Below are 284,423 nucleotides of genomic sequence, written 5' to 3'. Positions count from 1 at the left end.
GCACTGCAGGGTGCGCGCGTATAGATATTGATATGCTTTTAAATGCTATTTTCTCAGGAAATACTGAACAGATTTACACCAGACCTGCAAAAGGCACTTCCTTGACCTTATGGCTACCTCTCTGCCAAATTTCACGTAATTCTGTTCAGCCGTTCGGGCTGTAGCTGCGACTAAAGGTCCTATGGAAAAATGCATGGGGAAAACAAGTTTTGGGACCCCCCCTTTTTCTCGGCCCCCGCTTGACGAATTACCCCGAGACGTTCAGGGTAGGAGCTGAACGGAGCGCCCCATTTGTTTTGAAAATTTCGCGAGGATTCGTCAACCGGCACCAAAGTTATTCAAAATAGAATTTTGAGATTTCCTATGGAAACTAGGTTGTAACTATAACTATCTACCGGCGACCGCCAGTAGATAATATATATATATATATATATATATATATATATATATATATATATATATATATATATATATATATTCACTTAAAAAACCATAGGTTTCACAAATGTTGTAGTTAGCTGGACATTTCACTCGTAAAAAACCATTGAAATTCCCCCGTTATAGTTAGTTCAGATAACTATAACTCGCGCGACCGCAATCCACTGCTGATGACGTTACATATTACATCACTCATGACATGGTCAGTGACATCACTCATGACATCACTCATGACATCATCCTTGTGATAGAGTGGCGGTCGCGCGACGGGGGAATTTCAATGGTTTTTTATGAGTGAAATGTCCAGCTAACTATAACATGTGTGAAACCTATGGTTTTTTAAGTGAATTTGCAAGGTTTTTTAAATGCAATTCCTAACTATAACGTGTGTGAAACCTATGGTTTTTTAAGTGAATTTGTAAGGTTTTTTAAATGCTAATTTATGTATGTATTATTATATTTTTTATATATTTATTTTACAATAAACTACCTATGTATATAGTTATAGATTGACTGTATCCTGTAATATGAAAGAAATCATTTAAAATGTCTTTTTTTTTTTTAAGGGTTTTTTACCGTGTGCGCATGGTGCGCGCACTCTGCGATTTTTGGAAAATAAAATTAAATGTTTTTTTCACCCTCCGGGGTCCTTCAGGGACCCCCTAACAAAGGCTAGGGGGTCAGGAACTCTCTACCCTGCCCCCTTTTCACGCTCTCCACCTTTCCTTTTCACTGTCACACACAATATGGCAGCCGACACTTCCTGATTTCGACCGATTCGAATGTTGACTGACATGTAACCACCAATCAGAATTACGCTCACGCACGTTATGGTGCGCGCACTGTGCGCGCACGGTGCGCGCTTATAGATATTTATGTACCTTTAACTGCAATTTTCTCAGGAACTACTGAACAGATTGACACCATATATGCAAAAGGCACATGCCTGACCTGAGGACTACCTCTTTGCCAAATTTCAAGAAATTCTGTTCAGCCGTTCGGGCTGTACCTTCGACTAAAGGTCCTATGGGAAAATGCATGGGGAAAAGCGTTTTGGGACCCCCCTTTTTTCTCAGCCCTCGCTTGACGAATCACCCCGAGACTTTCAGGGTAGGAGCTGAGCGGAGCGCCCCATTAGGTTTGAAAAGTTTGCGAGGATTCGTCAACCGGCGCCAAAGTTATTCAAAATAGAATTTTCAGATTTGCTATGGGAACTCGGTCCTAACTATAACTATCTACTGTTATAGTTAGACCTATTTTCCATAGGAAATCCGCCACATTCTATTCCCAATAAGTCTGGCGCTGGTTGATGAATCCTCGCGAAATTTTCCAAACTGGCCAGCTCCGCTCCGATCCTACCCTGAAAGTTTCGTGGCGATTCGTAAAGCGGGGGCCGAGAAAAAAGGGGGGTCCCAAAACGCGTTTTCCCCTTGCAATTTCCCATAGGACCTGTTGTCGCAGCTACAGCCCGAACCGCTGAACGGAATGACATCAAATTTGACAAAGAGGTAGTCCTCAGTTCAGACTCGTGCCTTTTGCATAAATGGTGTGAATCTGTTCATTAGTTCCTGAGAAAATTAGGGTAAAAAAGTTAGTGATATCTATGGCCGGGGAGGATCCGCGGACCCTACGTGCACCGTAAGCGCACCATCCCCGAATCAAGCGCGCACCCTCCCGGTCGGGCGCTGAATGCTAATTGGCTGTCGAGTGTCTGTCTACATTCGAAACCAGGAACTGTTGGCGGCCATTTTCTGCCTCGGTAGAAGCGAGGCTGCAGAAGCAAGGGGAATAAGTGTGTAAAACATATAAAGGGGGCAGAGGCGTTATAGTTAGCTGGACATTCCCCTCGTACAAAATGTAATTTGAGATGTCATCAGTGATGTCATCAGTGATGTCACTGACCATGTCATGAGTGATGTAATATGTGACGTCATCAGCAGTGCATTGCGGGGGCGCGAGTTGTAGTTAGCTGAACTAACTATAACAGGGGAATTTCTAGGGTTTTGTATGAGGGAAATGTCCAGCTAACTATAACGCCCCTGAAACCTATGTTTTTTTTAGTGAATTTTTAAGGTTTCTTAAATGCCAATTCCTAACTATAACGCCCCTGAAACCTTTGGTTTTTTCAGTGAATTTCATAGGTTTTTTAAATGCCAATTCCTAACTATAACGTGCATGAAACCTATGGTTTTTTCAGTGAATTTCAAAGGTTTTTTAAATGCTAATTTCTATCTATAACTTATCTCTAAAGATATCATGTTTAATGATTTTCATTGGATTTCTATATTTTTCAAATTCAGTGTGTCAATTTCATTAATTATATTTTTTTGAAATTCTTTTTTATCACCATTTTTTAAATGTTTTTTTTAATTAATTCTTTTAAAAATTTAAAAATATTATTTGTTTTTATTGGGTTTTTCAAACATTTTTTTTATATTTTAAAAAAGATTTCTTTAACTATATGTTCAAAACTTTATTTTATATATTTTTGCACATGTTTTTGGATCCGCGCACCCTATGCGCACCGTTCTCGATCCGTACGCGTTGGCATCCGCGCATGGTATGTGTTGGGTACGTGTTTAGTGCGCGATCGCAATGCGACAGGTACGCGACTCCCAGCCTATAAGCGATACGTTCGTTGTACGTACCTCGACGTTTACGCGCTTCCGCGATGCGTCATCTGCGTCTATGACGCGGTAGGTGCGCGGATCCCGCGAAATATTTTACATTTAAAAAACATATATATATGTATTTCATGTGAATATTAATTGAAGACAAGCTCTAAACTAGTCGTAAAACTAATATATTTTTACATCTAATCCTATAATATTTTTTAATTCAATTTCGCGGATGCGCGCTGGGTGCGTACTGCGTATGCGCAGGGTGCGCGGATCCCATGTGACCTGCAAAAAAAGAGATTTGATTGGTTCATTACACTTCCTCTTCTAACTATTGAAAGACCCTACCCAATTCAATCATTCTTCTTTGACCTTCTTTGGAGGAGCATCTCTTTGCAGAGAAGAAGATTTTTTTAGATTAAGTTTACACTTAGCTCTAACTATTTTCAACTAAAAATGGCTTCAGGGCAGCAGGCATCACCTGCATCTCCTCATACATCTGAGGATGAATTTTTGGATGAGGCACCACGCAAAGAACATTTTTCTTCAGTGGTGTGGAAATTTTTTACTTTTCCCGAGGGGCAGAATAAGACCAATGCCACCTTGGTCACATGCAAGATTTGCAAAAGTGTGCTGTCGCGAGGGGATCCTAACAAGAAATACTCACGCGGCACGGCTAGTATGATGAAGCACCTAAGGACCCTTCATCCAAACAATCTTGCACGAGAAGAGTGCAAACGGATGAGAAACACTCCTGCTCCTGCGCCTTCCACCTCATCGCAGCCGAGCACTTCAAGAGTGCATCCATCAGCCCAAGATTTGGACATCCGTCCTCAATTTCAATTTTTAAAAGTGCTCTGCACTAAGTGCAATGCGACTTTGTGCTACGGTGAGCAGTCGATCGATCTGATCTGCCGCCGGCAAGAAAGTCACATTTTCTAGATTTTTTTTTAGTTCTTTTTATTGTTCCCTGAAGTTCATTGTTTGGTTCCTCCTGGTTCTTTTTTCCAAAAAATCACAAAAAATCACAAAATTGTTGGAAAAACCAAAAAAAAAAAAGAAGAAAAAAAAAGTTCTTGTAAGAACTAACTTCCATGGTTTAAAAAAAGAGCTAAATTTCTTTGTTAGTGTGTGAAAGTTTAGATGAATGTATGTGTAGTATGTAATTGACTGAATGAATGCATTAGTAGCGTATGGTGAATGTATAAGTACAGAACTATGAGGAAGTGCTGCAGCATCACACAGTAACCTCTTTAACTGCAGTGTTCTGTAGTACTTCCGAAGCACAGGGATGCACCATATGTACATAAATATGTTGCAAATCTATGCTTCTCTCTGCACGGCTGCTTAAACTGCAGCCATGTGGTGACACAGGCACCCTTGCACCATAGTGCAAGGATATCTGTGTCATGTGCTGTTTGTTTTTGTGCAGGAAGACGCACCTTCCCGCACAAAAACAATCAGTAAAGGCATTTTTCTCTTTCAATGTATGCTGAGCATTGTAGCATGCATTGAAGATATAAAAATGTGGAGAAATTAAAACAATTCTCCTTGTTGTGCTTTCCTACACCAATTTTAGAATGGTGCAGCATTCACACACATATCGAGATTTATGATTTATGATCAATCTAGACATGTGTCTTGTTCTATGAGTATTCAGTGCAATCATGTACAACAACACTTATAGAACACCCTTTCAACGCAAACTGGTGTGCATAATGAGGTTGTATTTACATGGAGTATAAAAAGTGCACAGAGTGCCTTTTCCTCTCTTTGTAAATATGAAAGAGTGTCTTGCGCAATAACTATGTTACAAAAAGTGACATATTTCCGGTTTTAAAATTCCTTGCGAATGATAGAAGGTAAGCACAGAGTTATGCCTGCAAAGATTTTCAAAGAAGAATGATTGAAATGATTGTGGTCCTTCAATAGGTACAATGGGAAATATTATGAACCCCTCAAATCTCTTTTTTTGCAGGTCACATGATATCTGATTATGGTCAGATTTCAAAACTACATAGGTATAAACAGAGTGTTTTTAGAAACGTGTTTCAACTTTGTAGCTTCTTGCAGACCTCCTCATTCTGCATATTGAGACTTAGTTAAACTTACCTTCACAGTAATAGGAATAAAAAATGGTATACATTTTTTTCAGATTTTCATTTCAATCTAAATTCATATAAATTGCTTATTCTAAAATTTGGATCTGTGAAAGAAAAGTAAAAAAAAATTATAACATATAATAATACATTATTTACAACACAGCATAATTTCCACAAAGTAATTTGTTTGCCTTTTTTGCTGTTCTCAGAATATATTGAATTTCACTAAAAATAGTGATTTCAATCGTACTCATCACTTAACAGCGGGCAAAAAAAAAACAATCAGAAAGATTGTTAAAAAAAACCCAACATGCTATTCTCAGCAAAATACCACAAGATACAAATCACAGATATATAAAATGCTTACGGCTAACAAAATTTTATAAGTTTAACTTACAAAAACTGTAAATGTTGTCGCTTTAAAATATTCACCGAATCTGAGGATACATTTTTGGAGAAGGCACCACACCCGCAACGTTTTTCTTCAGTGGTGTGGAAATTTTTTACTTTTCCCGAGGGGCAAACAAAGACCAATGCCACCTTGGTCACACGCAAGATTTGCGAAAGAGTTCTGTCGCGAGAGGATCCTAACAAGAAATACTCGTACGGCACGGCAAGTATGATGAAACACCTAAAGACCCTTTATCCGAACAATCTTGCACGAGAGCAGTGAAAACAGATGAGAAACACTCCTGCGCCTTTCTGAGTTTCTTTTCTTTTTCTGGCATGATTTCTCTATTTTTACGTTGAAAAACAGTATCTGTAAAAAAGAATCACAAATAAATGTATATTAATAACTTTCAAATTTATACTATTCCATTACTGTACAAACACATTTTATATAAAAACTGACTAAGAAACTATAGCCCTGAACCACAAGTGTGACGATGGTTAAAACACTACATGCATAGTGCATACTACTTTGAAGCAGTTCATGCCCTAAAGCCTACCTCACTAAAAGACTACATGCTAACTGACTGAATGATTACAGTACTATAAGGAGACACACTGGGTGAGTGACAGGGTGTTTGCTAGAAGTGTATGAATACTGATTGGGGAATTGAAGGTGTGAAAGACAACTGTGTAGGTGATTAGAGAACTGCGTCCATAGTGAATAGGCATTTGAAGCAGTCTATGTGCTAAGGCCTGGCTCACTGCATGAGTACTTGGGTACTGACGGAATAATTAGAGTACAGCAAGGAGAGTGCCTGGGTGAATTTATAAGTGGTTGGCTTTTGACACAGTGAACGGATTAGTACTTGGTACTGAATGGGTCACTAGAGGAGTGCAAAAGGAGTGACAGGATGTTTGCTGGACTGTATGGATACTGACTAGGGAATTGAAGGTGTGAAAGACAAGTGTATAGTATGTTAGAAGACTGCATGCATACTGCATAGACATTTGAAGCAGTCTATGTGGTAATGTATGGTTCACAACATGAGTACTTGCAAACTGACTAAATCATCAGACTACTGCTAGGACAGTGTCTGGGTAAAACTTTTAAATTTTCAGTTCTGGCACAGTGAAGAGAATAGTACATGGTACTGCACTTTAGTGTCAAACCCTGACTCATTTTATCAATGCATAAGCAAAGAATAGCTTCTAAAGCTACTAAAACTGACAACATGACCGGTTTTAAAACAGTTATCTGTCAGCAAATACACGATGTTACCAAATGCTTCTATCACAAGCCTTACCCAAATGCACACAGACTCACAGTGTGATTTTAGACAAGCAATACTATCCTAGGAGTTTACCAAAACTCATTCACTAGTCTAGAAGAGGTAAGGGTACTGCACACAATCTACATATTTAAGTACAGCACATTAGTGTCAAAGCATGACTCATTTAATCAACGCATAAGCAAAGACTGGCTTCTATTGCAACTAAAACTTGACAACAAGACAGGTTTTAAAACAGTTATCTGTCAGCAAATACACGATGTTACCAAATACTCCTCTCACAGTGGTTCCCAAATGCACACAGACTCACAGTGTGATTCTAGACAAGCAACACTATCCCTTGCAGCTTACAAAAACTCATTCACTACTGTGCAAGGGGTAAGGAGACTACACACAATCTACATATTAAAGTACAGCACATTAGTGTCAAAGCATGACTTATTTTATCAATGCATAAGCAAAGACTGGCTGCTAATGCTACTAAAACTTGACAACATGACAGGTTTTTAAAACAGTTATCTGTCAGCAAATACACGATGTTACCAAATGCTTCTCTCACAGTGGTTCCCAAATGCACACATACTCACTGTGGGATTCTAGACAAACAACACTATCCCTTGCACTATAACAAAACACATTTCTTCATCTAGAAGGAGTACTACATTTGAGTATAGAAACATAACTCATTTCACAAATTTATAAATAATGACTGTTTTCTAATTCTACCAAAATATAAAAACAGCACAGTTATCTGTCTGCAAACACATGTAAAACACAAATGCTTATCACAGAATGGTTTTTACATGCACACACACTGTCAATAAGATTGTAGAGAAAAAAAGTACTCCCTACACTTTAGCAGGAGAAATACATTAGTCTGATTAAAATCAAAATAGTCTACATACATCGCCTCACAATTAAATAACTCACCTTTCAAGTTGTTTTGTAGATTAAGAAGTATATCAATCACACACCAGATATCAGTCACACACCAAATTTTCTTAGACAGAATCTCTGCACTGTGCACCTCTCAGCAAAAACAAATAATGGCAAAGTTTCCCATTCATTTTCCACACATATACATGTAAACATCAAATCACAATCCTTCACACATAAATTCAAAAGCAAACACACATTTCTATTAGTTAAACATTTCAACCCTTTCCAAATGAAATACATTTCAACCCTTCCCCCAATCTGCCTTCTGCCTGTTACCATAGAAAAAGGTCATGGAACACTGCACTGAGCACACAGGTCACAAGTTCAGCACACAATGTTGCTAAACAAGACAGCAGGTGTGCTTGACTTTTCAACATATCAGCTTATCATATATAATGTTCCTTACAATCAGTTTTTGTTAACCAATAAGAATCATGCGTTTAAAAAACAGAAATATACACCCTACCTTTCAGTGTAGAAAGTTGTCATACAACCAATGATTTCTTGTCTTTTTTCAATTTTTTTTTCCTAGGATCCGCGCACCCAACGCAAGAGGATCCGTGCACCAAACGCGATGGGATGCGCGCACCGTGCGCACATTTCGCCGTTTAAAAAAAATAAAAAAGGGGGCCCCAGGGGGTCCTTCTGGAACCCCCTAAGCACATCTAGAGGGTCAGAGTATTTCCACTCTGCCCCCTTTATATGTTTTACACACTTATTCCCCTTGCTTCTTCAGCCTCGCTTCTACCGAGGCAGAAAATGGCCGCCAACAGTTCCTGGTTTCGAATGTAGACAGACACTCAACAGCCAATTAGCATTCAGCGCGCGACCGGGAGGGTGCGCGCTTGATTCGGGGAGGGTGCGCTTACGGTGCAGGTAGGGTCCGCGGATCCTCCCCGGCCATAGATATCACTAACTTTTTTACCCTAATTTTCTCAGGTACTAATGAACAGATTCACACCATTTATGCAAAAGGCACGAGTCTGAACTGAGGACTACCTCTTTGTCAAATTTGATGTCATTCCGTTCAGCGGTTCGGGCTGTAGCTGCGACAACAGGTCCTATGGGAAATTGCAAGGGGAAAACGCGTTTTGGGACCCCCCTTTTTTCTCGGCCCCCGCTTTACGAATCACCACGAAACTTTCAGGGTAGGAGCGGAGCGGAGCTGGCCAGTTTGGAAAATTTCGTGAGGATTCATCAACCGGCGCCAGACTTATTGGGAATAGAATGTTGCGGATTTCCTATGGAAAATAGGTCTAACTATAACTATCTACTGGCGACCGTCAGTAGATAATATATATATATATATATATATATATATATATTGAGCAAAGTTTAACTCCAAAGCAACCTCCAGCAAAGCTGGCGAAGAAGGAGACGGACCACAGGGAATCGGCGCGATGAAATTTATTCAGCCCAGGTACAGCAGTGACACGTTTCGAGCTCGGAAGCCCTTGATCACACATATATATTATCTACTGGCGGTCGCCAGTAGATAGTTATAGTTAGGACCGAGTTCCCATAGGAAATCTGAAAATTCTATTTTGAATAACTTTGGCGCCGGTTGACGAATCCTCGCAAAATTTTCAAACCTAATGGGGCGCTCCGCTCAGCTCCTACCCTGAAAGTCTCGGGGTGATTCGTCAAGCGGGGGCTGAGAAAAAAGGGGGGTCCCAAAACGCGTTTTCCCCATGCATTTTCCCATAGGACCTTTAGTCGAAGGTACAGCCCGAACGGCTGAACAGAATTACTTGAAATTTGGCAAAGAGGTAGTCCTCAGGTCAGGCATGTGCCTTTTGCATATATGGTGTCAATCTGTTCAGTAGTTCCTGAGAAAATTGCAGTTAAAGGTACATAAATATCTATAAGCGCGCACCATAACGTGTGCGAGCGTAATTCTGATTGGTGGTTACATGTCAGACAACATTCGAATCGGTCGAAATCAGGAAGTGTCGGCCGCCATTTTGTGTGTGACAGTGAAAAGGAAAGGTGGAGAGCGTGAAAAGGGGGCAGGGTAGAGAGTTCATGACCCCCTAGCCTTTGTCAGGGGGTCCCTGAAGGACCCCGAATGGTGAAAAAAACATTACATTTTTTTTTCAAAAAATCGCGGGGTGCGTGCACCGTGCGCACACGGTTAAAAACCCTTAAAAAAAAAAAAAACATTTCAAATGATTTCTTTCATATTACAGGATACAGTCAATCTATAACTATATACATAGGTAGTTTATTGTAAAATAAATATATAAAAAATATAATAATACATACATAAATTAGCATTTAAAAAACCTTACAAATTCACTTAAAAAACCATAGGTTTCACACACGTTATAGTTAGGAATTAGCATTTAAAAAACCTTGCAAATTCACTTAAAAAACCATAGGTTTCACACATGTTATAGTTAGCTGGACATTTCACTCATAAAAAACCATTGAAATTCCCCCGTCGCGCGACCGCCACTCTATCACAAGGATGATGTCATCAGTGATGTCATGAGTGATGTCACTGACCATGTCATAAGTGATGTAATATGTAACGTCATCAGCAGTGGATTGCGGTCGCGCGAGTTATAGTTATCTGAACTAACTATAACGGGGGAATTTCAATGGTTTTTTACGAGTGAAATGTCCAGCTAACTACAACATTTGTGAAACCTATGGTTTTTAAGTGAATATATATATATATATATATATATATATATATATATATATATATTATCTACTGGCGGTCGCCGGTAGATAGTTATAGTTACAACCTAGTTTCCATAGGAAATCTCAAAATTCTATTTTGAATAACTTTGGTGCCGGTTGACGAATCCTCGCGAAATTTTCAAAACAAATGGGGCGCTCCGTTCAGCTCCTACCCTGAACGTCTCGGGGTGATTCGTCAAGCGGGGGCCGAGAAAAAGGGGGGGTCCCAAAACGCATTTTCCCCATGCATTTTTCCATAGGACCTTTAGTCGCAGCTACAGCCCGAACGGCTGAACAGAATTACGTGAAATTTGGCAGAGAGGTAGCCATAAGGTCAAGGAAGTGCCTTTTGCAGGTCTGGTGTAAATCTGTTCAGTATTTCCTGAGAAAATAGCATTTAAAAGCATATCAATATCTATACGTGCGCACCGTGCGCGCACCGTGCGCGCACCCTGCCGTGCGCGAGCGCAATTCTGATTGGTTGTTAGATGTCGGTAAACATTCGAATCAGTCGAAACCAGGAAGTGTCGGCCGCCATTTTGTCTCTCGCAGTCTGAGGGGGTGAAAAAAAAAGGTGGAGAACGTGAAAAGGGGGCAGAGTGGACAGTTCCTGACCCCCTAGCCTTGGTCAGGGGGTCACAGAAGGACCCCCAAGGGAGAAAAAAACTATTTGTTTTTATTAAGTGATGAGTGATGAGTACGATTGAAATCACTATTTTTAGTGAAATTCAATATATTCTGAGAACAGCAAAAAAGGCAAACAAATTACTTTGTGGAAATTATGCTGTGTTGTAAAAAATGTATTATTACATGTTATAATTTTTTTTTCCTTTTCTTTCACAGATTTTAAAATAAGCAATTTATATGAATTTAGATTGAAATGAAAATCTGAAAAAAATGTATACCATTTTTTATTCCTATTACTGTGAAGGTAAGTTTATCTAAGTCTCAATATGCAGAATGAGGAGGTCTGCAAGAAGCTACAAAGTTGAAACACGTTTCTAAAAACACTCTGTTTATACCTATGTAGTTTTGAAATCTGACCATAATCAGATATCATGTGACCTGCAAAAAAAGAGATTTGAGGGGTTCATAATATTTCCCATTGTACCTATTGAAGGACCACAATCATTTCAATCATTCTTCTTTGAAAATCTTTGCAGGCAAAACTCTGTGCTTACCTTCTATCATTCGCAAGGAATTTTAAAACCGGAAATATGTAACTTTTTGTAACATAGTTATTGCGCAAGACACTCTTTCATATTTACAAAGAGAGGAAAAGGCACTCTGTGCACTTTTTATACTCCATGTAAATACAACCTCATTATGCACACCAGTTTGCGTTGAAAGGGTGTTCTATAAGTGTTGTTGTACATGATTGCACTGAATACTCATAGAACAAGACACATATCTAGATTGATCAGAAATCATAAATCTCGATATGTGTGTGAATGCTGCACCATTCTAAAATTGGTGTAGGAAAGCACAACAAGGAGAATTGTTTTAATTTCTCCACATTTTTATATCTTCAATACATGCTACAATGCTCAGCATACATTGAAAGAGAAAAATGCCTTTACTGATTGTTTTTGTGCGGGAAGGTGTGTCTTCCTGCACAAAAACAAACAGCACATGACACAGATATCCTTGCACTATGGTGCAAGGGTGCCTGTGTCACCACATGGCTGCAGTTTAAGCAGCCGTGCAGAGAGAAGCATAGATTTGCAACATATTTATGTACATATGGTGCATCCCTGTGCTTCGGAAGTACTACAGCACACTGCAGTTAAAGAGGTTACTGTGTGATGCTGCAGCACTTCCTCATAGTTCTGTACTTATACATTCACCACACGCTACTAATGCATTCATTCAGTCAATTACATACTACACATACATTCATCTAAACTTTCACACACTAACAAAGAAATTTAGCTCTTTTTTTAAACCAGGAAAGTTAGTTCTTACAAGAACTTTTTTTTCTTCTTCTTTTTTTTTTTTTTTTTTTTTGGTTTTTCCAACAATTTTGTGATTTTTTGGAAAAAAGAACCAGGAGGAACCAAACAATGAACTTTAGGGAACAATAAAAAGAACTAAAAAAAAAACTAGAAAATGTGACTTTCTTGCCGGCGGCAGATCAGATCGATCGACTGTTCACCGTAGCACAAAGTCGCATTGCACTTAGTGCAGAGCACTTTTAAAAATTGAAATTGAGGACGGATGTCCAAATTTTGGGCTGATGGATGCACTCTTGAAGTGCTCGGCTGCGATGAGGTGGAAGGCGCAGGAGCAGGAGTGTTTCTCATCCGTTTGCACTCTTCTCGTGCAAGATTGTTTGGATGAAGGGTCCTTAGGTGCTTCATCATACTAGCCGTGCCGCGCGAGTATTTCTTGTTAGGATCCCCTCGCGACAGCACACTTTTGCAAATCTTGCATGTGACCAAGGTGGCATTGGTTTTATTCTGCCCCTCGGGAAAAGTAAAAAATTTCCACACCACTGAAGAAAAACGTTCTTTGCGTGGTGCCTCCTCCAAAAATTCATCCTCAGATGTATGAGGAGATGCAGGTGATGCCTGCTGCCCTGAAGCCATTTTTAGTTGAAAAAAGTTAGAGCTAAGTGTAAACTTAATCTAAAAAAATCTTCTTCTCTGCAAAGAGATGCTCCTCCAAAGAAGGTCAAAGAACGATTGAATTGGGTGGGGTCTTTCAATAGTTAGAAGAGGAAGTGTAATGAACCAATCAAATCTCTTTTTTTGCAGGTCACATGGGATCCGCGCACCCTGCGCATACGCAGTACACACCCTGCGCGCATCCGCGAAATTGAATTAAAAAATATTATAGGATTAGATGTAAAAATATATTAGTTTTACGACTAGTTTAGAGCTTGTCTTCAATTAATATTCACATGGAATACATATATATATGTTTTTTTAAATGTAAAATATTTCGCGGGATCCGCGCACCTACCGCGTCATAGACGCAGATGACGCATCGCGGAAGCGCGAAAACGTCGATGTACGTACAACGAACGTGTCGCTTATAGGCTGGGAGTCGCGTACCTGTCGCATTGCGATCGCGCACTAAACACGTACCCAACGCATACCATGCACGGATGCCAACGCGTAGGGATCGAGAACGGTGCGCATAGGGTGCGCGGATGCAACAACATGTGAAAAAATATATAAAATAAAGGTTTGAACATATAGTTAAAGAAATACTTTTAAAAATATAAAAAAAATGTTTGAAACACCCAATAAAAAGTAATAATATTTTTAAATTTTTAAAAGAATTAATTAAAAAAATACATTTAAAAAATGGTGATAAAAAAGAATTTCAAAAAAACATAATTAATGAAATTGACACACTGAATTTGAAAAATAGAGAAATCCAATGAAAATCATTAAACATGATATCTTTAGAGATAACTTATAGATAGAAATTGATGTCATTTCAGATGTCATCAGTGATGTCATCAGTGATGTCACTGACCATGTCATGTCATGAGTGATGTAATATGTGACGTCATCAGCAGTGCATTGCGGGGGCGCGAGTTATAGTTAGCTGAACTAACTATAACAGGGGAATTTCTAGGGTTTTGTACGAGGGGAATGTCCAGCTAACTATAACGCCCCTGAAACCTATGTTTTTTAATGAATATATATATTTATATATATATATATATATATATATATATATATATATACACACAGTAGAGGATCACTCTGGATGTGCACCTCCCACACCACAAAGAAAACACCTCAAATGATCCCAGCCACTGGCTCACATCACAATGGCAATAACCACAAAACTCAGTACATCACCTGGTGCATACACTGCCCACTTCTGACCGGGGGAATCACAGCCGGGGTTCAGAGCTCAGCACCAAGGTTCATAGTCCGAGATAGACACGTCTGCCCTCGCTTGGAATCCAAACTCCCCGTTTCTCAGCCTGCAACTCTCAGCTTTAAACACACTAGAAGATTCGTGAAAGACCTCCTCCCACCGCCAGAGGAATTTAACCAGAACTGGTTACAAGCAAGCATCTCCATGGCAATAAGGAGCTCTCGAGTCTCTTCCTCCATTCGCACTTCTTCCTGTCTCTGTCTTGACGAAGCTCTGATAAGGCCTTCCAGAGTACATTTAAACAAAAACAATCGCTCAGGAAAACAGCAAGACCTTGAATGTGAATAACCCAAACAACTTGCAAGCACTGCTGTGCACTCAGAGAGACAAGGCAAAATCAGCCCTGTCAAAGCCAATAGTAAGCACCTATAATTCTCATCCACACAACTTACAAGCACCACTGTGCACACAGAAAAGTTTGAAGCAAGGTAAAGTCAGAAAGCAGGATGACATAAGGCAATGTCAAAGAAAGACAGCAAGATTACAGGACGGAAGAGAAGCAAGTATATGCAGGACCATCGTACATTAAGGCTAGGGTAAAATAACACACTAAAGTCAGTTAAAATGGTGGCAGTCGGAGGTCATCATAGGGTACCAGACTACAAGAGTGGCTCTTTTACTACATTGCCATTATTGAAAGTAATTGCTTCCTGTTTTTTTTCCCAATGCAGTCCATCTGCTTAGATGTTGGCCTATAAGTCATGAAAGACAGCACAGAGAGTCACTTAAAAAAAAAACAATTTTCTGTATTTATCCACTTTTAAAAATAAATGCAGACAGAAATCACATTGTTTTCTGTCTGTATTTATCTGTAAAAATCTTTAAAAGTGGAAAACTGGGAGCCTTAGTTCAGTTCAGTAAGCTTTATTCAGTAAGTATAACGACCAGAAAGCTGAAAACAAATATTAAATAAACATGATTTCTTAAAACAACGGAGAACCAAACATAAACGATCCAGTTAATTACAAGAGAAAAACAGTTAAATAAAGGCGATACTTTTTCTCACATCAATTGCTTTTTGAATGTATGATGCAACATAAAAACATCCCTGGATCATTTAGAGTAACAAGTAATTTCATAGTAGCATGGGTTGATCTCACGTATTTTTTTTAAAAGTGGCTTTAAATAAATACATCTAAAATACAGGTAAAAGTTACACAAGAGCAAAAAGTGCAAGGTGCTCTGTTGGATCGCTCATCGCAAGGACATAGGGACATTGGCCTTGATTTCATAGTAGGGAATGCAACCAGATGATGTACAGTTTCTAATCTCAATCTTGTTAATACAAAATGATGTGAAGGCTTGGTAGCTATAGACAAATAACCTTGGAAACCAATTCTGAGCTCAATTGATTTATAAAATATAGATGTAGTTTGCTTCCCTACAGCACTCATTCCAATCTAATTTTTGTGTGCCAAGAAGGTATCCTTAATCTCCTGTTTGGATAAGGTTAACACATACTCGGGGTTTTCATGGATCTTAATCTTAAATAATTCATTATATAGATCAACAAGATGCAAACCGGAAGATCCCATGTGTACTCTTTAGCATCTTTGAGCGGACGTTAGTTAGTTCATGCGTCCAGTTCCCATTTTCTGAGAAAAGTATTCCCAAATAGCAGAAGTTAACAGCTTCTACTAAGACCCTATGGAACAAGTTATGGAGGAAACTATGGATATACCAGATCAGAACAGGGTAATTCTTACCCGCAGAGGGAGAGGAGTAGATCTAGACGAATGCGGTCTGAGAGACGAACAAGAGGTGCCTCGGGTAAGTTGTTGACCCTATTTCTATCCAAGTAAAATTGGGTGGCAGACTAGCCCAGTTTATCTCAAGATGGAGGGAGATAACTCAGGATCCTTGGGTTTTAGAGACAGTAGTAGATTACAGAATAGATTTTATTCAGACGCCGGTACAAGAGAGAATTCCAAATAGTTTACGGTTTTCAAAAGAAATGGAGGATCTGGTAACGAAGGAAGTATAGGCCTTAGAAGCGAAAGGAGCAATAGAACCTGCAAGAAAGGTGCGAGGTTGTTTCATAAGCAATCTGTTTTTAGTGGAGAAAAAAGAAAAAGGAATTAAACCAGTTATAAATCTAAGAGACTTGAACAATTTGGTTTGTTACAATCATTTCAAGATGGAAGGAATTCATATGTTGTGGGATTTGTTAAGGAAAGGGGATTGGTTGACCCATTTAAATTTGAAGGATGCATATCTGACCATTTCGATGTGCGAGGATCAAAGGGATTACCTTCAGTTCAGGCGGAAGGGAAAGCGTTGGAGGTTCAAGAGTCTTCCATTCGGGTTAACGTCAGCCCCGTGGTGTTTTACGAAGGTAATGAGGTCAGTGGCAGCATGGTTGAGATCCAGAGGGATTCGTTCGATTGCTTATCTAGACGATATATTGATAATGGCGGAAGAGAGGAGTTTAGCAAGGGAGTAGATGGAGTTTGCTGTGAGAGTTCTGGAGGATTTGGGATTTGTGGTAAAAAGGGAGAAGTCTTGTGTGGAACCAGAACAAGTGATGCAGTTTTTAGGCTTTCAGATACATACATTGGAAAGTGTGTTGAAGTTGCCTATGGAGAAGGTGAGGAAAATCAGAAAGGAGGTGAAGAGAGCGAAGAATGCAGAGTGGATTATGTTGAGGCAATTGGCTCGGTTGTTGGGTCTGTTATCTGAATCGATTCAAGCGATATTTCCCGCTCCCCTTCATTTCAGAGCATTGCAGAGGCTAAAAGCTTTTCATTTGAGACAGAGTGCGAAGTACTCTCAAAAGGTGAGAATGAATCAAGAGAGTCAAGAGGAACTGGATTGGTGGTTGATGAGTCTGGAAGCATGGAATGGAAAAGCTATATTTGGAGAGGTGCCAGAGATAGCGATAGAGTCGTATGCGAGTTTGCACGGATGGTGGGCAAGGATGAGGCACGGTGTCAACAGGGGGACTATGGTCAAAACAGGAAAGAGAGATGCACATAAATTGTTTGAAACTTCTGGCAGGATCATTTGCGATCAAGAGTTTTATTAAGGATCAAGTGAAGTGTTGTGTTATGTTGAAAATTGACAATTTGTCAGCAGTAAGGTATGTGAACAAGTTAGGGGGTCCTCGGTCAAGGGGCCAAGCGGAGTTGGCAAAGGATTTTTGGAAGTCTTGTTTAGAGAAGGAGATAATGGTTCAGGCTTAGTATATCCCAGGGTTGAGCAACGTAGAAGCGAATTGGTATTCAAGATACCTCAGGGATGTGAGCAATTGGAGATTGAACAGAGGAATATTCGAGAGGTTACAGCAGAGGTGGGGTCCTCTACAGGTGGATCTGTTTGCAGACAGGCTGAATTCACAGTTGAAGGATTTTTACAGCTGGAGGGCGAATCCGGAAGCAAAGGGGAAAGATGCTTTCCTTCAGGTGTGGAAAGAAGGGAGGAATTATGCATTCTCTCAGTTTTCAATGATTCAGAGGGTGTTGACGAAAGTCAGAAGAGAAAAGGCAGAGTTAGTCCTGGTGACACCTTTTTGGAAAGCTCAGTTGTGGTTCCCAAAGCTGATGAATCTGTTGACGGAGGATCCAGTCATATTGCCGAACTTCAGAGAGATTTTGTTGGATGTGCAAGGGAATGCCCACGAATTGGTAGTGTTGGGACAGTTGAGGCTTGTAGCTTGGTTGATTTCAGGAGAATATGGCAAGTGCATGGATTATCAAAGGAGGCTGAGGGTCTTATCGCACAATCTTGGTATACAGGGACAACAGAGGTGTATAGGTCAGCATGGAGAAGATGGTGTAATTGGTGTGTTGAAAGGGGTTTGGATCCCGTATCAGCATCTGTAGTTGAGGTGGTAAATTGTTTGTCAGCTCAATATAGTAGTGGTTTGGCGTACAATACTGTCAATTTAAGCAGGTCTGCGATTTCGGCAGGACATGTTTTAGTTGACGGATTACCTATTGGACAGCATACCTTGGTTAGAAGATTGGTTAAGTGTGCACTCTGTGGTTCTAAAGGAGTTGGATAGCTGGGGAATAAATTTGTGTTTGGATTTGAAGTTTTTGTCTTGGAAGCTGGCTAGGCTGTTGTGTTTGGTTTCATTTAGGAGGGTTTCTGATATTAGAGCTTTGGAGGTAAATTCTAGATGTTATCAACCAGAGGGTGTGTGTTTTGCAATAAGGAAGAGGACAAAGACTATGTCTAGGACAATTTTTTATCCTCTTTTGGAGGGGCATAATAATTTCTGTGTAGTTAGTTGTCTAAAGGAATATGAGAAGAGGACTTTAGAGTTGAGACATAGTGGTTGCTCTCAGTTGTACATTTCTTATAAGAAGCCTTTTAAAGCAGTTTCTTCACCTACTTTGGCAAGGTGGGTAAAAGGGGTAATGTGTAAGGCTGGTGTGGATGTGAGTGTGTTTGGAGCACATTCTGTTAGAGGGGCCATGCCTAGTAAAGCTTTTATGAGGGGTTTTAGTTTGAGTGGAATTATGAGGGCTGCTGGTTGGTCTAATGATACAACTTTTAAAAGATTCTATTTTAAACCTGTGGAAAATGTGTTGGACAGAGTTTTAGATGAACTTTGAACATGCATAATATTGGCCTTGCCATGAAATGCAGATTTTCCACAGTTTTAATGGGTAGAAAATCATGATTTTATTAAAGGCACGGAGGCTAATATTATCCCTCCACTGTTCCCGCCCAATTATATTAATTATTTATTTTGTTTATGTAGGTTAAAGGAGAAGAGTTGGACTTCGAGATCAAATTCGGGAGAGATCTGAAGGTTTGGAATTCTGGACCAGCAGAAGGAGTTGTGTTTTTTGGACTTTGTTTATTTCGCAGCAGCTAAAAGAGGAAGATGGCTGCCTGTTCTATGATTATATGCATGTTCTACGTTCTAGAGTTTTTGTGTATTCTACTTCTAGAGTTTGTTGCTGCTGTGTTTGAGGAGCAATAAAGGTGTTATGCATAATATTAGCCTCCGTGCCTTTAATAAAATCATGATTTTCTACCCATTAAAACTGTGGAAAATCTGCATTTTCTGGACTTCGCCCAACATTCCATACTCTCCTGGATAGACAAATGCAGACCCAATTCAGTGCAATGTTATTTTATTTTAAAAAAACGCTTTGCACCGCCTCCATTATAAGTTTCAGATTGATTTGTTAAGTGGGGGCAGAGAAAAAGAGGAGGTCCAAAAACGCATTTTCCCATTTTCATTTCCATAGCAAACTTTAGACAAGCCTCAGCCCAAACTGTTGAACGGAATTACACCAAATTTGGCAGGAAGGTAGATGTTGGTTCTGGGAGGTGTATTTTTTTAAATGGTGTAAATCAGATTAGTAGTGCACTGAAACTACCATATATGTCCGATAGTGAAGTGATCCATGTAACAGGGCCAGTTTTCAGGGTGTGACCAAAACAGCAAAAGGAGGGACAAATATAAACTAATCACCAACAAAAACAAAGAAATTTAGAAAGGCACATGAAGGAACGAAAGAAAACGGATGGTCGTGCTGAAAGCCCATACAGTAGATACAGCATGTCTCGAGAGACAGCGCATCCGTTGCTTAGACGAGACCTAAAAGCACTGGATAGAATCAGATAATCTAGAGGTAACCATGTAGCAAAACTAAATTTAAGATGTAGGAGATATCCCTCCATAAATATAATTAAAAAAAACAAATATGAGGATGATGACAAAAGCCGATTGCAGTTTCATTAACAGTTTTCATAGCCCGTCCCATTTAAAAATAGTGATCAAACTGTCCTTACCCAAAGAAAACAAACAAAAGATCTCGAGAAGGGTGACATACAGACAAGCATTGGCAAATCCAATAGATCTTGCCTAGGCCCAAGCTCCCCCTCTCCTCCGACCAGTCTAAGCCCTCTCGAACCCGATCTTGTGCCTCGAGGCTCCGCCTCACTCCTCCTGCAGCCTCCTCTGTATCACCTTCTCTCTTGCTCCCCACGTCTGTCTCTTTCCTATCCGCTTTCCAATCTAGTGCCTTCTCTGATTTTTTTACTCTTAAGCCTTTTCCCGACTTTTGTGCCTCTTTTTCTGACCATTCTGTGCTTTTTGACAACTCTGTGTGTCTTTTCTGACCTTCGGTGCCCTCGCCTGAACTCTTTGTGCCTTTTTTCTGACCTGTATCCTTTTCCGAACTCTTTGTGCCTTTTTCTAAACTTTCTGTGTCATTTTCTGAACTCTTTGTGCCTTTTTCCGATTTCTTTTGCCTCCTTCTGAACTTTCATACTCTTGGGCTCTTTTCAATCTTTCATCTTTCTTTAGTCTTCCCATTTCTTCTTCCTGTCCTTCCTAGCCATGCCTACTGAACCCTGCATTCCTCCTCCCTCCTAGGACCTACTTAATGGTATCTACTGCACGACCCCATTGAGAAGGGCCCAAGGTCCAAGCTCCCCCTCCACTCTGACATAGGACTGGTCCTCCGACCAGTCTAGGCACTCTCGGACCCAGTCTTGTCCCTCGAGCCCCGGCCTCGCTCAGCCTGCAGCCACCTCTCGACAGGCTCTCTCCTTATCACACATTCTCTCTTACACCCCACTTTTGCCTCTTTCCTCTGTGCTTTCCACTCTTCTGCCTTCTCTGAACATTTTATGCGTGTGCCTTTTCTGTATTTTTGGCCCCTCTTTTCTGACCTATCTGTGCCTTTTTCTGAACTCTTTGTACCTTTTTCTGATCTCTTTTGTCGCCATCTGAACGTTCACACTTTTGGGATCTTTTCAATCTTTTTCTTTCTTTTCATTCTTTCTTTTCTGAGCTTCTTCAGGCCCCCACAGCCCCCTTGCCCATTGGCCTTTTTCCTGCTCCCACCTCCCCCACTTCTTACCTGCTCTCCTGCAGCTTCTTCCCGCCCTCCCTAGCACTGTCCTCCAACCTCCTTAGCTCCTCCTTTCTTGCAGGAACTACTTAATGGCAGCCACTGCAAGACTGTATAGCGAGCACATGCAGCAAGCACCCTGCTGGTGCACAAAAAGCACACCAAAGGCAAGCCTGTCTGCACCCGTCCATGCCCAGCGCCATAACCCTTGGTCAGGTCACCCTCCGCTTCTACTCAGCAGCGACCCTTTTCATGTTCAGCCCAGGTCACCCATCCACCCACTTCCACCGCACTGCACTTCTCAGCACGGTAGGATCTTTCTCCTGCTTCCATTGCCGCTTCACCTGCAGTAGCACCCCCCCACACTCACCCCATACTCAAACTCCCACAGCACCCACTCACGACCTCCCCAAACACCAGTCCAGACTTGCAACAAACACTCACAAGCATGCTCCTCAACACATGCTCACAAAAAAAACTCACAATCTAAATCTGGGATCTCCTTAGCAGCAGTACACCAGACCTCTTTCTGACAGAAACCTGAATGAGCCCCGCCTTATTTCCTGACATCGCTGTTGCCATTACCGCAGGATACAAGATTGCGCACCATGATTGCCTTCACAAACCCAGAGGGGGACTCGCCATCATATACAAAGACACCCTCAATTGCTGTACTGCTGTACGTCCACGGAACCAGACATTTCCTTAATGGAACACATGCACTTTAGCCTACAAACCAATGTCAGGCCCATCCTTTAGGGCACTCTAGCATACAGACCACCTGGACCACAAAGCAACTTTAGCAACCTCATTGCCAACGTCATTGCCTCCTTCACCATCAGCTCTAAAGAGCCTTACTTCTCAACAATTTCAATTTCCATCTGGAAGATCGCTCCAACCACAGTTCCACGGACCCCTTTGAGAGCCTGTACATCAAAGGACATTACCAGCTCATCTCAGACCCCGCACACTGCGCAGAACACACTGTAGTCGAAATCTTTGCCTCCGGGAACAGCATCAGCTAACACTCCACCTCACCGCTCAAATGGGCCGACCACTCCATAATCCACTTCAAAATCTCCATGCTACTAGCCAAATAAAACATCGTCACCACCCTCCCCAGCCGGAATTGGAATAGAATAACAGAAACTGACCTGCGTAGAACATTCGAAATAGACCAACTCATCACGATTGACAACCTAGTAGAAGATATCGCCAACTCATTGGATTTTCAACTGTGGTGATGCTCTTGCACCCATCCAGAACCATAAACTCCACAGAACCAACTAGCAGATCTTCTGGTACATTGAAGGACTCTGGGACTCCAAAAGGTACTGCTAAGGAAATGGAGAGCCAGCCACGATGCCGACACCAGATCAATCTGCAAAGTGGCTCACAGACACTACCACATCCTTTTGAGAGACACCACGAGAAGTTCCCTCAATGACCGGATCAAAGTCAGCTACAACAACAGCAAAGATGTCTTTGTCATCATCAACAAATTTTCCACCCCAGAAGCCTCAGCTAACTCTATCACCCCCTCTCAGGAACTCTGATACAAGCTCTCCAACTTTTTCTACGGCAAAATCGGAAAGATCTGCAATAACTTCGACAAACCCCAAGGACAACATCAGCAACCTGCCCACCTCCCACATGGACACACACCTAACCAACTGGAGAACACTCACAAAGTAAGATACTGCTTCAATCATAAAAACCATCTTCTCCAGGGACCCAACAGACCCCTATCCACATTATATCTACAAACTAGGAGGACCTCTTATCAACAAATTCTTCACCCACATCCTCAACTCCTCCGTTGCATCAGCAACATTCCCAGAGGACTGGAAACATGCTGCAATCTTGGCCCTCCTCAAGAAACAATTGGTGGTCCCCAAAGAGATGAGCAACTTCCACCCCATCTCTTTACTACTGTACCCACCTAAAGTTATAGAGAAGGCAATCAACCATCAACTCACCAACCACCGGGAACTCAGCAAACTTCTCAATCACACCCAATCCGGCTTTCGCAGCAGCTATAGCAGAGAGACAGCACTCATCGCCACCAGGAATGAGATCTGCACCTTACTGGACTGAGGAGAAACAACTGCCCTCATACTGCTGGTCCTCTGCACTGCATTCAACACCATAGCACACTCCAGCCCCATCAGAAGACTTCACGCAGCAGGCAGCCAAGGTCCAGCCTTTGAATGGATATGCTCCTTCCTCACAGGAAGAACTCAGACAGTCAGACTCCACCCCTACACATCAAAGCCCAAGGAGGTGGTCTGCAGAGTCCATCAATGATCATCGATCCATTCAACATTTACATGGCACCACTTGCTGATGTCATCAGATCTCACAGCAGCTCCATCATTTCCTATGCTGATGACACCCAGCTCATCCTCTCTATGTCTGACACGTCCCCATGACTAGATCCAACTTCACCAAATGCATGATCTGTGTAGCGGAATGGATGAAAACCAATTGCCTGAAACTCAACTCAGACAAGATGAAAGTGCTGATTTCTGGGAAGAAGAATTCCTCCTAGGACTACACCTGGTGGACATCAGAGCTTGGTCCAACACCTATACTCTCTAACCATGCAAAAAACCTGTCAATCATCCTAGACAACAGACTCATCATGGCCGCACAGGTAAACACTGTCAGCTTCTTTTGCTTCCACATACTCAGGGGAATCTTCAAATGGATCCCCACGAACACCAGGCATACCATCACCCAAGCCCTAGTCACTAGCATACTAGACAACAGCAATGCACTCTATGTCGGAATCTCTAGCCATTTCCTCCACAGACCATCCAGAATGCCACCGTTAAACTCGTCCTGGTCTACCACTTAGTACATGCATCATGCCACGCCTCAAAGAACTCCACTGGCTGCTGATACACAAATGCTACCAATTTCAAACTCCTCACGCACGCATACACTAGGATCAGCATACCTTAAATGCTGCCTTCACTTCCAGCAACCCACCAGACTCCTACGCTCAGCCTCACACTCCCTCACTCACCCCCCATATCCACAAAAGCAAGAGGTGCAACCTAGCCTTCTCCTACATCGCACCCAAGTCATGGAATGATCTGCCTCCATGCATCTGGGCCTTCTCCTCGCTTCTTAAATTCTGCAAGAGGCTGAAGATCTGGCTCTTCAACTAACTCAACTACCCCCAGGAGATAACCTCCACACCTGCTTCAGGCGTCTGGATACCCTTCGGGTGATGAGTTGCACTACACAGATCTATATACCATGACATTGGCTTTGCCAATGTCTTTTAGCCATGTGGTACAGCAGCGTGGCTGTAGTTCAGCATGGCTAAAAGTTAGGGGTGTGGGTTGAGTAGAATGGCGTAGAGGAGAGTGGAGTGTTGTAGAGTTGCATGGAGTGGAGTGGCATAAAGTAGCGTAGAGAGGAGTGGCGTACAGTAGAGGTGCATGCAGTGGCATAGAGTAGAGTGGTGTAAAGTACAGTAGAGTGCTGTAGAGTAGAGTGGCGTAGACTTGAGTAGCGTAGAGTGGAGTGTCGTAGAGTAGCATAGAGTGGAGTGGCTTAGAGTGGAGTGGCATACAGTAGAGTGTCGTACCGTGGCATAGAGTAGAGTGGTATACATTCGAGTGGCATAGACTGGTGTAGCGTGGAGTGGCGTACAGTTGAGTGGTGTACAGCAGTGTGGCACAGAGTAGAGTGGTGTATAGTGGAGTGGCATAAAACTGCATTGTATGGAGTGGCATGGATTGGAGTGGCATACAGTAGCATAGAGTGGTGTATATCGTTTGGTATAGAGTCGAGTTGCATAGAATGGCGTAGAGTAGAGTTGCATGTGGTGGCATAGAGTGGAGTGGCGTAGAGTGGCATAATGTGGCTTGGAGTAGAGTACAATGGTATACAGCAGGGTGGCGTAGAGTGGAGTGGTGGAGAGTGGCAATGTGTGGGTTGGAGTGGCTTAGAGTAGAGTGGAGTGGTGCAGAGAAGAGTGGCATAGAGTGCAATGGAGTGGCATAGAGTAGAGTGGCATACAATGGAGTAAAGTTCTGTGGCAGAGAGTGGCATTGTGTGGAGTGGAGTGGCGTAGAAGAGTGGCGTGGATTGAAGTGACAGAGTGGCGTAGATTAGATTGTTATGGAGTTGAGTTGTGTAGGTTAAAATGGTGTAGAGTGGCGTAGGTTAGAATGGTGTAGAGTAGAATGGTGTTGAGTGGCATGGACCAGAGTGGCATAGACTGGCGTAGATTAGATTGGTATAGAGTCGGTGGCATAGAGTAGAATGGAGTGTAGAGTGACATAGAATCAAGTGGCATAGAGTTGATTGGTGTGGAGTAGTGCGGATTGGCATGGTGTGGAGTAGATTGGTTTATAGTAGAGTGGCATTGAGTGGAGTGGCTTAGAGCATAGTGGAGTCGTACAGAGTTGAGTGACATACTGTGGCTTAGAGTGGAGAGGTGTAGAGTTCCATAGAGTGGCACTGTGTGGAGTAGAGAGGTAAAGAGTTGAGTGGAGAAGAGTGGCGTAGATTAGAGTGAAGTAGCGTAGAGTAGAGTGGAGTGGAGTAGAGAAGAGTCGAGTGGCGTAAAGTGGAGTGGCATTATGTGAAGTGGAGTGGTGTAGAGTAGAGTAGGGTGGTGTGGACTGGAGTGGTATAGAGTGGCATAGATTAGATTTATATAGAGTCGTGTGGCATAGAGTTGCATAGGGTGGAGTTGAGTAGAAGGGAGTAGAATAGATTAGAGTGGTGTATAGTAGAGTAGCCTGGAGTCACATTGTTTGGATTAGCTTAGACTAAAGTGGCTTAGAGTTGAGTAAAGTGGAGTTGAGTAAAGTGGTGCACAGAAGAGTGGTGTGGAGTGACATTCTGTAGAGTGGCATAGAATAGAGTGGTGTACAGTAGAGTGGAGTGGGATTGCGTAGTATAGAGTGGCATAGAGTAAAGTGGCGTAGACTGGAGTGGCGTACAGTGGCTTAAAAAGGGGAGGCGTACAGTGGAGTGGCATAGAGTGGTATAAAACAGCGTGGAGTAGTGTGACATAGCAGAGTGGCTTAGAGTGGAGTAGCAGAGAGTAGAGTAGCATAGTGCAGAGTGCCACAGAGGGGCATTGTGTGGAGTTGAGTGGCATAGACTAAAGTGGAGTAACGTGGATTAGAGTGCTGTAGAGTTGCGTGGCATAAAGTGGGGTGGAGTGGAGTAGAACAGCGTAGAATAAAATGGTGTACAGTAAACTAGCATAGAGTAGAGTGGTGTAGAGCGGTGTGAAGTGGCATAGAGTGGAGTAGCATAGATTAGTACAGTTGTGTGTGTGGTAAGCATCAATAGAGACAACAAATATGGTGAAAGCAACATAAATAAGAAGCTGTATGCCTGTGTTAACAGTAGGAGAGCACTTTGCACATCCAGGAATAATAGCAAAACACTTATAAAATAAAAATGTATTGTGTTGCAAAAAAGACGAGTGAGAACAAAGGCAAGGAAGAACACATGCTTGATCCATGCGCCAGGGATGAGCTAAAATAAAGGAAGGAAAGCCTAAGGAAGTTAAGCAATTGAGAGGTTGCAAATGAGAGTGACAACAAAAACAACCAATGATATGCTGTGGGGGGGTTAAAAGCCCACTGAATTGCAAACAAAATGTCTCACAGCACATACGCAGTGTAGGCGAGACCTAAAAAGGTGCACTGGGCAGGTGGTCGGGGAGACAATGGACCTTCAGTCATTCCCCACGGGAACATGTTTGATGTACTGAGTGTGTTGGGGACTTTACTGCAATGAGAAATCTTAAAACAGCTATAGATCAGCAGACTCTCACCAGAGTCTGTTAGACCCAGTTCCTTCTATCCCAACTGCAACCTAGAAACCTCCATTGAGCATTATATTCCATTGCCTCACAAGGAGCGCCAGTGAGAAAGCAGAGATGAATACCAAATAGAACATAGCGATAAGAATAGAACAAACTAAAATATAATAACCAGAATTCAAACTATTGCAAACATCCCAGCCACCGGATATGTACACCTATGTACAGGGGATAAAACTTCAATCTACAATCTTGAAGGACCTCATAGTAGTGCGCACAAAGGTACAGCAATATGCACCTTTAACACCAAATAATGTAGACTGCTCTCTCTGCAAGTGTGTCACACTGTACAATATGTACCACATGCCCAATAAAACACTGGGTATGTCCGACAGCTTACAACGTTATTCCACACTTCAACATGTACTCACTTTTCCACTTATAAAAACCAGACAATCATAACCCAGAGTCTCTTACACCAGACTCGCGTGCCACACACAGTAGACATTCTACATACTATACTGCGTGTATAAGACAGAACACAACTAGTGCACACTGGCCTCCAAAACAATGTATGCTTCCAACCACCCAGCACTTAGGATGTCTTGCTGGAAAGAGAATCCCCTTACAAAAGCCCCTGTTTGACTAAAGAGTTGCCTGGAAACAGATATACAAACAAAATGACAGTTTTACTGTGATACTGCACAATCTCTTCACCATGTTTAGTTCGAAGCCTGCCAGACTGCCCAGCTGTCTGGGTTGTTAAAAACCATTTGAGAGATATTCGGAAAGTGCCCCTGGGAATGAATTCTGCCCACTGATTACCATTGGCTTTGTGGTTTGTAACTCACATTTGCTTGCTTTCTGTTTGCTGGCTTTATTTGTTTAGGCTGTCCAGCTTGAGTTCGTCCCTCCCATTGTCCATAGCTGATTTACTGTATCCTTCCACCAGTGTTCGTTTTCTGTAAACAGGCCTTTACATCTTGTTCTTATTTTGTCAGATTTGCTGTGCATTCAAAAGCAGAGGTTAAATGTCAGGCTCTGTCTTCCAGGGCGCTCTGTATTTTCTTTTCTTTCTCTGACTTCAAAGTGAGAGGATTAACGTGACAGTCATGCTGGTTACTGAGGGTGTTGTGGAGAAAGTCTGTAAAGTGTGGTGGAAACAAATATTTCAATATGAGCAAAACAAAACACACATTTCCACACATTATCGTTTGAGCGCTGTATACGTTTATCAGTGAAACTTTATGTCTGTGCAAATGTAATGGTCATTTCAATTGAAGATGTGTTGTCTGTAATGGCAGTGCGCTACCGCATCATGCATACTCCACTTTACCCCACTCCACTCTATTCTGCACCACTCCACTCCACACCACTGCACTCTACTCTGCACTTCTCCACTCTACGCCACTTCACTCTACGCCTCTCTACTCTACTATGCACCACTGCGCTCTTTGCCAATGCACTCTACTCTGTACCGCCCCAAACTATGCCAGTGCACTATATGCCAATTCACTCTATGCCACTCTAATGTACTCTGCAATACTGTACTCCTTCCCACTTCACTCTGCGTGCACCACTCCACTCTGCGCCACTTCACTGTACTCTATACCACTACACTTTATGCTGCACCACTCTACTCTGCGCTGCTTCACTCTACTCTAACCACTGCACTCTAAGCAAATGCACTCCACACCACTTTACTCAAAACCAATACATTCAGCACCAATCTACTCTGCACCATTGGACTGTATGCCACTATACTCTGCGCCACTGCTCTCTACACCATTAGACTCAACGTCACTCTATTCTACTCTACACCACTGTACTCTACGCCTCTGTTCTCTATGCCACTCCACTCTGCAGAACTCTACACCACTTCACTCTATGCCACTCTACTATACACTACTGAACACTACGACAGTCTACTCTGAAACACTGCACTCTCTGACACTGGACTCTACTCCACTGTACTCTATGCCAGCGCATTCTATGCCACTGCACTCTAAGCCACTGCACCACTCTACGCCACTCTACACCAATGCACTCTGTCACTGAACTCAATGCTACTCTATTCTACTCTGTGCCACTGTTCTCTATACCACTTTACCCTGAACAACTCTAAGCCACTGCACTCTATGCCACTGCACTCTACTCCACACCACTGCAATCTACAACACTCTGCTCTGCAACACTGCGCTCTCTGACATTCTGCTCTCCATCTCTCTACTCTGCGCCACTCTACTCTGCGTGAATGTACTCTACTCTGCACTCTATGCCATTGCACTCCACGCCACTGTACTGTATGTCACAGTAATCTACTGAGCACTTCTGCACTTTGACACTGTACTTTATGCCACTTAACTCTATGCCTCTTTACTCTACTTAGCACCATTCTACTGTATGCCAATGCACTCTACCCCATTCTGCTATGCACCACTCAATCTTTGCCACTGCACTCTACAACACTCCAGTCTAGGCCACTCCACTCTACTGTGCACAACTCCACTCTACGCTGTTCCACTCTATGCCACTCTACTCTCCAACACTGCACTCTATTACACTGCACTCTATGCCACTGCACTTTACCCTGCGCCACGCCACATCACTCTACTTTGAAACAATCTACTCCACGCCACTGCACTCTGTACCATTGCACGCTACACCACTCCACTCTACACCACTTCAATCTATGCTGATCCACTCTATTCTACACCACACTACTCTATGCCAGTACGCTCTACGCCACTCTACTCTAAACCTTAACACTTTATGCCATTGCACATTACACCACTTTACTCTACACCAACTACTCTGCACCACTGCACTCTACACCACTATAATCTACAGTGCAACACTCTACGCCACTGCATGCTTCGCCACTCTACATCATTGCACTTTATGTCACTGCACTCTATGCCACTCTATTCTAGTCTGTACCACTGTACTCTATGCCACTGCTTGTTGAACCACTCTACGCCAATCCAATCTTCTCTACACCACTGCACTTTAGAACTCTCTACTCTGCAAGACTGCACTCTCTGCCACTGAACTCAAAGTCACTCTACTCTTAACCACTGCACTCTATGCCACTGCACTCTACTCTGCATCACTCCACTCTGCGCACCTCCACTCTACACCCCTCTACTCTACTCCTCTGCACTCTACCCTGCACCACACCACACCACTTCACTCTACTCTTGAACAATCTACTCTATAACACTGCACTCTACTCCACCGTGCTCTCTGCCACTCCACTGTACGTCGTTGCACTCTATGTCACTGTAATCTATGCTGAGCCGCTCCACTCTATTCTACACCACTCCACTCTGCACCACTCTACCTTATGTCACTGCACTCTAGGCCAATGCATTCCTCACCACTTTACTCAAAACCAATGCACTCTACCCTACTGCATTCTATGCTAATCTACTCTGCACCACTGTACTTTATGCCACTCCACTCTAGGCCACTCTACTCCACTCCAATCTACGATACTCCACTCTATGATGCTCTACCCTGTTTAAATCCACTCCACTCTGAGACTCTCCTCCACTCTACAACAATCTACACCATTCTGTGCCACTCTACGACACTACTCCACTCTACGACGCTGTATGTAACTCCCTCTACGCCACTCCATGCCACTTTACTCCACTCTATTCTACGACACACTACTCCACTCTACTGCACTGTTCCACTGTACGCCACTCACCATCACGCTATGCCACTCCTCTCTACGACACTCTACTCCACGCCACAACACTCTACTCCACTCTATGCCATTCCACTCTACTACACTAATCCACTCTATGCCACTCCACCCTACGACAATCTACTCCACTCTACGCCACTCTACAACACTCTACTCCACACCACTTCATAACACTGCAGTCTACTCCACGACACTTCACTTTGCAATACTTCATTCAACTCTGCTTTATGCCACTGACGTTTAGCCATGCTGAGCACCACAACATGGCTAAAACATATTGGCAAAGCCAATAGGCAGTGCTTGAAATGGGCCGGTACTCACCGGTACTGAGTACCGGCACTTCTTAGTTTTATCACTCTGAGTACCGGCACTTCTCTGCTGCCGAGGAGAGTACCGGTACTCATGAAGCACTGGAGCTGGCGGCCTGTCTCTGACAGCCAAGGCACTTCTGTAGGCCTGAGCCGAGCCCCTGCTGAACTATTCAGCTTGGGCTAATTTGCATACCGTCCGGGTGTTCACCATCATGCTGTGTTGCAAACACAGAAATCAGGCAGCCTGGTGACAAAGCTGTTCAGAAAGCCGTGGGAGGTAACCAGGTTCACATGGCTAAAACCCACCTGATTCTTTTGTTAAGTGTCTGCTATTGTTTGTCTGCTTGCCTGTGATTATTTTTGTGTGAGAGAAATACGAGAGAAAGGGGGAGAGAATAGACACTCTTGCAAGGAGGAAATGTGTGGAATGCTTGTGTATGCACCTCTGCTTGTTTCTTTCTGTGTCGCTGCAGAATATATGGTATTGTGCCAAGCAACAGCAATTAACAGGAGTGATGTTGCAAATATTACAAAACAAGGAAATGTGAAAATATCACCACTTTTGGCTTTCGTTGTGTAATGAGTAAACAAACGTTCTTTGTTTATTAAAAGCCATTTCTCATTTGTTTTGGTATGTGCTTCAAGTAGTATATAAGTCAAGAAGCATGTCTTCCCCTAAGCCCCGCCCCCAATCCCCGCCCACTCGCCACATGTAAATGAGTACCTGCACTTTTCCCCCCCATTTAAAGCACTGCCAATAGGTCTTGAGTAGGCGAAATCAATTGGCTTAGACAATACCTTTATTATAAAGTTGTATTTTTTTAGTGCCGCTGCTTCTTCTGTGCATGCCTACCTACGTGCAGTAGATGCCGATCTGTGGGAGGCCCCCTGACACCCCAATTATGGATGAATTATGCTACGAAACAGCAACTGAGGGGTCCATCTCCCTTGCTTGCATTGAGGCCTGTGGCACCCGTGTGTGCCTCATGGTCCCCTGCCCACATATAGAGAATGCAGGAGAGCGAATGTCGGCCATAGCTGCAGTTTCCCATTGAACTGGTAGTGACAGGAACACAAAACAACCGCCCTCCCCCTCCGGTAATGTAGTGAATGAGCCACTTTTGTGGTCTGACACCCTATGATGACCCTCAACCACCACCATGTCAACTGATTTTAAGTGTGTTATGTTACCCTAGCCTTAATGTAGGATGGGTTTGCATATGCCTGCTTCTCTTCTGTCCTGTAATCTTGCTGTCTTTTAGTAGAATAGTCTTGCCAAGAAATGGGATGTTGAGGTGCAGTGTTGTGGGTGATGGTGCACACATGTGCTCAATGTTGGATACTGAGGGATTAAGAGTATAATGTTATTTGCGTTAGGTGAATTATGACTTTGACCAATTGGCTTTGACGTGGTCTAATGTCATTCTGATTTCTGACTTTACCTTGCTTTATGGCAGTGCTGACTTTGCCTTTGACATGTTCTCATGTCATCTTGCTTTTCAATTTCATCTTGCTTTGGGCCTTTATGTGTGCATGGCTTAACTAACTCCATTTTCATGCTGAAGCCATTTTCCGTGCCTGCACAAAGAAGAGGGCATGTTTTGCTTTCCTCCTGTATTTCACACTGTACTGACTAGAGAGAACTGGTTCTTATCAGAGGAATGTGCATGGTCTGTCTCGGAGCCATAGCAAAGGCCTGATCAACCGTTGCAGTGGCCTTGGAGCAGGCTGGTACGGGCTCTCATGAGAACAAGGGGGCGAGGCTTGCTAGAAGCTTCGTTGTGTTTGTATTTGTATTAAAAAGGGGAGCCTACACTGGCCTGGTGGAAGTTCACGCCATGGAGCAGACGTGCTGTCACGGAAGAGTGGAGGCTGGTGTCACCTCTGAGCTTTCGCCCGGTTCAAGCAATGGACTCCCCTTGAGCGAAGTGGGGTGAAATGATGGAGCAGTAGGTGAGGTGTCTCTGCTACTAACTGTCTCTTGATTCTTTACTGATTCTCTCCTTTCCTTCTTATTTTCTGATTCTTATATCCATATATATATTTCTACATATATGTTTGCCTTGATTGTGTTTCAATCATACTATTGATATGTTAGAGTCTGCTATGATAGGTGCATTTGGCTTACCATGTGGTGCTATTTACTAATAAATACATCCCAGATATACCAATTCGTCTTTTCCTTCTAGCAGGAGGTGTGGACTCTTCTTGGCCAAGTATTCTGTTGTAGAAGGATGGGTGAATTCCCTTCTAGCAGTTAATTGTGTTATAGGAAGTTGTTCTACTCCTGGCAAGTGATGTGCAAAGTATGTTTCACTCTAGAGAAGTGCTTTGTATATATTTTTTTCTTGCCTTGCCTTTGGGGGAGTGTTGAAAGTTTGCCCACCTTAGGAAGTGCTGTGTATATGTTATATTCCATAAGTTTGGAACTGATATTCTCTCCCTGGGAAAGTGACGGTACATACCTTGGTCCAGGGGAGATCTGAGCATTACACGGTCTAGTCTGTGCCCCGGCCCGACCGGAGAGTTCTTAGACTTAGTGAACTAGTGCGGTCATGAGCCAGGGCCCCAGGCCCAGCAGATGTTTAAACACCAATCCTCATCGGGGACTGTTTTAATTTGGAAAACCTTATCTGACGAGAGATGTAAAACGAGCAGCGGAATATGCGCTTTACATACAAAAAGAAACGCGCTTGGCGTGAATGGGCGCTTTGCATACAGACCATTTCAATGTACACAGTTTACTTAAAGCCTAGCATGTAAAATTCATGCAATGCCCGTCGGCTCAGAGAGGGTCGGGCTACCGTAAGGCGTTATGGGGCTGCTGTACACATTATTTCGAGTGCTGCTTTTGATTCCTTGGTCTTTCCTCCGTTCGGCTCCCTAAATCATTCCGTGATTTCCCCACTCTCGTTATGCTCTCGTGCCCATCTTTGTGTAGATGCAGCGGAGCTTACCTTTGTGTCAATCTTCTCTGCAGTGTCACAGATCCATTGACGAGCATTGGACCTGGAACCAATCACTTATCACTGACGCAGTTTCCATGAAATGGACTTCGTTTCCTAGAAAAGTCTATCACTCCTCCAGTGACGAATGCAGTAGTTTATTTATAACACTCTCTATGGAGCTAATCAGTCGTGCCTGCGCTTCCTACAGACAAATGAGTAAAGGTTGCTGGAGAATTGACCAGGGGATAGGAAAAAAGTAACCTGGGGGTGGAGCCAATTAGGTGTCATCTCAGGGCCGTGAAGCACTGCGAGGAGCTTTGTTTAGACTTGGGTGAAGGAAAGTTAATGTAGAAAGAATTCACCAGCTTATTCGAGCGGGCTCCTGCAATGCACAGGTGTCCAGCAAGGCGGCACGTCCGGTAAACAGATTTTGCAGAAACACGTTTTCCAACTCAGAGTAAGCAGACTAGAGTGGTCAGGGCACAAGTCCTAAACAAGCATTGGCATAGCCAATAGGTCTCGCCTTTGGGACCTTATAAGTGTTTGGCAAGAGCTAGGTGGGGGAAACAACCTTTACAACGCAACCATTATATCGCCCTACATTTACAATGCAGTCATTACATCACAACATCCTTTACAACGCATGTCACTACAACACATCCATTACATTGCATGTCACTACAACGTAGGCATTACATCGCATGTCATTACAACGCATAGTACCCCTACACTATCCAACACTTACCCTACTGTTGCAGCCCCTGGAGTTAGAATAGTAATTTTTACCCCTACACTATCCAACACTTAACCTACTGTTGCACCCCCTGGAGTTAGAATGGTAATTTTTACCCCTACACTATTCAACACTTACCTTAAATGCAATGTAATGGTATGTGTTGTAATGCTATGCGTTGTAAAGGTATAATGCGATGTAATGGAATGCATTGTAAATGTTGTTTAAAAAAATTAGTTGTAGTGGTATGCGATGTAAATGTATGCCTTGTAAAGGATGTTAGGATGTAAAAACTGTGTCGTAAAGGCATGCGTTGTAAATGTATGCGTTGTAACGTCACACATTCGCTAGGTAGCCGCCTGCCAGCTGGGAGCTGAGCAGGATGCGGGCTTCTCTCCCAGGGTGACGGGAGATTTAAATGTGTGCAGGAGGGGGGCAGGGATAAACATAGAGAACAACGTGAGATGGGCCGGGGTGAGGGGGGAGAGTGAAGACAGCCATAGTGGTAAGGTGTAGAGGGGAAGGGAGGTGCTAAGGGACTGCAGTAGAGATGAGTACGGATGGTGATAATGACATTAGGTTGGAGCGAAGAGGGGTTATGGGGACGGATAGGCAAGCATATGGCATGTGAAGGGAGAGTTGGGTAAGAAGGATGGCGCAAGAGAGAAGCAGGGGCGGGTGATGCGGGTATGGACGTGGGCGGCTTGTTTTCTAAAATAACAGTATCACTGTATAAAACTGGTCTGCTAATTTAAGTCTTTCCCACCCCGCATCTCAAGAAATAGACAGCTATGGTTGGTCCTTGAGGGCACTGAGGTTTCAGAAGCAAACCAAGCATAAAAAAGATGGCTGTGTAATTCTATAGTTACTGTTGTGCTTGAATATACACATGGATGCATAGTGCGCTTCTCTGACACGGCTAATCACAGTATTGTAATAACAAAGATAACATTAAGGGAGGTACAATGCGGTGTTGGTGATAGTGGCAATAAATTCATCAGCAATTTCTCTATGGAAGATGTTGTCTCTGTTCCCACGGATGCAGCTAATGTTGCAGAATCGGGGATACTGCTTCACATCATAACAGGAACAAGCCCGCGAGTGGTGCGCGCGCTCTGTGAAACTCACACAAGAGCCCCGGGAGACAGAAGTGAGCAGACAACCAGAGGGTGAAGGCAGAAGTACCAGAGTGGTAAAAGATTGAAAACCTAATATCAAAGTTACAGCTAACTCGCCGCCTCCTTTCCACGTCACTAGCAGAGCATACATTGAGTGCACACACACTACCTACAGCCTCAGGGCCATTGAGGACAGTGGTCGGTCCTTGGACGATGGAGTTGGTGATGGTTACTCTATGGTGTATTACGCAGGATTGGCTTGGCGTGTTATCCAAGTTAGTGACTCTCTAAAACACAGCACAACTGACAAGGAACCCTTCTAGGGCTCGCAGGTGCGCCACAGAGCAAGGAGTCGTATAGTGGTGAAGGCACTCTGCAACTACAACTGCTACAGCTACATCAAAAACACCGGTACCTTCCCCTCAGGTGTTGGCTGTCCGCAGGCCGCCCCCTATATGTGCAACCATTCTCCGCACAGCGGCCGACCGAGGGAGGGAACGGGCAATAAATAACTGACGACCATCAAAACTTGCTCCACTCAGGCGGGAAAATAACCATCCTCCATAGCCCAGCTTCCAAGGTGGCGGACAAATGAACTCTCAAGAGCGTCCACCCACTGACTTTATAAAACGGCAGAAAAAATCAGGGGGAGAGCAAGGGACAGAACAGAGGGTTCGTCCCATTGCCCAAAATGATGCTAGACTTAATCAATGTGGATGGACCCACTATGTGTATGTATTACAATCACTGTTTGTAGTATGAACATGGACCCATTAGGTGTTATTAAAAGACCCCTCACACACCAACCTCATTGGTGTCATGCTTCATCATTGGGGTCCCAACTGGGCGGCCGAGTGCCCCCCGGTTGTGCTACGACACCTGATTACAGCAGAGCTGGTGTTGTGCAAATATGTGATGTGAGGTGTATTACTGAAGTTAAAAATATCTCTGAGAATCCTCGCCTCAAATTTTAATATTGGCGGCTCAGGATATGTTTAAAAGTAATATGTGTAGTGCAACTATCCAGGAATTATTACCGTTAGTTGACTATGTGCGGCGGTCTACATGTTTCAGCCCATTTAAAAAGTGAAAGGGCTTTCGTCAGGACCAGTGAGTGATTGGTGAGTGGCAAAGTTGAGGGATGCCCCATGAAAACCTGTGCGGTACCTATACACGCACTAAGGTGTATGGTATAAGTGTCGGCGTACTCACTGACACTTTAAAAAATAACCTGTTGGGAAGGAAAAAACATGACAAGACATATATTTTCTCGCAACATTAAATGCAATCTTATGGCAATAAGAATGTGCTGCAGCCATTGTCTAGATGACTATTACAGTGATTGTGATGCCCATGCTTGCAGCGTCATGCGGAAAAATTCAAGCATGCTGTGCTAATCTACACATGAGCATAGGCTAGTGGGAGCGAGCGCGCGACGTGAAATAATTGAGCGATCACGAGCCAGTGGCTACAACAAGAGTGGTACTGATGCCCTGTGGAGCCCGTAGGCTGTACGTGCTTTTGATTGCAGCGACATGCGGAGCTTATCTATACATGAGCATAGGCTTGTGGGAGCGTGCGCGTGGTGTGGAATGATGGCGCGATCACGAGCAGGCCAGTGGCTACAACAGGGTGGTGGTGACGCCCTGTGGAGCCCGTAGGATGTGCTTGCTGTGGCACGTAGTGGTGTGTGGGGGCCACTAAGAGGCTGTGCCGAGTGGTCCACGGCGCACTGTGCTAGGCGGTGATTAGTGCCAAGAACAACACTATACAATCATGTGACATTGTGTATTCACGATCGATTATAGACTGGTTAAACAGTTAGAAACATGCACATTGGTTAAGTCATAGTTACACTATTTAAAGGTATGTGGCAGAATATCGAGGTTCGTGGGGAGGGGTTCTCTCCGACGTCCCAATCTGCAATTGAAAAGCGCCATAGTGAGCATGAAGGTCTGGGTAGGCTCGAAAAAGGCTGGCAGTATTGGAGCGCGCATTGCCTTACTTGGTCTCGGTGAGTGTCCCGCTGCAAACCTGTATCGTCCCCCGTAGTCCCGGCTGGTGCTGGGTACCACGAGGGAAGCAGCTTTTTAAGTGATCAGTCAAGCCCCGGTACATGCAGGGCTGCATGGTTGACTGGGGCATGACTTGGCAATAGACTAGCGCGCATGCTCATGCATGCGTGCTAGTCTGTCCAAAGAATAGACTGGGTGCTCAACTGAGGGCGTCCATTTCGGCGGCCATTTTGGAGTGGTGTTTTTTTCGGGAGTGCAATGTGTTAACCCCAGAGTAGTGATGTGGGGAGCACGTCATGGTTGTTCCCAGGGATGTGATGAACCTCAAATGTATTTGGTCGGTTTGGGTGTTGAAAAGGAGATTATGAAGGATAGTCACGTTAGTCTTAGAGTAGACAACTGGGCTGCGTCTCAGTGCCCCTGTGGAGTTGAGTAGACCATGGTGATCGTTGGGGGGCTGCCTATGGGTGCAAGTGAGCACTGCAGGTCAGAGGGCGTCGTGCAAAATAGCGCGAAAAAGTGAATTCCAGATCCTTATGTTGTCTGTGAAGAGATTAATCTCATAGTCCCTGGCTAGTGGGCCTGAATGTGATCTACAGAGGTGTATCAGGGTGGTTGTTATGATCTATTGAGGCTATTCCACGGAATATTGTCATTGAGGCCTGACTTGTGGCTGGATAAGCAATAGATCCATCTCTGCTCTTTCTGTAGTAGTTGGTGTTGTATATTGGGCATGTTAGGGTCCAAAGCCTCTATGATAACCCAGCGCATGTCGTTGGTCGTATGCCCTGCTACGAGGAAGTGGTTGGTCATTTTTGTGGTGTTTTTCTTGCATCTTATGGTGCTCCGATGCTCGCAGATTCTAGTTTTCACCTTCCTGTTTGTAATCCCATTGTAGGTGAGATTGCAAGGGCACACAATCCGGGATATTACATGTGCCGTGTTGCAATTAGTGTGATGTCGTAGTTCCCATATCTTGCCTGGTTCTAGGTTCAGATTCTTGGTGGTTTCAGTCAGGTGGCATACACTGCAGTTGCCACATGCGAAGTGGCCTGTGACTCTGGGGAGCCCCCAAGCATTCAGGACGGTGTTCCCTGGCTTCTGCTGGTGGACCGGTCGTGTTGATACAAGAGCATCTTTTATGGATTTGGCTTTCTTATGGGAAAGGAGGGGGGTTCCCAATTGAGGCTCCCTGTCTTAAGGATTTGCCAATTTTTTTTATGATGTGTGAGACCTTGTTGGAAACTGTGTTGTAGGTCGTGACACATGACAGTGGTGTTGGAGTGGCTTCGCGTTGTTGCTTCTCAATGAGCCCTTCGCGACTTTGGTTGCGGGCTCGTTTTCTGGCTCTCTCAGTGATGTGTTTAGGGTACCGACGGTCTAGTAGTTTGTTGCTCAAGTCCTTTGCTTGGTCTTTGAAGTCTGCCACATTGCTGCAGTTTCTTCGCAGCCGAAGGTACTGGCCGTAAGGGAGTTTCTCCCGTAGGGACCTGGGGTGGAAGCTGGAAAAATGTAAGAGTGAGTTGCGCGCCGCGGGTTTGAAGTGCGTTTTGCTCTTGAGATAACCATTCTCAGCTTCGATGTCCAAATCCAGGAATGTGGTTTTCTGGTGATCAAAACTGTATGTGAATTTGAGGTTCTGGTCGCAGGTATTGAGCCAATCGCAGAATGTTCTCTTTCAAGAGGAGCTCCAACCTTCGCGACAATTAGTACACACAAGACCCAGAATCCATCCTGCCCCTACCCAAGAAACATTATGGAATCTGCCAGCAGTAAAGGGACATTATCCATGTGGAACTAGTGCCGTAATCCCCCAAACTAATTACACTACAACAATAGATATCGACACAGAAAGACCGTGGGTATTAAAAAAGTACTCTAACTGTAATAGTGAAAAACTAATATATCTGATCACTTATCCCTGCCGGTTCCGATATGTGGGAATGACCACAAGGAAGGTGAAATTGAGGATCATGGAGCACAAGAGCACAATTAGATGTAAGAAACAAGCAACTAGACGCACAAAACATTTCCTTGACTTCAAACATGACGCTGATGATCTTAATTGGACTGTTCTAGAACAACCATTCATTCCAGCACATATTACAGACATACAAAAATTTCTGTTTATGAAAGAGCAGAAATGGGTGTTCAAACTTGAAAGCAACAGTACAGGTTTGAACGGTGAAATTCCCTGGTGCTCGCTACAAGTTCCACTCTATACGTATTCACGTATTGGATATAATACATAGCACAAGTATTGAACCTCTTTTATGTATGTTTTCTTTCACAAGTGTTAACTTCACTCTGTAATTTCGGGAGAAACAAGACCTAAGGTTGTATTTGCCTTAAACCTTATATGTCATTGTTTGTTTGTTCACTCTACATTCACAATTGCGCAGTAGCATCATACCCACCTAAGTCCTGAAGAAAGCCGCAATTCCATCTGAATCAATATGGCTGAAACATGTAGACCCTGTTTCTGGACATATGCAGTAATTTTTTTTAACAAACTGAATTTTCACTGTTTTTAATCTGGACAACAGAGAATAAAACTTTTTTCTCCTGGTAGACCATTTTATTTTCACTTCACTTTAACACATATGCACTGCGCCCATCACTCTCGCGTCTTCACTTCTGAAGGATTCTAGTGATCCATTATACTGACATCACTTGAAAAAAACATCCCTGAGCTCCTCCCTCACAGTGAGGGGGTTGTAGCCCTTGACTACACTAGGATTTGCAACCAAGAGGAGATCCCAGGTGATGAAGCATGTCACTTCGGTGAGCAATGGGATTCTGTCCTTTTAAAAAGATTTCCCCAGAACATAGTTGAGGTCTATACTTGTGCATCTCTTTTTCCATTCCTTGAGTAGGCATAACAGACCCGCGGATTTGTTGGTGTTTTTATGTTAGAGTTGGGGACTATATCCGCACTGGTCTATAAAAGCGTTCCCTAAGACTCTCCACTATCCTCTATGTGTATTTTGTTTGCACATTACACCAGGACGAATTCATCATAATTTTCAGTGGGTCCCAACTTCTTGGCAGGGTGGACGGCGTCCACCCTGTGAAAATAGCGGGTGGACCACGTCCACCGGTGTGTGTATAGCCGGTGGACCACGTCCACCGGTGTGTACCCCCTACTTGTGCCCTGACAGTGGTTTTAAACCTGGGTCAAGTTTACATCATTTGCAACATATTTTACTTAGTCCAAAACAGAAACAAGTTTGTTACATTTAGTAAAACACTTTATTTGATTGAAAGCATGAGTACAAAATGTACTTTTGTTTCTCGGCCACGTAAGTCCCTTCTTCCGATCTAACATGTTGGAACATGAAGATTTGAGAGAAACCACTGCTCCCTCGTGGCACTGGAGCATCTGTTAGTGCAATAAGGAATGCCAGGCTTTGGGTTTCTGGAGGCACACACTATATGTGGAATTTTGACAGAAACACACAGAGCATTGCAATTCCGACCAGTATGTCCAAGGTAAAAAACAAACAGTAAGGGAGGAGACACCGTATAAATTAGAAACTTATGTCACAATTTAGGTACCTATTCATAGGATTATTTAGAAACTTTCAATATATAAATATTAGCACAATATCATATCCTCACATTGTACATAACATAGCTCTGTTCCAAATTAAAATGTCATAGTAGCATAGAAATCAGTTTCCTGACGTGACTTCTTATAATGCCTGCATTAGGATTTTGGTCCTCGATATCAGAGTTTAATAAATTCAAATTCCTCAGTTTCTATGGATGTCATTTATGCATAGTTTTGAAAAACATTTCATTAATAAAAAGGAGTCAGCAGTCAGCCTTCCAAATGAGCACTGTTGGGCAACATTCAGTGCCCGAAATGGATGTGTTGGTGTAAAGTTATCCTTGTAAGCAATCCCTGCCTGGTTTTTCTCACATATTGTCCTTGCGGGCATTTTTTGCATACTGAGTTGTACATTATTGGTTGCTTTTCATTTTGATGACCTTTGAATATGTGTGAATGGGTTCTGAAGTAATTGTTTGTTGGATCATGTGAATATGCATAGGCACGCCTGGCTTCCTTTTCCCTTGCAGACCTTTACTCCACTTCGTACTTGATCCCACCGATACGGGAGCATGTCTCCGCGTAGCACCTGTACCAGTGTAGTGGCTGCTTGTCTGCAATTACAGGTGGCTGTGTGATTGTCTTTCAATATTTTTCTCTGTTGAGCATTTGCTGTATTTTTTTTAACCATATTCAGTTATACTAGTTTTGGTGGTATGTGATATCAAGAAGTCATGTTCTGTCGTTTTAGTCCATTTGTATTTTAGAAGCTGTTTCTGGGCATTCACAGCACACATTCAGATTAGGTGTTCATTGCTGTATAAATGCCGTCTAAAGTGAGACGTCCCTTCACCAAAGCGGATGCTGTGATAAATTATTGGGTGCATGGGGAATACGGTTCTCTCGGTGCGGTTTAGAAGGAAACCTATCCACTGCAGACATGTATTACTGTGTGTGGCTTTTTGTTCATTGCTAGTTCACATCCTTTTGCCCTCTTGAGTTCGTTTTAAGTGGTGTGTTAGCCGAAGAGTATTTGATGATGCCCTTGTTGCAAGAGAGAACGTTTACAACGTTGTAATAAAAATGGAATTAGTTACTGGTCCAACCTGTTCAGATCGTGGCCTTTTCGTCTTTATTTCAGGAGAGTGGAGGGAAGTTCGAGATGAATATTCCACAACATGTTTTCCCTAGTCCCATGATATTCATACCTACACACGCCATTTAGCTTCAGTGGCAGCCATTTCACAGCGAAGATGGATTTGTAGTGGACTGAAGTGTAGCACTACAAAACAGGCAATCATATTTTGGCTGACCGAGCAAAAGGCTTACTGCAAAGCCAACCACACAACCCAGCTACTGTCCCTCTAGCTCATCCAGAGTTCAGTTTCAATTGGGCTCTGCAGAGCTGCTCAGCAGATCTGGACAGTATATAGCAGAAGTGACTCCTTGTTGCTGATCTGTCCAAGAGAGGGTCCTCAGTGCTCAGTTAACAGGGCCACAGTGGCCTGGGTGAGCGTGTGCCAAGCCCCCACTTTCCACGATACCAACCTCGACCTCCTCCGGATTCTGCATGTCCCATGTCACGCACTTGTTAGGTCTTCGCTTTGCTGGAACAGGGCTTTGTAGCAGGCTCTGCCTCCGGTTCCAATCCACATACTTCTCCAGCTGGAGGTAATCCTGAAGACAAGTGGAAGAGAAACATGTGACTCTGTTAGTGCTGTATATTTGGAGATAACCACTGAGCTGGCTGGTGCCGCTGGACAGAAGTGGAACCAAGAACAATGGTGAACCCCGGCATCCCCGGGGACCTTGGTTTACAAATGTATATTTGACACAACAGTGGCTCCAACTCTGAAATTAGTAAAAACAAATGAAGTAGAATAGCAGTCAATGCTTATTTACTGAATAATTAGAGAACAACAGTCAATACTCAACAGGGTGTGAGGTGGAAAATGACATCACTTGGAAGAGAATGCCATGCCAGCATCCTGCAGGGTCAGTCGGGTGGGAGAGACTGGCTCAAGGGTCCCACGCCAATCGTAGCCTAGCAGCAGCTCACAAGTCGAGACCACCCCCTGATGGACCCTGCAGGCTGCTGGCGTGGTGCACTCTTCAATTGATGTCATTTTTTGGCACCTATCCACCTCCTTACTGGCAATTCACTGGATTCCTTCTGTGCTCCTAATTCAGTTTTTTACCGCCTCCGGCCGATCGTTTCCCTTCCATCCTCCGAATCTGAGCTGTTTACTTTGCTTGGTGAGCCAGAATAATTGATACTTAATTACACTATGTTACCCTTGCTCGGGCCAAGTATATTCTAACTCCTGATGATCCTTTATTCCTATGGAATCGAAAGCCCATCGACTTTTGTAACTCACAAACCTTATTACTATTGTTATCTTGTTAAAGTTGTTTCTCACTGTGTGTGATGCACCAATTTTGCATCCTTTGTGAGCACGTTTCTTCACCTCTCACACTGTTCAGTATTGACTGTTGTTCTCTAATTATTCAGGAAATAAGCATTGACTGCTATTCTACTTTCATTTGTTTTTGCTAATTTTAGATTAGGGGCCGCTGTTGTGTAAAATATAGAAGAGGACATAAGTGGCATTGCTTACCGCATCCTCACCCACCATACCCTCCAGAGATTTGGCAATGGCACCAAATGTGGGCCGTTCGCAAGGCCTGTCTGCCCAGCACTGCTCCATGATCTTGAAACTGTGCAGGGGAAAGATAAGGTAGGTTAGTAACATTACAGCACCTCAACCACTGGCACCTTGCAGCCCGGCCATTACCACACAGCAGGCCACCCCCAGCCACACTGCCAACCAGTCCCCTTCTGACATTCCGCAATTACTGAGAGACTGAAACCGGACCACAACTCGCCTGCAGTTCAATCACCATTGTAGAGCAGTCCAATTATTAGCACTTTGAAGCCAAATTGCTGACTTAGCTAACTCAACAACTGCCACATTGTGCATAAAACCCTCTACAGATTCATCTTACCACTTGGCGCGCTACAACACAATCAACACCACACTGCCTCACTACTTTCCAGCCACTAACCACTGCAGCCCAACCAATAGAACAATGACAAGGAACCACTTGCACCCAACCCACTGCCACACTGCATCCCTACCACCTCACTGAAAAGTCGGCCTCTTACATATCCTCTCTGCATCCATTGGGTTTTCTCATCTTCTGCCCGGCGCAAATAAAGAACACAACCTCTTCAGGGGACTCTAGTTCAGGATACGGGGAGCAGCCTGTCCAAACAGAAAATATAAACCGTTGTAAAGACTTGCAACATACGTTCTACTAACAGAGAGAGGTTTCCTGGCCAAGTTAAGCCATGAATGTTTTTTTGCCAGAGAGAGACTACACATCAGGTAATCTTCTGGGACTTGTGACAGAGTTTCCTTGTGTCAAGATGAGGCCTCTTTCAGTCTCTTTCTATTAACCTCTAAAAGAGGATGACTCCCCAGTTAGAACCAGAGTCACCCTCTTCAAAACGAATTTTCAGTCAAACAAAAAGTGAACAGAAGCTTCTGAGCAAAGAGGGAACAGCTAAGCAGCCAATTGAGCATGTGACTCATGCACACTAGGACCACCATGAACACAGAGGAGAAAGAAGGAGTCATTATTGATGGAAAATAGGCATACCAGGAGCCTGTAGGGTCCAGAGTGACTCGCCTCAGGTATGGAGCCAAAGCAAAGGATTGATTTGATTTGATTTTGGGTTTTGTAGAGCGCACAGCTACCCTTAGGCATCCCGGCGCTAGTGAACACAGTCCTGTAGGGTGGGAAGTCATGTGGGGGAGTGCTCAGGGGAAGAGTAGGGTCTTCAGTCTTTTCCTAAATCTGAGGTGGTTTTGTTCCTGCCTCAGGGAGAGTGGGAGGGCATTCCATAGTCTGGGGGCATTGTACGAAAACAGGCGACCACCTGTTCTGGCCTTCCTAATTCTGGTGACTTTTGCCAGGGAGAGGGAGTTGGATCTAAGTTGTCTGCTTGATTGTTGATGGGACACAAGAGGCCTGAGGATGGGAGGGCCTTCATTGTGCAGTATTCTATGGGCAATGCACAGGGTCTTGAAGTTGACCCGTTCCTTGACTGGCAGCCAGTGCAGACTTCTGAGGGCTGGCTTGGCCGAGTTCCTTGCTGCGGTTCCTGTGAGTATTCTTGCCGCCGCATTTTGTGCGCATTGAAGTCTGTGGACTACAGAGACTGGGGCCCCCAGATATAGGACATTCCCATAGTCCAATCTGGAGTTCACCAGCCCCTGCATCAAGAGCTTCCTGGATTGAGGGGGGAGTAGATGGAGGATCTTTCGTGCCATCTTCATAAGGCCGAAGCACGTTCCCGCAGTTTTCCTCGCTTGTGTTTTAAAACTGAGATCCTGGTCCAGCCATATCCCTAGGCTTTTTACTTCGGATTTTGGGGATGGTGGAGATCCCATGCATGGTGGCCAGGGAAGAGGTGTGGGGATTTTATTTGGGTTTCCTAGGAGGAGTATTTCTGATTTTTCCCCGTTCAGTTTCAACCGGGACTCGCACATCCATTGGTGCACTTTTTCCAGACAACTAAATAAATTGGTGAGGGCGTTGTCTGATTGGTTGAGGGAAACGACGAGCTGAGTGTCATCGGCGTACATTATTGATTTAATCCCAAAAGGTTTGACAACATCCTCGTGTACACGTTAAAAAGTGTGTGGTTCAGGGAGGACCCCTGGGGCACCCCACACTTGAGTGCCTGAGCCTTGGAGATGGAGTGCCCATCTGTCACTTGAAAAGACCTGTCTTCAAGGAAGGATGAGATCCAGGCTAAAGCGGAATCCGCCACTCCTATCAGTTCAAGACGGTGAACAAGGGTTGCGTGGTCCACCGTGTCGAAGGCGGCACTCAGGTCGAGGAGGATCACTGCCACTGATCCTCCTATGTCTAGTATGCCCCTAGCTTCTTCGACCACGGCTAACAATGCGGTATCCGTCCCTTGTCCTGGTCTGAAACCTGTCTGGGTTTGGCGGAGGAGATGGTTGGTCTCTAGGAACTCAGAAAGGTGTTGATTCGCTACTCTCTCGGCGATTTTGCTCATCGCCGGTAGCAGTGAGATCGGTCTAAAGTTTGAAGGGTCTGTGGGGTCAAGATGCGGTTTTTTTATGAGAGCCTTCACAGTGGCTTTTTTCCAGTTTGCTGGGACTGTGCCATGTTCGAAAGAGGCGTTGATCAGGTTGGTGAGAGGAGGGGCTATAGTGGAAGCAACTTGCTTCAATTTACTGATCGGAGCTGGATCTGACGGGGCGCCGCTTTTGACTTTGTGCAGGACGTTGAGAAACGTTTCGGTGGTGATTTGGGGAAAGGAGAGCAACCTCGGGGTGTCTTGGGAGGCCGGGTGGTAAGGGCCTCTTAGTGCAGTTGGCGCCGCCGGGAGGGAGTTGAGGATTTTTTCGATTTTTTTCGAAAAGAATTCGGCCATCTGGTTGCATTTTGTGCCATCCAGGTCTGGCGGTGGAGGGGGTTCCTGTATTTTGGAGAGGAGTTTGACTATCCGATAGGTCTCTTTTGCGGAGTTGGTCGCGGCTGCTATTTGATCCTCAAAGTAGGCGCTGTGCCGCTTTTAATGCATTTTTGTAGAGCCTAATGTGGGCTTTGTATCCACTTCTGTCTTCTGTGTTCCAGTGCTTTCTCCATTGGCGTTCAAGCCTTTTGCCTTTCCGTCTTAATTCACGTAGTTCCTCAGTGAACCACGGTAGTTTGGAGGATTTCCTGTTGGGAGGGAGGGCTTTGAGTGGCAGGACTGTATTGAGAGAGTCGCTAATCCAATTATGTAATTGAATTTCGGCTTTGGAGGGGTCGGGGTCGATTGTGGGTAGAGTGGAGGACAGAGAGCGTTCCCATAGGCTAGTGTCTAGTTTTTTCCATGGGCGTGACGGGGCCCGGGGGCGAGGAGTATCCGAGATCTTCCCTGGAAGTTGGAATTTGAGAGGAACCAAGAAGTGGTCAGACCAGGGGAGAGGGAGAGGAGTTTGAACAGAGAGTTTGGAGAGGTTAGAGAAGATGGGATCCAATAGGTGTCCTTTCATGTGGGTGGGATCATTACTGAGTAGTTGTAGATTCAGGGAATTTAGATCAGTTTTTAAGTCTGTGGCAAGTTTATTGCCTTGATCATCGAAGTGGAGATTTAAGTCCCCGAGGATTGTAAAGTTTGGCGTCCCGCACGCCAGGGAGGAGATGGCATCAATGAGTGAGTTTATGAAACTCCCTACCTGTCCTGGCGGACGGTAGATTAACACCCCAGTTAGTGTAGTAGAAGGTGGCAGGTGTAAAGAAAAGAGGACATTTTCACTGTCGAGAATGGGGCTTTGAATAGACATGCCAGGTTGTCACGATAGATAATCGCGATGCCCCCTCCCGTTCCTGTCGGTCTATTGAGGGTTTTAATGAGGTACCCAGGAGGTAGTGCTTGGATGATGTCCGGGTCGGAGCTCTCGGACAGCCAAGTTTCTGTTAAAAACAGAACGTCCAAGTTTGACTCTGTTAATAGTAGGTTAATTTCAATGTGGTGTTTAGGGAGTGACCTGCAATTCAGCAGGGCCATCTCCAGGCAGGCAGGTTCGGAGTGGGATAAGGGCGTAGCCCTGTAGGCGCAGATAGGGCATCTAAGAAGCTCCTGTTCCGGGGTAATAAGTCCGTTACATCTAGTGTTTAACGGATCTCTGAGTTGGTACAGAGTTTCTTGTGAGTATTTGATTCGGGGCGCATCAGAACCGGCCAGGGGTGTGGGCTCTAGGCTCGGTCTGGCGCGGACGGGCGCAGACGGGCTTGCCTTAGGCGCGCCTTCGGCGCGCAAACGGCGCTCCCGCTGCGCTCGTCCGCTGCGCTTCCGCCATAGGCACATTTTATGGAGGTTGATTGAGGGAGGGGAGAGGGGGGTGTGGCCAAACAAGTGGGCGTGGCCTGAGTCCTCGCGCTGTGAGCGTCCGAGGAGTGGAGCAATTTAGGAGTCAGCTGGCAGCGTTAGAGTCCGCTACGTGAGCTGGGTAAAGTGCTCGATTGTTTAGCAGTTGCAGGGTGCTGTGGTGAGTTTTCTAAAAGCTAGCACACGTTATTCAGTGACAGTTTTTAAATTTTAAAAGAAAAAGCAATGCGCTGCGCGCTCTCCCGGCTTCCGCCTCAGGAGTGTGATCAATGGCTACCTGGCGCTTTTATTCAGCGTTTAAGTAGTCGTCTCGGGGGGCGTGGCCAAACAAGTGGGCGTGGCCTGAGTCCTCGCGCTCGAGCGTCCGAGGAGTGGAGCAATTTAGGAGTCAGCTGGCAGCGTTAGAGTCCGCTACGTGAGCTGGGTAAAGTGCTCGATTGTTTAGCAGTTGCAGGGTGCTGTGGTGAGTTTTCTAAAAGCTAGCACACGTTATTCAGTGACAGTTTTTAAATTTTAAAAGAAAAAGCAATGCACTGCGCGCTCTCCCGGCTTCCGCCTCAGGAGTGTGATCAATGGATCAAGCAAGATACTGCAGAAGCTGGCATAGTCGAGGCTGGCTCTCTTCAGGTAGGTAGCCAAAGCCACAGAGGAAGCAAAATACCATAGGAGCAGCCATCGGCCAGGCTGACTCACTTCGGGTAGGCAGCCAAAGCAAAGGATGAAGAAAGATACCAGAGCAGCAGCCATTGTCCAGACAGACTCGCTTCAGGTGAGCAGCCATAGCCATGGATGAAGCAAGATACCAGAAGAGCCCGGAAAGTCCAGACTGACTTACATCAGGTAGGCACCCAAAGCAAACAATGAAGAAAGATACCAGAGGAGTTAGCATAGTACAGACTGACTCACTTCAGGTAGGAACCCCAAAGCCATGGATGAAGCAAGATACCAGGGGAGTTGGCATAGTCCAGGCTGACTCACTTCAGGTAGAAACCCCAAAGCCATGGAAGAAGTCTGATACCAGAGGAGCTGGCAAAGTCCAGACTGACTCACTACTGTTTAGGTACTTTATTTATTTAAAAAGTTTTGTATAGCACGAACAAGACCCCGGAGGGTATCAGAGCCCTTCACAGTAGTGGGATGGGGGACAAAGTAAGGGAACATTGAGGTAAGAGGGCTAACACGATGAGCTAATAACATTGTACATAAATGCTAGCAGAACATACCTTAATACAGCATGGCAAAACGTTACTTAATAGGTAAGGCCAAGAGTCACAGAAAATACAATTGTTAGGAAAACAACCAAAAGGGAAATTTCGACAACAGACGAGCCATACTCAATTAAGACAGGAACTTGTTCATTAGGATTGTTTTTGCTTCTGCTTTTGCTTTTGTTTGAACGCCGCCGTGTAAGGGATTCTGCAAATCTCCGGTGGTAGAGAGTTCCAGATCTTAGGTGCCGTGCCTGAGATGGCTCTGAGTCTCGTTTTCTTTTTGCGAAAAGCCTGCGGTTTGAGTACCAATAAGTTTGCACTTCTGGAAGGTCCAACACCACCTGATATTTCCAGTTTTTGAGCCAGGTATCCAGGTGTTTTGAAGTGGAGGGCTTTGTGAGTCAAACAAGCAATCTTCTAGTGTATTCTTGCTTCGTAGGGTAACCACTTTAAAGATCTTAAGAAGGCAGGGAAAATGTGATAATTTCTTTTTGTGTCAGTGATCAGTCTAGCCGCGGCATTCAGTGAAGCCCTAAGTGGTGCTAAGGTATATTTAGGGAGGCCAGAGGCGTTGTACTTTCATAGTCTAGCCTTGGTAGGACAAGTACTTGTACTAACTGCTTGAAGTCCTCTTGGGGAAGGAATGGTTTTAGGTTTCTAAGAATCCTTATTTGGTGATCCGCACCCTTGCACATCATATTAATATTTTACTTCATGTTCAAGTGTGAGTCAAGGGTGATTCCAAGAGATTTTGCTGAGTCAATGATAACCGGGGAGCAGCTGAAGGTAGTGAGGTGTTTCATCCAGAGGTCGATCTTGAGGGTGTGCTTAGGAGGGGAAATGAGAAGGAATTCTATTTTGGTGGTGTTCAGCAAGAAATGGTTTTCAGTTAACCAGTTTTGGATAGTCGTCAAGGAGGAGTTGAGTGAGATGAAATCTTCAGAAGAGTTGATTTTCAGATAAAGGTGTGTGTCATCCGCATACATATGAAAAAGAATGTTCATGGATGATAGAAAATTCGCTAATGGTTCCAGGAAAATAATAAATCGTATAGAAGAAAGGGCACAACCTTGTGGGACCCCCATATAAACTGGAGAAGGAAGGGATAAGGTATGGTACATCTATTGTGAAGGAAGCAAGAGAACCATTCCATTACGAGGCCAGAGAGGCCCATTCTGTGTTCCAGAATAGATAAAAGGTTGTCATGGTTAACCGTGTCGAATGCAGAAGAGAGATCGAGGAGGATAAGGAGGCAGGATTCATTATGGTCTAGCATGTTTAAGATATCATCAATCATGTGAATGAGAGTTGATTCCGTACTGTGACCACTCCTAAAGCCAGATTAGTATTGATCCAGGAGATTGAACATCTCGATGTGCGAGCAAAGTTGCGATTGGACGCATTTTTCTAAGAGCTTAGCCAGAGTAGGGATGTTGGAGATGGGGCGGAAGTTGTTGAGATCAGATCTGTCTGCATCAGGGTTTTTTTTAGAATGGGTGAGACCTGAGCTGCTTTTAGACATTCGTGGATCTTGCCTTGAGATAAAGACGCAATGACAATTTTAGAGTGTAGAGTGATGAAACATCAATTGTGGCCATCATATGACCATCTTCCCATTAGAATTTCCTTGATTTTATTAAGGAAGTCCATCGTATCTCTCAGATACAATGGAAGGGATGTCACATAATTCATCAGGAAGATGTCGATGAAATGAGATGTTGACTCCAATAAGGAGCCAATGGAGCTGACTATCGGTCTACCTGGTGGATTCACAATTGACTTATGAACTTTTGGAAGAAAGTAGATTGTTGCAATGATGGGGTGGTCTGTTTTCAAGTACATATATTCCTCAAAATCAATAAGGTTTTTGTCTTTCCATGCATGTAACATTTGGTGGTATTCTTTGGTCCAGATTTCTATTGGGTTTACCACAAGTTTTTCGTAATGATCCTTATTGCCCAATTGTCTGTTTGCTTCAGTTATATAATCATTAAGATTTTGGACCACGATGTTTCCACCTTTGTCAGAGGCTATGATTATAATTTTTGGGTCATCTCGCAGTTCTTTTAGAGCTTTGTATTAACCAGGTGTTAAATTCCATGATTTCTTATTGTTTCTATTCTTCTTTTTGTTATTTTTTCCAAAAGTGTTTTTTTGCCATTTTGTTAATTTCCTCCACCATGATCTCATGAAATAAGTTGATCTTATTACCTGGTGGGAGTTGTGGGGAGAAGGTTGATTGTGTTCTTAAACCACTGCTGCCACCTTTATTAGTATCAATCCCCATTCTTTGACAAAGTTCCTTATTAGTTTCTGAGGAACGTTGATTTCGCCCAATTATTATTTCTACCCCATCCTCCTGGGATGCTAATGCTCTTAAGGTGGGTATGTCATTCTGGTTTAAGGGTGAAGTATCCTGACTTATAGTTGTTGATTTTCTTGAGTTAGGTGTCTGTTCTTCAAAGTATTTTTTAAGTTTGATTTTTCGACAAAATTTGTAGAGATCGATACGGAGGTTGGGTGTGTTAATGTCCTTGTTGGGGCAGAACGCGAGTCCCTTATTGAGCAGTGATGTTTGTGCAATGCTCAATGTTTTATTAGAGATGTTTATCACTAAGTTGGTACACTAAGTAAAGGATGAAACAAGATAATGTTACAGTGCTTGTAATGTAAGTAGTGACAGACAAATATATTTGTACCGAGATCATATCCAAACATTACATTATTTACAGAAGTTCACTGAAAATTGCTTTAAGAGTTTGTACTCAGAGAAGTTCTCTTATATAGACAATACCTACGTAGGAAAGCCCAACGGTATGTTTTGTTTAATCTGGACACACTTGGTATACATGAAATAAGAATCAGAAGATGAAGATATGCCAGAGATAATGCACCCACCAAATGCATTTTGACCAGCAAAGAGGGTAATCAAGTAGGTACCATCTTTGCTGATAACACAGTAGAGTAATGGCAGAGTCTGGGTGATGGAAACAAACAAAGGAGAAACCATACCAACATACTCCAGTAATAAGTAAATTCGGCATTCAACAGACATCTCAGTGACTCCTTTCGCAATGGGGATGACATGAGTAGTCTAATGTAAAGTTTCATTTCACCATGCTAAGTCTACAGAGTCTATTATAGGTGGACAGGTGGTTGGAGGGGTATGTTGGAGAGATGGGGATGGGAGAGAATTGTGAGTGGGATGATGAAGCAGCTGAGTACTGGACTTATGTGTACTTTGAGTACAAGGAGGTAAATAGAGTGCAGTACTCATTGAAGTGGTGTGGTGGTAGGGCGGTGTAAACTGAAGAGGTAGGGAGCTGGAATGGGAGGAGAAATACATTAGAGGAGTAAAGGGGTGGAAGGAAATGTCAAGTGAAAAGGTGGAGAGAATGGGTTTACAAAAAGGATGGCGAGATATATGATAGGTACAGTAGAGGAGCCAGCCCGAGGACAGAGTTATACATTATAGGGGTGAAGAAGGGATATATTAAAGGAATGAGGGGTAAATAAAAGGGACAGGAAAGTGGCAGAAAGTGGCATATAAAAGGGACGGGAAAGGAGTATGTTGAAGGAATGACTTTGTAGAGGGTATCAAAGAGATGGGGGCACAGTACGACCTACATAAAATGGTGTGTAGAGCAAGAGCAGGGATACCTCTGCAGATGGTTGTTAAGGTGCTCTTGAAATGTTACTTGTTGATAAGGATTGCTTACCTAGTGTTTCCAGCTCCCAAAGCAATATGCCGAAGGACCACACCTCACTCTGAAAATAGTATGCTCGATCCCGAAAATATTCAGGTGGGTACCACCGCAGGGGTACTTCAAACTATTGGAAGAGAGGAAAGACGTGAATCCCTAACATCTATGTGTTAGAAACAAAAAACACAAAGAGCAGAAAAGGAGTCCAGGACTAACTTGCGCCCCAAATGTCCCTGTATAATCATGTCCCTATGTGATCACAGGTGCTACGCAGTCTCAACCTTTGCTTTTTGCTCCACCATTGCTTCTCTGTGGATCCTTACCCTTGAGAGGAATTACTTCCTTAAGTGATACGGTCTTCCTCTGTGAGCCTCATTGTTCAATCCTTCGCCTAAAACATTCATGAATTGAGAGTAAAATAAATAGATACTAGCTGCTGTAATGGATGATTGGGTGTAGTAAGTACTATAATATTTAATCCATTTAGGCATGAAAGTTCAAGTTACTCAGTTTAAAAAGTACTGTACTCCTAAAGCCTGATATACAAACGAGGTGTCTCACACCGGTGCCATTTGTTTTTGCACACTGACTAGACTCAAGTCCACATATATTATGGGATGCAACTGATGGAGGATTCAGTCACACTGTAAAATACCCATTCCCAGGGCCTCTCAAAACCTCCTGTTTGTTTATTTATGAAGAAGGAGTCCTCTGTGAGTCACTGTGAATGACGGCGAATGAAAGGACAGGACAGTAGACGTCCCTCCTTGCACTGGCATTCACTGAATGCCGATATTCCCTAAAACACCCCCTGTCCATTTAAAAGGACAGGGGCTCCTTTAAAAAATAGTAGTTGCCATTCAAAAAATGATATCGCGAGTAGCATGCACTGCTCTCCTGGATAACTATCTGGGGCCCTTGATACTAAGCACACACATTCACAAGATGGAAGCTGTCCCCAGGGGATCGCTTCCACATTTCAAATGTGATACCATCCCCTTAAGGGAGTAGATATCAGATGAGTTTGTGACTGCAATTGCAAAACATTGATACATTCCATTGTGGTTTGGCAGAAGAAGGTGGGTGTTCCGTTCATGCCTCCTCCTCCTAACAAATCGTATAGGACATTATTTACCGACTCACAATTGTCCTGTGTGTTTTACAACTTCAATTCTTGCTGTCCAAAGCCAATAATTAAGCAAACTGCAGGATTTACGTCTTTAAAAAATGCTTAGTATATCAGGTCCCTCCTTCTATAGGATACCCTGTCACAGGACACAGGACTGGAGCATTTTTTTCATGGAGTGTATCAAGTGAAAAGAGTGCCTGTACACAAGCGTGATCACCCCAAGGCTTCTCCTCCTCCATCTTCCATTCCCCAGGAAGCCACTGGTTCGTTATCAGTCAGAACCTTCACCTTCAGCTTAACATCGAACAAGTTCTTCTCTTGTAATCAACATGAACAGCATGGGAAACTATTCTCTTACAGCTGGCATAGTCCCTGGCCAATTTAAAAACACAATCAGCTCTCTTAAAAAACACAACAGCCGCACCTCCTTGACTGACCATCTACCAATCTATGTCACCAAAATCGCTTGAAAGAGTAATTACAAAACTACAATAGAATGTGGAACAATATGAGCTGTTACATGACCTTCAAATCAGAATTCTGACCCATGAGAAGGATGGAATCTGCCTTTCCTTAGAAGAGCTCTTAATCAATACTGATGAATGCCAACAGGCTGCACTGTTCATTTTTCCTTTTGCTGTGAACTATGACATTGTAGACCAGGGAATATTTGTTATCCAGACTGAAAGACTGGTTAGATGTATCCTGAAGGGCCCTGATTTGGATTCATTTTCGACTCTGTGATCATACCTTGCTAGTAATAGTATGCATTTGATTGACGAATTCTTCCCTTGAATGTCACTGGGATCTTCCTTCATGGCTTCTTTGTTCGGTTATTTTGTTAAATTCAGTTCGTACCAGCTCCATATACATCCTCATAGAAAATCAGGCCAAGAGCCAGCCACTAACTCTTTAGACCACATCCAACATATGGATGGGGAGCACTTCCTGTGTCTAAATGGAGGCAAAACTAATATCCTAACTTTAGCAGGGGTAGACACTGCCCGACTTCTTTTTAACTGGCCCATTAGTCAAGTGGCTTTCCCTGACTCTCAAAAAGTAAAGTAAATATCTGAATCACTGCCTCTCATTCCACGTACCCGCCAGACAACTTTGCTCCACCAAACTTGCCCTGGCTACCGTGTTACGGATTCACAAGACCAGAACCAGCGGAAGATCCTTCTCCTACCTCACCGCCAAGACCTGGAACACTCTGCTCCTCCACCTAAGGCAATCCCCGTCGCTGACCCAATTCAGGAAGGATCTCAAGACCTGGCTCTTTGACTGAACCTCCATGCCCAGACGGATCAGCAGCACCCCCCTCAGCACCTTGAGACACTCACAGGAGAGTAGCTGCATTATACAAAATCCTGTTTGATTGATTGATTGACTCAGGAGATCTTCTTCAACAGCAATTTCTCATTTGCCCCTCTAACCTCTGCAGTAGTTAAGTCTCAATATGCAACTCTAAATGATCCGAAAAAATCTCCAACACCTGCAAACTGGTTGACTGATTAATATGAAGGGATGTCTTGTCATGGGGTGACTAGACTACTGCAATGCGAGTTACTCCCCACCAGCCCCAACTCCCCCCACCAGAGGCCAGGCCCTGCGGCTAACCCCACATCGTGCAGGCCAATGGCTGTGCGTGGTGGGGATTGGCTGCCCATGGGTGGGGGGGGGCAATGGACACAGGGCCTGAGCGGAAGGTCAGGCGCTGCCGCCAACCCCACACCGGCATATCTAAAGGATGTGTTTGGCGTGGGGTTGGTTTTACATATGGTAATAAAATATTACTTTACATTAAACAAAAAACTAGAAATTCATTGAAAAAAACAAAGGTTAAAGTGATGTTATAGTTAGGAATTGTAATTATATCTTACTTTACATAAAAAAAATTACAACACTCACGACGTGGTCTGTAACAGCATTGATATATTACTAATGACAACTGAACCGACATCATTGATGACAAAACTGTGTAAGTGCATTTGGGATCCCACTGCCCTTTTTCTAGACCCCACTTGATGGAACACTCCAAAACTTTTCATAGGTAGCTAAGCAGAGAAGAGGACTTTTTTGGACAGTTTTGGGAACATTAACCATACGACACCAACGGTATTAGCAACCCAAAAATCAAAGGTTACAGCTACGTAATAGTTAGGCTCAGGTTTCACTTGTACAAAACCAGTGAAATTCAGCAGTTATAGTTAGCTGAGCTATCTATAACTTGCGCCCCCCCGCAATGACCTGCATGACCTCACATATTACATCACTCATAACATGGTCAGTGACATCACTGATGACATCTCAAATGACATTACTAATGACATCAACCAGTCACTGTGAGCATTTTAAAAAGTTTATCAGTGTTAAATCAGTCAGTTGGTGTCTAAGTGGCTGTATGGGTATGTGAGTGGGTACATCAGTGGCTGTATTGCTGAGTGATAGGTTGTCTGAGTACCTGTATGGTTGTCTGAGTTGTAGTGAGACTGCTGGATTCACTGCGGACATTGCTAAGTTAGCATAGGTTAGCACAAACTTGGCTGCCATTTTGCTGCTGTTTCGCACGTTACCAAAAGACTTTGTTTTCGCAAAACCTCTGCTTGCGCGTGTTCACATAAGAACTGTCTGCGTTTCACGTTCCTGGCTGTACTCTGTGGTTTTCGTCTGCACAGGATGTTCAAGGTCGAAAAACAATGTCCCTTGTTACTCTGCTGTGGTCAGTCCCCGGCACTTAGACATAACACGAAAACACAGCTGCACGGCTGAAAATCGAGTGCTTTTAATATTTGCATGCATGTTAGACGCACTCGGAGAAAACCTTTCCAGAGAGAAGAGCTGTGCTTGTCCGGAGATGTAAACCTTTGCATCTCGACTTGGAGGTATGGGGTCCCCCTGACAAAGCCCAGAGGTCTTCTTCTTCTTCAGCTCCCGCGATTCCTGAGAGAGTCGGAGTGACATGTTCTAGGATGTCTAATCATTGGTCGCTTCGCTTTAGTACGGTAAACTAATGGAACACTATAGCTAATTGGATTGGGGTTCAGAGCACTAAGGTGGGTAGTTGGTACACCACTATACACTGAGGTCCTGGTTTCCTGCGCATAGTTATGTATATGTGCAGAAACCCTGCAACAGAGTGTCAGTGTGGGTGGGTGAGGGAGTGTGAAACTGACTGTATGAATGAGTGTCAGTGGCTGTATGGGTTAGTGAGTGCATGTGTGAGGGGCTGTATGGGCAAGTGAGTGTGTGTATGGCTGTGTGGGTGCGTAAGTGGTTGTGTCAGTTGGTATATGGGTGAGTAACTGGGTAAGTACAAGGCAGTATAGGTGAGTGATGGGATATATGAGTGACTGTATGGGTGAGGGGCTGAAAGTGAGAGTGGCCGTATGGGTGAGTGAGTGCTTGTGTCAGTGACTGTATAGGTGAGTGAGTATGTGTTGGTATCTGTCTGAGTAAGTGAGTTGGTGTGTGTGTGTCTGTATGGGTGAGTTAAGTGGCTGTGTGATTGACTGTATGGGTGAGTAAACAGGTGTGTGAGTAGCTCTATGGGTGACAGACTTAGTGTGTGAGTGGCTGTATAGATGTATGAGTGGATATGTCAGTAGCTGTATTAGTGACTGAGTGGTTGTTTGAGTGGCTGTGTGGGTTAGTGAGCAGATGTGTGTGTAGATCTATGAATCAGTGAGTGGCTGTGTAAGTACTGGTATGGGTCTGTGAATGGGTTTGTGAATGGTTGTGTGGTAGTGGGTGTATGAAAGGTTCTATGGGGGTGTGAGTGGGTGAGTCAGTGATTCTGTGGATGATGTCATCAGTAATGATCTAGCATAGATCTAGCATAAAGCAACACCTGCATGTTCTTCACTGGCTTTGTTATGTTATGTTATTTGAGATTTGCATAGCGCGTAATCACCAACAGGTCTCTTAGCGCTTTTAAGACAGGGCCAAAGGTTAGAACGGTTGCATAACATCTCAGGGCAAGGGAGTTAAACTGTGTCCAGGGCCTCCCTAAACAGGACCGTTTTGAGCTGTTTCCTGAAGGGGATGAGTGCGTGTCCTTGCGAAGGTGATCAGGCAATTGGTTCCATAATTGTGGGAATAGCACGGTGAATGCTCTGCCCCCTTTGGATGCGGTATTGCACCATGGAAGGGCCAGTCGGCAGGCCTCGGATGACCGCAGTGTGCAACCTGGTAAGTAGTTCCCCAGGCGTTCTTTAATGTAGTCTGGGGCTTGGCCGTAGAAAGCCTTATGGGCAATGCAGAGATCCTTAAATTTTGCTCTTTGCCTAATGGGGAGCCAGTGCAGGTTGCACAGCAGAGGGGTGGCATGAGTCCTTCGGGGAAGCCTAAAATTCAATCTGGCTGCGTCGTTCTGTACCACCTGTAATTTATTAATACGTTTCTGGGGGAGGCCGATGTATAAGGCATTGCCGTAGTCTAATCTAGAAACAATTGTTGCTGACACAATCACCTGTAGTGAGGCAGTTGAAAGGAGGGGGACGAGTTACCGCAACTGTCTCAGTAGACCTGTACATGTTCCGACCACAGTGATGATCTGTTTGGCCATAGAGAGCTCAGAGTCGATATTTATGCCCAGGCTTTTCACGACGGGTACTGGTGTAGGGGTGGTACCCAGCTCTTGGGGCCAGAAACGGTCACTCCAGGGATTGTTTTTCGTGGGGATGACAAGGACTTCTGTTTTGTCGGGATTCATTTTTAGTGAATTAGCCGTCATCCAGTTTACGTAAATCTGAGGATGTTTTGCACCAAATCTTGGGCATGGGCAGAATTATCAGTCCGGAGGACGAGTTGAGTGTTGTCCGTGTAGTTAAAGACTCGGCAATCCATACGGGCTAAGGCCGCCACCAGAGGCTGTAGGTATATATTGAAGAGGAGCCGAGACAGTGCAGAGCCCTGGGGAATGCCGCAAGTGAGAGTGCCCCTGTCCGATACCTGCTCACCCAACTGGATCCTCTGGGACCGACCTAAGAAGAAGGATTTTAGCCACTGGTGTGCCTGCCTGCGAATGCCCAAGTCAGTGATTCGAGCCAGCAGCTGTGTATGGTTGACCGTATCAAACACCGCTGATAGATCTAATAAAATCAGGTTGCTCGGTTTTTTATTGTCAGCCATAATTCTGAGCTCATCAAGTACAGACAGCATCACTAGCTCAGTGCTGTGATGGGCTCTAAAACCCGCCTGTCGGGCTTGGAGTAGCTCATGTTCCTCTAAGAAAGATGAAAGTGTCTTGAGGACATGTTGTTCGACAACTTTCGCCAAGAAGGGGAGCTGGGAGATGGGCCTATAATTTTTTAGATTAGCGGCGTCTGCTCCAGGTTTCTTTAACAAGGGAGTGACTCTGGCCTCCTTTAGGTTGGAAGGTAAGTAGCCAGACTCCAAAGATTTGTTCAATAGAACAAATGGCCCTGGAAAGGCCATTTGGAAGATCTTCGGGGGGGCAGGGATCTGCAGGGAAGCCCGATTTGGTACGATTCCTCAGTAGTGTCAGGGACATAGAATCTAAATTAGGGAAGGTGGTCAGCTGTTTGCAAGGGGGGGGAGGGGCCTGGTTCTGGACTAGAGGGCCCTGATTGATAGGGGTATTATCAATCTCAGAGAGGATATCTCTGACTTTCTGGAGAAAGAAGGTCTGGAACACGTTGCAGTCTATGGGCGCGGCTGCCGATTTCAGCTCAGCCTTTTGACTGAGTTCTTTTGGTATTCTGAAAGTCTCCTTCTGTTTGTGGGGTGCCTCTATAATTCGAGCCTTGTACTGTTCAGCCTTTCTGGTTGTGATGGATTTTTTGTATGAGGTAAGTAGGGTTTTATAGAGTGTCAATTTCGTTGGGTTGTATGATTTACGCCATCGCCTCTCGGCTTTGCAGAGACTTTGCTTCCTTTCCCTCAACGTCTCGTTAAACCAGGGGCCCCCCTTGCCCTTGTCTCTAACTCTTTCCCTCCGCTCCGGTGCCAGTTGATCTATGGCATTGTGTAAGGTTTTAGTGAGGGCTTCGCTCTCCTGGTCGAGATTCCCTTCCTTAAACATTGACGGAGGGAGCCTACGTAGGGTATTCAGTAGGTTGTCTGCCTCAATTGTGTTCCAGCTTCGCAATCTTCTCCACGCTGGGGGAGGTTGCAACAGTTGGCTGTCCAGCGGGACCCAGCAGCTAATTAGCGAGTGGTCTGACCAGGCACAGGGGCTGATATCCATTAGACTGGCTTGTGGTAGCGAGGTCCAGATAAGGTCCAGGATGTGCCCTTTATTGTGGTTGGGGCCATCCACCAATTAATGGAGCCCCATTGAACTCATCGCTGTCTCAAATTGGCTAATGAGCGGCTCTTTCGGTACCGTATCCCAGTGATAGTTGAAATCGCCAACCACTAGGAGTCGTTGGTACCGTGAGCAGAGGTCAGTAATAATCTCTGAGAAGAGATCGTTAAATGTAGGTGTTGACCGCGGGGGACGGTAAGCAACCAGGAGTATGAGGCAGGAGGATTTAAGTGAGATTTTGACCCCTAATATATCTGCGTTTTCAATGCTCTCTGCCACTATCTTGGTAGCCATTATACGAGTATTACAGAAGATGGTAATTTTTTCTTGTCTGTTAAGCCAAAGGGCGTCAAAGTCCCCTGGGAAGGCTGCAATGGTATCTGGGACCGAATTATCGCCCAACCAGGTTTCTGTGAGTGCCAGGATATCTATGTCTCCGTCCTGGAGGAGTGAGAAGATTTCAAGGTTGTGTTTTTGCAAGGAACGTGTATTGAGGACTGTCACTTTCAGACCTGGTGGGCTATCTGGTGCAGTGTGGAGTGCTGGATGTGGGGTCATAAGTCTGCCCACTCCATTGTTTCTCAGGATTTTTTTGGCTCTCAGCTTGTCTGCTACAATTCCGCCTAGGGCGTAGCTCCCTGTGGGTAGGGTCTGTAATTGAACCACTGAGTAAATCCGTGATTGACCAGGGGTACTGGCCCTTGGGCCCCGGTCGGACTCGGATGGGCACAGATGGGCTTACCTTTGGCGCGCCCGCTGCACGCGCCCGCTCCAGCGTGTCAAATGAGGTGCTCCCTTCCGCCCGCCCACCAATCAGCGCTGCGCTGCAACAGCTGATCACCCCCTAGGCACTAGACCGCGATTAGCAGGTGGAAGTGCTGAAGACCAGGGTGGGGGCAATCGGCAGGGGGAAATGCGCATCAAGGTACAGATTCAAATTAAATTTCACAGTTTTACAAGCGTTGCATTTAAAACCAGAAAGCCAAGTTAAAAACGATTATGTGACGATTTTTAAAAAATAATCGTTGCGTTTAAAACCAGGATCATTCAGGTTACAACGATTCAGTCAGGATTAAAACAACAAAAACTCTCATGCCTTGGGGGGACCGCCTCGTTAGCTTTGGCGTGTCTCACCCTCTCTCGCTGCGCGTCCGCTCCAGCGTGGCAAATGAGGTGTTCGCTTCCGCCCGCCCACCAATCAGCTCTGCAACAGCTGATCACCCCCTAGGCACTAGACCGCGATAAGCAAGCAGAAGTCCTGAAGACCAGGGAGGTGGCAATCGGCAGGGGGAAATGTGCTTCAAAGTACCGATTCAAATTCAATTTCACAGTTTTATAAGCGTTGCGTTTAAAACCAGAAAGGCAAGTTAAAAACGATTATGTGACAATTTTTAAAAAATAAACCAGGATCAAACAGGTTAAAACGATTCAGTCAGGATTAAAACAATGATTTTAAGCAAAGTTTCAGGTACAACAAAAACTCTCATGCCTTGGGGGGACCACCTCGTAAGCTTTGGTCTGTCTCACCCTCTCTCCGGTGGTTGAAAGAGTTAAATTTAAAGCGCACACCCTGGCCAATTCAGCCCTGTACGAACTTTGCCCTGTATACCTCAGGAATCGCTTCCACTTCTATGTTCCCATGAGACAGCTGCATTTAGCCATGCAGCTTCTGGCAGTCATTCCTCGTTTTCGCCTCATGCGAATGGGCGGCAGCTCTTTGGCCTATAAGGCAGCGGTGGCCTGGAATTCTCTTCCTTTGGACATTCGTGGTATTCAGGACCCAAGGCTTTTCAGGAAACGGTTGAAAACCTTTCTCTTCATATAACGATCCATTGACTGCCACCCCTACCCGGTTCGTGCCTGGACACTCTTTGAGTAGCTGTGCGTGCTCTAAATGTCAATAACATAACATACTTACCTATGCTTACTACCCCTCCTGGGGTATAGGCCATCAGCCAGGGCTCTCCAGCCATCTCTGTCCTGAGCATTTTTTTCAATCTTACTCCAGGTGTAACCCATCTCCTTGCAGTCAGCCTGGAGGCCTCAGTGCCAAGTGTTTCTTGGCCTTCCTTTTTTTCCTTTTCCCTTGAGAGTTCCAGATCAGGGCTTGCCTGGTGGTGTTTGATGCGGTCTTGCAGAGTGTGTGACCTATCCAGCCCCATTGTCTTTTCAGGATTTCTTCATCAGCAGGGAGTTGAAAATTCTTGCAGTCCATCCCCTGCCAGCGTGACTGCAGTTGTGCTGGTCATGTTAGCCTTCAGAATCTTGTTTCCTCCCTGGTGGATGTTGAGGCCAAGTTGTGCTGATGTGGCTGTCACATTGTCGGTCTTCTCTTGCATCTGCAGATGGGTATGTGAGAGTTGGGCCAGGTCGTTGAGCTGTGTCCAAGGTGTCCATTTGGATCCCATTTCTTCTCCCTACTGTGGATGTCTTCATGATCCAGTCTATGGCCAAATGGAAGAGAAAAGGCCGGAGCAAACAACCCTGGTGGACTCTAATCCTCACTTGTAAAGCTTCCGTGAGTTATCCTCCATGGACTATCTTGCATGTCATTCCCTTGTAAGAGTTCTTGATTACTCTTGCGAGTTTATCTGGCACACCGTAGTGGTGGAAGAGTTTCCAAAGGGTCTCTCAGACCACGCTGTCAAATGCCTTCTCATAGTCGATGAAGTTAACATAGAGAGGGGAGTTCCATCAATCAATGGTGATGCGCAGTGTTGCAATCTGGTCTGTGCAGGATCTATCTGTGTGGAAGCTGGCTTGCTGGTCTTGCAACTGAACTTCGACTTGTTCCTTCTTTCTGTTCAGGATGACTCTGTTGAACACTTTACTTGGAGTTGACAGAAGAGCTACCCTTCTGTAGATTGCGCAATTTCTCAGGTCAGCTTTCTTGGGGATCTTGATGAGATATCCCTCCTTCACGTCTGATTGCAATATTTCCTTATCCCAGATCCTTCCACGCATGGAGTAGAGAATGTCTACTGATGTTCAAAAGTCTGCCTTCAGTGACTCTACAGAACAGTTGTCAGGTCCTGCTACCTTCCCATTTCTCAGATGTTTGATAGCTCGCCATAATACTTGGTTGGCCTGCTGCAGTTGATTGGCAAGTCCTTGTCAGCTGGATGTATGTCTGCTGGAGACTGTGGCACAGGCTGGTTCAGCAGCTTTTGAAAGTGCTCCACCCATCTTCATTGTTGGTCTTTGTTACCCATGATTGTCTTTCCAGCCTAGTCTTTAACAGGTCTTTCCAGTTTGCTTCCAGAGAGTTTCCTTGTTAATTCATAGAGTTCTTTCAAGTTTCTATGGATGGCTGATTCCTGAACTTCTGTGGCAAGCCCATTGATTAATCTTTGCCTGTATGCTCTTAAGGTTCTCTATGTTTTCTTGTCAGTTTTGGTGTATTCAGCTTTTGCTATTTCTGCTCTTGTTCAGCTGGTGTTGACAGCAGCTTTCTTTTCCTTTCTCTCTTAGATTTTGCAGATAGTCTCATGAAGATACATTTTGTATGTTGGTGTTTCTTGAGACCCAGTACGTCCTGGCAGTTTCATGTCACTATTTATTTGATCTTCTCCCACTGACTTTTTACTGGGTCTCTGTCAGCTCTAGTTCTTGCAGGACTTGAAACTTGTTACTGAGCCTGACTGAGTATTCACTCCATTTCTGTGCATCTTTGAGGAGCGTGGTGTTATATTGCCGGCGTTGGTTTGTCGGCTCCATCCTTACTTTCCTCAGCTTTAGCTTTAGCCTGGCCACGACAAGGAGATACCGCCACGTCTACTCCTCTCATCACTCTCACGACCTGCAGTGAGCTCTGGAACTTCTTGGCAATACAGACATGGTCGATATGATTCTCTGTTGAATGATCTGGTGACACCCATGTTGCCTTGTGTTTTCTTTTGTGTGGGAATACACTACCGCCTATCACCAGACTGTTCACGGCACAGAGATCTGCAAGCCTTTCACCATTCTCGTTCATGTCGCCAAGGCCATGGTTGCCTATGACTTCTTCGTACCCAGTGTTGTCACTTCCTGTTGTGGCATTGAGTTCCCCCATTAGTATGGTGATGTCTCTCTCAAGGCATTTCTCCAGGATTTTTACTCTTCTTTGCTGTCATTTGTAGGTGCATAGCATTGGATCACATTCTTGTTGAGCCTCTTTTTCTTTGTGCAGAAGGTCGCAATGATGATTCTGGGACCCTGTGCTTCCCATCCAATCAGAGCTCTGTTGGCTGCTAGCGTTAGCATCAATGCGACTCCCTGAGTGTGTGGGGCATTCTCTTTCACATGTCCAGAATACAGCAGCATTCCTCCTGCAGCCAGTCTTTTCTGTCTGGACTGTGTACATCTGGTCTCGCTGATGCCAAGCAGTGCAAGGTTGTATTTTTCATCTCCACTGCCACTTAGGCTGTCTTGCCTGTGTCGTACATGGTCCTCACGGTCCATGTCCCGATGATGATGGTGTTGGTCAAAAGCGGTTGGATCGGCTTTGTGGCTTCCAGGAATTTCTGGCTTTCACCACAAGGTGTCAAGGCTCACCGTGAAGGAGCTTCCTCTCTCCCCAAGGCCGGGATGTCTTTTGTTGACGTTTCTGTAGCTAAGATTCTTTTCAATAGTGGGGTATCCAGCCCCACGCATAACCCTCCTCCTTTCGCAGCTGGGCTTAAGACCAGCCATGGTGGAGTTCAAGCTAACATGCTCTGTCTTTATCGTGCTTTTTGTGTTATAAGTTATTAAGAAAAAGAATCCCACTTTTAACATCAGCCAAAGATTTTCAATGATATGGGTAATTGTAAGATCCCATCTTGATTACTGTAACACACTTTACTTGGCTCTGCCAAAATGCACTTTGCAGAAACATCAAATTATTCAGAATATGACTGATAGTGTCATGCTAAATCTTCCATGAAGAGCTTCTCTCTCTATTTGTATCATTACACTGGTTTCCCATTGAAAAAATTTGAACATTAAAAGTGCTGTGTATTTGTTATATGTTTATCTATAGGACATGTTAAGAATTTATCAGGGATCTGGTTGCCATCCATACCCCAGCCCAAAATTTGCGCTGTACAACAACTTGTTTGCTGATCTCTTGCACAACGTGTAGGATCAAACAGAACGCATATTCTTTTTCCTAAGGAGACTCCTTGTTATGGAATGCCCTTCCATGTTATTGTCATTTCACAACTGACTACTTAGCATTCAGGAAATCGCTGCAACAGACCTGTTGGCTGGTCAATGTAACTTTATCATAGTAGTACTTAGCACCAGGATGCATTTTTGATAATTATGCACTCACAAAACATTTAACATAATATTGGAACTTGGACTATATATAATTATTACATTATTATTTTAAAATGTAATAATTTAGGTTTACTAAACAAATTAAAATAATTGAAATTAATTAAACACCTTTTTTTCAAAAATTGCTACATATTAATTAAAAATGTTAGTGAGGTTGGGAATTTTCTAAAATTATTATTTAAAAATTATTATTTTCAATGAATATGTTTTCAATTAATAATTTAATACACATTTAATTTGAGTTAATGTGCTGCAACATTTCATTTTATTAGTTCATGATAAAAAATGAATATTTAAAATTAAATTACACTTATATTTCAAGTTAACATATTTGTAACCGATTTTTTTTATTAACAATACATTTTTATAATTTCCCCTGTACTTCCATATAGTGAGATCTCGGCCACAGTGGTGGAGATCTCCATCTACGTTCACCCTGATTCGAGGGGATGGCAACATACAAATCTGCATATAAGTCTATGCCAAGGTGAACATCTATACTAAAATGATGAAAAGCAACGAAGTGTAGAGTTACACTGAGGTGTAATAGTAAGTATGGTCAAGCATAAATATACACTTCTTTATTTACCTTTGAGAATAGGCCCCAATTATTCCACTTATGGTCTATGTAATTAGCTACAATGTTCTATATGTAGTATTCAAACCTGGATCCAATACACCAGATGTAAACTGGAGAACTAGGGGCCAGTTGTATTAAGCATTTTTACAATAGCAAACTCTCAGACTCTGAGTTTGAAACAGAAAAATGCTTTTTCAAATGTACAAATGAAATCTTAGGACCTGATAAACTTTTACCAACTTCTAAAACGTGATTCCGACCTATTACTGAATCGCTATTTGGAAAGGGAATGTTATAAGCACCCCTTCCAAATACCAATCCCTGTATGCAAAGTATCAATGCTCTGTGACTGAAATCCTGTCGCAAAACATTGAAAAGTTACGGACACCCAAGATAATGTAGTTGTGGAACCATGTCCCCGTCATTTCAAACCACAAGGGTATCAGACCAGTCACTGTCTGGTTCAACAGAGTTACGCGGGAGCATTCTTTGACAGCAGTGAACAGCGGTAGATACCAAACTGTAAAAAGAATAGGAGACACCTCACAGCAACCAAGATCGAGAGATGGGAAAGTCATCCACTAGCACGGGCTTCTCATCTCTGGTGTACCCCTATGAGTGCATGGGTGAGGGACGGTCCATCAAGACTTCAGTCAACGTAGCTCAACACCAAATGTGTTCTCATGATAATAGTCAGAGCTATAGGGTTTATACTTGACACGCCCCTATTTTATTGTTGGTCTACTGTTCACAAAGCCATACACAAATCCTCTATCTAAAAATGTGTCCCAGACACTGTCCATGTTATACTAATTGTGGTAACTAGGCTCATGGTTAAAAACGCTGATGCATGTTAAAGACTTGTTAATTATGTCTGCCCCATTAAAAGTCCCTGCACCTATCTCCGGAGATAACAAGGTATTTCTCCGAGAATAGGGAATAACACGTAGCCTAGTATTATACATGTTTACCCCTTTCTGGGCACAATAACGGGCCCAAGTTCACAATCATGTACCACCTGATTCCAGAAGATGGTAAATGTGTGGGAGGCCTTTTCTTTGGTGCAGGAAGCAGGGTGGGGAGAGTGCAGTGTGTGTTTAGCTTCAGCTGGGAGGAGCTTGTTCTGCTTCCCCATGCTGCAGTATGCAGAGGGGTCGGGCTGGGCATTGCAGCTGCCAGGTAGCTCTGCTATTCCGGTGGCGAGTCCAGGCCCTGTGTCGCCAGGGCCCAGAGTGATCCACTCTACAGTTTGTGGAACGATAATTCTGGGACTGGAGACACTCAGGGGTGGCTCCCCCAAAGCCTCAGAGATGGAAAATGAATGGTAGCTCATTACCATTTTATTTTTCATCCCCGTTCCAAGCACTAGGACATGGACGGGGCAGCTGCTGACTGCCAGCAGTAGGAGGAGAGTGGGCTGTCTAATGTACTGTTTAAAGTGCGCATGCCTTTTTGGCCAGTCATCTTGCGATGGCCATCTACACATGTGCATTTTAAACCTCTCAACCCAGCTGTCTTAAGACAGTGCAGGACTCCAGTATGCTGTGGAGCGCCAAGTGAGGCCGCTCCCTCCAATCAGTACACTGCTCACATGCTGCATGTGAGATGCGCCAGGATTGGGCAAGGGAGTTCCAGCATCCAGTTCCGGTTCCTGCAAAGAAGAGTTCCAGAGCGAGGACATCGCATTAGGTAAGTTTAAAAAAAATTATATTTTGCACGCAGTCACCCCCCTAGATGCCAGCCGCCACTGGAGACACCTGGGAAACTTGTACTCTGGTAAAGGGATAACTACCGGAGGAAACCACTACGCCAGACTCTTAATGAGGCCCTAACAGTCTTCACATCTCCCCGCACTCACATTTTCTAAACATAGGGCCAGATGCATTAAGCATTTTTCTCCTCGCAGAATCGGCCCGTTTGCGATTGCAGAAATTGCTTTTGCGATGCATCAAATTCAGTTTTGCGATTCGGTAACCTGTTACCGAATCACAAAATAAGTTTGCGATTCGCTATTTTGAAGGGGTGTGTTTCGGGCGTCCCTTCCAAATAGCAAATCCTAAAGGTATGCATGAATGTTTTCTTTCCGTTAATGCGGTTGCAAAACATTCACATTTTACCACCTACTTCAAGTCGGTGGTAACCCATTTGCAGACCCCTTCCTCTTTGTGTATGTTTGTAAAAGCATTTTTTAAGAGCAGGCAGGGGTCCCACGGACCACTGCCTACTCTTAAAAAATGAAAAGAAAACTTTTCATTTTGTAAAGCATCTCGTTTTCCTTTAAGGAAAACGGGCTGCTTTACAAAAAAAAAGATTGCTTTATTTAAAAACAATCACAGACATGGTGGTCTGCTGATCTCAGCAGGCCACCATCCCTGTGATTTTTGCGATTCCTAGGGGTAGATAATTTGCGACCCCTTAGGAATCGCAGAAAGTGTACTACACACTTTCATGCATGCCGTTTTGCGATCGCAAAGATTCGCAATTAGGCAATCGCAAAACATTTTTTTGATACATCTGGCCCATAGTCTTATCTCTTTCTCTATGGCTCTCTCGCTTCACAACAGTTCTATTTGGGGAGAAATTAAGTTCCATAACTTTGCTCACCTTTAGATCTGTTGAGGTGCTCTGATTACTGGACAAGTCTCTGGCCAATCCAAACTCTGTGACTTTGCATTCGTAAGGGAATGAGCTCACAACAATATTGCGAAGTGCCAGATCCCGGTGCAGCACCTGGGAGAGAAAGAGTTTAGCTTCACTTGGTAGTCTCTTGAAGAAAAGTACTATTATGACCTCGGTGGCCCTGCACTTCCTAACCCATTTCTATCAGCATTTGTCTTGCAATTTGTGGACAGTCCTAAGTCTCCAGGCCACACATCTGATAGTATGCCAATAAAAGTACTTCTAGACTTACAACTTTTGGACTTGCAAATCTACAACTACAGACCAGTAATCTTGCGGTAGCTAAAAGAGAGAATTGTGACTCTTCGCTCAAATGAACTGGCCCACATGAACTTTCCAGGTCTATGACGACACTTTGCTTTCCTGGCTTTTAAAGATGATATGGGACACATGCACACCTTTTACAGGTTGGCAATAGTGGATAGCATGGTTAGAGCAATGGGGAGCATCGCTTACTGTCTGGGCCTTGAGCAGTTTCAGTAGTCACAGACTGTCACCCGCTGTCTGGGCCTTGAGCAGTTTCAGTAGTCACAGACTGTCACCCACTGTCTGGGCCTTGAGCAGTTTCAGTAGTCACAGACTGTCACCCACTGTCTGGGACTTGAGCAGTTTCAGTAGTCACAGACTGTCACCCACTGTCTGGGCCTTGAGCAGTTTCAGTAGTCACAGACTGTCACCCACTGTCTGGGACTTGAGCAGTTTCAGTAGTCACAGACTGTCACCCACTGTCTGGGCCTTGAGCAGTTTCAGTAGTCACAGACTGTCACCCACTGTCTGGGTTTTGAGCAGTTTAGGTAGTCACAGACTGTCACCCACTGTCTGGGTTTTGAGCAGTTTCAGTAGGCACAGACTGTCACCCACTGTCTGGGCCTTGAGCAGTTTCAGTAGGCACAGACTGTCACCCACTGTCTGGGCCTTGAGCAGTTTCAGTAGTCACAGACTGTCACCCACTGTCTGGGTTTTGAGCAGTTTAGGTAGTCACAGACTGTCACCTACTGTCTGGGCCTTGAGCAGTTTCAGTAGGCACAGACTGTCACCCACTGTCTGGGCCTTGAGCAGTTTCAGTAGTCACAGACTGTCACCCACTGTCTGGGACTTGAGCAGTTTCAGTAGTCACAGACTGTCACCCACTGTCTGGGCCTTGAGCAGTTTCAGTAGTCACAGACTGTCACCCACTGTCTGGACCTTGAGCAGTTTCAGTCAGTAGTCACAGACTGTCACCCACTGTCTGGGTTTTGAGCAGTTTAGGTAGTCACAGACTGTCACCCACTTTCTGGGTTTTGAGCAGTTTCAGTAGGCACAGACTGTCACCCACTGTCTGGGCCTTGAGCAGTTTCAGTAGGCACAGACTGTCACCCACTGTCTGGGCCTTGAGCAGTTTCAGTAGTCACAGACTGTCACCCACTGTCTGGGTTTTGAGCAGTTTAGGTAGTCACAGACTGTCACCTACTGTCTGGGCCTTGAGCAGTTTCAGTAGGCACAGACTGTCACCCACTGTCTGGGCATTGAGCAGTTTCAGTAGTCACAGACTGTCACCCACTGTCTGGGACTTGAGCAGTTTCAGTAGTCACAGACTGTCACCCACTGTCTGGGCCTTGAGCAGTTTCAGTAGTCACAGACTGTCACCCACTGTCTGGGCCTTGAGCAGTTTCAGTAGGCACAGACTGTCACCCACTGTCTGGGCCTTGAGCAGTTTCAGTAGTCAAAGACTGTCACCCACTGTCTGGGCCTTGAGCAGTTTCAGTAGTCACAGACTGTCACCCACTGTCTGGGTTTTGAGCAGTTTCAGTAGTCACAGACTGTCACCCACTGTCTGGGCCTTGAGCAGTTTCAGTAGTCACAGACTGTCACCCACTGTCTGGGCCTTGAGCAGTTTCAGTAGTCACAGACTGTCACCCACTGTCTGGGACTTGAGCAGTTTCAGTAGTCACAGACTGTCACCCACTGTCTGGGCCTTGAGCAGTTTCAGTAGGCACAGACTGTCACCCACTATCTTGGTTTTGAGCAGTTTAGGTCGTCACTTGATGTTCTATGTGCCGGCGGGATGAGGGACCATGTAAGTTCAATGTTGAGCATTGGCAACGCGTTTTGGGCTTGTTACTTTTGACAGTCACATTGGAATGTTACCATTTTGGATGCGATGTGCTCCATGGCGAGCGCAAGGTGATAGGCTGCAATGGTGAGCTGGCTTTGTAGGTTTTCACTGTTGGTCAGTTGACTTCGATTGGCATGGAAAAAATGTTTCAGGGTTCCGTAGCAGACGTTTTCCAAGATCAACATGTAGGGTTCTAGAAAAACAAGAAATTCACATTTCATTAAAACACCAGTCCTACAGAGGGAGAATGTTAACTGAGCAAAGCCAGGAAGACACCAAGGAGCATGGGATGGAAAGTGACCACTGGAAAAGGATGAAGAATGAAACTAAAAAGGAGACCACAGAGCAAGAGATAGAGAGGGCAAGATACAGGACCAGCAGTATGGAGGGAAAGGCCTACAGAGCCAATGCGCATGATGGGAGAAGTGGAAGAGGACACAGGTTCAAGGAGGGCTAGGATGGTAAAGAAAGAGAATGGGTGGTGGGTAAAAGGCTGAGGAGTTAGGATGAGCTCCTGGTGCACTGGGTGGAGAACCAAATGGGGTGGATGGCGAGCCAATGGGTGGGTGGAATGTTTGTTGCATTACTAAGCTGGGTATAGCTATGGTTGGAGAATACACAGAGCTTAGGTAGCCCTTGAGTGTATCAGGTACGAAACCTCTAAGCGGGCGAACTAGAAGCCTACTAGGAGGTGTCCTGATTAGACAAGATAATGCTATGAGAGTGTCATATATGAATGGTGTAAGAGACCTCCAGAGCACCTCCACTGTATTCTCAGCCCACGATCTCTCCAGAAGCACCACCGTTGAGACTGAGAGAAAAGGACAGAGGTCAGACGGGAGTCCCACCGGCCTATAGTTAAAGATGGCTTGGCAAAGAAGAAGACGATAGAAAGTGGAGCAAACGTTGGAGGTTTTGGTGACTTTTGCACTCACCCAGAGATGTGTTACAGTCCAGAAACTGAAGGATGTGTTTATGATACCCCACCTTCCTCAAGATCAGGGCCTCTGACTCCAGCCTTGTTGTCGATACCCCTGTAGATAAAGACCATCTTCATTGCATAGTTGTTTGAGACTAAAATTGTAATCGCTGGTTCGAAATACTGGTGGGGGGGGTACAATGTAACTTAAAGTAGCATTCAGTTAGAACCACACCCCTATCCCACAGCACCAAGGGAAGGAAAAGTGACTACAGAACCACTGTAAGAGCAAGGATGTCAGATGTGCTAGCTGTAGTGCAGACCCCACTGTTGCATGACTTACACTCAGCTAAGACTCCAGGACCCACCTTCTCTGAAGACCTTGCATGTGACAAGTTTGTGTCCCTTGCAGGTGCCGTGATTCAGCCGAGCCCTGTAGAAGCGCCCATGCTTCCCGTCCTTTATCATCTCCAGGATGGTCATGTCCTGCGCTATGTACGAATGGTTCTGTGAAAGAGGCAAACGGTGTCAAGACAGCAGCAGGAAAGGTATTACAACGAGTCCAATAAAGACAGACTACAATGCTGCCCATATGCAGGGAATTATCACGCAGTGTGTCCTCCAACTCAGAACAGGTGGTAAATGTAACAGACTGTAACCAAGTAAACAATAACGTGAAATGCCATGAGACACTATTGTATGTAAGCTCATAGTAAAAAATAAGACTTTAAAAAACCTATTTCTGATAAACCAAATAATTGAAAATTCATTTAGGAGAAACACAAATGAATAAAGTCACAATTTGGCTGAAAATTGTAAAAAAAACATAATAGTTTCAAATAATAGAATTAATTTACTTTAAAAAAAAACCATTTAGAAGGAAAAAAATGTTGGACCATAGTGAATCTCGGACAAGGAATTTAGGGCCAGATGTACCACCATGACAATTTGCGACTCGCAAATTGCGCTCAATTGCGAGTCGCAATTTGCAAGTCGCAAAATGCCATGTACAACAGTGTCTGAGACACTGTTTGCGATTCCCAATGGGGTCGCAAATTGCATGTCTCATCAATTTTCATGAGGCACTCGCAATTTGCGACCCCATTGGGAATGGCTGGCCCTCCCAGGGATGGTGGTCCATGTCTGGGACTGCTTTTAAATAAAGCTGTTTCTTTTTTAAATGCAGGCCGTTTTCCTTTAAGGAAAACAGGCTGCATTAAAAAAAAAAAATGAAGCGTTTTGGTTAAATTTTTTAAGGGCAGGTAATGGTCCCTGGGACCACTGCCTGCCCCTAAAAAATATTTTCCCTTGTATTTGCAAAGAGGAAGGGGTCCCCTTCCCATTTGCAAGTGCACTACCACCCTCTTGAAGACGGCGGTAAATTGCGAGTATTCATACATGGAGTAGAGAGTCGCTATTAGGAAGGGACGCCCTTGAAACGCATCTTCGTAATAGCAAGTAACAATTCATATTTGGCGAGTCGCAAAAAAATTGGGACTCGCTAAATAGGAATTGTGCATGGCCCTTTTTAGGTCTCGTGACCTGCGTTGCACTGCATAACAGTGCTCGCGCAGGCGAGAGTTTTTTTGGGTTCAAAAATGGACCCTGGAATCGCACACGCTCGTGCGTGTGTGATTCCTTTTGTGCTACGCGATTGGCCTTTGCGTGCGTCTTTTTATAAAAGACTGCACGCAATTGGCCAAAGACGGGCGCATTGCTCCGCCCATAGCCTATTGGTGTCTATTACGCGCTTGGTGCGCGTAATAGACACCAATAGGCCATGGCTCGCAGTGGCGCGCGCGCGCGCACAAAGTCGCGGGCTTCTTTGTGTTTTTTTTATTTATGTAAATGACAAAGTGGCAACAGTTTGAAAACGAGCTCAAACTTTCCAACAATGGGGAGTCGAGAGCATGCAACATCTTAGGGCAGCAAAACAGGCAGGGTGTTATTTTTTTCGCGGAAACCGCAATTTTTTTATATTACTTTATTCAAATGCCCCTCTTTTTTTATTGTGAACGTTTTCTCACAATTTTGGAGATTTTCAAGTTTTAGGCCGATTTTTTCGTGAACTTTCATGGTTCAGAAGAGGCTGAAAATGACAGAGAGTGAGGTGATGTCGGAAGCAGCGTTGCTGACCGACATTACATGTGGGAGCGCTTCTGTGCATCAGGGGTGTGAGCACACAGTGGGCACGGGGGTGCGACGACTCGGACTATAACATACAGGCTCAGAAGAGAGATTTGTGACGTATGACCGACATATTCAACCTGGTACCTTGCTTCCCAAACATTAACGAAAGTTAATAAAAAACAATCTGTCTTGTTTGATTTAGGTAGTTTGATTATTTCAAGCCTAAAATTAAGATTGCCGCTCCCGCAAACTGCTTAGATTCTACTTTTTACTCCACAAAAAAATCTGCATATTTCCCACTCTTCTTCCTAGACTCTCTTTCCTCATAGTTTTGCATTATTTCCTTACCGTACAAGAAGCAGTGGATTCCGGCCTGGCCAGGGACTGACAGTCTGGATGACAGAAATAAGGACTTCTGTCTCCCAGTCAGAGGTTCACAACTCCTGCCTGCGACAGATGGCCATTGACTGTCATTAAAAATAAGGAAATAGCACCAGATTACCAATTAGGAACATCTTAACGCTGAACTCAGTGGGAGTAAACGATGCTCATGTTATCAACCTCAGAAGAATGAAAGGCTGAGTGGACTTGTTGAGAACTCAACTTGTCAACATGGGGTCAGCACAGATTCCGGGAGTGGATCCATTAGTCCACTGAGCCACCAGACTCAGCAGCCTATCCCTTCTCCCAACTGCACCTGCCTCTCTGCCATACTGCCCCCATTCTTCCTTCACAGCCTCTGGTCACTTCCAAAAGAATAAAACAGAAGTCCTGTTATGTTATTCCTGGCTGAAGGATTCAGGCAACCAACCAACTTTGAACACAAAGGTGCCGATTACGATCCGTTAAAAACCGCGTACGAACCGTCGGTCGGAGCGAATTCCCCGTCCGACTCGTACCCGGTTGTAAAACTTTACAAACATGGAATTACGATTCGCACGGAAACACCATTTCCGTACGAATCGTAAAAAACACCGACCGACGAAAATATACATACGAATGTGATCCGGGAATGCTGCGACGTGACGTCGGGACGCTTTCAGGCAGCGTTTCACGAACCAGGAATTACGATTCGAACCGACAGCAGTCCGGACGGCAATATTTTCACGGCACCCAAAAAGTGCCGCAAAAGCGAAGTACGGCGCGAATCGACCAGAGTAGGTGGCCCGGTACGCGCCGACCCTCCCCCAGCCCCCGTAGGTACGCGCCGACCCCCCCCCAGCCCCCGTAGGTACGCGCCGACCCCCCCCCCAGCCCCCGTAGGTACGCGCCGACCCCCCCGTGTGTACACCCGTGTACGGTGCGTACCCCCCGTGTACGCTCGAGTCGGACCCCCCCGTGTACGCTCGAGTCGAACCCCCCCGTGTACGCTCGAGTCGGACCCCCCCGTGTATGCTCGAGTCATACCCCCACCCGTGTATGTACGGTGCGTACCCCCCCGTGTACGCTCGAGTCGGACCCCCCGTGTACGCTCGAGTCGAACCCCCCCGTGTACGCTCGAGTCGAACCCCCCCGTGTACGCTCGAGTCGGACCCCCCCGTGTACGCTCGAGTCGTACCCCCACCCGTGTACGCTCGAGTCGGACCCCCCCGTGTACGCTCGAGTCGGACCCCCCCGTGTACGCTCGAGTCGGACCCCCCCGTGTACGCTCGAGTTGAACCCCCCCGTGTACGCTCGAGTCGAACCCCCCCGTGTACGCTCGAGTCGGACCCCCCCGTGTACGCTCGAGTCGAACCCCCCCGTGTACGCTCGAGTCGGACCCCCCCGTGTATGCTCGAGTTGAACCCCCCCGTGTACGCTCGAGTCGAACCCCCCCGTGTACGCTCGAGTCGGACCCCCCCGTGTACGCTCGAGTCGTACCCCCACCCGTGTATGTACGGTGCGTACCCCCCCGTGTACGCTCGAGTCGGACCCCCCCGTGTACGCTCGAGTCGGACCCCCCCGTGTACGCTCGAGTTGAACCCCCCCGTGTACGCTCGAGTCGAACCCCCCCGTGTACGCTCGAGTCGGACCCCCCCGTGTACGCTCGAGTCGTACCCCCACCCGTGTATGTACGGTGCGTACCCCCCCGTGTACGCTCGAGTCGGACCCCCCCGTGTACGCTCGAGTCGAACCCCCACCCGTGTATGTACGGTGCGTACCCCCAGCGCTACGCGCTGGGGGTACACACCGTACATACACGGGTGGGGGTACGACTCGAGCGTACACGGGGGGGTCCGACTCGAGCGTACACGGGGGGGTTCGACTCGAGCGTACACGGGGGGGTCCGACTCGAGCGTACACGGGGGGGTACGCTCCGTACATACACGGGTGGGGGTACGACTCGAGCGTACACGGGGGGGTTCGACTTGAGCGTACACGGGGGGGTCCGACTCGAGCGTACACGGGGGGGTACGCACCGTACATACACGGGTGGGGGTACGACTCGAGCGTACACGGGGGGTCCGACTCGAGCGTACACGGGGGGGTTCGACTCGAGCGTACACGGGGGGGTCCGACTCGAGCGTACACGGGGGGGTACGCACCGTACATACACGGGTGGGGGTACGACTCGAGCGTACACGGGGGGGTCCGACTCGAACGTACACGGGGGGGTCCGACTCGAACGTACACGGGGGGTACGCACCGTACACGGGTGTACACACAGGGGGGGTCGGCGCGTACCTACGGGGGCTGGGGGGGGGTCGGCCCGTACCTACGGGGGCTGGGGGGGGGTCGGCGCGTACCTACGGGGGCTGGGGGTGGTCGGCCCGTACCTACGGGGGCTGGGGGGGGGTCGGCGCGTACCTACGGGGGCTGGGGGGGGGGTCGGCCCGTACCTACGGGGGCTGGGGGGGGGTCGGCGCGTACCTACGGGGGCTGGGGGGGGGTCGGCCCGTACCTACGGGGGCTGGGGGGGGTACGGCACGTACCGGGCACCTGTTTGGACGTCTCCATGGGTGTTATGGGAGTTCGGTGCGGACGGTCTTTTCACCATACGGTTGTACATTCGGACGCCCGGGATGGATCGTGATTCCCCGGTCGGAGTTCACCTTTCACGTTTGTACGGTGAATCGTACGAGGACGTGTCGGACACATTTTCCGACCCGAGGACGTGTGGGGAAATATTCCCAGTGCGGTTCGTATGGACTTTTTACCATGCGAATCGTGATTGCCAGTTCGTACGGCACTTGTACGATTCGTACGGTAAAAAGACCCGATACGAGTCGTACGGGGACATTTTTTACCGGATCGTGATCGGCACCTAACTGTATCTAAGCATGTTGTGGAGCACAGTGAGGGATGGATCACAAGCGTAGTAATGGGAAATGAGGAGGTAGCACAGGGGGAGATGGTGGATGGATTCCATCCTGCTTTCCCCAGGGCTTACTAGTGCTGTGAAGTGATTTAAAGGTTCATATAAGTCCATCCAAAACAAACCAGCAAATATCTGTTGGCGTCTTCATGGCGTACTGGAGAGGAATAGGTAATTTCGAGGGCTGTGTTTCAGTAAGAAGACTTTGCTTCCTTAGGACATGGGTCCAGGCTGACAGTTTCAGCTGAGAGGCCTAGCAAAGAATGGGCATGAAACATGCCTCCTGCTCCATTTGCTGGTGTAGACATGAGGTATGTTGTCTGTTCAGCATGGATACACAGATGGCTTGAGTTTCCAGTACTGCATACAAGAATTAGTCATAGAAGCACCTAAGGTCGCCTTCACTCCGTAGTTTGAACTGGACAGGTTTACTCAACCAGGAGCTGTTCAGCTTTTTAAGTTTGCTGAGGCAAAAAACCAACTGAACCCTGACCTTTGCATAGTAAGCACTGTAAAGTCCTAATACCACAAATCTAGCTTGTTTATTGTTGTGAAAGCTTTAAAAAAAAAAAAAGCACTGATGCGGACTGCTCAGAGCTAATCGGAAAACTCTCTGGTGCTCCACACAATAAACAAGCATTTGCAATGCAATATGTCTCACATTTATACGAGTTTGAGCTATTGGCATTGTAAATGACAATGCCTTCTATTTAAGTTTTGTTTTTTAAAACCTAAATAAAAGGCACTGTCATTTACAATGCTAATAGCTCAAACTCTCGCAAATGCGAGACCTATTGCATTGCAAATGCTTGTTGTTTTTGCATGTGCAAACGGATCGCTAATCCGTTTGCGCATGCAATTTAGGGTCATACATCTGGCCCATAGTTTTAATATAAAAATAGAAACAAGAAAAGTAAGGAGTTAATGGTAGAAAGAGGTGGGGGCGGGAAAGAGTTAAGAAGCAGAATGAGAGAAAAAACAAAAAGATTGCAAAAAGGAGGAATAAGTGAGGACGGGAAGTTAAATTAATTAGTAGACAAAGTGAAAGTGGGAGACTGGACATGTCCTACCCCACAGATACAAGGGGATTATCCCTCTTGAACAGCAATCAAGTAAAATAAAGTGAAACATCATCCAGTGACAGGACATGGAGTGGAATGGGGAGGACGAAGGATATATGCAAACTTTATGGAAAAAAGCAACATAATACATTTTCAAGTTTAAAGGACTGTACACCTTAAAAAATACGTAAAGGTCATTTAAAATAAAAAAAGACATTCTGAATTTGGTTTCTGCCAAACGGTAAATGCCATTCAGCTTGAAAAAATTGATTAAACAGTTTTGGTTACATGGTTTCTTGGAATTGGCATTCTGTGGTTTGGGGTTTCTGTCAAATCACATACAACCAAACAGTATGAACGAATGATAACCATTGGTAAGAGCGCATAATACTGGTTAATGCATATATCTGATATATTTGCAGAACAAGCTGAGTATATGAGTATGAAATGACACCCATATGGTTCTACTGAAGATGACATTAGACCAATGTGTTACAGGGCAGAAGAAGTAGTAAGTGATATTCACATGGTAGCAGTGAGGGATGACCCTGTTATTACAGTGAATACCTGTAGGCTTCGGTTCCGCCTCCAGTTCCTCATAGAGGAGCGCATCTCACTTAAGGGGTGCATTCTGGATGGGCTCTCGTGCTTAGGACATACCAGTGTCTCCATTTTTGGTTGACTTTGGATTTCCGAATCTTGTTCTTGACGCCTCCTGTCCTGCACCCACTGGGAAGACTGGGGCTGTTGGCTGTATCTGAAAGACAGCACAAATCAGGACATCTGCTCTCTTTGGCAGAGATTCCTCACGAATGAAGTACCTAATTTCTGAAAATACTATTGCGTCTGAGGTCACTGCAGGGTGGGGTCAAGCATTGAGAAGCGGGGCTGCAAAAGAGTAGTATTTGGAAGTGAGCAGAGTTCAGATGTCAAGTGATAGACCAGGTTTAATGTCAGATTTGTGCTGATCAGAGAACAATAATGAGGCCAGAGATCAGACCTAGACCAACCAGAAAGTATCGAGAATGACGAATGGGGTCAGATGTTGGCTGATCGGAGGGCTGATATGAGGCCAAACATTCGATTTAGTGCAGTGGAAAGGAGGTAGAATGTCAGGTGCCGGCTGACAGCAGAAAAGCGATAAGGTGAGAGTTGTGCTGGTCAGAGTGCAGCATTGGTCAGATCTGAGATCCAGTAAAGAGGAGGACAGCACCTGTAAGGTTTTTTGGGTGGTAGAAGAGGAGTAGTGGCCAGAGGACAGCCTTTTGGAGGAGAACGTGACGCAGTTACGGAGATGTCAGAGATGACATTTGGGATTTACAGTGAGGAGTGATTGTAGTAGGCAGTGAGATGGGTTACCTTTTCCAGAGAGCGAAGGTTAGGAGGATTGAGATGATCATTCCCAGAGGAAGAAGAAAGAACAGCCACTGGAATGGGAGATCGGTGAAGTGGTCACCTGAGAAAAGAAACGGCATCAAAGTGAGTCACAGATTTAAACTCCGCATCCCTTACTACGCATACAACTGTTGGCTATCACTAATCCATGGTAGATAGGTCCAAAGAGATGCAGAAGCTGAGAGATCAAGGTGGCCTCCTTACAGAATAAAAGCTGATCACATAACACAGGCTACCTACAGATACAGACTGACTGCAAAATAGAAGCCGACCTAGGGATAAACAGGGAGTCAAGGCTGACAACAGACTACAGGCTTGGAGCTGACTGCAGAATACAGTTCAATTGAAGACAGGTGGCCATTTGACACAAACTGGCTACAAAATACAGACTGACACCATGAGATAGTCTGACCCAGATTGACCTTAGGGGACATTACCACTTGCACAGACTGACACCAGGATACAGCATGACCATACGGTAGGAGCTAACATAAAGAGTAAAACTGACTGTTGTGTCTCCGTGTTACGGCCCAGCCTAAATGCGCTGCGGGCCCCCGGGTCTTTTATTTTCTTGCCCCGCATGTCACAAGCTTAAACAATTCAGCTCGTGCGTGGCTGGGTTGCCTAATAAACCCCCCTATCCCTCTGAACTATGTGGGATGTTCCATATCACCAACATAACATTCCTCGTTTACACAAATTAAACAGAGACATATGAACAAAATAAAAACAAACGGTGCTGCTCAGTCTTGCAATCAAGTAACAAACATCAAATACGCTCAAAACTCCCATAGGTGATTTAGCCAACAACAGCTAAAATAACAAAAACACATGATCAGATACAGTATCATTATGTGACGTAACCGCTTCACTTAACCCCAAAACAAAATGTTTCAACCTCTGGGAGACAACGGGTATAGGGCACAGATCATATCTTCCAATCCCTTGTCGACTGGGACCAATGCTCCCTGCCTTCCTGATCAACATGAGAAGGAGAAAAAACCAGAGAATGATCTACACCACTAGGACTTCTTCCCCCACCCTCCTTGTACTCAGAATCTATGGGTCTGGCATGACGGTCAAAATCACACTGATGGCAGAAGAGAAGAGGAAACATCACAAACAGGAGTCTCTCATCATCATCCTTGCATCCACATTTAACCGTGGGAGTTGCACCTTGAGGGATCTCTGGGCTTGACTCTGGCTTCTTGTACAGTTTGAAGTGGGACACATTCCTTGTAACAGTCTCTGCTCGCATCCGGGCAGTGTTCATGATTTCTTTAACAGCGCTCACTTTCCACGGCTCGATCTCAAACGGCAACCGAAACTTGCTGCCCAAGCACCATGTCACCAATTTGAAACTGCCGCATTTTGGCTCATCTGTTCCTTGACATATTGTCATTCTGCACATGGCACAGCTGCAAGGCTTCTGCAGCCTTCTCTTGGAGTAAAGATGGTCCACCAACGTGAGAAATGGTGTCTCCCACCATCTGATTCATGCACAGAGAACTGGGGGACAATCCGGTTGTGGCATGCGGAGTGAGACGATGCTCACGAAGGAAAGTATACAGCGAGCACTCCATGTTACTGACCGTTGGTGAGCGATATTCTCAGAACTTTATTCAAACTTCGCATGAAAGGCTCTGCTTTACCATTGGCTTGCAGCCATCGGGAGGTTATTTTCCGGTGGTGGACGCCTCGTGAGGCGAGATACTCAGCAAAGTCTTGGCTCAAAAAGCAAGGACCATTGTCGGTCCTAAGTTCCTTCAATAAACCATGAGTTGCAATTACCTTTTCCAGTTGAGGCATGGTCTGGCCAGCAGTTATTGACTCCAGTATTTCAGCCTCCGGATACATTGAAAGAATCATCTATTATTACCAACATATGTCGTCCATCAGGTAGACTTCCAAAATCAGCACTCGCTCTGTACCAAGGAACAGAGGGAATAGACTCAGTAAGGAGGGGCACCGGCGGCTCAGCCGGGCCAGAGGCTTGACTCATGGAACACTGTTTCACGGTGCGTTCAACCTGGTCATCTAAACCAGGGAACCGGACCTTACATCTTCACTATTACTTGATGGGCAGAGTGAGCAAGATCGACCAACTGTTTTTGCAAGGATACCGGGATTACCAAGCGAGGACCTCTTAATAGACATCCTTCCGGTGTAACAGCAAGCTCCTGTCTGACATGATGCAATGAGGACAACATCAGATGCGCTCCATCTGTTTGATCAGAGGCATTTTGGGTGAGGGTGTGCCAGTTTCCAGATACCACCACAGAGATAGCTAACTGAAGAAAATCATCTGTCTAAGTAGTGGCTACAACATCCTCCAGTGATATGGGCAGAGGCCTTGACCGCTCTACTACCATTCACACGTACTCCTCCACATCCTCAGCTTTTGACTCTCCATTGGCGGGCCTGGCATGCCTGGAGTGATAGTCTGCTGGAGTTTGCAAACCTGGTCAGTACACCACTGTGAAACAGTATTCTTGTAACTGAAGGATCCACTTATCAATTCTAGGAGGTGGCTTTGATGAGGACCCGGTGAACAAAGGTATCAACGGTTTATGGTCCATGTGTACAACAAACGGATGGTGGTAAAGAAAGAGATGAAAATAGCGACATTCCCAATGAACTGCAATGGCTTCTTTCTCGATGTGAGAATATCGTAGCTCGGTATTTGTAAGAGCTCGACTTGCATGAGCCACCGGAGCCCATTCCCCATTGTCCTGTTTTTGGGAGAGTACTTCCTCCAGGCCAGAAGGACTAACATTGACGGACAACTCTGACTCATGGCGAGGGTCAAAGTAGGCCGCCGATAAAGCTTGTTTAGTCGCCTGAAAAGCCTCCTCCTGGGCAGGTCGCCATTCCCACACTGCTTGCATTTTGATCAGTTCCCAAAGTGGAGCTTTGAGAGTGGTCAGATTTTGGATGAATTGGCCTCAGTACATGACCATCCCCAAGAAGCTGCGGACTCCAGTGACGCTGGTCGGTGCTGGCATTGATTAAATGTCTCGAACCTTTGCGGGATCCAGCATGACCCCACTTTCAGCAAAACGATATCCAAAGAATGAAATCTTCCTTCGGAGAAATTCACACTTCTCACAGTGAAGAGTGAGACAATAATCCTGCAAACGCTTAAAAGTTGCATCAGCCTATCAAGATGTTGTTCAATGGACGGAGCATGCACCAGAATGTCATCACTGACTCCCTCCAGACCAGCCAACACCCCCCTGATGGTATCTTGAAAAACTTGAGCCGCGCTGGAAACTCTGAAACTCAGGCATTTGTATCGCCTTCGGCCTACATGGGTGGAGAAGGTGGTGATGGGCCTCTACTCCAGAGCCAGCAGCCATTTATGGTATCCTGCCTGAAGATGCATCTTTGAGAACCATTTTGAACCACTGACCTCTGCCACAATATCATCTACCATAGGTGTAAGGTGACGCTCATGTCGGATGGCCAAATTGGGTAGGCGCATGTCAATGCAAATCCTGACCTCATAAGGCTGTTTGGGCTTGCAGTCTATCCCGAATGGGCAGACCCACGGCGTAGGCACATCCACCCTCTCCATAATGTCCGCCTGTTCCAATTTTTGCAATTCCTCCACCTTCAGGGACAGATGGAACACCACCCAGCGATGTCGCTGAGCAACCGACTGTATTGACTCATCTATGTGGAAGTGCATGGGCAGTTCTTTAAACACTCAATGCCTTGGGATAGTGTTGAGAATTTAGCCACCAGATGATCCTCACTACCTAAATGTATGCTGAAAGCAAACTAAACTAACTGAAGTTATTCCACTGTCCAGCAGCTCAGCAACATCCCTGAACCGTTTTTGGTGACATACACCTTGGAACGAGTCGAATAGGAGTCATGCACGATCTTTGTAGTAAACATCCTAGCCAGTGGAAACGGTGTGGACAACCCATTAGCAAATACTTGTGTGGCTGTGGGGCGCAGGACAGGCAGTGTTGGGAGTGTATTTAGGATGGACTGTGCATGAATGTTTATGGACGCTTCTGTGTCAATTAGGGCTGGGAGTTGGTGGCTCGACAAAACGACTGTGCATTTTGGTATGCACCATCGGGAACATTCTCGGGGCAGCATGGCATGTATGACATGTATTACCCCTTCCACATCATCATCATCCATGTCCTCTTCGTCATCTTTGAACGCAGGGTTCCAAATGACATTTATTGCCTTAGATTTCTGTGTCTTTGGTAGTGCAGAGGAACGGCACACTTTAGAAAAATGGTTTAGTTTGTTGCAGGCAGAGCATCGTTTCTCCTGAGCAGGGCATGACCCATGATGAAGCTAGGGCCTCTGCACGTGCAAAACACTCCAGCACTCACAGCAGGCTTGGGACGGGTATTTTTCTTGTCAGCCCCCACTGCTGCCACCACATTGACGGGCTCCATCTTTACTTGTCACTGTGAAGATGCTTCCATGACCGCGGCAAGCACCTTTGACAGTTCGTTTGATCGCCCCATTGTGAGCATATCCACCATGGACATACCTGGGACCTGGAAAATATTTTCCCTCAGTTTCAAAGATTATACAGCCCTGCATAAACTTGGCACAAATTTCATCATCTACGTCAGGCAATGTGCAGGTACTTGCAAGTTCTTTAAGGCGAGCATAGAAAGTGTCTACTGACTCTTCGGGGAGCTGTGTGGCCTAGTGTGGGAGTAACCGCTCATAGTAAGGATTCGCAAGCGGTTCAAAATACGCAGTGAGGGCTAATTTCAGATTAGTATATGTAAATTGTGGGCCATCCTCCACTACTGACTTTGCCAATTTGTGAATAGTAGCAACGCCTGCGTGCAGGAGCATGGGACATAGTCTATAGTTGTCTAGAGCAACTGCTGCAAAATAATTCTCAAGTCTCCACCAAAAGAGAGTGTTGGACCTGGCTCTTTTTGAAGGGTCACCCCAAAATTTTTGCCTTTCTCCTTCCACTTTTTGCTGAAATCTTTTCACTGACTTTAGGACCCTGTGCAGTCTACCACTGCTAAGCAGTGCTAAAGTGCCTGTGCTCTCTCCGTAAAACATGGTGGAATTGGCTTATAACCAATTAGCATTTTTTATTTACTTTTTAAGTCCCTAATAAATTGGCACTAATTGTGCCCAGGGCCTGTGAAATTAATGCTACTAGTGGACCTAAAACACTGGTTGTGCCACCCACTTAAGTAGCCCTTTAAACATGGCTCAGGCCTGTCATTGCTTGGCTTGTGTGTGCAGTTTAAACTGACATTTTAACCTGGCAAATTAAACCTTTTGCCAGGCCCAAACCTTCCTTTTTAATACATACAAGTCACCACTAGGGTAGGCCCTGTCTAGAAGTGTCTCCTACCTTCCAGAACCAGGGCATCAGGGTATAGAAATGGGACCTCAGACACCAACTCTGCTGTATACTTCTGGACCTGTGGATACTCTGCCAGGAAGAAGGAATGATGTGCTGCTACAAGGATTGCCACTCTACTGTGCTGCTGCTCTAAAGGAACTGCTGCCCTGTTGTGCTGACCTGTTGCCCTCTTGCCTGGTGAAGAAGAACTGGGCCTGCAACCCATCTTGAGCCCAGGACCCCAGAGTGATTCACAGGGCTATTCTGCAGGCCTCTCAATTTGAGCTTCAAGGGCATAAAATACTTCCCTACAGCCCCTGGACCCATCTTACAAGTAGTGCCCCTCAAGTCCTGAACTCTAGGAGAGGCTCAGCGGGCTCTTAATTAAAGTTTTGGGGCTCTTCGCAACTGCAAATGGGTTCGTTCACACCGGAACCACACCGCTCGCACCAAAAATCAGCGCGAGCCACCGCCAGCCCATCTCATTGCACGACAAGCATCGATCTCCACGGAGGACCACCAACACGAGGCTCAAGCCCACCCTTCTGCAATTCCCGGCCTGCTTCTCGTGCCTCGCCGACCACCGCCAGCGATGCTCTCCTTGCTCCCTGCATCCCTCTCCTACACGAACGGGACTCTTGTCCCAAAATTTGAGAAGGTAGACCTTCAGCGGGACTAATCTGGGACTGTATCCAACCCGTGGCACTTTCTGCTTGTAGGCACCATTTTACAGTTTATTCTTTAAAAAGTTCCTAACCCCGGTTCTACTGATTGGATTTTTGTTGTTGTGGTCTTATTTAATTAATTAAATTAAGCTCTATGGGCCATATGTATCAAAAAAGAGTTTTGCGATTCTCAAATTGCGATTTTTAGCGAATCGCAATTAGAGAATCGCAAAATGCGATGTATGTAGGATTTGCTAAAAATGTTGCGAATCCTACATATTCCTTATTTGAGAATCGCAAATTGAGATTTGCAGATAAGGAATACCTTATATAGGTTAGGAGGCCCATAGGAATGAATGGGAAGACATTCTCAATTTGCGATTACCAATTAGAGAATCGCAAATTGAGAATGAATTTTAAGGTTGCAAGGGTGCCAAAAGAACACCCTTTTGCACCCCAAAATATGCAAGTGTGCACATTTTGCACACATACATGCCCTGAGGGCATGTATGTGCGCCAAATGGCACATTGAAAAAAGCGAAAAAGTGCTTTTTTTCTAGAAAATCGCAAATTACCACCAACTTGAAGTTGAAGCTGGTGGTAATTTGCAATTCCTTAAGGCCAAATAGCAAATTTCTGGTGCTTCCAGAATTACATTTAAGGAATCGCAATTTGCAATTCCTTAATTGCATTCACAAAATAGAGACTCGCAAATTTTGCGATTCTCTATTTTGCGATGACCTTTTGGGATGATACATCCCAAAAGGCTTTTCCCCATTCGCAAACGAGCAGATTCTGAGAATCAGCCTGTTTGCGAACGGGAAAAAGGTTTGATACATATGGACCTATGTTTCTAATCTGGTGTGGGATTTTTTTGTGTGGCGTTTTCACTGTTTTACTGTTTGAAGTGTTGCACAAATACCTTTCACATTGCATCTAAATTAAGTCTGTCAGTTCTGTGCCAAGCTACCAGCGGGTTGAGCACAGGTTCATTTGAGGTTTGCTTGTGCCTTACCCTGACCAGGATTGCGGTTGGTGGTTGACCATGGCTCACACCCCAGTCAACCAGTAACCCAAGTTCTAACAGAGAGACTCTTACTTAAATTACCCAGAAACCTCCCTGTAGAGCCCATCCACATTGCAAGCCAAGAAAAACCCTCCACACAACGGACGCGTCAAACAAGTTGAGCTCAAAGGACACCAATAATTTAAATTGCAGTCTGATCCAGAGAAATGCCGCGCTTTATTTGGAACCTGTGCATTACTAAAGAACTCACTCAAGCCAACAGAGGAGAAAACTTTACCTAATCCTCTCAGAAATTCGCCCCCCTCTCCAAACTATTGGGGATACGAAGAACCTTAGGAGCAGCACTTGATCTGCTGCTACTTTAAAGACAAGTGACTCTATTAAACACACTTACCAGTTCCTACAAAATGTATTATCAATTTAGGACAAAGGCACCAGAACTTCGATTTTATCTTACAGGGGTAAGAGTGCATACAATCCATTACCCAGTGGCCTTCCATATTGCTGGCACCTGGTTCACGTCACTACCCAGTTGCCCATGCGATGGGAGGTCACACCAGTCAACTAAGCACTTTATGCTATTTTGCACCTTGTACGCTTGTTTTAGAATACGGTTCCTTCGCCCTATACTTTAGAGAAGGATCTTTTACTGCTCATAAAGAGGGCTTGCACTATTTACAGCGTCTTGAGTCTCCTCTGATGTGTTTTTCAGTCCGGAATTTTAGCGCTGAGATTAAGGAAGAAATATGTACTGTGATCCCTGTTTTTTACTTTGATGTAGGTACGCCTTGATTGCTTAGTATAGATTTGGTTGTCATATGGGATTCCTATAAGCACTGTGAAATTTGGGAGCAAAAAACTTAGAAAGGGCCGTTTGTATCATTTATTATTTTAAGGAGGGCAAAATATTTTAGCTTAATCGTGATTTTTTTATTATTATATTGAACTTTAAATTTTTTATGTGATTTAATTGTGCTTTCATGGTCAATACCGATTGAATAAGGTGAGGATAATGATGATCAATTTAAGACACATTAAAATATTACCACCTCTTTTAAATAAGAACTCATTTAACCTTCATCAATTCGCATGTGCAGAACATAGTTTACCTGCAGCACAGAAGCAGAGACCGTGTAATGAGCACAGTGCATAGATGCTCTCGGTGACAGGCAGTGACTATGGACATATCCTGCCCATACAACAGACAGACCAGCTGAGGATGGAAATGCAATATTTTTTATTTTACTATGAACATATTTTGGGCTGGTAGAACAGAACCATGGATAGTGTCAAATTAGAATGTCTTCAAAATGTCGGCAACAAAGCTGTTCCTGAGCATTAACTGACCAGTGAACACTCAAGAGAGTTCGACAAACAGAGAGCAAAACTCTCCAAGTGACGCGAATCCGAGACCCTGGGACACATGTGACATTCCCTGGGCTTCAGACATTGCAACAACTGATGTTCCTGCAGCACGGAAAGAGGTCCTTTCAATTCTCAGTGATATCAGGGGGTCCCTTTCAAGTCAACTGCTTTAGTATCCACTGACAGTACAGTAACCACAAGAGATGGTGTTACTTCTGGTCAGATAAGACCCCTGCATGACGGAACAGACATAGACATCCAAAACTGTGGCTCTATTATTGGCTTTATTTAGAAAAGCAAAGAAATGATGACTAATATGTACATACAGATAGAAGATTACAGTTGGGCTTTACCTGGCGATGTCGCACTTGTTGGTAATGTCAAGCCCAAGACTACAGCTAGCAAATGGGACACGGCACAAGATGTGCGGCAGAGATCAGGCATCTGTCTGCACACATTGGTATATGGACTCATAATCATCATTTTTGCTTTAAACAAGTAGTTATTACTTGCGCTTATTAGGGTAGAACCTGGGACAATGAACAAAGTTTGTATTTTAAAATTAGCAAACATTGCTCGCCTTGGATGCTGCTGGCTGCTGTTTGGATTCACATTGCTCGCCTTGGCTGCTACTGGCTGCTGTTTGGATTCACATTGCTCGCCTTGGCTGCTACTGGCTGCTGTTTGGATTCACATTGCTCGCCTTGGCTGTTGCTGGCTGCTGTTTGGATTCACATTGCTCGCCTTGGCTGTTGCTGGCTGCTGTTTGGATTCACATTGCTCGCCTTGGCTGCTACTGGCTGCTGTTTGGATTCACATTGCTCGCCTTGGCTGCTACTGGCTGCTGTTTGGATTCACATTGCTCGCCTTGGCTGTTGCTGGCTGCTGTTTGGATTCACATTGCTAGCCTTGGCTGCTACTGGCTGCTGTTTGGATTCACATTGCTCGCTTGGCTGCTGCTGGCTGCTGTTTGGATTCACATTGCTCGCCTTCGCTGCTGCTGGCCGCATGTTTGGATCAACCAGTCAGATGGAAGTTCTTGAAGGATGCATTTTCTAACTGCACAGTACATTTCTCTCAATTAATAATTAATGTAAGCACCATAGACTTTGACCAATTATTTCAATGGTGCGCAGTGGTAACATGACTTGAGGGTGAATATTGTCAACAGGCTAGAAGACGTTTCTCCAAAAACCACAAACAGATAGACAAGGGAATGAGCCTTCTCTGACTCCCTCTTGAAAATTCCGCAACTCAAAAAAGAGAAGGACTAAAAGACACAAAAAGAGAAACCCTCTCATGAATTATTCTATTAATCGTTCTGTCAGTGTCTCTAACCTACCAAGAAATGTGTGTGGAAGGGGTTACAATGGTGGAGGGGGCTAGAGGGGAAAATCAATAGATTTTTTAATACTGCCCTCACCCACTATATAGTGGCATGCTTCATCAGAGGACCGCTTTCAATAACAGGAGCAGACCAACATACAAGACGGAGCGCTGATTTTTTTAGGTGAGGTTAAAGAGAGAATTAGTGAGGAAAGGCAAGAGTTTTCCCTGGAAGGGATCACTGGTGCAGAGAAAAAAAAAGATAAAACTGCCTATGGAGGTACCTCCTGAATTCCTTTTATATAAGTGCAGGAAAGAGACTGTTGGTCGGCTTTATCACCGCAGGGACTTCATTGGGAAAGCCAGATCTTTCACAGCAAATGCGCCTTTCTGTAAGTACTTGGACCCCAGGAGAAGTAGAGTTTCCACCGGGGTCTCAGAGACCAAGCACATGGATGTGACTGGAAGGCAGGATTGGTTTCCTGGGCACATCTTCGGTTTGCAGACAAACATTGGGAAGTAGATTTTTTTAAATCTGAGAAAGCAGCGCCAGAGCCATACAGGAGCAGCTTCTTTCAAGTGTGCTTACAGGAAAACACTTTAAAAAGATCTCACTTCATCTGCTGTGTGGAAGATGTTTTGTTATGCAGTGGTCCTTAAACGCAACAGTTAAGTAAATAGGATAATTATAGACTTGAATCAGTACTATAATGCGAGTGTCCAGCCGGACAATCAATTTAATAAATCAAAAATGTCAAAGAACAAAAATACAAACGTGGCAATTACGTGGGGCACAATCCTGCATCCTACATGAACACATGGCAAATACATTTAGAACAAAAACTTATAAGCAAGACGGGGTAGCTTGTGGAATATTGAGCACAATTTCTAACAAGCTTAGAGAAACAGTAACTGCACTTTTTTTTATCATGTGCGGTTAACGTGCAAACTGTTTACATTAGTCGACGACGTTTCGATCCTTAAAAAACAATAATAGGATCATCATCAGGACAGTTAAGGTGCAAGCCTAAATCAATGAAAATAGCCTGGATAGTGCTTGCGGGAAAAGGATAGCCGTACGCGGACTCAGGAGGGGCTGGAGCCGCAGTAATGATGGTTCTGTGGATAAGGTGGTGAAGATATTCGTGCGTTTTTCAGCAATACGTGATTGTATATTCAATAAATTAACATGTGGCGATGCACAAAATGATGTGAAATCCGATGCTCAGGTTATTGAGCATCGGATCTCACATCATTCTATGCATCACGTATTGCTGAAAAACGCCCGAATATTTTCACCACCTTATTCACAGAACCATCATTACTGTGGCTCCGGCCCCTCCTGAGTCCGCGTACGGCTATCCTTTTCCCGCAAGCACTATCCAGGCTATATTAATTGATTCAGGCTTGCACCTTAACTGTCCTGATGATGATCCTATTATTATTTTTTAAGGATCGAAATGTCGTCGACTAATGTAAACAGTTTGCACGTGAATCGCACATGATAAAAAAAAGTGCAGCTACTGTTTCTCTAAGCTTGTTAGAAATTGTGCTCAGTATCCACAAGCTACCCCGTCTTGCTTTATATGTTTTTGTTCTAAATGTATTTGTCATGTGTTCATGTAGGATGCAGGATTGTGTCCCACGTAATTGCTACCTTTATATCTTTTTTCTTTTACATTTTTGATTTATTTAATTGATTGTCTGGCTGGACACTCGCATTATAGTACTGATTCAAGTCTATAATTATCCTATTTACTTAACTGTTGTGTTTAAGGACCACTGTTCTAATACTAAACTGTTACCCAAGATCCTTATCTACCTTCTGGGTTCCCTTGTTTTTGTAAAAGTAATGTTATGCAGTGGGGCACCGCTGATTGCTCCTCAAAAGGGATTTCACAACAGAAATGTTCATAGCCTCCTGTGATTGTCATAGAAATTAATTTCTTCTTGTGATTATTTTCAAGGAAACGAGGACTAGTAGTCCACAAAAAAAACATATTTGTTAATTCCTGAAATTGAAAACAAACTGACATATCTGACATCTTGAGTAAAGCATACATTTTCCACAGTAACAATTTTTAGGGCATTCTACATTGTTAAACAATAAGTTCACCACAGAGTTCAATTGAAAACTAGAATACAAGCATTCTGTGTTCATTACAGATGCTAGGCACACAAAGAGGCTATGTTGCACAAACGAGAGCTGTGGAATTAACCACATTTATTTATTGGGGTGGATACATGCAGGAGCCAAATTATGAGTTTACCTATACTTGTTATTCTCACTGCAGATTTGAAACTTTGTTTTTCGAAACTGTGCGGTTTTGTTATATGTTTATTACAATATGAAATGTAATTTGCATTTCTTCTTTTCTCTTAATGTACTGTCATTTTGGAATTTATGTATGTCATAGTTTTGGCGTTCTGGAATGTTGTGGTTTGTGGGGCATTGAATGCTGGGAGTTGGAGAGAGATTTTATGGGTCTTTGGCTTGGATTAAATCATCATTTGAAGCCACTTAATTGGGCTTCTGAGACTTCACTCCTGGCGCGCTTTGAACATTTTGCCATATCATTCATGGCATGATATAGTTTAAAAAAGACGACACATAGTTAACGATAAAAGATCTCCATCTACATCCAAAATCTCCTTCCTGTTTCCTCTTGCTGCTCTTTTTATTATTTCACATCCCCTACATTTTAAAAACTGAACATCTGACCATTTTGGAAGACCAAGAATGACTTTCCAATCCCCCTAATGATGAAGTAGAATTTTGAGACGGGTAATAAGCTAATTTCCTCTGTTTCAATTATTTTTCTTTGCACATCCAACTGATGCTCCTGCAGGTTACGCATACTTTTTCAAGACCATTTAACACTTTCAGGAGATGCGGAGGATGTAGTGTGTGTAAGGCTTACTGGCTTCCATCGATGATATCTAGGACGTTACGAATACAAAGGGCGGAAGCATCGCCGCCACCCTCGGGGACCCAAGCCTCAGAGAGGCGGGCTTGTGAAAGATGGCAGCCATCAGAGACACTTTTCAAATGGGGGCAAACACATTTTCCTTTTTCTTGAGCTTAATGCGCTGACACTACAGAAGAGACAGCAACTGCAGAAGATCTGTAAGGCCCTTTCCGTGATGGACATAATAGCAACAATATGGTTTCCTGCAAGACTGAGAGCATGCATCAGTAAGGCTTACATGGTTTCGCGTGTGGTGGTAGCACAGCCCTTCCTAGGAGGACTAATGTCACACACCTGAAAGCAGATGGTTGAATCAGTTTAAGATTCTGGCAAGTGTTATAAATATAGGTGTCCACCAAGTAAGACTCCCCACTGTCAGTGTGTTGATGGCACGGGGTTGGGGTGTAAACTGTTGGGGGGTATCTGTAACAAAGAATAAATGTTTGAAAGAGGTCACTTATCCCCTCCTCCTTCCCAACGTGTTACCATTTTCTTATTCACTCTTTTCTTCGGGGATGATGGGATGGAGAGAAAAAAATAGTGAGCTTGTGCAAGTGAAAGCAGCACAAAAACAAGTCGTTTATTAATCGAGGTCAGTTTGTCTTATTGAGTTATTTTTTTTCTCTAAAGAAAGTGTTTAAGGGCCTTATTATGAGTTTGGTGGTGCAGGAGCAGGACCGCCTGCTCCCGCACAACCAAACCTGTGTGAGCACCGCCCACCAGATTTTGATGTTTTTGGTCAGTGGCGGGCAGTTCTGTGGTGGTTTCACAGCGGTGCCTATAAAAAAGGCACCACAAAGGGAAGCCAAAGATAGTTCCTGCAAGGCATGGACTGTCAAGTCCATGCCCTACAGGAACTGGGGGTGCATGCACACAGGGGGGCACACCAGGTGCCCCAGGCCCGGTTGCACAAGGGGGCCCTGCAGGGGCCCCTTTGTTACCTCACCGCCTAACGTTTCACGAGGGCCTCACCCGCCGTGAAAAGTGAGCCAGGGGCCCCACTAAACATATTGTGGCCTCAGGACCATTGCAAGATCGCCAGGACGTGGATCCTTGGTGGCAGCAGTGGTCCCATGGCGGTCAAACCGCCCTACTTGTAATAGGGTGGTCGGACCACTGGTGCGGCAGTAGTTGCACCACCATCGAGAGTTTGGTGGTCCATCGGACTGCCAAACTGATAATAAGGCCCTAAGTCTTGAAAAAGCTGTCCTGTTGCTGCCACATCAGGATAACATTGCGAGGAGGCAGCAGCAGGTGTAGCAAGGTTAAAAAGCCAACATATGTTTATCTGGACATTGAGGCAGGTATTTTAAAACATGCTGAAAACTTATGGTTTACTCAATTTGAAGCACGTTTGAAGGACTGAAAACACTTAATATGTACGACTAATCATTGGAAATTATCTAATCATTTTTAGTTTCTTCTTTATTTTCAGAACACTTTTATCAATATAGTCATTCTGCTTCACAGGAAAACAGATGATTCCACTGCGGCTTCCCCCACACAATGTCTTCAGTGTTGAAACAGTATGTAAAGTAGATTTGCTCTCTAGTTATTTATTAACACACTGATTTTAACAAGCACATTTTTTTTAAACAAGACATAATTCCATGTGAATTGTGGCTGTAATGGGACTTGACTTAGATTCTTTCAATGGGTCTTGATGTTAGATATTTAATAGCTAAAGCTAATCACAATACAGCATTTTGATATGATACACCTATATATTTACAGTTGTAAGTAAGCACACGGACCTCCTTAAGGACCCACTGTTTACCATACTAAAGGAGTAGAAGGTGGATGAAGGACATCCATATGGTCTCCATATGCCCCTGGGCTTTGTTCACTTGCATGACTAAGGTCAGTGCTGATGTAAAGCATGCAGCCTGGAGGTGTCGCTATGGCTATAGCCAGGGTGCCAGTATGAAATACTTACCCAGGACTTTGGTCACTGCTATGGCTGAGGTCCTGGTGTCTTTGCGTGCTGTATTAGGCACAGAGGCTGTGGTTATTGCTCTTGAGGTACGGTTCGCAGGGTTGCTCCTGTCCGCCATTACTGTCCAGTTCCAGGTATCACAACACCTCACTGAACCTGCTGCATTCTAGCCCTGCAATGACAGAAGGATATGGAAACAGCAATCAGTGTGCATGCCTCTCCTGCTCTTCAACGCTTATGGAGGTGCGATTGGTGAAGAATCAAGAGAGGGGTGCAGGGGTGAAGGGATAATAAACAGCCTAAGATTACTACTGGACGCTCATTGGAAGTAGTGTATCACTGACCTATACAAACTAACATTACACCAGTGGTACAGCATGTAAACCTCATATTCACTCATACTCGCCTGACCTCACCTCATACTGCCGGCTCTGGTTCTATACTGACTGACACCTGAATGATCTGACCCTTTACTACAGGCTCTGGGCCCACATGGACACCTTGCGGAGCTCTTACAAGTACTACAGCCTAATGAGCTCGCCTCTGACTCCAGGCGCTGCTCTCCGGATGAAGTTCCTACTCATCATCTCAAATCTCCCCTTGCAGAACTCTTGGTGCCATCTGACAGGTCTTGAAATCCCACTAAGCGCAGAAAATAATGCAAATTTGCTAGGTTTTCTTATGGACAGCATCAGCAACTTAACCCCCAGATAGGCAATGTGGTGAGGCACATAAACACACAGATGTACTCTTAATGGTTACAAACCTGGTCAACTCTAGACTTGGTTAATGATATAAGGTGAGGCATTTCTACCAGAGATGAAGTACACTGTAACAAACACAGGTCAATGCAACCTGTATCAGTTTATCGTGATACTCAGGTGTGTATGATGGGCATGCATGTGCCAGGAATTATTAGTCAGCAATGTTCCCTCTAATTTTGTTTGTTTGGTGAGCGGCAATGCAATGTCTTTGTGCACACTATTCTGAGATGTGTTCTCAAATGGAACGTACCATGAGCCATTATGCCAGCGAGCCTGTTACCTCTTGGGTGATCAGGTGAAAGAACAGTTTCATATTTTTTACACAAAAAAACGAAATGGTAAATTATGTTTTAAATGTTATTATTCAAACTTTATTGTCTAAAGGCAAATTGGTAGTGGTATCATGTCCGAGAGGGTGTGGTGCAGCTCATGCAATAATACAATCTTGTGAGTCCATCAGAAGATTCAAGGAGGAGCTTTGCTAAATTTTAACATGCTCCTTTCCTAATTTACTGCAGCTTGTACCCTGCCTAGGATTCTTTCTGCAGACACCCCCAGAGTGCAGGTTCAGCTTCTCATGCTGTTCTCTAAATAACCCTCTACACCGTCTACCACCAAGTACTGTGGACAGCACCTCCAGGGTCCTAATTCAACCCTAAATGCCATGCTTCATTTGTAAAAAAAATAAAAATTATTTATATACCACTACCTGTAGGACAAACTTAAAGTGTCTTTTTCCCATAAATAAGTGGCAGCAGTGCACACTGGCCACCACCAAGTCAGATTAGGTACTGCTGAGATGCATGCGTGATCTTGGTGCTAAACCTGTTCAAAATTGTTGCTGGTACTCCCATTTTCATTTTTGAGAGCTGCCTTAGTTCGCTAGCTCTCTGATATGCCTCTAATTTCACTCACTTAATTAGATTCTGTCTTTTACTTATTCTAAATCTCTTGTTTGCTTTTTGTCTTCTCACTAACAGAGTAATGGATTCAAACTGACCAATGGTCTTTTAGTTGTTAGCTCACTCAGGCTCTGATTACCGTAGGGCTGCTAATGCTGTTTCATGTGCAAATTTTCACTTGTTCCTGAACTGGGTTTTCAGCTCTGATGCAAACTGTGTGGCACAAACCCTTTGTTTATGCCAAGGAAAATCTAGCACAAATTGGGGGTTAGCGTGCAAAATAATGCCTTGCACACCTCAGACTGGGTGAAGTCATGTGCAATTGGCACTCATTCCTTATTCAGAGGATTGCAACTTCTAACTGGGGGCAAATTGTACACTGGCTACTTATCAGACCCCACGCAAATGGTAATTATGGGTTCGAAAATTTGCATTAGCACAAAAGTGTAATAATAAGGCCCTCACTCATCTTCACTTTCCAATGTACTATTTATTTTACTCACTATTTCGCTTAGGCAGAATCAGTCATACTTTAATCCAATAGCACTTGCTATCGTCAGCTCACTACAATACCCAATATTTGGTGGGCAATGGGCATCTATATCCAATTTGGTATAGCACTCCAGTGTCACCCAGTTACCAAAAATCACATTGAATAAGAACCAGCACCTGCATGCTACTGATAGCATAACTCTCCAAAAATAAATCAGACTCTGATCCGCATTGGAAATGTTTGGAGTGTCATAATATGTAATATCAAACTGTACTGCAATGTCATACAAATACTTAGATATTTTCTCCCTCTCCAAGTTTTTAGAAATAAACATGTCAATGAAGAGGATGAGGGTACTGTTAAATACATGTGGAAATGTGTTATTATCGCACTGAAAAGTCAATGCAATGTCAAATTCAGAACCTTTCTACAAGACCAGCTAAATAAAGCTTTCAGTTGATGAAGAAATGTAGAATTCAATGCTCCATTAGTCTAAAAAATGTTAAGGATTATTTTGTCTGGTCTAAAAAAGTGCATGTTTTTATTTTTGTGGTTTTGTGTAGCAAACTCAAAGTCCAGCAGGCATCAGAGCACTGACCAAAGAGACCGGCAAAAATCAAAAAGAGATATAACAATATTTACAAAAAGGAGATAGCAAAATGTTGTGTGTGTGCATATAAATCTCTATATATAAAGAGATATATATATACACACACAGCATTTTCTTTCCTTTCTCTTGACAATCAAATGTTTACCTGTACCCATTTTTACATATTATTTATTTTGAGATATATATATATACATATATATATATACATATTATTAACTATGGGAGAATTAGTGAACAGCAGATAATAACTTTCTCTGACACTATGTCAACAACAAGCATAGGAAAATCCTAGATAGTTTATTCAGTTATTGAATGTAGAAAATAACATATTTTTATTATTTACACTGTTCTAATTGAATGTTCAATCAGAGCACTATGCCAACAAAATAATGATTTATTATGAAGAACATGTATTCATGACTATGAATAGGTCTGATTCAAATTATGAACCGAATAATTCGAGTCCTGTGTTTTCTGATCTAAATGTGACACTATAGTAATATACTGTATGAGGACTTATGTAGCACTAAGCCTAATACATGCTATTCAACCTGTATATGACTAGTTTAAAATGGCCGCCATAGTAACACATACTGTTGATGAAACTCAAAGTCCGTTTTCTGTTTGTATACAGTCCGTTTTCTGTTTGAATTCCCCAAAGGTATATACGTGTACACAACCCACTATTCAATGTGTGATCAAGCCTGCTGTGTCAGGCGAAACGCGTTACCAAAATTAAAAAGATCTGGTGAAAGAACAGCCCTGTGGTGGTCGTTATACTTGTTCAATTGGGAATTTAGAAGTCGGCGTGCTCCGCCGACACTGGACGACCTGCCTGCCTTGGGCGAGGAGAGACAGAAGGAGCAATGATGGAAATAATATATATATATATATATATATATATATATTCACTGAAAAAACCATAGGTTTCAGAGACGTTATAGTTAGAAATTAGCATTTAAAAACCTTAGAAAGTCACAGAAAAAAACATAGGTTTCAGGGGTGTTATAGTTAGCTGGCCATTTCACTCGTACAAAACCATAGAAATTCCTCCGTTATAGTTAGCTCTGCTTAATATAACTCGCGTGCCCGCAATGCACTGCTGATGATGTCACATATTGCATCATTCATGACATGGTCAGTGACATCACTGATGACATCTCAAATGACATCACTGATGACATCACTGATGACATCATCCAGTGAATATGGTTTAGTTTGAAATGTAAATATGTATTATATATATACCAATCTGTATTGAAGATTGAGTGGATATATGGAGGATTTAGTAGCTGTCTGACTGTCTGTTTAAGTGAGTAATTAAAAGTGTCTCACTTAATATATGGATTAGTAACTAAACTATGTGAATGTGTGCATCACTGTCTCTGTTGTTGTATAACATGCTGCATCAGTTTGTCACTAACTACATGACTGTGTATATTAGTTATTGATTAGTTGTGTGAGTTTTTGTATGGGACACTGAGTTTGTGTATGGTTGGATGGGGTGTGTGTAACTCTATGCATAGATGTGTGAATGGTTGATTGACTAGGTGTATAGGTTTAAGAGTGCATGTGGAAACAGTTGTTTGGGTGACTGAGTGTATTTATTTGTGTGTTGGTAAGCGAATATATGTTTTAGTTGTACATCTTCAACAAAGTAAAAAAATAAAAGGCATTGTATGTGAGAGTTGGTGTATATAAATAAGTATGTGTAAGAGTCAGTGATTGTGAGAGTAACTATATGAATGAGTGTATAATTGTAATGGTGATTTCTTAACATACTAACTATGAGTTACAATGTGTTTGAATAAATGAGGTGTTGTTGCATAATTGTGTAAGTGAGTAAATGTAAGTGTGATTAATTTTTTTCATGCGTGAGTAGGATGACTGCATAACCGACTAAGATGACTGCTGATGTGTCAATGTCTATATATGTGTATGAGTGCATTTGATAGTGTTCTATTAATTAGTGACTGCATGTATAAATGATTCTGTTGTTGAATGGGTAGTTGTGTGTGTAGACTTAGGAATCAGTGAGTGGGTATGTAGTAACTGGTATTGGTGTGTCAATGGTTTCAAATATGGTACTCTGTATTTTAGAGTGAGTGAGGAAAGGTTATACTAGTGTATGATGAGGTGTATCAGATTGTCATGTGGATGATGTCATCAGTGATGTAATCAGTGATGTCATTTGAGATGTCATCAGTGATGTCACTGACCATGTCATGAATGATGCAATATGTGACATCATCAGCAGTGCATTGCGGGCGCAGAGGAATTTCTATAGTTTTGTACAAGTGAAATGGCCAGCTAACAATAACACCCCTGAAACCTATGGTTTTTTCTGTGAATTTCTAAGGTTTTTTAAATGCTAATTTCTAACTATAACGTCTCTGAAACCTATGGTTTTTTCAGTGAATTTCAAAGCTTTTTAAAATGGTAATTTCTAACTATAACGTCTCTGAAAGCTATGGTTTTTTTCAGTGAATTTCAAAGGTTTTTTTAAATGCTAATTTCTAAGTGTGATAGAAGTTATACCTATTTTTTGTACTGATTTTTTACAGTTTTTTAACTGTTTATAAATATTTTATTAATTAAATACATTATATATTTTTCTGAAAATTGCAAAAAAAATATTTAAAAAAAATTCAAACTGAAATATTGATTAATATTTTTGTTTTCATTGTTTATTTTAATATATTTATATTAGTTTCTTTTTTTAAAAATCCCATTTTTTTCCGGAGTCGCGCACTCAAAGCGTACACATCACGGTGGGTGCACGGATTCTATCCGCCATTTTAGAAAAGTCGTGAAGGATCCGCGTACGGTATGCAACGGCTGCATGTTTTTCAGTTACATCATATACATTTAATATTACGTGATGTGCGCGATTGGTATGTGACCAGTCCACAACTCCCGCTCCCGCGCATTCGTGACACATGTGCATTACGGTACGAGATGCTTGCACAGTGGCAGGTCCCGCGTGACGTCATATACGTGCTGGGGCGCGCGACTCCTGCAAAAAAAATTATGCTCCAAAATGATATGTATGTGTCTTTAATATACATATTGGGGAAAGAGATTATCATTATTAAGATATTCATAAAAATAATATATTTGTACTTATAATAAACCTATATTATTTTTAAATATATTTAAATATATTTTCGCGAAGTCGGGTGCATGCATCGTGAGTGCACAGAACCAGGTCAGCAGAGCTGCTGTAGAGCCAGAGAAACTTGGTCAGCAGAGCCATTGAAGAGCCATCGAACCAGGTCAGCAGAGCTGCTCTAGAGCCTAAGAAGCAGGTCAGCAGAGCTACTCTAGAACCAGAGACCCAGGTCAGCAGAGCTGCTCTAGAGCCAGAGACCCAGGTCAGCAGAACTGCTCTAGAGTCTGAGAACCAGGTCAGCAGAGCTGCTGTAGAGCCAGAGAAACCAGCTCAGAAGAGCTGCTTTAGAGGGAGAGAACCAGGTCATCAGAACTGTTTTAGAGCCAGAGAACCAGGTCAGCAGAGCTGCTCTAGAGCCAGAGAACCAGGTCAGCAGAGCTGCTTTAGAGCCATAGAACCTGGTCAGCAGAGCTGCTCTAGAGGCAAAGAACCAGGTCAGCAGAACTGCTTTGATCCAGAGAACCAGGTCAGCAGAGCTGCTCTAGAGGCAGAGAACCAGGTCAGCAGAGCTGCTTTAGAGGGAGAAAACCAGGTAAGCAGAGCTGCTTTAGAGCCAGACAACCAGGTCAGCAGAGCTGCTCTAGAGCCAGATAAACCAGGTCAGCAGAGCTGCTTTAGAGGGAGAGAACCAGGTCAGCAGAGCTGCTTTAGAGACAGAGAACCAGATCAGCAGAGCTGCTCTAGAGGCAGAGAACCAGGTCAGCAGAGCAGCTCCAGAGACAGAGAACCAGGTCAGCAGAGCTGATTTAGAGGGAGAGAACCAGGTCAGCAGAGCTGCTTTAGAGGGACAGAGCCAGGTCAGCAGAGCTGCTTTAGAGGGACAGAGCCAGGTCAGCAGAGCTGCTTTAGAGCCAGAGAACTAGGCCAGCAGAGCTGCTTTAGAGGGAGAGAACCAGGTCAGCAGAGCTGCTTTAGAGCCAGAGAACCAGGTCAGCAGAGCTGCTCTAGAGCCAGAAAACCAGGAAAGCAGAGCTGCTTTAGAGCCATAGAAGCAGGTCAGCAGAGCTGCTCTAGAGGCAGAGAACCAGGTCAGCAGAGCTGATTTAGAGGGAGAGAACCAGGTCAGCAGAGCTGCTTTAGAGCCAGAGAACCAGGTCAGCAGAGCTGCTCTAGAGCCAGAGAACCAGGTCAGCAGAGCTGCTTTAGAGCCATAGAAGCAGGTTGTTGGAAGGCGTTCCCCGGGGAGGCTGCGGAATGCGTTCCCGACCACCCGGAGGCCCACCTTACCCAGAGTTAGGCCGAGCAAGAGCAGGGAGGCCCTTCCTGGAAGGGTCTCGCACCTAGGATCGCACACGCTGCGCTTACTCTCTTCTTTGGATAGAGGGACACCACACAGTAATTCGTTGCAAGATAATATGCTTTTATCGGGGTTGTCAGGGATCTTTATGATCCGGCAGGCAGGTGCAGAATTAATGCCACAAGCGGCAGCGATCTCGTGATGAGGGGAAAAAGGGTAGCGGGACAGTCTTTGAATCAGTGTCTCTGCGAGGTCCGGCGCACAGCTCTCAATCCTCGAGCTGAGGGGATGTTGCTTCTCTCGGCAATCTCTGCCGATTCTCTTGGAGGAGCGAGCCGTGAGTCACTCAGCAGGCACCGGAGGGTCGTAGTTCAGGGAGCCGCGACGGCGTCAGCAGGGCTCAGATGGTTCAGAGTTCGGGGAGCCGCGACAGCGTCAGCAGGGCTCAGATGGTTCAGAGTTCGGGGAGCCGCGACAGCGTCAGCAGGGCTCAGATGGTTCAGAGTTCGGGGAGCCGCGACAGCGTCAGCAGGGCTCAGATGGTTCAGAGTTCGGGGAGCCGCAACAGCGTCAGCAGGGCTCAGATGGTTCAGAGTTCGGGTAGCGTTCTTCTGTTCGGGGAGCGATCGAGCCGCGACCAAGTCAGCAGGCTCCCGTCAGTCCAGGTCTTCTCTGCTCCCGTCCCGTCAGCACCCCTTGTTATACTTCCCCTCCTCTTTGCAGTCCGGAGTCCTCGCGGAGAGGGGTCTGGTGCCTGGGGGGGCGGTGTGACGGGGTTTCCTGTCGCTCGGCCCTTTGATCTGTTCAGGTGGGTCCGGGAGGGACTCCAGACACCCAGCAGGCGAGGCGCCCACTCACCGGGGGCCTGGTGGGCGATCGAAACCACCCTCGGGGGAGAGGCCAGAGGTGTGACAGGGTCGGCGCCTCTCGGTCTGGTTTGGGGGGTTTCGCTCTCCCTCGGCCGGGCATGCGTGTTGGGGATCTGGTCGGCCCTCGGGATGTTGGCCCACGGGAGCCGGAAGGCCGTGTCCACGAGGGTCGGCGTGGTTGTAGGGTAACTTGCTGGTCGGGAGGGCCCACGCCACGAGGCCGGTCTCACACGTGCCCCCCCCAGCTGAAAGGCGGGGAGAACTACCCATCCACTTGGGGGTTCTCCTCGCTGAAGTGGAAGAATCGGGACAGGCCGTCCGCGTTGGCGTGGTCCGTCCCGGGGCGATGTTCCACAGTGAAATCCATCCCTTGGAGGGAGATGGACCAGCGTAGCAGCTTGGGGTTTTCCCCTCGCATCTGCATCAACCACCGCAGGGGTCGATGATCTGTTTGTACTCGGAAGTGGGTTCCGAACAGGTAGGGCCATAGCTTTTTGAGGGCCCAGACTACTGTGAAGGTCTCTCTTTCAATTGTGCTCCACCGCTGTTCCCGGGGCAGCAACCTTCGGCTGATGAAGGCTATGGGCCGATCTATGCCTTTGTCGTCGAACTGGGAGAGGACTGCCCCGATGCCGTGTTCCGAGGTGTCCGTCTGGACCACAAACTCCTGGGCGTAGTCGGGTGCTTTGAGCACTGGAGCCGCGCACATGGCGGCCTTTAGGGTGTCGAACGCCTTCTGGCAGGCGGGAGTCCAGTGTACTTTCTTGGGGTGTTTTTTGGAGGTTAGTTCTGTGAGGGGGCCTGCGATGCTGCCATAGTTCTTAATAAACCTTCGGTAGTAGCCGGTGAGGCCCAGGAAGGCCCGGACTTCCGTTTGGGTTGCGGGGGGTTCCCAGGACAAGATGGCGTCGATCTTCGGCTGGAGGGGGGCGACCTGCCCACTTCCGACCTGGTGCCCCAGATAGGTTACGGAGCCGTGCCCAATTTGACATTTGCTGGCTTTGATGGTGAGGCCGGCCTGGCGCAGAGCCAGCAGGACTTGACGGAGGTGCTGGAGGTGCTCGGTCCATTGGGAGCTGAAGACCGCTATTTCGTCGAGGTATGCTGCGCTGAACCTCTCTAGTCCGGACAGGACCCTGTTCACCAGCCGCTGGAAGGTGGCCGGGGCATTCTTCATTCCAAACGGCATCACCCTAAAGCGGTAGTGCCCATCCGGGGTGGAGAAGGCGGAGCGCTCCTTGGCTCCCTCGGTGAGGGCAATCTGCCAGTATCCACTAGTCAGGTCGAAGGTGCTGAGGTAGCGAGCGGCCCCAAGGCGGTCAATGAGCTCGTCGGCACGGGGGATAGGGTGAGCGTCTGCTCGGGTGACCGCATTGAGTCCTCGTAGTCCACACAAAACCTCAGCTCGGGGGCAACACCCGGAGAAGTCGCTTTCGGAACCAGGACTACCGGGCTGGCCCAGGGGCTGTCGGAGGGTTCAATCACCCCGAGGTCTAGCATCTTCGCCACCTCGGTCTGGATGCAGGTTCGGACCCGATCAGGGACCCGGTAGGCCCGATGTCTCACTGGCGGGCTGTCGCCGGTGTTCACGTCGTGGACACACCAGTTGGTGACCCCAGGGGTCAGGGAGAAGAGGTCCGCGAACTGCCCTAGTAGCTGGCGGCAGTCGGCGGACTGTTGGGCTGTGAGGGCGGTTGACAGTCTCACTCCCTCCACGGACCCATCGGTCTCTTTCGCCCCCAGGGGGTCTGGAAGGGGCTCGGTGTCTTCTTCGGCCCCATCGTCGGTGGCCAGGAGTAAACTCAATTCGGTCCGTACAAAGTGAGGTTTGAGGCGGTTCACGTGGAGAACCCGGAGGGGGTTCCGCGGGGACTGCACATCGACGAGATAGGTGACTTGGCTCTTCCGCTCGATCACCTTGAAGGGTCCAGTCCATTTATCTTGGAGAGCGCAGGGTCTCACCGGGGCCATGACCCAGACTTGTTGGCCCGGCTGAAACTCGACCAGCGTAGCATTCTGGTCATACCAGCGCTTCATTTCTTCCTGACGAGCCTCGAGGTTCGCTTCTGCGAGTTCTCTGAATTTCCGGGTCTGGTTGCGGAGCGCCAAGATGTATCGGAACACATCTGGAGGGGTCCCCCGGGGGGTTGTTTCCCACCCCTCTTTGACCAGGCTCAGGGGTCCTCGGACGGGGTGTCCATATAGTAGTTCGAATGGGCTGAATCCCAGGGATTTTTGGGGAACCTCCCGGTAGGCGAACAGGAGACATGGGAGGAGGACGTCCCACCTCCGGCGTAGGGGTTCCTCGAGGCCCATGATCATTCCTTTCAGTGTTTTGTTAAAGCGCTCGACTAGGCCGTTTCCTTGGGGGTGGTACGGGGTGGTGAACTTGTATGATACTCCGCACTGCTGCCAGAGGGACTTCATATATCGGGAGATAAAGTTCGTACCCCGGTCACTCACGACTTCGCGGGGGAACCCCATGCAGGAGAAGATCCCCATCAAGGCCCGGCCTACCACGGGGGCCGTCACGGTGCGGAGGGGGATGGCTTCGGGGTAACGGGTGGCATGATCCACCAGGACAAGGATGAACCGGTGGCCCTGGGCGGTCTTGGGGTCCAGCGGTCCCACAATGTCGATTCCTACCCGCTCAAAAGGGGTACTGACGACGGGGAAGGGTTGTAGCGGAGCCTTGCGCTAGCCCCCACTCTTTCCGCTGGCCTGGCACGTGGGGCAGGACTTGCAGTGGGCCTCCACATTTGCTCGCATCTTGGGCCAATAGAAGTGTGTGACGAGTCGTTGGTAGGTCTTATCTTGGCCTAAGTGTCCGGCCAGGGGTACATCATGGGCCAGGCCCAGGAGGAGGCTTCGGAAGCGTAGGGGTACCACTAGTACCCGGGCCGATCCCAACTCTGCCGACTTCTGTTCGCTGTACAGGAGGCCGTTCTCCCAGTATACCCAGTGGGTGCTGGTCCAGTTGCCTGCTGCTTGGGCCTCGGCCTGTTGTCGGGGTCCAATGAGGGACGGGCAGGTGGATTGTTCTTGGCAGAACTCTTCACGGGAGGGGCCTCCTTCGCAGGGCCACGGGGCCAGTTCTGGCAAGTCCCCGAGTTTGGTCAGGGTTTCGGGGTCGGAAGGCACTGACCCTTCGTCGGGAGTGGTCGGTTCGTCCAGAAGGGGGTCGTTGGCCGCTGGTGGTGTATTCTGGATCTCGGGGATGGTGGCGGTGTTTAGCGGCATGGCCTCTCCCCCCTCGGAGGAAGGCGCCCTGAGAGTCATTGAGCGCGTGGTGGCGCATACCCACTCGGGTAGGCCCATCATCTCGAGGTGGGCTCTTCGTTCCACTTGTCCCCACGGGGAGTTCTCAAGGTCGTTGCCCAGGAGGCAGTCCACGGGCTGGGAGGTTCGGACCGCCACCTTTAACTTGCCGGTGACTCCCTCCCATTCGAAGGGGACTAGGGCCATCGGGCAGAGGCTCTCGGAATTGTCTGATGATATGACGGGGCAAAAGGTGCCCGGCCGGATCTGATCTTCGGAGATCAGGCGACAATGAACCGCCGTGACACTCGCCCCCGTGTCCCGGAGGCCCTTGATGCGGTGACCGTTGACCGTTACCTGCTGTCGGTACTTCTTCGTGTTGGCGGGCAGGGGTGTTCCGGGGACCATCTCCCGGTCCCCTAGGGAGACCAAGGCCATGGCGGCTGGTTCCCATTCTTCGGAGTCTTCCATCTCTTCCCCCAGGGCTACGGAGGCCATTTGTCGAGCCGGCGGGGTTGTTGTGGCGGTTCGCTGGTACATGGGACATTGAGGGTCGCTGGCATAGTGTCCGGTCTGTTGGCAGCGGAAACAGGTGATCCTCACTCGGGGCCCCGGCCTCCTTGGTGGCCCGGTGCTGGCCGGAGGTGGAGCTGGAAAGGGCGGAGATTGTCCTCTGGGAGGGCTGAGCGGGGGTCCCCCCGGGAGCTCCCTTTGCCGGCCTTGATTCCCTCCGCCCCTCTGGCGGGGGGGTCCCTGACTGTGGCGACCGTAGTCTCCCACGGGGCCCCGGGAGACCCGGGTGTTCACCCACCGGTCAGCCTCGACGGCCAGTTTGCGAGGGTCTGTGAGTTTGCTGTCCAGGAGGTGCTGGCGCAGCTCTACGAAGCAATTAGCGGACAAGTGTTCCCACGCGATTAGGTCGAACAGCTCCTCAAAGGTGGAGATCTTGCTGCCCTTGATCCATCCGTCCAAGGCCCGGCTGTAAAAGTTCACGTATTCCACCCAGGTGGTACCGGGTATCTTTTTGCAGTCTCTAAACCGTTGCCGGTACATTTCAGGGGTGAGCCCATATCTGGCTACCAGGGCCTCTTTCATGTGACTGTAGGAGTTCATCACCGTTAAGGGCAGGTCCAGCAGGGTATCTCTCTCCTCGCTCAGGAACCGGCCCCACAGCCCAGCCCCCCAGTCTTTCTGCGGGACTCGGTGGGAGGTCATGGCGACTTCGTAGGCCTTGAACCATTGCTGAATATCGTCGTTCTTATAGTATTCTTTCACCACATCTTTGGGGATGTGGACCTTTGGTTCCACGGTGGAGGAGATGGGTTGAGTTTCCGAGGGTCGGGCCTCCGCCTTCTTAGCCTTGAGCTCGATTTCTTTTAGGCTACGTTCGTGCTCTAGTTGGAGTTTTTTTTCTTCGTGTTCTCTCTGTCGTTTTTTCTCCTCTAGTTCTCCTTGTAGGCGTAACTGTTCCACCGCCAGTTTTTTTCCAGCCAGTTTTAGCTCTCCTTCGATTTTTAATTTTGCTAGTTCTAGTTCGTGGTTGCGACCTCTTTCTCGGTCCGCTAGTTCCTCTGGGGATAGGCCCCCCTCAGGGGCGCCGTTCCTCCCCGGGGTGCTTCGTGGTTCGTTGGGAGGCTCTCCTTCTATTTGCGTCCGGGGAGTTTCCGCCTCGACCCAGGTTTTTAATGCCCCCTGGAAATCCTCTTTCGTGCTTAGTCCGGTGGTAGCGATTCCAAAGTCTTTGCAAAATTGTTTCAGTTCTTGGTGCGTATAAGATTCTAACTGATCCTTTTGGAATGCCGTGCTCGGGTTGGTGCCTGCGGCACCCAGGGAAGTTTCTCCTTCCATTTCTTCTCGGTAGTGCGTAAGCCGTCTACTGCACGATCTCTAGGTGTTGGCTCGGATCCCGTCGCCTGCCACCAAATGTTGGAAGGCGTTCCCCGGGGAGGCTGCGGAATGCGTTCCCGACCACCCAGAGGCCCACCTTACCCAGAGTTAGGCCGAGCAAGAGCAGGGAGGCCCTTCCTGGAAGGGTCTCGCACCTAGGATCGCACACGCTGCGCTTACTCTCTTCTTTGGATAGAGGGACACCACACAGTAATTCGTTGCAAGATAATATGCTTTTATCGGGGTTGTCAGGGATCTTTATGATCCGGCAGGCAGGTGCAGAATTAATGCCACAAGCGGCAGCGATCTCGTGATGAGGGGAAAAAGGGTAGCGGTACAGTCTTTGAATCAGTGTCTCTGCGAGGTCCGGCGCACAGCTCTCAATCCTCGAGCTGAGGGGATGTTGCTTCTCTCGGCAATCTCTTCCGATTCTCTTGGAGGAGCAGGCCGCGAGTCACTCAGCAGGCACCGGAGGGTCGTAGTTCAGGGAGCCGCGACGGCGTCAGCAGGGCTCAGATGGTTCAGAGTTCGGGGAGCCGCAACAGCGTCAGCAGGGCTCAGATGGTTCAGAGTTCGGGGAGCCGCGACAGCCTCAGCAGGGCTCAGATGGTTCAGAGTTCGGGGAGCCGCGACAGCGTCAGCAGGGCTCAGATGGTTCAGAGTTCGGGGAGCCGCGACAGCGTCAGCAGGGCTCAGATGGTTCAGAGTTCGGGTAGCGTTCTTCTGTTCGGGGAGCGATCGAGCCGCGACCAAGTCAGCAGGCTCTCGTCAGTCCAGGTCTTCTCTGCTCCCGTCCCTTGTTATACTTCCCCTCCTCTTTGAAGTCCGGAGTCCTCGCGGAGAGGGGTCTGGTGCCTGGGGGGGCGGTGTGACGGGGTTTCCTGTCGCTCGGCCCTTTGATCTGTTCAGGTGGGTCCGGGAGGGACTCCAGACACCCAGCAGGCGAGGCGCCCGCTCACCGGGGGCCTGGTGGGTGATCAAAACCACCCTCGGGGGAGAGGCCAGAGGTGTGACAGGGTCGGCGCCTCTCGGTCTGGTATGGGGGGTTTCGCTCTCCCTCGGCCGGGCATGCGTGTTGGGGATCTGGTCGGCCCTCGGGATGTTGGCCCACGGGAGCCGGAAGGCCGTGTCCACGAGGTTCGGCGTGGTTGTAGGGTAACTTGCTGGTCGGGAGGGCCCACGCCACGAGGCCGGTCTCACACAGGTCAGCAGAGATGCTTTAGAGCCAGAGAACCAGGTCAGCAGAGCTGCTCTAAAACCTAAGAACCAGGTCAGCAGAGCTGCTCTAGAGCCAGAAAACCAGGTCAGCAGAGCTGCTTTAGAGCCATAGAACCAGGTCAGCAGAGCTGCTCTAGAGGGACAGAGCCAGGTCAGCAGAGCTGCTTTAGAGCCAGAGAACTAGGCCAGCAGAGCTGCTTTAGAGGGAGAGAACCAGGTCAGCAGAGCTGCTTTAGAGCCAGAGAACCAGGTCAGCAGAGCTGCTCTAGAGCCAGAAAACCAGGAAAGCAGAGCTGCTTTAGAGCCAAAATAGCAGGTCAGCAGAGCTGCTCTAGAGGCAGAGAACCAGGTCAGCAGAGCTGATTTAGAGGGAGAGAACCAGGTCAGCAGAGCTGCTTTAGAGCCAGAGAACCAGGTCAGCAGAGCTGCTTTAGAGCCAGAGAACCAGGTCAGCAGAGCTGCTTTAGAGCCATAGAACCAGGTCAGCAGAGCTGCTTTAGAGCCATAGAACCAGGTCAGCAGAGATGCTTTAGAGCCAGAGAACCAGTTCAGCAGAGCTGCTCTAGAGCCTAAGAACCAGGTCAGCAGAGCTGCTCTAGAGCCAGAGAACCAGGTCAGCACAGCTGCTGTAGAGCCAGAGAAACCAGGTCAGTAGAGCTGCTTAAGAGCGAGAGAACCAGGTCAGAAGAGCTGATTTAGAGGGAGAGAACCAGGTCAGCAGAGCTGCTTTAGAGCCAAGGGACCAGGTCAGCAGAGCTGCTCTAGAGCCAGAGAACAAGGTCAGCAGAACTGCTTTAGAGCAATAGAACGGGTCAGCAGAGCTGCTTTAGAGCCAGAGAACCAGGTCAGCAGAGCTGCTGTAGAGCCAGAAAAACCAGGTCAGCAGAGCTGTATTAGAGGGAGGGAACCAGGTCAGCAGAGCTGCTTTAGAGCCAGAGAACCAGGCCAGCAGAGCTGCTTTAGAGCCAGAGAACCAGGTCAGCAGAGCTACTTTAGAGCCAGAGAACCAGGTCAGCAGAGCTGCTGTAGAGTCAGAGAAACCAGGTCAGTAGAGCTGCTCTAGAGGGAGAGAATCAGGTCAGCAGAGCTGCTCTAGAGGGAGAGAACCAGGTCAACAGAGCTGCTCTAGAGCCAGAGAACCATGTCAGCAGAACTGCTTTAGAGCCATAGAACCGGGTCAGCAGAGCTGCTTTAGTGCCAGAGAACCAGGTCAGCAGAGCTGCTCTGTAGCCTAAGAATTAGGTCAGCAGAGCTGATTTAGAGGGAGAGAACCAGGTCAGCAGTGCTGCTTTAGAGCCAGAGAACCAGGTCAGCAGAGCTGCTCTAGAGCCAGAGAACCAGGTCAGCAGAGCTGCTTTAGAGCCATAGAACCAGGTCAGCAGAGATGCTTTAGAGCCAGAGAACCAGGTCAGCAGAGCTGCTCTAAAACCTAAGAACCAGGTCAGCAGAGCTGCTCTAGAGCCAGAAAACCAGGTCAGCAGAGCTGCTTTAGAGCCATAGAACCAGGTCAGCAGAGCTGCTCTAGAGGGACAGAGCCAGGTCAGCAGAGCTGCTTTAGAGCCAGAGACCTAGGCCAGCGGAGCTGCTTTAGAGGGAGAGAACCAGGTCAGCAGAGCTGCTGTAGAGTCAGAGAACCATGTCAGCAGAACTGCTTTAGAGCAATAGAACGGGTCAGCAGAGCTGCTTTAGAGCCAGAGAACCAGGTCAGCAGAGCTGCTGTAGAGCCAGAAAAACCAGGTCAGCAGAGCTGCTGTAGAGTCAGAGAAACCAGGTCAGTAGAGCTGCTCTAGAGGGAGAGAATCAGGTCAGCAGAGCTGCTCTAGAGGGAGAGAACCAGGTCAATAGAGCTGCTCTAGAGCCAGAGAACCATGTCAGCAGAACTGCTTTAGAGCCATAGAACCGGGTCAGCAGAGCTGCTTTAGTGCCAGAGAACCAGGTCAGCAGAGCTGCTCTGTAGCCTAAGAATTAGGTCAGCAGAGCTGATTTAGAGGGAGAGAACCAGGTCAGCAGTGCTGCTTTAGAGCCAGAGAACCAGGTCAGCAGAGCTGCTCTAGAGCCAGAGAACCAGGTCAGCAGAGCTGCTTTAGAGCCATAGAACCAGGTCAGCAGAGATGCTTTAGAGCCAGAGAACCAGGTCAGCAGAGCTGCTCTAAAACCTAAGAACCAGGTCAGCAGAGCTGCTCTAGAGCCAGAAAACCAGGTCAGCAGAGCTGCTTTAGAGCCATAGAACCAGGTCAGCAGAGCTGCTCTAGAGGGACAGAGCCAGGTCAGCAGAGCTGCTTTAGAGCCAGAGAACTAGGCCAGCGGAGCTGCTTTAGAGGGAGAGAACCAGGTCAGCAGAGCTGCTTTAGAGCCAGAGAACCAGGTCAGCAGAGCTGCTCTAGAGCCAGAAAACCAGGAAAGCAGAGCTGCTTTAGAGCCAAAGAAGCAGGTCAGCAGAGCTGCTCTAGAGGCAGAGAACCAGGTCAGCAGAGCTGATTTAGAGGGAGAGAACCAGGTCAGCAGAGCTGCTTTAGAGCCAGAGAACCAGGTCAGCAGAGCTGCTCTAGAGCCAGAAAACCAGGAAAGCAGAGCTGCTTTAGAGCCATAGAACCAGGTCAGCAGAGCTGCTTTAGAGCCATAGAACCAGGTCAGCAGAGATGCTTTAGAGCCAGAGAACCAGGTCAGCAGAGCTGCTCTAGAGCCTAAGAACCAGGTCAGCAGAGCTGCTCTAGAACCAGAGAACCAGGTCAGCAGAGCTGCTGTAGAGCCAGAGAAACCAGGTCAGTAGAGCTGCTTAAGAGTGAGAGAACCAGGTCAGAAGAGCTGATTTAAAGGGAGAGAACCAGGTCAGCAGAGCTGCTTTAGAGCCAAGGGACCAGGTCGGCAGAGCTGCTCTAGAGCCAGAGAACAAGGTCAGCAGAACTGCTTTAGAGCAATAGAACGGGTCAGCAGAGCTGCTTTAGAGCCAGAGAACCAGGTCAGCAGAGCTGCTGTAGAGCCAGAAAAACCAGGTCAGCAGAGCTGTATTAGAGGGAGGGAACCAGGTCAGCAGAGCTGCTTTAGAGCCAGAGAACCAGGCCAGCAGAGCTGCTTTAGAGCCAGAGAACCAGGTCAGCAGAGCTACTTTAGAGCCAGAGAACTAGGTCAGCAGAGCTGCTGTAGAGTCAGAGAAACCAGGTCAGTAGAGCTGCTCTAGAGGGAGAGAATCAGGTCAGCAGAGCTGCTCTAGAGGGAGAGAACCAGGTCAACAGAGCTGCTCTAGAGCCAGAGAACCATGTCAGCAGAACTGCTTTAGAGCCATAGAACCGGGTCAGCAGAGCTGCTTTAGTGCCAGAGAACCAGGTCAGCAGAGCTGCTCTGTAGCCTAAGAATTAGGTCAGCAGAGCTGCTTTAGAGCCAGAGAACCAGGTCAGCAGACCTGCTGTAGAGCCAGAAAAACCAGGTCAGCAGAGTTGCTTTAGAGGGAGAGAACCAGGTCAGCAGAGCTGCTTTAGAGCCAGAGAACCAGGTCAGCAGAGATGCTCTAGCTGACACTGACTGACTGACACTGACTGATTGACACTGACTGACACTGACACTGATTGACTGACACTGACTGACTGACACTAACTTGACACTGATTAACTGACACTGACTGACACTGACTGACTACTCTCTACTACTCTACTACTCACTCTCTACTACTCTCTCTCTACTACTCACTCTCTACTACTCACTCTCTACTACTCTCTACTACTCTCTACTACTCACTCTCTACTACTCTCTACTATTCGTTCTCTTCTACTCACTCTCTACTACTCTCTACTACTCTCTCTCTACTACTCACTCTCTACTACTCACTCACTACTACTCACTCTCTACTACTCACTCTCTACTACTCACTCTACTACTCTTTACTACTCTTTACCACTCACTCTCTACTACTCTACTACTCACTCTCTACTAATCTCTCTCTACCACTCACTCTCTACTACTCTACTACTCTCTACTACTCACTCTCTACTACTCTCTCTACTACTCACTCTCTACTACTCTCTACTACTCACTCTCTACTACTCACTCTCTACTACTCGCTCTCTACTACTCTCTACTGCTCACTCTCCACTACTAACTCTTTACTACTCGCTCTCAACTACTCTCTACTACTCACTCTCTACTACTCTCTACTACTCTCTCTACTTCTCACTTTCTACTACTCTCTCTACTACTCACTCTCTACTTCTCACTATCTACTACACACTCTCTACTACTCGCTCTCTACTACTCACTCTCTACTACTCGCTCTACTACTCACTCTCTACTACTCTCTCTAATACTCACTCTCTACTACTCCACTACTCTCTACTACTCACTATCTACTACTCCACTACTCTCTACTACTCACTATCTACTACTCTACTACTCTCTATTACTCTCTCTCTACTACTCACTCTCTACTACTCTCTACTACTCACTCTCTACTACTCTCTCTTTACTAATCACTCTCTACTACTCACTCTCTACTCACTCTCTACTACTCACTCTCTGCTACTCTCTACTACTCTCTACTACTCACTATCTACTACTCACTCTACTACTGACTCTCTACTACTCACTCTGTACTACTCTCTCTCTCTCTACTACTCTCTAATACTCACTCTACTACTCACTCTCTACTACTCTCTAGCTGCTAATCACTCTCCACTACTCACTCTCAACTACTCTCTACTACTCACTCTCTCCTACTCACTCTCTACTACTCTCTACTACTCACTACTACTCATGCACTACTACTCTCTACTACTCACTCTCAACTACTCTGCACTACTCACTCTCTACTACTCCACTACTCTCTACTACTCACTCTCTACTACTCACTCTCTACTACTCTCTATTACTCTCTCTCTACTACTCACTCTCTACTACTCTCTACTACTCACTCTCTACTACTCACTCTCTACTAATCTCTACTACTCACTCACTACCACTCTCTACTACTCTCTACTACTCTCTCTCTACTACTCTCTCTCTCCTACTCACTCTCTACTACTCACTCTCTACTACTCTCTCTCTACTACTCACTCTCTACTACTCACTCTCTACTACTCACTCTCTGCTACTCTCTACTACTCTCTACTACTCACTCTACTACTCACTCTACTACTCACTCTCTACTACTCACTACTACTCACTCTCTACTACTCTCTCTCTACTACTCTCTACTACTCTCTCTCTGCTACTCACTCTCTACTACTCACTCTCTACTACTCACTCTCTACTACTCTCTACTACTCTCTACTACTCTCTCTCTACTACTCCACTACTCTCTACTACTCACTCTCTACTACTCACTCTCTACTACTCACTCTACTACTCTCTACTACTCTCTCTCTACTACTCACTCTCTACTACCCTCTACTACTCACTCTACTACTCTCTACTACTCACTCTCTACTACTCCACTACTCTCTACTACTCACTCTCTACTACTCACTCTCTACTACTCTACTACTCTCTCTCTACTACTCTCTACTACTCACGCTCTACTACTCCCTCTCTCTCTACTACTCACTCTCTAGTCACTCTCTACTACTCTCTGCTACTACTCTCTATTACTCACTCTACTACTCACTCTACTACTCACTCTCTACTACTCTCTCTCTGCTACTCACTCTCTACTACTCACTCTCTACTACTCTCTACTACTCACTCTACTACTCACTCTCTACTACTCTCTCTCTACTACTCACTCTCTTGTACTCTCTCTCTGCTACTCACTCTCTACTACTCACTCTCTACTACTCTCTACTACTCACTCTACTACTCACTCTCTACTACTCTCTCTCTACTACTCACTCTCTTCTACTCTCTACTGCTCACTGTCTACTACTCACTCTACTACTCACTCTCTGCTACTCTCTCTATTACTCTCCACTACTCTCTACTACTTTGTACTACTCACTCTCTACTCTCTATTACTCTCTACATCTCTTCCTCTCTTCCTCTCTCTACACTACTCTCTACCTCTCTACCTCTCTCTACACGCGCACATATGCACATATATATATGCCTATATATGCATATGCATTTATATATATGTATGTGTATATATATATACACACATATATAAACATATATATAATCTGCATATCTATATAAATACAAATATACATGCATGCATACATATACATATATATATATATGCATACATATGCATGTTATGTACATGAACGTTTGAAAAACACTAATACAAGCAAAGCTAAAAAGCCACCTAATTACAAACAGAATTGCTTTAACTTAAACGAGGGCGAGACCTATTGTATTTTTAATGCTTGTTTACTTTGGTTCCATCAAGAAGGCATTCAGATGTGTCACACATTTGCCATAAATTCTGAATGGTAGCACTCTAGTTGATCATTAGATCACTGTAGTAAAGCTACTACTCACCAGGGAAGTCTGCTGCTGGTACTCAAAGTGCATGTTTTAGTCTGCATGTCAGAATTTTTTAATGAAATAGAAGAGGATTTGAGAAGTCAAAATGTGCCCTAATTTTTCTTTCTGCAGCCAGTCAGTCAGTCAAATAATCTTTAATTCGGTCATAGACCCTAAAAGATACATACTTACAGACAATGTCATTACTAGTATTTACAACACTTAAAAATAGGAACACAGAACAGTTATCATTCAATGTAGAAAAATTGTTAAAAGTTTTAAGAAATATAAAAACATTTAGGAAGGACACAGGTTTGCAATTCTTAATTAGTTTCTGGGAGATAAATATATATAAAAATATATATATTTTTTTTCTTCTTCTCTTTTTCCCCTATTTTTTCTTATAAGAAGGATCTTCTCCTGCGCCACATAGCATCGATGAAACGAGAAACGGAGAATACAAGAGGAGTAGAAGTGTTACATTTAAGTAGTCTGAGGGCCTTATTATGATGTCTAAACCCCAAATTTCTGCTAAGTTGGACAAGCCACCGTTGCCGTATGGATTTATACTTTGTGCAGAAGAAGAGAACATGGGACTCAGTCTCTTCCTTAGCCCCACAGGCCGGACATTCTACTGTCTTGTTGGCCGACCATTTATAGGAGAAAACCCTAAGCGGGAGTGTGCCATATCTAAATTGCAAGTAAAGTTTTCTCGCTGCACTGGGTAGAATCTCATCTAAGAACGGCTCCACTCTATATTCGTCTTTTATATTAAAAAATTGGAGGGTAAGTGAGCCCAAGCCGGAATTGCTGAGGGTATCCGTGATTCTATTCATGTGATACAAACTGACCAAATCAGCACGCGACAGCTCAGCACAAGCTACTGCAGGATTGGACCAAAGACCTGATAAACCCTGTCTCATACTTTTTCTTTTTTTATAAAAGCAAACCAGGGCAATTTCTCAGTCCCAGGAAGGCCCAGTAACTCTTCAGTTTCAGCTCTAAAAGGTGTCAGCTCAGGGGTAACCCAAAGTCTGCGCCAATAGGTTAGGGGACGTAGGGCCACTTCTTCTTCTATGGGTCTAATACCCATGTCCATTCTCATGGGGATAAGAGGGGTACTGGATGAAAGGGCCAGCAGTGATGATCTTAAGAATAGATTTTCAGTCTTACTGATACCTTCTACCGAGGAATGTCCCCAGAATTCCGCCCCATATAAAATTGCTCCCCGTGCTTGTACTTTATATATTTCTATAATGGAAGCAACTGGCTTAGAGGTGGATTCCCTGTGGAGTTTTAAAATACCACCAGTGGTCTGCGCAAGTCTGAGTTTAGCCTTAGCCAGTTGTGGGCCCCAATCCATTCTATCGGTGAGGGTGATACCCAAGTATTCAAATACAGTTACCCTGTCCAAAGCTATGCCGTTCAGGGAGGGATTGGCACATCTGGTCTTTGGTGGATTACAGACCATAAACGTAGTCTTTTGTGTATTAATCTCCAACCCCCTTTTATAACAAAAATTGACAAAGCTGACCAGGGCACGTTGGATTCCCATTGGAGTGAGTAGTAGAGAGTGAGAAGAGAGTGAGTAGTAGAGAGTGAGTAGTAGAGAGAGTAGTAGAGATTGAGTAGTAGAGAGTGAGTAGTAGAGAGAGAGAGTAGTAGAGAGTAGTAGAGTTGTAGAGAGAGAGTAGTAGAGAGTGAGTAGTAGAGAGTAGTGGAGTAGTAGAGAGTGAGTAGTAGAGAGTAGTAGAGAGTGAGTAGTAGAGTGAGTAGTAGAGAGTAGTAGAGAGTGAGTAGTAGAGTGAATAGTAGAGAGTAGTACAGAGCGAGTAGTAGAGAGCAAGTAGTAGAGAGTGTGTAGTAGAGAGTGAGTAGTAGAGAGTAGTAGAGAGTGAGTAGTAGAGTGACTAGTAGAGAGTAGTACAGAGCGAGTAGTAGAGAACAAGTAGTAGAGAGTGTGTAGTAGAGAGTGAGTAGTAGAGAGTAGTAGAGAGTGAGTAGTAGAGAGAGTAGTAGAGAGTGGGAAGTAGAGAGAGTAGTAGAGAGTAGTAGAGAGTGAGTAGTAGAGTGAGTAGTCGAGAGTAGTTGAGAGTGAGTAGTGGAGAGTGAGCAGTAGAGAGTAGTAGAGAGCGAGTAGTAAGAGTGAGTAGTAGAGAGTAAGCAGTAGGGAGTGAGTAGTAGAGAGTAGTAGAGGGTGAGTAGTAGAGAGATAGTAGTAGAGAGTGAGTAGTAGAGAGCAGTAGAGTAGTAGAGAGTGAGTAGTAGAGAGAGTAGTAGAGAGTGAGTAGTAGAGCAGTAGAGAGTGAGTGGTAGAGAGTAGTAGAGTGAGTAGTAGAGAGTAGTAGAGAGTGAGTAGTAGAGAGTAGTAGTAAAGACTAGTAGAGAATAATAGTGAGTGGTAGAGAGTGAGTAGTAGAGAGTAGTAGCAAGTGAGTAGTAGAGTGAGTAGTAGAGAGAGAGTAGTAGAGAGTGAGTAGTAGAGAGTGAATAGTAGAGAGTAGTAGAGAGTGAGTAGTAGAGAGAGAGTAGTAGAGAGTAGTAGAGAGTGAGTAATAGAGAGTGAGTAGTAGAGCGTAGTAGAAAGTGAGTAGTAGAGAGTAGTAGAGTAGTAGAGAGTGAGTAGTAGTGAGTAGTAGAGAGTGAGTAGTAGAGAGTGAGTAGTATAGAGAGTGGTAGAGAGTAGTAGAGAGTGAGCAGTAGAGTAGTAGAGAGTAGTCAGTCAGTGTCAGTCAGTGTCAGTCAATCAGTGTCAGTCAGTGTCAGTCAGTGTAAGTGTCAGTCAATCAGTGTCAGTCAGTGTCAATCAGTCAGTGTCAGTCAGTCAGTGTCAGCTAGAGCAGCTCTGCTGACCTGGTTCTCTGGCTCTAAAGCAGCTCTGCTGATCTGGTTCTCTCCCTCTAAAGCAGCTCTGCTGACCTGGTTTCTCTGGCTCTACAGCAGGTCTGCTGACCTGGTTCTCTGGCTCTAGAGCAGCTCTGCTGACCTATTTCTTAGGCTACAGAGCAGCTATGCTGATCTGGTTCTCTGGTTCTACAACAGCTCTACTGACCTGGTTTCTCTGGCTCTACAGCAGCTCTGCTGACCTGGTTCTCTGGCTCTAGAGCAGCTCTGCTGACCCGGTTCTATGGCTCTAAAGCAGCTTTGCTGACCTGGTTCTCTCCCTCTAAAGCAGCTCTGCTGACCTGGTTTCTCTGGCTCTACTGCAGCTCTACTGACCTGGTTTCTCTGGCTCTACAGCAGCTCTGGTGACCTGTTCTCTGGCTCTAGAGCAGCTATGCTGACAAAGTTCTTAGGCTCTAGAACAGCTCTGCTGACCTGGTTCTCTGACTCTACAACAGCTCTGCTGACCTGGTTCTCTGACTCTAAAGCAGCTCTGCTGACCCAGTTCTATGGCTCTAAAGCAGTTCTGCTGACCTGGTTCTCTGGCTCTAGAGCAGCTCTGCTGACCTGGTCCCTTGGCTCTAAAGCAGCTCTGCTGACCTGGTTCTCTCGCTCTAAAGCAGCTCTACTGACCTGGTTCTCTCCCTCTAAAGCAGCTCTGCTCACCTGGTTGACTGGCTCTAGAGCAGCTCTGCTCACCTGGTTCTTAGGCTCTAGAGCAGCTCTGCTGACCTGGTTCTCTTGCTCTAAAGCAGCTCCGCTGACCTGGTTCTATGGCTCTAAAGCAGCTCTACTAACCTGGTTCTCTGGCTCTAGAGCAGCTCTGCTGACCTGGTTCTCTGCCTCTAGAGCAGCTCTGCTGACCTGGTTCTATGGCTCTAAAGGAGCTCTGCTGACCTGGTTCTCTGGCTCTAGAGCAGCTCTGCTGACCTGGTTCTCTGGCTCTAAAGCAGTCCTGCTGACCTGGTTCTCTCCCTGTAAAGCAGCTCTGCTGACCTGGTTTCTCTGGCTCTACAGCAGCTCTGCTGACCTGGTTCTCGGCCTCTAGAGCAGCTCTGCTGACCTGGTTCTCGGCCTCTAGAGCAGCTCTGCTGACCTGGGTCTCTGGCTCTAGAGCAGCTCTGCTGACCTGGGTCTCTGGTTCTAGAGCAGCTCTGCTGACCTGCTTCTTAGGCTCTAGAGCAGCTCTGCTGACCTGGTTCGCTGGCTCTACAATGGCTCTGCTGACCAGGTTTCTCTGGCTCTACAGCAGCTCTGCTGACCTGGTTCTCAGCCTCTAGAGCGGCTCTGCTGACCTGGGTCTCTGGCTCTAGAGCAGCTCTGCTGACCTGTGTCTCTGGTTCTAGAGCAGCTCTGCTGACCTGCTTCTTAGGCTCTAGAGCAGCTCTGCTGACCTGGTTAGCTGGCTCTACAATGGCTCTGATGACCTGGTTCTCTGCGTCTAAATCAGCTCTGCTGACCTGGTTCTCTGGCTCTAAAGCAGCTCTGCTGACCTGGTTCTATGGCTCTAAAGCAGCTCTGCTGACCTGGTTCTCTGGCTCTAAAGCAGCTCTGCTGGCCGGGTTCTCTCCCTCTAAAGGAGCTCTGCAGACCTGGTTTCTCTGGCTCTAGAGCAGCTCTGCTGACCTGGTTCTCTGGCTCTAAAGCAGCTCTGCTGACCTGGTTCTCTCCCTCTAAAGGAGCTCTGCAGACCTGGTTTCTCTGGCTCTAGAGCAGCTCTGCTGACCTGGTTCTCTGGCTCTAAAGCAGCTCTGCTTACCTGGTTCTCTGCCTCTAGAGCAGCTCTGCTGACCTGGTTCTATGGCTCTAAAGCAGCTCTGCTGGCCTGGTTCTCTGGCTCTAGAGCAGCTCTACTGCCCTGGTTATCTGGCTCTAAAGCAGCTCTGCTGACCTGGTTCTCTCCCTCTAAAGAGCTCTGTTGACCTGGTTCTCTGGCTCTAAAGCAGTTCTGCTGACCTGGGTCTCTGGCTCTACAGCAGCTCTGCTGACCTGGTTCTCGGCCTCTAGAGCGGCTCTGCTGACCTGGGTCTCTGGCTCTAGAGCACCTCTGCTGACCTGGGTCTCTGGTTCTAGAGCAGCTCTGCTGACCTGCTTCTTAGGCTCTAGAGCAGCTCTGCTGACCTGGTTCGCTGGCTCTACAATGGCTCTGCTGACCTGGTTCTATGGCTCTAAAGCAGCTCTGCTGACCAGGTTCTCTGGCTCTACAATGGCTCTGCTGACCTGGTTTCTCTGGCTCTACAGCAGCTCTGCTGACCTGGTTCTCTGCACTCACGATGCATGCACCCGACTTCGCGAAAATATATTTAAAAATAATATAGGTTTATTATAAGTACAAATTATTATTTTTATGAATATCTTCGATAATCTCTTGCCCCAATATGTATATTAAAGACACATACATATAATTTTAGAACATACTTTTTTTGTGGGAGTCACGCAGCCAGCGCGCCCCAGCACGTATATGACGTCACGCGGGACCTGCCACCGCGCAAGCATCTCGTACTGTAATGCGCATGTGTCACGAATGCACGGGAGCAGGAGTCGCGGACTGGTCGCATACCAATCGCGCACATCACGTAATATTAAATGTATATGATGTAACTGAAAAACATGCAGCCGTCGCACACCGTATGCGGATCCTTCACAACTTTTCTAAAATGGCGGCTAGAATCCGCGCACCCACCGAGATGTCATCAGTGATGTCACTGACCATGTCATGAATGATGCAATATGTGACATCATCAGCAGTGCATTGAGGGCGCGCGAGTTATAGTTAGCAGAACTAACTATAACGGAGGAATTTCTATGGTTTTGTACAAGTGAAATGGCCAGCTAACTATAACACCCATGAAACCTATGTTTTTTTTCTGTGAATATATATATATATATATATATATATATATATATATATATATATATATTACCTACTGGCGGTCGCCAGTAGGTAGTTATAGTTAGGACCACGTTTCCATAGGAAAACCTCAACATTCTATTTTGAATAACTTTGGCGCCGGTCGACGAATCCTCGCGAATTTCTCAAAATAGGTGGGGCGCTACGCTCCGCTCCTACCCTGAAAGTCTCGGGGGGATCCGTCAAGCGGGGGCTGAGATAAAAGGGGGGTCCCAAAACGCGTTTTTCCCATGCATTTTTCCATAGGACCTTTAGAACGAGCTACAGCCCGAACGGCTGAACAGAATTACTCAAAATTTGGCAGAGAGGTAGTCCCTAGGTCAAGGAAGTGCCTTTTGTAGGTTTGGTGTAAATCTGTTCAGTAGATTCTGAGAAAATAGCCTTTAAATCAATATATATATCTGAGCCCGCTTACGGTACGCTTACCGTTCGCTTACCGTAAGCGTACGGTGGCGTGCGCGAGCGCGATTCTGATTGGCTCTTAGATCTTAGTAAACATTCGAATCGGCCGAAACCAGGAAGCGGCGGCCGCCATTTTCTGTGTTTCACTCTGAAAAAAAAAGAGTGAAAACAAGAAAAGGGGGCAAGGAGGAGAGTTACAGACCCCCTAACATTTGTAAGGGGGTCAAAGAAGGACAGAAAAGTACAAAAAAAACATTTATTGATTTTTTAAAAAATCACGGGGTACGCGTACGGTAAGCTTACGGTAAGCGTACGGTTAAAAAAAATAAAAATGAATAAATGAAATGACGAATTAAGAGTTTAGAAATTAGGGAGCTCTAAAAAGAGCTGTTGTGTTTATGAAGTCATTTTTTTAGTGGTACCTACAAGTAAGTACCGATGCAGAGTCTAAGGTTCAAGAGGAAGACTCTGTTCCCTTCATCATTGAAGTGCACACCATCTCCTCTATAAATGTCTTGCATGTCATAACGCAAGTTGTTGTGGTAAATGGCACCCATACCATAGTCACGGAGGAAAGCAGAAACAGATTTGTTGACGTGCTTTCTTGCTTTGTCAATCTGCGGACAGAAATGATTGGACCAGTTCCATTTTTGCCTTTGGCATATGTTGGAAAACACAAAGGCAGTTTTAGGGAAAAGTGTAAACAGTTGTGCAAAGGTGTCCTTCATAAGCATTTCCAGACCTACCCCAGTCAAAGTGCCTAGGTCATTGCCACCACAGTGCACTATTATGAGGTCAGGGTGTTGGATTTGAATGAAGGATTTCACCAATGGCATCAATTGGTGCCACTTTAACCCTCTCTGACCAATCCATTTAATGTCTACATTTGGCAAAGCAAGGTCTCTCACCATACCTGTTTTCTCTGCAAACTTTTCACTCCAGAAGACATAGCTGTGCCCTACAATCCACACTGTGAACATCTTCAAAGGAGAACTGGATGCACTCAGGAGGTGTCTTTCAGTAGAATGGCAATATGAAAAGAAAGACAGTTTGGAAATGGAGGCATACATATTTTTTTCAAAACAAAAAGAACTGATTGGCTGTTTCATACCATTCTAGAAAAAAAACTAGGCTGTATGTGTAAATTAATAGAAGCATGTTTTGTATTGGTACAAAAAAATGTGTAACCAAAGAACAGTACTATGGATTTGCTGTAAGGTTTGAAAAGTCAAGCACTCTTGCTCTGTGGAATTGAAACATTGTTTGGCAAACTTCTGACCTAACTGCACACAGCAGTGTTCCATGAGCTGTTGCTATGGTAGCAGGCAGAAGTCAAGTTGGGGGAAGGGTACTAGGCAGAAGTCAAGTTGGGGGAAGGGTACTTTTGGAAAAGGGTTGGTTTTCAACCAATAGAAATGTGTGATTACATTTGAAAAAAAGGGGGAAGCACTGAGATTTGAAACTTACAAGTATATGTGTGGAAAAAAAGAGGGAAAGTTTGCCATTATCTGGTTCTGCTGAGAGGAGAGAGGTGAACACAACAGAGATCCTGGCTCTGATAATCTGCTGTTTGAGTGTCACATTTCTTTCACAACTAACTAATTTTAAAGGTGAGTTTACAGTTTGAGAGGGGATGTATGTGGTAACTTAAGAAATGAATAATAGAAATGGGAATTGTTTTTGTTGTAGTTACACATGGTGGTTTCATAATGTGTCAGTCTGTAAAAGTGATTTACACTTGCCCCGAAAAAAAAAAGAGCAGTAAGTGTGCTTTCAAATTGGCAAAGAAATTTCGTTTTGGGACTAATGTGAAAACATGACTCTGTGTGCATAGAGGAATTATAGGCAGAGATTTATTGCGTCTTGCTCTGGTGATTTCACAGTTGCATTAGATGGAAAGGGGGAGCGAATTTTTGGGGGAAGAAGCAGAGTCTTAGCACACACCCATGTGCTTGCCATGTATAGTCATGCACAGTATTTACAAGCGAGTGGGGTTTTCAGGTTTCAGTCTGTAATGCAAATACATTCAGCATCACTAAGGCTGGTTGCCCTTGCTGGAGTGTAGGCAGTCACCGAGAATACACATGGTGGTGGTCTGAAAAAACAGTTTGGACATGTGCATTTAAATAAATTAAAAAAAAAGGTTTCATAATGTGTCAGTCTGTAAAAGTGATTTTCACTTGGCCCGGAAAAAAAAAGAGCAGTAAGTGTGCTTTCAAAATGGCAAAGAAATTTCGTTTTGGGACTAATGTGAAAACATGACTCTGTGTGCATAGAGGAATTATAGGCAGAGATTTATTGCGTCTTGCTCTGGTGATTTCACAGTTGCATTAGATGGAAAGGGGGAGCGAATTTTTGGGGGAAGAAGCAGAGTCTTAGCACACACCCATGTGCTTGCCATGTATAGTCATGCACAGTATTTACAAGCGAGTGGGGTTTTCAGGTTTCAGTCTGTAATGCAAATACATTCAGCATCACTAAGGCTGGTTGCCCTTGCTGGAGTGTAGGCAGTCACCGAGAATACACATGGTGGTGGTCTGAAAAAACAGCTTGGACATGTGCATTTAAATAAATCAAAAAAAGTGGTTTCATAATGTGTCAGTCTGTAAAAGTGATTTCCAATTGTAAAAAGTGATTTTCACTTGCGCCGAAAAAAAAAGAGCAGTAAGTGTGCTTTCAAATTGGCAAAGAAATTTCGTTTTGGGACTAATGTGAAAACATGACTCTGTGTGCAGAGAGGAATTATAGGCAGAGATTTATTGCGTCTTGCTCTGGTGATTTCACAGTTGCATTAGATGGAAAGGGGGAGCGAATTTTTTGGGGAAGAAGCAGAGTCTTAGCACACACCCATGTGCTTGCCATGTATAGTCATGCACAGTATTTACAAGCGAGTGGGGTTTTCAGGTTTAAGTCTGTAATGCAAATACATTCAGCATCACTAAGGCTGGTTGCCCTTGCTGGAGTGTAGGCAGTCACCGAGAATACACATGGTGGTGGTCTGAAAAAACAGCTTGGACATGTGCATTTAAATAAATCAAAAAAAGTGGTTTCATAATGTGTCAGTCTGTAAAAGTGATTTCCAATTGTAAAAAGTGATTTTCACTTGGCCCGGAAAAAAAAAGAGCAGTAAGTGTGCTTTCAAAATGGCAAAGAAATTTCGTTTTGGGACTAATGTGAAAACATGACTCTGTGTGCATAGAGGAATTATAGGCAGAGATTTATTGCGTCTTGCTCTGGTGATTTCACAGTTGCATTAGATGGAAAGGGGGAGCGAATTTTTGGGGGAAGAAGCAGAGTCTTAGCACACACCCATGTGCTTGCCATGTATAGTCATGCACAGTATTTACAAGCGAGTGGGGTTTTCAGGTTTCAGTCTGTAATGCAAATACATTCAGCATCACTAAGGCTGGTTGCCCTTGCTGGAGTGTAGGCAGTCACCGAGAATACACATGGTGGTGGTCTGAAAAAACAGCTTGGACATGTGCATTTAAATAAATCAAAAAAAAAAGTTTCATAATGTGTCAGTCTGTAAAAGTGATTTCCAATTGTAAAAAGTGATTTTCACTTGCGCCGAAAAAAAAAAGAGCAGTAAGTGTGCTTTCAAATTGGCAAAGAAATTTCGTTTTGGGACTAATGTGAAAACATGACTCTGTGTGCAGAGAGGAATTATAGGCAGAGATTTATTGCGTCTTGCTCTGGTGATTTCACAGTTGCATTAGATGGAAAGGGGGAGCGAATTTTTGGGGGAAGAAGCAGAGTCTTAGCACACACCCATGTGCTTGCCATGTATAGTCATGCACAGTATTTACAAGCGAGTGGGGTTTTCAGGTTTAAGTCTGTAATGCAAATACATTCAGCATCACTAAGGCTGGTTGCCCTTGCTGGAGTGTAGGCAGTCACCGAGAATACACATGGTGGTGGTCTGAAAAAACAGCTTGGACATGTGCATTTAAATAAATCAAAAAAAGTGGTTTCATAATGTGTCAGTCTGTAAAAGTGATTTCCAATTGTAAAAAGTGATTTTCACTTGCGCCGAAAAAAAAAAGAGCAGTAAGTGTGCTTTCAAATTGGCAAAGAAATTTCGTTTTGGGACTAATGTGAAAACATGACTCTGTGTGCATAGAGGAATTATAGGCAGAGATTTATTGCGTCTTGCTCTGGTGATTTCACAGTTGCATTAGATGGAAAGGGGGAGCGAATTTTTGGGGGAAGAAGCAGAGTCTTAGCACACACCCATGTGCTTGCCATGTATAGTCATGCACAGTATTTACAAGCGAGTGGGGTTTTCAGGTTTCAGTCTGTAATGCAAATACATTCAGCATCACTAAGGCTGGTTGCCCTTGCTGGAGTGTAGGCAGTCACCGAGAATACACATGGTGGTGGTCTGAAAAAACAGCTTGGACATGTGCATTTAAATAAATCAAAAAAAAAAGTTTCATAATGTGTCAGTCTGTAAAAGTGATTTCCAATTGTAAAAAGTGATTTTCACTTGCGCCGAAAAAAAAAAGAGCAGTAAGTGTGCTTTCAAATTGGCAAAGAAATTTCGTTTTGGGACTAATGTGAAAACATGACTCTGTGTGCAGAGAGGAATTATAGGCAGAGATTTATTGCGTCTTGCTCTGGTGATTTCACAGTTGCATTAGATGGAAAGGGGGAGCGAATTTTTGGGGGAAGAAGCAGAGTCTTAGCACACACCCATGTGCTTGCCATGTATAGTCATGCACAGTATTTACAAGCGAGTGGGGTTTTCAGGTTTCAGTCTGTAATGCAAATACATTCAGCATCACTAAGGCTGGTTGCCCTTGCTGGAGTGTAGGCAGTCACCGAGAATACACATGGTGGTGGTCTGAAAAAACAGCTTGGACATGTGCATTTAAATAAATCAAAAAAAGTGGTTTCATAATGTGTCAGTCTGTAAAAGTGATTTCCAATTGTAAAAAGTGATTTTCACTTGGCCCGGAAAAAAAAAGAGCAGTAAGTGTGCTTTCAAAATGGCAAAGAAATTTCGTTTTGGGACTAATGTGAAAACATGACTCTGTGTGCATAGAGGAATTATAGGCAGAGATTTATTGCGTCTTGCTCTGGTGATTTCACAGTTGCATTAGATGGAAAGGGGGAGCGAATTTTTGGGGGAAGAAGCAGAGTCTTAGCACACACCCATGTGCTTGCCATGTATAGTCATGCACAGTATTTACAAGCGAGTGGGGTTTTCAGGTTTCAGTCTGTAATGCAAATACATTCAGCTTCACTAAGGCTGGTTGCCCTTGCTGGAGTTTAGCACTCTGGACATGGGCTTTTTAAAAAATCAGAAAAGTGGTTTCATAATGTGACAGTTTGTAAAAGTGATTTTCACTTGCCCAAAAAAAAGAGCAGTTTGTGTGCATTCAAATTGGCAAAGAAATTTCGTTTTGTGACTATTGTGAAAAGAAATGTAGTAATATATTTAAATACAATAAAGGATTTTTTTTTAGTTTTTTTCAGGTATTGCTGAAGAACAGTGAACAAAATTTAAGATGCCTACAAAATCTAGAGTTCAAAAAACGCTAAAAAAAAAACTATATTTGAAGACAACTGGAGGACCAAAGTTAGTAGAAGATGCTCATGTTGGGAAAAAGAAAAAATCTTCTGGTAAGCAGAAAAAACAATTTCTTAAAAAAATATTCAAAACAAAGAAAAATGTACAAAATGTCTGTCCTGGAAAGAATGTAACAAAACGAAGAGAACAGCAAAAAATTGAGAATTTAGTTAATGCAAATATACCTTCTGCAACTGAAAAGTTTTACATAAACAGAAAAACAGCGTTTGAAGAGATACGTAGAAAAATGTTTCAGAGAAGAGTTATGTCCAATTTGATAAAGGATGTGAAGAAATATAAGCAAAAGGCAAAATATTACAAGAGAAAAAAAGAAATTGAAGCCATTGCAGCAAAAGCATTAGAATTAAAAAGGAAACTATTCATATTAATTTTGAATAGGATGCGTACATTAGATAAAATGGTTAATGTACTGAAATCACAAAGCAAAAGCAAAAGAGTAGTGAACAGAACAAACTTTTGTAAAGTGTTTTTAGGAAAGTGGATGCATAGTTCAAGTAGTGAACCTTTTTTTAATGAAGAGAGCTATTTTCAAAGTAATAGTTTGCTGCATGCAGTTGACACCAGAGGTCGTTCATACGAAGTAAAAAATGGTTGCATAATGGAGAAGGAGATAATGGTTCCAAGAGATGAGGTACAAGTGATGGCAGATGAGGCAATGGGGAGACGTCCTAAAGCCCCAGTGTACACTTGGAATTGTAGTAGTATTTGCACTGTGCGTCAGGAATCTATTGACAGATTTCGAGAGTTTCTAAGAGAATATAGTAAAAAAAGTGTAAAACAGAAGATTAAGGTGCTTCAAAGTCTGGATCCATGCAGAGTGAGAGAGAATACTGGTTTGCAGGGTCATTCTCTGGCTTGTCTATCTAGAAAAGTGTGCAATAGTGTTTTCCATCATTTTAGGATGCTGGCTGTTCATCATACTGAAATGAGAAAGTTTGTGAGACGGTTGTATTTTGCCAAAAGTCCAGCAATAAAGTTAAATGAATTGAATAGGGCTCTGTTCCGAGGAACGGTATCAGATGTAGAGAAGGTTGTTGATGAAATTCAGTTTTGTTACTTTGGTCCTGAACAAAACAGTGCAGAGAAGGACACAGTAAATGAGGAAGAAGTGGAAGAGAATGTAGAACCTTCTGTAAGTAAGACATTTAATGATCACATAACAAAATTTGCAATAGTCTCTAATGAAAGACCAAATGTTACTTGTATTTGTTGCCGCAGAACTCATTATAGAAAACAAACTAGGAATGTTGATCTCTACAGAAAGAGTGAAAATGAAGATAATTATAAGTGGAAGGATTTTGCCACATATATATTTCTTGAAAATTGTTTTGAATTGGGTGAAGATCAGCGTATTTGTAAATACTGTTACAACAAGTTAGAGGAAAATAGAATGCCGACCAGAGCTGTACATAATAATTTAGAATTGGATGCTATTCCTGCTGAACTTTCTGAATTAAATACATATGAGTCTATACTCATTCAATGTGTTCATCCGTTCCAGACCATAGTACGTATGGAGCCCAAAACTGGTAAATTACCTCCTTCAGATTTACTGAGAGGTTTAAAAGGTAGAGTGGTGTATTTGCCCTTGGATTTGAAAAAAAATATGGAAACTATTGATGCGGATACTTTGGAAACTGAACCATTAATTATTCTGGTTAATGGTGTACCTACAAAGAATAAGAAGATTTGGCAGGAGCTGGTAGATGTGCGGAAAGTACAAAGAGCAAATTTGTATTTGAAAAAAAATAACAAATGGTATGAATCAATTTATATAGAAGAAGAAGAAGAAGACGAAGATTTTCAAGAAGACACAGAAACACCAACTGGACAAATTGAAAAAGTGGACAAGACAAAGGAAGAAGAAATTTATGAACATTTTAGCATACATCCTCTTCATTCGAAAGAAGTTATGGGAGACAATATTGATCTCTTTCAGATGAAGAAAAGCAAAAGGAACTCCCGTGAGTGTATGGGAGGAGAGCTTGGAAGCTCGATGTTTTCCCCAGCTGTTTCCTACGGGAAAAGGAGGACGATACGATGAACGTCCAGAACAGATTCCAGCTTCAGAGTATCGGACTACAAGACTATATGCTGAAGATCCCAGATTTCGACAAAGTATTCCTTATTTGTTCCATCTTTTATTTGAAAGCGACTTGTCTGCACTGTCTTATGCAGTAAATCACATTTTAAAAAGTGGAGTACATTTACAAAATGTGTCTGCTAAGGATTTTATGGAGAAAGTGCAGCACCGAGATGATCATTTGGAAACACAACTGATCAATCTGATGGCTTGTCAGCGTGGGACAAATGAATATTGGTACCGACGCCATGGTGAACTAAAATGCATGTTACGCAATTTAGGAACACCAACATGGTTCCTTACCCTAAGCTGTGCCGAGTACGCTTGGGATGATTTACTGGATTTTCTACGAGAGGCCAATTCAAACATTAAAAACATCGAATACAAGACAGCAGGAGAACTGTGCTCATTGGATCCGGTTAATGTTTGCAGATATTTCAATCATAGATTTGAGGCTATGATGTCCTTCATCTGCAATAAAAAAAATCCACCCCTTGGAGAAGTAGTGGATTTCTTTTGGAGAAAAGAGTACCAGGCAAGAGGTGCTCCTCATATTCATATGCTGTTGTGGATCAAGGATGCCCCAAAGTTTGGAACAGATACTGATGAAGCAGTGTTATCTTACATTGAAGAATATGCAACATGTGGTATACCAAAAAGCACAGAAGAGAACAAGTTAAAGGAGCAAGTTTTACGTTTCCAAAGTCATCGGTGTGGAAAATACTGTCGACGGAAATACAAGAGCAAAGAAAAATACTACACTAAATGTCGATTTGGATTTCCTAGACCTGTTCTTTCAAATGGAAGAGTAAACAGTTTTATGTCAGCTGTGAGACATACTATCACAAGAAAATCACCTAAGAATACCTACAACCTTAAAAGAAAAGAAGAATCAAAAAATATAAATGACTACAACCCAGTCATTTTATCCATGTGGAACGCTAACATGGATATACAGTATGTAGCTGACAATTCCATTGCTGTTGCACGATATGTAACGTCTTACATTACGAAATCAGAAAAAACAGAATTGAAGGAAATGTGGGAAGAGATTTCTCACGAGAAGACTGTCAGTAAGAAGCTGTACAGTTTCAGTTTGAAGATGTTATCGCATCGAGAAATTGGATCCTACGAATGTTCAGATAGGTTATCTTCTGCAAGTCTCTACTCGAAGTCAAGAAGAATAATTTGGGCAAGTTTAGGCCTTGCAGCAATGAGAAATCGGGTACTGAAATCTGTTGGAGAAATTGAATATTTGGCCGAGAATGACCCAGAAAGTACAGATATATTGAAAACAAACATGTTGGACACATATTATCCCAAGAGAAGTCATCATCTGGAGAACATGTGTCTCTATGAAGTGTTGCAGAACTACATTTATTCACGGAAAGCTGCAGAAGACATTAATAATGGAAAATATAAAGTTGTTGGTGAAGAAGGATGTTTGGTGAAGCAAACCAAAGGAAGTTTGATAAATCACCGGAAGCTGAGTTGCGACACTACCGACAAGAAAGAATTTTACTACTTGGCTCTTTTACAGTTGTTTAAACCATGGCGTACAGAGGATGAACTACTGGGAGAATTTCAAAGCTATGAGGATTCATTTAATGCTTGCAAAGACAGCATACAATGCAATACATTCACAACTTATCTGCAAATGTTAAATGAAGAAATTGAACAGGAAACTACAATTGCAGCAGAAATAGCTAGAGACAGTTCTCAGGACAGCCAAAGTTCAGGAACACACAGTCAAGATCCCCTAGGACAACCAATCGTTGAAAATGAAGCATCAATAGCCATGAATGAAGTGGAAACGGCTATGAATCAAGCTCAAGAAGAATTTATAGACTTAGAAAATTTGGAAAGACAACTGAATCAAGAGCAGCAACAAATTTATGAAGAGATCAAAAACAAAATTGATCACGGATTTCTACATGTAAAAAAAGAGTGCTCATGCACATCATTTCATCCAATCAGGATGTATGTAAGCGGACAAGCTGGCACTGGAAAAAGTTTCCTAATTAAAGTCATCAGAAGCTACCTAAAGCAAAAAACGGATTCTACTTTGTCTTGTGTGGTTGCTGCTCCAACTGGGTTAGCAGCATATAACATAAAAGGAATCACCTTACATCGTTTGCTAATGTTACCAGTGGAGCATGAGAACAAAATACAATTCAACAAGCTAACTGGAGAAGCATCCTTGGAAGTTTCACGAGTATTGAAGAAGATGCAAGTTCTCATTATTGATGAGGTGAGCATGGTATCAAACTTAATGCTTGCCTTTGTGCATTTAAGAATGCAGCAAATTTTGAAGACAGACTATGACGTGTTATTTGGTGGAAAACACGTCATAGTTTTTGGAGATCTTTTGCAACTTACTCCAGTTAAAGGACAACCAGTGTTTAATACTGTGACACATGAAGACACGAAGAAGTCATTGGGAAGCATCGGAAATACAAATATTTGGTCCTTCTTTGAGTACAAGGAACTTACAACTAATATGAGGCAAGCAAACGATGAAGAATATGGAAGTATTCTGAAAGATATCAGAATTGGACTACTCACAGAAGTTGGCAAAAAAGCATTACAGAGTCGGCTGCTACATAATTTATTTCCAAAGGAAGAAATAGTTGCAGAGAAAATATACAAGAATATTGCAGAAAACAAAAGTGTCATCTGCTTAATGCCAACTCTACGTGAATGCTCAATATTCAATGAGGAGCTTTTGAAATTGGAAAAGGAAGAGATCAGGAAATTGGAAGCAGTGGACAAAATTGAGGATGGAAGAATTACTGTCACAGTAACAGGCAAACTGAAAAATAAATTGGACTCACTAGAGAAGAACATCTCCAAAACAGCTGGATTAGAAAAAAATCTATATGTTTGCATGAACTGTAGAGTGTTTTTAAGGAGAAATTTGGATGTTGAGAAAGGTTTAGTTAATGGAGCGATGGGAAGAGTTGTGGGTTTTATTAATTATCAGAAAAAAGAAGGAATTGAATGTTTAAAAATAAAATTTGATCAGATAGATGAAGTTAAAGATATTTGTCGTTGTACAGTTCGTTTTATGCTTGTGAAAGACTTATATGTACGTAGGAAGCAGTTTCCGTTTTCTCTAGCATATGCTGTAACTATTCACAAGTCTCAAGGATTGACTGTAGATTGTGCATTTGTGAACATTGGTTCAACTGTGTTCAAAGAAGGTATGGCATATGTTGCTTTGTCACGAGTCAAAACATTATCAGGTTTATTCATGATAGACTTTGAAGAATCAAAAGTTAGTGCTGATACAAATTGTGTAAAGGAGTATAATAGATTAAGAAGAAGCTATGCTCCTCATTTAGGTCAGTATCCTGTGTTGGAGAAACGTGTAGTTTCTCATAAAAGGAAAAATGAGAATATCTGTAGTGAAGATGTAGAGAAGAGGAAAAAAAAGAGGAGTGATGTAATTGCAAGCAAAAAGAAAAAGGAAAATGAAGAACAGGTTGTAGGATGTCATTTTGAAAATAGCTCTGGTGTCAACTGCTACGCAAATGTAGTGCTGAATGTTGCATTTTATCTGGAAAGTTTGCAAGAGCAGATAATAGTAAATCAGGGAAAAAGATTCTGTTCAGAGCTGAGTCTCCTTTTTCAAAAGCTGAGTAAAGATAAAACTCAAATAGAAAGTGCAACTGACATTAGAAAACTTTTAGATGTATGTTCAGGACGAACACAGTTTTCTCAAAATGAACAGCAAGATGCACATGAATTTTTGATGTATTTTCTTCAGGTAGTGGAAGAAGAAGGAGTTTTTAATGAAATTTTGAAAAACCAATAATTTTGAGATTATCTGTAACTTCTGCACATTTTATATTTTGGAATGTTATTGGACTGCCATTGGAAATTTTTTCAAAAATGATTTAAAAAATTACTATTGGGCCATGTGGAAAAGTAACCAATTCTATTGTGGACTAAATAAATTAATCAAAAAATTTTCGTGAACCAAAATGTTACAGAGAATCTGTGAGATCTGGACAAATTAAACTTTAGAATTTTATTGGATTACCGTTGGTAATTTAATCCAAACAAAAATTTAAAATTACTATTTGGCCTAAAGGAAATGAAATCAGATGTTTTTTGGAGTTATTTGAGATATAATATTGTGATTATACTTCTGAAACAAACATATCAGACGGTATTTTAAAGGAATAAGTATTGGTATTAGATGATATTTTTTTACAATATTATGCATTTCTATAATGTTAAGTTTAAGTAAAAAAAGAATCAGGGCTTTTTTAATATAATCTTTGTGATTGGTATTTTTTTTTGCCCGCTGTAAAATGATGAATGCAATTGCTTTCACAATTTATAGTGAAATGCAATATATTCTGAAAACAGCAAAAATAAGGCAAAAATATTTTTTGGGAAAAAATGTAAATATGTGTACTGTATTATAAAAAGTTTTAAAAATATTAATACTTTTTACTTTTTTTCCAGATAGATATAGAAAATTTACGAAAACTACAAACATTTTTAAAACTATTTTTTTTAAAAAGAAATGAATAAATATTTTTTCAGTGAGTATGGTAAGTCAATAATAATAATTGTAGTCTCTCAAGGTCAATGTAATGTCATAAATGATTTTTAGTGTTTTTTTAAAAAAAAAAAGTACGCGCACCGTACGCGTACGGTAAAAAAAAATAAAAAAAAGTTTTTAAAAACATATGTAAAAAAAAGATGAAAGATAAGGTTGGCTCTTAAAAGAACCGTTGTGTTCATGCAGGGACAGAGGAAAGAAAGATTGGGAATATTAGACGGTACGACAAGTGTGCTGATCTATTTTACTGTTCACCAGGGAAACACTGGTCTCCCTATAAGTAATTAGATCATGACAATGGGCGCACCGTACTTCAACCCTCGCAAACCGAGGGTTAATTTCCAGAGGGCCAGCAAAAGGAGATTCTCCCCCCACAGATGAAGGGCTCACCTGACCTGCAGAAGAAGGAGTCAGCCCTGCAGATGATGGTCCAGGCTGAGCTGCTGTGGATGTACTGGCTCGTCTTTCTGAAGAGTTACCTCCAAAAAGATGACCATGTGTCCTTCTGTGTACATCCTGGAGGTGTCTCTTCATGGTGTGATTCCCAAAGGAATACTTCCTGTCAGGATTACCTCTAGAAAGTACACGCTGACACAGCCTGCAAGTAACTAAGGGTGCATTCACCTTTTGCTGGCCTTCAGGAAAAGTAAAATAATCCCAAACATAAGAAGGCTTTTGTTTCCTCGCTCTCTGCCTCAAGACAGTGCTGCTGGTGCTAGCCTCACTCTCAGAAGGGCTCTGCTGTTCTGCCATCGTATCCCAAAGACAAACCAGCTCCTTCTCCTAAGGGATCACAAGCAGAAATGAGGGGAATGGGTGTGGTGTAGGAGAGTTCTAGAACTGAAAGTAGTTTCAACCAATCAAAAGTTGTGTTTCATGATCACATGACCAACCGTACGCTTACGGTACGCTTACGGTACGCTTACGGCAAAAGTGCGCATGCGCGTAAAAAAGACACGCGCTTGCGCGCATGCGCACAACAGTCACTCCCCGACACTTCCGCGTAACGTGCGCGCGTGGCGTAAGCGCGCACGCGTCCCATGCGCAGTACGCGCGGCTACGCAAAGTGCGTAACTATACGCAAGCAGCGTAGAAAGATTACGGACGTTGCGTAAACCGTACGCTTACCGTGAGCTTACGGTACGCGTACTAAAAAAAATTAAAAAAAAAAAAAAAAAACTGGAAATAAATTTTACATGTTTATTTTAAAAAATATATAAAAAAAACATATTAAAGAATTTTAAAAATTTAAGCATAGTCTTTATAAAAGGTAAGAAAATTAAATTAAAAATATGTTAGAAAAAATTGAAGAATAAAAAAAAAATTAGCATTTAAAAAACCTTGCAAATTCACTGAAAAAACCATGGGTTTCAAACACGTTATAGTTAGGAATTAGCATTTAAAAAACCTTAGAAATTCACTGAAAAAACCATGGGTTTCACACACGTTATAGTTAGGAATTAGCATTTAAAAAACCTTAGAAATTCAGTGAAAAAACCATAGGTTTCACACATGTTATAGTTAGCTGGACATTTTACTCGTAAAAAACCAATGAAATTGCCCCGTTATAGTTAGTTCAGCTAACTATAACTCGCGCGCCCGCAATGCACTGCTGATGACGTCACATATTACATCACTCATGACATGGTCAGTGACATCACTCATGACATCACTGATGACATCTCAAATGACATCACTGATGACCTCACTGATGACATCATCCTTGTGATAGAGTGGCAGACCTCCTCTCACCCTAATATAACCTTTGATACACACATTCAAAAATAGAGACTAAAATTTTCAAAACAATGGACATACCAATACCAGTTACAACAACCTATTCAGTAATTCTAAGATCCACATAAACATCCACTCATTCACCAACAGTCCAATACAGTCACTCATACATGTACTCACTCAACACATGTACTCATACACCTATACATCCTGTTACACAATGCCACTCATCCACAGAGTTACTCACACACATAGTCACTCATGCTAATAAAGAATCAAACATACATTTACTAGCATATACAGTTATACACACACCACCACACTTACTTCTACAGAAACTTACACATACTTAGTCTTTTAAACAATCACTTATAGAAACACATACTTATTCATACAGGAACTCTTTCAATCTCTCACATATACTCACATATATACACCAATAGTCACATATACTAGTTTTAAACATATGTAGTTACTCATAAAGACACTATTGAGACAGTCATTCACTCACTAACACACCCATACACACACTCATCCACCCATACAGTCCTGCACACATGCTGTGTTCAACACACACATAGAGTGAATCATTCATTCATGCACCTATGCACTACATAATACCCCCCACCGAACCATACAGACACTCAGACTGATACTCAAAAAAACAACTAATAACCTATATAGACACCCATGTAGCTACTCACCAACCCATGCAACCACTTATACACAAAGTGAGAGACTGATACAGATATTTTCATATTTAAACATTACACAGTAAGCCATGTATTCACTATGATACACTTAATCAGTCAGTTACACAATAAATTTTTCAAAAACAAAGCATCCATTTAGACACTTATATACCCATTTATTCTTCCATTGACCTTGAGATATACATATATAAAACATATTTAATTTTCAGAAAAACACACATTCACTGGATGATGTCATCAGTGAGGTCATCAGTGATGTCATTTGAGATGTCATCAGTGATGTCATGAGTGATGTCACTGACCATGTCATGAGTGATGTAATATGTGACGTCATCAGCAGTGCATTGCGGGCGCGCGAGTTATAGTTAGCTGAACTAACTATAACGGGGCAATTTCATTGGTTTTTTACGAGTAAAATGTCCAGCTAACTATAACATGTGTGAAACCTATGGTTTTTTCACTGAATTTCTAAGGTTTTTTAAATGCTAATTCCTAACTATAACGTGTGTGAAACCCATGGTTTTTTCAGTGAATTTCTAAGGTTTTTTAAATGCTAATTCCTAACTATAACGTGTTTGAAACCCATGGTTTTTTCAGTGAATATATATATATATATATATATATATATATATATATATATATATATATCACGCTCTGTGGGGTGTCCAAAAAGTAAGCAGCACTCGAGTCACAGACCGCTTTCCCCCAGTAAAAGCCTTTTAATGGTGAGAGAGTACAGTCCAGTATAATACAAGCAGCTGACCGCCGCCTGACGCGTTTCGAGAATTACTCTTTATCAAAGGCAGCTGCGGTCAAAGGCGGGCATTGCGGGCTGCAGAGTCCTTTACTACGAAGTCGTGGGTCCTGATTGGACCGCTCTGAATGGTCTATCACGTTGCATGCTGGAATCTGCAGTCCAAGATATGTCCACAGATGGATGTCCCCCGTATGCTCACTGCAACATTTCAAGCTCAGGATGAGCCCCGGACTGTACTGCTGCATCGATCCAAGGTCCGCGCTCCACAGCGAGTCCCGTGTCATCGGGGCTCCGTGGCCCCCTGCTTCTGGGGTGGTGCTAGCTCGACGGCAGGACAGCCGTCTATAAATCACGCTCTGTGGGGTGTCCAAAAAGTAAGCAGCACTCGAGTCACAGACCGCTTTCCCCCAGTAAAAGCCTTTTAATGGTGAGAGAGTACAGTCCAGTATAATACAAGCAGCTGACCGCCGCCTGACGCGTTTCGAGAATTACTCTTTATCAAAGGCAGCTGCGGTCAAAGGCGAGCATTGCGGGCTGCAGAGTCCTTTACTGCAAAATCGTGGGTCCTGATTGGACCGCTCTGAATGGGCCATCACGTTGCATGCTGGAATCTGCAGTCCAAGATATGTCCACAGATGGATGTCCCCCGTATGCTCACTGCAACATTTCAAGCTCAGGATGAGCCCCGGACTGTACTGCTGCATCGATCCAAGGTCCGCGCTCCACAGCGAGTCCCGTGTCATCGGGTCTCCGTGGCCCCCTGCTTCTGGGGTGGTGCTAGCTCGACGGCAGGACAGCCGTCTATAAATCACGCTCTGTGGGGTGTCCAAAAAGTAAGCAGCACTCGAGTCACAGACCGCTTTTGGTTTTTTTCTGTGAATATATATATATATATATATATAAAGAATTTATATATATACATTGTTTATGGGTAGTTAAGCTAAGAATAGTAGCTTCCATTGTAATTAACTGTTTACAAAAGGTTAGAGGTGGGTCAGCCACTGACAGCTCAAGCCAGACTCGAGCATGAAGGCTGGCTCAGCTCGAGGTCCTTTTGGAACCTCAACCTGGTAATGAGGCAAGCTTTCATGTGGCTTCTGCCTGCCTCCCTCCCTTTACCCTGGATATTGTGTTACAACCAGAGTTGTTGACTTTGGAGCAGGAGAACCAGGTTCAAGTCTCGGAGTAAACTCAACCTTCTGTGATTCTGCGCAAATCACTCAATCTCCCCATGCGTATTAACAATGAATGGTGACCTTGTGTAATGTAACTGGTGCACAGGTAAATCGCTCCAATACCTTCGCGTTTGTTCCTGCTATATAAAAACTGCTGTAATGTATACATAGGTGTAAAGGGAAAGCTGTAACTTAAGGAAAGTCAAATAGGTACCCATTTACTCATTGATTTGTACAAAGTGACATCAGGAAACCTGAATTAATCTTAGTTCACTCATGGTTTATGTTTAAAGTACTTCTCAATGCAGTGCTATAATGTTATGTATTAATGTAAAAGTTTCAACATGTTAAAGAAATAAACTTTTTTGAGTTTTGTAGAGATTTTATCATATGTACGTGATGTTTGGTGTAGAGTTTACCTGTTAAATATTTTTAGGGCTTGGCTCTTGCACGGGCTCTTCCTGTTAATTTGTTAGCTTGCGGACCTGTACAAAACTTTGGGATTTAATGACATATCTCATTTAAATAAAAAAATATGTAAATGGAAATCTCACTGTAGCGTGCAGTGAAGTGGAAAGAAATCCGCATTTGAGGGCAGACCGCTCTGTGCATACAACAAGGAATCTTGCAGCTGCCTTTTCCAACAAGCATTTACAATGCAATGGTCTCGGCATTGTTAAAGTTAGAGCTATTGGCATTGCTCATGACATTATTTTTGATTATGTTTTTGTTTTTAAAACATTTAAAGAAACTGCATTGTTATTTACAATGTCAATCCCAGCTGACTAGATGCCAACGCGTCACCCTGTTCCGCACAATGATGTGTATGAAACTGGCCGTACTTACTTGGACTGCTTCACAGCACTAGAATATGAATGGGGAAAATAAGGTTCTGATAATCTAGGGGTTGAGGCAAGCTGGGTGCTTAGGTTGGGCCGAAATCTGATGTGTTTTTTGGGCCATTCCAACAACGATTTTAGACTGTTAAATGCCTGTTGAGAAAAGTTATATATTTCTGGAGTTTGTTGAGCTTAAAGTGACCAAGGTTCCATACGGACTTTCCGTAAGGTTGTGGCTGAACAAAGTTTACCTCACCCGCCCCCTCCCTCCTCCACCCACCACCTTCAATCATGGCATTGGTGTCATGGCAGGGGGTCGGGCATGAACATTTTTAAGTGTATGTTTAAAAACTGCCAGTTTTAATACATCACTCAATCCAGTGATAACCTGATGTGCCAAATAGAAACGTATCTGCATGTTAAAGAAATACACCTTTTTAAAACTATTTTTGAAAGGTGTTTGTTGCACAATTTACGTGGCAAACACATCCAGGGATTATAACGTGCATGGGATTTTAGCGGCCATTCTGCTTGGCTCGCCATGTTAATTTGTTGGCTCGTCCACCAACCTCTGGTGGGGAAAAGAGAGTAATCAACAGTTATTTGGAAGTTTACATAGACAGGACAGTACCAGGCCACATGCGCCCGCTCTCTTTTATTTAAGAGTATGGGATTACGGTTTCCAAAACCACGGAGTAGAAAAAGACATTAACACAAAACGTTAATACAGCTCGATGTCACCAGTCAATTTATCGCAGTTTAGAGTTTCCATAAAAGACAAAATACGTTAGTAACATACATAGAGCAGTAACACAGATGATAGATACGTGAAGCACCACAAGCCTCCTGCACCACACGTGAACAAGCATGTATTGAAATAAAAATGTGACAATGCTGGCGCACACGGTACAGGGATCTGTAGCAAAAGTGTCTTTTGATATATTAAGTGCGTGTCAGTACACTACAGCCTAAAAGAGCTATGCGCGGTCCAACTGTAAATAAAACACTTTCGTTTACGTTTGACATTAGGGACACTCTTAATTTGTAGATTTTTGCTTTAGACAAAGGTGGTAACCCAAACCGGCTTCAGTCAAACACTAACACTCCCAACCCTCGCGGCGGAGAAGCTCAGGGACGCACTGTACCTGAGAAAACGGAGGTGACAGCTGCACGACCACCGAAGGCAGAACAGAAACTGGCAGCGTCCTTTAACTCGGCAGCCCGAGATCTCGAGGAAGCGGAAGTACTGCACAGTTCAAAGAACGCAGGCAGCGCCCAGCTGAAGTATTCCGGTTTGCCTCTATCTCTGACGCGTGCAGCAACAGATTCGCGCCTACCAGCCGTCTCTGTCTGACTAGCACACGAGGGGACTGCTGGGCATTACAGGGATTTTCTGCGCATTGTGCCAGTTTGTGGGCTTTGTGTCTTACAAAAACGGTATTCCTGTTGTTTTGCCCTGAGCCTCGCTCTCAGTGTACCACATTCTCCAATTCAAAATGAGTACTTTTCAACCTTTCCTAAACAAGTTGGTGCTGCCGCGGTGAGCGAGCCCAGCTGCCAGTCGTTGAGGGAATCGCCATGAACACCACCATGTTTCTCCGAGGTCAAGCAGAAATGCCTTGGAGAAACGCAGCGTCGTTTTCGGATTCGGGGGCGTGTTTTTCTTTCTCTTCTCTTGCCATTGGCTGGAATGTTTACATTCCAGAGGAGAGAAAGAAAGTAAAAAACACACCCCCGAATCCGAAAAAGACGGGGCTTAATACTAGAAAACGTTAAATCTCGCCAATCGAGACTGCGCAAGCGCAGCCTTCGCTAGCCGAGACCTAAAAATAGCATTATACTCCAAGGTTTTGCACGGGTTTGTATAGGTGGGCAAGCTTAGAAATTAATGGGGGGAGTCCATGCCTGAGCTGATCCCTGAACATGTTTAAAAGCATCCATTTGCATGTTTAAAAGCATCCATTTGCATATTTAAAAGCATCCATTTGCATCTGTGAATGGGTGATGTTCATTTGTTTTGGCGGCGTTTATCTGTGTTCTGATCTGTTGGCAATATATAAGTTAAATGCTGCTAAACACGACGGCGATGACCCCATGCACAGATGCAAATGATTGCCCGTCAGGTTTTCCTTTATCCCCTTCGACCTTATAGGTCTCTCCTTGCAAAGGCGCCCTACAGTGCGCCCCCTGCGCGGAGGTTGATTGCTGTACAGGGAACAAAGTTAGACAGTAGGCAAAGTATCTTTGGAGCCTGACAACCTTGATGCCAATTAAATATCGTCACACTGCTGAATGAAGTATTCTATCCAGAGGCGACTCCACTGGCCGAATTTCTTCCACCAGTAGAACAGAACAGCGCATTAAATCCACTAAATTAAACAGGCATTTCCAGCAGGCACTTAGGGCATAATGCAAAGGGGACAGTTCCAATACCGAGCCAGTATCATTCCTGCAAAGGGGGTTCTTTGCATCAAGTGCGGGACAGTGTGCTCTGTCAGATGAGGGGCATTTTCAGGCCCATGATGAGGTCAGAGGGAGCTTATTTCCAGGAGAAGATCGGCGCGTCAGATCCGGTGCAGGGGGGCTGGGAGGTTTAACATTGGTGCAGGAGAGTTCAGAGGTTTAGCTGTGGTAATAGGTGGCCGTCTTCTAAGCGCAAATTGCGTGAAGGCATGCAGTGAGAACACATGGGCAAGGTATAATGGAGCAGCCCTGCGTGTGGTCTTTAATTCTATTGTGAGCTTCTTAATCAAACCTTGTTTTTTAGCCAAGCGCGTGCCAGCCTGAAGCCAGAAGGAGGAAATGGCAGCTCGTCAGTGAACGTAAAAGGTGGTTTGTGGGGCAAAGTGGATGACTTTGTACAAAGATGGAAAGGGACGCCGAGGTGCGGGACCAGAAGGTGTTTGCAATAGTCAGCATGGCTAATGACTTAGCTCTGATTAGGGCATTGACAGACAAGAATGGGGAGATTTTTAGTATCTGGTATCACTCTGTCGTGGCAGTGGTATGGTCATACTTGGGTAAAAAAAATTGTGCAGGAGAATGGTGTGAGGATATCATGTGGGCGATAAAGGAATCGAGATATGAAATACATGGTTGTCAGGTGGAAACAGTAAGGGGTCAGCTTGAGGGGGTGGTGCTGTGGTAGTGGCGAAACTAATTACTTCACTTTTGGTTCAGTTCGAAATGAGTGAAAGGAGAGACATGCACTGTCTAGCCCCCCAAAATACAGGGCAAACAATAAGTAGAAATTCATTTAAAACCTAAGATGTTTGCACATGCACTTACACATTCTTGCATATATATGTAAGTAAGTTACGATTCAAACTAGCCAAGTGCATGAGACCATCCTGAATCAATCTAGTTGCCAAAAATGTGGACTGGAGTACATTTAATTCTGCTTCTTCTATGCATCAATTATTCCCACATTCAAGGTCCATTGTAGTCCATATTTTCTACATTATCACTGCTACTCAGCTATATATTCTACTATATGCACACGTTTTTTCATATGTGATGAGTGCATCAAAATGGTTTCAATAAAACCTGAAATGGGTCCTTAAACACATTCTGCATTACACTAAGCCCTAGAATGTGAATATTGATCCTGGCTCATAACATATGTATTTATAAAGCACACATTGGAGCATCTTCTGCTGAATAACAGGTGTTTATTGTTACCCAGTAGTATGTTTTTTGCAAACTTCAGAAGCATGAAACACTTGGTGGACTCATTGGGATTTCAATATGTGACCATACGGTCAACACAGACGCCAGAGGGTATATTTACAAGAATTGCCGCTAACCAGTGCTTCCGTTAGTTAGTGGCAATTTTCTTAATGCTGTCTATCACCGAAAACTATCACCCTGGTAGCGACGTATGTACAATACATCGCTACATGGTGATATTATCAGCTAGCTGTGGCGAAAACTGCCGCTAACAGTACCGTCAAGGCAATACAAATGTTGACGTTAGCAAGAGAAAAGTGACAAAAGGACAATTATCAGCAAAAAAACTGATGTTAGTCAGCCCAACATCACTTTTCTGCCTCTAGAGGCAAAAATAGCCTATAAGTCCACCTCAACTGATCAAAATAAAATAGAAAAAATGGAATGCAGAAAGGAACAGCCAGGGCCAAGTTCAGCACAGATCAACAACACCCCCATACCCCCAATAGCCAGGATGACCAGCCAGAGTCCCAGGGGAAGAGGAAATGCAGATTCAGGGCTCCATTTATGGAAAGAGACGCATCGCTGGGGAAAACCAGTGATGCATCACTTTTCATAGCGCCCTCCTTGCGACACCATGCTAGCCGAAGCCTGGAAGTGCGGACAGTCCCTGGGGCCCGGAGGCCTCGCTGGGGTCTGCGTCTGAGACCCTGAGTGGGAGGCGAAGGTACTGTGGAGTTGTTGCGGACAGACGGTGGAGGTGGCCGCATCGGGCTCAAGCTTGGGCCGTGGCGGTAGACACTAAGGCATCAGCAATTGCCCTTACCTGGTGGCGAAGTCAGGCAGGTCGCATGGAGACACGATGCTGACCTGTGTGAGAAGACCACCAAGTGTCCCTTGGAGCTGTGATCAGTAGAGGTGTTCCTGCGCACCAGCGTAGGGAGGTCTGCATTGCATAACTACGCGCCACCACTACACCGGGGTGCGCGGAGGAGATTGCCGATGGTGGAGGTTCCCCAGCGGACTTGGCGGCAACTGCTGTACCCAGCCTTGTGAAATCCCACTTGGCTGAGGCTCCTGCTGGCTGAGTCACAGATTTAGAGATTGTGGCGGATTGAGCCCTGGTGTCGATGTCAAGGTGAGAAGGTGGTACATGGAGCGGAGGAGACCCCAGGTTCAAGTCGGGACCAGGCCAAGGACCTGTGGGTGGTGCACACCATGCCCTGAGCAATCCCTGCGCCTGACCTACATCACCGAGGGCACAGCACAAGACTGGTGGGAGACTCTACTAACTGTCTCCAGTCACTGATATCAGCCATTGGTGGAGGCAGGTGCCAGGTGCACGGGTGTCGGAGGCCCATGGGCGTGCAACTTGATCTGACTTCACTCATTGGGGAACTCAGAATCTGGTCACCACTATTAGATCGGAGGAGGCAACCGGGTGGTGCTGCCTTTCCTCACCACCTCGTAGTGACCTCTTTGGTGTAAGGGGGATTTCCATCTGTGCCACCCGAATGAAGATTCCTGGCTAGCATACACCTGATAGGAGGAGGGGCCAGCTGGCCACACGGCACTGCACCACATGTTATACTAGTGGCTGGGTTCCTGGCGCAACAATGCCCCGCATGCAGATGGAGGCGGCGTTGAGATTTGGCCACTCCTCCATGTCAGTGAACCGAGCGGCTGTGGATCGCTGGCCGCCGGGGCAGGCGACAGCGGACAGCCTGGACTCCAAACTAGACTCTACTCACAGTGGGTTCCTCCCTCGAACAAATGGGCACTTCCGTTAAAGACCGCATAGCCAAAATCAAAGCCGACTTCACCCTGGAGTGCACACATCATTACAAGCTAACTTACAAGGTACACGACAATGAGCAAGAAATGTGCAAAGTCCCCCCAAGTACCCTGAGCATAGGGTTTGAGGTGTAGCAGCTAATGGCACATGTGAAGTCACTGGCAAGAACAGTGGAAGATCCGTAGGTCAACTCCCATCATAGCAACGTGAGGGTGTTGGACCTGCATGAGGGAGCAGAAGGGGCTGATGCAGAGGCATATACTGAAACATGGTTGCGTGACCTACTGCCAGCAGGTGCACCTTCCTCCTTTGTTAAGGAGCAGTCCCATCGAGTGCCAGTGAGGTTATTTATTACAGAATGTTTTTTTAAATTATTGATATATATATATAAAGCAAATGTTCCTTGCCTGCCAGAGTGCTTCAACCAATCGCATAGGGGCACACTGGTTAAATATGTGGACAGGAATGAACACTTTATTTGGCGGCATTTGAAAAAGTCTACCCCGACGAAACGCGTCATGCCCTTTGTGTTCCAATAAAGCAAATGTTCCTGGTGCCCGCGTGGGCTTATTCCTTTTCGGCTGAAAGGAATTTGGTGGTGGATATAAGTGTGCGGCCACAGCACACTTGAGCACTCACCCCACAAGTTGTCCGGCAGTTTCAGTGGCGTCTTATGGTTATTTCCTCATGGACTGGGGTGCTGCCCGACCGCCGCAATTTAAAGACTGCACTGGCGCCAGAATTGGATCATGACTTCACATATGAATTATACTTACTTAAGTGTTGATTTCGGGGTGCAGCAGTGGATTTGCGGTGGGGTGAGGGTCGAGGACTGCTGCTTTATTTCTCCCACAAAACATCGCAGGGAAGAAGAGGAGGAAGCAGTCCCCGCCCATTTGGGGAGTACTTAAGTTGAAGGACTGCTTCAAATGAATCTTGGAGTGCCGGGTTTTCGTGACATCCCCCCTTGCCTGCCAGAGTGCTTCGACCAATCGCATAGGGGCAGACTGGTTAAATATGTGGACAGGAATGAACACTTTATTTGGCGGCATTTGAAAAAGTCTACCCCGGCGGAAACGCGCCATGCCCTTTGTGTTCCAATAAAGCAAAGGTTCCTGGTACCCGCATGGGCTCATTCCTTTTCGGCTGAAAGGAATTTGGTGGTGGATATATGTATTATCTTTATTTAATTTTTTACATTTTGAGGATCAACCAGCTGAGGAGTGCATCTCACCAGGGGTAATTCCTTGTGTAACATATATATATATATATATATATATATATATATATATATATATATATATATATATATATATATATATATATATATATATATATGCCGATACAAAGAAGAGAAAACGCACTCTCAGAGGTCAGTCGTTTTTTAATTAACAAAAAACGACTGACCTCTGAGAGTGCGTTTTCTCTTCTTTGTATCGGCATTTGGATTATCCGGCATTGGGTTCGCCGGACAGCGCACCACCTGACGAGGGCTTGGATCCCGGAAGGACCCGACTGATATTGATTTGATATATATATATATATATATATATATATATATATATATATATATATATATATATATATATATATATGTGTATATATATACTTATAAATAAGTAAATATATATGTATGTATAAATTTTTATGTTTGTGTGTTTATAGTTTTTTATTAGGTTTATTTGTTATATTTAGCATGTATATTACATTTAATTTTTTTGCTAAAAATAATATTATTATTTCATATATTTACTATATATTATTTTATGTAATATATAAAATTTTAAATCAATATTTTTTACATCTATATTTTTTACCTTGATATTTTTGATTCAATATTTTTGTACTTACCTGTTAAGGTATTGGAGTCGATATTTTTGCAGTCGATACTTTTTTTGAAATATTTAGAACATCGATGTTTGTTACATAGATATTCTATCAGTGAACCATTGCACTGCCTATATAAATCAATTCTCAAAGGCAGAGAAGAGCACAAACTGCATAATTCCTTTGGCAATTAATCTGGGTCTTAAATTCAAACCTCTTCTCCTGATGTACATTTCTGAATCTCTTACATCTGTTTAACCCAAATGCACAGATTTTACATTCCCTGCAAGTCAAAAAGCAGGTAACAGAGTTATTCAACCAGTTTCTTACTTTTTGCTTTGTATGACTTTGCGTTATCATATCCCTTATTGATCAAGCCTTCCTGTATGTAATTCTCTAGTATCTAGGTAAACGCTCTGCCAATTCAATGCCTCCTCTTGGGATGTTCCACTACAGAATGATTGTTGGTACTTTAATGTTAGATGAATGGTTCATAACATATCTGAATCCTAACTCTGTATTCTTATTTTAGGTACTAATCGTTTATCTTTATTCTAGCATTACTAATTCCTGTGAAGAAAATCTCCTATTGTCAATAACCAGGAAGAAAGTGTCCCTCTGGTTGTTGTGAAACCATGGATCCCATAACATCTCTGGCATGAGACAATTCCACCCGGTGGAGGACAGACTTAATGATTATGCTAACACAACAGTCACCAGTACATCAGCGAGATAACATGTCACTGACCGAACACCACTGTTGAGGGTCTCACAAGAATCTATGTTTGAGATCCTTCTATACAATAGTGTGTTTTCCCACTCTCTTTGATTTTTGTTGTTTACCAAACAACAGCCAAAAGAATATACTCTTGCACTGAAAATGAAAACAAGAAAGAATTATCAGCAAACAGTTATGTGTCAAGGAGGCTGGGAGGTCACTGCAGGTTCCAAAACCATTGATCTTCCACATTGGTGCACTCCAGTTCTCTTAGTTGTCCTGGTGAGCTTCTGTGGGACCCCAGTCACAGCTCCAATGAAGAGACAGAAGCTGGTAAAGTCACACCTGTCTTGCCTGAAGCTATCTGGCTGTGTGGGATGTGACAAGTTAGGGTCCTGGTCTCTCTCCAGCTAGGGCTGCATCAGACCCCAGTGCAATCCACTCCTAACTGAGCACCATGTTCTTCTACACATTATGGAGCCCTTCTTCAGCGTTTTGTGTTCCTGAGGCAGCTATAGGGGCGCAGTCAGATTATTCTTTTAGAGTATTTCCAGTCTCTGAGTTCATGTGGGCAGTCAGGTACACCTCGGGCTTCTTCACAGGCAGTCCAGCAAGACTCTTGCTATTTCTGATGCTTCTTCCATGTCCATGAGTGTCCAGAAGAGCGGTGTCAGGATGACATTCCTTTCCATTGTATTAGCCAAGGAATGGAGATTTCCTACGCCCCATTCCTGCAGCATTCTCACCAAAATGCATCCTTCATTTACAGTACTTCCTGTTCTGCTTGAACATAAGCCTTTCCAAGGGGCAGTATTTGAAAATGGCTGCCATCAGGCTCCCATTTGAGGAGTTGTAAGTCTCAAGCAAGATACAGCCCTATGCAAATACGAAACCACACCTCTTCCTGGTCTGGGAACAGCGTCCCCTTCTGGTGTGGACAGAGAAATTCAGACACTTTTCCAGGTGAAAAGGATTTTATCACTTGGGCCTCCTTACAGAACCTTCAAATTAAAAGGGAGGTTGATTCTCTGGGGTTTTGGTATACTATGTGTTATGCCCCCTCCCAAATGGTTCATCCAGCTAAGTGTTTATCCAATAATGGTCTTCTTGCCTTTAGAAATCGTTGTATTGTTTGCCAGCAGCGCAATTTCACACCTAATTGGAATACCAATTACTGCCAGGGGAAAACATGGAAATACAGCAAAACTGGTTTAACTCTGGCTTCCAAAACCCACTAAGTATGATTTTTAAAATTCATTTTTCTGCTACAGATGTAAAAAATCTACTTACACCAACTAGATTTTTGATACATTAGCACAAAAAAAGAATTAGTAAGTTCCTTCATTTTCAAAGACGAAATTGTGAAAATTGACTTTTAATCACAACTCAGACCATCTCATAGCAAATGCAACTTTACATTCACACAGACAAATAACATGTTTTAACCGCTCACTGTAGGGACATGGTTTTCTTTACTATTGTGCGTATCCGGGCTATACTCCGACCCCAAAAAACTGAAAACTCAAATACAGATTTTTGGCGCTGAGACTAATCTTAGCAAAGAGGCATCTCGCAATGCGCTGAACTCAGAGGTGGGCCCAGACATGGAATGATGGGACGCCAACATAAGTATGTGGGTATTAGCAGAGTAGAATAGAATGCCCATGGTTCATGCAGCTGTCCAGCTGGCAGAGTATCTGCTGAACTGGGGCAGACTAACAGAGGAGTTCCTCAACCTGGGAACTCGGCAATGACCCTCAACATCCTGTGTTTTGGGGCAAATCACTTAATCTCCCTGTGCCTGACAAAAAATGAATGTGTCCTTGTGTAATGCAACTGGCGCTCATGTAAAGCGCTCAGATACCTTCTGGTCAAGTTCGGGCTACATAAAACACAAGAGAAAAAAAAGAAACTGAGAGTGCTCCCCATAAAGGAGCACAGTGTAGTATGTCATGGACATGGCATATGAAGTGCCTTCCATTGTCATTGGGTCTTAACTTCAGAATGTTACTGTGTCATTCTTGATGTCACTGTGTTCTATGTTGTGGTTCAGATGATAACAGCAGTTGCTGCATGGAGTTTGCATGGGTGAGATCTCTGAGGATTAAACCTACTTCAACTTTACTCTTACTGCCTCTGGAGTCATCATTCTTGAAATCCTACACTGGCGTAGTCGGCAGGAGAAATCCTACACACAGACTACCAGGGGCAGAACTATTCAAGCACCTGACTTTCGGCTAGAAAGCATGCCGCACCATGCAGTTTAGTGCAGGATGGGGAGGAATTTTGACTCCTGTATGGCGATCAGAGATTGCTAGTTACACTGCTCTCAAGCTCACGTTAGAAGTATGTTGTATTGATTTGTAACAAAACCAATAGAAATTGTTATAAACAAAAAATATTGAGCGTATCCCACATTTACACTGTAGGCACCCACTGAGGGTGACCTAACTAACATGGAAGAGTATTTTTTTCCTAAGTGGCACAGCACATTTCTCTGACATACGTTACTAAAGGGTATTGAAATGCAACCAGCCAGGACACAATGTTGTCCCAGGAAATAGGTAATTTAGTCACAGATGAGTGTGGTATAAATAAACATCACATCTCACATATTAAAGTTAACTTTCACGCCACTGGTGCCAACATACCATGGCCTTGTTCATGTGCCAGCTTACCATGGCATTGTTGGACAGGTAAATAAGCCGATTGAGTGCAGCCAGTTTTACTTTATGTTTTCGGGACAGACCATATGGACTCTAAGACTGATTGCCAGTTTCACGCTGCCCAGAGTCCTAATATCTTAATAAAACAACCCATAAAAAGATGAAAAATATATGGAGATCTCACAGAAAAGGTAACCTTGCCATATTATTAAAAATATTTGTTGTAATATAGAACGGTTACTTAGTACAATGTTTTTGCTGTGAATGCGGGATGCAAGGAAGACTCTTCCAAACCCTAACTGGCTGACACCAAAGCATCCCCAAAGACAGGCCCAGGGATGGACAGCCAACAAAGGATTAGGTAGTGGTCATATAAAACTCCCATGTGATTTGTGGTGGCAGCAGAAATTCTCACCTAAAGCTTCACATTCCGATGCCCTACTTTCAACTGTGAGACACAAGGTCATGAGCTGGCACCTTATCTGGCCACACACTTGGACTGTAAGATAACTTATGCCATTAGCATCCTCTCGCCATGTTATACGCTTAGTCTAATAAGCTCTTCCCCCTCAAATCCTAACCGGTTATTTTGCAAATAATGTTTCTTCATTTACCTTAGGATGTTGAGTCACTTTGAACATACAAATTCTCTCAGACAAATGTCATTTGGCAACCCTTGAGTCTTCAGGTACATTTAATTTAACTCACTGACTAGGTTTCTCCAGTGTAACCAACAGATGTTCGTGTAATAGGCTACCTTTCCAACCCTCTCGTACATGTTAGGCTATTAGGACTAATATGTATGAGTTATACCTGCTGCTCAGCCAGTGTAAGTGTGGTATGGAATGTTGGTGCATGGAATGTTGTATGTATGTGAGAGTCAGTTGGAGTATGGGTGAGCAGCAGAGAGGCTGCTGCTGGTGGTGCTCTTCACCATAACTACTTAATAAACCATCTTACCTAATCTACACCTGGACTACTGGACTTCTTTTGTATTACAATATTTTGCTGACAAGACGTGGTGTCTCCTTTATGATTTAGTGCTCTTATGTGTGTAAGTTGCACATGTTTTATCTTCAGTGGTTTATCTTTTATTTAGTGATATTACATGCATGGCCTCTTATGTATTACATCTAATTTGCTTCCATGCATTCTTGAGCAGATAACGAAATGTCCATCCGTCATTCACTTGATTGTCATTCTTTTATTGATTGCATCTATGTTGCTTTCCTCCCGTTGTTTAATTGCGAGATATTCATGGGGCAGTCGCAATATTGATTGTGTTTCCTTTAAAGAAGTGAGATGTGTTATACCTGCCGCCCAGCCAGTGTGAGTGTGGTGTGGAATGACTGTAATGGCGTAAGTCACCCGGTTTTTGTTTCAGTGTGAGGGCGATTGAGTTCGTTAGTGCTATGATGGTGGATGTGTTTTGTTTGTTTTGTCTGCCGTGCCACTTATGTGTCGGTTTTCTATGTTGTGCTGTATAGCATGCTAGCCTGGCCAGCTGTTGTGTTTTGTGGTGTAACAGGAGCGGCATGTTTTCCCAGTGTGTGTGCTTGCATGAGTGGTGTGTGCGTTGTGATGTTTGTGGTATGCTCCTGTGCAAGGTGTATGTGCGTTGTTGTGTGTGTGTGTGTGTGGATGGTATTAAAATGGTTCCTTTCTATTTTAAAATGTGTTGTAGGACTGTTGCTTCTATTTTCAGTCCTTCATTTTAAATTCCTTTTAATCTAAATGTATATGCATTCTTTTCTTCTTATGTTTTTGAAAAGGGGGAAGATGTGGGTTACCTTGTATTTCTTGTTTTTCCATGAGTGGTCTTTTATGTATTTGCGATATCATGTCTATACATCTAATATGTTTCCATGCAGGTCTATTTATGCAATACAATATTTCCATCTAGAATTCACAATATTACACCTAATATTTTTTATGCATGTTCCTATTTAGTTTTGTATTTATGTAATGGGAAATTTCCATCGACTCGCTCTCCGCTTCCGAGCTGAGCGGTCGCTCCCCTGCTGCTGAGGTATCGTCTGTGCAGCGCCTACGCTCTAACCTGGACTGCGATTAATAATTACAGCCTGCTGTATGCTCTTATTGCCGCTGCGTGCTGGAACTGCCGCTTTGCCCATTTTTGATTGCTGAATTTACCGATTTGCCCATTTGCAGTGCGATACTGCTAGCGTGACTCTGTTGCATATTTTGTTTTCATCTCGACGCTTTAACTCATTTGCATTTTGTTCCGTAGCGTGACCCTGTTGTAGTATTTGCGTTTCCCCCCTAGCGCTCCTGCCGCCCTGACCCCTCCACCTCCATTTTGTTGTTGTTGTCGTCCTCCTTTGCCCGCCCCGCCTCCCAGCTGAAGCGCCCTCGCCCCTCCCCCCCACCATCCATTTATGGCCAATGCCCCCACGCGCAGCGTCCACGCGCTACGTACACGCCGAAGGTGCGCCAAAGGTAAGCCCGTCTACGCCCGTCCGCGCCTGGACCGCGCCCAGCGCCAGACCCCCTGCCCCTCGCGCTACACAGCCCTCCCGCATTACCTACGATGCCACCACCCTCCTAGCCCTTAACCCCGGTCGCGCCCCCAACTGCGTCCAAGCCGCTCCTGGACACACCCATGGCCCTTTCTCATGCCACTCCTGCAAATTCATCGGTACCGACAACATCTCTGCTACGACCACACCACAGATTCCCGACCCCAACCACCTACAATGCATCCTTCTCAACACCCGATCGGTCCACAGGCATGCCATTGACCTTTGGAATCTACTCGACACCATTTCTCCGGACATCGCCTTCCTTACGGAAACATGGATGAATGCTTCCTCCGCACCAGACATCACCATTGCCATCCCTGAAGACTATAAGATCACCCGCAAAGACCGTACAAGCCACACAGGAGGAGGAATCGCTATCGTCCACAAGAAATCTATCCGCATCTCAACCAGCTCTGACGTCAATCTCGCCAACTCCGAACATCTTCACTTCCAGATCCACATCGACCCCAAAACAACACTCAGAGGCACTCTCCTCTACAGATCTCCAGGACCTCGCGCAAAATTCAGTGAAGACATCACGGACTTCATCACCCCACACGCGCTCCCCTCCAAAGATTACATCCTTCTAGGAGACCTCAACTTTCACCTTGAAAAGACCAACGACCGCAACACCACCACCCTCTTGGACAACCTCGCCAACCTCGGACTTAAACAACTAGTCACTTCCCCCACCCACATCGCAGGTCACACACTCGACCCCATCTTCACATCCAGCAATCATGTCTCCTTCAGCCACACTACGGATCTCCTCTGGACCGACCACAGCTGCGTTCACTTCATCTACAACAAGCCGAAACCCTTCAACCACTCCCAACCTACCCGGCAAAGAAACTGGAACAAAATCACCACAGACCAAATCTCCGCATCGCTCCTTCGAAACTCCCCAGCCCTCTCTTCTAACGCCAACGAAGCCGCCGCCAACCTCACCCTATGGTTATCCAACACCGCCGACACCTTAGCTCCACTGAAAAAACGTCAAAGCAAACTTGGCAGCAAGAAAGCCTCATGGTTCAACGATGATCTCAAGAAGTCCAAGAAACTCTGCCGCTCCCTTGAAAAGGCCTGGAAAAAAGACCCAACCACCAGCACCAAGGACGCCTTCAAAAGCGCCACCCGCACTCACCACCAACTGATCCGAAAAGCCAAGAAAACAGCATTCAAGGATCGACTTGACAACAACGCCCACAACAGCAAGGAACTTTTCAACATCGTCAAGGAATTCTCCAATCCCTCGGCCAACTCCAACGACATCACCCCCTCTCAAACCCTCTGCGACTCCCTAGCCTCTTTTTTCCACAACAAGATTGCAGACATCCACAATAGCTTTGACAACCAACCCGGAAACCAACTCACCCTACCATCTGCTGACCATCTTCCCCCCGTGAACACCCTCAACGCTTGGAACCCAATCTCCACTGATGACACCATCCGCCTGATGAATTCCATCCACTCAGGATCCCCCACAGACCCATGCCCTCACCACATCTTCAACAAAGCAGACTCCGTCATAGCACCGCACCTCCGAAACGCCATCAACTGCTCCTTCAACTCTGCTACCTTCCCAGAAGACTGGAAACACGCTGAACTCACCGCCCTCCTGAAAAAACCAACAGCGGACCCCACCGAACTCAAAAATTACCGCCCCATCTCGCTTCTTCCATTCCCGGCCAAAGTCATCGAGAAAGCCGTCAACAACCAGCTCGCCGCTTTCCTCGAAGCCAACAAATCCCTCGACCCCTCACAATCTGGCTTCCGAGCAAAACACAGCACTGAGACCGCCCTCATCGCAGCAACAGACGACATTCGAACTCTACTGGACAATGGAGACACAGTCGCCCTCATCCTCCTCGACCTCTCTGCAGCATTCGATACAGTCTGCCACAGCACCCTTCTACAACGCCTCAATAACATCGGAATCCAAGGAAAAGCACTTGAATGGATCACCTCGTTCCTCACCGGAAGAACCCAGAGAGTCCGCCTTCCTCCATTCAAGTCCGAGGCCTCTGAAGTCATCTGCGGCGTACCTCAAGGATCCTCACTCAGTCCCACCCTCTTCAACGTATACATGAGCCCCCTCGCGGCCATCGCACGCCAACACAACCTCAACATCATCTCCTACGCGGACGACACTCAACTAATCCTCTCTCTCACCAATGACCCCAGCACCGCCAAAACTAACCTACACGATGGAATGAAAGAAGTTGCCGAATGGATGAAACAAAGCCGTCTGAAACTGAACTCAGACAAAACAGAAGTCCTCATCTTAGGTACTTCCCCCTCTGCATGGGACGACTCCTGGTGGCCGGAAGCCCTCGGAAAAGCACCCATCCCGACAGACCACGCACGGAACCTTGGCGTCATCCTGGATTCTTCACTCTCAATGAACAGACAAGTCAGCGCCGTATCCTCTTCCTGCTTCAACATTCTTCGCATGCTCAGAAAAACATTTCGCTGGATCCCCTCCGAAACCAGGAAAACAGTCACCCACGCTCTGGTCACGAGCCGACTGGACTACGGAAACACCCTCTACGCGGGTACTACCGCAAAACTCCAGAAGAAACTCCAACGAATCCAAAACGCATCAGCCAGGCTCATATTAGACATCCCACGCAACGAACACATCTCTGGTCACCTTAAAGACCTCCACTGGCTACCCGTCAATAAGAGGATCACTTTCCGACTGCTTACCCACGCACACAAATCACTCTACGACATCGGACCAGATTGCCTCAACTCTCGACTGTCCTTCTACACCCCCTCCCGCCAACTACGGTCTTCCAGCCAAGCCCTCGCCACTGTACCTCGCATCAACAAGACCACCATGGGAGGCAGATCCTTTTCATACCTGGCTGCTAAAACATGGAACTCACTCCCCGCTTACCTTCGCCTCACCCAGAACCACCTAGCGTTCAGAAAGCAGCTTAAAACGTGGATATTTGACAAATAATCCTCCTCCCCTTCCTAAGCGCCTTGAAACCCTCTGGGTATGTAGTGCGCTATACAAATTTTATGACTTGACTTGACTTGACTTGACATCTAGTATTTGCAGTTTTACTTCTAATATTTTGTAGGTATGTTCCTTTATGTGATCCAATGTTTCCATCTAGTATTTGCAATATTACATCTAATATTTTGTATGTATGTTCCTTTATGTAAAGCAATATTTCCACCTAGTATTCGCAATATTGTTGTGTGTTTTAAAAAGGGGAAAGATGTGTTATATCTGGGTTTGTACTGTGCATCTTCCATGGTGCTCTTGTCCTTGCTGCTCAGCCAGTATGAATGTGTTGTGTGTGGAATGTTGGTGTGCATGTTGATGTAATGGAATGCTAGGGTGCCTGTGAGGTGTGGAGTGTCACTTGGAGTATGGGCTGAGCATAAGGGAGGCTGCTCCTAGTTGGGTTTACTACAAGACTATCCTAAGGATTAAGATATATATACTTACCTGCAACTAAGAATAATAAATCATCTAGAACTCACACCTCAGCCTATGAACTTTTATTAACAACAGTATAATCATTTGTCTGTAACCATCTATTATTCTAAATGTTAAACTACTTGGCAGGAATTGTCTTTGTTAGTATGAATGAAAGCCCGATCTCCCTCTGTGATTTCGTATACCGCCTTGACTCTGTGATTTGGGTTTCTCTTTTGTAAACAAATGTTATTCACTTTAGTGGTGGCCAGCGAAGCCTGCTGTAATGGTTCACTGCCTGCTAGGTTTGATCTATCGGTCTTGCACCATGAGGCCTTTTATATCTCTTGAATAAACAGAGATCACGTTTTCTATTTCTTAAATCCCCATTAGTAAAGTCACGGTCAAGTTGCTGTACCCACTGCAGCTCAATGTGACAAGGGACCCCCCTCGAATTTTCTGTTGCCTAATACGAGCTATTCAAACGGAATTGTGTGCTTGTATTGTATTGTATTGTATTGTACTGTATTGAATTTGAATTAACATACCCGTAGGATAATGTCAACCTACTTACATAATGGTTGTGTTCCCCAGTGGTTAATGCTCTCTGTGTGCTGCAATATACTATTCCGGTCAGCTGTTATCAAAGGACAACACAATATTGCGTTCTGCTTTTTGCGACAATTTTTAATCTTCTCCTGCTTTTTCCGTTTTCCTCACTATGTCCCCCAGAAACTGGCTCCTGCACCCCGGAAAGGTCCCTCCTACATGCTGGCCCATCCTACTTGAAAACCATCTATCCTCCAAACCTCTTGAAGAATGCTACTAAAAATTAAAAAGACTCCTTGAAGAAGGATAACCCTGAAGTCCTTGACTGGCAGAAACACAAGCCTGAGTAAACAAGTTCTGTTATTCCCTCCAGTAGTCAAAATGAACTGCCACGTGGTCACACACTTCCCACAACTGCCACACCCAGTTCAAAGTTGGCCTCACTATTTCTATTCATGTTAATGGCAAAACCATAGTGTAAGCCTGTGACAAATGTTTAATGCTGTCCAACCCTCATAGCCAGATTTATCAAAATGTCATGCACTGCAGCAAGACAATTTCCTGCGCTGCATGACAGGTAGAGAGCAGGAAGCTGCCATATCTACTAAGATATGATGTGTTCCTGCTTTCTTTCTGTGCTGGCGCACTGAGTACTTCCTATCGCCAATGCAGGGACCCTAGCGCCAGGGTGCAAAGGTGCCTGCATTACAGACAGTATTGTTTTGGTGCAGGAAGAGAAACCTAATGAGGACAAATAAAGATATTTCTCCTTTTTACGCCTCTGATGAGAAGGCGTACCATTTTGATGCAATCCCAGGTTTACTAACTTTAGTAAATCTGGGATTGTGTTAAAATCCATGGGTGGATCTATGGGAAAGCACATGCCCCACCCATGGAAAGCCTTCCCAATGCAGAGTAACGCATGGCAGCGGAAATGTGCTACCATGCATTATGCTCCATTTACTAAGCCATGCAGAGCCACGAAAGGTGGCTTTGCGTGGCTTAGTAAATCTCACTTAAGCCCCTGCATTGCCTTGCATTGCCTTGCGTGATGCAAGGGCTAAGTAAATCAGGCTCTTCATGTCCTTCTCAGAAAGACTCCCATAGAGGTGCCCCTTGACTACTTCTGGTATCTTCCCTCAACTCTCACCTCTTCGAATTTCACTCCATCATTGTCCAACAGACCCCTCTCTCTCTTTCTATTCTCTTCTCCCTCCCCCAGTCTCTAACCACCTCTTGTGTCTGTCCCAGTCCTCTTGAGTCCTCTTGCAATGAGCCCTCTTCAATGAATAGATCATCTATACCTTCCAGTTTTTAAATGTCTTGTTCCGAAATACGTTTTCCTAGTACTTCTGGGTCCGGCCTCACTGCTTGCCAGTTAGCCAAATGGGCGGACTGCAACCTTGAATCATCGCGCGAGCTTGTTGTCATTCTGGTCAAATATGCGGATAGCGATAGGGCAGCATTACAATTAAAGATTGAGGAACTCAATGAGGAAATCGGTAAACTGGAAAACATGGCTGTGAACCAGAAGTACCGAGAGGATATGACTAGCTGCCTACAAAGGGATGAGGACATCATCAAAAGGCTCAAAGCCTACAAATTATAAGGGACAAGGTAGATTACAAGCAGGGACACGTGTTCACCTTTGCGAGGAAATATGATGCAATGAAAGTGGCAAATCCATCAGGGGCTCTCCCTCTGATACATCCCAGTGTGAGCGGCAGCTTACAGGCATCTGATTTGAGTTCAGCCATCGATAGTGGTTCTGACAATGACCAGGCCTCAACAACTCGTGGATTGGGGTTTACAAAACCATCGTTGGGTCAGGAACTGGACTATCAATGGTTAGACAGAATACAAACCCTACGCCCACGAGGACAAAACACATGCGCCAACAAAGAAAAAAGCGACAAAACCAAAAACGACGGGCAAGACGCCAATGCAGAAAACAGAAACAAGCAAAACAACAAAAAACCAAACAAATCGGAGTTGGAACAGACGCTAACTAATACTATGGAGGAGAATACAGTTAATAATTTGTCCATGACCGAGTGAGGAGGAAAGAAAAACATTGACTTTGGGTCTTTCTTATAGTCCTGTTAGAGACTTGGATTACGCAGAAACACAAATAGATCTATACAAGTTTGTGCGCAAAATGAAATTACGCAAATACCACCTAATCCAAGGCGCCCACAATCATGACACTGCAACTGTAGAAACTAGTGCCAGTCCTACATTGACAGCTGGGGATTTAGATCTTTTGAGGGACATGCAGCAATTGTTTGATGAACAAAATACAACTATGAGTGAGACCGGTCCAGAGTCTTTACAATTGGGAGCAACAATTCAAACAAATTTCAGACCGAAATCAACTTTCTGTCCAATAATGCTGCGTGATAATGTGGATGTGTTTCATGATAAAGTCACTTTTGAATTGAAAAAACTTTATTATTCCACTATGAGGTCCCCAAGGAAACACACTAAACAGGATTACATCTACTCCCAACTGATCAAAAAATTGCAGGGTGATGACAACATTATCATCCGACAGTCAGATAAGGGTGGCAACTTGGTCCTGTGGCCACGAGATTTGTATATGGAGGAGGCATGGAGTCCATGGAGTGACTTTAACAGTAAATTGCTGGCATGGAAGAACTCAAATTTTTGAAGGTAGACCATCCCATCATCCCGGCCATTTATTTCATTCCTAAAATCCATAAAGATGTGCATAAACCCCTGGGGAGGCCCATTATATCGACCCAGGGCAGTAAGATGGAAAATACATCTAAATATGTAGACTTCTTCTTTCAAGACCATGTGAAGAAGCTCCCATAATATATACAAGATACTGGGGACTTTCTTCGCAAACTACAAAATGTTAAATGGGAAGTTGACTATGTACTCATCTCATTAGATGTGGCATCATTGTACACAAGTATACATAACCGTGATGGCTTGTTGGCAACTGGATTTTATTTGAACACTAGACCTATACAGTTTTGCCTGCATAACAAAATGTTATTAGCCATGATTTCTACATGCTTAGAGAATAATTTCTTTCTCTTTCACAATCAAATTTTCCAGCAGGTCAGGGGAGTTGGCATTGGGCCTGCTTTTCTCCCAGTTATGTCTGTTTGCATATGGGCATGTGGGAAGAGCGGGTCCTCATGGTAACGCATGGTGAGACTTTTCCCAGACATGTACTTTGCTGGTACAGATATATTGATGATTTATTTTTGGTTTGGAAAGGCAGTGAAAGAGATGCTCATCAGTTTGTATCAGAACTTAAGAACAATAGTTTGAACTTACAGTTTACAGCTCAGATGAGCAAAGAAAGCATCGTTTTCTTGGACGTAGAGGTGTATGTGTTAAACAACAAGCTAGAAACACGTCTTCACAGAAAACCAACTGCAGGTAACACTGTGCTGCATGCTTCCAGTCATCATTCTTCCCATTTGATCAACAGCATTCCTTATAGGGAAATGCTGCGGATCAGGAAGATATGCAGCACAGATCTGGATTGCAGTCAGGCCCAAAAAGCGAGCAAGGAGAGGTTATTAGCCAGAGGTTATTCGGAGGGAGTGGTTACGATGGCTATAAATAAGGCCAATAAACTGCAATGCTCTGAAGTGCTAACAAGGAGAGGCATTAGCATTTCCAATGCTATTGATCAGCCTATCTGTTTGTTGTTAACCTTTAACCGCCAACACAAAACGTTAAGGAGAATTGTGAATAAAAACTGGCCCTTGATACTTAATGATCCAATTTTAGGTAGTCAATTGACATCAACTCCCAGTATCGCCTATAGGAAGGCTCGCTCCATGAGCAATGTGCTGGTAAGAAGCAGCCCCGAGGTCACCCTTACTAAAAATTGGCTCAATAACAGAACAGGGTTTTACAAATGTTCAAGTTGTAGAGCGTGCAGATATGGCTGTAATACCAAGTCATATACTACCCCTTTCAAACTTAAGCCAGTTGCTATAACAACATTTCTCAACTGCAAAACTGAATTCGGGGTTGTATGAGCTGGAGTGTCCGTGTGGCCTGCGCTATGTGGGTAGTACCAGGCTGCAGGTCCACAAACGGATACTCCAGCACATGCGAGCCATTACCAATAATGATGCCACTTATCCAGTGGCAAGACATTTCAAAGAACATCACGGCAGTGATTTCCAGTCTTTAAAATACTTTGCCGTGGATACTGTCTTGCCTCTCAGAAGGGGTGTAACCGGGATTACCTCCAAGGGAAGTTGAAAACGCGTTACATTCTGGAGTTGGACTGCAAGACACCGCATGGCCTTAATGCTAGCGAGGATTTATTTACTTGCCTATGAAATATCTGTCTCATGCACTTTTCGCTCTCTTATAGCTGATATCAGTATCGCCTCACAATAGAGTTTTATTTAATGAAATACATTTTTTTTTTTAAATGTATCTTATAGTTTTACACACTTTAAATCACGGCTGTGATTTATTAGGGTGTTGGCACCTTTTTTTTAAATAGCATTAGCACTTTATAGAAGGGGCATTTTTCATGGTTATTTGCCCACATGGGCAGGACACGAGAATCCATTTCTGTACTGCATTGGAATTTATGTGCAATGTTGGATATGTAACAAATTTGAGCATCTGGTATTTTACCATGATATGTTATCTGCGGATGAGCTATTATTATTTCAGGAATTTGACATGACTCTAGAAGGGTATTTATGCTTCTTAGTACATATTGTATATATATATTTATACAATGTTTTATGTCATTTTATTCTGCTAAGCACATATTTTTAAGGGAACTATTTTATAGAATTGTTTACCCAATATCAATTGTGTGTTTCTTTTTAAATATTTATGCAATCATGAATATTTATATATAACATATTTTGCTCTTTTTTGCACATATTTATTACACCTCTATTTATGAATTATATTTATAAATGCGGTACGGAGATTAGATCTCTAAGACATTACTGAATGTTTCGTTCATATCCATGATGTTGAATCACATGTGTTTTCTGCACTAGCACTTCAAAAGAAAAAATGTCTCTGATTTGTGTCATGTGATCAAGGCCTCGTTGGAGGCTGAAACGCGTAATGGCGGAGGTGCGGGCGAATGGTTGGTGTGGTGAAAAACTCTAAGGAGATATATATATATATATATATATATATATATATATATATGTATATATGCACAAAAGAAGCAGAGAACTCTGTGTAGCATAGGATCCTATGCTTAAAAACTTTGAGAGAAAAGCAGACATTTGAGGTGAGCTAATTTAGAGTGTCGCTCGTGTTGAGGGTGCTTTATAGAGGAGCTGTCTTCCAACTAAACTTGGGAACTACCCAGAGTTCTCTGCTTCTTTTTTGCATACTTTATGCTATATATATATATATATATATATGTATTATCTACTGTCGGTCGCCAGTAGATAGTTATAGTTACAACCTAGTTTCCATAGGAAATCTCAAAATTCTATTTTGAATAACTTTGGCGCCGGTTGACGAATCCTCGCGAAATTTTCAAAACTAATGGGGCGCTCCGCTCAGCTCCTACCCTAAAAGTCTTGGGGTGATTCGTCAAGCGGGGGCCGAGAAAAAAGGGGGGTCCCTAAACACGTTTTCCCCATGCATTTTTCCATAGGACCTTTAGTCGAAGGTACAGCTCGAACGGCTGAACAGAATTACGTGAAATTTGGCAGAGAGGTAGCCATAAGGTCAAGGAAGTGCCTTTTGCAGGTCTGGTGTAAATCTGTTCAGTATTTCCTGAGAAAATAGCATTTAAAAGCATATCAATATCTATACGCGCGCACCGTGCGCGCACTGTGCGCGCACCCTGCCGTGCGCGAGCGCAATTCTGATTGGTTGTTAGATGTCGGTAAACATTCGAATCGGTCGAAACCAGGAAGTGTCTGCCGCCATTTTGTCTCTCGCAGTCTGAGGGGGTGAAAAAAAAAGGTGGAGAACGTGAAAAGGGGGCAGAGTGGACAGTTCCTGACCCCCTAGCCTTGGTCAGGGGGTCACAGAAGGACCCCCAAGGGAGAAAAAAACAATTTAAAAAAAAATAAAAAATCGCGAGGTGCGCTCACGGCACGCACTGCGAACCGTGGGTGCTCGGTGCGCGAAGAGCACCGAGCGCCCACAGCGCGCGCACGGTGCGCGCACCTCGCGATTTAAAAAAAAATAATAATAATTCACGGTGCGCGCACGGTGAAAAACCTGAAAAAAAAATAATTAATAAATACATAACTTAGCATTTAAAAAAACTTACAAATTCACTGAAAAAACCATAGGTTTCACAAACGTTATAGTTACGAATTAGCATTTAAAAAACCTTGCAAATTAACTTAAAAAACCATAGGTTTCACACATGTTATAGTTAGCTGGACATTTCACTCATAAAAAACTAATGAAATTCCCCCGTTATAGTTAGTGCAGGCAACTATAACTCACGCGACCGCAATCCTCTGCTGGTGACGTCAGATATTACATCACTGATGACATATGTGTCTTTATGAAAAATAGATATTTGTAATATATGTATAGCTAAAGATTAATGGAAGAAGACATGGGTAAATAAGTGTCTAAATACAGTGATGTAATATCTGACGTCATCTGCAGAGGATTGCGGTCGCGTGAGTTATAGTTGCCTGCACTAACTATAACGGGGGAATTTCATTGGTTTTTTACGAGTGAAATGTCCAGCTAACTATAACATGTGTGAAACCTATGGTTTTTTAAGTGAATTTGCAAGGCTTTTTAAATGCTAATTCGCAACTATAACGTGTGTGAAACCTATGGTTTATTCAGTGAATATATATATATATATATATATGTATATATATATACACACACACATACATATGGACAAACATACAAATCTCTTCTTCATCTTGCATAAAGATGGGGTTCAAACTACAACCAACCCACTCAAGCTCATCTAACTAATTTCCAAACTAGTAACTATAAACTGCAAAGTTCTGAATTCCCTGCATCCAAGAAGTCCTTGAATCTTCATAGTAGATTTCCTTTACTATTCCTGTTCTCTCTAGAGCTAGAAAACGTTTTCCTCAAACCAGGGGGAGTAAACAACTTAGAAACAGTATTTATATCAAGCTTGCCCCTCTCATATGGTCAAGTTATAAAATAGAATCCTTCAATCTATGTTGTCTCTTCCACAACCGTAGATCTGCTACTGCTTATCACATCGTGCTCTCATACTGTTAAGGCACCCTAGATTTTGATTTGTTCAATGAAATGCATGAATAATTAAGAGTGAACCTGGAATTGTATTGATTCACAGGAACCTTACCATTTGCAAACATATCAGCACTGCAAATTAAACTATGTTCTAATGCACAGTGGTCAAGGTAAAAAACTACCATTTGCTTTCTACACAACTTTTTATCATATACCATTCCCTGGTGGCACTAAATAATTTGCTGACCAAAACATTCATCATATGACGCCCCAATTAATCCTCCCAACTATTAACAACTTCATGGGTGACTTCAATTTCCATTTGAGGGACTACATGGCAGCTCCTCCTCCAAATTAATCTCTTCTTTTAATAGCAATACCATAATTCAATAGTCAAATAGTCAAATGCAGCTTTATTCGGGGCAAATAAAAAACACCATATAAACATATAAAAAAGGAACGTTCCTACATCACAAAGTAATTAAAATCATAATAATAACAAGCTATATCTGTACAACTTAGATTTGACGTTGCTTAATCTAGTGCAAAAACGGCATAAAAGGAACCATGGAACTAGTGAAAGACATCCATTTAAAGATTGTCAACAGTTCAAATTTTTACGCGTGCAGTCAATACAAGTAAAACATACTGTTTAAAAGTGCTACTGCTTACTTTGTGCATAAGGGTATATAAGGTGCATAGTATCACGCTTTTCTTCATACATTCTCTAATCAGCATAAATTATTATAATTACCTCGTTTTTTTTTTCTATGTAAAGTGCAAATGCAAGTTCAAAAGAAAACTAAAAGGGGGAATTTAACAGTTTTCGCCCATCTCTTCATATAATAATGTATCCAGATGTGTGTAATACCTTCTTTTCCTAAATTTATAATTTTCAGGATTCCCAGACCACAAATGAGGTCAAAGGCTTGTTTATAGGTATAAAGTCTATTTGATAAAAACATGGGTTTTAAAATTGATTTCCGAAAATCTCCATAAAAGCTGCAAAACAAGGTAAAATGCAACGTCGATTGTGATGTTTTACCATCACACGGGCAATTTGGCAATTTGTAACCCCATTTTTCCATTTTTGGGAATGCGAATAAAAAGTGTAAGGTCCCCAACCTTAATCTCGTTATATAAAATCTGTTTTGAGTATTTCTTACCAGTATTAAATAAGGTTGAAGCGTCATCATAAAAGGATGTTCACAATAAGAAACTATGCTAGATTTGTTATTAGCAGCCCTCTTCCTATCGTTTTCCATGACAATTAGATATTTAAATTTCAAGTCACTTTTTGCAAAGTCCAAAATAGATGACGGGTTCTTTTTATCAATTTCGACTTTGCAACATGTTAACAGGTTAAAAATATACTCCAACCATGGAATTTTCTGACTTTCATCCAGGGTCAGAGAGTCCTTTATTATATCTTGAGTAAATTTGGTTTCCTCCTTTGCCCAAATCCCTCTCCAAAACGTCAGGCCAGCCATTTTTATTGCGTCGCTAAGATATGGGGCCGACAGTTCTTTGTGGACTATATAATTGGCTGTAACCTTGGGGACTGCCAACAATCTTTTTATAAAGTTGTTTTCCTGGATTTGTAGGCAGGTGATGTTGGCTCTCCCCCAGATCGCAGCCCCATAGCAGACCCCCAGAACACATTTGGTCCTATACAAGGTTAATATCTCACGGGTGGGTTTATTTCCTAGTTTCGTGGAGAATCTGAGGATACTCTCCGTTGTTCTTAAAAATTTCATATTAGATGATTCAATATGTACATTCCACGATCCTTTCTTGTTAAAAAGCATCCCTAGGTATGAGAAAGATGAAACCCTGTTAACAGAGACCCCGTCCACATGGTGTTGTCTGTTCTTGGATCTGTTATTCCCACATGGCAAGACAAATGTTTTCTTTAAATTTAACTGTAGGTCTTTGTCAGACATGTAGGATGCAAAATTATCTATTAAAAGTTGCAGCCCGTTAGCTGTCCTAGAAATTAGGACAGCATTGTCTGCATATAATAAAACAGGCGTGGGGCGTGTTCCGACTTTCGGGACGTCTACACCTAAGTTTTGTAAAAAAAAAGTCTATATTATTAATGTAAAGGGAAAATAAAAAGGGTGCTAACATGCACCCTTGTCTTACACCACGCGTGACTCTAAAATCCGGAGTGCATTCTCCCATGTTGCCAAAACGTACACTAGAGGTTAGGAAGTTGTATATCTGAGACAGATAGATGATTATTGCAATGGGCGCCCCAAGTTCTTTAAGTGTCTGCCATAATTTTTGATGATTGACAAGGTCAAAGGCACTTGTCAAATCGACAAAACATAGGTGGAGTGCCCCATCCTTCACTAGTGTGTACTTCCCTATTAGTAGTTCTAAATGTAAGTATTGTTCAACCGTCCCAATACCTCTTCTGAAACCATACTGTGTCTTCGTCAAGATGTTTTGATCACTGGCCCAGGTTTCCAACCTTTCAAGCATTATACGACCTATCACTTTTGAGGTGGAATCTAGAAGAGATATTGGGCGGTAACAATTGGCTTTTCCTCTATTTCCTTTTTTTAAAAATAGGTACGATGATGCTTTCGACCCAACGGGCCGGCAATACACCCTTAAGGGTAGCGTTAAAAACTTTCAATAAAATAAAATAGGTATCCAAAAGACCATATTGTGTTTAAAAACATCAATGGGGACCCCATCTGCACCTGCAGCTTTGCCATTGGCACTTTTTTGCAAAGCTGATTTAACTTCTTCTGGTGTTATAGGCGGGGTTCCAACTGGTTCTACTAATATAAAATCGCCCCTGTTATTATTGACTACTTCCAGGGCATTGAGGTTAAAAATGCTCTCATAATGCTTTACCCATTCTTCTGGGTTTACCAGAGTTTCGATTTTAACTGCATTATTCTCTCTAAAGTAGGGGTGATTTATAGTTTTCCAAAAGAGAGCTTGGTCATTCAGTTCTGCTGCTTGGATTAACTTCTCCCAAGCCAACTCACATATTTCCCTCTTCCTTTCATTCACACTAGCACTATCTCTAGGTTTTTCTATTAGGGCAGTTTTAAGTTCCCTAATTAGTCTGGAGCATTCGTCATTAAACCACCTAGGGTTTATATCACAACTTATCTTTCGCCTTTTAGTTGCTAGATCTCCTGCGATTGTAGTAGTTATATTACAAAAGGCATTTATAATTGCTGAATCGGAGGAGAGATCATCCAGACAGATGTCTATATCACTTTGGGATTTCCCTAAAAGATTTTCCATAAAGTTGGCTGGATTCACTCAGTCCATTGAGATACCATTATTGCCATGAGTCTTTATTTCTGCATTCATTTTGTTCCCCCGCGCTTTTGGTGTTAATTTTAGTCTCAATGACAGGGTTAGGGGATTATGGTCGCTAAGGAGGCTTATATTTGTTTGTAATGTTTCCACCAGGTCACAACAGTTGGATGATATAATGAAGTGGTCTATGGTGAAAGATGACCTACTCCCCACAAAAGTTTGGATTATTATTTCTCCTTCTAAGCTGATAGGTTCTAAAACAGCTAAGTTATATTTATGTACAGCATAATTAATTTTCTCCCCATACGTATCATGTGAAAAATGCGGGATCCAATCATTAAATTCATCGCAATACCCACAAGGTTCTCCGGCTTCATGGGCGCATTTAACACAATTAAAATCACCTGCCCAGACTAAAATGAAATCCCCGTCAATTCCTTTAAAAAAATTATCCAGGTCATTTTCAAGGGCTTCGATGACCTTTGTCTTCGTATTATCAAAGATATTATTATAAAAATGTATTATAACTATATGCTGTTTACATTCCGAGGAGAGACGCAGAATCTGATAATATTGTGATAGGACATGTGTTTCCCCTAAAATCAGTGATGAGGTGACAGCAATTAATGTGGCTAAGCCCCCCTTTGATCTGCCCATCCTAGAAGGGGTAGCGTTTGTACAAATGGTGTAGTAACCGTTAACAAAAAAGGGTTCAGTGCACCACGTTTCTTGAATTAACACCACAGCACACCCTTCTAGTGTTTTCAGCCAATCCTCATCCCCAGTCTTATTTTTAATCCCAGCCACGTTCCATGTCATAATTTTTAAAAACTCGTTTAGATGTGTGGTAGGGTCATCTATCATCTGGACACTGGTAAGTGGGTGTTCACTACCCCGGACTTTTGGTTTGACCAAGACCTGTGCCCGGGGAGATGTCACCAGGTCAACGCTCACTAAACCAGCGGTCTCAAGAATAGTGTCCTCGGCACTACTTGGACATTCACCCGTATCACCATCCTCCACCCGAGTTATCATGTAAACATCTAAGGGCCCATCGTTGGCAGCGTAACTCATATACAAAGGCTCGTTTCCCGCCCAGTCGCCCTTTTGTCAGTCTAATTCACTACATCTTCTCAGTGATTGGTACCTGTTGTGTAACGGCACATTTAGCAGAGGATTAGACATAGGGTTGTAACACATATTATTATTATCATGATAAGGCTTATAGAAAAAGCCCAAAGGGACGGTCCTTATGTTGTCATAGTTATCTGTAAGATGCCCTTTCCCATCATTCGAAAGGATATTCAACAAAGCACACGCAAGATTACTATTTCGAAAATTTACCACAACACAATCCCCAGGGCATAGTTTTCTAAAATTGCCCACCCAGGTAACTCTCCTCAACATGATGATATTCTGGTATAAGATATGCAACCCAACATTAGAATTGACAGAAAGCCAGCGAGTCACCTGGTTTTTCAATGACTCATATGTTTCTCTCTGATTAACAGCTAGTTTCGGGATATTATTTAAAATGATCACATATGGGGTGGCCTGGGGGGGAAGATTCAATGTACTTTTGTTTATATTATCCCTGTCAACTGGTCTATCCCTTCTCGGGATGCACAACATCATTTGGGCATTAGTAAAATCAGGAACGTCATCTTTGTCAACGCTTAGTCGTGGTGTTTGTCGTATAGTCCAGGCATCCTTCTATGTTTTTCCAATATTTGGTGTCTCCCCCTGTATTGCTGCCCCGATTTTAGTGAAATGACTTTTTTCAGTTCGATTTTGAACTGTCGTAGTGGGGCCAGCTATCTTGCTTATAATTTTAGGGGCTTGTGAATTAATAACCAAATCTGTTAAAAAAGCCATAGTCTTTCAATATTGTCCAGTTTGCCATGAAGTTTCTTAAATAAAGTTTCAACGTCATGTAACTTCTGAGTTTCCAAGTTACGCTCCCCTTTAGATGTCCCGGGATTAGATCCTCTCTTTTTATGTTTGGGTTTTGGTTTGGATTTAGGCTTTGATGTAGGCTTAGTTAGAGGGCGTTCCCCTGGATTGATAGCAGTCAAGGATGGTTGTATTTTCTTTTTTTTTGGCCGGAGGGGATGCCGGGGATGTGACATTTGATATAACTGAAATGTCCAGGGTTGAATTTAAAACGTACAGGTTATACACTCTTTGGGCACTCGTGATGTTAGTAGTGTGAGTTGTAGTTAAAAGTTCTAGTTCTAATTCCTTGCCCTTTCCACCCATGTTGCACTCCAGAGTTTGAGATTCAGCCCGCTTACTGGCGCGGTCTCCCTTATTACAGGATCAAGGGCTGTTTTAGTTGCTGCCAGTTGCTCCTCTACATGCACAATTTCATTATTGATGAGGCCCACAGCGTTCTTTAAGTACTTTGTTATAGGGGTGCTTTTTGCGTAGTGAGGATGCAATCAATAATGCATTTATATACGGTACCTAATAGTATACTTGAATGTTTATGTGTATGTGAGGATACTGCCTCATGAACCTTGAAAAAGTCAAGGAGCCTCAATGGTGCCCATGCAAAGACTATACTCGATGTGAGTCCATCCCGCAGTTCCGCTGTTGTAGGTACAACAGCGGAACCGCGGGATGGACTCACATCGAGTATAGTCTTTACAAGGGCACCATTGAGGCTCCTTGACTTTTCCACCCGTTTTCAAGGTTCATGAGGCAGTATCCTCACATACACATAAACATTCAAGTATACTATTAGGTACCGTATATAAATGCATTATTGATTGCATCCTCACTTATGTTTATAGTTATGTAAATAAGTACACGCTCTCTATTTAGGAGGGATCTTTGTTTTGTCCTGATGAAGATGCTTTGCATCGAAACATGTTGACATATTAGGAGTAACCACACATTATGTAGGACATCTCCGCACCACTTTTTTAACCAGTACCAGCCTCCCTTGACATATTAAAGTTTTTTTGTCTTAAGGGGCCAGGTCCTTTTTAATACACATACTTACATTCACTTCAGACCCTCCCTTTGCACCACACATAGCACTTTATCATCAGTGCTCCCGCGTAGTCGCAGGTCGTAGTACGCTCCGTCCCGCAGCGGGGCGGGAAGACCCCTATGATGAAGCATGACACCATGGGCCATTTTGGTGTGTGAGGGGTATTTAAACAACACAGTGTGTGTCCAACCATAGTAGGATACGCACACATCACTACCTTAGTGTTCTGAACCCAGGTTATTTGTTTCTTTTCATTCTCTTCCTCTAGAGGTGGATCCTTATGTTTTGGTAACAAGATCATTGATGATCATACCCCTCTCATTGGTCCTCAAAGGAAGTAAATGATGAATAAAAAAGATTAAGATCATCGAGTGTAAATTGCATAAACATCCCTCCCTTCTCTTTTGTTCATCTATGGTGAATCCGTCATTACAAAAACACATCTTCCAAGCCAAATCACTCTTCGTAATATTTCATTTAGATCTGACTAAAAACGATCCCATGAAACTGTTTAATCAACAAAACTACTCCTGTGGTCTCTCACATCTACCCCTTGTTTTATTGTGGAATTGCAACATCACTGATGAGATATTGATGAAATATTCTCTCCACTTACTTGAGGCTACCTCTTCTCCTCAGTTCCAAATCATCAAACCAATTGGTTTGTCTATCACTTTGACATTGTTTAGTTAATTTTAGACCTCCAAACTCCTACTACTTCACCGACTAGTACCTATATTTCTCCTACTAAATCTAACAGACACCACATTGGCCCCTACTGGACAAATAGTTTGAACTCCTTCCTGACCCAGTCCATGACTAACTTAAAGGTGGGCATGGGAAATCATGCATAAACAAAAGCAAAGGGCCATCCCAATTAATGTAACAGCTACTGACCAATAAATGGTCTGCTGCTTCTGGACAAAATTATTGGGTGTGACATTACATCCCAACATAGCATTTCATCGCGGACAACAATGTTCTCAACATATATCGACCCATTTTCGGACTAGTATAGAGCATTGAAATTACTATGTTACAAGTTGATAATAATGCTGCCCGCTTTTTTGATTAAGGAAAATCCTACTTCATCATTCCCCTTATTTGCCCTCTTTTGTTGGCCACACGGTCCTCCTTCATACACTTCAGAGCTGCTTTGGAAGAGGAGTTCAAGTGCTAAAAGGTTTATCCTCTTGTCTTAACAATCGATTTACAACATAGCGTGAATCTGAGGCAGCGCCAAAAATGTCTGCACCTCCACTGTGCAGGCATAACAAGGAGAAATGTTTACATTTTTCCTAATTTTCTTCCTTTTTCCATGTGCGCTGCATTCTGCAGCACACATAGAGCGAGGAAAGCGCCTCTTATTCAGGCAGGTACCCCTTCCTGCACAAAAACATCCATGCCAACAACACAGACACCCTTGCAGCACAGTGCAAGGGGGCCTGTGTTGGTGCACGGCTGCAATTTTTGCGCTGGCTGAAAGTACACAAATGCACCGTATCTTGTAAATACAGTGCATTTCTGCCCTTTCGAATTGACGTAGGGCAGCACAGCAGAATGACTTGGGCGCTGCCCTGCGCCAGTTCATTTGTAAATATGCTCCTAAGTGTTGGCCTTAATACACCGTCAGGGTCACTTAACATTTCTTGATACTACTCCACAACTCGGCCCTGCTCTACCAACAGAGCCTGAATTTTGTGGAGTCTAAGCATTTTCCTATGCAATGTAGTCCAGAGGATGGTCTTGCGTATTTAGTGCATTAAGAGACCGAAACATCAACAAGGACACCACTTCCTTCTTTACAACAATTGTACAAGGTAAACATATGATTTTTGCTGGTTTCGTACACCATGAAGATATATTCACTTTCATCATGAAAAATTCTTTCGAATAAATTTATTCCTTATATATTTGTATGCCTTTTTTCTGTTTGTTTTGTTACTTTTTGCAAATTTACCTTTGGTTATTGTAGAAGATTGATTCTGTATGTCTCTTTGATTAGACAGACAAATAATGTAATAACAAATGAACAGTAATTGACAGAAATGATCCCCTTGTATGCCATTTACCCAGCAGTGGTGATTTTATCAAGGACATTAGATGGTATGTTCAAGCCCTGGACAAGGTGCATTCATCCCTAGCACAAGTTTTTGGTTTGGTCTTTCACCGAGCTGAAGAATATGGGGGTTAATATGCCAATCTAGAGACCCTGTTACCTCCAACAATATGAATATTGCAGACCAATGTTCTTCCGATAGAGAGAAAAGGGGGGGGTTATTTTCTCATCAGCAGAAGTCAAATAAGGAGTGAGGGGGCTGAAGGTAAGCATTGTGTCTACTCTTGTAAAAAGTTTCAAGCAAGTTAACTCTATTTGTTCAACAGTGGTATTGAATACCAATCAACCCCTGGGTATTGCATACAGTGAGATGTTTTCAGAGAACCCCAGTTAAAATCAGATAGCCTGCATCAATAAAGATTTCCCAAGAGTGGCAGAAGGTTTTATTACACAATATAGAAGAAAACAATATTGAACTCGACAAATATCGCCCAAAACTTTAAGTATCTTAATATTGCAATGCTAGACTCAAAAACAGATAGCATTAATATCAACTACAAAACGAATGCAATCAAAAATATGTATAGTACCTACATATCTTAAACAAAAGTATAGAACCAGTAAATATTGCCACCACAGGGAAACATACTAAACATAACCAAAACATTGATAAATAAAATATCATTGACCAAAATATTGTTATCGTATCATCCAAGAAAAAAAGGCATTTAAACAATCGTAAATATATAAACTTGTCTCTAATTCATTTAATTACACACAAAAAATACATATATAATATAATAAAAATTAAACATGCAATAATCTAAATATTTTGTAATTACCCTATTCTAAAAATTAATGTAAAAAAATAATCCATAAAAAAAATTAATACCATAAAAATTTACAACATATACAATAGATGTACAATAAAGATTTGTAGGGTAACATATATAAAATAAATACAGTTAAAATAAAACCATAATAGAACATGACTTAAGAAATTTACCGAACACAATGTGTCACTCATACATTTTTATTTGATACCAGGGCTCGAAAAATCCACTCGACCGCTCAGATTCGCGAGGTAAATTAAATGAGGGCGAGCTATTTTTAGGTCCTACTCGCCTTTTCTGGCGAGTAGGAATACAAACTAACTTTTGCCCTCTGTCTCTGAAAACAAGCAAATGTGTTAAGATAACTAAATTTAAAGGCATGTTTATGGCTCACTGTTAGACTTGGGTGTCTCTAGTTGGCACAGGTATGCACTTGTGACAAATAGGGACCACTACCTCTAGTCAGGGTAGGGGGTACACTCCTAAAATAACCCCTGCTCACCCCCTTGGTAGCTTGGCACGAGCAGACAGGCTTATCTCAGAGGCACTGTGTAAAGCATTTGTGAACACATACATCAACCAAGTGACAACACTACAAATGGACACCACACAGGCTTTATATCAAAAATAAGTATTCTTTATATAGATTTACCACAAGACCATTAAAAGACAAAAACACACAATACTGTTACTTTAGATGGTAGAAGTTTGCTTAGTTCTCTTAAGTTCTTAAATGCGACACTTTAAGTCAATGTACCTTTTAGATGCGACACGCAGGGCAACGAAAGTGTTGCAACGATGTTCATGCGATGAAGTTTTTGGTGCAAAGAAATAAAGATGTGAAGATCTTCCAGATGCGTTACGCTTCTCCGATGTTGCGAGAAGACTCGATGCTTCAGCTGCAGCGGCGACACCCTTTACGCGATGCGACGACAGCGCCCTTGGCAGCGACACTCTTCTCTGACGTTTGCAAGACGCTTCCGCTTGATGCGATGTTGCAGCGGCGACACCCCTTTACGCGATGCGACGACAGCAGCTCCGACGGCGGCACGCTTCTCCGTGGATGCGAGGCACTTTTCTTGATGCGTTGCAATGCGACAACTATGATGGCTGCGATGGCGACACGCTTCTTTCTCGATGCGAGACTCTTCTCTTGATGCGGTGCAATGCATTAGCTACGATGGCGACACACTTCTTCGGCGTTGCGAGACACTTTCTGGAGGATGTGAGACGCTTCCACTCGATGAGATGCTGCAGCGGCGACACACTTTACGAGATGCGACGACAACAGCTCTGACGGCGGCACGCTTCTCCTTCTTGAGTCGCGTTTCCAGCTCCTTGCGACACGCAGTCCCTCAGAAGGCCCAACAACAGCAGAAGGCCCTTCCAAAGAACTCTGGGGAGCTGGGGGGTGAAGTCTGTTGTACCTGAGACTTCAGCAGGAGGCAAGCTCTTTTCCAAGCCCTTGGAGATCCTTCACAAGTTGAGCAAAAGTACACACAAATTTCCTTTCTCCTCTCTTTGGCAGTAAGGCAACCACTGCAGGCCAATCCCCCAGTTTCAGGGATAGTTTCCTCCTCAGCTTCTTCTGGTTCCTCCCTCAGCATAGGTTCTTCTTGTTTTCCCAAAGTGATCTAAATTCTTGGGATCAGGGTCCTAATATTTATACCCAGAAATCCTTTGTCCTCTGAAGGCAGAGGGGCCTTTGCCCACTCCAAACCAGTTCCTGAGCACTCTGCTTACCAGACTTCTCCTTTCCTTTCACAGTGCAGGGCAGAAACATTAGACGCCCCACAGGAGGTGGAGCCAGCATTGTGGAAGGCAAGTACAGCCCTGGAGCACTTTGTTGACAGGATTCCTTCTCTTCATTCACTGTGCAGGGCAGAGACATCAGCCGTTCCCCAGGAGGTGGAGCCAGCATTGTGGAAGGCAGGCCCAGCTCTATTCAGGTCCCAGGTGCAACTCCTCCCACCCATCTGGATGTAGATCTCTCTATTCACCACTGGGACACCCCACCCTGTCTCCTGAAATTCCCCAACCCTGTCACTCAAACTCCAGACAAAGGAATACACACAGCCTAGCAGAGGCAGGTTTGAATGGTTAGACAAGGAAATGCCTACTTTCTATAAGTGGCATTTTCAAACACAGAATGTTAAAATCAACTTCACTAAAAGATGTATTTTATCATCCTGAGTTCAGGCATACTAAATTTGAATTTCTACCATGTTCTCTGAGTCAGTTAGGATTATAAGATGTAATAACCAAACTGCCCCTTCTGGCCTATGGAGAACAGGTAGCCTTGCAATAGTGAAAAACGAAAATGGCTGTAATTCACTATAAGGACATGCCACACACACCAGGCCATGTCCTACCTTATCCTTACAATGCACCCTGCCCATGGGCCTACCCTAGGGGTGTCTGATATGAAGAAAAGGGAAGGATTAGGGACTGGCAAGTGGGTGCACTTGCCCAGTCAGCATGACAGTACCAGACTGCACGCAGGCTCTGCAATGGCAGACCTTAGACACATGTTTACAGGCTGCTTCTGTGGGTGGCACAACCAGTGCTGCAAGCCCACCAGCAGTATTTGGATTACAAGCCCTGGGCACTCCTGGTGCACTGTACTAGGGTCTGACAGGTAAACCAAACCAACCAATTATGGAATCACAAATCATACATTAATTTACAAAAGGGAGCACTTGCACTGTGGCACTGGACAGCAGTGGCACAGTGCCCTGAGCAACTAACACCAGCAAAAAATAAATGAGGCACAGCGAAAAATGGAAGGGAGACTCACGCCAATGTGCCAGGTCTAACACTCACAAAGTGATTGAGCTATAAAGATGCCTTTAAATCTTGTTATCTTGTCACATTTGCTCCGCTTTCAGAGACGGAGGTCAAGTAGATTGCAGTTAGGTCGAGGATATTTTTCAAGGTACTAGACCTGCAGGGTAGTGCGGGTAGAGTGGGTAGAGCAAAGTGACTGTTGTCCGTGCGCCCGCTCCCAGCTCCCTGCTCCCCGTCATCACACAGCCCCGGCAAACATCATCTCCATCGGCCAAAGGAGTGGAGTGGATGTGGAGCCGGAGCTAGCTTGCCGGGTAATGTGCTAACGTGCTGCCAGTTATTGAGACACTTTTCGCTCTCTACCACCTTTTTAGCCCCTACTGTCTTCCCCCCCCCCCCCCCCCCTCTGCTTTACAAGCTTTTCCCTCTCATCCCGTATTTCACAACCCGCTAAGGGGAGTTTTCAGTGCACAAGCTTGGCAAGAGGTGTTTGCCGCCCCATAAAAGGACTTTATAAAGGCACAAAGGATGTGATATTGAAAAATTTACAATTTGCATTTACTAGCGTTACACGCTATTGGTACCAACAGCCACCGACGATCATTGGCAAGGGGCAACTTGGCAACGAGCGCGGTCACCAGTAGTTGGGAGCCGCAACGCGTGAGACTCTGGAGACTGCGAAGCCCAGTTAGGTTTGGGTTTCGGGTGCAGTACTACACCATCTTTGGCACTTTTCTAGTTTTTAAGCCCAGCTGCTCGTTTGTTTGGAGGTGGCGCAAAAGAGAGTTGCAAGTAAATTTAGAGTATTAGAGATACAGGCTGAAAAAGGCAACTTAAGGCACGGAGAACGGAGCAATTAGAGTACCCCGAAGTCATTGAGTTTGCATAAGCCAAGAATCCACGGAAATAAAAGCTATTTTTGTTCATCAGAGAGCCTAACATGTAAAGAGGTCCGGCGAGTGGCTCACCAGGGGCCTGAGTTAGTAACCTAGGAGCATCAGATCAGGAAAAATCAGACAGACACCACTGAGAAAATCTAAGAAGAGTGTACCCATAAAAGATTCAATATTCACTTCAAACAAAAAGAGAAGGAAAGAGAAATCAATCCTGCAAAAGGTGAGGCTGGTTTCAGCACCGACACCAGAACGAGCCCTCTTTAAATTTGGGGAGAAAAACTGTAATCAGAGATTTCAATTTTTAAAGGATCAAATGGCTGCAATTTATGCCCCTCTAGAAGGGGCTTCATGTTTGCCAAGTCCAATAATCCCCAACAAATCAGGAGAATCGAGTCCCCAGTCAAGGGGATTCTCAGAATTACAAGCAAAATCTCCTCAACTAAGCCAATCAAGGGAATGCCCCCCCCAGATACAATAAAAACAAGCAAAGATACAAGTACAGGGGTGGCGGCTAGAGGAGAGGATTCCATCAAAAGATGGTTGATAAAAACAACAGCGCAGGTGCACTTGCCCAAAGCTTCGCTAGAGGTAAATAAAAAAGAGAACTGTGAAAAAAATCAAACTAAAAAAGGAGTCCTGGGTAAGACCGGAACCCAAGACAAAGCACAAACTGATGGAAAAAACAAAGCACAAATCGACAAATGTATTAGTTCTTTTTCTATATCTAACGACACAGACCTTATCCAAGCTTTGGATACAAATACACAAATTAAAGAGGACGTTCACGTAAATAATCAAGGGAATTTCCCAGCCCATGGCTCGCCCACGGTTCGGCAAGACGAGGAGGAAGGGGGAGCTGCCTCCACACCAAAAAAATATCTTGCCAGCCTGGAGCAGCAGGAGGGAAAAAACAGCAACCAAAAAGTTAATCTCCAGGAAAGTCAAAAACCCCTGTCACCCCCAATCACAATCTAGTCAGTCAGCGGAATAGAATCAATTTCAGGGATTCTGATGCAATCTACTCATACAGCCACATGGAGCGAAACGCTGTTAAAAACCCTACAGCAAGCCACAGATGTATTACATTTTCAATCCGATAAATTAGAGGTTCAGATAGACCTAATGAACCTAATTGCAGTACATATCGCAGGTATCAACACAAAATTGGATACAATAATAACAAATATTACAAAAGAAAATAAGAGTAAAGACCAAGGTTGTGGATGTTTTTCAAATTTCAATTGCGCATGTGGTCAGATAATAGACAAACTGGCGTCCCTCCCAGAAATACTCACAGAAATTCTACGTATCGTCCAACCACCTGTAAATACGGAACGTATAGTCTCGACAAAACAAAAAGACGATAAAAAAGGCAGAGTAGGCCCAGAAATGAAGACATGTAAGCCACAGCACGAGGGCAGCAAACAAAACAAGTAAACTACAGACACAAATGAAACAGGAAACGAGCAAATCATCCAGCAATTAACACCTATACTCAATTTATCAGGTGGTTCGAGTTTGGAAGGCTAGGTATAATGCGAGTAAACAAGCAGGTCAGGAAAAAAGACAAACGTATCCAATATTTTCTCAACCGTTAAGTCATAAAATTAATAACCGAAGCAAAAATACATTAAAAGCAGATTCATGCAGTCAAGGGTTAAATCTGCAAGACCCAATAGTCACAATACATCTCTTCAAAGTAATTCATCTTCGTGTGAACAAGAAAATAGCAAGGTTCGGAGACTCTCAACAGAAGGAATTAAACAAATAAAACATAACAAGGAGCACACCGAATTTATGAAACCGAGGTCAGAAGTTGTAACTAAAAAACATGAGGGTGAAAACAGAAACCCAAGGAAATTACAAATCACTCCCCCAACTATAGTAGCAAAAAATAAAGTACAATCAGCTACAAGTTCGCACATAAGAATTCAAGAAGACCAGAATATAAACGAGGATAATAGGTCATTAATAATATCAGTAAAATCGCCGGGAAACCACAGGGAAAAAACGGGTATGGGGAATAGGAGCCAAATAAAAATCACCATTGAAAAACAGGGGCGGGTCTGTAAATTACCGATGGAAACATCTGTTCCACAAAAACCCGTAAAGACAGTAATAAATCAAAAGGAAGCAAACCCTGACGGTGCAATAATTAGTTAGGGTAAATCAAACATATCCAACCAAGAAAGGGCCTTTTATGACAATACTGCCCAAATTGGTAAAACGGATTATGAATCCCAAGTGGAACAAATAAGCACAAACCAGATGGGAAATCGACAAATTGATTCAGCAGAGACTTCCCACAAACTGATTTTCATGCCAGAATATCGAACTACGGGTAGCCTGGAAATTCTAAACAGGGGAAACTTAATGAGACTGTTCAAAGAGATCCCAAAATTACATAACATTACATCAGCAGATCTCTTGGCAGTAGAATTTCAGCAAACGGAACAAAGAACAGAAATAGAGGTAACCCATACAACCTGGTCTTCAAGTGAAATAACAGTTCTGATATATTCAACAAGAGTGGACTTTGAAGTATTGTACCCAAAACGCCCAAAATATCCGTACCCTTTACTATCGGATACAGTGGTCCCACATACAACAGGAAATGACGTACGTTCAAAATCTTTTCTGAGGGGGGATAGAAGTACCACTCCCAAAAAGGCAGTTCCATCAGGCACAAAGTCGGAAAACCCAAGTCAAAGTCCATTACGATTAAACCAACAGTCATGGTTTTCCCAATTCCTGAGTCAACAATGATCTTGATGAAAGTAATGGTCATCAAAGGAATGATTTTATAGAGGCACATTCAACCCCACACAAGGAAGATATCATTAGAATTTGTTCATGGAATATCCACGGTTTTAGAGAAATGGGTCAAGAGCCTTGAGACCCTAGTCTTTTTACAAAGATTCAATATCATCTTATTACAAGAAACATGGAATTTGACACCAAAACCCATAATCGGATATGAAGAACATCATGTCCTGGCAGAACAAAAGTGCAATTTCGGGCATCCAGGGGGGGGGGGGGGTAAAGGGGGTTGACAATTTATGTTACAGCAAAATTAGATTGGCAACTGGAAGAACTCGATATAGGAGAAAGTTGACTTCAAATTGTGAAATTGGAGAGTAAAAAACTTGCATATAAAAAACCCTGGCAGCTATTGATTCTAAATAAATACATCCATCCAGACAAAAAGCACAAGAAGGACAAATTGTCCTGCCTGATAATTTTGATAAAGGTTTTGCAAACTATCCATCAAAGTAGCGAGATGATCATTTCAGGTGACTTTAATACCTACATAATAAGGAGCAACCTGAATAAAAGAAAGTGTGAAATAGAGTGCGAGGTTAAAGATTTAAAACATGAACTGAAAACCCTGGGTTTAACCATTTTGAATGGAAACACAAGGCGAGACCAACCAGCTGTCATTACATTATTGAGTGGGAAAAAAACAGTCAACCATAGATTATATTATAGTCAGTAAAGAACTTTATCATTCAGTTGATTCTTTCTATATTCAATCCCGCCCGGAAAGCGACCACCTTCCGCAAGTTCTGGCATTACGTGCAAAGCTGTTTGAGAAAAAGAACCTAACAGCTTTAACTGAAAAGCCAGTAATATATAACCTAAGGAAATTAAAATGGCGTGGCACAAATATCAAACAAATCATGGACGTCGTGCATAATTATGTAAACAACATTGGGTCGCCGAGCGTTCAACCATTAAAAGAAGTCTGGGAGAAATTAGGGAAGATCTTACTAAACAAATTCCCAGTATTCAAAGGACGCCAAGTGACACAAAGGAATATAAACGAACCTTGGTATACCATACAGCTCCGTAACCAGAAAAGGGAAATTGCAAAGGAGGAGAAAAATCATAGACATGAGGAAGAAATATAAGAAGTGCAGGGAGGCAAAGAAGGACATATGGAAAAATTCTGGGAGAAACTACTTTGGGCTAGCAAATTGACAAATAGTGAATTTTGGGGCATAATAAATAAGTTAACAAAGGGAACAGGAATGCACCAAAACGCTGGAATAAGCGAGGCAATATGGGCACAACATATATTCTAAACTTGAACAACAACACAAAGAATGATAAAACAACAAGGGTGGCAACTGGTTTGGAAGTATTGCAAGAGGAAAAGCACAGAGCAGATGCCATCTTACCCCCTTGCCAGGAAAAAGTGCAATTGGAAGGAGTTTCACAGGAATGTATCCATTATGGCTCAAATACTTTAATTAACAGCACACAATTAAAAGAAGTAATAAAAACAGAAGGCGCAGCAGGGCCAAACGGTCTCCCAAATTCACTTTTTAAACAGGAACCAGACTTCAGGACCAATTACTTTACGCTGCTCTTCAACCATTTGTATTCCCAAAATAAGATTTTAAATTCCTGAAGAGGGAGTTTATTTCACCCCATATACAAGAACGGAAGTCACACTAAGTCCGGGAACTACAGGCGTATTGCCTTGATTGATGTTGAGGCTAAACTCTATGCATCCTACATTTTATTACAATTACAAGCATGGATGGAGGCTAAAGCCATAATTCCTAAATATCAAACAGGCTTTAGGCAAGGAATGGGCACAAGTACGAACCTGGTGGTGTTGGCAATCCTAACAGAAAAACCTATATCAAAGAAATCAGGATTATTTGCATGTTACATCGACCTAAAATCCGCCTTCAACAGAGTCCCACGAGATCGACTCTTGAAGAAATTGAAAGAATGGGGATTACCACACCAACTAACCAACACCATAGTAGCCCTCCATAGTGAAACCTGGGCGAGGGTGAAGCTTGGAGATGGCAGCACAGTATAATCCAAAATAAATATAACCAACGGCCTGAAACAGGGTTGTGTCATGGCCCCAAGCTTATTCAATCTATACCTCGCTGACCTGCATACCCATCTGTTAAAAATAAATGGCCATTCACCAAAATTGGCTGACGACCAAATACAGTTCCTGCAATATGCGGATGACATAGTGGTCATGAGCCAAACCCCAATTGGACTGCAAAGAGTCATTAACCATCTGATAATCTATTTTGACCAGCAAGGGCTGGAGATAAATAAGAAAAAAAAAAGTTGGTGCGACTAGCGGGCTCCAGACCCGGAAACTTTAGGTGGTTTGCAAAGGGTGAACAAATAGAGGAAGTTGGCTCTTATAAATACCTGGGTATCAATTTGGGTCGATGTATGTCCTTCACTGAACAGAAAAGAGCAATAGGAGCAAAAGCTCAAATGTTAATTTTTGCATATAAACAGCTGCAGCAGAAATTGAGTTGTCCTTCCTATAGCCATCTTTTGAAAGTAATGGTAGCACAATTACTCCCCACACAGGCATCCAGCTTAGAAATATGGCACGGCCGGGAAATTGACATTCTAAATGAGCTTCAGACAAAGGTGTACAAAGCAGTCTTCAACCTTCCAAAAGCAGTGTCACCAGCACAGATCCGCTTGGAATTCGGTCTCCAAAATCAGAAATACCAGAAAAAATCTATTTTCGCGGAACTGTGCGGGAAACTTCGTTCTTCGGAACCCGGATCCCTGAACAGTTTATGTTGGACAGAAATAAAGACCCAGTTTGAGCAGAAACTACCGTATTCATGGGGCGAATATTTAAGATCAGCTCTGGCAGACTTAGAAATCCAGGAGGTATGGGACAGTAAGACGGAAAGAGTGGCATTTAACAGAGTGTGCAATGCCACCGCAAAGAAACTGTCCCTCTTGGAAGATAAAAACACACTGGCAAAGCGTCGACACTCATGGACGGTGATAAATTCTTACCTAAAACTCAAACCACAAGCTTATCTAGCAGCACATTTTTGACTTGGACTAAAAAGGAGCTTTATGCGGTACCGGTTAGGAGACCATGAAACTAAGGACTTGCGACTAACATGGAAAGGTAAACATCAAAACGCAAATTGTCGCCTATGTGGATACTATAAAGAATCCATATGTCATATGATGTCTGCCTGTGCCACAGTTAAAGTCGCAAGAAGGATGCTTTTAAAAACGATTTTAAACAAACTTAACATTCACACCTGTAGGCAGACTGTAACATGTTGGATGGGGGGGGGAATCATCAAACATCCTAATCTGCCGAGGGGTGAAGTTTTTAACTTTGATCGACAACCTTATACGAAAAGTGGATACTATATAAGCGAATAAGGTTACAAAAGAGATGGAAGTCTGCACTAACATTGTAAACATTTAAAAATGAATGAATTCTTCCGAAATATTGTTTTAACTTCTGTATATGACGTATTTTATAACTTTTTTAGTAGTGTGCTGCTAGACGGAGGGAATATTAAACGACCTGTTTTTGCCATGGGGTGTAGCTCTCAGCCTAGATAGATGACCTTTTACAAAAAGTGGACAGTAAAAAATGCGAACAAGTTTATAAATGAGATAGAAATTTGCACTAACATTGTAAAAATTTAAAAGAGAACAACATTTGCTGAAACCCAGTTTTAACTTTTGTAATTGAATATTTTATAAATTTTTAGTAGTGTGTTTTATGGTTTTGAAAGACCAAATAAAGAATTTTTGGATTTGGATTTGCATTTAGGTCGAGGAGATTTTTCAAGGTACTAGACCTGCAGGACTAGTACCATTTTTAGGATTTTTCGAGCCCTGGATACCCTATAATGTAAATCAAATCATATTATTAACAATTTTACATATACATATAAAAACTACTGTCACCTATGAAACTATAAAACAACAAAAAATATACAAATTCTTAGGAAAACAGTATTTCTATCTAACTAAAATTAAACACACTGAACCAAGTGTTCCACTTACAATACAGAAACAAAATGTTGCAAATTCAACCAAAAATACATTGCAGAAAAAAATAAATATAGAACTCTATGCATTTACTACCCCCACTGAAGTCTAAGACACATTGGGGAAAGCGTTGTTCTTTGAGGGTGGTAAATTTAGTATTTCCACTCCAATATGAGCTACACCTGGGAAGGCGTTGGATGTGGAGGGAGGATATTTACTATTCCCACTCCAATCTGAATTAAATTGAAGACAGTGTTGAATTTTGAGGGGGATAGATTTACTATTCCTACTCCAATCTGAGCCATGTTGGGGAAAGCGTTGGATTTTGAGGGGGGGCGTGATTAACTATTCCTACTGCAATGTAAGGCCCATTGGGGAATGCTTTGGATTTTGGATGGGTAGATTTACGATTCCCACTCCAATCTGAGCCACACTGGGGAAAGCATTGGATTTGGAGGGAGTTAGATTTACAACTCCCAATCTAATCTAAATCCAATATTTAAAATATAAAATAATTAAAATACAATACAAATACAAAACATCTATCTATCTCTCTCTCTCTATATATATATATATATATATATATATATATATATATATGTATATATTTCAATGCGCCCGTTTATGATAAAAACAGGTCCCAACATGCTCGGACTCACTTGAAACAGTTCACTGTGGCTTGGGGTAACGTGTTTCGACCATCTCCACGGTCTTTTTCACAACAAATGCCCGATGCCATTTTGTGCTCTTTATACATTACGAAACTTTTAAAGTAACAGTACAATTTTTACCAAACATCTTCTAGTGCCAATGAATAACAATGTTATTTTATCAATTCATGTAAACATACCTATTACACAATGCAATCCGATAATTTAAAACAGTTGCAGAAATATACGTTAAATTTACACATATATCTAATACAATTGCACTGATTTGAACAAAAGAAAAGAAAATTATTAATATTAAGTGAGTCAATATAAAAGTTACTAGAATATAAAAACTCACATAGTTGCAATTCAGACCATGTGTCCTTAAAAACTTTTTTTAAGGTATTGGTGAACGTTTCACATTAAGCAGCATGTGTTTTTAGTGCCAAAATTGCACATCCATATTACTTTCATATTATGTTCTTATTTTCAGCCCCTTTGTGTTCTCTTACTCAGCCTTAATTAGAATGTAGATATATAAGCAAATATAAAGTGTGAATGCCTATTTTTTTCACAAATTAAAGTGCAAATTGCAAAATACCATTCTAATATAAACAGCAATTTTAAACTGAATTGGGGCTTACTGAACTCTGTACACATTGTCATAAATATCTCGACATTATTATTGTTAAAACTATACTGACACCCATCTAGGGCAAGCGCACAATACAAAAACTTCGGCTGCTAGCAAGTGCCTTAGAGTGCAACGTGCACTCATGCAAAAACTTCAACTGCTATCAGAATTCACCAATTCATGATTATGAAGTGGCTTGTGTCCAAACCATAAAAAACTATTGTCCTTCATTTCATTCCATACTGCAGACTGGCCTCAATTTTAACATTTAATCCTTTTGTTCATTATTCATAAGTGGAAATAAAGGTACTCTTCAATATTCAGACCTGTAGGAATGTTGGTGTTGAATCTGAGAATGTGTTTTGACTCCAAACGCCTCAAACATCACTCCCTGTTTCCTCCTCCTAGTCGATTGGGTACTTGATCTATGACAAAATATTCCAGATTTTCCAAATTACCCTCATGTACTTCCTCAAAGTACCTAGCTAGTGGATACGTTTGGTCTCTATTTACAATTGCTCGTACATGCTGTAATATTCGCAGATGTACTTTCAAAATGGTGCTGCCAATGTACATTTTGTGACAGGTATACCTCAATACATATACCACAAAAATCACTTTTGCAATGTAGTGCCTGCTTGATTTTCCAAACTTCATCCACCAATGGTATAGCCAATTGTGTGATGTTTACCCCAGGCCTTACATCTAAGGCATTTGTTAAAACCTCCTCTGCCCATAAGCCATGATCCTCCCTACCCCATCTCCAGGCTGCTCTCTACAAGATCATCCCTCATTGATCTTGCCCTTTGGAAAGCCAGCAGGGGTTTGCTGTGAACCTTTGAACCAATAATCGGATCACTGCATAGTAAGGGCCAATGCATTTGAAAGATTTTTCTCAATTTTACATATTGGGTGTCATAACCTGTAATAAGACGTATTTCATGTTTACTCTCATCTTGCAAACCATCGTTAAATACTAACTCATCTCTTACTTTCAAATTTGCTTTAGACTTTATATCTTGTAAAACCTTATCATTATATCCATGTGCAAAGAATCTTACTTTCAACTCATGTTGGGCATGTTCTAATTGTATTGCATCACTGCAATTTCTCTGCAAGCGTAGATTATCAGCATACGGATTACTATATTTAAGATTGTTTGGATGAAAGCTCTGGGCATGTAAAATTTTGTTACCAGCAGTGCTCTTCCTAAATGTTTTCGTGTGTAGCTTATGTTGATCAGTATATACAGTTAAATCTAAATATTCCACAGATTATTTACTGATATGGGAAGTGAAATGTAGATTACATTCATTGCTATTGATTTTCTCCAATAATTCCTCAGATGAATCTAATGATCCTCGCCAGATAATGAATGTCATCGATAAAACGTAACCACAAAACAACATTCATATATAATTCTTGTACAACGGTCTGTGCCAGCACCTGCTCCTCGTACCATCCCATATGCAAATTAGCATAACCTCAACTTCTCCATCCCCCAAGATTCCGACTTAGGTGCCGATTACGATATCGTTTGGAAACTGTCCCGAACGAATCGGTTCCTGACTAGTTTCCAAACGAATCGGGTCCTGTGAGTCCGGACGACTGATTATGATGCCTCCCAATATCGTTCTGTCGGACTTGCATTGACTTCAATGGTAGCCTATGTCTCGAACGCGAACACAGACTCCCATTGAAAAAAGGGGGGTTGGGGATAGCCGTTTAGTCTTGGGCAAACTGAATTGGAACGGCTGTCCGAATCGGTCATCGTCATCGCTCGTCCCGAAACCCTGTCCATAGAACGGTATGAATCGGCTCTAAAAGACTAAGGTTGTCCAGATGCCTTATGGAACCGATTCGGTCTGATCAAATGATTTCAGGGCGACGTAATCGGTCGTTGGGAAAACTGTACGATTCTGTAGGAAACAAGGGTTTTGAATGGGATTCAACAATACCGAATCCCACCCAGAACCCTTCCTAACAACATCGTAATCGTCCCCTAAGCCTTCACGGAAGCGGTATGATTGCGGGTGAGGGACCTGTTATATACAATTCCTTCATATGCTCCCTATAGGAAACACGAGTCGTACACTCCAAGATGCTGGAACCATACTTTACTAATTCGGCTGCTCGCTCGACGTGTTTCGCTACCAAAGCCTTGCTCACGGGATATATATATAAATACCCAAAACAATTGTAAAAACATATTAATATTTAAAAACTATATTACCTACTGGTGGTCACCAGTAGGTAGTTATAGTTAGGACCTAGTTTCCATAGGAAAAGCGTTTTTTGTTTTCCCAATAACTTTGGCGCCGGTTGACAAATCTTCGCGAAATTTTAAAAATTAGTGGCCCGCTCCGGTCAGCTCCTTTCTTGAAAGTTTCGGGGTGATTCGCCAAGCGGGGGCCAATAAAAAAGTGGGGTCCCAAAACGTGTTTTCCCCATGTTATTTTCCATTGGAAACTTTAGACAAAGCTACAGCCCGAACTGCTGAACGGAATTACACCAAATTTGGCAAAAAGGTAGCCCTTGGTTCAGAAAGAGACCTTTTTTTTAAAAATGGTGTAAATCTGTTCAGTAGTTTCTGAGAAATTAAAAAAATAAAAACTTTATATATCTGGGCGGGACCTAACCACACAAGCACGAGCTTGGCTCTGATTGGCTGCCAACACTTCCTGTTTGAAGTGTTGGCAGCCATCTTGTGCTCAGACGGAGGGAGAAAGAAAAGGTGAGGAAAAGATAAAGCAAGCATTTGCAATGCGTCGGTCTCGCCTTTGTGACCTTATATGTTAGTGGACTTTTGTTCTATTTCCTTTTTTATGAGTGTTTTTTTCATTAGAATGAGAAACTAGGACTAGATGCTGAAGTGCCGGAGGCTGGCTGGCATCTTCCGTGCATAACGCGTGCGCTGCTGCTGTGCACTCTTTGCGCGTCTGTGCATGTATGAGATGGAGTTCCTTGATAATGTCTATAGGGGACTCTGTGGAGCGTGGGACAGTCCCGGAAACTCGCTGGTTCTGTGCAGTGCAGTGCTTTTTCTGTGCATCAAGCCGCAGGATCTCTCCGCTGCCCTGTTACTTATCACCCCACCTCAGAGACCTCCAGCGGAATCCTGCAAAAGGGACAGGAGCGCGCGCACGCCAGTGATAGATGCGATCCAGACAGTGCACTCCACGACTGTTCAGGGAAACAGAAAACAGATTAGGGCCTCATTAATCCATGATGCGGAAAACCAGGGGTTACAGTGTCACTGTGGGGAGATTTATTTCACCGCTGGCCAAAGATAGATGGAAGCTCTGGTTTAGAGCGAGATAAGACAGTCCGAGCGCTGGCGATGTAAAGCATGATCCCCCGCTCCCCCACCCCATCACAGCCTGACCCGAGATGCGCTGCTATCTCTCGGACACCCGCAAAGCTAGCGGTATACACTCTACCTCATTTTTAATACCTCTTTACTGTTTTACTATTTTTTTGCACTTTTGTATAGTGCGAACTTGACCCAATGGCATTAGAGCGCTTTACAAGAGCAGCAGGGTACATTACACATGTAACTTAATATGCGCACTGAAAAAGTTTCTTTTGTAAATGCACCTTATTTACAGAGCTTAGAAACGGAACAGATGCGGGATGAAGTGCTACAAATATAAACACGTCATCAGATATACTGTGGGTTTGCGTGAAAGCAATGATAACAAAATATAATTTTTTGTTCCATGAAAAACCCCAAAAGCCCCGTGACACTCTTCATGCATCCATCTCCTGACAGACACAGTGCGTGTTAACTGCTCAGTGAAGGTGCTTTTCACTCCAATTTGCGGACTGTTAACGAGGGTAGAGGCGGGGGCTAGGTGGCAAGAGGAGCTACACTCCGCATAATTTCTTGTTGCCATCAAAGCTTAAAGGGTCTGAGTCCGTAACTGGGGTGAAGCTATGGGGACCGCAGGGGTCAGAGGTTAGATCGAAAGTGACTTTAATAGAAATCACTCGCTGCCCGGGTGTCTCATTCCATCAGGACTGCTGACGGCCGTGAGGGGGAGGGGTCAGTATTTGCTGGGAGTGGCCTTGACAAGCCGGGCTGTCTCACCGCCGCCTCGGCCCCCAGTGGCTTGCGATGATCCATGTCCGGCCCCCTCGGAGACTCTGCTGAGGCAGGAGGGGGTTTGTGAGGGTCATGGAGGAGGGGTGGGATGGAAGATGACTGGCTTTGGATATGTGTTATGTTATTAAGCTACCATACTATGCGATATTAGACATGTTTATGTCGCTTTACTCTTCTGCAGCTAGTATGGCCTCACAGCGCTTCATAGTACAGCTACTTCTTGATTTCGAGGATTCTCACTGACCATATCATGAGTCATGTAATATGTGACATCATCAGCAGTACATTGCGGGGGCGCGAGTTATAGTTAGCTCTACTAACTATAACGGCCGAATTTCTCTGGTTTTGTACGAGTGAAATGTCCAACTAACTATAACGTCAATGAAACCTATGGTTTTTTCAGAGAATTTCTAAGGTTTTTTAAATGCCAATTTCTAACTATAATGTCCCTGTAACCTATGTTTTTTCAGTGAATTTCAAAGGTATTTTAAATGCTGATTTCTAACTATAACGTCCCTGAAATCTATGTTTTTTCAGTGAATATATATATATATATATATATGTATATATATATATATATATATATATAGATATATATAAACGCACCACTGCTGTTTACACAAACAGAAAGGACCAGCACTCCCGTTGGCATTCAATCCAATTTAGGATTTATTTCTGTGCAAACTTAACAAACAGATGCATTTCAGCCGTAGCCTTCGTCAGTGTCGGTTAGCGTCACTGGGGCTGCTCTGGCGGTGTCTCCTCCTTCCCTAGGGACCTCTGACATATATATAAATTAAATAGACTTTTTTAAATACAAAATGTAATGTTATTAAATAAAAGATTAAACTAAACTTTAATTATTAGAGTAAATTAGGAAATAATGAAAATCCCATTTTAAGTATAAATTAAAATACTAATACAATTGAAAAATGTAAATGTAAGCTAAATAAATAATAATAATGTAATTAATAATTTTACTAAAACTAAACATAACTTACAATCTAAATAATTGTATTTAAATAACGAATAATACCTAATAAAAATATGCAATAAAAATATTCAATAAACAGAAAATATCAAATACTGTGCATGAATCTAAATATAAATATCATTATGAAAAAGTAAAACAAAATTGTTTAGACAAACAAAAATATTAATTACAAAAATAATTATTATTTTTAAAATCAAGCAATTAATGTTTCAAGTTTAAAAAAGCTAAAAAATTATAATTTAAAATAAAATAAATAAATTTACAATCCAAAAATATAAACAATATATCAGAAATGTAAAAATATATAAAAATTTAAATATTACATAAAAATTGGAAAATTGAAAACAACATCACAAGCTACATATTTTTAAAACAAAATTATCAAAAAATGAGTACCATACATCCCGCTCTTGAGAATGTTAACTAATTCAAAGGAAAATATAACAAGAATGTAAACAAAACTTTAACTGCATTTCAAGATGGAGACAAACTTATATCTCAGGGATATTCTTCTGCTGGAAAATTGGAAGACACGGCTGGATCTAACAGATGCATTCTTAACACAACTAATATCTCTGCAGGACAGGAAATTTGATGTTCAGGTTCAGATCCCTTCCATTCAGGTTATGCTCCACTCCTTGATCCTTCACCAAGCTGTTAAAACCTCTGGTGGCGGCCCGCATAGAATGTATGCTGATGGTGTACCTGGATGATATTATATTCCTATGACAGGAAAAGGAGAGGCTATAGAAGCAGGCTCAGGCAGCTATGCAGTTTATCCAGTCATTGCGTTTTATTATCAGCCTAATTAATTAATTTCCCCACGGAAATTAATTTCCCCACGGAGGATAGAATTTTGGGTTACTCGTGGATTCAGAGAAGGAGTTACTGTTGTTACTGGAATCAAAGCCTGAGCTTTAAAATTGATGGAACTGAGGCTGATGTTGAGTCATCAAAAGATTTCTCTTCACCAGCTGACAAGGCTGGTGGGCCTGCTCTCTTAGACAATTCAGACATTTATTACGAGGCCCCTTTATTAAAGTGCCCGTTAGGGTCTGAGATCAGACATCTGCAGATGGGTTTAGAATACTCACAGGACATTCCTTTAGATCAGGAACCAGGGGAAGAAACAGGTTAGTGGATAAATCACAAAAACTCCTGGAACAGTCGGGCCATCTTCTATGCGCCCTATATGTCTTAGAATTAGATTCAAGTATTTGGGGCTGCGGCAGTTACTCGACTGGAGGAGGATGGCCCTGGAGGGAGTTGTCAATGCACATAAACTGTGTAATTTCTTACAGGCTCCTTCACAGTAAAAGAAACAGTACATTGTGCAGTCCTCCTTTGAATGAACTACCTCACAGTGCTCGTGTACATAAATAGACTAAGGGGAACAAGATCAAGGCTCTTGGTGGAACTCTCCAGATCCAACTGTGAGTTTTGTCTTCAGCAGAGGATTTCTCTGGTAGCAGAACACCTTCTGGGTCCATGCAATATGGCAGTGAATTGGACCCTGTTCACCAGTCGCGAGTCGAGTTAGAACCCTCAGACATCATATTCCCTTTCACTATAGATCTTTTTGCTTCATGGCTGACAGCTCAGATATGGAACAACTTCAGTAGGAGAGCAGATATGTGGCGCTAGGAAAACGGATGCTTTTTCTTCCAGACATGTCAGTTGGAGATCTTAATGCTTTTCCTCCTTCTGTCATGATACCAAGATGTATATCGAAGATCCACAAGCAATTATCTAGGGTCACTTTGGTAACACTTACTATGGCGAGTACAACCTCAGTATCCTTCACTTTGGAAGCATGGAACGTTTCAGGATGTTTGCGGACATGCCAGGACTTTTAGAGTCAGTTTCGGGTTATAGCATGACAACAAGGGCATAAAGGTCAGCATGGGATGTCTGTAGCAGCTGGTGTGTGGAACGAGGTGTTGATTCAGTTCTGCCTAATGTCACAAGTATTCTAAATTTTCTGGCAGTCCTGGCAGCTAATCAGAAGGCCTATAGAACGAAAGGATAATGGTGATAGGTCAGGACATCAGAAGATTGAAAGCAAACTGATTGGGGAACATCAGTTAGTTTGCAGGTTATTGAAAGATATTAGGTATTCCAACCTGTCTAAGCCTTTATATTCTACCTTGTGTGACGTGAATATGGTACTGCAACTTTTTCAGTCATGGGAAGACAATGACAAGCTGTCAGATATACACTGTTGTCCAAACAGCTGGTGATGTAATTCGGTTTGGTCTCTTTTGGATGGGTGTCAGGTGCTTTGGCTTTGGACATTTTTGTCCATGCATTTTTCATCAATGGAGGATCATGCTATGGTCACAAAGAAAAACAAGAATACTTTCACTGCATTTGAATTTCTAGCTTTCCCTTGACACGCTAGTTTATGTGCGGTAAATTGTTTCATGCTGTACATACAGGCAGCTGAAAACCTAAAAACATCTGATCCACAGCTTCTGAAAGCACTGTGTTAACCATTTACTCCACTATTTTCAAATACCCTTAGTAGATGGGTTAAAGGGTTGATGGTCATTGCCGGGTGGATGCTTTGAATGTTGTGGAAATGCTTTAAACTTGCATATTAGAGCCTGCTATCTTGTCATACAATTTCAGATACTCTAAGACAATTGTTAAAAGGAAGTCCTGATTTTATTAAAGACAAAGGAGGTGAATATTATCCCCCCTCTGTTATCTTGAACCCACCCTAAGACCTGTGGTAACATATTCTTTTGATTATTTTAATGCCAATTTCAACTAGCCAAGCAACAGGTGCAAGCCTTTAATCACAGCCTTATTGAAAGGGGATGTATGGTGCGGATAGAAGGCATATCTTGGAAGGATGGTCATTAACGGAAAGAAGACGTCCTTTGGCTGCTCCATGGTTTTTTGCTGCTTTTTATTTTTTTGTTTCTTCTATTGATTACAGTTTCTAGACCATCCAGAAAATAGGAAGTTAAAGGTGGGCTGCTCCTATGGGGTGGTGTCCTTCTTTTGTGTTTGTTACTACCCAGCAGTGCAGGATTGTTGCAACTGCTGTGTACTTTAAATGTGTGGTGTAAATAAAAGGCAAAAAGCTAAACTGCAATATATTGGTCTCCTTTGTCTTTAATAAAATCAGAACTCTACTTCAACAACTGTCTAGAAGAATCTGCTTTTGTGTTGCGTACTCATAAATGCTAAGCTTTGACATTAATGTTAACACTGGGCACCGAAACGCATATCCATTATGTTGCTATTACTTGGCGAGTATTTGTTCAGTTATTTTGTGTACATGGGCAATGGCAGTGATTTACAAATCGGTGGTAGGATCCCGTTGACACCAGTAATAAGGCAAACTTTGCAGTTTTACTAACAGTAATCATGACAACTTTGGGTCTTATTTATGAAGGCCTGCGTCACTTTTCCGCTGCCGTTGCATCACTTTTAGTGACGCAGCAGTGGCGTAAATAATGCGCCATGTTGTGCCATATTTACGAAGTGGGGCATCTAGGTAGATGCGTCAGTTTGTAAACCCCTGTGCTACATTATACCTGCGTAAGGTATAATGTGTGCAGGGTGGGAGTTCCCCCGCAAAAAAGAGCCGTAGGAGTGGTGCAGGGAAACCTATGAGATTTTACGGCTCCACTTCTAGGATGCCAATGCGTTAAAACCTTACGCCTGCCTCATGGCAGGCGTAAGGGTGACGCAGGCCCTTTCACATGGGGCATACCCCATGTGAAAGAAACATTGCAGGAGTTGCGTCACGCTTCCAACACAACTCCAGCAATGCGCCACTTTTGCGCCGACAGATACGTCAGAAATACTGACGTATCTGTCATTCTTTGCGACATGATGCGTCATATAGTAAATATGATGCATCATTCGTGTCGCAAGGAGGGCGCACTGAGAAGTGTTGCATCGCTGCTTTCATGCACTGATGCTACACTTCTCACAAATGATGCCCTCTATGTTTTTCTATTTATCGCTGTAAATGCTTTCATTTTATTTTTTCAATGGGCACGTGTACGCAATACATGCATGACAAAAGGTGATTTGTTGTCTTTGACGTCTTCAGAAACCTGTTTACAACACTCCCTTCAGTCTACCTGCAGACTGAGAAACTTATTTCGAGTTTGACAGATGGGGGAGTCTGACTTAAACACGTGGATGTCCTGTCTGGCAGTTCTAAAAGTGCATTATATCTAGGGCCACTGGAATTATGTGATTGTACAGTGATTTTCGCACAGTAATAGATTTGCCACATGTGCCACATAATCACCCCAAAAAATTCGTTTCTAGCTCAAACGGTTAAAAAGTTACTAAAAACGCAGCAGCAGGTGTTGCTGCGCAGGGGAATGCCTTTTGCAAAAGTTGACTGGTTACCTTTCTGTTGCCTATTGCTATATATGGGTATTGAACTGGTACTAATGAAGTGCGCCCAATGCCCAGATAGTGTTAACAAGTGTAAAAAGTACAAAATAATTAAGTAATACTATCAAGAATGTGCCGCATTTCGGTGCATAATTTGCCTTTTCTTGCCTCATAATTTTGGCCACTCCTGCCACATAATTCAAATGGCCCTGATAATAGCCTATGGCACTTGTATTCTGACAGACAAGATATCCGTCCCATTTTGACAGAGTACCCATGCCCACCAATCTCTAAATCAGGCCCTTAGAGTTCCTTTGTAATACAAAAGTTGGTGCTTTGACTTGATAACATATGTTGTAGTGTTAAAGCGGTCTAATGAAACATATGTATGTAAAATATCTAGAGCCGTTACTTATGTCTTTTTACTGCATACAACAAGCCTGACAATGATTACAAGCTCAAAGGGTCTAATACGAGTTTCGCAGTCCGACTGCCCGAAGACCACAGCCGCAAGAAGACGGCAGAACCAGCTGTCTCCAACCGCCGTATTACAAGTTGACCGTGGGGTCCGCGGTGTGGCTGCCGCGGTCTTGCAGCTGGGTGTTGACTGATATTCCATATATATCGATGCCTATGTGTACATTTCAACTGCATATGTGGTAAACGCACACACATATATATATTTTTTTTTTACAGAGTTTTATATAGCGCAAACTTGACCTGGTATCGGAGCACTTTACATAGCACCAGTTGTGTTACATGAGGACACATTCATTATTGTTAGGCACAGGGAGATTAAGTGATTTGTCCAAAATCACAGGATGTTCAGCGTCATTGCCGAGACTCAAACCCGGTTCCCCAGATTCGAGGTCGACCGCCCTAGCCGTTAGGCCAACTCCTCTCCCCTATGATACATGTGGAAAAATTCCACCTACCCATTGCCGGCGTCCGACCCATATGGGGGCAGTCCAAGCAATAGGTATATGGTATAAAGAGCACTTACCTGTGTATCGCCGTAAACAGGCTCCTATTCTTCGGAGTGAAGATGCTGTTGTGAAGGTGGGACCTGGAGAAAGGGATCATGTCTAAATCTTATGAGAAAAACAGGAAAGGGGTGATTATGCACCCCAAATTATTTGTTTCAGCAAACATGTAGACGGCGGTCTGACTGCCGCGGTCGGCTCGTCAGACAGCCATCTTGTAATACGGACGGCGGTGTTGCCCTATGGCAACTGCCATCCCCGACTGTAATCTCGGCGGTCAGCGTTGTTTTCGCGGTGCAGGCGGTTCAGCCATGTTCTTTGAAAAGTCAATACTCTCATCTTGTAATAGGGCGGTTGGACCGACGACCTCGAAGCGGTCAGACCACAGTTAAGGCGGTCCATGGACCACTGAACTCGTAATAAGGCCCAAAGTAAACATTGTGTAAAATCCTTAGCAAATATTTAAAAGTCTGCTGAAAAGATTTTTGCACAACTACTAACAAACCTTGTAAAACCTTAACTATATTTGCAAATACAATCTTTCCAAATTTCACTCTTTATAAGCCTGATGTGTAAAAGTACGTTTTTCAAAAATGCATGCTCGTGTTTTATTTGTCAAAAAAACTTCCTCTCAAAAAATGTAAACGCATTATTGCAGGTTGATCCCACACACTATTACCGAAAGCACTCAACTAAAGTTAATAAAAAGATTCAGAACACTTACAACCAAAAATTATTTGCCCACAATAATAAAAAACTTTTTTTTCTCTTTCGACCCGTGCTAAACAGAACCGCCAAAAAGCAATAACAAAGCCAACAGCTCACCACAGGCAGCCAAAAGACGAGACCTATTGACTTTGCCAATACCTGTTTAAGACTTATTTTATATGTGGTTAAACATAGTCTCCCATGCAGACTCGTCAGATGGTTTGGGAACCCCCTCTCTGGGTGGACAGAGACAGCCAGTGTGGTCTCAAGTTTGGAGTGGAGTTTGCAGAATCTGAGGTAGTACAAGGCCCCAGCCGAGTCCTCAGCTCAGGCAAGGGCAGGAAGCTGTATGAGGTCACTTGGGTCTCTGTGGTCACAGCCTCAGCGATCACCCCGGCAACGGGAAGTACAGGTGACCTCGACTATATTTAAAAGGTGCATCGGGCCTTCTTTCCGCTCACCTCCGCCTTCCTCAACGTTAGGCATCAGCTCAAGCCCCCTCCCTGGTAATTGTTACTGGCACTTACAAATGGGTCAGCCAGTGCATCTCAACCCTAGTACTGCATGCACCCAGGGCTGGATAAACCATTGAGCAAAATAAGCACATGCTTAGGGTATCAAGGGAAGGGGGCGCCACAGAAATGTTCCATTGCTGGATCTACCATGGACCATATGGTGCAAAACTGCAAATGGTGCAGCTGAACCTATAAGTAAGGTGAAAGTATACACGCATAAACATTATTTTTCATCTTACTGTAAGTTGTGTTTCATTTCGAAAAATAACATTTTATTTTACGCTTTATTATTGTTTATATTTTAAATCAGATATATATGGGGGCACTAAACTCTTTCAAGTGCTTAGGGCCTGTAAAGGTCTTAATGCGGCCCTGCGTGCATCCTCCCTTGATACTCGCGCGCTGGCACGCTGACTCAGCTCTTGCAAAGCACCTCAGTATTGACCCCATCTGCTGCTCCAGCACTGGAACTCACACGCGCTGTTACAAATTCTCCGCGATTTTCAAATTCTAGCATCGAAATTCGCACAGCACTCTGCTAACGCGCAGCAAACCTGATTTGCAGCCCCCAGTGAACTTAATATACTGGCATTACACACACCGCTACCAGTACCAGTGCACATCTAACGGCCTGGAGGTGCAACTCGATTTCCGCAGCGCCCCTCTTTCTCTGTAATTTCAGTGCTGAGATTCGCACGGATCTGGCAATAAACCCTCATTGCAGCAACTTGTGCTATTCCAGTACTGACTCTGAGCCCCCACCGCTGTCGCTGCATCTGAGTTGTGGCCTGCAGCTTCCAGTACCGGAAGTTGCCCACCGCTGCTAATGTTTCTTGCGCCTGGCCTGTTCATCTGCACTCTGCTGTTACCGTACCGGAAACCCATACACGCTGCTACCCTCCGGACCTCAGCACTCCCTGCTGTTTCAGTGCCGGCCTAGGCGCAGTTCAGCCAATAAACCCCTGTCAACGCGCCGTCTTGATGTCATTAAAGGGGCGTGCCCAACACACCTCTTTTAATCTTTCTATCGATCACCACACTTGCTGAAATTCTAACATCCCCTCAAAGGCTGGTAGCGCTAAGGCGAGGTCAGTCATATATATGCATCCCTTCCATTCCACCCAATAGCTTACTAAAGAGGGTTACAGTGTCCTGACCAGTGGCTTTATGTGGGATGAAAACATGGGGGCAGGGTATCTCTCAAAGAGGCGTGGTTCATGTAATTAAGGGCGTGGCTTAAAACACAAGCTAAAAATCTGAGTTTTATCATAGTGTGCACCTGACTGGTATTTTGGTGAATCCAGATATATAAAAAAGCAAGTAACATTACACCTACAACATGGCCTTACTATTAGCTTTGTCAATGGTTTTTAATGGCATAAGATAAATTAGCAACACCTATGGCTTCATTGCATTTCACAAGTGCTTTAAATGGGCCGGTACTGCCCGGTACGCAGTACCAGCACTTTTTTATTGTGAGAGGGAGAGTACCGGCACTTCTCAAGAGAGGTGTACCACTTTTAATTGGAGAGTACCGGCACTTCTCAGAAACAAGCAGGTGCTCTGGTACAGAGCACCTGCACTTCTATGTTTCCATTTTAAGCACTGGTTGTATATAATATTGAAAATGCGTTAGTCTTTGCAGGAGAGGTTGTACCTTATGGCTAAAACTGCTGACTCTGGAGCTGGGGAAGCAGGTTTGAATCTGCGCTTCGACGCAACATATTGCGATTCTAGGCAAATGACTTACACACCCAATGACTACCAACGGAAAACATTTGACTATGTACCTGGTGCTCATATAATGTGACCTTCGACGAGTTTGCGCAAGATAAAACTGCCAAAAAAGTGACGTCAAAAGCAGTGAACTGCTGCAAAGTAAAAAAAAAATTCTCCCACGCTGACTGAGGGTGAGGGCAAAAATGGAGGGCCCGATAGGGACCCGTCTAGCTGCTGTTGCTGAGTACCGGCAGCGCGGTAGGACCCGGCCCACTTAAAGCCCTGTCTGTGGGTGATGTTACAGTTAGCACTCTAGCCTTCGGCTAGAGCGCCAGACGCAACGCTTAGATTGCGCTCACGTCGACGGACGTGAGAGCGCATATATAATAAACGGGCGAGCGAACGGAGAGTTAGTTTGCGCCCAACTCTATCACGGGCTGCTGTGTCATCATTGCCCAGCGCGCGCGCTGGGCCCCACACCTGCGGCCTGTGTGTGTGTGTGTCGTGTGCTCCCACCCCTCCCAGCTACAATCCGGAGGGTAACAGTTAACACTGGCGACGAGGGTGGGATTCTAAGGCAGCTGCTGAACCCCAAGAGCCTGTCCACCGGCTAGAGACACAAGAAGGCATCGCCTGGCGGTGCAGCACGCCGAACCTGCCTGTGAAGAGTCACCAATAACCCAAGTGAGTGGCAGATTGCAGAAGTCACAGCGAGCACGTGGGTGGTCCCTGCTGCGTCAAAATGATCGACACTGAGGCACCCGGCCCAGCAGGGGCGCTGCCCCATCACCCCGCATCTGGAGTGTTGCCTTCATTCAGCGAGGCCGCTGACCCCAGGACAGCCGCCCCGCGGTGGCAGACATGGCTGGGCAGACTGGAGAACTATTTCGTTGGGTCCAGAGAGACGGATGGAGCGGTGAAACGTTCCCTCCTCTTACATTATGCAGGGGAAGAGGTGTACCTTTTATTTAAACACCTGCCCGACACGGGAACCCCTACTGACTACGCAGCAGCGGTGGCAGCTCTGAATGCACATTTCGACCCCCAAGTTAACCCAGACTATGAACACTTCAAGTTGCGCCAAGCAAAGCAGCGCGAAGGGGAGTCGGTTGATGCATTTCACACGAGGCTGAGAGCCCTCGCGGACACGCACCTCGTAGGAGACCGGGCCAAAGAGGAAATCAGGGCGCAACTGATACTAGGAATCAGGAGTAAGACGCTGCGAGGGCTGATACTTCACAAACCCAACATCACGATGAATGAGATCCTCGTCCTGGCCAGAACGCATGACTTGTCAGCGGCGCGAGCAGAAGAGATGGAACTGGCCTTAGTAAAAGGGACCGACAGAAGTGTGGAAGTGAAGATAGAGAAGACGGACGCAGTCCGGGCGAAAGAAAGGCCACAGAGACCCCGCGACCGGCGGGCCCCAGCTCAAGCCAGGCAATGCGGATACTGCGGATACGACAACCACCCACTCAAGGCATGCCCGGCTCGAGGTAAAACATGCACTGACTGCGGCATCGACAACCATTTCGCATCGGTCTGCTGGAGGAAGACACAGAAAAGCGGCCACAAGCGAGACAGGCCGATGAGGAAGCTGGTGAGACAACTGTCGCACACGTCGCTGTTGTCACAGCCGAATCCCAGAAGGGAGCAGACCAGAGGCTATCCAGACTCAAGCACAGAGTCCGACGACGAGGAAGAAACATACCTTGTGTCGTTCACCAAAGCCCTCAAAAGCACCCGGCGACCACAGCCACGGTGTGACATACTAGTAGCCGGATCGAAGGTGAATGCCGTGATAGACACAGGCACGTCGGTGACAGTGAAGGGGCGTACAACAGTACCACCGCCTCAAACCGAGGCCGGAGCTCCGACAGTCCAAAGCCAAGATATTCGCCTATGGGAGTGACACGCCGCTTCCGCTAAAAGGCAAGATGACGGTGGCAGTACAGTCGGAAAAATCATAAATCGTCATCGACATTCATGTGATCGACCAAGAGGTGGACACATTGCTCAGCGGACACACCGCAGAGGATTTAGGGCTGATCACGTTTCTCCGGATGGTCCAAGACAGGCAAGTCGAAGACCTGTTGGAAGCATTCCAAGGCCTGTTCTCAGGACTAGGGAAGATTAAAAGGCCGCCAGTACGGCTTCACATAGACCCCGCTGTACAACCGACAGCACTCAGGCACAGGCGAATTCCATTCCACCTCCGCCCGCTAGTAGAAGAGGAGCTCCGAAGGCTAGAGGAACAAGGAGTAATCGAGAAGGTCACAGGACCCACACCGTGGGTTTCACCGATGGTGATAGCCGAGAAGCCACGACAACCTGGGAAGATCCGGCTGTGCATCGACATGCGCCTCCCAAACAAAGCTATCAAAAGGGAGAGGCATATCACGCCGACCATGGATGACATTGTATCCGATCTAAACTGGGCCCGATGGTTATCAAAGCTGGACCTAAATGCGGGTTACCACCAGCTTACCTTAGCGAAGGAGAGCCGGTACATTACCACCTTCAGCACGCACTTAGGGCTAAGGTGGTATAAACGCCTAAACTTTGGGATCTCATCGGCTGCCGAAATTTTCCAAAACACCATTAAAGATATCTTGATTGGACTCCCTGGCGTCCTGAACGTGAGCGATGATATCCTCATCTACTCCAAAACAGTGGAGGAGCACTACAAACATGTCCGAGCCTCTCTAGCATGCCTACAAGAACACGGTGTCACTCTACACCGGGAAAAGTGCCAACTGTTTCAACAGACAATTGAATTCTTTGGCTATATTTTTACCAAGGAAGGTATCCAAGTAGACCCCCGGAAGTCGCATGCCATCAAAATGGCTGCAGCCCCTGCATCAGTGGCAGAAGTACGCAGCTTCGTGGGGATGGTCACCTACTGCGGGAGATTCGTCCCGAATCTGGCCACCCTGGCCGAGCCCCTCAGGCGCCTCACCAGGACAGACGTGATGTGGCAGTGGACCAACACCGAAGAGACAGCGTTTGAGGCGATCAAGGAGGCGCTGCTGGATCAAACAACACTAGTCTATTTTGATCAGAGCAAGAAGACCAAAATCCTAGTGGATGCCAGCCCCGTAGGGCTAGGGGCAGTCCTGACCCAAGAGCAAGAACCGGGACAGTGGACAGCTCTAGCATACGCCAGCAAGGCCCTCACGGACACAGAAAAACGGTATTCCCAAATCGAGCGTGAAGCACTGGCGATCCGATGGGGCTGCCGTCATTTCCATCTGTACGTATGCGGACATCCGTTCACAGTGGTGAGTGACCATCAGCCGCTGGTGCCACTATTCCGTGTGACAGCACCACACCCACCCCCGCGAATAGAGAGATGGGCCATCAGCCTGCAACAGTATCACCTAAGCGTTGTGTACAGGCCAGGAGCCAAGAACCCGGCGGACTTTCTGTCCCGACACCCGGAAAGCTGTAGCAAGCCTGAGCCAAAAGACAATGAGGAAGAGGCTGAGGGTCATCTCGACATGGTGGCGACGTGTCCCCGGGCCCTAACGCTGGAGGAGATCCTACAGACAGCTGACCAGGACCCAGTAATGGTCAAGGTCAAGAGCACCGTTCTTGAGGGAACCTGGCAGCACTTTCTTCAAACAGCAAACTCGTGGGCCAACAAAGACAGAGACGACCTTCAACACATGTGGAGGGTACGCCACGAGCTGAGCGTGACCAGAGGGGGGCTCCTCCTAAGAGGCTCCCGAATTGTCGTCCCTGCTGCCCTCAGGACAAGAGCTACGCAGCTAGCCCACAAAGGACACCAGGGGACGGAGAGAATGAAGGCTCGGATGAGAGAAAAGGTCTGGTTCCCGAGTATGGACGACTATGTCAACGACACCGTCCGTAGCTGCCAGTCATGCCAGCTGACAGGTGGAGCCCAACCTCCGGCACCCATCATAACGGAAGAGCACGGGCGAAGCCCGTGGGAGAAAATCAGTGTGGATTTTGGGAGCCTGCCCGACGGGCGAGTCACGCTAGTAGTCATCGACAGCTACTCGAAGTACCCGATAGTAGAGGCATTACCGTCCTCCGCCTTCGTGCACGTGGGTCCCGCCCTGGAAAAGGTGTTTGGGATGTTCGAATGCCCCGAGGAGTTGCGGAGTGACAATGGGCCCCCGTTTCAAGGACACGAGTTCGAAGAACTACTAAAATCACATGGCATCCGACACAGGCGCATCACCCCGCAGTGGCCCCAAGCCAATGGGGAAGCAGAGCGGTTTATGCGCACCATCAATAAAATTCTGCGCATCGCCGTGTCCGAACAATTTGACCCGGAACAAGAACTACAGCGATTCTTAGGGGAGTATCGCAGCACTCCTCATTGTTCCACCCGTCAGGCGCCCTGGGCCCTAATGTTCCATGGAACTCGCAGAGACGGGCTACCAGTGGCCCCAGGCTGGACAGCGCCGCCATTCAGTGAGGAGGAGGCGTTCCGGAGGCGGCAAGAACGCAATAACCGAGTCAGCGAGGCACGGAGGGCCGTGACCAGAGAGGTCCACACTGGAGACACGGTGGTCCTAAAAGAGCGCCGGCCGGGAGGAAAGTTTAAGACACGGAATGAAAGAGGATACTGGAGAGTAGTCGACCGCCGAGGGACCATGGTGACGGCACGCCGAGGGAGAGACCTGGTCACCCGGAACATATCATGGTTCAAGGTGGTGAGGAGGCCCGCAGGCGACCGAAAAGCGGCGGGCGTCGACGAAGACCATAACCCGGTGGACCTCCCAGCGAGTGCACCCAGCCCCGCCCATCGGGGCGGCCCAGGGACTGAACCAGACAGCGCCGAACGCCCGGGCAGTGAACCAAGGCAAGAGGCGGCACCCGAGACCCAAGTCCCGGCCTCGCAGAGAACCTCGAGGTATGAGCTGAGGGAGAACCCCAGGCCCAGCAGTCGGCTGAGAGACTTTGCGTGCAAGTAAGTGATGCTGCGAATTAAGAGTTGAACTGCCGTCAAGGACTGAGTTGGAAAGGGATGTTACAGTTAGCGCTCTAGCCTTCGGCTAGAGTGCCAGACGCCACGCGTAGATTGCGCTCACGTCGACGGACGTGAGCGCGCATATATAATAAACGGGCGGGCGAACGGAGAGTTAGTTCGCGCCCAACTCTATCACGGGCTGCTGTGTCATCATTGCCCAGCGCGCGCGCTGGGCCCCACACCTGCGGCCTGTGTGTGTGTGTGTGTCGTGTGCTCCCACCCCTCCCAGCTACAATCCGGAGGGTAACAGTTAACAGGTGAGAGTGTTAGATTCCTCCGTAAGTACATTGCCTGCAGTATAGCTCTCTCAGCTCTGCCCCTTCCTGTTTGATCAGCCCACAACAAAGGATTAGGCCTCTTGTATGATGCACATCTACACCTGAACATGTTGGGACCAGTCAGTACGGGCTCCTCTTGTCCATGGCCCTGGCACGAGGTAACGATGCAGTGGCCAGGCACGCTTGCCTCCAGCAGTGCCTTGAGAAGAAGTGCCCTGGCTGGTGGGAGAAAGGGCTGCTGGACTGCACCCTCAAGAGCAGTGCTGGCCTGAACGCAGTTCATCTGAGGATCACTATAAGGATCGTCGCCGGCAGCGTCATGCAGTGAGCCCATTGGTCGCTGATCCCTTCATAGACAGGGAACACTGCTGCAGCCCGGCCTAGCTGACCCCATTAAACATCGAGGAATCCCTCCATCACCTCTCCTGGCCTCGAGATTGTTGGAGAGCTCGGTAGGAGAGGATACACTGATCTGAGATCTGCAATCGACAAAGATGCAGAGATATCAGAGATTGAGGCCCCAACTTGTGAGAATGTATTTGTGTTAGAAATGGGGGTCTCTAGTTGGCAATGGCTGGCCACTGTCCAAGTAGGGACCCTTCTTCCTAAGTCAGAATAAGCGGGCTACACCCTTTGATAACCCCTGCTCAACCCTGTGGTAACGTAGCAGGAGCAGCTAGGCTTATCTCAGAGGCAGTGTGTGAAGCATTCATGACCATACACAGTAACACACAAGTAGTTATAACAACCAAAATGACGCTAAGGAGTTGTAGCAATGATTTTCCTCACGCGTGACCAGCGATGCGTTGAATCCTTGCCGTAAGGGAGGATGATGCGCTGATCTGTGTGCAGGACAAAGCGACAAACTTCTACACGCCAAGCTGTCGATGCGTTGAAATCCTTGCCGCGAAGGGAGGATGATGCGCCGAGCCTGTTGCGTGTGCGATCTTGTTGCGATGAAAAGAAATGGCGCTCCGCGAGGGAGCGACGATCCTGATGCGATGAAAATGGCGAACGCTCGGCGTACGCGCTGCGATGTCGTAAAGCGATGAACTCCATGCGATGATCTTTGGTTAGCGAGCACTTGGAGGCCAGCAAACATGCGATGCGATAATCTTCGGGTTAGCGAGCATTTGGCAGCCCACAAACGTGTGATGCGATGATCTCCGGATTGCGAGCATTCAGCGGCAGCAGTGCGATGATTTTCCTTACGCTCTTCAGCTGCGGCAGCTCGCTAACGGGCGTTAGAGCCGATTTTCAGCACTCTCTTCTCCACAGTAGAACTAGAGGCCCTCGAACTCACAGGAGCCTCACCTGCAGATAGAAATCCTCGCTGGGAGGAAACAGGAGGCTGGTGGTGGAATCTGATGTGCCTGAGACTCCTGCAGGAGGCTAGCTCTCTTCTAGCCCTTGGGTGATTGCTGTAGCAAAAATAAAAGTTCCTTCAAAGTCCTTTTCCTCTTCTTCCAAGTCCAGTAGTAACCACTGCAGGCCAGTCCAAGAAACAGCACACAAGCACAAGGACAGTCCTCTCCTGCAGATTTATTCAGTTACACGGACAGAGGTTCTTCTTGTTGTCCAGGAGCAATAGAAATTGTAGGGGTTTCAGCACAGATATTTATACCCCAAAAGTCTTTGTTCTAAAGAGTCACAAGTCACTGAACCCAGCCAGAACAGTTCTGCCCAGCCCTGGAGAGCTTTGTTTACCAGGCTGCATCCTTCCTTTCAGAAAGAGGGGCTCTGCCATCAGACGCACAGTGGGAGGTGGAGCCAGCATTCACCTTGCCAGGCACAGCCCTCATCAGGTCCAGCAGGTACCCCTCCCCATACTCCAATGCAGATCTCTCTATTCAACCCAGGTCTGACTCAGCCGACCCTGTCCCTCCAAAACCAGACAGCCAATACACATAACAGCAGAGCACACTGGAAGTCTCAGGCAAGAAAATACCTACTTTCTAAAAGTGGTATTTTCAAACACAGAATATAAAAATAAACTTCACTAAAAGATGTATTTAAATATTCTGAGCTCAGGCACACTAAATTAGTTTTTCTACCATGTTCTGTGGGTCAGTTAGGACTATAGAATGTAATAGCCAAACCTCCCATTCTGGCCTATGGAGAACAGGTAGCCTTACAGTAGTGAAAAACGAAATTGGGTGTAATTCACTACCAGGACATGCTACACACATCAGAGCATGTCCTATCTTACACATACAATGCACCCTACCATAGGGGTGGCTTACGTGATGCCAAGGGAAAGTTCAGGGGCTGGGAAGTGGGTGCACTTCACAGCCAAGATGGCAGTTCTAGACTGCACGCAGACACTGCAGTGGCAGGTCTGAGACACACTTTACAAGCTGCTTCTGTGGGTGGCGCAAACCAGCGCTGCAGGCCCACCAGCAGCATTTGGTTTACCAGCCCTGGGCGCACACACAGGCCACGCTACTAGGGACTAACAGGAAAACCAAATAAGCCTATCATTAATATACCAATTCACATGTCCTCTTTACACAGGGAGCATTCACGCTGTGGCACTGAATGGCAGTGGCACAGCGCCCAGAGCATCTATTACCAGCAAAAACAGAGGAGACAACAGCGAAAAATGGATGGGAGACCCACGCCAATGGTACCAGGTCTAACAATTTGTCTCACACCCTTGTCCATGAAGCTGTGGTCATTCCTCTGGCCTGGGAAAAATTCAACAGTGATCAGAGTCTTCAAAGATTCAACACATTTTTCTAGCTCTTGCCTGCATAGAAAAATGCAACTGTGACTGGCAGCTGCCAAGATACCATGCTTACATTAAATCAGCCTAGAAGCATGGGGAACTTGGTGTATAGTCACTGGGAAGTTGCGTGTGACCCATTAGATTTGGATTCAGATCTCTGGCTAGGAAGGGGCTAGAGTTCTGGATTTTCATGCTAATTCTCAATTTATGTGTGTTACATAGCTTCATAGGTAATTTAGTGCTTTTTTGTTTTTTAAGTAATGCACTGACTAGATATCGGAGTGTCATGACTGCATTACCTCCTTGAGTAACCCTTAATCTGCTCTTGCTCATTAGTCAGAGAAAATCAAGAGCGAAAGAGGAGGAGCTGGTAATCCATTGTGGCCCAGTAGTAGAGTGAACTAGGATATGAGTGGTCAATAACTTCAATTTTCACAATTCAAACCCAGTTACCTCAAACCACCCACCACGAAGATGCCCACACACCATCAGATGCCCACACACATCCACCACTACATGCACACACACCTATCAAATGCCTGCACACTTGTGTAGTTTCTAGGAATCCCGACAGATAGATATCTGACCTCCGACCCTGGAACAAAATGGATAGAGGAGCTTTCCAGGAACTCCTTATTTCGACATCGACACATTCAAATTTAGGAGTAGAGGAGGGGACGATCGCTTATACTAAATGGGTAGAGAATGCCTGTAACAAACCAGCCCCAGTCAGTAGTATTGTGCCTAAGAGATCGACTCCTTCCGCCCCCTGGTTTTCAGAGGAATTGAAAAAAAGAAAAACTCAAGTGTAAACGCCTAGAGCGGTCCTGGAGGAAAGAATACAAGGAAGTAGAAAAGTTAGCCTATAGAAAGGGCCTAGCGAACTACAAGCAACTTTTGTTCGCCACTAAGTAAAAATTCTTTGTCAATAAAATTGAGCTGGCAAAAGACTCAGTCAAAGAATTATTCAAAACTGTCCTAGATCTCTCCTCCCCACGCCCGGTTTCACTACAGCCTAGTCAGGAACTCTGCGAACAGATTGCCAAATTCTTCCTGGATAAAGTAGAAGTGATCTTTTCAGCACTCAACGGATCAACTGCAGTAGGAAGCAACTGGGAGAAGGATGATCTGGGGCGCATCAATGCTCTTGTCGCAGTCCTCGAGAAATTCGAGAACTTGTCCATAAACCAAACACGTTGTCTTCTTGAAACTGCCAGATCAGGGTCACCATATGACCCCTGTCCAGTGGCTGTTACCAAACTAGCAGTAGAACCCTTCAGCATGGCACTGACACCAGTTTTTAATGCCATGATTGATGCCGGGCTCTTTCCTAGGCTCTGGAAGAGGGCAATAATTCTACCCCTTCTAAAAAAGCCTAACTTAGACCCGGCCGATCCCACTAATTTACGCCCAATATCTAGGCTCCCCCTTCCAGCAAAAATGATAGAAAAGGCACTAAATACACAGTTGGGTGCATTTCTCCATCAAACCCAGGCCCTGGATCCAACCCAATATGGCTTCAGAAGTGGCCACAGTACGGAGTCAGCCCTCATAAAAACTACAGATGAGATCAGGAAAGTTGTTGATCTAGGAGGAAAGGCCGCCCTGATCTTACAAGACATGTCCGCGGCCTTTGATACGGTCCATCATGATCTTTTGGTGGACCGGCTAAAGTCATGCGGACTTCGGGGCAAGGCCCTGAATCTCATAAAATCTTTCCTCACGGATAGATCTCAAGTGGTCTCCATGGGTGAATACCATTCAAGGCCTTTTGTGCTACCCTGCGGGGTTCCACAAGGGTCGTCCTTGAGCCCGACATTATTCAATGTTTATGTCTCGTCACTGGCCCCTATTATTAAGACCTTGGGGTTTGATCTCACATCCTATGCCGATGACACCCAAATTGTGGTGTCTCTTCGGCCACGACAGGAGGAGGGCATGGACAACCGTTTTCATAAATGCATGGTGGCAGTGAGAGGCTGGATGGCAAAAAACTGCCTGAAGCTCAACTCTAATAAAACAGAGGTGATCATTTTTGGGAATGCTCCTAATTTCTAGAATCCAAATTGGTGGCCCGCTACAATGGGAACACCCCCTGCCCCGGTAAAGAAAGTAAAAAACTTGGGAATAATTGTCGATGACAAACTGAATCTGGGCGACCAAATCAACTCGGTTTCTTCATCAACTGCCTTTGTTTTAAAGACAGTGAAAAAGATCCTGCCTTTCTTGCCAGCAGGGAGTCAGAAAACAGTGGTCACTGCCCTTGTTTTGTCAAGGCTTGACTATTGTAATGGCCTCTATTTAAATATTCAGGAACGCTACTTAAATAAATTGCATAGGCTACAAAACGCAGCCGCCAGATTACTCACTGGGGTGCCTAAATTTGGGGCCATTTCCAATTAAATTAAAAAGTTACATTGGCTCTCGGTTAAAAAGCATGTGCTCTTTAAATCTCTGAGTACCGTTTTTAAAGCACTTCATGGTATTGGACCAGAATATCGGCAGAAACAATTTAACTGGTACATACCTACAAGAAATTTACGTTCATCAGGAGCCAAAATGGTGACCGTTCCGACCACAAAAAAGGTTTCTTGGGGAGGACGAAGATTTGTCTTCGGAGCTGCCAAGGCGTGGAATGATCTTCCGGCCCAGCTCAAAAACTCACCTGATCTGTTGTCTTTCAGAAGGACTCTGAAAACTTGGCTGTTTAATAACTAGAACTCCTTATTGGCGATGGCCAAAAAGATAGGTAACTAGCGCCAGGATACCCCAGGGTAACTGCTGCACTTTACAAATTAATTAACATAACATAACACTATTTGGGAGCGACTGGAGCATGTTAATTCCCTAGCCTTTGTAGAGGCTGAAAAGTCTGCAAAGAGCTAGTCTTGTGGTGTATCATGTTGCTTCTCTCCCAGTGAAAAATCAGCCCCCTCTTTTCTAGCTACTTCCTGTCCCATCATCGTGATGAGAAATAGACTACATCTTCCTTCACACAACCACCAAATGCCGCAAAGCACCAAACAACATGTACTCTATCAGACATCACCATCACACATCCATATATTCATCATCAAGCAATCATAGTATCCATGCACCATGAACTTCATCAGACTTTCACACACCCTCACAGTTACCATTACATGTCAACACACTGCACATTAGACACCCACATACCCACACACACACACACACACACAGTAAGGGTCAGATTACGAGTTTGGCGGGACTTGTGGCGGTGCGGCGGTGGCAGTCCAGCCACTGCTGCACAGCGGTCTGTTTGCCCCATTAAGACTTGGGCAGACGGACCATAACGGGACCGCCGCCTCCAGGGAACCACTGTTTCCTGGCGGTGGCGCGGCTGTCCCGAGCCCACAATATTCTTGGCGGGACCACTGTGGTCCAGCCAAGCATATTACAAGTTCCCTCTCCACCATGGTTTTCATGGCGGTTCCACCTCCTTGAACACCATGGCGGAGAGGAAACAAAGGGGGCCCTACAGAGTCCCGTGGTGCCTCACACCATGTGGATGCACATGGGGGGGCACAACATGTGCACCTCTGTGTGCAACCACACCAGTTCCTGCATGGCAGGACTTCACAGTCCATGCCGCGCAGGAACTGTTTTGGGCGTTTCCATTGCGGTGCCCATATTTAGAAGCAACGTTTTAGGAACGTAAAAAAAAAGGCCGCTAGACAGGAGGAAACTCCTAATCTGGTGGGCGACCCGACCACAGCTTTTGTGCGCACCGCCCACTTCCGTTATGCCAGAAGTCATAATCTGGCCCTAATTAAGTGCCTCCCACACACATATAAGGCAACCATGCACTCCATCCTACACCCAATCACAATATTTAGAGTGACAGGGCCCCAGACCCTGGCAAGTGAACTGCTGCATTCTCCGAAGAAAATAAAGCACATGAAAGTCTTTAAATGGGATGTCGACGTCTTCTTTGTGAAGAGAAGTGTGTTTTATGTTTAAATGGGTGTCTTGTGCCCACTAGGTCGAAGCCACCATGCCAGGGTCTGGGGCCCCTTCACACGAAGATTTATGTTGTGCTGGATCGGATTGAAAGGAGCCTGAACCGCCCTCCTCCCAAAACGAAAGAAGACAGGATTTTCCTAGCAAGAAATCGGACTGAAAAGGGAAAGGGAGAAAGTGGGAGCATTTGTCACTGCTGGCATATTTGAAGGTATTCAAGTGCACAATAGGAGAAGTAAAAGAAAAGCAGGAACACCAGTTATGTAGCTTTATTTTATGCGCACTGGGACTGTCAGATAATATGTTAAACATTGCAGCTTTGAAAAAGGGACTGAAATAACAAGTATGCTGCTGCATTGAATAAATGGCTTTCAAGTTTGCAATGCGCATTCCATAGAAAGAACACGACCCAAAACTACTGAATAAAAAGGTGGTTTGTTGAAGGAAAATCATGTGGTCAGTTTAAAAAGGAAAGAGCTCACATGTGATCAAGGCTCCCAAGAGAGCTGAAAAGCGTAAGGTTTAAAAGTGAACCGCTGCATACTCCGAAGAAAATAAAGCACATGAAACTCTTTAAATGGGATGTCGACGTCTTCTCTGTGAAGCGCGGTGTGTTATAGAGAAATATATATATATATATATATATATATATATATATATATATATATATATATATATATATATATATATATATATATATATATATATATATATATATATATATATAGAGAGAGAGAGAGAGAGAGAGAGAGATATTCCTTCACTGAAGAAGCCAAAGGTTAGAGGGACATTATAGTTAGGAATTCGAATTTTAAAAACCTTAGAAATTCACTGAAAAAATCAATGGTTACAGGAACGTTATGGTTAGGAAGTTGAATTTTAAAAAAAACCTTAGAAATTCACTGGAAAAAAACAAAGGTTACAGGGATGTTATAGTTGGGCTAACATTTCACTCCGATAAAACCAAAGAAACTCGGCAGTTATAGTTAGCTGAGCTAACTATAACTCGCGCTCCCGAAATGCACTGCTTATGACCTCACATATTACATCACTCATGACATGGTCAGTGACATCACTCATGACATCTCAAATGTATTCACTGATGTCATCACTGATGACACCATCCAGTGACTGTGAGTGTTTCTAAAACGTTTATGTGTTAAATATATATATCAAGGTGTATTGGTAAATCAGTGGGTGTATAAGTGCCTGTATGGATGATTCAGTGGGTGTGTGACTGACTGTATAAGTGAGTGATTAGGTGTCTCAGTGAATGTATAGGTGAGTGACTAGGTTTTGAGAAAGTCTGTATCAGTCTGTCAGTTGTCTAAGTGGCTGTATGGGTTGGTAAGTGGGTACATGAGTGGCTGTATGGGTGATTGATTAGTTGTCTGAGTTCCTGTATGAGTGTCTGCGTGGGTGGGTGAGGGGGTGTGTGACTGCCTTCATGGATGAGTGAGTGGGTGAGACAGTGGCTGTATGGGTTAGTGAGTGCATCTGTAAGGGTCTGTATGGGTGACTGTGTGTGTATGGAGGTGTTGGTGAGTGAATGGATGTGTCATATAAACAGCATATACCAGTTAGTTGCTCAAACCTGTCTGTATCAAGTTTGAAATGCTCATAGAACCTACGAGGACCATTGGTGCTGTTCAAACTGGATTAGAACATTCGTGCTCTGTTTGACTAAAAAAACTTAAATAATATCTTGATTTATCTATTATATGGGTGTTCACAGAACAAACAATGCCATATTTGGTGAGCATGAGGAAAATATGTAATATATAGTACCTACAAACATATTACAAATTCGTATTCAGAATGGACATTGAGATAACAGCAAGCATAGTAGTCAATATTGATTGTAAGTACTCCACTCATCGTTAGTCCAATCACATTGAATAATTCCCAGATGGACTAAGATCTTACTAAGAAATATATATTCCTTACAGTGAATGCTACAATTGCTCTGACATATAGACATTCAGACCAACATGTGCATTAACAGCAACACATTAACCTCTGTACAATGTCCATAGAATGGTCTTGATTCACAAACTGCATTTTGTAGTACATAAAGTAGTACAACTATTAGCATGCAACAAAATGCAGTTCAGAAACCTACATGTAGAAATCTCTTCTTCTGCCTCGCAAAGGGGAGATTTCCAAATGCATAGAGGAGTAGCTAGAAAACGGGGAATTCTTACCACAAAATAGGGGTGGGTTAGGAAGGGACATGCTAATACAAACACCCACAGAGTAAGACCATTTCAATTCACAAATTACATTTCCAAAGTTATTACAGACCAAAAGACCACAAAACAGCCATAAACATACACCAGCACATCCTTGGAGTAAGTCTAGCACCACACATGGCTACTCACAGGTACAGCAATATGCTCTCTTAGAAATTAATTGAGGCAGAGACTTAAAATAATACCCATCCGTAAAAATGGTAAACAAATGTACTTATTGTGACTGTTAATTTAAATATATATATTTAAAGCAAGAATTAAATAAAGCTTTAAACCTTTTATTAGACATTAAAATTTAATTTAAATTAATTGAGCGCATAATTTTAGAAATATATTAACTAAATATGAATTAAATATTAAGATGCTAGCCAGGGTAGAATTTAAAAGAAAATTGTTTAAAAAATTCTGTTTATGAAGTATATCAGATTGGAATAAATATACATTAAATTAATAAATTTAAAAATATGAATATATATATACATTATTTAAATATGTAATAAACATTTAATTTGATGAGTTAATGTGCTGTATTATTTTATTTTCTTACATCTAGGTTAATAATCTTTTTAAATTAATTTGCAATTTTATTTGATGCTAAAATATGTGTAATAAGGTTTAAAAAATAATAATAAACTCTATCACTTTTCTTTATACTTTACCATAGGGAGTTCTCTGCTCCAATTGGTGAAGCTCTCCGCCCTGGTAGTGGAGCTCTCTGCATTGTAGGTGAAGTGTGTGCTTGGTGGTAGAGATCTCTATTGATGTGTGAAATTGACTAGTAGTAACTTTACAGTCATAAATTCTGCTGACATTTAAACCTACACTCACGTGTAAATCTACACTCAGAAACGGTGAACAGCAAAAAAGTGCAGATTTATACCTAGGTGCAACAGTGAATTTACAAGTGAGTAAATCTGCATGTGTAAATTTACCTTTGCTAAAAGGGAACTATAGTATTCAAAAGCGTATAATAATAATGTATAAAATAAACAGACCATTAAATAAGACATATTCTTTGAGGAAACATACAATATTAGATGTGTATATGAGCAGAATGTGGAAATAATACTATTTTTGACTGGACAGCTCTTAACAGTGAGCTACACAATTGCTTACTTATTCACTGCTATCCAAGTCACAAAAAAGACCAATAAGGAGAAAACAAATCAGTGGGGCCCATGGTTACCATGGGGGAAGATGCTTTAAAAAACTTAGAAATAGAACACATACGTTTTATACAAGTACCACATTTATAAAAATCCTCTTAGTTCCCTGAACATTCACATCACACTACACAACATTACATATGGTTACTGAAACCCCGATGACAATGCCCCAAATAGGAATCTAATGTTCGCTGGTGCAATCACTGGAATACTCTTATACTCTGATCAAGGTGACAAACCTGTGAGTCATCTTCAACTTTTCTTTACCCCAAAGTTATGATCCGAAGAGATTCGGGGACATAGAACCATGTTGCTAATCTTTAGTAGATTGTCGCTTATTAATGCCATGTCCAATCTTGAGCACAGTTTGTGAGGTGCCGAATAATATGTATATCCCGGTAATTTTGGGTATAAATGTCGCCAGGCATCTTTTATGTCGTGGATGCGGCATAAATCTAATATAGATGATCTAGTTTTGCGCATCCTTTGAAAACTACCGGTTCTAGTTCAACTGATCGAAAATCTTCGGTTCATCTATGTTAGAGCCGTAAACAACACAAAAAATATATTTATGATTCTCAATATATAGCTGGGCGAACGCCCATCTACCATCCTTGTCACAGAGGGTCTGTAAAGTTTCTGTCCTAAAGCGTTTGTCCTTGAGCATAGCCACACCTCTGATAGAGTGCCCTAGGCTCGAACAAATCACAATGTCATAGCCCAGTTGGTTGAGAAGTTTCTTATCCTTCCCGGCAATATGTGTCTCAGAGAGAAGAGCAATATGGGGATTATGTAGTTTTAATTCTTCTGTAATCAAAGATCTCTTATTTCTGCTATTCAACCCCGCTACATTCCAAGCTAAGCATTTTATTTCATACATTTGTAGAGAGTAAAAATCTTAGGCCCAGCTCCAGATACTCTGAAATAATTCATATATTTGTGCATAAAAATGAAAAAAAAGAGAAGAATGATGCTAATATAATCTCGAAAAGTTCTTCCCTGTCAGCCTGTAAACATTTTTTATTATATTTGCCACACCCCCCAAACCCCCCCCCAAACCCCCCCCCCCCCTTCACCCCCCTGGTTCTAGCCCCGGCCGGGGCAGAACCCCCCTTGACTAACAGCTGCCGCTGGGAGAGGCAGCGCACGTAGCAGGTCAACTAGAGAACCCCCTGCCATCCCTCCCTCAAAAAAACAAAAAATAAAAATAAAAAAAGGAAAAAAGGAGAGAAAAAACCTCTTAGTGGGTGCATTCTCATAGTCTCAATAACCACAGAGAAGAAAACCCGGAAAATTAGCCAATGTTTCTATATTAGTCAGGTGCCCTATTTATGCAAAATGAAATCCCCACAGAGCCAAGCCAAGCCTAATACATATGGGTTACATTAGTGTCTGGGCCGAGGCTTAAGACTGTTTCTCCGTCTGGCTCTTGCTCGTATTAGTACCAAAAATATATGCTTCAGCTGTCTTAACATCGTTGAAAAAATTAGTACGACCATTTTTAATGACTTTAAGACATGCAGGTTCCTGTAGAAATGCCTGACCCCCACTGGATTTAATAGGATCAATCAATTTACGAAGCATCCAACGTCTATTCATTGTTTCTTTACTTAGGTCAGAACGAGCAAAAATTGAAAATTCCCCTATAACTAGAGGGGTGTTGGGACGTGCTCTCTGCCATACTGCCTGACGGAGTAAAAAGTTGCCAAAAAAGATCAAAAAAGGACGTGGAAACTGATTTTCCCTATTTCTCCTAACCAAAGGTAGACGGTGAGCGCGCTGAATTTGTGAATCCCAGTCCCAGTCTGCCAAGTCTGGGAAGGCTTTCTGGAGCAGCCCCACTAGGTATGCCCTAGGATCTGAACCCTCAGTCCCTTCTGGTATCCCAAAAAGTCTCAGATTGGAGCGTCTTTGTCGGTTTTCCAGATCCTCGACTTTTAGTTGAAGTGCAGACAGCTGTGTATCATGTTTGTCCAGTACACCGATAGTTTGCGAGTTTGTCTCCTCAATCTCAACCACCCGCTGTTGAAGTTCATTGATATCCTGAGAAATCCCACCCAGTTTAGAAGTGAGTTCCTGTAGCGAAGCTTGCATTTTGCTATTGTCCTCCCTCAGTTGAAGATAATGCTCCTGAGTTGTAGCCCGTTGATCATTCAAGATCCGAAGTATTAAATCTGTTGGAGAGGAGTCAATCGTTTCTTGCCCTTTTCCCTTTTCAGTTATACGTAGATGCTGCGTTTGGGAGGCTGGAGGGAGTATCGCTGTTATAATGGTATTCTCCAAGGGTGGCAGGGAGGCATGACATATCAATGGAGATGCTATAGATGTAATAGATTGTGAGTTTTCCCCTGCCCGTGCTAAAAGATCACCCATATATTCTTGGGTCAATGTCAGCTCTCGATCGTTCGACCCATCCGATGGAGGGTTGGGTGGAGCAATTAGGGCACTATTTTCCTGACTAAAAGGGCTACTGGAAGGATGATGCGTTTCTGTAGTGGGTAGAGATTCTGCGTATTCTATGCGTTCTATGCGTCCTACACATTCTGAGGTATCGATAAGGCTTGCTCCTGAAAGCCTCATTGTCATGTTTTTAACAAGGCCTTTTGTTTCCATCCATTTTCTTAAAGGGCTTTTATCAGGGTGAGTTTTCTTTAAGTTTTGAATGTTATTTGTAACAGGCCGAATTGATATGGCGATGGCCTTGCCGCCTCTTTTAGCCCTAGGCTTACTTTTGAGTTTACTTCCTCTGCCTGATCGTAGTTTTGCCTTACTACCCATATGGAGATCATTCTCTCGTCTCTCCTACACCTCATCCTCTGTTCCAGTCCCGGCTATCAGTTCCTCAGAGGAATCTTGCTCAGTGGATTCAGCAAGGTCGTTAAGTTCCATGAGCTCAGTAGCCTCAGTGGGCTCAGTAGCTGTCGCATATTCCGTTAACAGCCCTTCTTTCCCCAAGGAGTGCGTATCCGCCTCACTAGCCCCAGTTTCTTGCGACACTTGTTGAGAGCCCCCACCCGGCCCCCCAGCTGGAGATAAGTCCAGAGCCCCAACACATTCCTCCCCAGCCAAGTTCTGCACGGGCAGTGCGTAAGCCGGGGGAGAGAACCTCAACTGCACCAGTCGTTAAAACAGTAGTCTGCTCCTCAGCTTGTGTCCACTCCATCGAGGGGCCGAAATAAATCCCATCAGAAGTCTCCATTATATCGCGTGTGCAAGGGTTTGATTGTTTGGCCCCCTGTGTGCAAACTGGTTCGCCCCCAGCTAAAGACTTGCCCATAGACTTAGCTACAGTTCTGCCTGGGCTCTTGAAACATGGGCTTGCAATCAAAATGGGTGGTTTCAGTACCTGTTTAGCGATATTCCCTCTCTCCTGCAGCGGTGACTCGATAGGCGGTGGCAGCGATGACAAAGGTAGCGGCTTTAACAGTGAAAGTGCTTTGTTTTTCGTCTCTCCGGTCTCCGTGGCACTGCGTCCATTTTTCGTTGATGCAGGAATTCCATCGGCCCCAGACGGAGCGATCAGGGGCAGCACAGCTGAAACCACTGCTGCCGCTCGAGCCGTTACAGCCGCTCGCGCCGTTACAGCCGGGGGGGCCGCAGCACCAGTATTTTGCTTGCTATGCCGTGTAGCGCGATGTGAATTTTTTTGAGGCATTCTCTTCAGCCACGGAATTGAGTTGGAAAGAGCCCGAAAGTTGAGGCTGAGCCAGCCGAATCCGGAGCTCCCGCGCAGACCCTGAATCGTCTGCTGAAGAAGCCAAACAGTGTCCAGTAGCGTTATCATCAATGAGAGCGGTCGCATCCGCCGTTACAGCACCAGAGTACAATTTTTTCGCGCTTGGAGGGAGATCTGGCTGCCTTCCTGGATTTTTCAGCGCATCCCGGTTTAAACCTCTCCGTCGCGGTTCATTCTCTCCAAGTGAGGGAGGGAAGGAGAGAGTCTCAGGTGAGCTGCTTAGCACGGACCCCTACTCCGCCATCTTGGGTCCGCCCACCCGAAGATTATTCTCATATTAAAGTTTTCACCTCATTATCATATTCATCATTATTGATCTCAGTTTGGCCTTCAGAGGGATATTGTCTTTACGTAGAGTAAAGAGATACAGATTCATTGCAATTTCAAGAGTGGCCATACTGGGTGTCATGGCCTTGACTTGCTTGCAGGAAGGCCAGGCTCCTGGAGTGTCGTCAAGCTGTAGCGCTCCCTTATTCGGAGAAAGGATCAGTTGGGATGACCCCCACAGTCTGGGCTCGAGAGAGAGGGGTTCTAGTGAATGATGCACCCTGCACCCGCACTGCTCAGACAGGAAGAAGCTAGGAGAAGGCTCACTAACGAATGGCGTGAGTTCAGTATTAGAGAAAATAATCACCCAAAAACTACTGCTGGCATGCTACAACCCCGAGCAGCGAGATCGTGGGATGCAGCCTAGTGACTGCAGCTCGTCCACGCAGGCCTTTAAGAAATTCCCAACAGGAAGTCTGATTTTAGAGCCTTAAACTATATCAATGGGAACTTCAAGGATCATGTCAGTCAGCACCTTTACCTCTTGCACTTTACCTAGGAAGAGGCCTTTGAGGTGTTACTAGTTTCAGTATGTTCAACACAATAGGGTGACCCTATAATCTCCCCGAAGCCTGTGTGTTTAGTAAATACAACAGAACCGTGTCCCAGTTGAGTCAGTGCAACGTGATATATATATATAATAAATAACACCTGAAGTTAGATGTTATTTATTATGTTGTGTGACTTCGAACTGACTGTGCTAGGACACACTTCTGTTTTGGAAGTTTCAATTTGCCATTTCCTGGACAAACCATATTTATTATTTACTTTAAAAAAAAAAAAGGCAACTCTCTAATTCTGAAACTGCAGAAGTAGGCTGTAAGCCCCTACAAACGCCACCTGCCTGAGACTTCAACTGGGGACCGACAATTCAATGAGACAAGACGGTCCCCATCACCGCCTGCCCCAGAGCACCATGAGGGCGGGCACAGGCTGCAGCAACGACCAAGCACAGACTGGCCATGCCTAGGTCTCCTTTCGCACATGGCCCGGTTAGGGCTTGGGCTCAGAGACGACGGTTTCAGATCAGTTGGACGTTTGGAGTAGGACAAAGCAACAAACATGTGCTGTGCAGCTTGACTCAAAACCACAAAATCAGTAATGTAAGGCAGCTTGGCAGTACAGCTGCCCTACCTGCTGTCTTAAGCACGCTTACCCTAATGCACGCTCTGATGATCGGGGGTAGAGGACAATCTACAAATGTAGCCGCAGCGAGCCTGTTATTTACAGGGGGTCTACCTTCCTCAGGAACACACGCCCAGCCTCTGCAGACCCCACACATGTCACTTTGCACCGTTATCCACGCGTCCCCAGGTAGCGCCTTACCTCCAGATGTTGCAGCTGCAGACGGACCCCTCCCCAGAGCGGCGCCTCATCCCACACAGCGTCCCTCCTGAGACTGACGCAGCAGCGCTTCTCTGACCGCATCGCCTGCCCAGGGCCTTCCTGTCTGTAGAGGACACTTCAGAGCGCAGCTCTTGTCACGCCTCCTCAAAGCACATTGTTCTAGGGCTAGGCGATAGCCAGCCCTGTGTCTTCTGCACCGAGGCAGCCCCCCCCCCCCCCCCCTCCACCCTAGGCTGCAGACAATGCGGCCTTGCAGTGAGGACTCGGCAGCCAGGGCCACTTCACCACTCACTAAACTCGTGGCTTGTTCCCGCTGCTCCCCCGAGGGAAGGACAGCTCCGAGTGGCAGAACACCAAAGCTCTTCGAGGCTGGTCGAACAGATGAAGCCTTCGTTAAAAGACATCACACCGCGCCATAAAGTAACCGAATAAACACAAACTTTGGAAATCAGCTACCGCTGGGTTTTATAATGCTTGACGCATTAAAAACGCACAAGAAATAATAATGGCTACAAAGCTGTCATGCAGTGACTATTGTCATAAACTCGACTACACTGCCTCTCCTCATCCAATTTATAGATCCTTTGAGACAATTATGTCAGAAAAGATTTTGTCTCCTAAATAAAGTGGTCGAAGTGGGCGGGATCGGCAGTGCACGGCGTGCCCCTACTTCTTCAATTCCAAGGATTCCGTTCCCCTACTTTTTTATTTTGAAAATGCGTCCCGGGACGCAAGAAATCACCATCGCCTTTAAATAAAGCTCGGCGTTTCCTGGCGTTCGAGGATGGGCGGCAGAGAAGTAACAGGACTCTGTCTTTTCCTTCTTGCTCAGAGAAGAAAAATCCAGTGTCCACTTCTGCTATTCCGCTGCAGCTGCCCCCCCCCCCCCACTCTTTCATTCTTCCCTCTCTTTCTGTCTAGCAGTTCTTCTCTTACTGAAAACCGTGATTTCAAGATGGGGTTCTCACTCTCTTTCCTCTCCTTTCTTTTATTTGCTCCCCTGTGAAATGGATCCAAAAAAGAAAATATTTTTTGCTGGAAATGTATTTAATTCGAAAGTGCAGCACCTGCAATAAAAGGTTAAAAATATGAAAAATAACTAAATAAAGTAAGACAGAGTGGTAGCAAACTGGCCATATTGATTTTATTCACACCCAAACACATTAGCGCCACTTTTACAGAGTTTGCGAGTGAAGCGCTATTTTTGTTTTCTTGTCTTTGTTTTCCCTGGGCTTGCAACTAGTGCACCAATCCTGGGGGTACTGCAAAGTGTGGATTGGAAAACAAAATGTGTACTGCGGCTCTGCGTCCAGGGATGTGGTCTTTTTACCATGCTGCTATCGTTTTGTAAGGATATCAGAAATGGACATTGAAATGGGTCCATTCAAGGCCCTGTAGTCATGTCCTTAACTTTTCAGGCAAAAGCACTCACTGATTTCTGAATAGTGAGTGTAAAAGCGTTAAGGTAACCATGTTGTTCCTGCTTACATTAACATGGTTTGCTAAATTTGGCATCCCCCCTATGAGTGTTTGCTTTTTCCAGGATGATGTTACTTTTTTTAGGTCTCGCCTGAGACAGCGCTTTAGCGCTGCGCTCGCGAGAGCTTTTGTAAATGGGGGATCTGGAAGTGCAAACGAGTGCTTTCAGGCCTCCAAATACAGTGCATGTGCGCCGGGCGCGCGCACCATTTGGAGGCCTGAAAGCACTCGTTTGCTTTCACTTTCGCGGGCCGCACGGCCGCTTTGATGTGATCGCGATTGCGATCACTTTCACACAGTGCGTGCTTATCTTATCTCCTTTCCTATCCCTGCGTCTTTTCTTTCTCTCACACAGTGCATGCTTATCTTATCTCCTTTCCTATCGCTGCGTCTTTTCTTTCTCTCCGCTTCACTTCCTTTTCTCCTCTTCTCTTAGCTTCTCTCCTTTAAATCCTTCTACGCTCCTCTTCCTTCGCCCATGTGCTTTGCCCCAACTCTTCCTACATTGCCTTTGCGCCAGTCTGCTTTCTCTCTGCCAGCTCCTTGTTCTTCCATCTTTCCTTTCACCATTCTCCATCACACTGCTCAGTGTTGCACTGTCTCAGCGTAGAATGCTGTATTATTCCGTCCTCATTTATAGGTGCTTGATGCACGTAATAGTCACACGTTTGTATATTAATCATGCGGTCTGAGTGCACGCGGAAAAGGCGGAGACATGTTCCATTAAGTGCAAACCGTTTTGGGTACATTTAATGAAAGTCCTTGTTTGCGGCTCTTTAAACTTCTGTGATCTTGCCTAGGTGCACACGGACATGCCCCGTTCATCACCCTGTCCAGAGCGGGATTACTCTGCCATGTGTGGTATTTGGCATTAGGCATGGATGCCTGCCCGGGACTTTTAACCGGCAGGGGGGAGCGGCGCTTCTCCAGTGTCCTCTGCGCTTTCTATGGGGGTGGAATCCATGCTCTAAAGCCGCCCGTTGGCTGCGGGTGCTACAGCCTTCCGTGAATGTGCCAGCCATGAGTGTCCCACTCTACTCAGTTTAACTAAAGATGGCGGGCTCCGGTCTACAGGTGCGGTCTCGTGTGCTTGTCTGCTCTGTTCGTGTGAGTTGAGATTAGTAAATAGTTGTGATTGTGTGTTGAAGAGCAGCCGACCTTTGTATTTCAAATAAACAGGCAAGCAGCCCCCATGGCTCCCAGGGGGGCCCGATCGTCAGTTCTTGCAGACAGATACATTAGATATAATCTCGATTCTTGTGTTTGTTGTTTTGTTCGCTGTTGTAAAGTATATTAAAGTGTTTTTGTAGGCAGGAAGAGACGCACAGAAGGTTAAACAATTGCTCCTGGTTTTGAGTGTGTTTCTCCCGTTTAGGTGATACATGTGAAATTTAATTGGAATTTCTTAGGGAAGAGACGAAAACCAGGGGTTTGACTTTGGGGCCCTTAATACCATTCTGTTCGCAACTGAAGATCAGACATTTTGTAACTCATGTGGTAGAAAGGTGGTCATAAAAAAAGTGTCATGGACGAGTGGTATAATTCAATGTGGGTTAAAGGGCCCTTGGACAAGTGAGTGGACTAGAGTCATCTTCAAAGTTTCCAGACGGTCGCGGAAATTGTTGGCACTAAAAGTGAAGCATAGATTTGTGACATTGACCCCTGAGTTTCTGATGTTCTCTAGTTTCCTTTATCAATAGTGTACAACCCCACCTTGCAAGCAGCGAGTTCCCAGTTATGTGGAACTACATAGATCATTATTTTTTGCACTGGGCTGTTCCAGTTTTCTCTTGTTACCCCGTGGTGCATTCATTCTCACTGAATATCAAGTAAACCATTTGTTTGAAGTTAGGAAGACAAGCAGGCTCTTCGGTCTTATAGACTATAGTTTTTAGGTTGAGCCTAACGGCAGCGCACATGCACCACTCGCTCTGTGAGGCATGCTGTATTAGGGTATGCACTGCAAGCCCCACCCACTCTCCCCCCATATTTGTCATTGGCTTGTGTCATTGTCCTTTGAAAATGCTGGCCTCTGATTCGTACCTAGGCTTGTTAGTCCTGCCTTGGTACCACCTTGTCTGCATTTATTATCGCCCATAACGACTGGACTTTTTACTTTGCTTGTTACACGGTCTCCGTTATTTAGTGGGTGAGCACTATTTTCGTTATTGGTCTTTCCTTATTTGTTTGGTTTTTTAAACATAAATAAAACGCATTGTCATTTACAATGCCAATACCTTAAACTTGTGTAAATGCGAGACCTATTGCATTGCAAATGCTTGTTTTGTAGGCCGCATATTGCTCTTGTCTAGTGCGTCATTTAAATTGAGCCTCATCCAGGTGTTTATAGCCGGCAGCAATTGGCTTGCAGTTGAAGGCAGTGTGAGTTTTTCTCAGTGGGGCAGTATGGTGTTCAGTGGGGGAGAGGATGTGGCACTATGGCCAGAGCTGCTGAATTTGGAACTGGGGAACCAGGTTCAGCCTTAATAACCAGTCCACCAGACGACTCTCCTGAGAGAGCACAATCCCATGCTAGACCTTAGAAGGCTGCGCAAGAGCTTAGAAGCCCTGGTGTCTTGGCACCAGCAGGTGGACCCTAGCATGACAAGTTTAAGTTAACCTTCAAGGCTTGTCCACCACAATCCATACTGAAGTTCACCTCCAGTCTTGTTAGCAGGCCTATGAAGCAGCACAGCCAAGAACAACAGTGACTCTGTCACGGAGGTCACAGGACCCTTGAGAAGGGCCAGCTCGAGGGCAGTGCAACCGGTGTGACCAGGCGCTGACTTTGGGTGGAGGCATTATGTTTGCAAGTATATTAAGGTTTTAAAAGCGCTTGCTGCCTCCTTCCTGGCCTCCAGCAATTTTCGGCAACAATAAAAATGTCATGATGACTCTGGTGTTTAATGTTCTTCCTAGAGAGAGATCGGAGTTTTGTCTAGTGGAAGTTTTGACTCATGGAAAAGTGGTACATAGGGTTAATGTGCCTGCTGCAAAGAACATGTACCATGCATCTCACAAAGTGCACATAATGTAAATAGGTCAGTGGGCTGCTGCTTTTGTCAGAGAATTCCTTTTGTTGCTTGCAGTTTATAAGTGAAAATCCTAATATAGAACAGTGCGCTATTAACCTATATGGCCTACTAGTATGGTTGTCATGTGACTCCTAAACCTTGTAGTCCTTAGTCTTATGTAACATTTTCTATACAGTGATTTACACACATATTGATTGTCTCTGAGTAATGTGTGTGATGTAAAGTGCTCTGACACCCTACACTGGTATGAGCTGCGCTGTAAATCAAATTAAATGCATCTGAGAGAGAATGTGGTTACTTGAGGGGCACTGTTTAATGGTGGTAGTGAGGGAATCCATGGCAGAGGTGGTCATTGGGGGGCAATAACAAACATTAATGCACAGGGCACCACCAGTGCTAAGGCCGGACCTGCCCTTCAGGCCAGTCTGCCTCACCCATAGGTACCTCCATTGGCCTTGTTTCAGAGGTAGTAGCTGCAACTTACCAGGGATTGGCAATGCAGAATTTGCACGCACACCAAATTAAGTTTGCAAACTTCACAGTCTCTCTGCTTCATTCACAAGCACTTTTAACATGTGCTGCTTGCTGTGGGGCCACTGGAATTAATTATGCAGCAAGCAAATGAGGACAAAATTATGCCGCAGTGTTGACTAAATTATGCATTAAAAAAAAGGCTGCAGAGTAATGCAGTATATTTTCTGATATTTTATTAGTTTGACATGTGTACACATGCTAACAGTCTCTGGAAAGATTTTGCCTTATTAGTACCAGTGTAACATACAAATGCAACAGTGAGAAAGGTGATCAGTCAACCTTTGCAATAAGCCATCTACTCCGCAGCAAAACAAGTCACATTTCTTATTAATTTTTGAAACGTTCGAGCTATAAACAATTTATTAGTTTAAATGGTCAGATCATGCAGCAGATCTTGCATTATGAGGCAAATATGGCAGAGCCATAATTATATAGAAAACATTTGCAAACTAGGATATTTTGCCATTCATGTTTGAACTGCTGTTGTGGAAAAAGGGAGAAGTGCTGATAACAGAAACTCCATGGCTCGGAGACAAATGGCTTGTGCTTCCACATTTTGTTGTATTTAGGACATTCTGTGATTAGAAGCATATCCCACTTTCTGAATGTATTTTAATGTCAATAACTCATTATAACCTTAAATAATCATGTGTATCCATTGGTTGATTAAACTGGGTAGTGAAATGTCAAGCAAATACTAATAAAAATTGGGATGTTTGCGCATTCTGGCCACACCTCTGGCTCCGCCCACTGATCCAATCCTTTGGTTATTTCCGCCCTCTGATTCTCCGCCCACAGTTCCCCTACTTTTTTCCTCCACTGCTCCTAATTGCTCTTAGTAATATAAAAACTTGACTTTGACCACCGATGAACACAAGCAAGTCAGCACCCAAATGTCCAGCTGTCTCCACAATTGTTAGCAATGCCAATCTCCGAGGAACGACTGATAAAAATTGCTGAATATAAACCTTTGCTGTGGGTAAATACCTTGCCTTGAACGTTTATGCCTTTATAATGTAACAGTTTTGAAGACAGGGCAAGGTGGGGGTGGGAAGGGGAAGCGGGGAACCTAAATAGAATACATACCCAGTCGATTAGACTCAGTCTTGACAGTAGACCCAACCATAAGACATTTCAGGTTCTGCTAGGCGCGGGTACCCCCTAGAGCGGTCCCCTTTTGTATAATGCCAACAAGCACTTGAGACCCTGGGACTGGGAGATCTGTATCCAGCCTCCATCTTGTACCATGCTAAACTAGGGCCGAACCAAAATGGTTCCTCAGGTCTCCCGAGACTGTGAAATACCGTCAGAGCCCTCTTTAGATTCAAATGTACCTGCCTTAGACAAGCACCACCATAATAGTCGATACAGTAGTTTGCGTTGAAAGGTGGCTTAGGGGGTCGGGATAAAGTTACAAAACTATCCCATAAGGTTGTCCCACCAATACCTGCAATTGTAGAACCACTCTCCTTAATGTTCTAGCCCGGGCCCAGTAGCATTTTGCTCATCGATACAGATGACCCATCATGATGAAAATACATACAGTGTTAAGGAGCTTAACGCCCTGGTGTCAGGCAAGGAATCTGGAGAACCATAAAGACTTGCCAACAAGACATATTATGCCTGCAGGAAACCCACCTGATTAAAAAGGCTCAGAGAAGGATGAAACATAGTGGCTACACATTTGCTTATTAACTCTGCGATAGGGTAACAAAACGTGGTGCCCATTTTTTTCGGCAGAAGCGTGCCTGTGACCATCACCGACACAAAGACAGACGTAGGTACATTTTTGATCACTCAGATCGTTTCAGATAGCCACACTCACACTGTAGCAACAGTATATTCTCTCAAATATAGCACAAGACTTGTTCCTATTGCATTTCCTGACCACTGAAGCGGAATTCACAATTGGGGGTATTATTCTGAAAGGTGCTGAGACAAAGCCCGTGGGCTCGTAATGGGGCATCTTCATTCAGTTCTGCCCAAGGGCCAAGCAGCCTTATTGCCAAAGAGCCAGGAGCTATCAAATGGCATATCCATTAAATTTTCCTGCCGATTTCATCAGAGACTCATTCAAACATGTCTGTGTATAGTCACAGAAGAAAGTATATACCTGGCCACCGAATCTGTGGGATTGAGACCAAGTAAGAGAATTTGTTTGATGGCCCCAAACACACGGCCCCTTTCATGTTCTGGAAAAAGTGGATCCACATGTATGCGTTCCCTAAAAGGGACAGGAGTAGTAACAAAACAGGCACAGGGTGTTACATGATCAAAGAGCCAGGATTCCTGATGAAAACCCTTTCTTTCTCACCATCTCTATTTTGACTACACGATGGAGAGGCAGAGAACATCATTTGCATTACGCTTCGAGTAAGAAGGAGGCGTAAATACTAGCCCCTTAGGCAAAGGAGTAGAGGATGCAAATTATGGATTGCCTCAACTGGGCAACAATGGTAGGTCACATGGGACTGGACAGCCGAGGTAGAGGCCATCTTATTCCAAGTGGACAAAATCGGGCCTAGGATGACCTCATCGATTAGCAAAAAGATTTGGAGAAACTGGGGAAGGGGCGTGGCCAGGCGCCGAAGATGGCGGACGCGTTTTGATCGCGCTCCGTGCCGGATCCCCGGTTTATCCTGATATATCCCGCTGGCGCGGGGCTCCATCCGACCCCGGTGCCTGCCTACTCTGCTTGCCTCGAGGAGCGGCGTCCGCGGGAGGTTCCTGGGGCTCTGTGCTCGCCCAGTAGCGCTCCTGTGAGCTGCGGCCTGCTGAACTACGGGGGCCTGGGCCGGCCGGCTGACGGCGCGGCGCGGCTCGCTCGCGTGGGCCGTCCCGGCTGCATCGGAGTGTGTGGCGGACCTGCGGCGCTCTCCTGCCTGCCTGGGGCTGCAGTGGCCCACCCTGGCGCCATCGTGAGGGGCGTGAGGCGCCCGGTGGCTCCCCCGCATTGGACATTGCTGCCTGGTGACCGGCGGCGCGGGGACCCCTGACCTAGAGGCCTGTGCTGTGCCTGAGGAGATCGCTGGCCTGGTGCTGCGGCTGGTCGTCGAGGCCTTCGGCCCAGGTAGGCCTGTGTGGAGTGCAGCGGAGTGCTCGCTGGCGGCGGGGGGGGGCCACGGGGGTCGTTCGGGCCTAGGGCCCCCTGCCGGACTGGAGTGTGGAGGCCGGCTGGAGCCTGGGGCCCTACTGAGGCGGACCGGTTGAGTCCTCGGGCTGGGGCGGGCCCGCGAAGAGCGCGGCTGAGTGCTACCTGGAGGCGGTTGGGAACCACGGGGGCCGGTCGGGCCTGGGGCTCCCTGCTGGGCTGAAATGCGGAGATCGATTGGGCCTGGGGGCCCGGTGCAGATTACTGACTGGGAGTGAGTGGCGGACCCCGCGAATATCCTTGCGGAGGACGCCCGCGCGGGTAGGGACCCACGGGGGTCGGCCGGGCCTAGGTGGCCCTCGCCTCCGCGGGGGGCTAAGACTGTTACACAGCGCTCGATGTGGACCTGGTGAGATGGTCACGTTTGCTCCTACAACGCCTGGAGTTGCCCTTTGCCGTCTGACCTCGCCATCCCTCCTGGAGCGCTTACAGCCTGTGGCGCAGTTGGCGTAGATCCCTGCTGCGCCCTTGCGGCGTAGGTCTGTGTGGCCTGGACATACCCCGCGTGGCCCCGGATGAGACGTGGGGAGTGGAGGGCCGCTCCGCACTGGCGTCTGGGCGTGTGACGCCAGGTCCCACGCTAGAGCTGCACCTAACAGTTGTACGACAGTTCACGCGGAGTCTGGTTGAAGCGGACGGGGGCTGTCCTGGCGCGGGTCGAGGTTCGCAGGTACCTGGGGTCTGGTGTGCCTGGAATCTAACTCTTAGTGTAATGGCCCCCTTGCTGTTACGCTGTCCTAATCGTTGACCGCCTGCGAATGCCCACAGCGCAGCAGCTCGTGATGGGGCGCATGAAAGCTAAGTTGCAGCAGGGGCCCTCACGTGGAAACGACTTGGGCCCCCCGCCCCTAGACACTGGTGGCTCGTCGGAATCTACGCCCACGGCCCTAGCAGCCAAAATGGACTCCGTCCTTGCGGCAATGGAGCGGATAGGCGCTGCGGTGGAACACACCAGAACATCCCTGGAAACCAGAATGGATAAGATCGCCTCGGATTTTGCCCTCTTACACGCGGATCAACGTAAGTTAGCCGACAAGGTTGCTATACAGGGCCAAACACTCACGGAACTCCAACCTATTACGCAAAATCATACTGCGGCGCTGCAGGACCTACTGGACCGGGTTCACGAGCTGGAGGATAAGGCGGACGATGCGGAAGGCCGTTCCCGGCGCAGCAATGTCCGCGTGGTGGGCCTGCCGGAAGGGGAAGAGGGAGGTCATCCAGAACAGTTTATGGAGCGGTGGCTTCGCGAGCTCATACCTCAGGCTCTCCTGTCGCAGCAGTTCGTCATTGAGAGAGCCCACCGAATCCCAGCTCGGAGACCTCCGCCGGGGGCCAGGCCATGGCCATTTCTCTTTAAACTGCTCAACTATAGGGACCGTGGCGTGGTTCTCCGGGAAACGCGCAAGTTGGATGCTCTCAAGTTGGGCGGCAGCCCGGTCATGTTCTTCCCTGACTATACGGCTCGGGTGCAAAAACGCAGGAGCAACTATCTCGCCGTGACGCCGTGAAACAACAACTACGTGCCCTTGCCATACCATACTCCTTGCTATTCCCGGCCCGCCTACGCGTCACGGCCAAAGAGAAGACACACTTTTTTGATTCCCCAGAGGAAGCATGGGACTGGCTCGAGGAGTCGGGGCTGTGGTCGGGTGCGTGGCCGGCAACCTCAGACACTGGTGCGGCGGTGGCTGGGGGGGGCCGTCGTCGCCGCGGAGCCAGGAGGCCCATCCAGCCTGGGATCATTGCCCCGACCCCGGAGAACATGCGCAGGGAGAGACTGGAGGCACTGGAGGCGGTCACCACCCTCGGCTCCCCGCGTGCCCAGGATTACTTGGAGCGCCAACTGCAGGCCACGCTGGTGTGGAGCGGCTCATCCTCGCCCTCCACTACCGCTTCAGATGACATTATCCTACCGGCGGTGACTCCGCAAACAGCTGACGATCTTATCTGAATAAGCCTTTCTGCTGTTTTTTCACCATTGACCATTGTGGACACCGCACGCAAGTAGCTCACTGACAGTCCTTGCTGAACCCTGAACGTGGCTGGGGGCGGGGGTGGTTCTATCGTGCCTCTGATATTGTCTGACCCTGCTGCTGTTGGAGTGGTGGTGCCTTACCTGTTGTTGGCCGTGACGCGGGGGGCCCACTCGGGGGGCTGGGAGGGACCCGGGGCGCCGGGGTCAGCTGGCCCCGCATGCTGACGTCAGGGTTTCCACAAGCTGACATGCACACGTAGGAATGGGGGGGAAGGTTACGGCACGTCTCAGCTGGCTCACACACCCTCGCTGGTACCGTTCTGCACTGGTTTACACTATTCCATTGTTATAGTAGTTTGGACGGACGCTACGCAATGTCTGCCCCTATGGTTGCATTGTTCCTGGTTTCTTTGTTCTGTTTCTTGTTGCAGCACTCCGACATGCTATCACCGGGCCTTGTCCCTTGCCCCACCTGCGCCCGGCCTGGCTCCGGCGCACCTATCCCGCTGGTCTTCTCACGATGGCACGCACTGACATAATCACGTGGAACATCCGTGGCATGTACACGCCCTCACGCTGTTATTCTAACTTTGCGTATCTTCAGCGGCACTCGGCAGCTATTGCCCTTCTGCAAGAGACGCATATGACGCAGCCGGAACTGGGCAGGTTACGCAGGCGCTGGAGAGGCCAGCTATATGGCACAACTTATTCGGCGCGTGCTCGGGGTACGCTGATCTGGGTGTGGGCGGGCACCCCCTTTGTATGCGAGGGCACGGTAATAGACCCCGCAGGCAGGTACACCCTGGCTCGTGGAACGCTTAACGGCAAGTAAATACTGCTAGGCTCCATTTATGCTCCGAACATCGACCAGCCATCGTTCTTGGCGCAGTTGTCCCAGTCCTTGGCCCCCTACGCTGGAATTCCGTGGTTACTGGGTGGGGATTTTAATTCGGTGCTTGAAACGCACCTGGACAGGTCTTTTCCACCCCTTCGTACCGCACAGGCTGGCTCGAATGCCCGGGCTCTCGCCGGTTGGCTTTCGGATTGGGCGTTGCTGGATGTGTGGCGTTGCCTGCACCCGGACACTCGTACATACTCCTTCTATTCTGCGGTACACGATCTGCACATACGTTTAGACAGGGTCGTGGGCTCCCAATCGCTATACTCGCTGATTGAGGTCGCCGAGTATTTGGGGCGCACCCACTCATACCACAACCCCCTAAAGCTGTGATTGAACTGGGATCCGGGTCGTCCCCCAGTGCCCACATGGCGTCTCTAACCCGCCGCGTTGGAGCATCCGGAATTCCGCGCCTTTCTGGGTACGGCTATCCTAGAATATTTTGAATTAAACGAAGGGACGGCGAGTAATGCGCTGGTGGAGTGGGATGCCCATAAAACGGCTATTAGGGGCCACTGCCTGGGCGCCACGTGGAATATACGTAAACTATTGGCGTCGTCGCTCACCCGCATTGAAACGCGAATGAGCGGGACGGTGAAGGGACGTGAAGGGGGACATCGCCACTCAGCACAATTGGCACGCCTCCGGGCGCAGCATGCTGACCTTCTGGAGTGTCTGCGCTGTCACAATTACACGGCCCATACTGCGCGTACTCATGCCAAGGCTGACAGGACAGTTCGTTTGCTGGCTTGGCTGCTCAAGCAGGACACCGCCCATGCCCTGATAGGGGCCATACGTACGCCTGAAGGTCCCCTGGTCTACACACAGCGCAAAATACACCAGGTGATGACTGATCACTATGCACAGCTGTATCGCTCCCTGGGGCGCTGTTCCGGGCTCGTACTCGACCGCTTCTTGGAAGCCGCCCACTTGCCCACGGTCCCCGTAGACCACCTGGAGTCGCTTGACGGCCCCTTACATTGGAGGAGATTGATGGGGCGATCAGCTCCATGGCTACTGGGAAGGCGCCAGGCCTGAATGGCCTCCCGGTGGAATACTACAAGGCCAAATGGGAATCCTTGGTACCGAAGCTGCACGCCCTTTATTCCGCAGCCCTAGAGGAGCACATTTTGCCCCCCTCAATGTGCGAGGCCTACCTGGTGTCCCTGCTTAAACCGAATAGGGATCCTGTGAGTTTAGGATCATATAGACCCCTGGCTCTACTTAATGTAGACTATAACATTTTAGCCAAGGTACTGGCGGAACGCCTGGCGCCGGTGGTGCCCCTATTGGTACACAGCGACCAGAACGGATTTGTACCTAAGCGGAGTACCTCACTGAACCTGAGGCGTTTTTTCTGAGTGGCCTCGGAGTGTGGGCGGGGGTGGCCTGCGGCGGGTTGTCTCACCCTAGATTTGGAGAAAGCTTTTGACTGTCTGGAGTGGGGCTATCTTGCGTCAGTGCTGACGAGATATGAACTGGGCCCGGAGTTCCTCCAGATGGTGACACTCCTATACAGGAGCCCAACAGTGAGGGTAAAAACGGGGCCCTACATCTCAGCTGCGATACCAATCTACAGGGGCACCAGGCAGGGGCGCCCGCTCTCGCCCCTCCTGTTTGCACTGGCAATGGAGCCCCTGGCATCGGCACTGCACTCGTCACTAGGTGACGGTATTCCTCTAGGGGACGCGATGCATCAGGTGTCACTATATGCTGACGACCTTCTGATATTCGTCAGGGACGTCAGAAATATTCCGGTCGCTCTAGAGCGCATATTGATTGACTTCACCGCCATCTCGGGGCTTAAGGTGAACGCCGCGAAGTCCTGTTTGTATGCGTTTGGAGGGGACACCCCGGACCCAGGATACGTCCTGGATGGTGTGCGCGTGCAGTGGAAGGCAGACACTTTCCGTTATCTGGGAGTCCAGATATATCGCCAGCCGGCGGACCTCATCGAGGGCAATCTGGGCAGGGCGGTGTCGGCAATCAGGTCCCAGATGCGTTTCTGGAGCACGCTCCCACTCACGGTCACCGGCAGGGTGGCCCTGGCCAAGATGGTGATACTTCCCCATCTACTGTATTACTTTGCCAATCTGCCAATATACGTCCCAGCGGCCTTCTTTACCACACTCACGAGGTCATTCCGGGATTTTATTTGGGGCAGCTCGCGCCATAGGTTGGCTTTGCCCAAGCTCTACCTGCCTACCGACCAGGGAGGCCTGGCTGCGCCGTGCTTTGAACATTATTACTTGGCAGCGCAGCTCCAGTGGGTAGCTCGTTGGTTGGCGGGTAGGGGCTTAGATGACACTGCAACAACAGCATCTCCCCTGTCTATAGCGGACGTTACTAGGCTCTTCCATCCGGCCGCAAAAGCTCACGTGCCGTCACCGCTCCTTATGGTAGTGGCCTACAAATGCTACTGCCGCAGCTTGTATCTCACTAGAGCCCTGGTTCCTTATGCCCCGGCCATTCCACTGGAGGGCTCCCCGAGCGGGCGGGGGTTACTCACTGCCACGGAACTAACGGAGTGGCATACAGCGGACATACAGACCTTGGGTGATCTCTACTGGGAGGGTGCTGTCTTGGGCTACGAATCCCTGGTCGACGAGACGGGCCTGCCACCAGGGCAATTCCTCACGCATCGTTCCCTGATCGCGACATTAGCGGCTAAATGGGGGGACATGTCGGTGGAACCATGCCAACACCTCACAATACAGTATCTGCATGTGATGGGGCGGGGCAGCCACTTGATTCGGTGGTTTGCGTCCTCCTTCCGCGCGCACGCGGCAGTCAGCCTGGAACTGCTTTGCCGTAAATGGGAAGCAGAACTGGGGAGGCCACTAGTCGATAGGGAGTGGGGCAAGATACTGCAGAGCCCAACACGAGTACCGCGCAACATGCGATTCCGCCAGATACAGCTGTTCATACTTCACAGGGCGTACCTCACACCCGAAATGATTAATAGATATTTCCACCGCATAGATGCAGCTTGCCCCCGCTGTGCGGAGCCGGGAGTGGGGCTGGTGCACGCGCTGTGGAGCTGTCGTGCGCTGCGTTCATACTGGGAGTCAGTTCACGAAAGGCTGCACATGTGTACGGGCCGCACCATACCTTTTGAGTGGCCCGTCTACCTACTGCACCTATTCCGCAGAACACCGGCCGTGAAGATCACCTCCTGTTTCCTTGACTTGGGACTGGTGGTGGCTAAACGGCTGCTCACAAAACACTGGAAGGCATCAAATCCGCCGCACGTGCGGGCGTGGTGGCTCTCACTTCAGGCATGGGCTAAGGCGGAGAGCATAGCTCTACTGAGGGAGGAAACACTGGGACTTAGGAGGACACCTATCACAGCACAATGGGACGATCTCCTACAGGCCCTGGCGCGGATCGAAGGGGACTCTACAGAGAGTATCACGGCCCAAGAGGGAGGGGTGTCCCCGGACACGGTTGAGCGTGTACATGAGGTCAGTTAATCTGCCAATTAGTCAGCAGTGTAATGTCTGATGCTCAGGGTAGTCGGTGTCATTTCTCCAATGTGGGACTACTCGTTTGGGGGGTGCTGGGGAGGGGGGAGGGTTGGGGGGGCCACTGTCAAGTATCGTGGAATGTACCTTTGTAGGTCGGACTCTGCTGCTGTTTCTTGGTTGCTGGGGGGATCTTTGGATGTTCCGCCTCCTGTTAATGTTATATTTCATTATCTGTGCCTGCAAGTATCCTGATGGATTTGTGTAGACTATGTGCATTATGCCGCTGGTCCTATCATACCAAAGCATGACACGGTGTATCCTACTGGGATTCGCATCATCATTGCCTGGCTGTTAAATCCTTTGACTGCGGAGCGAGTGCTCCTCCTGTCCCATGATTCGACTCCTTTGGTTAATCTATTGCTTCATGATTTGGTCACTGTTCAGCGTATCCTAGTGCTTGTCTATAACCTGTAAAACTTGCAAAATAATAAACAGATTTATCAAAAAAAAGATTTGGAGAAACTGGGCTGAAGCCCGAAGGATTTTTGTCACTTGATCAGCCTTGACCTCTGCAACTAACAATGCAATTCTAGAACTCAGGTAGCCTTGCTTATAAAGTGTTAAAGGGAAGACGGCAAATGTGATTCAGTGGTGTTTTGGAGACCTAGAGACCTCCATCAGTGTGTAAATAAGAGAGAAAGGCATCCGCTTTGCTACTGTCCCCTTCTTCATGAAAGCCCTTGTCTGACACTTGTATGACTTTGGAAGGGAATTCAAAGCTGGACTTTCCAGTGCATTCCGCCTTGGCCAAAATAGTCTGGGTCCTTGGGAACTGCACAAGTAGATCCAGAGCAGGTACTACGAATGACATCAACATTAATGCTAATATTGAAACAAAGGTTAAGGCCTTAGGTGGCAAGAGATGGTCTTCTAAGTTCAAAACAGCAACAGGAATATCAATAGAGTAGTTGACCATCATTGGTGTTGAAGCTGGTGGAAGAGCCACTGTTGAGGACCTAAACGCACATTGAGGTCAAAAGATGCAGCAGTAGGAGGTCTAGGAGGTACTATGAATATAGGCAAAAAAGTTGGGTTGAATGTCATCTCTTGAGTGCGGTCAGAGGCAGGAGGTGCAAAAGCTGGAAGTGGGTCTGACAGCTCCTGGAAGGAATACAGCGAGACACAGTTGCTGGGCTTAAGACATCCAGACCAGGAAGTGAATCAAAAGACGATGCTGCGGTTGGAGTAGGGTATGGGCTTGCTAACCAGACAATTACTCTGCAAATGGGAATGACGTCAAAAGGAAGAAGTGTCCCTCAATAACTAATTACCATATTTGGTGTAGGAGGATTTTCCAGGAGCTGAAGTCTTCCTCTTTACCTGCCTTGAGAATGGAGTGAGATCTGGAGAGGCAACAAATCTGTTGTTTGTTGAAGGCTTGAAACTCAGAAGAAATCCCCTCCGTTTCCACTTGGTGACATGTGCAGGATAAATATTACAATAACAGATGTCATGGAGATGAGAAATGAATCCTTGAGTATGTCCGGTGGTGGCAATTTCCTAAAAGTCACTGCAAATGCCAGTTGGAAGAGAAAATTCACATGAAGAGAAACTCTTAAATGTCAGTCAAAGGGCACAGAAAGAAAGGAAGTGACCCACAACAAACCTCATACACATACCACTATCCAGCACAGCCCCTCAAACTATCAAGCACCTACTCCAACGATTGCTCATCAATACAGGTTCTGCAGTACTACATGTACTCATCATCTATCATAAACTTGAAACAGAAAAGTGGCTCAAGCTCACATCCTAAAGATCCATGTTGTTGCAGGCTCCCGCATCCAATGTGAAGCCAGTGCTCCTAAGAGGAGAAAAGTTCTCACCGTCATTAAGTACTCCCGGTCCTGGACCTTTCACATGCAGGCAACACTCAACTCAACAGAGCTCTTTGCATGCCACTGCCACTGTCCACAATCCAGTCTGCCACTTTCAAATTTATCTACAGACCTCCTGGCCATATACACATTATTGAACGTACATGCCACCTCTCGAATCCAAAATGCATCCTCCACCTTCGTATGCATTTCCAAGAGACGTCCTTCTCATTCTAATCAAGACACTTAACCTGACAGCATGTCACCCAACCAACACACTCCAATGGCCATATCTTTAACCTAGACGTCCCAACATCACAAATCATCAGATGGAAACAATCCATACCTTTGGATTGTGTCAATCACCTTGCCATTCCCATCACCATGCTCAGAGTCTAAACACCATAATAAGGTCAAAGCAAAAGAGAACAAACTTTTAGACCTCAACCTAAAGCACAAGCTCATCCTTAGCCCAACCAACTCTACCCCAACAAATGTCATTGTCCCACTTCTAAATGACTACAACTGGATAACCATGTGAACACCCATGCTCCAATTAAAACAAATAGGTGCAAGCTGATCCCATCTGTGCCTTAGTACTCAAAAGACTTTGAGAACAGGCATTCCATCTTTAGACAGGAAATGAAATGGAAGGAAAGCAGAACCACTGACAACTATGTGCTACGAAAACCACTGTGCGCCACAAGCTAATCATGTCAGCCAGAGTCAAATAATGTAGCAACTCCATCAATAGTGTAGCCAACAGAAACCAAATGCTCTGCGAGGATATCTAGGATTGCATCAGCTGTTTACTAGACCCTTCAATCACAATGTCATACCATGTCTGAGTGGTTACTGAGACCCAATAGTGGAGGTTGAGGTTGTTTGTCACTGGTTTCCTGGTGACCATCCTACTATGGCTTTGCAAACTGAGCCAAGTACACAATTTTTCCACTTGACTCTTAGGGTAGTGAGGGTGGGCTGTCAAAGGATCTTCAGGGAGGTAGGTGGGGGGTAAGAGTGCAGAACGCAACACTAAACCAACAGACAAAATAATGTATTGTCCAGCCGAGTGATTCTTTTTTGTATTAAACTTAAGTACTTTGGTCATCCAGCACAACTTAACACTGCACAGTGCAAAACGGGGATACAGACAGTGTCGTAATCCTGTCTGCAACGATCTGGGAGCTTCAGTACCCTCCCCATGGCAACAGAGTTTCCCCGCGTCTACGATTCCTGCTGTAACACGGGACAAGGATCTGATTAGGCACAGGTTCAGTTTACTCAGACCACCACCAAGGCGTACATGCACAACAGTTCACTTAGCTTTCACCTCTTTAAGCCAATTCTGTACAAGTCCCAAATTTGTATCGCAGAGCGTGGTCTTCTTCCTCCATCACTCACAATTAAGCCCCATGGTTGTCTCCATTTTTGTTGCAGTGAGGGTGATGATGGATTCATTGTTGCAGTGATCCTGCTTCTGTGGTGGCACCTCTTAAACAGTATTGGCTGTTGCCGTAGCCAGGCTCGGAACTTGACAGCTCGGAGATATCACTGTGGCAGCTAATACAGCTGCAGCACGAGAGAATTGTTCTGCGAGACTAGGGAACATCCATAACAGTCACTCCTGGTATCACTCCCTGTATTCTGCTGCTTACTCTGGTCATTCTGTATGCCAGAAATGCAATACACTTTTCCTCTAGAACAGTTTTTCCTCCTGCAGGGCCAGGCTCAGTCCTTTCCACTTTCAGCAGACAGGCTTGTAGGCTGTAGACAGACCGTCAGCTCCTCCAGCAGAAAGTAAAGACTTCAGGTAATGCCCTCACCTCACCTCTGGGAGATTGACTGTCACACAGACACCATCCCTTATCACACAGCAGCCCTTTGAGTACTCTGCGGAGCACACCCTTCCTTGGTCATGAAGAAATGGGAACTGGACCAATTTGGGGTGGTGAGGATCCCACTTTTATACACACTATCCAGACAGGAGATGTGGATCCACCGCCTCAAACTTCAGAACCAGTTTGGGTTGGTGCTCCTTCACACGTCATTTTCTGTCCACTACTCAGATACAGCCTTTGTGTGAGGGTGCAGTCATGCCGGCTCCAAGCATGAGCATCTAAAGGGAGAGCAAAATGAAATGTGTGATTATTGCACCTGTCTAGAGTCAGTCTTTTTTAAGCAGGAACAGACAAAATGGCAGGCCTTGCCTAGAAATGTCCTCATCTTGAACAAGAGAACCGGAATTCCCACCCCCACGCTTACTATATACCAAATAGCCGTGGTGAGGAAGAACTAATGAGGAGTCATTTGGTAACCAGGCCCTCATTGAATTTCTAAGGATAGCCCTGCCTCCCTTGTCCTTCACGCCAGTGTCTGGGACTCCACCCATAGCCACAAGAATGTCTGCAGCACCCTTCCACTGTCTGGGGAATTGCCACTACCACTTTATGTGACTCACCTCAGACAACTGTAGTAGTCGTAAGCCCACAATGAGGGTACTCATTGTGCACGCCCCACCAGGTCACTGAATAGGTTCTGCACTTCACATTAAACAGGATTGGACTATGCCTCTGAACACACTAGATTAGCTTGATGCCAGGGCCAAACAGAAAGTCAGGATACTACTTTCCAACGCAGTGGGGCTCTCAGGTACAGGGATAAATGCTGGTTTAACACGCAGGGGACTTTCCCATCCAAACACACACATTAAACATACAAATGTAGTGAAACCATCCCATTAGTCAGTGAAGTAATACATAAAATATGCCATCACATCAACAAACCCGAGCAGGCTTCTTATCTTACACCTACGTCCTAGGGGTAGCTTGGCTCAGGTCAACAGGCTTACATCTCCACTTGGCCTCTCAGGCTTGCATCCTACCCAGCTCGCAACCTTGCGCAGCACCACTCAAAAAGGACACTACACCGATTAAATTACATTGGGAGATATTTCATTTTAATTGCGCTCAATCAATCCTGACCATCACATTACCAGTGCACATTTTTCTTAATGTCTCAGCCAGCCAAACATTTCTTGGATTTCCCTCAGTTCAAGTTCCCCACCATAAACTCTATTTAGAGGTTCAGCTTCCCCACTAGGCCAAGGATCACCCTAACTAGGTTCCCACTCATAGTGTTCCCCAACAGGGACTCCGGGACCTTAGGCAGTGTCATCCCCGACACCATAGCTGGCGACTACATCTTTTGGCAAGTAAGGCCGGGACTCCCTGGGGATTTCTCTCGGTATGCTGCCACCAACAGGACTGCTGGGGGTTCCAAGCTGTAGGGCTTTGAGCTCTAACTCCTTTAAGTGGAGCTCATGGAGGAACCTCCTCTCCTCCCTCTCTTTTTCCAAATGGGCCAGATCCATTCTGAACTGCCTCTCCTCCCTCCGGTCAACTAGATCAGCAGAGGACAGGCTCCCCCCTGAAGCGCTACTACCCACTCTTGATGGGGCCCTAGATCCGACGTCCATGTTGCCGCTCCCAGGGGGGAAAAGGACTTCTGTTTCTTCCGGGAGGTCCAGTCCTGGTTCCTCCTCCCGTTTCCCGCTAGGGTGGGCCATAACCCAGGCTCTTAAGCTAGCTTGGAGCTCTATTTTCCTCGCCCCCTGCTTAAAGAATACCTCCCTCTCCTGGCAGAATTCCTTCAATTGGGTCACCGTATATTCTTCCAGCCTACCCAACTCGAACTCCATTCTACCAGATGGGACCCCAACACAGTCAAAAAGAACTTCCCTCTGGAAGACCTTCCCTAAAAAGGAAGTATAACACAGGACAATTTAGAAAACCTCCAATCAGGAAAACAATCTGGAGAAAACTCCAGTTAAAACAATCAGGTGTAGGTGGTGACGCGCGCAAAACTGCTACTAAGCGGATGCAAGCATTGAATAAGGATCCCACCGCTGAGCACTAATTTGTTGGACCTACGTCCTAGGGGTAGCTTGGCTCAGGTCAACAGGCTTACAACTCCACTTGGCCTCTCAGGCTTGCATCCTACCCAGCTCGCAACCTTGCGCAGCACCACTCAAAAAGGACACTACACCGATTAAATTACATTGGGAGATATTTCATTTTAATTGCGCTCAATCAATCCTGCACTATGTAATAAGGTATTCCCCGTTTACTTTAAGGTTCAAGAGGGGGGAAAAAATCAGAAATATTGAGATGTAGACCTCTTAACCAACCTATCTTATTTACTTGTGTGGAAAAAATCTCTGAATTTATGTAACAATCCCCCAAGTATAGCACATAAATGTACTGTCCTCACAACATAAGTGCTTTTTCTTTGTTTTTATTATTTAGTCAAAGATAAAACATGATTTTTATAACATTTTCAATTTTTGCTTTTTTGTTTTATAATTTACATAAATTGACATAGAACATACATGTGCATAATCAAGTAGTGTAGACAAACTAATTAATAGTTGCCTAAAACAGAAAAACTGCTAAATGGTTGACAGTGCCCCTCACAAAACAACAAAAGAAATTATAAACATAAAAAGTTTAGCTACCTCATCTCACATACCAACATCCATACCACATACTGCACTATATATATACACAAAAGAAGTTGTAAAACATATGTTTGAACGCTGGAAATATTTTCTTTCTCAAAGTGATATTTATCAGTGTATTCCGTTGACATTTATCTTAAGATAACTTTTCCTTTTTATTTCATCTGTGTTTAAATTGATCCGTATAGATTTATTTTCCAGCTGTCAAAACATTCGGTCTGGTCTACGCACGTTTCGGTGATAAAGATCACCTTCCTCAGGACCATCAGATAATAAAAAACCTTGGAGGGGCTACTTTCCTTCTGAAAAAGCAAGACCATTGTGTATCAGATATGGGGAACATGAGGGTATTTAATGTATTACTTAGAAGACTTATTTTAGATTACTTCAAAATAGCTGGTTCATGCAAGTCTCAGGCAGAGGAAGGAGAATTATTAGATTTAGAAAATTTAGAAAATTTAAGATTATACAGAAAGCCCTTCTCCAAAGTGACAGAAAATGCATTTGGTTGTGGGAATGAACCAAGAGAGAATTTATAATGTGCCTGTCGATTAGACATAGAGCCCTTCTCCCAGTGTTCAACACAAAATAACACAATACTATTTAAAATACCTGTTTCAACACAGATTGTGTATTTGGATCGCTATACTGGCGCTTAAGTGTTGACTAGATAGTAGGACGAAAGCAAAACTGTAAATGCAATGAGAAAAACTATTCAGAACAGTAATTAAATGAAACACGCAATTACAGTTCAATTGGGAGTAAGTGAAATTTCTTACACTGACTACTTAGATCTATAGAGTCAGAGATTCGTATGGTGATTAAAATATATTCTTTTTTGCTGGTATTGGCTTTTTGCCTTAGGACTCTCCGTCATAAGTCTCCTCTGGCAAAACAATGTATCTATGGGGTAAAGACACATATAAAGAGATTTTTAATATGTATCTTAAAGTATGGCGTGAGTTCAGTGCACATTTTTCTTAATGTCTCAGCCAGCCAAACATTTCTTGGATTTCCCTCAGTTCAAGTTCCCCACCATAAACTCTATTAAGAGGTTCAGCTTCTCCACTAGGCCATGGATCACCCTAACTAGGTTCCCACTCATAGTGTTCCCCAACAGGGACTCCGGGACCTTAGGCAGTGGATTATAACCACACTTCCACCTTTGGGCGCTAGGAGGGGGCTTTGAAACTGATCTTTGCTATGGGCCTCTACAGGAATTCTCTATTTGCTGGCAAGCTCTGCGTTACAGGTACACCTTACACTTCCTCTCCCTCACATTGGCAATATGGCGATTTAGTTAACAGTACAGGTGAGTTCCTTTCTATACTGGCAGGTAGATTAAACAATTAAACTTTACTCTGTCAATTCTTTCCTACCCTGGCAATTAATTCAAACAGTTAAACATGACTTTACCAATTCTTTTTCTGCACTGGCAGATAGTTCAAACAGTTAAACATGACTTTACCAATTCTTTTTCTGCACTGGCAGATAGTTCAAACAGTTAAACATTGCTTTGTCAATTCTTCTTGGCACCGGCAGACAGTATATCCAGTCAAGCATTACTTTGTCAATCCTTCTCTGCGCCGGTAATTATTTTAAACAGAAGCAGTATTATCAATCGGGGCTACCAGGCCTTTCCCTTACCTGGCAATCCCTCACCCCTCCCTTCCTCCCCTCAGCCTCCAGCTTACGGTTCTCTTTGGGGTCCTCGTCCTCCGGAGAGGACCGGCGACGCTGTTAGGGAGTTTTCTCGCCTCACGCGAGTCAGCTGAGGAACGTGGGCTGGCCGGGGGAAGTTCCCAAGAGGAAGGGCCGAGCACGGATCACACCCACCAGCCACCTCCCCCAAGGATTCCCCGGATGCGAGGCCTCGACACGGGGAGGGCTTCTCACACCCGCGGTGATGCTCCGATAGCGAAGTCGTCTCCGGGCCCTCACACGATCTCAAACGGTACGCTGCCTCGATTCCTCTCCGCTGCTCCCGTGATCGACGCCCGCTGCTGCCTGGACAACGTGGCTTGCGGAGGGGGCGCGGCTCACTCTTCCTCCCCTGGACAACGCGGCTTGCGGAGGGGGCGCGGCTCACTCTTCCTCCGCTCCCGCAGAGGCGGCGCTTCGGAATCAGCCCTCGTCAGGTGACGCGGTGCAGGCGCTTCAGCCCTACGCGTTCTCCACTTCCTGATTCCTTCGCCTCAGGACCCCAGGCGATCCAGACCTCACAGTGACAGCGGTGAGTGCCCCCAGCAGGGACTCGCACCAAGGGGGGGTAAAGTCAAGGGGGAACAGGGGGGCCACGTTCCCTTCCGGCCTTCTATTCAGCCCTTAAGCTGCTTTTCACAGACGTTTTAGTCACTCTCTACCCCGGCAGGTCTGGGGGGCCTGATCTAGAACCTTGAGCACAATAAGGGTGAGAGAGTCAGGGCGTAGGACGGCTCTCCCCAGAGGGACTGACCAAACTAGAGGCTCTCGAATTAAAATGTTCCTCAGAGTCAGTGGAGGGGGTCAGGGACCGGTCAAGAGGTCGAGGGTGGTATCAGCCAATGAGGGTAGCCCTGCAGATCCAAAGTCCTGTCAGTTCCCTCTCTAGCGCAGCCACCTCTCCACTCAGGTGCCTTACTCCTGATTAACTGGCCGCCCTGCTCTATTCTAAAATGGCCGCACTCCTGTCACCTCTATATATCACCTTGGGCCTGACTTGCCAGAGGGGCCCAGAAGGTTCCGGAATCTGTCATGGCAGTCATGGTCCGGGTGCTGAGGTGACAGTTGGTGCCACCATTTTGTGAAATACACCTCCTTACTCTAGTTTTCACAGTGGAGCACCTTGCGCCTCCCCCTCAGGTAGTGAGGGTGAAGCGCCCAGAACCTCTAGATCAGCACCCAAAAAAAAGTTTGGTAGACAGAAAAAATGAGAAGGGAGAAAGGGCAAAAATAATAAAATGAGGAGGGAACTGCCAAAGGGCTGACAGGTCTAACACCATCCCATTAGTCAGTGAAGTAATACATAAAATATGCCAGCACATCAACAAACCCGAGCAGGCTTCTTATCTTACACCCATCCGTCTGTGCTGCATCCTACAATGGTCATCCTTCAAAATCTGAAGAGCTGAGAAACATCCTTAACTCCCTCAAAGCCATCTATTATGAAGATAATGCCTTGCCTCATAATTTATCAAAACCTTCTCAGGACAAACTCATTGTTACTAAACATTGTTGACCTTCTTACCAGCCACATTCTACACTGTCGAACATCCCAACCTCAATCACACCCTGAAAACTCGAATGGGATTCACTGGCAATAACCTCCACTGGTTCTCCTCCTACTTCTCCACCCAACACCAAGTTGTTCACCTGAGCTCCTCTAAATCTCAGAAGCTGCCACTCACCTATGGAGACCCCAACCGCCCGCCAAAGTATCTGTCTTGTCCTCTGTCATCTTCAACCACAAATCCAACCCTTTGGAACTCTTCTCCTCGATAACTGCATCAAACGCGATCAATCATTCTGCTGATGATATACAACTACACTACAAGTCTCCTCTTATGCAGCCGTCCATTGCCTCAAGTGCTGCCTGCACCTCACACCCAGAACTAGATGTCCAGCACTAACCTGAAAGATAACACAAACAAAACTTAATTCCTCCTATTCAATAACAACAGGTCACAATCTGTCTCGTTGAAATGAAATTGGATGGATTCAAAGTGCAACTTTTGACCAACGCTACCAGCCTCACCCACATGGAACACATCACCACGAAAACCAAGATGGCCTTGTACTACATCTCTCTACTAAATAAGTGAAATTGTTCTTGCAGTAAACAACTTCAGAACTTCTGTAAGAATTCTTGTACTCTTACATTTGGATCGTTGCTTCGCAGTTTACCATACTTCACACTGCCAACATGAGGGGCATTCTCCGTGCTGTAAGATGCCTCATCAAGGGCCTGAAGAAATATAACTATATCAAGACCACTCTAAGGGAGCTCCACTAAGTACTCCTGTCAGCCCGCACAACATTCAAGGCCTACTACACTATCCACAAAGCTATCAGGAGCAGTACCCCACCGATCTGGCTGACACACACACCACTGACAATGGCCCTGAGTCACCCAAAGCCAGGACACCATCAGACCAGAGTGCTAGAAAGAATAAACTAGGCAACAAGCCTTCTCAATCTGTGCACCTAAGATGCGGAACAACATCCCTGCATCCATCAGGACTGCTCCTATCCTCCTTCAATTTTGGAACGAGCTGAAGATGCACCTACTTGAAGAACACTACATCGTGACAGCAAATAGTCCACCTCTCCTCTTAGACCCCAGCACCTGCACCTAAATTCCCTCTCCACGGACTTTCAGCCAGGTTTGTGCTATACAAATACCACATGCATGCATACTTGCGCCATTATCCATTTGATCGTGGATATATGATTATCAGACTATTACTAGCTGGAAATCGTTTGGCAATCAAAAAGGGTGAGTCTTCAAGGTGATATGCTTGACCAGACAGCTCGCATTGTCCAAATAGCGGTAGCATCAGCTCGGTGAGTACCATGTTTATTTTCCACATGGACAGCAGGGTGTGATCTGGTATGTTAAAGAGCTTGAGTCCCTCTAGAAATACATGAATGAATAAGACTCCAAAGAGAATGTAGAAATTACCCTGATCCTGAGGTAGGCCAAAAGCTCCACTAAGTCCACCCAGATAGATGGAAACAAGTGAGCATACGGCAATCTAACAAGAGCCGAAGAATGTATTGCGCTGGTGTCGAGATTGGTATAACGCGTCATTGAAGCGACAGACACGCACACAGTTTTGCCGGCTTACTTTCCTGCCGAATCTGCCGTCTGCGACACGCTGGACTACAAACAGTTACTGTTTTTTCAACGCCACAATTGTCTGTGATTGTTTGACTTTGTCCCCTTTTTGTTTGATGAAATGAAAGTATGGATGAAAAGAGCCTGTAATGGTGACTGGGGGAACTGGATCTGCCCACAAATAAATGTAAGGTTATTCCGTACTTTGAATTATCAAACCACTACAAGTGGCTACTCCCTCAGGGTTGTGACCGCTTGCTGGTGTGCCGCCCCTGAAGTGGCCTCATACAGCGACCCGGAAAGAGGAAGTAAGCGATAGCATCAATTTCATTACAATTCATTAGTCCTCACTGGCAGGGACTTGGAGAGGGAACACGAGCTCAGGAATTCCAGGACTGTAGTGGCAGAGTGAGGGAGGCGAGACACATGTGTGGGGAAGACAACTCTTTATTATATTCAAAGTGCTATTGACAACGGCCCACGGGGAGCAGGCGGGGAGACAACCGCCGGTGAAGCTTACGCGCTCCCGTCTGCCGATCCGCCGCGCCCCGCTGACGTCACGGCCGACCTCGAAGCGCGATTGGCCATGACGTCAGGAGGGCAGGCAAACAGCGAGGAAAGACTGCGTTTGTCGCTGCGGAACTAGTCCGCTACCATCCTGTACGACATCTCCCTTATCAACAGAAAAATAATGAAACACATTATCATCTCATAACAAAGTCATCAAATCTCTTGGGTGCTCTGACATGTCGTGTCGGCCTGCTAGGGGTAACATACGGAGTTTGTGCCAGCCCACCAACTCCCGTACCGCTTTGGGCCGGGCTCCCCATGCTGCGACTGTCACACCTCCCTGGTCCGGAGCCTAGGCCCATCTGCCTCTCAGCACCTCCCGTACCATGCCCTGTGCTCCCACTAGTAAGTGCGCTTCCGCATTCGGCCCAGCCTTGTGCGGGGGATTTGCCCCCAACTTCATCATCGCACATACTTCCACCGGTGACCTCATTGTCTTGCCACTCAAGCACACTTTCATCGCTCTCGTATTCACGCATGCGACCACCTTTCATGATGATTTCCTCTTGTCCAGCTTTGAGCTTGACTACGTCATCCTTGCTACGCCATCCCCCATCTTCCAGACACACTGCCCCTCTGGTTGCTCCGTGTACCCGCAACGGGGTTTGGAACACGGATTCCCCCTTCGTTACTTTGTAGGGCTTCTTCACCAGAACCCAATCTCCCTGCGCAATTTCCTTCGGTTTGGCTCTGTTGACCATGTCAGCATACAGTTTGTTGCTCACTTGCTTAGCCACTATGCGTTCCTTGACTCTCAACCCCTCTTCCAGTATATCCTCCGTTCCTTCCCTCATGTCATACCAATTGTTGAATTTGGGGGTAAGCTCGCTCATGCACCGTCTTCCTCTCATCAAATAGAACGGCGTATGACCTGTGACTTCATTAGGCGTGTTATGGAAAGTGTGCACCTTATCAGCCAAAAATGCCTTCACGTTCATTTGAGACGCCACGGCCTGTTGGATACCTTCTTTGAGGAACCTGTTCATCCGCTCGACCTGCCCATTTCTCTTTGGACTGTACAGTGGGGTCTTCTCCTGCTTGATTCCCAGCCTGGCCAGGAAATCCGTCATCTGCCGGGACACCAACTGGGTACCATTGTCGGAAACCATGATCTTCGGCTGCCCCTCCGTCGCGAAGATTTTCTTCAGCACCTTGATCACCCGGTCAGTAGTAACCTCCCTAACGAACTTGTAGTGGATCCACTTGGAGAAGTAGTCCGTAAGAACGATGAGATGCCTGCAGTCGTCCGGCAGAAGGGTAAACGGGCCTGCGAAATCTATGGCAATCTTGCACCATGGACCGACTGGGATGTCCACCATCTGCAGTTCTCCCTTGGCCGTCTTCCAATGTTTGTCTGCTCTCAAACACGGCCCGCATCTATCAATGAAACCGCAGACGTCGCTGCACATCCCCGGCCACCAGTAGTACTGCTTGAGGAGGTTTTTGGTGGCTGTACTCCCCGGGTGACCCCTGTGAGCGATCCTGATCAGCTTGTCCCTCAGACCTTCCGGGGGCACGAACAGTTCATGCCTCTTCAGGAAACCATCTTCGATCGTAAGTTCCGTGCTTATCTGCTGGAAACATCTGAGCGCCCCGTGCAAGTTCCGTACCGGAGGCCACTGAGTGGTCATGTGGTCCACTACCCTTCAGAGGGTCACGTCCTTTTCCTGGGCAGCCAGCCATTCTTCCTCAGAGATAGACCCCTCGCAGAAAGCCGCTGCGTCTACCATCGCCACCACACACTCCGTGTCGTCTAGGGAACCGTCTTCCTCGCCGGCGGTAGGCAGGCGCGATAGGCAATCCGCCCTGCAGTTGAGGCCACCCTTGATGTGTCTGATGGTGAAGTGGTATTCCTGCAGTTTGGACAGCAACCGCAGGAGTCTCGAGCTGGCTTTTCCATTACCGCGGCCTTCGCCGTCCATCATATAAATCAACGGTTTGTGATCCGTGACTAGCTCAAACTCTTTGCCCCACAGATAGTTCTTTAGTTTCTCCACTGCCCAGACACAGGCGAGCGTCTCCCGCTCGATAGTGCTATAGTGTTTCTCTGTGTCGCTCAGCGACCGGGATATGAACGCGATGGTGCTTTCCTTCTTCCCTTGGAATTGGCAGAACACTGCGCCGATCCCTTTGGCGCTGGCATCGACAGTGATGACATTGTGGTGATCCTTGTTGTAAGGCTGTAACACTGGAGCCGCGACAATGGCCTGCTTAACAGATTCGAAGGCAGCTCGTTGTTCCTGCCCCCATACGTATTTTTCGTTCTTCCGCAGCAGTTTCCTAAGGGGCTCCACAGTGAGTGCGTAACCCTGCATGAACTTCGAGTAATACTCGCTGAGCCCCAGGAATGACCGCAAGGCGTCCTTATCTCCGGGACATGGGGCATCTCGAATGGCCTTCACCAGATCCTCCTTGGGCGCAATACCATCCGGAGTCAGAACGTGCCCCAGGTAGTCTAACCTGCCCTCCATGAACTTGCACTTGTCTTTGGAGACCGTCATCCCTTTCTCCCGCAGGATCTCCAGAACCGTGCCCAGCAGCTCCAGGTGCCCCTTCTCATCCTTCGTGTGGATCAGGATGTCATCCTGGAATGCTTCGACGCCCTTCATGTCGCAGAAAAGCAAGTCCATCAACTTCTGGAAGACCCCTGACGCCGAGGCGAGGCCGAAGGGGAGCCGGACGTACCTGTACGCTCCGAACGGGGTAATGAAGGTGGTCAGTTTTTTGGACTCCTCCGTGAGACACACCTGGTGGTATGCTTACTTCGGGTCTATCAGAGTGAAGAACTTGGACCCTGACGTGGATGACAGAATTTCTTGGATGTTGGGCAGCGGATGGCAGTTCACCAGGATATTTTTGTTTAAGGACCGCAGGTCCACACATAGGCGAATGTCCCCTGTCCTCTTCTTCTTGGACACCACTATCGCGGACACCCATTCTGATGCGCCTGCCTCCTCTATCACACCTTCCTGCTTCAACTTATCGAGGACCTTCTTCAGTTCCCCTCTGACAGAGAGAGGGACCGACCTGACCTTATGCTTCATTGGTATTGCCCCTTCTTTCAACTGTATGGCGTGTACAAACCCTCTCACACGCCCCACCTCATTCCTAAAAACAGACTCGAATTCATCAATGACCTCAGCCAATCCCCCATGCACTTCGCCAGGTTGTATGTAGCCGACCCAGTCATCACGCAGAACAATGGGATTGTCGGCTCCCGGGACTAGCATCACACCCAGCTTCGCCAGGTCCTTCCACCCCACAAGGCTCCTCCCTTTCTCAGCCACATAGACCTTCGTCATCACAGTGCGCCCTCGAAAGGTGAGTGTATCGCAGAAAAACCCTTTCATCACAATGTCCTGTTCCCCAAAGGCCTTGGGATTCACATCAGTCTCACGCAACCGCACACCCTGCCACTTTGCATCAAACGTGGTGTCGGATATCAGGGTTATAGGCGAACCAGAATCAGCCGAAAACTGCAGCTCTACAGCACCAATCAGAACTGAGCCAATAGGCCCCTTCACTCTGCCGTCCTCGGCATCAATGGACAACACAATGTCCACACTCGCCTCCGCATCGCTATCACTCACCGAGCTCACTTTCATGCCCCCACCCGGTTTCCTTGTCTTGCACACAGCTGCAAAATGGCCCACCTTCCTGCATTTCGTGCAGCTCTTGGTCAGAGCCGGGCAAGACCTGCTATCAGCCAAGTGGTCCCGCGCCCCACATCTAAAACAGGCGAACGGCCTCCTGCCACCCCCTCTATCACTTGCCGCTTTGTCGGGAGTCCTTGGCACACTTTTACTTTTGTCCTGCACGTAGCACACCGTCGAAGCCTGACTCGTGGATGCAAGCTCCCTAGTGGACACCATGGAGCGCTCAACGGCCTTCGCAATGGCCACCACATCCTTCAGGGAAGGGTTTCTACATGACAGCAATCTCTCCTGCACCTTCTTAGAGTGGCAATAGAACACCACCTGATCTCTGATGTAAGTATCGGTCATCTCCGCATATTCACAGTCTTGCGCCAGAACGCGTAAGCAGGCAATGTACTCCTCAATCGTCTCTCCTTCCTCCTGTCGCCGCAGAGCAAACTTATGGCGCCCCACCATGATGTTACCTTCCTCGGCATATTGCAGCTCGAGCCGCTTAACCGCCTCCTGATACACATTCAAAGGAGCGGGAGCCCCGGGGGGGTCCACGAACACTGGCAGACTGTCAAAAACTTCCCGGCCGGCCTTCCCCAGCAGTCCGAACAACAGCGCCTTCTTGCGCTCGGGGCTATACCCCTCGCCGTCTATGGAAACGATGTAGTTCTCAAACGCACGTAGCCACCCCTTCCATTTCATGCACGGCTTACCAGGAGAATCGAGGAACAGGGGAGGCACGCAGAAGTTGACCGGCTGAGCCATCGTTGGAGGTCAGGGACCGCAGCAGGAGGACGACGACCACGAGGACAGCCACCGGACAGGCACGGCTGGCAGCATGACCTGGAACCTCAGCACGCAGAACAGGACCACGCCTGCAGGAGCGCCTGCACGTAGGGCCCCACGCCCACCGGAGCACACTGGGTGGGACAGGGAAGGATGATCCTCACGGCGCCCCTCCTGGGCACCGGAGACAGCAAGGTCCAGCACTCCAGCCCCCTCACCAAGCAGCAGCCTGTAGCGCCGAGGACCAGAAGGGACACGCAGCACCCAGCCAGCAGCAGGACGGACCAAGCGTCGAAAGAATTCCCACGTGGTAGCAAGAGGACCAGCAGAGGGCAGCACGGCAGCAATGGAGGAGCACGAGGGGCTCGAGGCACCGGATTCCACACGTGGGCCGTACAGCATCAATTAACCCTCGTCGCCATTTGTAGTGGCAGAGTGAGGGAGGCGAGACACATGTGTGGGGAAGACAACTCTTTATTATATTCAAAGTGCTATTGACAACGGCCCACGGGGAGCAGGCGGGGAGACAACCGCCGGTGAAGCTTACGCGCTCCCGTCTGCCGATCCGCCGCGCCCCGCTGACGTCACGGCCGACCTCGAAGCGCGATTGGCCATGACGTCAGGAGGGCAGGCAAACAGCGAGGAAAGACTGCGTTTGTCGCTGCGGAACTAGTCCGCTACCATCCTGTACGACAAGGACCCTCTCAATTGCTTGAGTTGCTACCGATTCCGATGTTGAGATCACCATCAAGAATCCGTTGCTCAGTGCGGTTGGGTATGATTGATTTTGAAAGATTTGCTGTGATTTCCAAAGGTAGTTCAATGCTCCTGTTAAAGCCTCTCTGGCATCGCTGAAAATAAGTGTCCTTCAACAACCAGTCATCATGGTACGCATGCATAGCTTTACACCTTCGAAGTGCTGCCGCTACCGACATACATCTTTGAACTTGTGGAGCAGATTTGTTCCAAATGACAGCAGCAGAAACAAATAAGGCTTGCCACCTATTACAAAGCAAAGACATTTCTTGCTTTTTGGATGAATCAAAATATTGAAATACACATTTTGCAGCTTGATCATAGCCAAGAAACCAAATGCTCAAAGCAAGTTCGTGAAATCCTTTAGTTTTGTAATTTTGAACTTATTAGTGCAGATTTAACAGTTTAAAAGGTGCAAATCGAGAATTAAATCCAACGCATTGTCGCTTTTTAACAGAAGGAACAGTTTACACATTCTTGACTCTCTAATGCTGGGGAACTTTAATAGCTTTTTTTAGGGTTCGCACCCATCTCATCTACCCTAAGTAACATCTATGGGGTATCCAGAAACATCTAACTTGATTTGTATCTGTAAGAAATTGAGTTACTGATTGAGGAGGGTGAAACCCTAATCATGCAACAACCACAATCCTTGTCAGTGTGAAGTCATAAGCAAATTCTGAATTAATCTTTGCTTAACCCTCTGGTAGATTGGCACAAAAGCAGTTAGGCTTAACTGAGAGACAATGTGTAAAGTTTGTATGTAGCACATCAAACAGTAATAAAGTGAACACACAACACAAGCCAAAATCCCACACCAATTTAGCAGAATATAGAATACATTTTAATAAATAGATCATCACCAAATCAACAAAAATCCAATCAGTAGAATCGGAGATATGCAAGTTTAAAGATTTAAATCAAAAAGCACAAAGTGCCAACTGTGGTTATCTGGTTGCACTGGACCAGGACAAAGTCACAAGTTCAGACAGTCCATGATGGAGCGCCAGCCAGCTACAGGGACTCAGGTAGGTCGGCTGAACAAGAGTACCATAAATCCTTGTTACCAAGAGATGCGGAGTCCCGAGTCCTGTGTCACACAGCAAAAGCGATGCAAGGTCCGGATGACAAGATGCGTTGTGAAGAGGTGGTTCCAGGGACCTGCGAAGTGCGATGTGATGGTCTTGAATGGAGATGTGTTGTGCAGAAGCTAGTCCGATAGGCTGCGTTCGGCGAGGTGATGTCCTTGCGTGGAGATGTGTCACATAGCAGCAGTTCCGAAGGGCTGCGATGGGTGATGCAAAGTCAGCACAGCTGAAGCGATGAATCAGTTCCGAGTGCGATGCGTCGCGCAGCAGAGGCGATACGCCGGTTCTGCAGGAGATGGCCCATGCCGCATAGGGGGTGCAAAGGTTCTGCTGAATCCACAGATGGGCTGGCAGAGCTGGCATTAGCCCACTTCCAAGGGTCCAAGAGTGGAGTGGTACCACTTGGGAGAGCAGGACTCACAGGTGGCAGCGTCCAGATGCTGGGTTCAAGGTTGCTGGAAGCCTGTTCTGCTTCAGAGGCTTGGGGTCAGGAGGCCAACAAACTAGCTCTTGTAGTCACTTTGGACTTGTGGGTTTGGAGCTGCAGGCCCAGTCCTTCTTACTCACACAAGGGCTTCAGGACAGCACAAGGCAGCAGTCCCTCTGGGCAGCAGTCCAGCAGAGTGGCAGTCCTTTCAGAAGAACAGCAGTTCTTATTCCTGGCAGAGTCCACAAATCCAAAACTGTATTCAAGAGTTGGGTCTAAGGACCAAATATTTATACCTGGTGCACACTTTGAAGTTGAGGGAGCTTCAAGAGGTTCCACCCCCCTGAGGTGTCAGGCATCCCAGTCCTGGCCCCAACTTGTCTGAGGTCTCAAAACACCAGTGTCAAACCATTTGTGAGAGTGCTCAGGGAGAGACTTTGTGATCTGCAAGTGTGGTAGGTGACAGCTCCTCTCCCTCATCAATTCGGAGTTGCTCATTCTGCCAACCCCTAGCTTCCTTTTGTTTCACTGTCTGGGATCAATACACAAAGGCCAACTGCTAGCTACACCTAGTCAAGTGACCCGGGATCAGACTACAGGCACCAAATCATTGGGACAAGAAAATGCCAACTTTCTAAAAGTTGTATTTTCAGAATTGTGACAAAAAATCTGACTTTACCATGAAAGAGGGCTTTTAATTACAATTCTTTAGGCACCAAACTCAATATCCCTACCTGCTCCCAATCGAAAAATATCAATTATTAAATGTAATAAGGATACCCAATGTTATCCTAGGGAGAGGTTGGCTTTGCAGTAGTGAAAAACGAATTTAAGAGTTTTTCACCACCAGGACATGTAAAACTTAAAAGAGCATGTCCGACTTTTAAAATACACTGCATCCTGCCCTCTGGGGTTTTCAGGGACTACCCTAAGGGTGATTTATAAGTATTAAAAGGGAAGGCTTAGGCCTGGCAAAAGGGTTATTTTGCCAGATCGAAATGGAAGATTAAAACTATACACACAGGCTGCAATAGCAAGGTCTGAGACTTGTTTTCTAGGGCTACTTAAGTGGGCTGCACAATCAGCGTTGCAGGACCACTAGTAGCATTTAATTTACAGGCCCGGGGCACATGTAGTACCACTTTACTAAGGACCCACAAGTAAATTAAATAGGCCAATTGGGTGTCAGCCGATTCTACCATGTTTCAAGGAGAGAGCAAAATGCACTTTAGAACTTGTTAGCGTGTTAAAGTGTGCAGAGTACTAAAATGAACAAAAAGTGATTCAGAAAACAGGAAGGTGAAGGCAAAAAAGTTTGGGGATAACCCAATGGCCAAATCCAACAGTATTATTTTGGTTTGGTGATATAATCTTTACAGTTAAAACACCTTAACACCTCTAGCTCCCACTGGTCACAGGTTATTTTGTGCCACTGATGATGAAATAACCCAGCCTTGTCAAAAATTAGTGGTATGGTTAGGTTAAATAAATACTACATCACATAATGAAAGGCGAGGAACCCTTTAAACTCCAGCTTCATACTGGCCCTTTATCACAAATGGCCTTGTATTGGCACATTGCCAGGGGTTGAAGGTTGCTGACTACACCTCTTGGACAGAAGGCGATGAGAGTCCTTGGGGCCCATACCTCAGTCTTCTTTGAAGTCTTTGTGATGCAGGGTCAACCCTGCAAAAGGAGGAGCATGCAATCTCGCCTTTGGCCAAAGGGTTGTGCCATATCAAAGGGTATGATCATTTTGTGGCTGTGAACCTCAGAATGAAATCCAAAAATGCATAGCCATAAGTGCTTACGATAGACTAAGCCAGTGGTCACTTGTCTGCTAGAAGTGTTTGCAGAGTCCAGGGTGAGTGAATTTAAGACACGTTTTCATTCTCACATGACAAAAGTTCTACTGCTGCTCCTTTATAGTCATCGGGAAAATGCTGAAGGAGAACTTTAATGTCTTCCCATTGTTATTGACCATTATACTATCCTAATACCTTTTAAGAAGGTGGTGGGATATACTATCCTAATACCTTTTAAGAAGGTGGTGGGATTGGCGAAGTCTGAATTTGTGATTACCATAGACTCAACCTTTTTTCTAATTGCATCCAGCTTTTAATTCTCCTCTCACTCAGGAGTAGAAGCAGGACTGATGAGCACACCCACATTCTCATGAAAGATGAGTCTTGCATCACAGGTGTACTAAATTCTATTGGCAAAATCACCTCATTGTGGAGAAAATTATATCAAAATATGGAAAAAGCTAAATTGTTATTTCACATCCCAAAAATCTTTAATTAACCAATATCAAGGATATATAAACAAGACCTTTTTAAAAATCCACGATTACAAAGGTACACTCATTTCACAATATCATAAAGTCCTCCTAATCCAACTTTGCGTGGCTTAAAGTCAATACAAATCACATGAAAATTCCAAAGAAAAATTGTTGCCAAGAATTATTTTTGTTACTAAATTCTGCACAGAGAATAGGAAGATTTTTGGAGCCAGGCTGCATGAGGAGGGGAAGCTCTGCAAGACTTCTGCCTATGACCAGGACTAGGAGCCTAGCCTGCTACTTTCCCTGCTGGGTGAAGAGACATCACCCAGGGAAACCAAGATCACCTGCCTGCCTGCTCGCCAAGACACCCGTGTGCCCGTGAGGGAGAGGAGCATGTTGGAGGAAGCGAGATCCAGAGGGGAGCCCAGACGTGTGGAGCTCCTGTGTGATGTGTAAGAAACAGTACCGCACCAATTAGGCCGTTGCTCGTGTGCTGTGAAGTTTGGCGACCTCGTATGCCAGGAGAGGCCTCCCTCTGTGCACTGTGAACTGTGCTGCGCTGATCGCCTGTTACCTGTGTGCCGCAATGTAAAGATTACCAACCCCGTATGCCAGGACACACAGGTCATTGCTGCATCGATTGGGCATTGTCCATGTGCAGTGTTGTGGAGGTTGGCGACCTTATATGCTGGGTGGGGAAGCCGGGGGCATAAGAAACTCTCACATTTATCGGCCCATTGCCTATGTGTGGGAAGTTGCTACAACCCCTGGTAAGCACGGCTCAGGAGAGAGAGCGGCCTCTTGCCAGTAGTTGCGCGTGTGAACACCTGCAGCCCGACTTTGATGATCTGGGCAATGACCACAGTGCACTGCTGCAGGGTTCATACCACTAGAGCAGGTAAGCTGAGAACTGGGTCTACTAGGCACCAGGGGCTATACCGCCTTTGGTTTTCGCAACACCACTTCAACTTTAAGTGACTACAACTTATTGACTGAGTCCAAGAGGGGAAAACCCCGTGAACAGGGCCTAGTAGTTTACATTGCCTTGTTGTTACCACATGTGAGTGAGGAGTAGCCACACTCCCGTTACATGGGAATGTAGTAGCCCAGGAGGTGGCCTGACAACTACTAAGGTGCCTACCTCAAGGGGGAATGTGTTATTGCTTATTAAACGTCATTTAGCTTTGCATGTGTAGAATTAGAATTAAAATACTTATTTTATCCAAATAAGTATTTGACTGGACATTGATTTATTGTGTGCACTGTACACGTTGAGTTATGAGTCGTGTTCACTGATTTAGATCTACACTTCCCTCCAAGGGAGCCTTGGCTGCTCGCACTGTGTTACTAATTGAGAGTCAAGTGCAGCAGGCGCTTGACCTAATTGAGCAGGATTCATAGTTGGGTGGGCCACGGGACATCAGGAGTAAACAGCCTCAACCACCTCGGTTGAGCCCCGGAACCAATGCGTGCCCTGCAGCCCTCTGAATGAGATTCTAACAGAATAACTCAGAGATAACTAAGGTAAAATGTGAAGGATCCAATTGGACATAAAATGATAAATCTATAGTTCCTGTATAAGAAACAAATTAATTTATAAATAATTAGTACAGATCAGGACATATTCTTTAAGGTATCCCATATCATTTTGATGCCTCTTTGTTCTATAGAATATAGTTTATGATTGCTTAGACAACAAAGTTATTTTTTGAACTCTTGGATAAATGTAAGAAACCCCCTAGTTAAGATTTTATCTGGAAACTATATAATACAGAGAATTGGAACATCCAAATATTTGAGACTGGTCCTCCAGAGTATGCAAAAGAAAGACATGTATTTAAATGGTAGATAGCCACTGTTTGGTCTGATTGTTAGCTCTTTGATCTTGTTTGTACCCAGACATATCATGAATTGAGTGAAGAAATGGATCAGGCATATTTCAGGAGTCAGGTGTTTGAGGGGACACTAATGACGTGGCACCAACTTAAGTATGCGCATACCTGAAAGACTGTACTTAAGAGGCGTGTATTTTAAGTAAAATGAATGGAATGGATAGTAGGAAATAGAGTACTATGAAGAAATTATGACCATGTTCAAGTGTGTTAATATATAATGCAAAGATATCAAAGTTGAAACAGGACAATCAACTTAGCTATAGATAATAGGTACAATGTAGCAAACCATATGCTATTAATATATAATCTTGTCTGCTAACTTGGATGGGTTCAGTTGGGTGTTGAATTTGAAATACTGATATAAAATAAACTACAATAAGTAATCTTAGAGAGAACTCATTTTGATGTATTTAGTTGAGTTAGTGAGTATATCTATTCAATATCACTTTATAGGTCGAGCCTAGGCTGCATGCATGCGCGGTCTTTGAGGCATGCTTTTTTTCACCGTATGGGCTGTGGGCACACCCCTCTCTATAATTGGTTCGTTGAAGTGCTCCTTGTGAAATCTTCCTTTTTATGATCCCTTTCTTGTCTTTGTCCCATCGTTTGGCTCTTTGGTTCCTCCCTGGAGACTGACCCTGTTACATCGAACAGTTTAGTTTTGACCATTTAGTTAGGTTAGGCACACAAATCCTTTTGTTTCGACTTGGCTCACGGTGCCTTCACACACCACAATCAATTATCATTATTTTAACATCTATTTCCGATTCCCAGCATCACCCTGATGTGCTTTTAGCTCTAGATGTTATGCATTTCCATCTAAACGCGCTCAGCTGACGGCTTTTCAATTCTTCAACGCATTCATAGAACTGGAGCTGCAGCGTCCCCTCATTCATCTAGCAGAGCAAGGCTTTCCAGTGGTCAGGTACTTGTGATTTATGTGTTTTAAAAAAAAATAATAATAATTAACATACCGCAAACTCACTCCACCACAAGGTATCAGAGCCCCTACACAAACACCAGTTGCATATTTACCCAAAGAGGGTGTTGAGCCTGCCACACATACGCAAACTGCTCTCACCCTAGAGGCAAAGTTGGCTGCGCTAGCATACATGACACATCGTCTCCCGAGCATAAGCTCTCAGAAATAAAGATTATCATGTTTTTTTATTTAGCAGCTGAACTTTAAATAGCATTTGCTTTCCCTTAATGACCTTATGTTTAGGTTAATCTTAATACCACTTGAATAGCATTATTTATTTAAGTTTTATCAGTTACTCACACGAATATAAGATGTTCTCTGGAATTTGAATGAAATGGTTTTCGTGCTTAGAGTGGAATGCAAAGATGGATTTTCACTGTAGCCCTATTGAACTATGGCATTTGGTCAGACCCGCATTACGTTAGGAGTACCATTGTCTCTACAGCTGTGTTTAGAGCAGTGCCTCACACAAAGAAATGCCATCTAATGGTTTCCTTCCTATATGATGTACATGCATTCTAAGCTTATACATTTGTGCATGTTTGAGTGTTTAGGTCTGGGTTTTGACGGTACAGCTGCCAAACAGATCTATTCCAAACCATGTATATATAGTGAACTTTGGACCCCTCTCAACCATTGGCTTTCTTCTACTAGTCTCTTTAAACCAATAGCATGAGATTTTAAAAGGCACATCTTGGCTCAGCCCAGTGGGCTAAACATCTCTCACCAAATGTTACTGTCTGCTTGGGAGTATCCTTTTCCATACACTGCACTTCCCAAGGGGCTACTGTTTTTACTGGGAACAAAGCCATGTTGGTAGCTGGTTGTCCTGCAAGTTCTAATGCATGCATTTCATGAGGGACGGAAAATTCTATTAGAATTGAGAAGCACGTATTAATATCTTTACGGAGCTCGTTGACACTAATTTTCAAAGTAAGGAGCTCATTTAACTTGAACACAGATATGCAGAATGGTCATTTTGCGCTGAGAAATTTCTGGTCCCAATTTAGCCAATCGTGTTGGTTGATTTTTATGTGCTGAAAGTGCATTGTCAAATGTGAAGGTTTCAGCTGTACAGTGGAATTTTTCAGTTTGCAAATATTGTAGTGGAGCGTGTTGAAGGATGTTTCTTCTGTATTCAAGCTCATGTAAGTGAGTCTTGTTTGATCAATTTGTTCAATCAGAAGAGATGGAAGCATAAGTGAAGAGGGTTCTCTTATTTGTACGATTTTTAGTAAGCCCAACAGCTCCCATTAGTTACCAGGCTGCTCCACTTTCAAAAAAACCACTTTTGTGCAAGTGAGAACTCATTTTTAGGTTTTACCCACAGCGTTTATGAGCTTTTTGTGATGGCTATTGTTCTTTTAATAAAAAAAGAAAATCTTAAAAGGGACTTAGAGCCCACTCACTACTTATCTTTACTTACCATTGGTTGGCTCCCACGTCACTCTCATTTCTTTACTTGCAAAAGGTGTGCGTCGGCGATAAGCTTTCACTTTGCTAAAAGTTGTTGAAAAGCTACACTCACACTACAGTGCTTTACAAATAAATGTAACAAATATTTACACCACATTTTACTTCAAACTGATTTTTTTCCTATGCAATTACTAACAGTTTTACTTTTATGATGGCAACCTATTTAATTTTTGTCAGTCGCAAAGGGAGTGTGAAAACAATTAGCTTTTAAAACATTCTCCAGGGAAACTTCTATATTGCCATTACAAACTTATCCAATAGAGGCATAAATTGCATTTCCAATTAACAATAAATAGAAGGGAAACACATATTTAGGTGTATGAGAAGCTGTATGGGTGGAAAGTTCTGGACTTACGGCGCTACAGTTGTTAGGGCCCAATTTTATATGTGGCACAATCCTCGTAAATGGCTACACCCAAGAGCCATTGAAAAGGTAAGGTTAGGAAACGGTGGAGGGTGATGCCTTCTTAATTGGTCCACGTCAGTGGATAATCAACATCAAGAGCATTGCTCAGAATGAAATTACTTGTGTTGTTTTTATTTCTGGCAGACAAAACAGGTATAAATTGTGAGAGGAAAAGCAACAAGCCGACACGTGTTTCGCCCTAGTGGCCCATTGGCCTTGGGCTTTTTCAAGGCTAGAGTGATTAGAAAACCAAGAATAAGTTGAATACAAAATGGGTGAGAAAAGTGAGAGAGAAAGAGAGAAAGAAAGAGTGTGGCAGATTTACCAAGAGTGTTAGTTTGGGGAAAAGGGAGAACGGGAAATTAGTCAAGGGAAAACAGATGGTGATAAGGGAAGAGGAAATCGACAATGCAAGGCAAGAGATAGAAAGAGGGAGAGAGAGGGAAGAAGAATGCGAGGGGAAAGAGAGAGACGATAAGAAAGACATGATGGTTCAAGGAAGAAAGAAAAGATCAAACATAAGGCTTATTAGCGGCGACATTCTGTTTTAACATAAAACAAAGTATGAAAGGCGAATAAATAAATAATCGGCACAATATTAATACAAATGTCTTATTGAGTGCATTGTCACATTGCTAATATGGTAGAATCATAGCATTGGAAAAAAAAAAAAAAAAACATCCTTGGCGCACCATCATACCCGGGACAGAACCAACAATGCTATACGAGAGGTGAATTGTGAAAAGAGAAAGTATGTGTCATAATTATAGGAAACAGAAGGTGAGATGATACAAAAGTCAATGAACGCATAGCCTGCAGGTTAATACGGTAAGGTCGCCAATAACTTTTAATAGTGACACCAGAAAGGAAAGTCAAAAGAAAATTGCAGGTGAAAGGAGGGGAAAAATTCACAAGAGCAACGAAAAAAACGAAAAAACAAACAAAAGAAAAAAAAGAAGAAAAAAGAAACAAACAAAGTGTCTCATTAGTTGTACACGTGGCAAGAAAGACTGCTCACCGGTTTTCAGTAAATAACAAGGTCTTCCTATATGAAAAAGCAAAAAATTCAAGAAATCACTCTTAAAATCGGGATTTATAATAAGAGTGCGCAAAATTGGGGGCTTAATTTGAAGGTAAAAGGAACGCTGCAAGTTGCAAATTAAGGGATTAAAAAAGGTTTAAAGAAACCGGCGCGCTAGCCAAGGGGGATGTGAGCGTTTGTCATAATATGTGATTTGCCAGTGAAATAATATAGGAGTTACATGGAAGTTAGATGGAAACGAAAATACATGCTGCATGAGGCGTTAATAATTCCAAAAATGGTGGCATTTAAGTTAAAACACAGTGATTAAAGGCTGCGCAAAATGTTGGAAGCCGGTTAGGTAATGAATGAAACTGACGCGCTAAGCAGGAGATCAAAGGGAGCGTTGTGACAGGGGCGCACGGAGATAAAATGTGATTGCCAGTGAGACAATCTAGGAGTTACATGGAAGTTAAATAGAAACGAAAATACATGCTGCATGAAGCGTTGATAATTGCAAAAACGGGTTGTCTTTAAGTTAAAACACAGTGATTAAAGGCTGCGCAAAAAGTTGAAGGCCGGTTAGGTAATGAATGAAACTGACGCGCTAAGCGGGAGATGAATGAGAGCGTTGTAACAGGGGCGCATGAACATAATATAAGAGGTTGCAAGTGCAGGGTTGCCTTTTGTGTTGAAACGAACACAAATATAGTTAAATATCCCACTCTTGGTAAATCTGCCACACTCTTTCTTTCTCTCTTTCTCTCTCACTTTTCTCACCCATTTTGTATTCAACTTATTCTTGGTTTTCTAATCACTCTAGCCTTGAAAAAGCCCAAGGCCAATGGGCCACTAGGGCGAAACACGTGTCGGCTTGTTGCTTTTCCTCTCACAATTTATACCTGTTTTGTCTGCCAGAAATAAAAACAACACAAGTAATTTCATTCTGAGCAATGCTCTTGATGTTGATTATCCACTGACGTGGACCAATTAAGAAGGCATCACCCTCCACCGTTTCCTAACCTTACCTTTTCAATGGCTCTTGGGTGTAGCCATTTACGAGGATTGTGCCACATATAAAATTGGGCCCTAACAACTGTAGCGCCGTAAGTCCAGAACTTTCCACCCATACAGCTTCTCATATTCTTATCCCTCTGGCCTTTCCAGCCACGCTACGTTGCCCTCAAATATAATATTTATTAAATCAAATAATTCTGACCTCATGGCAACCTGCAGAGATCGCAGAGAACAACGTAATCGTAGAATTGATGAAATCTTCTCAACCGCAGGAACTTCGGCTCAACCGACTAGACTTAACCCTAATTCTGCGAAATCCATCTTCCAAGCCTTGGAAAAATCGCTAAAGAAAGAAACCACCAAATGGTGGGAAGCTGCCAGTCTCAAAAAGTACCTTGAAGCAGAAAGAATCCCTAGAGGACTTCGGATCCTCATCTTTCCTCCAGTTGAAACAACGAAACCAGAACAGATCGTAAGATGGGAAGAGAACCTGAGGGAGGCTTCAAATAATATGATACGCCAACTAATAGATATAGCAGAAGAAGAACACATCAAACACAAAAAAGAAGTAGACGAATTCACAAAGAAAATAGAAGAATCCAATTGGGGTGAAATTACAACCAAAAATTACGAAATACTCAATAGAATCATTGATGAATATGAAGAAGACCTAATCCAGAGAAAAAACAGGAAATTTAGAAGAGACCAGATCGACTACCAACTAGGACGAGTCTACACTTTTGCCAAACGGTATGATAATATCCCAAAAGGCACTTCAACGCCTATGACCAAACAAACATACGACACAATCACAAGCTCCGAAGTAGACTCACCAGGAGTGGAAACTCCAGCTACAACATCTAAAGTAGGAGTTAATTTTTTAGAGGAAGTCAGACGACACCGACTTGGCTTTCGAAATCAAACTATTCAAGATACCAGAACCCCATCAGACAACATCCAAAGTATCACAACGCCAAGACCAGTAACAGGAGTGACGACCAGAGCAAGGAAAAAACAAGAAATAGAACCGAAGGAACGATCGACCTAATGGTTAATATCTCGGACCATCATAACACTAAGGCACAAGTGGAGATCCTCAATAAGGGTCTATCTTTTTGCCCAACGGCATTCTGGGATTTGACCAAGACCATGATAGACCTATACAAGTTCACACGAAAACTCAAGCTAATGTCTTTCTTTCATAACAGACCACCAATACAGAGGGACAAGACAACACCAATTACGAGTCACCTATCGATTCAAGACTTGGAAAACATACATCTGTTAACTTCCCTAACAGATGACCCGGAAGACCAAACTACTTCTCAGACATTGGCACAAGAATTAGGCATAGACACATCTTATCCCAACACCAGTGGGTTGACCTCAAAATCCATCTTCTGCCCCCAACTACCACCAGGCAATACCATTGATCTATTCCATACAGCAGTTTCCAAAGACTTAACTACCGAATACTATAAATACCAGAAAAAGAAAAATTTCCTTCCAAGAAATCTAAGCAAAAATGAAACCAATGCACTCAAAGAACTAAAGAACCTTCCTGGAGTGGAGATCAAGGAAGCAGATAAGGGGGGTAATGTAGTTCTGTTACATACAGATGACTATATAGCGGAAGCACATAGACAACTAAAAGACACATCTTGCTACAAAGAATTATCCTCCAATCCGACAGTTAAAATTCAAGGAGACCTAAAAAGAAAACTAGACACATGGTATACAAAAAACCTACTAACCCGCATGGAACGAGAGGAGCTCTATATAGAACATCCAACTATGCCAACACTCTATCTTCTACCCAAAATTCATAAAAATAAAACCAAACCACCAGGGAGACCAATAATTGCTGGTATCAATTCCATATGTTCTAAGTTGGGTGAATATGTTGACCACCAATTGCAACCTCTAATGAAAGACCTCCCATCATACATTCAGGACACGAAGGATATTCTTTTGAAATTAAACAACATTCCATGGAATGAGGACTGTCTCCTGGTCACGATTGATGTAGTAAGTCTCTACACCTCAATTCGTCATCAAGATGGAATGGAAGCAGTACAAAAATCACTATCAACCAAATCAGTTCACTTTTTGGAATCTAACCAAATGACCCTTGAAATGCTTCATTTCTGTTTGACAAACAATGTTTTCACATTCAACTCGAAATACTACCTACAAATTCAAGGCAGTGCGATGGGAGCCAAATTTGCGCCACCATATGCATGCATTCTTATGGGACTTGTGGAAAAATTCTGGTTATGGGATGACACCTTTGCAGAATATACCGCCCACATAACTTACTGGGGACGATATATTGATGACATCTTGTGCATCTGGCAGGGATCCGAGCACTTACTTAAAGAATTCCTACACAAAATCAACACAAACAGATGGAATATTAAAACCACGAATAACGTCTCACCAAACCAAATAGACTTCCTAGACATAACCATATATGTAGAGGCTAACAAACTGCAAACGAAGACCTTCCGGAAACCTACCTCGGTCAATTCAATACTCCGAGCAGACAGCTGTCACCCTAATAAAACAATTGATCACATCCCAAAAGGGGAATACCAACGCATGAGAAGGAATTGCAGCAATTTGGATACCTTCAAAGAAAGTTCGAATCTCCTAACTCAGAGGCTTCTGAATCGGGGATACCCCAAGAAACTCCTTGACAGAACGTACAAGGACTGTGAAAAGTTGTCCAGGGATGACCTTCTCAAACCCAAAGACATTACAAGCAATGAGAGAGGGAACACAATTAGGTTCCTGACAGACTATCACAATGGACATCAACACATACGGAAAGCCCTAAAAAGACACTGGTATCTTCTGACCTCCAATTCCTCACTAAACAACCAGATGGAAGAATATCCCCAAATGGGTTTCAGAAGAGCCACGAACCTCAAACAAATCCTATGCAAGTCTGAATTCAAGGACAAAAGGATCATACCCAAGACAAATTTTCTGACGAAACCTCCTGGCTTCTACACCTGCCATGATTGCAATGCATGTAAACTGGGAGTTAATAAGCAAACTGAATACAAACACGACCCCACTACCACCATTCGAATTAAGGATTGGATCACATGTACATCAACACATGTAATCTACATCATAATCTGCCCTTGTAACAAATTCTACATAGGGAGCACGATCAGGCCGCTCAAAACCAGAATCTTGGAACACTATCGCAACATTAACAAAGAAGAGATAGGACCACCTTTAACTGAACATTTCCAAGAGTTGCACCCACACCAGAAGACTTTCAAATTCTTTGGATTGGAGATTATCAAACCAGCGTCACGAGGAGGGAATCGTGAACTTATAATGAGACGCAGAGAGAGTGAACACATCATGCGCCTTAATGCGACAACCTTGGGCCTCAACAAAGATGCAGAAATGCATTATTGGCTGTATTAATTCTCCTCGTTGTTTTCATGAACCTTTTTATAATAAGACTGACCTTAAAACAATCACTAACTTCCTTGCATGTTAGTCGCTCCGAGTTTCTCACTTGGTTATACCTCTTTATACTATGCTGTTTCTTTTCCATTCTTTAATTCATTCACAGATTTCGTGATGTACTGTGTAAACCAGTTGAAAACTCAAGATTTATATTTGTACGCTAAGTATGTTTTACATTACTTATAATGCAAATAATTATGTTTTGCATGAGCCATTGACAACCTTTCTCCCTTATTTGTAGACTATACTAATTACTTTCATCTGCCATCCCTTACTTTGATGTGTTTCCGTGTCCTTTTTCTGCAACACACTTTTGTTATCATTTCGGACCTTCTTTACCTAAACTAACATTAATTACTGACCCAAGAGAGACTCATACTAAACTTTCAAAACATTGCCCCCCTTTGACACCAGAAATCAGAGAAGCCGTTTTTTGTGTTAATTTATATTAATACATATACATTTATATATAATTTTTCTTTTTCTTTCCCTTAATTTTCGTCAAGACCATTTCCCTTAATATTAGCATTATTTTCTTAAAGCCTAACCTTTGCTATAATATTTCCCATAATTTTTTACTGACAATAGTCACTAGTAACATAGTAACTCTTCAGTGGCCTCATTCGTACGTCAGCATTCTTTATTTTGCTGACGTCAATGCAACCCGAGCCAGAACCTTTCTGACAGCTCATTCCTCCGATTTCCCTGAGACCGCAGAGACTCATCTATTTCATCCGCAGGTGAGAGAGGCCCGCTTTGCTTCCCCTTCTGGGATATTTAACTATATTTGTGTTCGTTTCAACACAAAAGGCAACCCTGCACTTGCAACCTCTTATATTATGTTCATGCGCCCCTGTTACAACGCTCTCATTCATCTCCCGCTTAGCGCGTCAGTTTCATTCATTACCTAACCGGCCTTCAACTTTTTGCGCAGCCTTTAATCACTGTGTTTTAACTTAAAGACAACCCGTTTTTGCAATTATCAACGCTTCATGCAGCATGTATTTTCGTTTCTATTTAACTTCCATGTAACTCCTAGATTGTCTCACTGGCAATCACATTTTATCTCCGTGCGCCCCTGTCACAACGCTCCCTTTGATCTCCTGCTTAGCGCGTCAGTTTCATTCATTACCTAACCGGCTTCCAACATTTTGCGCAGCCTTTAATCACTGTGTTTTAACTTAAATGCCACCATTTTTGGAATTATTAACGCCTCATGCAGCATGTATTTTCGTTTCCATCTAACTTCCATGTAACTCCTATATTATTTCACTGGCAAATCACATATTATGACAAACGCTCACATCCCCCTTGGCTAGCGCGCCGGTTTCTTTAAACCTTTTTTAATCCCTTAATTTGCAACTTGCAGCGTTCCTTTTACCTTCAAATTAAGCCCCCAATTTTGCGCACTCTTATTATAAATCCCGATTTTAAGAGTGATTTCTTGAATTTTTTGCTTTTTCATATAGGAAGACCTTGTTATTTACTGAAAACCGGTGAGCAGTCTTTCTTGCCACGTGTACAACTAATGAGACACTTTGTTTGTTTCTTTTTTCTTCTTTTTTTTCTTTTGTTTGTTTTTTCGTTTTTTTCGTTGCTCTTGTGAATTTTTCCCCTCCTTTCACCTGCAATTTTCTTTTGACTTTCCTTTCTGGTGTCACTATTAAAAGTTATTGGCGACCTTACCGTATTAACCTGCAGGCTATGCGTTCATTGACTTTTGTATCATCTCACCTTCTGTTTCCTATAATTATGACACATACTTTCTCTTTTCACAATTCACCTCTCGTATAGCATTGTTGGTTCTGTCCCGGGTATGATGGTGCGCCAAGGATGTTTTTTTTTTTTTTTCCAATGCTATGATTCTACCATATTAGCAATGTGACAATGCACTCAATAAGACATTTGTATTAATATTGTGCCGATTATTTATTTATTCGCCTTTCATACTTTGTTTTATGTTAAAACAGAATGTCGCCGCTAATAAGCCTTATGTTTGATCTTTTCTTTCTTCCTTGAACCATCATGTCTTTCTTATCGTCTCTCTCTTTCCCCTCGCATTCTTCTTCCCTCTCTCTCCCTCTTTCTATCTCTTGCCTTGCATTGTCGATTTCCTCTTCCCTTATCACCATCTGTTTTCCCTTGACTAATTTCCCGTTCTCCCTTTTCCCCAAACTAACACTCTTGGTAAATCTGCCACACTCTTTCTTTCTCTCTTTCTCTCTCACTTTTCTCACCCATTTTGTATTCAACTTATTCTTGGTTTTCTAATCACTCTAGCCTTGAAAAAGCCCAAGGCCAATGGGCCACTAGGGCGAAACACGTGTCGGCTTGTTGCTTTTCCTCTCACAATTTATACCTGTTTTGTCTGCCAGAAATAAAAACAACACAAGTAATTTCATTCTGAGCAATGCTCTTGATGTTGATTATCCACTGACGTGGACCAATTAAGAAGGCATCACCCTCCACCGTTTCCTAACATATTTAGGTGTGTCTGACCCTTCACCAGTGACATGAGAATCAACAGTAAATGTTGTAGCTCACAGGATAATCTGATGCTTTGCTAAAATCCATAAAATACAAAAGGGGAGACCTACTGGCTAGGCCAATGCTTGTTTCTTTTTAATATTGGGTATTAGAAAATTGTTTGTTTCCTAACTGTATTGGGTGTTGGTTTCAAAAGAGTTGTATAAAATAGCCCAAATATGTAATCTTATTGAAAGTGGTAAATCTCTATAGATGCATTCAGTAGTTGTCTAGTATATGTATTAAATATTGTTTTTTATTTTAAATTTAAGTTTTCGTGTAAATACGATGCCCCAAAGAAGCATAAGGAATCCACAAAACACATGTTGGTTCGATCTACGATTGCCTCTAGTTGCATTGTGATCATGTTATTTGTAGGTATCACCCTAGATGGACCAGTCATCGGACCAATCGGATGTTGTTTAGTGGGTAAAATATCTATGCCTCTAATGCTAACGTTGGCATGTGTTAACCCATAGTGTGAGGACAAAAACATAAGCTTATGTTATCACTGCTGTCCCTATGGTTAAACTCTATCAGCCAATAAGGAATGTTAGATCATCAGGCACCGCTATGGTGAGGATCCCTAAAGTTTATAGAGCTCGCTTAGGGGGCAAATCCTTTTGTTTTTTAGCAGCGAAAAAGTGGAATCTTCTTCTCTTAGACCATGCAGCCTTCTGAGAGTCCGTTTCGGAAAGCTCTAAAGACAGTTTTTAGGCAATCTACTATCAGAGTACTTTAATGATCTAAAGGTGTTCTTGTGTAAGCAGAAGGTAAGGAATTTCCCTAGCGTGGGGACACTTTATTGGGAGTAACCATGCGCTTTATAAAATATTAACACAACATCTGTATTAATACAAAGCACAAATATGACTAGAATTGTAGCAGTATCAGTTTTTTCTGCCAACTTTGCATTAAGCAGAGAGAAAATCATGAAATAGCAGAGACTACAATAAAAGTTTGGGCCAATGTGAACTGATAAAGTAGAAAATGTAGTAGATACAAGACTTGTAAACAGAAACACAAGCACATCTATGCGTATCATTTGTAAATGTGGTTATATGTGAACAGCAGTATCTTCAGCACAATGAAGGCACTAAAAACACTTGCAGTCAGAATGCTCGCCATGTGACGCACAGCCACATATTTGAAGGTGACGTTACTGACCGCTCATCTGTACAATTGGCCCTAGATTTGGGCTGAATTACAACCCATCCAAACAATGGCTATGCGTGCCATGGACTGTAGACATTTCCCCGATAAATCTGTCTTAAAGTACAATATTGCTACCTACATAGAGGAAAATAGAGATTCAGATGCATCAGCAAAACAAGCATTGGCATAGCCAGTAGGTCTCACCTTTGGGACCTTATAAGTATTTAGTTATGCAGCACAATATCCTTACTGCAACAACATTAACTGTTGCATGGCTAAACACTTATAAGTTCCCAAAGGAGAGAACTATTGGCTATGCCAATGCTTGTTTCACTTCCATCTGGGCCAAAAACAAAGGCCTGATTTAAAGGTACATCAGCGCTTCTTTTGTTTTAGTTTAATCCTGGGTGGGAGCTATCTGTAGCCTAAAAACTATACGCCAATACAATGGAGGGAAACAAAGGCACTCAGGTTGTTATAGTTTCAGAAATATTTAACAGAAACTATGAACTGGAGCCAGGGCTTTGACTTTGTTCAACCCCTGAAAGTAAGAGATGCATGCACTGTAAGAATGTCAGGAGCATCTGTATTAGTAATTACACAAATAGTTATTTAAATAGAACTTACTAATTAATTTATTTATTTACTTTGTATATACCTACTCATTCCATTGTAGGTTGTCAGAGTGCTTTGCATCACACACATGGAGTAGTTTCTTTTCTGTAACTCCAGTTCTGTAGTAGGGGTATCTCTGTGATAGTCATAATCTAGTGAATAGTCCCGCCCATGTGCGTGGACCCCGGAGCAATAAAAAATAATCTCTTAAGGTGTCAAATCATGCAGACCTGCATCCACCGTTAAGAGAGAATTTATTAAAGACATATAATGCAGCCTATACCCACAGGCTACACTGTCCAGTACTTCAACTAGAATTCCACCAACATCTACAAACAGCACTGCCTGCCCAGCTGTTCTCCACAAAGGAAAAAACCCTGCCTCTACCAGCCAAAGCCTCTGGAATGATAGAGAGGAAGGAATGGACAGACAAGCCCCATAGGCTGCCATTATGTGGCTGAGAACAGGATACTGTGCCTTTAAGAAAACTTTCCAGAACTTTCCCAGTATCCCAGAATGCACAGCAGGTCCCTTTTACTTTCAGTTCTTTTTGAAGGCGTAGCACGCCAGACCTGTAGCATTCCTCACATGAATAATTATCTCTCCACCGGGGAGGAGGGCGGGCGCTTATGACTATCACAGAGATACCCTACTACAGAACTGGAGTTACAGAAAAGAAACTACTCCTTCTGTAGTAGGGGATCTCGGTGTATAGTCATAATCTAGGGAATAGAATGGCAAGCCCATCCCCACACACAAACGGCGGTGGAGAAGATTACAAAATAATACCACTACTGTGCGAACAGATTTCGCAGCGAAGCCTGCCCAACCTGAGCATCTACCCTGGCATCCGAGTCCAGACAATAATGCGCAGCAAAGGTATGGACCGACTTCCAAGTGGCCGCCTTGCAGATTTCTGCAATCGGAACACTACGCAGCAAAGCAGTCGTGGCAGCTTTGCCCCTGGTGGAATGAGCCTTAGGTTTACCCCCTAAGGTCTTATTAGCCTTTTGATAACACAATTGTATGCAGGAAACAATCCACCAAGAGATGGACTGCTTAGAGGTCGCGAGACCGGTCCTGACTGATCCATAATTAATAAACAATTGGTCTGACCTACGAATGTCCTTGGTCTTATCAAGGTAAAATTTCAAGACCCTCCGAACATCCAGGGAATGGAGAGACCTTTCCGCTGGCGAAGAGGGATTCTGAAAGAACGTAGGTAAGGTTATGGTCTGGTTGACATGAAAATCAGAGATAACCTTAGGAAGAAATTTAGGGTGAGTACGCATAACAACCTTAGCAGCATAAAATACAGTATAAGGTTCTTGACAACATAATGCCTGAAGTTCACTCACCCTGCGGGCCGATGTAATGGCCACTAGGAACGCCGCCTTCCAGGATAGGTGCTGCAACGAAGCCTTGTGAATGGGTTCAAAAGGCTCCCTCATCAGTCTGGACAGCACCACATTCAAGTCCCAGGAAGGCGATGGAAGTCTGACAGGAGGAAACACTTTCTTCAAGCCTTCCAAGAAATCCTTGACCACAGGGATCTGAAAGAAGGAAGTCTGTGAAGGGCATTTCCTGTAAGCAGTCAAAGCAGCCAGATGAACCTTAATGGAATGGAAATTAAGGCCGGACTGCGGCAAATGTAAAAGATATGGAAGGATGACATCTTCCTTACATGTCGTAGGGTCAAAGCTCTTGGACTTGCACCAGATACAGAACCTCTTCCACTTGTAGGCATAGGACGTCCTAGTGGAAGGCCGTTTAGACTCCTTCAGTATGTCCATACAATCGTCTGGTAGATTCAAATGGCCATATTGCACTATCTCAGGAGCCATGCCGCCAAACTCAAAGACGAGAGGTTGGGGTGCACCATCCGCCCCCCGAACTTCGTGAGAAGGTCCGGCCTGCACGGCAGCCGTATGTGAAGAAGGAGCGACCGGTGAAGTAGGTCCGTGAACCACCACTGTCTGGGCCATTCCGGAGCAATCAGGATCATCCGAGCCCCTGACTGGGACAGTTTGATGAGCACCGCCGGAATCAGGGGAATGGGTGGAAAAGCATACAGAAAGCTGTTCGACCAGTCGATCCATAGCGCATTCCCCAGCGTCCCCCGCTGGTAGTACCTGGATGCGAAGTCTCGGCATTTGCTGTTTTCGGCGGTGGCGAACAGATCTACGTCTGGAGTCCCCCACCTTGCGAAGACTTCTCCTAGTACTTCGTCGTTTATGACCCATTCGTGGTTTTCCTGAATCAGTCTGCTCAGTGCGTCCGCCTGAACATTCTGCACCCCTGGCAGATGTGTGGCCGTAATCGTCAGTCCTCGGGCCAGAAGCCAGTGCCAGATCGCCTGCGCCTCCTGCGACAGAGTGCGCGATCTCGATCCCCCCTGCTTGTTGAGGTAATACATAGTGGTTGTATTGTCCGTCTGTAACAGCAGTGAGGTGTCCTGGAAGGATGGAAGGAAGGCCTTCAGTGCCAGGAAGACAGCTCTGAGTTCCAGGAAATTGATGTGGTACGTCGACTCCGACGGGGACCACTGTCCTTGAATCTGCAATTCCCCGGAATGCGCTCCCCAACCTTGGAGAGACGCATCCGTCACGATACTTATCTCGGGGATCTCCTTGTGGAAGGGAACCCCCCTGAGGAGGTTCTCTGCCGAACACCACCACTTCAGAGACAGCTGTATCTCGTCGTCCCAAGAACCTGTCCTCTGATCCCACTGATCCTCCAAGCACTCCTGCAGTGGTCTCATGTGCAGCCGTGCGTGAGGTGTGAGGAAGATACAGGAGGCCATCGATCCCAGTAGTGAAGACACCTTCCTCACCGTCGTCGATGGAGCAGTCCTGAGGTCCTGAGCCTTCCGAAGGAGCGATAACCGTCTCTCCTCCGAAGGAGACACGCTTGCTGACCCCGTATCGATGGAGGCTCCCAAGTACTATATGCACTGGACCGGAGTCGGGACCGATTTGGACATGTTGACGTGTAACCCCAACTTGTTCAAGAGAACGCACGTCCAACGGAAGTGTTCTTGAACTTTCGAGAAGGATGAGGCCTTGATCAACCAATCGTCCAGGTACGGGTAGACAAACACCTTGTTCCTCCTTAGGTGTGCCGCCACCACCGCCATGCACTTCGAGAAGGTCCTGGGCGCAGACTTTAGCCCGAATGGCAGTACTGTGTATTGATAGTGATTGGCGCCGACTTGGAATCGCAGGAACTTCCTGTGCTTCCGTGCAATGGGCACATGGAAGTACGCATCCTGTAGGTCTATGGCACAGATCCAGTCTCCCCGTTGCAGCTGAGGGTAAATCTGGTGCAACGATAGCATGCAAAACTTCTCTCTGCGAATCCATTTGTTTGCCTGTCGCAAATCCAGAATGGGCCTGAACTCGTTCTTGTCCTTCTTGCGAACGAGGAAGAACCGAGAGTACAGACCTCTTCCCCTTTGAGACAGAGGTACCTCTTCTACCGCCTTTTTTCTCAACAAGATGTCGGCCTCCGCCTGGAGCTCTCTCAGCTGAAACTGAGAGCTTACCGGCGGGATCGCTGGAGGCGGGCTGATAAACCGAAGACTGTATCCATTGCAAACAATATTCAGCACCCACTTGTCCTGAGTAATTTTTCTCCACTCTGCCGGAAAAAATTTAATGCTTCCCCCTACTGGAGTGGGTAACGGTTGCAGTGGAAGTAACCGCTCAGGGTCGAAACCCGGCCGGTCCCTTGGTAGTAGTAGCGGCCTGCTGGCCTCCTCTACCCCTCTGGCGTTTCTGGAAGGGTTTCTGGAACTGCTGCTGTTGTTGCTGCTGCTGTCCCGAACCCTGCCCACCCACCCTGCCGGCAGACCTGAACCGTCTCTGGAACGGGCGCTTCTTCTTCTCGGCCTTCTCCAACCCGACAGCCGTCAGGGTCTCCGCCTCTGCCTTCATGCGGGCCATCTCATCATCCGCATGTTTACCAAACAGGGTTTCCCCCGAGAAGGGCAGATTGGCTACTCTGTGCTGTGCCTCTGGCTTGAGTGACGTCAGGCGCAGCCACGAGTGACGCCTTTGGTGGACGCCATGACAGTAGGAGTGCGCCGCCAACAAGGAGACATCCGCTGCCGCACTGATGACCTGGTTCGACACCAGCATCCCCTCTCGCACCGTTTCAAGGAAGTCCTCCTTCCTGTCCCGAGGCAGCAAGTCCGCATACTGTTGGAGGGACTCCCACAGGGTCCGGTCGCAATGCCCCAACAGCGCCCCCGCACTCGCAGCCTTCATGGTGGTAGACGCGGTCCCACACACCTTCCTGCCCGCAGAGTCCAGCCAGCGGCTTTCCTTGTCGGGCGGAACCGTCGATGAAGGTGCGGTCGCATGCTGTTTCCTCGCTGCCGTCACGATGACAGAGTCCGGCTTCGGGTCCATCCGTAAAAAAGCAGGGTCCGAGTCCGGGCCCGATACTTTTTCATGAGCCGTGAGGGGGCGGATTTCGCCACCGCAGGAGTGAGGAACAACTCCAACGCGGGCTCCACCAGTCCCGGCACTAGAGGCAGCAGGGGGCGAGACAGGTGTTTTTTGTGTAGAGTCTCGAATATCACGGACGTCGTGGGTGTCGGCACCGTCACCGTGATACCCAATTTGGCAGCCCCCCGCAGCAGCACCTCCTGGAAGGAGACTAGATCGTCCACCGGAAACACCCTAGTCCCCGGTGAGTCCGACAGCGTCGGCGAGAAATCCCTGGCCGAGGACCGTGTGCGGGACCTGGACCTGTGCCTCCTATGGTGCCGCCCTGATGTTGTTGACGATGACCGCCTATGGCTCCGCGACCTTCTCCTCCTGACGGATAGGGAGTGCGACCTCCTCGGCTTCGGCCTGTCCGCCGGTCTAGCCGGGCCCGGCGACCGTGGATGTCGCGGCCTCGGCGTCCCCTGCGGTGGAGTCGGGTACCTTGGTAGGGATACCGACCGCGGTGGAACTGCAGGCGGCCCCAACGGAGTGAGAGGTGGTATAGAACGAGGTGGGGGAGGTGGAGGTGGTGACGCAGGCGGTGGTGGTGGTGGAGGAGGAGGAGGAGGAGGAGTCGGTGGTCTCGGTGGCGGTGGAGGCGGTGGTGGCGTAGGGTTCCGAGGGGGTGTATACACCACGGAGTACACCGATCCCGGCGACTCCGTTCCCCTCTTACTCCTGGCATCAGGGCTCCCCCTGCGCCGTCTCGACATCGATCGCCTCCTCGACGTCGATCGCCTCCTCGACGGCGATTGCCTCCTCGACGGCGATCGCCTCCTCGACGTCGACCGCCTCCTCGACGGCGACCGCCTCCTTGACGGCGACCGCCTCCTCGACGTCGATCGCCTTGACGTCGATCTTCTCGACGGCCATCTCCTCGACGTCGATCTTCGTGACGTCGATCTTCGTGACGTCGATCTTCGTGACGTCGACCTCCGTGACGTCGATCTTCGTGACCTCGATCTTCGTGAGGTCGATCTTCGCGACGTCGATCGCTGCGACGGCGACCGCCGCCTCGACGGCGACCTTCGTCTCTTCGCCGACAGCGATTGGCGCTCTCCCCTCGACAGCGAGCACCGACGCCGGGCCTGACCTCGACGCCGATGGCTTGACGGCGACGGCGTCGTCTCAGAAGATGCCGATGTCGTCGACGGCGGCCTGTTCAGCTCCTTCGACGTCGACAGTCGACGCCGCTTCTCCCCAGAGCCCTGGGGAGATGGCGAACAGACCGTAGTCATCCCTCTCGACGCCGCCGTCGACGCCCTCGACGTCGACGGGGAGAGGGGACGCTTGCTGGTCTTCCTGCCCCTGGGGAGCCCCCCAGAGGCCTCAGCACGGGCTGAATCAGCCCCTCCAGACCCACCTCGCGCCTTCAGCCTTCTGTCCTCCAGGACCTGGAGCCTCAGGGTCCTGGCTGAAAAAGAGCAGCAGATCTCACAATCCTCAGGCACGTGGGATGGGGGAAGACAGACTATACACACCCTGTGTGGGTCTGACTTAGCCTTTTTCCTTTCACAATCAGGACACTTGTCGAACAAGCTAGGCATGCTGACACACCAGAAGGAAAGGAACTTCACTAACACTTTTAGATTTACTTGAAAAGCAACCAATAACCCTTGAAAAGGGAGAGCTCAATGCTCCAGGGTCCTGCTAGCAGGAGCCGGAAAAAAGAACTGAAAGTAAAAGGGACCTGCTGTGCATTCTGGGATACTGGGAAAGTTCTGGAAAGTTTTCTTAAAGGCACAGTATCCTGTTCTCAGCCACATAATGGCAGCCTACGGGGCTTGTCTGTTCATTCCTTCCTCTCTATCATTCCAGAGGCTTTTGCTGGTAGAGGCAGGGTTTTTTCCTGTGTGGGCAGGCAGTGCTGTTTGTGGATGTTGGTGGAATTCTAGTTGAAGTACTGGACAGTGTAGCCTGTGGGTATAGGCTGCATTATCTGTCTTTAAATTAAATTCTCTCTTAAAGGTGGATGCAGGTCTGCATGATTTGACACCTTAAGAGATTATTTTTTATTGCTCCGGGGTCCACGCACATGGATGGGACTATTCACTAGATTATGACTATACACAGAGATCCCCTACTACAGAAACACATATTATACACAGACAATAAATCATACAAGTGTGTAAATCAAAGTGCACGAAATGTTATATAAGGCAATGAGGGTTACAATGTATTGTCAATACTGCTATGCTTTATATTAAATAGTGCATGGTCGGGAGAAATACAAAGTCAGAATATAAAAGGTAACACAGTGGTTGAGGTTATCTGCACCAATAAGGCAGTATCACTCCAAAAAGGAACCCTTTGTAGTAACCTAAGAAATATGATAGCTTGAGAAAAAAACAATAAGGTTCTAACCACACCATAGCTAGCAGCTTGCATGCATCGCCTTAATGGCACTTCATAGCTCACTGTTCTATAGTATAAGGATTGCAACGTATGAACTGCAAACAACATATGGATCTCTGTGTCAAAGGCAATGATCAACTTACTTATCTACCTAAAATACAAATCTGTGATCTTCATCTTATGCAATGTGCTTTTCAGTAGATGCAGTAACACTTTATGCTACTTTAGGAATCAAAACTTTGATTAGATAAAACACAGATCAATCCTGGAACTACCAGAATTACCTTACCATTATTATCCAATGAAAGTACTAGGCACACAAAGATCTCAGCGGCCAGTGCCTTCACTCCATAATATATTTTAAGATGCAGCCACTGTGTGACCAATTGGGTAAACCAGAACAGACTTGCTGTCTCGTTTGTTCTTAGTGCCAGTTTCTAGGCAGCATAGTTAAAAAAAAAAAAAAGAAAATGTAAAGTTGACTGTTAAACCCAGCATTTCATGACTCCGCCCTTTTGTGTCTCCACCCCATTCCTCTGCCACACCTTGACCAATTTATAGGTGCCAGGAGCAAATATTTTCTATTTCCAGCATCTGCACCCAGTAAAATTAAAAACAGGTTGGGTTGGAGTTGTGGTCACAGGAGCAGCCTGGCCCCACCCGACCACCTCCTGTGGCACCCCAGCAGCTCCTAAGCCTGTCCTGCATCTTCAACTCCGCCTTCCCCACCACCACCCTGTGCCTCGCGTTGCCCATCCTCCAACTCCCCCTACACCCTTTTACCATTAGCTCAAGCATGTGGTAAATGGTAGCAGAGATGTCCCTGAAATCAGGTATAAGCCAGCGGCAAGAGAATCGGTAATTACAGGTGGACATGGTTATTACCAACCGGGAGACTGAAACCCCTCATTGGACGGTGCAGCAATTACAATCCACAACGTTGGCATATTTGCCCTGTCAACTCACACGTAGGCCTTTAGCTGTTCATATGTGTGATGGAGAGCACTCATTTGTTACAATAACACACAAGCCAGTTAATCAGTTGCATATACTGTTATAAAAAAAAGAGAAGGGTTTGTCCATGTGTAATGTAACTGGTGCTCATGTAAAGCACTGCTATACCTTCGGGTCGTGGTTGCGCTACACAAAACTGCAAACGCACCCCAAAAAAGACTTCGGTAGTAAAGTGAAACATTGTAGAGCCTGGAGTCGCCCGTGTGGGAGCAGCTCACCGAGGTACTCCATAAAAGGAACTGGAAGCACATTGCGTTCATGGGCAGTTAACATCTTTGGAGTTACTCACATGACGTAGGCGCAGGTGGAACATTCTCATGTGTCAAATATGTTCCCCACATCAACATCAGTTTACCATCTTAGAGCGTCTTGGCACTTCTACGCTCTGTGCCCCGTCACCATCACTCCATAATTTAGAGATTTCCAGGTCAGAGAATGCCCTTTTCAAATATGCGCAGATATTTGCACCATTCTAACGAAAACCAGGACCTTGTTAGACTACTGGATTAATGGCTTCAGCTTTGTGGTCGCCGGCCAGAAGGAGCGTGGTATGCAAGGCAAATGGCCACCGCTCTGCCTGCTAAGCATGGGAGGTGTGAATGATGATAGCAGCCCCTTTGAAGCTTGTTTACTGAGAGGTAATAAATGAAGATGCGCAGGAGCCAGGAGGGAGGAGCAGAGAGGCGAGCCAGATCGTCGCTGCAGGGAAGGATACCTGCTTTGATAAGCGGGCGCTGGATGATGTCAGTGTTTGTCCAGAATCTTCTTAAATCAAAGCTTTGCTTATATTGGCTCCATGAGAAAAAAAACAAGCATTGGCCGCGTGGCAGTGAAAGTAATGCCGCGCGGCCGTAAAAGCGAAAGTCATCGCGATCGCTCTGAAAGCGAAAGTGATCGCGATCGCGGTGACGCGCTAAAGCACAGTTTTCAAAGTGCTGCTGAAGGCTGGCGGTTCGCGCGTGCACGATCGCGTGAACGCAAGCGCTAGGCCGGCCAGCAGCACTTTGAAAACTCACCTACAAAATGTCTCTCTGAGCCAGCGCATACACTGGGCTCAGCGAGACCTAAACATGGGCAGTGAGACAAGCTACCTGTAGGGGATTGATGATGAGAAAAACCACCATGGCCAAATGCAGACTGAACTAAACACAGGCAACCCTGAAACAGCTGTTGAGGTTGCGGATGACAATACCACGCTGATCCTACAAATGATTACAGGCATAAGGTATACATCATCAAACTCAATCTTCATTCCTACTTCACTTGGCTGACTGAGAGAACACTTGTAAAACTGAAGCAGAAATACTGTTAACATGGTGAAAAGGGGAACCTCATATGTCCAAGTCTGCTATACGCAATGGGGGCGATATACTGGTCACTCCCTCATGAAATGCAGAGACTCTTAAGACTTGTATACTATGTAGAGCATCAATACGCTTGACAGAGAGAAGGACATGTCCTTCTTCCGCTTACCAAAAGGATCTTGTGAAGGCAGTGCTCTATTGGAAGGGGAACTAATAAAAGAGGAATTCGAGAAGGCCAGTCTGCATCCCCCTCACCTGCAGATCACTCAGTGAGGATGACTTCCTGGGTGAATTCTACAAGTAGTAAGCCATTTATAGTACATTTATTATATGAGGCGTTTAAAGGGGCAGAATTGAATGGAACACTTGGGCTTATCCCTTATAAGGCCACCATTTCACTACTGCCTAAAGAAGGGAAAGATCTGTTGGACTGGTCTAGCTACTGTTCAATCTCCTTAATAAATGTAAGCGTTTTAGCCACAATTTTGGCAAAGATGTTGCATAGAGTAATGTCCAAGTCCCAGGTCGGATTTGTATCAGAGTGCTCCTCCAGAAACTACCCGAGGACCAAGCTGAACTTACTATAGAAAACCAGAACCATCTCAGAGGAAGCGCTGAACATTTCTTTAGACACTCAGAAAGCCTTCAGCAGTCAAATGGGGGGGATCTTTTCCAAACTCCTGAGAGGGCTGGTCTAGGGAGCACATTTTTTGTACAATGGCTGGCTCTATAATTCTCACGGGCTACTGTCAAATGTAAAAGCCATCGAGACCTAACAGTTTAAAGAGAGGAATCCAGCATGGGTGCCCCATCACCTTTTATATTTCTTGGCATTGGACCTTTGTCAGCCAGTAGCATCCTATTGGATTTGATCCGGGTAACTGACAAACCGGTTAGATCAAGGGGCTCCTCCAAGCAGACAATATCTTACTCTAATGGCTCCAAATCCTCCATACCAGCAGTCATGTATCTGATCCAATGTTCCCCTCAAGTTCTTGGGTTACAGCGTTAACTGAGGGATGTGCGAAGCTCTACCATTTCTGTTAAACGCAGGCTTTGTGGCATTAATATACGTTGGATGCCTAGAGAATTCTCCCTGGACACCAACTCCACCCTCAAGAAAAACACTAACAACAAAACACAAAGATCGTGTGGTACCAGCTCTCTCTGAAGAAAGTGACGCAGTTTGTGAGAAGTTGGCCTGATGTATGATGTCACTAGTTATAGTGTACACCTTATATCAGTCCAAATACCCTTATGGTGATTGGTTGTAAAGTCAACCTTATAGACCAGCTATCCTAGTGGTAGCATGGACAAGAGCAGTCTTAGGCTAAACTCTGAATGGCATGTGAAGCCAGCTGTGATACCATATATAATCCCTTGAATACCAAATGAAAGGACACCACAACAGATATATATATAAAATAAAGTGTATTTATTCTCAGCAAACCCTCAGCACTCTTTATGAGATTAGAGGTAAGTACAACACAGTCTTATTTAAGCATACATTAAGTCACACAGGTAAGTAATACAGTTAGGCCCTAGGGGCCACGCAAACCATATACTAAGTAAGTGGTATGAGAACCACTGTCACGGAAATAGAATAGGCCTAGGCCTAGGGAATCGCTGGGGCTACACTACACTAGCGTTAGTTAGGAAGTGGGAGGCCCACGGGATTCGTGTGCAGAGTGGAAACACTCACGCGTAATGCGTGAAAGTCAATAGCAATAGTACAGTTTAGGAAACGGTAGATTTAGGACACTTCCGGAGTAGCTAGGAAGTTGAGACTTGAAAACTAGACACTAGGATAGTCACTATCCTGATGAGCACCGGAGTACCCAAGTTACCTAGCCCACAGGCTGCGGGTGCATAGGGGTGAAGATGCGTCGTTTTCGTCGTCGACTCCTATGGATGCCTGAAGAAAGATGCTGACAGGCAGTCAGTGAAGAGTGTCCGGTGGATCCCAAGGCTGGGATCCAGAAGAGAAGAAACCTGCAAGCAGAAGGGACAGAGTCAAGGTCACTAGCCAGTGACCACGTGGAACCAGGAAGGAACCAGGCGATGTCGTGAAGACTTGCAGGTGAAGGTGAAGCTTGTCGCTGCAGCCAGGAGGACCAGGAAGCGTCGAGGACAACCAGGACCAGGAGGCGAGCTGTCCCACGAAGGCTCTTGCTGTCGGCGGCGTCGAAGTTGGACTAGGACTCACCAAGCCTTGGCAAGCGGAACCCACGAAGAACGAAGGACTTGCTTCTGGTGCAGACCAGGAAGGTCTGGGGTGCTTCTTCTTTGCAGAGAAGCGGGAGCCAGTCTGGAGGAGCCAAACCAGCGCAGAAGATTTCAGGGTGCGTCGTCACAGAGGCCACTAGCCAGCAGGCAAGCAGCCGGACAGACGCGGCAAGCAGGAAAATGCTGAAGGGCCCCACGCAGGACTCGTGGAGTGTGGGGGGCTGATCTTCGGTGCAGATGGTGCTTGGGGTTGGGGCTTCTCAATCCCCGGTGCACAACTTCGAGGGTACCTCAGAAGCTGCGCTGTAAGTTACTAGCCACTTTTTCCAGGTAGCCGGTCCCACGTCGCTCGTCGCCTCCACGGATCTCAGCTCTGCTGCAGATGTGGATGAGGGTCGGAGAAGTCTGGAAGTCAAGGCTCTGGTCGGGCTCTGCAGTCGGTTCCTCGTAGAACGGTCGCAAAGCAAAGGGTAGTCTCTTGATGGTGCCTGTTTGCACAGGGTAGCCACTCCTTGGCTACAAGGGAGATTCTTCAGTCTTCTTCTTTCGTCGAAGGTCCAGAGTTTCTGTTCAGTTTTGCAGGTTCAGGATAATCTAAAGTCTTGAGGCCCAACTCCCACTCTTATACTAATCTGGGGGGCTGGGATACCTGCTAGGTCACGCCTTATGGGTGGGACCTGGGAGGGGGTGGTTACACCCACTTCCCTTTGTCCAGTTTCGCGCCAGAGCTGGGGCTGGAGTGCCCCAGCGCCGGTTTGAACTGGACTATGCAAGGAACACCTTGTGTGCCCCAGGCATGTCTCATTCCTTTCAGCCCACCCTGCCCCAATACACTAAAGGCTGTCTGGGGAGGTGCTAGCACCTCCCCAAGCAGGAAACCTATTGTCCAAGCCTCCCTTGCCAGGATCACTCCCAGCAGCAGGGGGTCAGACTCGTGTCTGTGGCAGCAGCATCCATTTTGTGATGCTGAGGCTTTGGTTAGAGTTAAACAGCAAAGTAGGATTTTAACATGTCTCTCCCTCTAGAAGGGAGGAATAATATCCTCATCACCAGAAATGGTATGGGGGTATTATTCCAAAGTGTTAGACACCTTACACGACATGTTTTGATAAAGCCAAACCATAGTTACCATAACCGTTTAAGATTATAAGGCACTTTAAGAGTATATGGTAGGCTATATCATAGAACAGCTATAAGGACATGGTTCCGAAAGCTGCAGACAGGCTCAGCTCATGCTAGAGCACCATCTCATATGTTACCAAGCACTCTGCCTCCAGGATTGTTAAGGCCTGCCATAGGAGTGACTGATAGGTACACATGTGTCTATATATAAGGGCAGATATAGGCATACTATATCTAAGCAAGGGGTGATTACACGACCTTGCCCCAGCTGAGTGATCAGCCAGTTGTGTCTGATTGGAAGGCCAGACCAGGGGTGGCATAATACATGCTGCAGCCCCTGGGAGGCCTAGGGTACACCTATGCCCTGGGTACCTAGGGTACACTGTACAGGATCCAATAAGGTGATCCTTACCAATTGGTTATGTACCTAGGGTACATGGAGTCCATTTTAAAGAGAGAGCAGACAGCCTGAGACCCTGAATGGCAGGATCTCAGGCCAACTAAGTCGAAAAACCAGCTAGACACTAGGCAAAAAGTTGGGGGTAACCATAGTCAGATATCCACCTTCCTACACAGTTTTTTCCAGAAATCAACTTCAGAACTACTGTTCAAGCCCTTGTACTCTTCCATCTGAATGATTTTATTCACTACTCCATAGCTTCCCAGACTCCCCACTGGCACCCCTTATAGGCATCCTACACGCCATAACACTTCTCATGCATGGTCTGAGGAACTATGTTCACATCACCCACATCTTGATGCAACTCCAACTCCATTGGCACCCCTTGCCGGCCCGGTCAATCTTCACAACCAAATGCGTCAATTACAAAGCCACCAAGACCAGACCAGCACCCTTGCTTATCTTGCAGAGAAGCTCACCATATCTGGTGGTTCTCGGAACACCCGCTGTCAGGACACCATCAGACTGCAGATCAAAAAGTGTAAACATGAGAACAAGAGACTAGGCCTTATTCATATATTCACCCAGGATTTGGAACAACATCCCCGTAACCATGAGGACTGCCTCAACGCTGCTACAATTTAGGAAAGATTTGAAAAATCACCTCTCTACTTTAAGCTGGTCTTTGACCATGCACAATGCCTTTTGGCTACATTTGCACTATAGAAATATGATACAACTAAAAGTGACTTTCCTCAGCATGCGTATTAACAAAGGCATGGAACAAATGACATAAGACAATCATTTTCCCTTGCAAGACCAAATGTGATTTTACTGGATGGGCTCCCCTTAAGCTTACTCTCTGGGGCAATATAAAAACAATTAAAATAACTGCCACACTTTGAGATATCATATTTCCTGATACCCAAGGTAATATCAGATTGTATAGATTTCGATATCAAAACATATATTGGAAGGCAGAAAGCCCAGACTGAAAATGCAGAGGCTATAGATGCACACCCTGCCATATGGTATTGCCTCAAACCAACTGGCCATCACCGATCACAGCTCAAATAAGTCTTGCCAAGGATGCTGGAAGTACCACATGGGTGAGCAATGAGCATCAGTTGTCACACTGCCTGCTGCATGTTCTACAAGTCTATGCATATAAACATGTCTCCCCCCCTAAAGACCATGGACAACCTGATCATCAGAGCATTGTCCAACTCCAGGTGTACTGCACATGGGCTTCCTAAAGTACATTATTTACTGCATAGATGTGCATTCTTTTAGTTTAGTATTACCCTGGGTTGCTAATTGGAGGAAAATCTATTAAATGGACTGAATGCTCTGACGTGGATGGATTATCCAGACAGTTGACCAACTACTTTACAATGAACCACTCAGATCTTTAAAATCTCTTGTTGATGAGTTAGGTTTGCGAGCTTCAAAATGTTGAAAATACCAGTAACTTGGACACAGCTTGCAGAATAGCCTGGTGCCTGCTGCAAGTTTCCATTTCGAGTTCCTGGTGATGCAATACCATGCCTTATAAGGCTATCAACACAGGGTTGTTTTAGGCTTGGGTAGTGCACCAGTTACTAACTTGCACTTCAGACCTAAACTATACAGCTCTAGATTGCTGTGACAGACAGTGTTGCAGTGTGACTATGACCTGAACGATTGGTCTCTGATGATTCAAAACCTTAACGAAGTATTGAGAGAGACCAAGTAATATTTTGGTACTTCAAAACACCAAACAAAAAAGTTACTTACCTTTGTTAAATCTTTCTGATAGAGAATCTATATAGCCACAGATTCATCTTTTGAATATTCCCCCGGTGTCAGACTGGATGTGGCAACTTTTCAGCAATACCTCAATGCGCCATAAGGTGGCTCGTACTGACACCATTTCACTTCAGAAATGACATGTGGGTCTATATAGGAGCCATTCCTGTGCAGTGGTAGCAGCGTTGGTCCTGGCAGAGTGAGCACGCAGTCCTTCCGGAGGCTGATTTCTAGCCAATGAGTATCAGATCTCAATGCAGAGCATGATCCTTCAAGAGCTAGTTCTCTTCTGCACAGCCTTGCCTTTTTTCACTCCAGCAAACTGCACAAAGAGCTGATCGTCCACCTGGTGTTCTTTGGTAGTCTATCTCCTCCTTAGAGGGGTGAGGAAGAGCATAGAATGTCGGAAGGGTGATAGATGGACCGACGTGGAACAGCATCACGTCAGTCAAATAACATTATTTCAGCCGTTACAGCCATAAAAGCATCACATGCATACAGTAGAATACAGACATAATGAAACAATCAAATTTAAATAAATCCGTAGCAACATGTAGAATTATCCTTTTAAAGTCCAGACTTCCTAAGGAGGATAAAAAGGAAAGATCACAAAAGTGCATGTGCATTAGGTATAAAAGAATGATAGTCCTCATACAAAAGCAGATACCTACAATTACTAGAATCAGAATAACCCCCAGTTGTAGAATAGGGGCCTTAGAAGTGCCAGTGCCTAAAGTGCAAATGAGACCAAGGTTTGATTACAAATTCCCAAGAGCTAGTTTAGCTCAGACCATCTAGTGCAAATGATAAAATAGGGTTAAGAAAACAGTAAAAGCAACTAAGATTATATCCAAGATCTGTAACAGCAAACGTCTATGCCATAAGAATTAACGGCATGACCCATCATGCAGGTACAGTTCTAAGATGAATTCAAGACTAAGCTAATAAATAAATACTTATGTAAAAACATTTAAAAGATATTAAAATAGAAAGGAGTTACATCAATTGCATGGTCAATGCGTGTCTCCTACTTACCCATATTTTGCCTAGAAATTTGGAAACAGCATAGACAACTAG

At 45.1% G+C, this 284,423-nt stretch overlaps 1 protein-coding gene across 2 annotated transcripts; it reads right to left on the bottom strand.

Moving 5' to 3' along the window:
* Positions 1-41,057: 41,057 nt before the first annotated feature.
* Positions 41,058-218,846, bottom strand: LOC146858268 (fibroblast growth factor receptor homolog 2-like). 2 transcript variants are annotated; one of them, XM_085649093.1, is made up of 12 exons: positions 218,727-218,846; positions 94,709-94,880; positions 80,035-80,131; positions 79,243-79,432; positions 72,558-72,696; positions 72,206-72,304; positions 71,303-71,463; positions 69,101-69,226; positions 53,228-53,339; positions 44,548-44,647; positions 44,000-44,099; positions 41,058-43,058 (listed from the first exon to the last, which is right to left on the bottom strand). In XM_085649093.1, the coding sequence occupies exons 2-12, from the start codon at positions 94,824-94,826 to the stop codon at positions 42,864-42,866; spliced, it is 1,437 nt and encodes a 478-aa protein (XP_085505219.1). In that variant the 5' UTR covers positions 94,827-94,880; positions 218,727-218,846; the 3' UTR covers positions 41,058-42,863. The 2 variants fall into 2 exon arrangements, with proteins under 2 accessions (XP_085505219.1, XP_085505220.1); XM_085649094.1 differs by having other exon boundaries at positions 79,336-79,432.
* Positions 218,847-284,423: the final 65,577 nt, after the last annotated feature.

Source organism: Triturus cristatus, chromosome 3_2, assembly GCF_964204655.1.
Source record: "Triturus cristatus chromosome 3_2, aTriCri1.1, whole genome shotgun sequence".
Lineage (NCBI taxonomy): Eukaryota > Metazoa > Chordata > Amphibia > Caudata > Salamandridae > Triturus > Triturus cristatus.
The sequence above is the reverse complement of the archived record's forward strand: the minus strand, read 5'-3'. Positions and strand labels throughout refer to the sequence as shown.

Coding starts and splice junctions, on each gene's coding strand:
- LOC146858268 (XM_085649093.1), bottom strand. CDS start 94,826: ATGGCGGACAGGAGCAACCCTGCGAACCGTACCTCAAGAGCAATAACC. Junction 72,305..72,557: donor ATGCAAGGTCTTCAGAGAAG/GTGGGTCCTGGA, acceptor CTTTATCTACAG/GGGTATCGACAACAAGGCTG. Junction 44,100..44,547: donor AATGGATGCAGAGAGGATAT/GTAAGAGGCCGA, acceptor TCCCCTGCACAG/TTTCAAGATCATGGAGCAGT.